This window comes from Anomaloglossus baeobatrachus, chromosome 11, assembly GCF_048569485.1.
Source record: "Anomaloglossus baeobatrachus isolate aAnoBae1 chromosome 11, aAnoBae1.hap1, whole genome shotgun sequence".
NCBI classification, from domain to species: Eukaryota; Metazoa; Chordata; class Amphibia; order Anura; family Aromobatidae; genus Anomaloglossus; species Anomaloglossus baeobatrachus.
The window spans coordinates 62,465,685-62,739,209 of NC_134363.1; the positions used below are offsets into that span (position 1 = coordinate 62,465,685).

General features: G+C 47.4%; 2 protein-coding genes and 2 long non-coding RNA genes across 5 annotated transcripts; 1 reads left to right on the forward strand and 3 right to left on the reverse strand.

The window, feature by feature from the left end:
• Positions 1-2,980: 2,980 nt before the first annotated feature.
• Positions 2,981-87,864, reverse strand: BCAT2 (branched chain amino acid transaminase 2). Its single transcript, XM_075328190.1, has 11 exons — positions 87,700-87,864; positions 37,032-37,109; positions 36,732-36,932; positions 33,035-33,145; positions 26,120-26,239; positions 25,750-25,913; positions 25,500-25,642; positions 18,125-18,210; positions 14,040-14,180; positions 13,881-13,955; positions 2,981-3,785 (listed from the first exon to the last, which is right to left on the reverse strand). Exons 1-11 carry the CDS (start codon positions 87,730-87,732, stop codon positions 3,747-3,749), a joined length of 1,191 nt encoding a protein of 396 aa, XP_075184305.1. The 5' UTR covers positions 87,733-87,864; the 3' UTR covers positions 2,981-3,746.
• Positions 48,436-187,665, forward strand: LOC142256482 (uncharacterized). Its single transcript, XR_012727528.1, has 6 exons — positions 48,436-48,575; positions 66,486-66,618; positions 110,949-111,071; positions 175,609-175,690; positions 180,011-180,307; positions 186,479-187,665. It is a non-coding gene; the product is annotated as an uncharacterized LOC142256482 (long non-coding RNA).
• On the reverse strand, positions 167,336-214,203 carry HSD17B14 (hydroxysteroid 17-beta dehydrogenase 14). 2 transcript variants are annotated; one of them, XR_012727527.1, is made up of 10 exons: positions 214,020-214,203; positions 208,520-208,555; positions 207,700-207,797; positions 203,062-203,128; positions 200,458-200,549; positions 195,646-195,750; positions 193,567-193,634; positions 175,588-175,684; positions 172,596-173,064; positions 167,336-167,564 (listed from the first exon to the last, which is right to left on the reverse strand). XR_012727527.1 is itself a non-coding variant. In XM_075328191.1 (9 exons), the coding sequence occupies exons 1-9, from the start codon at positions 214,120-214,122 to the stop codon at positions 172,900-172,902; spliced, it is 831 nt and encodes a 276-aa protein (XP_075184306.1). In that variant the 5' UTR covers positions 214,123-214,203; the 3' UTR covers positions 171,232-172,899. The 2 variants fall into 2 exon arrangements, 1 of the variants encoding a protein (XP_075184306.1); XM_075328191.1 differs by lacking the exon at positions 167,336-167,564 and having other exon boundaries at positions 171,232-173,064.
• Positions 214,204-221,788: 7,585 nt separating this feature from the next.
• On the reverse strand, positions 221,789-223,493 carry LOC142256600 (uncharacterized). The gene is made up of 8 exons (XR_012727543.1): positions 223,405-223,493; positions 223,255-223,320; positions 222,627-222,724; positions 222,445-222,542; positions 222,263-222,360; positions 222,081-222,178; positions 221,921-221,996; positions 221,789-221,833 (listed from the first exon to the last, which is right to left on the reverse strand). It is a non-coding gene; the product is annotated as an uncharacterized LOC142256600 (long non-coding RNA).
• Positions 223,494-273,525: the final 50,032 nt, after the last annotated feature.

Sequence of the window (273,525 nt, forward strand, 5' to 3'; positions counted from 1 at the left end):
TTCCTATAACTATCAACAAGCTTCTTACACCTCTCACCTGGCATTTTGGACCCTTCTTTTGCAAAATGCTCCAGGTCTCTCATTTTTAAAGGTGTCTTCTCCTAACAGCAATTTTAAGATCTCTTTGCTGATGTTGAACGGGATTTAGATCTGGACTCTGCTGCCTCTTCAGAACTGTCCAGCACTTTGTTTCTATCCATTTCTGGATCTTCTTGAATTAGGTTTGCAGTCATTGTCCTGTTGGAAGAACCATGACAGGGACGCACTACATTGCAACCCAAAATCCTTTGGTAATCTTCATATTTCATGATGCCTTGCACACAGTCAAGGCACCCCACCCAGTGCCAGAGGCAGCAAAATAAAACCCAAATAAAACATCTTTGAGCCACCACCATATTTGACTATATGTCCTGTGTTCTTTTCTTTGTAGGCCTCATTCTGTTTTCAGTAAACAGTAGAATGATGTGCTTTACCAAAAATCTCTTTATTGATCTCATTTGTCTGCAAGATGCTTTACCTCTAGGATTTTTGCTTACTCACATACCTTTTGGCAAACTACAGTTTAGCTTTTTATGACTCTGTGTCACTAGTGGGCTCCTACTGGATTTCCTACAATGGCGTTTTATTTTATTTAAATGTTGACGGATAGTTTGTGCTGACACAATGACGCGAGCCTGCAGGATGGCTTGAACTTATTTGGAGCTTGATTGGGGCCGCTTATCCACCATCCGGACTATCCTGTGTTGCAACCATTCATAAATTTTTTTTTTGTTGTCCACGTTCAGGGAGGTTCGCTACAGTGCCATGGCTTGTAAACGTCGTGATGATATTGCACACCTTGGACAAAGTAACATCAAGATCTCTGCTGATGGATTTCTAACCTTGAGAATGTTGATATTTTTCAACAATTTTGGTTCTAAAGTCCTCAGACAGTTCTCTTTTCCTCTTTCTGTTCTCCATGTTTAGTGAGGCCCACACAGACATACAATGTGAAGATTGAGTCAACTTCTCCCTTTTGGATCTGGTTTTCAGGTGGGATTTTCATATTGCCCACACCTCTTACTTGCCACAGGTGAGTTTGAATGAGCATCATATGCTTGAAACAAAGTTGTTTACTCACAATTTTAGAAAGGTGCCAACAATTTAGTGTGGCCCATTTTTGAGGTTGTGTGTGAAATGATGTAAAATTTGCCTTTTGTTCTCTGTTTTTTTTTGTACTGTTCCAATAGACAAAAAGGAAATAAAATGTGTATAACAAAATATGGAATTGAAATATATTTCTGGGAGAAATACTCAATTTTTTTAAACAAATTTTATTCAATTAGTGTTGTAACAGCAATAATTATATTTTGTTAATGTAAGCGTCACTATATAAAGTCTGCTATATCTTTTATATGTTCCATTTCTACTATCAGTTTCGCTCACCTATGAACTCTTTCAGGCTCAGGCAGTAAATCGTTCCCTCCTTTGAGGTGTGGTGGTACGCCAATAGCCAAATGTTTCAGACACCAACTTCACTCCAATGCTGGAGAGTAAAGCATTGTGAAGCACCAAACTATTAAAATGCCCTCTGTGACTGACCCCAGAGGTGGGAAACAGAAGCTTTTATACCCTCTAATGCATTGGGTGTGCTGTCCTAACACTAATCCTTACCTAGGGATTCATTCACATGTCAAGTTTTTTTTATGTATGAGAAAAACTGACTGATCTTCAGCAGAGTTTGGGATGAGTTAAAACATTTTTTTTCTTGTATGACCGAAAACTTTTTTTTTCTTTTTTTAATAGCTTGTGAAAATTAGATCACACTTGGATACCATCTGTGTGCTGTGTGATTATGACCAGACCAAAAGAGGTGTCTTGCAATGACTATCAATCTGTACCAATCGGCTATAACTTTGCCATCACCCTATGTCATTGAGAATTATGGCTACCTGTCCAATAGGCGACTGAGCACCCATTGGCTAGAGTGGCTATAGACGCTTTCTGATCACCCACAACTGGTGAATACTCACTACTCTGCAATAGTGGCCACATCCCTGTAAAACTGATAGGGAAGGCTTTTTCTAAATACCTTGCTCAGCCAATTTTACCTCTGAGTGGCGTTATTGTGCTCCGCACGTCCCCATCAGGTGACCCCGGGCTCTGTGACCTCTGACATCCGGTGATGTTGGGTCAACTGGAAGGTGACGTGACATCACCGAGGCCAGCTCCAGTCTTCCTGAGTGACTGGGCTGTGGGCAGCGTTTCACCGCTTGTCACAGCCCAGCATGTTGCGTGCTGTCTCCTTCGCTGCAGAGCACTGCAAGCAGGAGTGATGCTGGGCTGTGACGAGCGGTGAAACTCTGACCACGGCCCAGTCACTCAGGGAGACTTGAGCCGGCCTCGGTGATGTCGGGTCAACTGGAAGTTGACGTGACATAACCTGATCTCAGAGGTCACAGAGCCCCGAGGATTACTTTATGGGGCTCAGAGGCAGAATTGGCTGAACAAGGTATTTAGAAAAAGCCTTCCCTATCAATTTTAAAGAGCTGTGGCCACTATTGCAGAATAGTGAACCACCCCTTTAAGGATTCGTTCAGATGCCCACATTTTTGGTCAATCTGCTATCGAAACTGACCGAGATTAGTCTATGTGCCAGAGCACAATAGCAATTTTCCACGAACACTGATGTAACAGAAGGCAGTCCCAAGGTGAAATTTACATCATTCTGAGCCAATCACATCTGCAAATTATGGACATATTTTTAATATGGCCGTCTGTACCCTTTGGGAATATTCAATACCATGGACAACTACGAGAAACGGTTATCTAGAAATAGGATCAGATAGTGGAGAACCAAATTCCTTCTCCTGGTTGAATAAAAGAAACAGCACACTTTGCTTTCATAGTCCGTGTTTCGCCATTTACTTGCCAGGTGCTCCCTCTAGTGTCCGTGAGTGAATTTGCATGTATAAAGGCTCATTTTTCTGCTACGCAAAAATTAGTATTTGATCAGTTTTTATCATCAGTGTCTCATATGAAAAACACTAAATACATTTCAAACCTCCTCCTACCCATTACAACTCACATATGGCAATCTGCGGACAGTGATCTTTGACAAATCTATAGACTTGGATCAAAAACAGACATGTCTCTTGTGGTCTGCAAATAACAGACGTGGCAGCTCCATAGGTTATAATGGGTTCCTGTTCGATCTTTGAAAACCACGAATAAAATGAGGTCTTATGTAGATTAAGAAAAAAAGGAAGAGTCCAGACATATAACACGATACCATTGAAAGTGACCTGCGCAGTTTAATAGCGGAGTGTAAATAAGACGGAGAAGACACCAGTTCTGCATCATATTGCTGGGGAGCATTGTGCGAGGCAGCCACGAGGAAGATCTGTAGAGGTTGCAGTCCTGTAGCACCGTCCATGCCTGTAAACGACAGTACGTACAGAAGAGAAAACACAGCCCGCACCACAATCATCGTCTCTACTAATCTACTGTCACACCGCATTGTCTACATCATCTAAAGGTAATAATCTCATAATAAAATCTGATACATTAAAATACAAGAGGCCACGTGTCCATCACGTCGGAGGACTAGAAAACCAAAAGATGAACAGCCGATAATGCTGGAGGTAGACGCTCTTGTTTAACCATTTCTTGATGAGCCCTATTTAAAAAACACATAAATAAAAATCCAAGATGCCGACGATTGCGATGCTATGGAATGGACAAGTCTCCGGGATGTCTCATCTGCGTCACACGAGGAACATCCAGTCATTGGGAGTGCGGCCATACTGGAAGGAGACACAAGAATGTGATAGGACTTATTGTGATCAGTCAAGGACATACAATTATTAATGATTCTTAAAAGGAATGTGTCAGCAGGTTTTTGCTATGGAATCTGAGAGCAGCATGATGTAGGGCTGAGATCCTGATTCCAGCTATGTGTTACTAAGGCTAGTTTCCTACATCTGTTTTTTCTCCGGATTGGTGGATCTGGCACACTCCAGTACAGTGTATACAGTACAATGGCAGCGCGACAAGCTCAGGTCACATTCTGTCATTTGACCGGAGTACGTGACCCGGAAGGTGCCGAGCTGCTAATGTACTGTATCACACTGTACTGGAGTGTGCCGGACCCGCCAATCCGGCGAAAAGCCGGATATGTGAAATGGTCCTTATTAGGCTGTGCGTTGCAGTTTCAATGAAATCAGTGATTTAACAGAAAAAGATTATCACTACACAACTAGTTACCTCCTTGTCCAAAACACCCCCATCACCGATTAGCAGACCTATTGTCATGCGATGCTCAGCTTTGCACACACGGTGTTGTCAGACGCTGTTCACACCACTGAGTCTGACAAGCAATCTGAAACAGAGTTGTTCAGCCAGAGCCGGGTCTTGGCTGATTCAGGTTCACTGGTCTTCAGTCCTGCAGGAGTTAATTCCTGTAGACTGGTGAGTAGGACCTAGGATCTCAGGTTGCTAATTGACACATGAAGCTGTCTTTCCACCCACCCATATTTATTAGGCCTCTGCCACACTCACGTGGAAATCACGCACGTGCTGCGAGACACGTATTTTCCCTGCGTGTTGCGTGTGGTAAGTACATGTCTCCGGTACGTGCGGTCCACGTGTGTTCTCCGTGTGCTATCCGGGATAACACATGGAGAACCAGTAATTTACATACTCACGTGGTCCTTGCTGCTGTTCAAGTTTCTGATCTTCGGCTCCAGCACCGCCCACTCCCCGCTGATGCTGCTTCCGGCCAAGCGGAGGGGCGGAGATCAGCGCCCGTGACATCACGCCCACCTCCATAACACGCTCATAACGAGCGGTGGCCGGCAGCAACTGTTTACAGCGGAAGATTCTGCAGGGCTGAAGGAGGTGAGTATGTGTTTTTTTTTATTTTAAAACAATGACACGTGTTTCTCCGGCGCGTGTCACACGGGACCTCATCCACACTACATCCGTGTGGTACGGGTGCGGGCCGTGTGACACCCGTGATGCCGGAGAAAACGTGGACATGTCAGCGTGCGAAACACACGGACACACGTAAGTACGGGATGGACATACGTTCCGTTCCAAAATACTTACGTGTGTCCAAACCATTATGAAATCATATGTCCACGTGTGTACGTGCCTCCAGTACGTGAAAAAACTGCCAAACACGTACCGGCGGCAGGAACGTGTGACAGAGGCCTTACATCGAGTTTAGGGGAATTTTGCAAAGAGCATCAACCTTTGCATCGCATATTGAAGATGTTACTTAATATTCCTGTTGAATAAAATGTTAATAAATTTAATTTCTTGAAAATATATATTTTTGCCTATGTGTTCAGACTTTAGGGACTCCCTGTACATTGTACACAGAGAACTGCCAATCAGTGGTGTGGGCGGGGACACACAGCTCAGCACTCCCAGCTCTGCTGGAATCAGGGTCACAGCCCCTACATCATGCTGCTCTCAGATACCAAAAACCTGATGACAGATTCTCTTTAAATACAAGTAAATATGTTTTTACATTTTTGTTTTCATTTCCACCATCTGAGAGCCCTATGCTTTTTATTTCTGCATTGATTTTTTAGCAAACATTCTGTTTTTTTAATATCACCATGTCAGATTATAGATGATGCTTTTTTATTATTTTTTTTGAGTGGGAGGGTGCAGTTGAAAAATATAATTATTTGTGTATTTTCTTTTATGGTGGTCACTGTTCACTATTAATCACTTTACCTTTTATTTTTAGTTTTACAATTGTTGGATAATAAATGACTAAAAGCATGTCATTTACTCCAGAATCCGGCAGACATTACATAGGTGCAGAGGTACAGCTTCTGTGTCCATCTGACCACAATGAAGTACAAAAACGCCAATTCTCAATAATAGGCTATCACCAGTGACATAACAGTGGAGGTGCATTTACCGACTTAGGCCCTGTGCGCACTTGCCGGTTTTTGCCGCGGATTTCCTGCGGTTTTGCTGCATGTTTCGCTGCAGAAAATGTTCATAACATCTCTGCAGTGAATCACCAGCAAATCCTATGGGAAAAAAAATGCTGTGCGCACTATGCGGATTTTGACAGCTGCATGTTTTGCTGTGGGATTCCCGCAGCAAAAACAATTGCATGTCACTTCTTTTCCGCACGTCACTGCGGCATTTCACTCCATTGACTCCAATGTAATCGTGAAATCCCGCAGGGAATAACGCAGGCAGCAAATTGTGTGCGGTTCATTGCGTTTTCCTGCGTTATTCCCTCCGGTATTTCGCGGTTTACCTGCGGTAATGTACATCGCCTGTCTGCGGTTTGCAGGGAAGTGATGTCATTATGACAGGAAGAGGAAGCCGTGCAGAGTAAACACACACACATCACAGACACACACACAGACATCACAGACATAGAACACAGACACAGACACAGACATATAGAATGCACATAGAAAGCAAACGGAAATATAGAAAACAAAGCACGTGGGCTCCGCCGTATTTTTACCGTCCAGCCGAGGTAAACACGCAGCGGCGGCCCGGTATTCTCAGGCTGGGGAGGGAGAGGGGCAGGGTTAATGTCCCCCGCCTCCCTCCCACCTCCCGCAGCCGAGAATATCAGCTGCAGCTGCCCCGGGACTGTTGCATGCATTATGCGGCAGTACCGGAGTGTCCCCAGCTCTTCTAGATGCCGTGATGCAGTGGCGATCCAGGTAATAAGGAGTTAATGGCGGCGGATCGCCGCCACTAAGTCCGGGCTTGATCATGGCAGCGTCTATGAGACAGCTGACATGATCAACCCGTAAGTAAAGTGAAAAACACACACACACACACACACTGAAAAATCCTTTATTTTAAATAAAACACAAAAAAGCCTCGTTGACCCGTTTATTAACCCCTCCCAAAACAAAGCTCCGGCGTAATCCACACAGCTCCGGCGTAATCCACAGGTCCTGCGGTGCTTACATCCAGCCGCGACTGACACTGACACAGCTGAATGCAGCCTCGCAGCGAGACAGCAGAGGTAACCACAGGGCATTTCCCACGGCTGGTAATGTGAACTCACTACTGACCGTGAGAAATGCAGCGATCTGTCCTCTATCTATCTATCTATCTATCTATCTATCTATCCCTCTATCTATCTATCTATCTATCTATCCCCCTATCTATCTATCTATCCCCCTATCTATTCTTCTATCTGTCTATTTATTTATCTATCTACTATCTATCTCAGAAGGAAATGATTTTTTTTTTTTCAATGTGCTTTATTGCATTGAATGCAATAAAACACATGTACCAAACCGCACGCGACAAAACCGCGGCAATACCGCAAACAATACCGCAGTAAAACCGCAGCAAACCGTGGCAAACCGCATGTGGTTTTTGGGTGCGGTTTGCCGCGTTTTTTTACCGCGGGTGCGGTAATCTTTCAATGCCTGTGGAATTTTCTTGAGAAAATTCCATTTTCCAGTGCGCACATAGCCTTATAGTATTAAACAATGGATAATCGGTAGCATGTTTGCTCATCAGGACAACTGTACAAAAGATTGTTCTGTGTACCTAAGCTCTCATTTCACCTGACGAACAAGTGTCTTGCTCATTTGCTGAGTGACTAGCAACCTGTCTACTCAGCCCGATAAGAGTATATTCGGACTGCAAACACAACTTTCTTGGAGGTGCTAATGAAAAGGGAATGTAATCCCAATGTATCCAGAGAGAATTACCATCTTTTTTCGGATTATGAGATGCACTTTTCTTCCTAAATATTTGGGAGAAAAATGAGGGGTGCATCTTATAAGCCAAATGTAGCTTACCATGGGGTGTTGGAGAATGGTCACAGGAGGCAGGGGCCATCCTGAAAAAGTTGGCGGTGTGGGCTTCAAATAATGGCACCCATAGTTGGCGCGTGCACAGATTAAGCCCTCGACTCAAGATCTCATCTGCGCATGTGCCGCCTCCTGCACATTGATCTCCCAGCAGCGGACTTAAGGAAAATGGAGCCCGGAGCTGGTGCGTGCACCGATGAGGTCTAGGCTCGCCATTGAGCCGATAGCTCAACCTGAGCACAGGCCGACTACGGGCACCATTTCTTTGAAGCCCGCACCGCTGAGTTTCTGGATGTTCCTGCCTTACGGCACCCACAGTGAGCATCTGGTACACCCACTGTATTGCCCGCAGCATCACCTTACTCCACCACCACCTCTGCTTCCTGTGACCTTACTCCACCACCACCTCTGCCTCCTGTGACCTTGCTCCACCACCGCCCCTACCTACTGTGACCTCGCTCCACCACCTCCCCTACCTCCTGTGACCTCGCTCCACCACCGCCCCTGCCTCCTGTGACCTCGCTCCACCACCACCCCTGCCTCCTGTGACCTCGCTCCACCACCGCCCCTGCCTCCTGTGACCTCGCTCCACCACCGCCCCTGCCTCCTGTGACCTCGCTCCTCCACCGCCCCTGCCTCCTGTGACCTCACTCCACCACCGCCCCCGCCTCCTGTGACCTCGCTCCACCACCGCCCCTGCCTCCTGTGACCTCGCTCCACCACCTCCCCTACCTCCTGTGACCTCGCTCCACCACCGCCCCTGCCTCCTGTGACCTCGCTCCACCACCACCCCTGCCTCCTGTGACCTCGCTCCACCACCGCCCCTGCCTCCTGTGACCTCGCTCCACTACCGCCCCTGCCTCCTGTGACCTCGCTCCACCACCGCCCCTGCCTCCTGTGACCTCGCTCCACTACCGCCCCTGCCTCCTGTGACCTCGCTCCACCACCGCCCCTGCCTCCTGTGACCTCGCTCCACCACCACCCCTGCCTCCTGTGACCTCGCTCCACCACCTCTGCGGCCCTCCTTCCTAGTACGACACTACCGGATTATAAGACAAGACTCCATATTTTTTTCTCTAAATTTGGGGTGCATCTTATAAAACGAAAAATACGGCACTCACTGCACTCTCAATAGGTCAAGCAGAGGTGATGCTATTTTATTTATAAACGGTACAGATAGTCCATTCATAGAGAGAAAATTGCTTCGATTGCGACAATATGTCATGGATAGTGATGAGCGAATAGTTACTGTTCATGTTCTGATTATTCGTAACGAACCCCAAAGTCCTATACGGTATTCATCTTGAATAACGAACCTAATGCAAGTCATTGGGGAACGGGAGGATTTGTCTTAAAGATTTCCCAAAAAAATGCTTGGGTTCTCCATTGACTTTGATTAGGTTTGTTATTCGTGACGGATACCGGAGTGGTTAGTATTCGCTCATCACTAGCCATTGATGTTTCAATGCAAGGAATCTTTTTCAATATGTCACAGGGTGTACAGCGCTCTAGTTTTTCATACACCCTGCGACATTTTGAATTTTTCAATTACGTATTGCCGCAATCAAGCAGCAATTTTCTCTATATGAATGCACTGTGTGTGTGTGTGTGTGTGTGTGTGTGTGTGTGTGTGTGTGTGTGTGTGTGTGTGTGTATGTATGTATGTATGTATGTATGTATGTATGTATGTATATATATATATATATATATATATATATATATATATATATATATATATATATATATATATATATATATATATATATATTTATGTGTGTGCGTGTGCGTAATAACACAATATCTGGCCATTATAGGACTTGTATTCTGCATTTTCACCAGTTTTGCTCTCATCGGGCTCTTAATCATTCAATTTGCTGTTGACTTTGAGCTGGTGGGGGAAGACTAGCTGCTACTAGGTCTCCTATGCACCGCACCAGACAGAAATGAATTCCTGCTCTTCATTGCACTTTTTAGCATACATGGACAAACAGCAGCAGCAAGGAAGAAATTATACAGTAATGCTGAGTAGTGTAGATGTCAAACCAGCTGTGGGGTGGTGTAAAACACTTGTTTGAAAGGTCAGCACAGTCTATGTTTGCCTCTGTCTGTTTCCTCATCCCTTCTTCCACTCCCTTCTTTACAGAGCATAAAAGATGTAACCTGACATCTCACTGTGCTGGTAGTCCGACATGTCTTAAAGGGGTTGTCCAGGTGTGTGATGAATGTCTACAGTCACTCTGCGTGACTGCAGACTTCTAAATTCTCATAGCGCACTATCTGGCACCGGCGGTGAGAGTGGATGGTCATGTGAGTGCAAGTTAGCAATTTGCATATTTCAGGCCACATTCCAACTAGACTTTCCGCAGCCTTGCTCCATTAATTGTATTGAATAAGGCTGAGCACGTCTAGTCGGAATGTGGTCTGAAATATGCAAATTCCATACTTGTGGGCACATGACCACCCACTGTTGCCACCGGCATTGGAGAATCCTGACAGCATGCAGGATAGGCAGTCACTTTATGACTGCCTATACAGTCTATTTCATCACAAAACTAGACAACACCTTTAAGCAAGATGGCGTTGAGCTGCTTTATTTTTCTTGTTTGTTTTTTATAAGACTGGATGTCGAGTTAAGGTGCAAAGTGGAAGGGGGAGAACAGTCTCATAAGTGGAGAAGAAAGCCGATTTCTCTATGATATTCTACTAACTTTCTTATATTTGCTCACACTATTGATTTATGCATATGTGTGTTAAAGGGAATCGGTCACCAGGTTTTTGTTCACCCATCTGAGAGCAGCATAATGTAGAGACAGAGACCCTGATTCCAGTGATGTGTCACTTAATGAGCTGTTTGCTGTCATTTTGATAAAATCAATATTTTTTCTGCTGCTCTAGCAGTTAGGCCGGCTTCTCACTTGCGATTAACTCGCACGAGTGCAATGTGAGAAAATCTCGCATTGCATTCGGACACATGTTAATCAATGAGGCAGCTCCGATCTGCTATTTTTTTCTCAGTCCAAATCGGACTGAGAAAAAAATCGCAGCATGCTGCATCTTGGTGAGTTTCTCGCACGAGTCTCATCAATGCAAATCTATGGGTGTGTGAAAAAAAACGGATGTCACACGACGGCACACACACCATCCTAGTGACATCCGTTTTTCTCTTACATTTCACGCATGTAGCAGAGAACAATGTAAATGCTTCTGTACATAACAGTACATGAGTAGCAGCTGCTGAGGGTGAAAACTGATTGCACACTGACAGCACACTGATGAAATGTGAACTAAAATCGTTCGACTTTCTAGCATGAGAATCGGTCCGATTTTACACGCACAAATGTGTTTCCAGCCTAAAGCAGACGTCACACGAGACGAGCTATCTTGCGATGCATCGTCGGGGTCACGGTTTTAGTGACGCACATCCAGCATCACTTGCGACGTCGTCTCATGTGACACCTCCGAGTGACGCAGAATCGCTCACAAATCGTGAGTCGTGTACTCGTTGCTTATTTTTAAAAAATTGTTTATTTTTAATGGCGCCGGTTGTTCATCATACCCGGGGTAGCACACACCGCTTCGTGTGACACCCCAGGAACGATGAACACCGCTTACCTGCGTCCCGCAGCACCCGCCGGCAATGCGGAAGAAAGGAGGTGGGCGGGATGTTTACGTCCCGCTCATCTCCGCCCCCCCCGCTTCTATTGGCCGGCGGCTGTGTGACGTCACTGTGATGCCGAACGTCCCTCCCCCTTCAGGAAGTGGATGTTCGCCGCCCACAGCGAAGTCGCTCAGCAGGTAAGTGCGTGTGACGGGGGTTTAACGACTTTGTGAGCCACGGGCAACTAATTGCCCGTGACGCACAAACGACGGGGGCGGGTACGATCGATCGTGAAATCACACAATAGATCGTACCGTGTGATGCCCACTTTAAGCTTAGGACACACGGCGAGTAAAATCGAATAACATATAAGTGTAGTGCGATATACGCGTCAGCTGACAATGGAGGAGATGGGGGGATTAACCCCTCCCTCTATTTCGCTGCTGTGATCCGATCGCAGGATCAGATCACAGTAGAATGACACTTGGCTCACGCTTGCAGCAGAGCATGAACCGAGGGCCATTAGTATATCTCATCCAATGCGCTTTGCTTGTGTGGCCCCAGCCTTACAGTCCTCATGAATATTCAGGACTATCTGGCAGTAGGCCAAGTAGTCATGTAATGATAATCAACTGCTGATTAAACAATGATTCTATCAAAATTGCACTAAGCAGCCCAGAAAGTGACACATCGCTGGAATCAGTATCTTTTCCCCTTTATTATGCAGTTCTCAGATAAGGTGGCAAAAACCTGTGACAGATTCCCTTTAAGAGGACAGTTCACATTTAACAGCTATGTGTAACCTACATAGAACCCCAACATTTTTCTACTTATTGTAACTTTCCATAATTACACTTTAGCCCAAAGCTTAGTAATTTACTGTATGTTACCAACTTTTTCTTAATAGAATTATCATTTAAAAAATTGCGTAGTGCTGCAATTTATAAAATAATTTTTTGTGCAAACAAATGAAACAACATTCATGTCCAAGAGGACCAACACAGATATTGTTGGAGCCCCCCCCAGTGATGTCCGTCAGTAATATACTATATTCACCAGATGGACATCGAGGGGCTTCAACACCCAATCAGTGTCCAAGATTCATGGACACTGTAAAGTGATGACTGCTATGAGCCGGGTAAGCAAGGCATAAACCTATAATCCTATCTGTTAGTTATGTTAGGGTTATAGGAGGATATATTCCAGTGGGAACCAAATCTCCCAAGATGACTCACCAGTGAAATGTACAGTGTGGGGTTAATAAATCCCCCAAGAAACAAGCTTTTGACCATACATAGAAACACCAAAAATTACCAACCGTAACCTAACAAAAATCCATCCAAGATCACAGTGGTGTTTCCTGGATTTAATTCAGAGTATAGTCACGGCAGTAAACATATAGGTATAATTATTGCCTCTTGCTTATAATATCCGGTTCATTAATACATCATACAATTGTACATAAAAAAAAAATGGATTGGTCTCACCCAGTTGTAGGTGCAGGTCAGTAGTTAGAAGGGGGTCATCAGGATAGATAGATCGGGTGGCTGTCCATGGCCGGGCAGGAGCTCTCTCCCTGGCAGGAACTAGCTGAACCCTCAAACCCCATTACCGTATATGCCGGCGTATAAGACGACTGGGCGTATAAGACGACCCCCAACTTCTGCCCTAAAAATATAGAATTTGGGATATACTCACTGTATAAGACTACCCCGCTCCCAAATGAAAAAAAGTCTGCTTTGATTGCAACATGTTAATTTTAATTCCGCGAGAGCCGTACAATATGTTTTTAAAGGGCCATTGACAGATCAATCGCTCCAATGTTCACTTAGTACAGCAAGGAATGCTCCTCCCTGCTGTATAAAGCCACAACTGGACTGAAACAACAAACAGACACACACAACTCTGCTACAAACAGACAAACACACACAACTCTGCTACATACAGAAGCCCCTCGATGTCCATCTGGTGAATATGGTATATTACTGACGGACATCACCGGGGGGGCTCCAACACTATCTGTGTTGGTCCTCTTGGACATGAATGTTGTTTCATTTGTTTGCACAAAAAATTCTTTTATAAATTTCAGCACTACGCAATTTTTTAAATGATAATTCTATTAAAAGTTATGTATTATCCCCTTTCTCACTGCTGATATTTATCTTAATCTTGAGGGGTATTTTAGGAACGGTTTTTCATCACCTGTTTCTATACTGCTGGTATTTGTCAACTTTTTTCTGCCCAAAATATACTCCTGAAAATGGGGATCACAGGAAGATTTCAACTTTTGACAAACTTTTAAACTGTCAAAATAGTCAGTCTATAGTTGGGTCAGAAATAGATGGATAAAAAGAGAAAAATTAGGAGAGAAATCCATGATTTTAAATTGGAATTGGATATTGAAAGGCAGGTAATAAAATCTGGATGATTCCCGTACATCAACCCCATGCCTGCTACTGTGTGCTGGTATAACGCCATACCTGAATGTCCGTCAGCTCTTTCAGGAAGCGTTTTGCGATGTCGGGTCCATTTTCCATGGTGGGTATGAGGTAATTCTGAAATATGACAGGTATAACTAATCAAGCATCAGTCAAAACGATGGATAGTCAGATTATACAACAAAGGCAGGTAGTACTCACTTCTCCATCGTAAAATATCCGATTCACAGGACAAACCACACAGGCTGTTCCCGCTCCGAAGATCTCCTTTACTCGGTTGTCCTTCAGCCCTTTTAGCACATCGGCCATTGTAAATGAACGTTCGGAAACCTTGAATTCGCCCTGCGGGGGGCACAACACAGACAGGAGGTACAAGTCAGTGTGAACAGCGCACAAAACCCACTGTACATGTATGCCGGAGGCTGCGGGGCGTTATATACATAGGGCACAAGGTGGCGCTATATCCTGTAAGATAATGTCTGCACTGAGCAGGGAGGGGGCAGTCTGGTCTCAGACCCCCAATAATACTAGATACTTAATTTCTCCTCAAGAAATACATTTACCCTACTGAATCTAATAAGATATCTGGAGTCCACGTACCCTGGTGTATCTAATAGGGTATTTAGTGTACAGTAACCCCAGTGTTTCTAATGTACAGGTATCCCGATGTATCTGATATGGTAACTTATGTATCTGATATCTTATGTTGTTTTTGTGCTGTATGTCCTCATGAAGGGAGCAGAGCTCCTGAAACGCGTAGACACAAGCTACAATAAAGGAACATTGATCATCTCTCTGTTCTCCTTCCTGATGAATAGCGCGGCATAAACCCCTTCTCTATTGTTCTCTGTTATCAACCACGGGGGCTGCAGCAGATTTCATCCCAACAACATAAGCTTTCATAGGAGTTGTGACTGTCACAACTCCTTGAGGTGAGTGCATTCCTTTTATTTTTTCCCCGGATATATACTGGGTAAGACCCTATTGCGCTTTTTCTCTCCACAGTTTACTTCGTTAAGGACAGGCAACAAGCAGAAGAGACTTGTTTGGGCTAAAGAACACAAGGAATGGACATTAGACCAGTGGAAATCTGTGCTTTGGTCTGATGAGTCCAAATTTGAGATCTTTGGATCCAACCACCATGTCTTCGTAGAAAAGGTGATCGGATGGACTCTACATGGCTGGTTCCCACCGTGAAGCATGGAGGAGGAGGTGTGATGGTGTGGGGGTGTTTTGCTGGTGACACTGTTGGGGATTATTCAAAATTGAAGGCATACTGAACCAGCATGGCTACCACAGCATCTTGCAGCGGCATGCTATTCCATCCGGTTTGCGTTTAGTTGGACCATCATTTATTTTTCAACAGGACAATGACCCTAAACACACCTCCAGGCTGTGTAAGGGCTATTTGACTAAGAAGGAGGGTGATGGGATGCTACGCCAGATGACCTGGCCTCCACAGTCACCAGACCTGAACCCAATCGAGATGGTTTGGGGTGAGCTGGACCGCAGAGTGAAGGCAAAAGGGCCAACAAGTGCTAAGCATCTCTGGGAACTCCTTCAAGACTGTTGAAAAACCATTTCCGGTGACTACCTCTTGAAGTTCATCAAGAGAATGCCAAGAGTGTGCAAAGTAGTAATAAAGGAAAAAGGTGGCTACTTTGAAGAACCTAGAATATAAGACATATTTCAGTTGTTTCACACTTTTTTGTTAAGTATTTCATTCCACGTGTGTTAATTCATAGTTTTGATGCCTTCAATGTGAATCTACAATTTTCAGAGTCTTGAAAATAAAGAAAACTCTTTGAATGAGAAGGTGTGTCCAAACTTTTGGTCTGTCCTGTATCTAATAAAGTTTCTATTGTACACTTACCCCAGTGTATCTAATCAGGTATCTAGTGTACAGTTACCCCGATGCATTTAATAAGGCATCTACTGTACTCTTACACTAGGGTAAAGGGCGCTTTACATGCTGCGACATCGCTAGGGATCTCGTTAGCGATGTGACACACCAGATTGCAGATGCGATCTGCCGAGATAGCACATAGGTCGTTTTTATAGCGCCTGTCACATGTGCGATCTCGGCAGATCGCATCTGCGATCTGGCGTGTCACATCGCTAACGAGATCCCTAGCGATGTCACAGCGTGTAAAGCACCCTTAAGTGTACACTAGCTACCTGACTAGATACACTAAGGTAACTGTAGACTAGATCATTTATTAGATACCGCAGTGTATCTAATAAGTTATCTAGTGTACAATTACCCCAGTGTATTTAATAAGGAATCTAATGTACAAATACCCCAATATATCTAATAAGAGATCTACTGTACACTTACTCCAGTGTATCTAAAATGGGATCTAGTGTACAGTTACTCCAATATATCTAATAAGGGATCTACTTACTGTACACTTACTCCAGTGTATTTAATAAGGTATCTAGTGTACAGTTACCCCAGTGTATCTAATACGGGATCTAGCGTACACTTATGCGTGCTTTACACGAGTCGACCGATCGTGCGATTTCACGAACGATCGTTCCCGCCCCCGTCGTTTGTGCGTCACGGGCAAATCGCTGCCCATGTCGCACAACGACGTTAAAGCGCCATCACACGTACTTACCTGCTGTGCGACCTCGCTGTGGGCAGTGAACATCCTCTTCCTGAAGGGGGAGGGACGTTCGGCATCACAGCGACGTCACACAGCCGCCAGCCAATAGAATCGGAGGGGCGGAGATGAGCGGGACGTAAACATCCCGCCCACCTCCTTCCTTCCGCATTGCTGGCGGGAGCCGCAGGACGTAGGTAAGCTGAGTTCATCGTTCCCGTGGTGTCACATGGAGCGACGTGTGCTGCCACGGGAACGATGAACAAGCGGCGCCATGTTTAATAAACAATTTTATAAAACCTAGCGACGAGTACACGACTCACGATTTGTGAGTGATACTGCATCGCTAGGAGGTGTCACACGAGACGACATCGTGTACGATGCCGGATGTGCGTCACGAAAGCCGTGACCCCGACGATGCATCGCACGATAGCTCGTCTCGTGTAAAGCCTGCATTATTCCGATGTATCTAATAAGGGATCTAGTGTACACTTAAGGCCCTGTTAGACGCAATGACATCGCTAACGAGATGTCGTTGGGGTCATGGAATTCGTGACGCACATCCGGCCTCGTTAGCGACGTTGTTGCGTGTGACACCTAAAAGCGACTGCTAACTATGCAAAATACTCACCAAATCGTTGATTGTTGACACGTCGTCCATTTCCAAAATATCATTGCTGCTTTTGGACGCAGGTTGTTGGTCGTTCCTGAGGCAGCACACATCGCTACGTGTGACACCCCAGGAACGATAAAAAACACTGTACCTGCGTCCTCCGGCAACGAGGTGGGTGTGTCTTTCATGCGGCTGCTCTCCGCTCCTCCGCTTCTATTGGACGCCGGCTGTGTGACGTCGCTGTGACGCCGCACAAATCGCTCCCTTAGAAAAGAGGCTGTTCGCCGGCCACAGCGACGTCGCTAGGAAGGTAAATATGTGTGATGGGTCCTAGCAATATGGTGTGCCACGGGCAGCGATTTGCCCGTGATGCACAAACGACTGGGGCGGGTGCTTTCACGAGCGACATCGCTAGTGATGTCGCTACATGTAAAGCGCCCTTAACTCCGATGTATCTAATAAGGGATCAAGTGTACACTTACTCCGATGTAACTAATAAGGGATCTAGTGTACACTTACTCCTATGTATCTAATAAGGGATCTAGTGTACACTTACTCCTATGTATCTAATAAGGGATCTAGTGTACACTTACTCCTATGTAACTAATAAGGGATCTAGTGTACACTTACTCCTATGTATCTAATAAGGGATCTAGTGTACACTTACTCTTATGTATCTAATAAGGGATCTAGTGTACACTTACTCCTATGTATCTAATAAGGGATCTAGTGTACACTTACTCCTATGTATCTAATAAGGGATCTAGTGTACACTTACGCCAATGTATCTAATAAGGGATCTAGTGTACACTTACCCTAATGTATGTAATAAGGGATCTAGTGTACACTTACTCCTATGTATGTAATAAGGGATCTAGTGTACACTTACCCTAATGTATGTAATAAGGGATCTAGTGTAGTTACCCCAGTGGATATAATAAGGCATCTAGTGTACACTTACTTACCTTACTGTATCTAACAAGATATACAGTGATTTTATAAAGATATTTTCCAAACTTTCTAAAACACAAAAGTCTGAAAGAGTGACCTGTAAAACTAGAACTCACCCACTGCCGAGCCAGGTCCAGCAAACTTTGTCTGGTCACTCCAGGGAGGATTAATCCGCTTAATGATGGAGTCACAAGTTCTTTTTCTGCAACCAGATAAAATAATGAGCATTTAAAGTAAATATGATGATCCTTCATCTAATGTGCTGGAACTGACATAGTCACTGACTAATACGCAGATATTAATGGTTCAGCAACAATGTCCTTTTTGAAAGAATGGGCGATTCCCGGTGTGACCAGCTCCTCAGATCGGACGCTCCACAGATTTATAGTTGATTTTTAATCAGATCACTTTTCTTGAAATAAAACATAACATAATATTTACAATATTCATACATAAAGTAGAAAAAAAAAAAAACCCGAAAACAAGCATGGCCAAAGCCGATTATGCAGGTATAGACTTGTGGGATTAACCAACCCAGCACACAAGCAACATCCTAAGAAGAAAGATTAAAATGGAGATTAAAGCCAAGGTAAAGCTACATATGCCAACACAGAAAAATCATATAGAAGCACCACACAGACAACACTCAACTTAAGAAGGAGAGCGACTGTCCAGGGACTGGGTATAACAGGACTGTTACAGAACCACAAGGACTGTAGTAGGATATTACGAAGACTTAAGCGGGCTTTACACGCTGCGACATCGCTAATGCGGAGTCGTTGGGGTCACGGATTTTGTGACGCACATCCGGCCGCATTAGCGATGCCGTTGCGTGTGACACCGATAAGCGATTTTGCATCGTTGCAAAACAGTGCAAAATCGCTAATCGGCGACACGGGGGTCCATTCTCAATTATCGTTACTTCAGCAGTAACGAGGTTGTTCGTCGTTCCTGCGGCAGCACACATCGCTGCGTGTGACGCCGCAGGAGCGAGGAAGCTCTCCCTACCTGCCTCCCGGCCGCTATGCGGAAGGAAGGAGGTGGGCGGGATGCTACGTCCCGCTCATCTCCGCCCCTCCGCTGCTATTGGGCGGCGGTTCAGTGACGTTTCAGTGACGTCGCTGTGACGCCGCACGGACCGCCCCCTTAGAAAGGAGGCGGTTCGCCGGTCACAGCGACGTCGCCGGACAGGTAAGTATGTGTGACGGCTCTGGGCGATGTTGTGCGGCACGGGCAGCGATATGCCCGTGTCGCGCAACAGATGGGGGCGGATACCCACACTAGCGATATCGGGACCGATATCGCAGTGTGTAAAGTAGCCTTAATACATTAAAGATCTTAAGAAGGTTGGAAGATAAGTAAACATGTTTCTCACTCGGTAGTATGCTGGAGGCGAGACTTGGATCATCTACCCCTGCACAATAAGTTTTAATCGTATTTACACATCGAGTTTCTTTTGTGATGAACACCTTTCTCTAAATTAATTAGATCATAAATGTGGTCCTGAATTCTTGCGCACATGGAGATATAGGAAACAACCAGTTGTAATGGTTGATTCGCTACAAAAGTTCAAGGACGGCCATAATACCTATGGGCAGTAGATTCTGTGATGAGGCCTGATCCAGAGAACTGGTCCAAATGCTGTATGTGGAATTGAGAAGGAATTTTTCACCTAGCATATGCCTCGTGGGATTTTTGGCCTTGCTCTGGATCTCTTCCTCATGGACAGGGTCTGCCACTAACACACATATTGGGATCATCCACCTGGTCCCGTTTAGATTTACGTTATCAGTTACTCCACAGTGTTCACGTGTTCCCCACCCATGGACTTGCTGCCTCTATAAGGACGGCAAGACAAGGCCAGCTGGACATTCTAGAATGCGTAAGGCTTCTACTTTACTCAAAGCTGTTCTCTAACATTTTTTGTATGGGCCATTTATGTACTTTTACAAATTAATCCTGTCCCTCCTTAGTCGTCTCTTTCAAAGACTAAATAAACGAAGTTCTTCTACTGTTCCGTCACCAGTAAGATAATAAGTATCACTCAGCAGATTTGTGGCTGTTCTTAGTATTACATCACCGTCTGAGTCCATGCCTCTGTTCATGGGCATACCCAGCGAGGGGCGGGGGGGGCAGCTGCCCCCCTCTAGAAGCAGGGGAACGCACCTCTTATGACCTATCTCTGTCAGGTAGCGGGTGCGTCAGGCAGCGCGGTTGGTAAGGAGAGGACAAGGCGGCATGGTGCATCGGCACCCGCCACCCACTAGTACCGCAGGGCAGGCTGAACGCTGCTCCCGCAGCCGCTCCTAGTAGGAGCTGTAAAATCCTGTCCTCAGTGCCTGCCGGCCGCTCTGCACTGCAAATCAGCACAGCGGGGACTGGCCTGGACTGATGACACTGACATCATCACTCTGCGCCCCGTTGTGTTGAGTCCTGCAGTGCAGAGCGGCCGCACAGTCACAAGCTGGGGAGACTGCTGGGAGGCTGAGCTGCTGCCACAAGTTAAAAAAAATGTAAATATTAAATCAGACAGTCTGGGGGTCTGTTGTATATGATGGGGGGGCTGAATATGGGACCTTATGGGGGGCCTTATATGAGATGGACTCCCATCACATATACAGCCCCCCATAGGGCTCCTATCATGTGAGCAATATGGAGGGGCTCTATATGACATGGGAGCCCTATGGGGGTGATGTATATGAGATGAGAGTTCTATGAAGGGCTGTATATGAGATGAGAGTTCTATGAAGGGCTGTATATGAGATGAGAGTCCTATGGGGGGCTGTATATGAGATGGGAGCCCTATGGGGGCTATATATGAGATGGAAGCGCTATGGGTGGACTGTATATGAGATGGGAGCCCTAAGGGGGGACAGTATATGAGATGGGAGCCCTAAGGGGGGACTGTATATGAGATGGGAGCCCTAAGGGGGGACTGTATATGAGATGGGAGCCCTAAGGGGGGACTGTATATGAGATGGGAGCCCGAAGGGGGGACTGTATATGAGATGGGAGCCCTAAGGGGGGACTGTATATGAAATTCCGTTCTAATATTTTACAACCTGAATGACCATGGCTTGCCCCCCACCCCCTAGTTTTGATCCTGGGTACGCCCATGCCTCTGTTAATAAAATGAAAATATCTTGCTGGTTTGAGAAGTCGTTGATTGACACTGTATGCTGTTATTTAGATTGTGATCTACAAATACACCCAGATTCTTCTATACAACTCTCTCCTAGTTATACCCAGATCCTTCTATACAACTCTCTCCTAGTTATACCCAGATCCTTCTATACAAGTGTCTCTTCTAGTTATACCCAGATCCTTCTATACAAGTGGCTCTCCTAGTTATACCCAGATCCTTCTATACAAGTGGCTCTCCTAGTTATACCCAGATCCTTCTATACAAGTGTCTCTCCTAGTTATACCCAGATCCTTCTATACAACTCTCTCCTAGTTATACCCAGATCCTTCTATACAAGTGTCTCTTCTAGTTATACCCAGATCCTTCTATACAAGTGGCTCTCCTAGTTATACCCAGATCCTTCTATACAAGTGGCTCTCCTAGTTATACCCAGATCCTTCTATACAAGTGGCTCTCCTAGTTATACCCAGATCCTTCTATACAAGTGGGTTTCCTAGTTTTACCCAGATCCTTCTATACAAGTGGCTCTCCTAGTTATACCCAGATCCTTCTATACAAGTGGGTTTCCTAGTTATACCCAGATCCTTCTATACAAGTGGGTTTCCTAGTTATACCCAGATCCTTCTATACAAGTGGATTTCCTAGTTATACCCAGATCCTTCTATACAAGTGGATTTCCTAGTTATACCCAGATCCTTCTATACAAGTGGCTCTCCTAGTTATACCCAGATCCTTCTATACAAGTGGCTCTCCTAGTTATACCCAGATCCTTCTATACAAGTGGCTCTCCTAGTTATACCCAGATCCTTCTATACAAGTGGGTTTCCTAGTTATACCCAGATCCTTCTATACAAGTGGGTTTCCTAGTTATACCCAGATCCTTCTATACAAGTGGATTTCCTAGTTATACCCAGATCCTTCTATACAAGTGGCTCTCCTAGTTATACCCAGATCCTTCTATACAAGTGGCTCTCCTAGTTATACCCAGATCATTCTATACAAGTGTCTTTCTTAGTTTTTAGGTGGCATGGTGGCTCAGTGGTTAGCACTGCAGTCTTGTCAAATCCCACCAAGGACACCATCTGCAAGGAGTTTGTATGTTCTCCCCGGGTCCTCTAGTTTCCACCCACACTCCAAAAAAACATACTGATAGGGAATTTAGATAGGGAGTACCAATGGGGACACCGTTGCCAATCTATGTAAAGCGCTGTGGAAGTAATGGCGCAATATAAGTGAATAAATATTTATAAATACATTATTATTATTTTAGAATTGTGATACCTGCAGATGCATAACTTTACATATTTACACATTGAACCTCATTTGAAACATGGATGATCAAACAATCCGTTTGTCCAAGTCAATTTGTAACTTATGAACATCTTCCAGAGGCTGTACTAAAATACACCGCTTGGTTTCATCCACAAAAATAGAAACAACATTATAAGTCCCATGTTCTATCTCATTACTACAGGAGTTGAATACCAGACATCTCAGATATGAACCTTGGGGGTTACCACTTATAATTGGGGAAACTAAAGCGGGCTTTACACGCTGCGATCACGCTAGCAAGATCGCAAGCGATCGTACCCGCCTCCGTCGGTTGTGTGCGACACGGGCAAATCGCTGCCCGTGCCGCACAACCTCGCTTACCCCCGTCAAAAGGACTTACCTGCCCTGTGATGTCGCTCTGGCTGGCGAACCGCCTCCTTTCTAAGGGGGCGGGTCGTGCGGCGTCACAGCGACGTCACACGGCAGGCGCCCAGTAGAAGCGGAGGGGCGGAGATAAGCGGGACATAACATGCCGCCCACCTCCTTCCTTCCGCATTGCCGGTGGAGGCAGGTAAGGAGATGTTCGTCGCTCCTGCGGTGTCACACATAGCGATGTGTGCTGCCTCAGGAACAACGAACAACATCGCTAATAAGCAGAAAACAATTTTTTGTTTCAGGACGACCTCTCCGCGGCAAACGATTTTGGCTGCTTTTGCGATCGTTTAAGAACGCTCATAAGTGTCACACGCTGCGATATCGTTAATGACGCCGGATATGCGTCACAAACAACGTGACCCCGACGATAATTCATTAATGACATCGTAGCATGTAAAGCCCGCTTTAGAGTAGCTGTCATTCACCACAATTCTCTGCATCTGGTCTTTGATCCATTTTTCAATCCAATTACAAACCTTACTTTCTAAGCCTATAGACCTTAATTTACCCTTTAAAGAGATTCTGTCAGCACAGGATGACTGTTCACACCAAGTATAGGTGCTTGATGCATCATGGAGGGGCCACCAGCTTTTTTTTCCATCAACCACCACCTTGACCTCTACTTTGATTGACAGGTCTGACATAGAGCCATAGAAGGGTGGATATTGAGGGAAAACATGCAGGCGATAAGGTATATTTAATGATTAGCCCCGCTATGATAAAATAGAGCCTGTACTTGCTTTGAACAATCATCCAGTGCTGACAGAGGCCCTTTAAGCGTTTGTGGGAGAATGTCAAAAGCCTTTGAAAAGTTCAGTAACACTATAACCACAGCGACCCCTCTATCCTGGTTTCTAGTCACGTCTTCAAATAGGCACCACATCAGCTTTAATTTGAACTGCAGATATGTGCAGATAACAGGCCCAGGTGGATCCACGATCCACCCGCACCTGTAGCTCCTTAGATCGCGCTGTCAAAATGTGACAGCGCATATTTAAATAGCAGCAGCGGGTAAACCGCCTATCCCCGCCACCATCAGAGGCCCCGTGACGTGATCACGGGGAGCCGATGGATGCCATGGTAGTGACGGGTCATGTGAGGACTCCTGTCGCTATCGTGACGTATTTCATGTTACAGCTGACAGAGCAGCGGCTCTAACAGGAGAACAGCATTTCTGCTGATCAGAGCTGTGCAGCACTGATCAACAGAAATGAACCAGAGATCAGACTGCTTATCCCTATAGTCCCCTAGGGGGTCTAGTAAAGTAAGTTAAAAAATGTAAAGAAAAAAAAGAAGTTTAAAAAAATAAATAAATAAATCTAAAAGTTCAAATCACCCCCCCATTCGCCCCATTGAAAATTAAACAGTTAAAAAAATATATGTATACTTAGTATCGCCACGTCCAGAAATGCCTAATCTATTAAAATATAAAGTCAATTAATCTGATTGGTAAACGATGTAGCGCCCAAAAAATTCCAAACGGTACAGTTCCTTTTTTTCCCATCGTCACAAATTTTGCCCAAAATGTAATAACAGGCGATCAAAATGTAGGATCTGCGCAAAAATGATACCATTAAACATGTCAGCTCAAGACGCAAAAAATAAGCTGTCACTGAGCCATAGATCCCGAAAAATGAGAACGCATTGGGTCGAGGGAAAATGGCGCCACTTTTTTTGGACAAACATCAGAATTTTTTTTTTAACTCCTTAGATAAAAGTAAACTTGTACATGTTTGGTGTCTACGAACAGGTACTAACCTGAGGAATCACATTGACACATCAGTTTTTCCATATAGTGAACATGGTGAATAAAATATCCCAAAAACAATTGTGCAATCGCACTTTTTTTTGCAATTTTTCCGCACTTGGAATTTTTTTGCTGTTTTCCAATACACTATATGTAACTTGTCCTGTAAAAACAAGACCTCATATGGCAAGATTGACGGAAAAATAAAAATGTTACAGCTCTTAGAAGAAGGGGCGCAAAAAAACAAAAAACAAAAACGGAAAATCGCCCGAGGGTGAAGGTGTTAATGACCTATGATGAAAATGGATGTCATAAGATGTTAGGCTATTAAAGGGGGCTTCGGTGTGTTTCACAGTATGGTGGATGTCTTGTGGCTGCTCCCATTCACTTTGCATACTTGTAGTCATTTACAAATGAGCGACAGCTCCAATACAACAGTATCTCTGGATGTGAACTTGCAGCTATGGTGAAGGAGTCTCCTGTATAAAGAAGCCTGAGGAAATTGGGTATTGATCAGCTAAGCATATCTTAAGTGTGGGGTGCCATCTCTCCAAGAAAAATCTGTATTTTTAGGCCGAAGTTCCACTTGCGTATGATACGCATGAGTCTCGCATTGCATCACCTTGCACGGCCTGCTGCTCTCTGGACATGAGCATCTCAGCTGCATAGAAATACAGCAGCCGACCCGCTCCAGTCAGGAGTACGCGGCCGTGCCGGGTGATGCGATGCGAGACTCATGCGTGTCATACGCAAGTGGAACTCCGGCCTTAGCCTATTAATTAGAGGTTAATTTTAAGAGGTCACAATAAAAGCACCAGTTGCTTCTCATCAGAAGATCATAGTTGTAATGTCCACAAGGGAACCCAAAGAGAAACAAAACTACAGGACTTGCCTCCATTCTCATTGATCCAGAACATGAAGAAGTTCATGGTGCCGGCTTCAGTCACTTGGTGGTCATCACCGTACAGCCAGAGAACTTGCTGGCATCCCTCATTTGTTGCTGCGTGTTGTACATAAATCGTAGGCCCGTAGTTTCTAAGTCGAAGAAATGAGAAAACATTGCAGAGAGAAATGAAAATACAAAAAAAACACCGTAATCACTGATTGCAAACAGCAAAACTATGGCGGAAACGTGTACTTACCCTCCCAGTTTATAGTTCCCTACACCCCCCGTCCAGGCACGCACATATTTTGGATCTGCCAAAAGTGAAACTGGAGTAAATCCTCCTGTTGGAAAGTAAGGTCCGACAGGGCCAAGGATGATGTACAATAATGCGTGGTTGGACTTTGTGACTCCAAGAGAGGGCTAAAAAAAGAGCGTAGAGTCAGTGCAGGAGGGAAATTCAGTTTTGCCAGTTATTTTATACATATATCATTATTTCTAATGATTTAATACACATGAATGTGACCCTTCTGAGTTCCAAGAACATAAGGGAGTAGTATTGCTTATATAACAAATAACTCAAAAGGCAATATATAAATAGTAGAATAGTAAAAGCCGCCATAAGATACCTCTGTGCCAATAAAGGTGGGTCGAATGTAGAGACTGGCAGAGGTAGATTTAGGAACCCAGTCTCTGTCGACGTCAATAAGTCTTCTCAGGCACTCCAAGAGCTCTGCCCTGTCAAAGGACTGAAAAAAAGGAAACTAGAATGATCGCAAAATCAGAAAGAAGGGAATTTTGTTTACTTACCGTAAATTCCTTTTCTTCTAGCTCCAATTGGGAGACCCAGACAATTGGGTGTATAGCTTCTGCCTCCGGAGGCCACACAAAGTATTACACTTAAAAGTGTAAAGCCCCTCCCCTTCTGCCTATACACCCCCCGTGCATCACGGGCTCCTCAGTTTTGGTGCAAAAGCAAGAAGGAGTAAAAGTTATAAATTGGTTTAAAGTAAATTCAATCCGAAGGAATTTCGGAGAACTGAAACCATTCAACATGAACAACATGTGTACACAAAGAACAACAGCCCGAAGGGAACAGGGGCGGGTGCTGGGTCTCCCAATTGGAGCTAGAAGAAAAGGAATTTACGGTAAGTAAACAAAATTCCCTTCTTCTTTGTCGCTCCATTGGGAGACCCAGACAATTGGGACGTCCAAAAGCAGTCCCTGGGTGGGTAAAATAATACCTCGTAATAGAGCCGTACCACGGCCTTTTCCTACAGGTGGGCAACCGCCGCCTGAAGGACTTGCCTACCTAGGCTGGCATCCGCCGAAGCATAGGTATGCACCTGATAGTGTTTCGTGAAAGTGTGCAGGCTCGACCAGGTAGCCGCCTGACACACCTGCTGAGCCGTAGCCTGGTGCCGCAAAGCCCAGGACGCACCCACGGCTCTGGTAGAATGGGCTTTCAGCCCAGAGGGAACCGGAAGCCCAGAAGATCGATAAGCTTCGAGAATTGGTTCCTTGATCCACCGAGCCAGGGTTGATTTCGAAGCCTGTGACCCTTTACGCTGGCCAGCGACAAGGACAAAGAGTGCATCCGAACGGCGCAGGGGCGCCGTACGAGAAATGTAGAGTCTGAGTGCTCTCACCAGATCTAACAAGTGCAGATCCTTTTCACACTGGTGAACTGGATGAGGACAAAAAGAGGGTAAGGAGATATCCTGATTGAGATGAAAGGGGGATACCACCTTAGGTAGAAATTCCGGAACCGGACGCAGAACCACCTTGTCCTGGTGAAACACCAGGAAAGGGGCTTTGCATGACAGCGCTGCTAGCTCAGACACTCTCCGAAGTGATGTGACTGCTACTAGGAAAACCACTTTCTGTGAAAGGCGTGAAAGAGAAATATCCTTCATTGGCTCGAAAGGTGGTTTCTGAAGAGCCATCAGTACCCTGTTCAGATCCCAGGGTTCTAACGGCCGCTTGTAAGGAGGGACTATGTGACAAACCCCCTGCAGGAACGTGCATACCTGTGGAAGTCTGGCCAGGCGCTTCTGAAAAAACACAGAGAGCGCTGAGACTTGTCCCTTAAGAGAGCCGAGCGGCAACCCTTTTTCCAATGCTGATTGAAGGAAGGAAAGAAAAGTGGGCAAGGCAAATGGCCAGGGAGAAAAACCCTGATCAGAGCACCAAGATAGGAATATCCTCCACGTCCTGTGGTAGATCTTGGCGGACGTTGGTTTCCTAGACTGTCTCATAGTGGCAATGACCTCTTGAGATAACCCTGAAGACGCTAGGATCCAGGACTCAATGGCCACACAGTCAGGTTGAGGGCCGCAGAATTCAGATGGAAAAACGGCCCTTGAGACAGCAAGTCTGGTCGGTCTGGTAGTGGCCACGGTTGACCCACCGTGAGATGCCACAGATCTGGGTACCACGACCTCCTTGGCCAGTCTGGAGCGACGAGGATGGCGCGGCGACAGTCGGACCTGATCTTGCGTAACACTCTGGGCAACAGTGCCAGAGGAGGAAACACATAAGGGAGCTGAAACTGCGACCAATCCTGAACTAAGGCGTCTGCCGCCAGAGCTCTGTGATCTTGAGACCGTGCCATGAATGTTGGGACCTTGTTGTTGTGCCGTGACGCCATTAGGTCGACGTCCGGCATCCCCCAGCGGCAACAGATCTCCTGAAACACGTCCGGGTGAAGGGACCATTCCCCTGCGTCCATGCCCTGGTGACTGAGAAAGTCTGCTTCCCAGTTTTCTACGCCCGGGATGTGAACTGCGGATATGGTGGAGGCCGTGGCTTCCACCCACATAAGAATCCGCCGGACTTCCTGGAAGGCTTGCCGACTGCGTGTTCCCCCTTGGTGGTTGATGTATGCCACCGCTGTGGAGTTGTCCGACTGAATTCGGATTTGCTGGCCTTCCAGCCACGGCTGGAACGCCTTTAGGGCAAGATACACTGCCCTTATCTCCAGAACATTGATCTGAAGGGAGGACTCTGTCGGAGTCCAGGTTCCCTGAGCCCTGTGGTGGAGAAAAACCGCTCCCCACCCTGACAGGCTTGCGTCCGTCGTGACCACAGCCCATGATGGGGGAAGAAAGGATTTCCCCCCCGACAGAGAAGTGGGGAGAAGCCACCACTGAAGGGAAGCCTTGGCTTCCCGTGAAAGGGAGACTTTCCTGTCGAGGGACGTCGACTTCCTGTCCCATTTTCGGAGAATGTCCCATTGAAGAAGACGCAGATGAAACTGCGCAAAAGGAACTGCCTCCATTGCTGCTACCATCTTCCCTAGGAAGTGCATGAGGCGCCTCAGAGAGTGCGACTGGCCTTGAAGGAGAGATCGCACCCCTGTCTAGTGAACGCTGTTTGTCCAGCGGAAGCTTCACTATCGCTGGCAGAGTATGAAACTCCATGCCAAGATATGTCAGAGATTGGGCCGGTGTCAGATTTGACTTTGGAAAATTGATGATCCACCCGAAACTCTGGAGAGTCTCCAGAGCAATGTTCAGGCTGTGTTGGCATGCCACTTGAGTGGGTGCCTTGACAAGCAGATCGTCTAAGTAAGGGATCACCGAGTGTCCCTGAGAGTGTAGGACTGCTACCACTGCTGCCATGACCTTGGTGAAGACCCGTGGGGCTGTCGCCAGGCCGAAAGGTAGTGCCATGAACTGAAGATGTTCGTCTCCTATGGCGAAACGCAGGAAGCGCTGATGCTCTGGTGCAATTGGTACGTGGAGATAAGCATCTTTGATGTCGATTGATGCTAGGAAATCTCCTTGGGACACTGAGGCGATGACGGAGCGGAGCGATTCCATCCGGAACCGCCTGGTTTTTACGTGTTTGTTGAGCAGTTTTAGGTCCAGAACAGGACGGAAGGATCCGGCCTTTTTCGGTACCACGAACAAGTTGGAGTAAAAACCGTGACCCTGTTGCTGAAGAGGCACAGGGATCACCACCCCTTCCGCCTTCAGAGTGCACACCGCCTGAAGAAGAGCATCGGCTCTCTCGGGGGGCGGGGATGTTCTGAAAAAACGAGTCGGAGGACGAGAGCTGAGCTCTATCCTGTAACCGTGGGATAGAATGTCTCTCACCCATCGGTCTTTTACCTGTGGCAGCCAGGCGTCGCAAAAGCGGGAAAGCCTGCCACCGACCGAGGATGCAGTGTGAGGAGGCCGAAAGTCATGAGGAGGCCGCCTTGGGAGCGGTTCCTCCGGCGGTCTTTTTAGGACGTGACTTAGACCGCCATGCATCGGAGTTCCTCTGATCCTTTTGAGGCCTTTTGGACGAGGAGAACTGAGACCTTCCTGCGGGCCGAAAGGACCGAAACCTCGATTGTACCTTCCGTGGTTGAGGTCTGTTTGGTTTGGACTGGGGTAAGGAAGAGTCCTTTCCCTTGGATTGTTTAATGATTTCATCCAATCGTTCACCAAACAGGCGGTCGCCAGAAAATGGCAAACCGGTTAAGAACTTTTTGGAAGCGGAGTCTGCCTTCCATTCACGTAACCACATGGCCCTGCGGACTGCCACCGAATTGGCGGATGCTACCGCTGTACGGCTCGTAGAGTCCAGGACCGCATTAATGGCGTAGGACGCAAACGCCGACGCCTGAGAGGTTAAGGACACCACTTGCGGAGCAGATGTACGTGTGACTGCATTAATCTGCGCATGACAAGCTGAGATAGCTTGGAGTGCCCATACGGCTGCGAATGCTGGAGCAAAAGACGCGCCGATAGCTTCATAGATGGATTTCAACCAGAGCTCCATCTGTCTGTCAGTGGCATCTTTGAGTGAAGCCCCATCTTCCACTGCAACTATGGATCTAGCCGCCAGTCTGGAGACAGGAGGATCCACCTTAGGACACTGAGCCCAGCCCTTGACAACGTCAGGGGGGAAGGGATAACGTGTATCCTTAAGGCGCTTGGAAAAACGCTTATCTGGACAAGCTCGGTGTTTCTGGACTGCCTCTCTGAAGTCAGAGTGATCCAGAAACATACTCAATGGACGCTTGGGAGACCTGAAACGGAATTTCTCCTGCTGAGAAGCTGACTCCTCAATTGTAGGAGCTGGTGGAGAAATATCCAACACCTGATTGATGGTTGCTATAAGGTCATTCACTATGGCGTCACCATCAGGTGTATCCAGGTTAAGCGCGGTCTCAGGATCAGAATCCTGATCTGCTACCTCCTCTTCATCATCCAGAGAGTCTTCCTGCTGAGACCCTGAACAGTGTGATGAAGTCGAGGGAATTTCCCAGCGACCCCGCTTAGGCGGCCTGGGACTGCGGTCCATGTCAGAGACCTCACCCTGGGACCCATGGGTCACCCCAGGAGCACTCTGCAGCTCCAATTGAGGGGGGCCTGGGGTCAATGATTGAACAGTGCCCGGGGCCTGAGTCACCGGTCTGGACTGTAAGGCTTCTAGTATCCTAGCAGACCATTTATCCATAGTCTCAGACAGTTTGTCAGCAAACACTGCAAACTCCGTCCCTGTCACCTGGACAGTGGTAGCAGGTGGTTCCACCTGGGCCACCAGTAGCAGAGGCTCCGGCTGAGTAAGTGCCACAGGGGCCGAGCATTGCACACAATGAGGGTCCGTGGAACCTGCCGGTAGTATAGCCGCACATGAGGTACCGGTTGCAAAGTAAGCCTGTGCTTTGGCACCCTTGCTATTTGCAGACGACATGCTGTTGTCTCCTCTGAGTACAATCCAGGAGGGTATATAGCCAAAAATCAACAGTGCGACAGTACAGTGTAAATGTATAGCATATAAGCATATATATATATGTACACTTCTGCACTCAGTGGGGCCAGCACCTCAGGTGCTGCTTACCGACCGCTCAAAGCGGTTGTGTGATCACCAGAATCCCTGCATGGGCCTCCCAGAGCCTGTTGTCTCTCCTCTCCAGCGTTAGAAGTGCTGACAGGAATGGCTGCCGGCGTTCTGTGGGGAGGAGGGGGCCGTGGGCGTGCCCTAGAAAGTGCGGGAATCTGGAGCCCCACTGTGCTGTATGAGGGGGGAGGAGGATACAAAGTATGCTCCAACCCTCAGCACTAACGTCCTGTGCAGCGTCCCGCCCTTCCCCTGACTGGCAGGCCTGGGGGCGGGAATATGCGATACTAGGCCGCAAAAGCCGGGGACTAAAGTAATAAGCGCGGCCGGCATATAAGCGCGGTCGGCGCGGTAGTCCCCGGCGCACAAACACACCCAGCGGTGCTGAAGTGTATATGGCCACCAGCGCTCCATGCGCGGTTCCCACTGGGACACAGAGTACCTCACAGCGCGGCCGGCGCGGAAGTCCCCGGCGCACTAACACACCCAGCAGTGCTGCAGTGTGTGTGGCATCAGCGCTCTATGCGCGGTCCCCACGGGGACACAGAGTACCTCACAGTAGCAGGGCCTTATCCCTGTCGATACTCGGCTCCTGTCAGCAGATTCCCCAGGGGCTGCGGAGGGAGCACGGTCTCATGTGCCTGGAGACCGATTAGGATCCCACTTCACCCAGAGCCCATTAAGGGATGGGGAAGGAAAACAGCATGTGGGCTCCAGCCTCTGTACCCGCAATGGGTACCTCAACCTTAACAACACCGCCGACAAGAGTGGGGTGAGAAGGGAGCATGCTGGGGGCCCTGTTATGGGCCCTCTTTTCTTCCATCCGACATAGTCAGCAGCTGCTGCTGACTAAGATGTGGAGCTATGCGTGGATGTCAGCCTCCTTCGCACAAAGCATAAAAACTGAGGAGCCCGTGATGCACGGGGGGTGTATAGGCAGAAGGGGAGCGGCTTTACACTTTTAAGTGTAATACTTTGTGTGGCCTCCGGAGGCAGAAGCTATACACCCAATTGTCTGGGTCTCCCAATGGAGCGACAAAGAAATAACATATGCTCATCATGACGCGGCTACTGTCTGGTGATCATCAGTTGGTAAAGCTGTATTAGGTAATGTTTCCCTGCCCGAGGTACGGTGCATAGCAGAAAGGGTGTACCAGGTGTTTCTGCGTGGTCTCCAGTCCTCTGTGCTAACCATAAATGAAGTCAGTGGCTCAGGAGCTCCAGTGACCACTGAACTTATAGGCACTGACTTCATTTATGATGAGCTCAGAGGGCCGAAACACTCACTCCTGTGATAAAACAGACAGGGGCATGTGCGACCTCAAACAGCAGCACTGCAACTCCCTATAAGTGATATTTTCCTTCTGTGTGTCCTCCTTGTGTCTTCTTTAGTGTTTAGTGGGGTTGATGAAGAGCTCATCCCACCCGTCCCCTATTAAGGGTCCAGCACTAGGGATACCTAGGGTCAGGTATCCGGCTCAGCACATAGGTGCAGAACCTATCTAGGGTGGTGAGGGACCAGCAGTAGGTTTGGTCAGGGGTCACCATCTTCCTTTTCCCTAGACGCAGGGGTCCCCTTCCCTTTTGCTTGGTACTTCCCCATACCTAGTGTGACATTCCCTTTAAATAACTTGCGTAGCAAGAGGTGACCTGTGAGTATGTTTTAATACTAACCTGTTGGAGAATACACTTTAATTACGACTTACAGGTAGACAAGCTCGGTGTGCCGTCCGATGCATCCTCTCCATGTTCATCATGGGTCGGAAAAGACGAACCTGATTGTCCTCTCCTCTGTAGGCTTTCATGCCCTCAAAGAGCTGAAAAGAAAAGAAGAAACCTATTAATAAACATATACCTCACTACACCCCTGACATACATGCCACATTGCAAGTCATAGCTGGGAAGATTAAGCTACATCTCTAGGCACAACGTGCAAACCTGAACATAAACAATTTGCTCACACTCCAAAATCATTCTTGCATGGGATTAAGGATGCTAAAAGCAAAGGGATTTATGTAAATATGGCACCATCCATGCCAATCATGGTCCACACAGTCCTCAACAAAACCAAATATACACACCATGATCACTAAACCTAAAGCATGTAGTAGAATGATCAATGCCTTATGTCAGGCTGATTTTATTTGGCCTGCGATGCTAGGTCCCCATTATTCTGTATGGAGGGCTATGTGGGCCCATTATTCTGTATGGAGGGCTATGTGGGGCCATTATTCTGTATGGAGGGCTATGTGGAGCCCATTATTCTGTATGGAGGGCTATGTGGGGCCCATTATTCTGTATGGAGGGCTATGTGGGGCCATTATTCTGTATGGAGGGCTATGTGGAGCCCATTATTCTGTATGGAGGGCTATGTGGGGCCATTATTCTGTATGGAGGGCTATGTGGGGCCATTATTCTGTATGGAGGACTATGTGGGGCCCATGATTCTGTATGGAGGGCTATGTGGGGCCCATTTTTCTGTATGGAGGGCTATGTGAGGCCCATTATTCTGTATGGAGGACTATGTGGGGCCATTATTCTGTATGGAGGGCTATGTGGGGCCATTATTCTGTATGGAGGGCTATGTGGGGCCCATTATTCTGTATGGAGGGCTATGTGGAGTCCATTATTCTGTATGGAGGACTATGTGGGGCCCATTATTCTGTATGGAGGGCTATGTGGGGCCCATTATTCTATATGGAGGACTATGTGGGGCCCATTATTCTGTACGGAGGGCTATGTGGGGCCATTATTCTGTATGGAGAGCTATGTGGACCCATTATCCTGTATGGAGGACTATGTGGGGCTCATTATTCTGTATGGAGGACTATGTGGGGCCCATTATTCTGTATGGAGGGCTATGTGGGGCCATTATTCTGTATGGAGGGCTATGTGGGGCCCATTATTCTGTACGAAGGGCTATGTGGGGTCCATTATTCTGTATGGAGGGCTATGTGAGGCCATTATTCTGTATGGAGGGCTATGTGGCGCCCATTATTCTGTACGGAGGGCTATGTGGGGCCAATTATTCTGTATGGAGGGCTACGTGGAGCCCATTATCGTGTATGGAGGGCTATGTGGAGCACATTATTCTGTATGAAGTGCGATGTGGCGCCCATTATTCTGTATGGAGGGCTATGTGAGGCACATTATTCTGTATGGAGGGCTATGTGGGGCCCATTATTCTGTATGGAGGACTAGGTGGGGCTCATTATTCTGTATGGAGGACTATGTGGTGTCCATTATTCTGTATGGAGGACTAGGTGGGGCTCATTATTCTGTATGGAGGACTATGTGGTGTCCATTATTCTGTATGGAGGGCTATGTGGGACCCATTATTCTGTATGGAGGACTAGGTGGGGCTCATTATTCTGTATGGAGGACTATGTGGTGTCCATTATTCTGTATGGAGGGCTATGTGGGGCCCATTATTCTGTATGGAGGACTATGTGGGGCCCATTATTCTGTATGGAGGACTATGTGGGGCCCATTATACTGTATGGAGGGCTATGTGGGGTCCATTATTCTGTATGGAGGGCTATGTGGAGCACATTATTCTGTATGGAGGACTAGGTGGGGCTCATTATTCTGTATGGAGCGCTATGTGGGGTCCATTATTCTGCATGGAGGGCTATGTGGCGCCCATTATTCTGTATGGAGGGCTATGTGGGGCCCATTATTCTGTATGGAGGGCTATGTGGGGCCCATTATTCTGTATGGAGGGCTATGTGGAGCACATTATTCTGTATGGAGGACTATGTGGGGCCCATTATTCTGTATGGAGGGTTATGTGGGGCTCATTATTCTGTATGGAGGACTATGTGGGGCTCATTATTCTGTATGGAGGACTATGTGGGGCCCATTATCTGTATGAAGGGCTATGTAGGGCCCATTATTCTGTATGGAGGACTATGTGGGGCTCATTATTTTGTATGGAGGACTATGTTGGGCTCATTATTCTGAATGAAGGGCTATCTGGGGCTCATTATTCTGTATGGAGGACTATGTGGGGCCCATTATTCTGTATGGAGGGCTATGTGGAGCCCATTATTCTGTATGGAGGGCTATGTGGAGCCCATTATTCTGTATGGAAGGCTATGTGGGGTCCATTATTCTGTATGGAGGACTATGTGGGGCCCATTATTCTGTATGGAGGGCTATGTGGGACCCATTATTCTGTATGGAGGGCTATGTGGAGCCCATTATTCTGTATGGAGGGCTATGTGGAGCCCATTATTCTGTATGGAGGGCTATGTGGGGCCCATTATTTTGTATGGAGGGCTATGTGGAGCCCATTATTCTGTATGGAAGGCTATGTGGGGCCCATTATTCTGTATGGAAGGCTATGTGGGGCCCATTATTCTGTATGGAGGGCTATGTGAGGTCCATTATCCTGTATGGAGGGCTATGTGGGGCTCATTATTCTGTATGGAGGACTATGTGGGGCCCATTATTCTGTATGGAGGGCTATGTGGGGCCCATTATTCTGTATGGAGGACTATGTGGGGCCCATTATTCTGTATGGAGGGCTATGTGAGGTCCATTATTCTGTATGGAGGGCTATGTGGGGCCCATTATTCTGTATGGAGGACTATGTGGGGCCCATTATTCTGTATGGAGGACTATGTGGGGCTCATTATTCTGTATGGAGAACTATGTGGGGCCATTATTTTGTATGGAGGACTATGTGGGACCCATTATTCTGTATAGAGGGTTATGTGGGGCCCATTATTCTCTATGGAGGGCTATGTGGAGCCCATTATTCTCTATGGAGGGCTATGTGGGGCCCATTATTCTCTATGGAGGGTTATATAGGGCCCATTATTCTCTATGGAGGGCTATGTGGGGTCCATTATTCTGTATGGAGAGCTATGTGGGGCTCATTATTCTGTATGGAGGGCTATGTGGGGCCCATTATTCTCTATGGAGGGTTATGTGGGGCCCATTATTCTCTATGGAGGGTTATATAGGGCCCATTATTCTGTATGGAGGGTTATATAGGGCCCATTATTCTGTATGGAGTACTATGTGGGGCCCATTATCCTGTATGAAGGACTATATGGGGCCTGTGACTTTTTTTAAATTTCTAACTTTGGCTCTCTGTGTATTTGAGTTTGATATCCCTGTCTTAGAAAGTGATGCAATATCATATCACTAGGATTAGGAGCATTTGGAGCAAGTATTTTTCTTAATGAAAGGATCTTGCCACTGTAAATCGTGCCATATCTTCATCAATGCATGATGTAAAGTATCTGTTGTAGGTTGAAAAGAATGCAGTGTCTGACCTAATGACACATTCCTGTAAAATTTCTAACTGGGTCAGAACTGTTGCCCTCTTTTCTGACAACATTTTATATAGAAGACATTATTAACACCACTATATCCTTGACTCCAACACTTTACCTCAACTGAATAATGTAATGCAGAAGACGCAGGGTGAAGGGAGAGGTTTTGGAAGGGCTTTATGAGCGGCTTTCCCCAGCCGTGCTCATTGGTCCACTCTATTGTCAGCATATGGTCAGTGAACGTTTTTCCAAACACCAACTCTGACACTTCCGGCTTCTTTTTCGGCTTTTTGGTCAATTCTACTTGCAGGTCTGCGGACTGAAGTATAAGGAGACGATCATGCACATTTAATGGATTGTAAAAAAAAAAGAAAGCTGCCAGGTATGGTGCCACTTATGTCCGTGCATTGTTCCTTACCTTGAACGTTGTGCTTGCAGCTCTCCATGAGATAATAGGCCAACGGCGCTGAGCTGATATTAGTTGTTTGCCAAAAACCTAAGAAATAAAACAAAAGGTGAAAATGAAATAACAATATTCAACTTTGACTTCCATTAAACTTGGATGGTTGCGTCATGCCTATCCAAGCACTATCCGAGTACTGAGCACCTGAGCATGGTAGTGCCCGCTCATCACTAGTTACAAGTACCAAGCACCTGAGCATGGTAGTGCTCGCTCATCACTAGTTACCAGTACCGAACACCCGAGCATGGTAGTGCCCGCTCATCACTAGTTACGAGTACTGAGCACCAGAGCATGGTAGTGCCCGCTCATCACTAGTTACGAGTACTGAGCACCAGAGCATGGTAGTGCCCGCTCATCACTAGTTACGAGTACTGAGCACCCGAGCATGGTAGTGCTCGCTCATCACTAGTTACGTGTACTGAGCACCAGAGCATGATAGTGCCCGCTCATCACTAGTTACGAGTACTGAGCACCTGAGCATGGTAGTGCCCGCTCATCACTAGTTACGAGTACTGAGCACCCGAGCATGGTAGTGCTCACTCATCACTAGTTACGAGTACTGAGCACCAGAGCATGGTAGTGCTCGCTCATCACTAGTTACGAGTACTGAGCACCAGAGCATGGTAGTGCTCGCTCATCACTAGTTACGAGTACTGAGCACCCGAGCATGGTAGTGCCCGCTCATCACTAGTTACGAGTACTGAGCACCTGAGCATGGTAGTGCCCACTCATCACTAGTTATGAGTACTGAGCACCCGAGCATGGTAGTGCTCGCTCATCACTAGTTACGAGTACTGAGCACCTGAGCATGGTAGTGCTCACTCATCACTAGTTACGAGTACTGAGTACCCGAGCATGGTAGTGCCCGCTCATCACTAGTTACGAGTACTGAGCACCCGAGCATGGTAGTGCCCGCTCATCACTAGTTACGAGTACAGTGCACCTGAGCATGGTAGTGCCCGCTCATCACTAGTTACGAGTACTGAGCACCTGAGCATGGTAGTGCCCGCTCATCACTAGTTACGAGTACTAAGCACCCGAGCATGGTAGTGCTCACTCATCACTAGTTACGAGTACTAAGCACCCGAGCATGGTAGTGCCCGCTCATCACTAGTTACGAGTACTGAGCACCCAAGCATGGTAGTGCCCGCTCATCACTAGCTACGAGTACTGAGCACCTGAGCATGGTAGTGCCCGCTCATCACTAGTTACGAGTACTGAGCACTCGAGCATGGTAGTGCCCGCTCATCACTAGCTACGAGTACTGAGCACCTGAGCATGGCAGTGCTCGCTCATCACTAGTTACGAGTACTGAGCACCCGAGCATGGTAGTGCCCGCTCATCACTAGCTACGAGTACTGAGCACCTGAGCATGGTAGTGCCCGCTCATCACTAGTTACGAGTACTGAGCACCTGAGCATGGTAGTGCCCGCTCATCACTAGCTACGAGTACTGAGCACCTGAGCATGGTAGTGCCCGCTCATCACTAGTTACGAGTACTGAGCACCTGAGCATGGTAGTGCCCGCTCATCACTCGTTACGAATACTGAGCACCAGAGCATGGTAGTGCCCACTCATCACTAGTTACGAGTACAGTGCACCTGAGCATGGTAGTGCCCGCTCATCACTAGTTACGAGTACAGTGCACCTGAGCATGGTAGTGCCCGCTCATCACTAGTTACGAGTACTGAGCACCTGAGCATGGTAGTGCCCGCTCATCACTAGTTACGAGTACTAAGCACCCGAGCATGGTAGTGCTCACTCATCACTAGTTACGAGTACTAAGCACCCGAGCATGGTAGTGCCCGCTCATCACTAGTTACGAGTACTGAGCACCCAAGCATGGTAGTGCCCGCTCATCACTAGCTACGAGTACTGAGCACCTGAGCATGGTAGTGCCCGCTCATCACTAGTTACGAGTACTGAGCACTCGAGCATGGTAGTGCCCGCTCATCACTAGCTACGAGTACTGAGCACCTGAGCATGGCAGTGCTCGCTCATCACTAGTTACGAGTACTGAGCACCCGAGCATGGTAGTGCCCGCTCATCACTAGCTACGAGTACTGAGCACCTGAGCATGGTAGTGCCCGCTCATCACTAGTTACGAGTACTGAGCACCTGAGCATGGTAGTGCCCGCTCATCACTAGCTACGAGTACTGAGCACCTGAGCATGGTAGTGCCCGCTCATCACTAGTTACGAGTACTGAGCACCTGAGCATGGTAGTGCCCGCTCATCACTCGTTACGAATACTGAGCACCAGAGCATGGTAGTGCCCACTCATCACTAGTTACGAGTACAGTGCACCTGAGCATGGTAGTGCCCGCTCATCACTAGTTACGAGTACAGTGCACCTGAGCATGGTAGTGCCCGCTCATCACTAGTTACGAGTACTGAGCATGGTAGTGCTCACTCATCACTAGTTACGAGTACTGAGCACCCGAGCATGGTAGTGCCCGCTCATCACTAGTTACAAGTACAGAGCACCTGAGCATGGTAGTGTCCGCTCATCACTAGTTACGAGTACTGAGCACCAGAGCATGGTAGTGCCCGCTCATCACTAGTTACGAGTACTGATCACCTGAGCATGGTAGTGCTCACTCATCACTAGTTACGAGTACTGATCACCCAAGCATGGTAGTGCCCGATCATCCCTAGTTACGAGTACCGAACATCCGGGCATGGTAGTGCTCGCTCATCCCTAGTTATGAGTACCGAGCATCCGGGCATGGTAGTGCCCGATCATCACTAGTTGTCAGTACTGAGCACCCGAGCATGGTAGTGCTCACTCCTCACTAGTTACGAGTACCGAGCATCCGGGCATGGTAGTGCCCGATCATCACTAGTTGTCAGTACTGAGCACCTGAGCATGGTAGTGCTCACTCATCACTAGTTACGAATACCGAGCACCCGAGCATGGTAGTGCTCGCTCATCCCTAGTTACGAGTACCGAACATCCGGGCATGGTAGTGCTCGCTCATCCCTAGTTATGAGTACCGAGCATCCGGGCATGGTAGTGCTCACTCATCACTACTTACGAGTACCGAGCATCCGGGCATGGTAGTGCTCACTCATCACTAGTTACGAGTACCGAGCATCCGGGCATGGTAGTGCTCACTCATCACTAGTTATGAGTACCGAGCATCCGGGCATGGTAGTGCTCACTCATCACTACTTACGAGTACCGAGCATCCGGGCATGGTAGTGCTCGCTCATCCTTAGTTATGAGTACCAAGCATCCGGGCATGGTAGTGCTCACTCATCACTAACAGCCATCAACAAAACTAAAGTTTATCAGACAGCCATCTCATATGTGGTTAGGTTGATACTGGACATTGTAGTCGTTTAAAGCCGTTATAGATATTAGATTACCCCGGGTGAAAATGGTGGTTGTACAAGGACACAAGATCAGAAAACGATTGTTTAGATATTGGCTGAAATTTTCAAACACGGCCATCTTCTTTTTTTAGATGACATTGTGTCAGCAGGCAGCTAAAACAAATTGTCAGTTTTAACAACTTAAAAGGTTTTTCCCAAAATCTCAACGTGGCCTTATAGTAATGTTAAGGATGCCCCTCCAGACTCAAATGTATTAATTTATTCCTGGTGCCATTGGAAAATCCATCTGTAATCCCAGTGTGCCTGGTCAATCATGCTCAGCGCAGTGTCTCTAATCTGGCTTCCTGCCAACATAGCTATTCTTTGCCATTACCTGTGACAGAGCGCGCTCTTGGGGGTACTTTGCACACTACTGTCATGATTCGCCTCCCTGTCCACATGGCTAGGGGGCGGAGCCTTCTCTTGAGCCTCACTTCCAGACCCTGGATGCCTTAAAAGCTGGCATTTCCAGTGAACCAGTGTCGGCTATAAGCTGAGCACTGCTTTGCCTGTGATTACTGGTCCTGTGAGTGATATCCTGATCTGTCTGTTCCTGTGCCCCCGTGCCCTTGTCTGTGTTCCATCCCCTGGTCATCCCTCCTGTCCTCTGTCCCCTCTCCTATTTCCCCACTCGGTTGCTTCCTCCAGTACTGACCTTGGACTGACTTTGACTCCGCTTTTGCTCGTTCTTCCGGTCCTGCTTCTGCACGTACGGTGTTTGACCCAGCGTGCCTGACTATTCCTTGCATGCTGTGCAGCTCTGCTTCTCAGCTGTGCTTTGAGGCAGGGCCGGCGCCAGCACCCGGCAAACCCGGTCAAATAACGGGGCCCTGAGCTGCCGGCGGCCCACTCGCGGTGGCAGGAGGGGCGCACCGCTACTCAGGGGGGCCCGGTGGCCGTGCTGTCACCGCCCCCCACCGAGGATCGCGCTTTCAATTGCATCGGCATCGCAGGTGCCGATACAATTGAGAGCAATGATGAGAGAGTGAGCGGCGCGCTCTCTCTCTTATCATTCTCCCCGCTGTGACTGTCGGCATTCTGACAGCTCTGCAGAGGACCGCGGTGACGTCATCACTGCGCGCCTGCTGAGAGGTCAGAGCGAGCGACAGCGATGGACGACGCGCCGAGGAGATCGGATCAGCGGGGGAACGAGGAGAAGTGAGCCGCCCCTCTACTGAAACTGGGCTCCCCTGACTCACAGGCCGGCCACTACACAGCGGCACTAGTACACATAGGGGTCCGGCAGACGCTCTGCAGAGCCAGCTGCCGGGCCCCTATGTGTAGTGCCGCTGTGTAGTGGCCGACAATGCGACCGTCAGGGGGCCGGCCTGTGAGTCAGGGGAGCCCAGTGTCAGTAGAGGGGCCCCTGACCTGGAGAGGCCCACCAGCCGTTTCTGAGCTGCAGCAGAGCAGGAGTGCTCCTGACCTGCACAGAAGACGGAATAAGCCATCCTGCAGGACCTGCGATGATGTCACGCCCATGTGACTGTGTGGGAGGAGACACAGGATGCCGGGCAGAAAGCAAGATATACTGAATCCTGAAGGAGATTTGGACACATTACTGGTAATAAGAAAAGAGGGGACATGAGGGGAAAGGGGGCTGCAGGGTGAGTGGCATATGAGGGCTGGAGACTGTGACAGAAGGATGTGAAGGGGTGCAGAGTGTTTGAGAGGGGTAAGTTGGGGTACAGGCAGGGTGAGATATGGGGGTGTAGTGTGTGTGATCTGGGGGGTGCAGGCTGTGTGAGATGTGGGGGTGTAGTGTGTGTGATCTGGGGGGTGCAGGCTGTATGGGGAGCAGGGTGTGTGTAGTGTGTGATATGGGGGTGCAGGCTGTATGGGGAGCAAGGTGTGTGACATATGGGGGTGTAGTGTGTGTGATCTGGGGGGTGCAGGCTATATGTGGAGCAGGGTGTGTGAGATATGGGGGTGTAGTGTGTGTGATATGGGGGTGCAGGCTGTATGGGGAGCAGGGTGTGTGACATGGGGGTGTAGTGTGTGTGATATGGGGGTGCAAGCTGTATGGGGAGCAGGGTGTGTGACATATGGGGGTGTAGTGTGTGTGTGATCTGGGGGGTGCAGGCTGTATGGGGAGCAGGGTGTGTGAGATATGGGGGCAGGGGAGTAACTACCACAGTCGCAGGGGTTGGAAGGAGAAGAGAGGTACTTGTTTTTTTATTTTGCTGGCTGCATGACACATGGAGGCCTGGGGGTGCTGGCTGCATGATACATGGAGGTCTATGGGACTACATAATAAACATGAAGGACACCTTATACATGGACTAGGGGTGCATTATACATGGAGGAGTATGGGGCTGCATAATACAAAATGAAGGACACCTTATACATGGAATATAGGGGTGCATTATACATGGAGGAGTATGGGGCTGCATAATACAATATGATGATTTATGGAGCTACATTATAATACATATAGGACTATGGGGGCTACATTATAATATATGGAGGCTACCTTATACATGGACTATGGGTGTGCGTTATAAAACTGGAGGCCTATGTGGTGCAGTATAATATATGGAGGACTATGTGGTGCAGTATAATATCTGGAGAACTATGGGGTGAATTATAATACATGGAGAACTTTGGGGAAATGCATTGTAATTCATGGAGAACTATGGGGGTGCATTATAATATATCAAGGGTTATGTGGGACCCTTTATATTATACGGAAGGCTATGTGGGGGCCATTATAGTATTTGGAGATCTATATACAAGGGGGGACAAAGATACAAGTATGGGATGGAAATGTTTTGTCCTGAGGGAAAAAGGCTCTTTCCCTCAACACCCAGCTTTCCCATGCTCTGCTGTACATCTCTCAGCACCCAGCTTTCCCATGCTCTGCTGTACATCTCTCAGCACCCAGCTTTCCCATGCTCTGCTGTACATCTCTCAGCACCCAGCTTTCCCATGCTCTGCTGTACATCTCTCAGCACCCAGCTTTCCCATGCTCTGATATGGGAAAGCTGGGTGCTGAGGGAAAGATGTATAGCAGAGCATGGGGAAGCTAGGAGCTGAGGACAAGATGGATATCAGAACATGGGAAAGCAGGGTACTGATAGAGGGATTTCAGATCATGGGAAACCTGGGTGCTGAGGGTAAGAGCCAAGTGTCAGCGTCATTATCCTGTACCCCAAGTGTCAGTGTCATTATTCCGTACCCTAAGTGTCGGTGTACGTGGAGGGGGCCCCGGTCCAAATTTTGCACCAGGGCCCATCAAACTCTAGTTACGCCACTGAGTATTAATCACTGTATTCTACATGAGGGTGCCTACTGCTATCTGGCTCTGCACTGTGCTGTATACAGGCTGTGCTATGTTATATAGCACAGCCTGTTTATAGCACAGTGCAGAGCCAGATAGCAATAGGCACCCTCATGTAGCATACAGCTTGTATATAGCCTATATACAAGCTGTATGCTACATGAGGGTGCCTATTGCTATCTGGCTCTGCACTGTGCTATATACAGGCTGTGCTATATACAAGCTGTATGCTACATGAGGGTGCCTAATGCTATCTGGCTCTGCACTGTGCTATATAGGTGCTGTGTACTATATGAGGGTGCCTAATGCTATCTGGCTCTGCACTGTGGTATATAGGGGCTGTATACTACATGAGGGTGCCTAATGCTATCTGACTCTGCAATGTACTATATAGGGGCTGTGCACTACATGAGGGTGCCTAATGCTATCTGACTCTGCAATGTACTATATAGGGGCTCTGCACTACATGAGGGTGCTTAATGCTATCTGGCTCTGCACTGTGGTATATAGGGGCTATATACTACATGAGGGTGCCTAATGCTATCTGGCTCTGCACTGTGGTATTTAGGGGCTGTATACTACATGAGGGTGCCTAATGCTATATGTGTCTGCATTGTGCTATATGTGGGCTGTATACTACATGAGGGTGCCTATTGCTATCTGGGTCTGCATTGTGCTATAAGGGGGCTATATACTACATGAAGGTGCCTAATGCTATATGTGTCTGCATTGTGCTATATGTGGGCTGTATACTACATGAAGGTGCCTAATGCTATCTAGGTCTGCATTGTGCTATATGGGGGCTGCTTAATGTTATATGGGGGCTGCATAGTGCATATGGGGGCTACATAATACTATATGGAGGACAATGGGGGCTTCATAACACAATATGGGGGCTGAAAACTACTATACCCCCAGAGTTGTATGTCCCCTCCACCCAGGTGCTGTATACCCCCTCAGAGCTGTATGTTCCCTCCACCCAGGTGCTGTATACCCCCTCAGAGCTGTATGTCCCCCCACCCCAGAGCTGTATACCCCCAGAGCTGCATGTCACCCCCCACCTCACAGCTGTTTGTCCCCCCCACCTCAGTCACTGCCCTCCTCTAGAGCTGTATGCCCCCCATTGCTGTATACCCCTTTCCTCAGTAATATATATTCCCCCAGTAATGTGTTTGTCCCCAGCCTCTCTTGTGATGTATATACAGCAGTGTTAGTGTGCTCTATGTGCGGCCATGTCTGTTAGACAAGCCAGGAGGTGAGTGAGGCTGTTGCCAGCTTCCCAATATTAGAAATATATATACAGGATAAATATATAAAAATAATGTGTGTGTGTGTATGATGTGTATCTATGTATGTCAGTGTATATGACTGTGTCTAGATTTATGTCTATTTATGTGTTGTTGTGAATTTCTCTTTAAATAAGTATGCGTACGTATGCCTGTATGTGTATGTATCTGTGCATGTCTATGTGTGGATGGGGCCCACTGAGACTCTTTCGCCCAGGGCCCACAAAAACCTGGAGCCGGCCCTGCTTTGAGGTAGCGTATGAGAACGCTGTGAATTCACTTCCTGGTTCTCATTGCTCTGTGTAGTGTCTTCTGCTACAGAGCTCTGGCTCCCCCTGGTGGCAGCATTACACGACGACATCGCAGCTGCGATGTCGGTGGGGCCAAATCGAAAGTGACGCACATCCGGCGTCGCTGTCGATATCGGAGTCTGTAAATCCTTTTTGATACGATTAACGAGCGCAAAAGCGTCGTAATCATATCATTGGTGTAGTGTCCGACATTTTCATAATTTCGCTGCAGCGACGGTACGATGTTGTTCCTCGTTCCTGCGGCAGCACACATCGCTATGTGAGAAGCCGCAGGAGCGAGGAACATCAGCGTACCTGCGTCCTGCGGCTCACGCCGGCTATGTGGAAGGACGGAGGTGGGCAGGATGTTTACGTCCCGCTCATCTCCGCCCCTCCGCTTCTATTGGCCGCCTGCCGTGTGAAGTCGCTGTGATGCCGCACGACCCGCCCCCTTAGAAAGGAGGCGGGTCGCCAGCCAGAGCGACGTCGCAGGGCAGGTGAGTGCATGTGAAGCTGCCGTAGCGATAATGTTCGCTACGGCAGCTATCACAAGATATCGCTGCGGGGACTATCGCGCTCAGCATCGCTAACATCGGCTTGCGATGTCGTAGTGTGCAAAGTACCCCTAAAGGTAGAATACACACTACGCTTCTGTTCACGCTCTGTTCCTGTGCAGTACCCCTGCCTGACAGATTTTATCCTCTGTCATCTACATCAATATTGTGTGGTTTTACATTACAGTTAGCTGGTTTCTAGCAGAGCTCAACTCTCCTGCACTCCTCCACAATGGAACTTGTTATTACTAGGTAGTGCAGAGCTGAAAAGTGTTTGTTTCCAGTGATATGAAACTGCAAATGCTGCTTTGCTGATGCATATGGAAAAGGATTATCTTTTACCATATGCATCAACAGATGCATATGTCACATCAGGGATATGCTCAAATGATAGGAGTATGGATGGATACCCCACAGTAAGAGACACTGATGATAGCACAAAAATCCAGCTGATGAGAAAATAGGAGCAGTGATGATGAAGTGTATATTTTTTTGTTTACTGGTATTCTTTTTTCTTCATACCTGGATTGAAGGCCAAGGGCAACTGGTAGAAGATTGTCACAGCCATATTCTACCCATGCCCAATGTGGCACAACCTCCAAAGTGAGCATCTTTCTATTTTATGTGCACTATTTTCTGATTTCTCCACATGTTTTTCGACATCACTGATCCATCAGCAACAGACTCTGCACTGCAAGTACAAACTCCATTGTGAGGGAGTGCAGGAGAATTGAGCTTAGCTAGAAACCAGCTAACAAGGTTTTAAATCCACATAGCTATACTGATGAAGATGGTAGAGGAAAAAGTCAGTGAGGAAGAGTACTGTGAAGAGTGCACAGAAGCATAAGGGAAATTTTACACTTAGGCTATGTGCCCACGCTGCGGAAAATGCGCGGATTTTGCCGCGGATTTCTTGCGGAAAAGCCGCGGATTTCCCGAAAATCTGCAGCTCAGGCACTTCCCAGCCATTTCTATGGCATTTTGGAAATGCTGTGTCCACGCTGCGGATTTTTCCGCAGCGGATTTCGATCCGGAAAAATCTGCAACATGTCAATTATTGTTGCGGATTTTCATCCGGATTTTGGCTTTAAAATTGAGAAAAAAAAAATCCGCACCAAAATCCGCATCAAATCCGCGGCAAATCCGTACCTTTGAAAAGGTGCGGATTTTGCGGGAAAGCTGCGGATTTTGATGCAGAAAAATACGCAGCTACATTCTCCCGTGGACACATAGCCTTAGATTAGCTTAATGATAGCTCAAGAATGGGAGGGATTTACAGGAGCATATAAAATAGGGAGGGAGGGAGCTGCAACACTGAGGAGAAGCAAGTGATGCTGTGAAATGTAGTTTTAGCAGAGAATAATAGGACCATCCTTTCTGCTATGTGAAACTGAACACACATAGGGGCAGATAGCGATGAAAAATAAGACGAAACAAGGAAGAAACTTTACATTGGGCTTAGTTTGTATTTTAACAATGAGTATCCATTTACTCCGCATTGTGAAAAATAATGGAAATAACTCTTTAAGTCTAAAATGGATGGGTATTATAAGACTTAAGGGCGCTTTACACGCAACGACATCGCTAATGAGATATCGCTGGGGTCACGGAATTCGTGACACACATCCGGCCTCGTTAGTAACGTTGTTGCGTGTGACACCTACGAGCGACCGCTACCGATCAAAATTACTCACCTAATCGTTGACACGTCATTCAAATCCCAAATATCATTGCGGGTGCAGGACGTAGGTTGTTTGTCGTTCCTGAGGCAGCACACATCGCTACGTGTGACACCCCGGGAACGACGAACAACAACGTACCTGCGTCCTGCCGGCAACGAGGTGGGCGTGTCGTTAATGCGGCTGCTCTCCACGGCTCCGCTTCTATTGGTGGGACGCTGTGTGATGTCACTGTGACGGCGCACGAACCTCCCCCTTAAAAAAGAGGCTGTTCACCGCCCACAACGACGTCGCTAGTATGTGTGATGCGTCCTAGCCATATTGTGCGCCACGGGCAGCGATTTGCCCGTGACGCACAAACGACAGGGGCGGGTGCGATCGCTAGCGATGTCGCTGCGTGTAAAGCGCCCTTTAGGAGACTTCAAGGGAAGATCTTACTTTTTAAATGGGAAAAATACCCAGAAATGGATGTATCAAAAGCAAGACTATAAAACACTATAATGTCAATGCCACAATACAAATGCCCGATGTGACCTGGGCCTTTCCAACGGAAAACTCATTTGAGAACTCCAGCTAAAATGTTGCCGTCTCTCACCTCTGCAGCTGATTTAATTACAGACGGAAGGATTTGGCCTGATTTTCCAGAGGGATTAACAACAAAGCTTTAATTATCATTCTGGCAGTACATTGCGTCAACGTCCCACTTGCAGACAGGGACAAAAGGCAAATGGCTGATTTGCATTCTGCACAACTCAGCAAGTTTAATGGCGTGAGAAGCAATCCCCTGACATGTAGACTCCTCCTTTAAGGTGGGTTATGGGGGGACTCTCCTCCACCCAAGCCAATCAGCCCAAGGACTGTCCTGATAGTTTACTGTGTATTCTGGACTCTGGACCCTAGGAGTTGACAGATGCACACTCCCTTACACTGTGATCAGTGGTGTCACCGGGCAGGCTGGAGAGAGGTGATGGCGAGCAGAAATCTGATCAAGCATATAGGTAACGATCTCCATGAGGATGTCAGGCAGAAACCGGTGAGTACATCATTACATAACCACAGCAAGGACTTTCCAGGACAGTTCACGGGTTCCATAGGGAACATTGTGTGGCTATGGGCGACAAATGTGGGTGAAAACTGACAGTGCCAATGAAAAAACATAGATGCATTAAAAATGATCTCCAATCCGGTCAATGCAGAACTACAACTCCCAGCATGTCTTGATAGCAGCCTGCAGAGGTTGGACAGCTGTAATGGGACCATTTTGTTCCATAGGAGTCCATGTGTGTTCAGATCATCTAGAAAAAGTTGCAGCTGATATAACAGGTGAACCTCTGAGGAGTCATTGGAAAATAAAAAAAAATGTCCCCCGACTGCTGAGAGGAGTGATCAATTTTCACATATGTAGCATTTTGCAGATATTGCCTTTTTCTTGGACGCCATTGTATGTCAATAAAACATTCCAGAAGTTACAGAATCCATTCTTCTAGGTTTCTGCACTGTATGTGTAGCACCAGCGATATGGGGTACTCGGTTCCGGGCAGAGACTTTATTGGGAATGTCACGATGGTGGTCGCTACCCGGTTCCCTGCCCTGGGCCCTTTTTGTAATGGGGATATTTACAAGGGATTAATGGATAAAGTTTATTCGTGACGCCACTTGCGGTGTTGCAGTTAAGTGTTGGGGCCGCCGCTGCAGAATGTCTTTACTGGGGCTGGTGGTATTGGCAGCTAGTATGGTAGTCCCTCCACAAGTAGGGTATTGCCCCAGCGGGTGTATGGTGCAGTGGGCATCGGAAGAAGGAGTCCAGACAGGTATTCAGTGCAACTGGTTTACTCATTGCTGAGGGTAACTGGTTGCCCGAGCCCGGCTGGTTTGACCTCCAGGTCCCCTTCGTCCCAGTGCCAGTTTGGTTCTCTGGTACCTTCTTCCCCTGCACCTGTCTCTGGTAAGTGGGTCCCCGTGGTATGGAACACTGGGGGTCCCCGGTCTGTGGTTTGTCCACCTCTGTCCGCCTGACGGTAGTGTGAACCCTGTGGGGTTGGCGTCTCTGGTCCTATCCCCAGTTCTCCCTTTGCTACTGAGTCTTCAGATTGTTTAGGGTCAGCAAGGTCCGTGATGGTCCCCTTGCTGTGCAGGTGGTAACAGGTCGGCTCGAAGCTCTTTCCTGTCCTAGGATCCTGTACCCAGTCGGTGCGTAGTTCTGGGAGTACTCCATCGTACTCCACCGGCAACCACCTCTCCTGGGTACCAGGTCACCGGCAACCCGAGTCAGGGAGTCACTCCACTTCCACCTTTACAGTCACTACTCAACTCTCCACTGTAGCGGCAGTTCTCCTTCTGACTACTCTCCACAGTCCGCCCCTCCCACCTGGTCAACTAGTGGACTGGAGTGGCTCCACCTCTAGGCGGCCATACATGGTCCCACCCTAGCTAGGTACCATTGTATGGGGGATTGCTGGGGAAAACTGGGATTACCTGGGTTTTTGGTGGTACCGAAACTGGGGTTCTGGGTCCCTAAGGGGGTAGGCCCTGCATCTTGGTGGGAATGCAGAACCTTGTAGCACCCTGATGGCTTCAGGAGCGCTACATATGCAATGTAACTCCATTTCATAGGGACTAGGATGGAGACCTTGCCACATGCCACAGTCAGTTGGGGTCTTTAGACTGGTGCTTGGGTAGAGACACAAGCTGGTTAGATACTGGACTTTCTTGGGAGGACAAGAGTTGTGCAAAACAATAAAAATCTGACAATTAGATGTGCATTATATATCATCAAATGATCAGCAAACCAGTAAAGTCCGTGTGCAGCCCCAGTAATAATCATCAGATCCCAGTATAACCAATTCTGAGCATTCTCACACGGAGGAGGGAACCAAAAAATTGTTCATCCCAATCATCCTGGTGCATAAAAGGGGACTATCCCATTGCAGAGATAGGAGATTGTAACTGCTCCTCACAAAGTTCAATGGGGAACTGTAAGGCGGCGCTCACATCAGCGGTATTTTGCCACAATGCTGGATCCGTTACAAATACGTTTCAATTCCATTCTTTTCCAATGGAATCACGGCAAGATGCGGTCACATGCAGTTGCGTGCGTCATACACAACCCCATGGGACCGCATCTTGCCGCGATTCCATTGGATATTAATGGAACTGAAATGCATTTGTAATGGATCCGGCTTTGCGGCAAAATACCGCTGATGTGAGCGCCACCATACTGTTGTTTCTTGCAGCAGAATGACGGTGTCTGCCTATAGCTGCTCCCTTCTCCATAGAACTTTACAAGCACCAACTGCCATCTCCTATCTCTGTAATGGAAACTGGTCTTCACGGAATACATATTTTACCCATGAATTGAGAGTGAAAGAAGCTGATTTCGCTGATAAGATATACGACAAAGTTGCTTATTTTCACTTGTGCTACTGATTTACTAAATAAAAATTAAAATGCTAGTAACTAAGCATATAAAAATGTACTATGTATGTTACAAACCAGGTCACATAAGAGACTCGAAGGAAAAATAAACCCGTTATCAGGTCGTGTAACCTTGGAAAACATTTCCAGGTGTCTGCGCAGATTGGTCTGTTCACAGAATTGTTTGCTGAGCAAGTTGCATGCTCAATGCTCTGCACATTATGTAATGTCACAGGGCTTGTACAGTGCTTTTTTCTCTTGTTATATAGTGCTACTTCTTTATACCATTAACTCTCTGTATGACAGTCTGGAAATTCTAACAATGAACAATGGTTTCCAGTTTAAAATAACAGAATACATTTGTAATCCAAGAAGGAGCAGGATAGAGCCATACAGAGAGTCTTCATAGTTCTAGATTATACATGATGGTGATAGTAGTCTTTACCTGGAGCGTCTATCATTACTGGTAATGTGTAGATTAAATCTTATCTACCCTTTTTCCCCGAAAATAAGCCCCAGTAGGATTTTTGGGGGTTTTTTTTAGAGTATGTTTAAAATATAAGCCCTACTCCAAAAATAAGCCCAAGTTGCAGTTCCATAAAGAAGTGTCCAAGCAGCTAAAAATGAACAATACAGCAGGACACTGCATCAAAGAAGCAGACACCCCCAAAAGAAAGCAATCATCCCCCCCATAAAAAAAAAAATCACACTGACCAGACCCCAAACAATTACAGTTGGCAAGTGCTGATGGTGGATGAGCTCTCACACAGAGATCTGCGTTGCTGTCAGGTCCCTCGCCGTTCCAGCTGCATTGCACTGCAGCTCTCATAAACAGATCGGGTACCAGTATAACGCAGTGCGAGTAATACTACTTCCAGTCACCAGGGGGAGCCAACCACTGTAGAACACAGAGGGCCTGACAGTGACGCAGATTTGTATGTGAGAGCCCATTCACTTGCCAACTTACTTGTTTGGGGTCTGGTAAGTGCAATTCTTTTAGGTGGCATCTGCTTTCTTTTGGGGGTAAACTTAGCAGTACGTAGAGAATGAAAAAAAAGTAAAAAGATAATTTAACCCTTTGTAAATATAGTATGTAGCCTCCACTGTAGGATGGGTTCTGCACCATGAGAATAGCAGATCAGATAAGAAAATGTGCAACTGACCCAGTAAGAGGAGTAACAAACTGTTGATGTTCCAGAATGTGATGACAGGATTAGATTCTAATAAATTATTTTTTTTTTGTTCAAGAATAAATGTGGATTGTTGTTCATAGGAAAATATGACATGCCCTGAAAATAAGTCCTAGCACATCTTTTGGAGCAAAACATAATATAAGATCGTCTTATTTTCGGGGAAACATGATACTTAGCTGGGATTGTATTATGCTGAGGATATTTTGCACATAAATTCACATTAAAGGGAGTGTCACCAGGTTTTTGCCCCTAATCTGAGAACAGCAGAATGTAGCGACGGAGACCTTGATTCCAGAGATGTGTCATTTACTGGGCTGCTTATTGTAGTTTTGATAAAATCTCTGTTTAATCAGCAGGAAATTATCACTAGAGGACTACATGGCGTGCTGCTAAGTAGTCAAGCATATTCATGAGCTCGGTATAACCCCGTCCCATCACTGATTATATATGCAGGAAGCGGCCAATCAGATGTGGGTGGGGTTATACAACTCCATGTTCAAATAACTGATAGAATTGCACTAGAGAAAACGTGATTTTATCAAAATAACAGTAAGCAGCCCAATAAGTGACATCACTGAAATAAGGGTCTCTGCCCCTACGTTTTGCTGCTCCCAGATGGGTAACAAAAACCTAGTGGCAAATTCACTTTAAATACACAAGGTATAAACATCAGCTCTTTCAGAAAACATCTGACTTTTCATTTGGAGATATCATAACATTTCATTGGTGGGGTCAAACAGGTATGGAAGGGCATACACAAAAATCTTGGTTCCCATAGCAGCAGTTCTTTAAAAAAATAAACAATAAAATAAAATTATTAATAATAATAATAATAAAAACTATTCTAGCCTATAGTATGATGGCCCCAACACAACCCTCCCAATTTAGCCCTCCGTACAGTACAACGGCCCCACATAGCCCTCCATATACTATAACGGGCCCCACAGTAGTCCATGTACAACAGGCCCCACATAGTGCTTCATGTGTTATAACAGGCCCCACATAACCTTCCATATACTGTAATAGGCCCTACAGTGCATTCCATATAGTATAATAGGCCCCACAGTGCCTTCCATATACTGTAATAGGCCCCACAGTACCTTCTATATACTGTAATAGGACACACAGTGTCTTCTATATACTGTAATAGGCCCCTTAGTGCCTTCCATGTAGTGTTATAGGCCCCACAATGCCTTCCATGTAGTATAATGCTTCTCACAAATCACTCGATATAGTGTAATAACCCCCACATAGTCCTCCCTATAGTGTAATGGGCCCCACAGTGCATTCCATATAGTATAATGCCTCAATATACTGTAATGGGCCCCTCAACATATAGCCCTCCATATTGTATAACGGGCCCTACATAGTATAGAGGTCCCCATATGGCTCTCCACATAGTATAATGAGCCCCACTTAGCCTTCCATATACTAAAAAGAGCCCCATATAGTATAATGGGTCCTACATATCTCCTTATATAGTATAATGAGCCCCACATAGCACTCCATATAATCTAATGAGCCCAATATAGTCTTTCATATAGTATAATGGGCCCCACATAGCCTTCTATATAGTATAATTGGCATCATATAGCCTTCCATATAGTAAAATAGGCTCCATGTACCCCTCCATATAGTATAATGGGCTCTACATAGGTCTCCACATAGTATAAAGGAACTCACATAGCTCTCCATATAGTAAACCCCACATATACTTCCATATAGTATAATGGGCCCCACGCACCCCTCCATATAGTACAATGGCCCATTGACTTCTACATAGTATAATGCACCCCACATTGCCTTCCATATACTATAATGGGCCGCACATAGCATAATGCTCCCCTCTTCCCCTATAGCCCTCCTAACAGTATAATAGCCTCACAATGTAGTCATTCATATACAATAAAAAAAATAAAATGGAAAAAAAAAACACCTCACCTCTCCCCGTTCCCTCACTGCTCCAGTTACCGCAGTGTGTGTGTTTTTAAGCTCTTCATTTCTTGGCACAGCGGGCACAATGCAGTGACATCATCGTGCCCGCTGCACTGAGGTGTTCGAGCTCAGACACAGAAGGAGAATGATGGAGGAGGGAGCTGACGACTCCCTGTTCCATCGAGGCTTCAACTGTATCGGCATCCACAATGCCAATACAGTTAAAAGTGTGGTATACCACTGCTGCCGAACCCTCACCCTAATGATCCCTAAAAACTGAACATGCACTTTGGAGACCTTCTACATAGCTAGTCTTCACTCTCCAGCAAAAAACTTTTTCCTTTTTGTCTTCCTTCTTCTAAAGTCGGGGTGCATGACGCGTCCTACGTCATGCATAGGCGCCGGCATTGAGGTCCCGCGCAGGTGCACTTTGATCTGCCTTGAGTAGGGCAGACCAAAGTATTATAGTGAGCCTGCAAAGGACCTCAATGCCGGCGAGTGTGTATGACGTAGGACGCGTCATGCACCCCGACTTCAGAAGAAGAAGGAGGACGAAGATGGCCAAAAGAGGAGGCGCTGGACGCGGATAACGGAGACACCCATCCGACCAGTCTGCACTGTCCCGACCATTTAGGTAAGTATTATAAATTGATTTTTATGTTCTAAACAGTGGCCTGGGCTCTTTTATATACAGCATGTTAGAATGTTGTATACAGTGTGTCCACCCATATCCTGTCCACCACCATTAACTTGAGAACGGCGGCAGCTATAGGCATACAAGTGGTGTCTAGGTATAGTAAAGTAGCCATGCGCTACGCAATGAAACCACCTATAGCGCCACCTGGTGGAAAACAACAGAGTCTGCATTTTTATCTTGAAAACGGAACGAGATAAAGAAAAAAAGTGAATTACAAAGTTGTAGGACATCATCAATTCAATGCGAATTGACACCTTGCATACAGAAATGCTATGATATGAAACCTATGACCCCCCCCCCCCCCCCCCCCCAAAACATTGAATGCTGGTCACGCATATGGTGCTCATTTAACTTTGATGCTCAAAGTGGCCACCGTCAGCTGCAATGCACATCTGGACTCTGCACAGCATACTGTATCTTGCTGCACGTTGTGTAATATGGTAGGTGACACGTTTGCACAAGAATCTGTGATACGTCGTCGTTGGTCTGGCAATGTTGGTGGAGGGGTCGCATACACCTGCAGTTTGATGTGACCTCACAGAAAGAAGTCCAATGGGGTCAGGTCAGGTGAGCGTGGAGGCCACTCCACACAGCCACCAAACCCAATGACTTGTAGGAAGGTCTCCATGAGGTATCGCTTCACGTCCGCAGCCTTGTGAGTTTTACATGTTCTAATCATAGCATTTCTGTATGCAAGGTGTCGATTCATATTGAATTGATGATGCCCTATAACTTTGTAATTCACTTTTTTTCTCTATCTCGTTTCGTTTTTGAGCTAAAAATGCTAACTCCGTTGTTTTCCACCAGGTGGTGCTATAGGTGGCTTCATTGCGTAGCGCATGGATACTTTACTATACCTAGACACCACTTCTATGCCTATAGCTGCCGCCGTTCTCAAGTTAATGGCGGTGGACAGGATATGGGTGGACACACTGTATAACAGCCCAGTGGTGGTGGCTGCAAATTTGGTGACAGGTTCTCTTTAAGCACTTTCACTGTAGAAAAAAAAGCCTACAAGGCTATGTTCACACAGGGCATTTTTGCGGCGTTTTTTTTTTTTTGCATTGTTTTATGCAAATCTATACAATAAAGCACTGCCTTCACAGTCCCAGCAAAGTCTATGAGATTCCAGGAACCTCCTGCACACACACCAAACACTTGTTTTGTTTTTTTCCGGACTGAAATGTCAACCTCCTTGGTTTCTTCTGTTTTTGAAAGAATGAGCGTGTCAATTTTGACGCCGTTTTTCACACATACAATGCAATGAGGAAGTGCAAAAACGTATCAAAACCGTAAAAAAAAAAAAAAAAGACACCAAAACCGTAGGTTATTTCCTGGATGAGATTTTGACACAGTTTTACTGCAGGAAAAAAAAACGCCCTGTGTGAACATAGCCTTACATTTACACTAGATGGGAACCCTAAAAACATTTTTGAACTGTGTTTTTGTTAATATTTTTCCTTATGGGCTTCTACATATGAGAACATGGGCAGAAAGAGGCCAGTGACTGACAGAAAACATGGCCTCCGCCTGGTGTTCAGCTGTGTAATTTCATGTGCAGAACACAAGAGGGCGCTCTGCTCCATCCGATAGTCACTAATGAAAGCTTCCGCTTCGCTAGGCCGCACTTACGGTACTTTCTTGACCTTCCAATTTTATCTATTGAGATATAGATTTTTATATGGAGCTTTTTCAAAACAATTATTGTCAAAAAAGTAGTTATGGAAACCCGTGAATACACTGTGGACTCATATACACCGCAGAGCCTGGTGTATGCGGCCTGTAGACAAATGCTCGCAGACCAGGATTTATCTTCTGTTGCAGTCGCACAGAAAGTGACAGAAAAAATAAGAGACGTGCTCTATAAAATGGAGATTAATGACAACTATGGACCAGGGCAACTAATCACAGGGCAATGTCAATTGTCCATACGGCTCTGTGACTGGTTACTATGGGACACAAACACAGACTATATTATACAGTCTACAGAAATGTCATATTAGGCTGTCATTGCGTGTATGTGAGGGTTTAGGTAGAATTTATAGAGAAAGCTCTGGAATTTTCACTTCATACAAGAACTTTTACCTCAGATTTTTTTCTGACTTTTGCTGCAGAAAAATATAAATCAGTCGTATTGGACGTAGCCAAGGCCTCGTTCACACAGGTCACTGTCAGGACTGTTTTTGAGGCCTCGGTCACACAGGTCGCTGTCAGGACTGTTTTTGAAGCCTCGGTCACACAGGTCGCTGTCAGGACTGTTTTTGAGGCCTCGGTCACACAGGTCACTTTCAGGACTGTTTTTGAAGCCTCTGTCACACAGGTCACTGTCAGGGCTGTTTTTGAGGCCTCAGTCACACAGGTCACTTTCAGGACTGTTTTTGAAACCTCGGTCACACAGGTCACTTTCAGGACTGTTATTGAGGTCTCATTCACACAGGTCACTGTCAGGACTGTTATTGAGGTCTCATTCACACAGGTCGCTGTCAGGACTGTTATTGAGGTCTCATTCACACAGGTCGCTGTCAGGACTGTTTTTGAGGCCTCAGTCACACAGGTCACTTTCAGGACTGTTTTTGAGGCCTCGGTCACACAGGTCACTGTCAGGGCTGTTTTTGAGGCCTCGGTCACACAGGTCACTGTCAGGGCTGTTTTTGAGGCCTCAGTCACACAGGTCACTTTCAGGACTGTTTTTGAGGCCTCGTTCACAGGTCACTGTCAGGACTGTTTTTGAGGCCTCATTCACACAGGTCGCTGTCAGGACTGTTTTTGAGGCCTCAGTCACACAGGTCACTTTCAGGACTGTTTTTGAAGCCTCTGTCACACAGGTCACTATCAGGACTGTTTTTGAAGCCTCTGTCATACAGGTCACTATCAGGACTGTTATTGAGGTCTCATTCACACAGGTCACTATCAGGACTGTTTTTGAGGCCTCATTCACACAGGTCACTTTCAGGACTGTTTTTGAGGCCTCGTTCACAGGTCACTGTCAGGACTGTTTTTGAGGCCTCATTCACACAGGTCGCTGTCAGGACTGTTTTTGAGGCCTCAGTCACACAGGTCACTTTCAGGACTGTTTTTGAAACCTCGGTCACACAGGTCACTTTCAGGACTGTTTTTGAAGCCTCTGTCACACAGGTCACTATCAGGACTGTTTTTGAAGCCTCTGTCATACAGGTCACTATCAGGACTGTTATTGAGGTCTCATTCACACAGGTCGCTGTCAGGACTGTTTTTGAGGCCTCATTCACACAGGTCGCTGTCAGGACTGTTTTTGAGGCCTCAGTCACACAGGTCACTGTCAGGACTGTTTTTGAAACCTCGGTCACACAGGTCACTTTCAGGACTGTTTTTGAGGCCTCGTTCACAGGTCACTGTCAGGACTGTTTTTGAGGCCTCATTCACACAGGTCGCTGTCAGGACTGTTTTTGAGGCCTCGGTCACACAGGTCACTTTCAGGACTGTTTTTGAAGCCTCGGTCACACAGGTTACTTGCAGGACTGTTTTTGAGGCCTCGGTCACACAGGTCACTGTCAGGACTGTTTTTGAGGCCTCGGTCACACAGGTCGCTGTCAGGACTGTTTTCGTCCAGTATTGTCATCCTATTTAGGATAATTGGTTTTAGCATCAAATGTCATGCCAAACTGCCTTGTGTGAACAAGTCTGTAGTTTTACTTTTGAAGGAATCTCAAGAGACATTGTAAATCACATCACAAACACTTAGCCAATTCTGATCTAAGGGAACCCCACAAATCCTGAGACTTGTGTCATGGGAATAAAGCATAGGGAGTGCATGAACGGCCACCAATCCGTCCCAAAAGAGCATTTCAAAGCCACGTTCCTATCCACACTGTTAGCAATTAACTAGTGAGATGTATGAACGTGTACGAATAGGAAAACCAGCCCTTGGCTATGCATCCACGATAACAGAGGAGCTTGGCTTAGCCAGTGAAGTGAACCAACATCCAGCCCCCTTTATACAGAGGTGGGGTGGAAAGCCCTCTACTGCCTGGGAATGGAGGCGAAACACTGAAATCAGGAGATTATTATTCAGAATGAAAACATTAGGCTACACGTTGCTTTCATTCATTTTATTTTTATGAAAAGACTGACGTAATAATGTCAGAAATTGATCAGTTGCAGAGGGGATCCACCGAATATTATGGGGTCTGTCTGGATTCTGTTACGTGGCAGTATTCAGAAGGGAAAAATAAAAAATGTTCTATATGATGCACATTTTTGTCTTGAAGGTCAATGCTGCCTCCCATAGAGAAAACAGCGGATCTCTGAGTGTTTGCAGCAATCAATCGGCTTCTTTTTAACAAATGGTTGTCTTGGTGAGATTGATCCCATCAACCGTCTACAGTTATGTCCACCGCCATCAAAAAATTCCACTGCAGGAGTTACAATTGTAGAGGGAAACTGGTATAACAGGTACAACAGAGCTAAAACCTACGACTCCACCAGCTGCCTACCCCCAGGGCGCCATTAAGAGATCAACTTAAAAAGTGAATTGTATCACGTTCCTTGTTCAGCAGATTACTTGTACAACCCCTGGCAAAAATTATGGAACGCTCTGAGGATGTTCATTCAGTTGTTTACTTTTGTTTAAAAAAAGTAGATCACAGTCATGGCACAAAACTAAAGTCATTTCATATTGCAACTTTCTGGCTTTAAGAAACTCTAAAAAAAAAATCATGAAAACATAATGTGCTAGCCAGTAACGGTTACTTTTCAAGACCAAACAAGGGGAAAAAATTATAGAATCACTCTGTAAATTTTCATTCCCAAAACTAACACCTGCATCAAATAACATCTGCTTGTCAGTCTGCATCTAAAAAGGAGTGATCGCACCTTGGAGAGCTGTTGCGTCAAGTGGACTGACATGAATCATGGCTCCAACACGAGAGATGTCAATTGAAACAAAAATCATCACGTAATGTTGCAAAAAATGTTGGTTGTTCACAGTCAGCTGTGTCTAAAATCTGGACCAAATACAAACAACATGGGAATGTTGTTAATGTCGAACATACTGGCAGACCAAGGAAGACATCAAAGTGTCAAGACAGGAAACTTAAAGCAATATGTCTCCAAAACAGGAAATGCACAACAAAACAAATGAGGAACGAATGGGAGGAAACTGGAGTCAATGTCTGTGACCGAACTGTAAGGCTATGTGCACACGGTGCGTTTTTCTCGGCGTTTTTGCGCGTTTTTCGGGTGCGTTTTTGGCCTCAAAACTGCATGACTTTGCTTCCCCAGCAAAGTCTGAGTTTTCATTTTTGCTGTCCCCACACAGCGTTTTTTTTCAGCTGCGTTTTTGTGGTGACCACAAAAACGCAGCATGTCAATTATTCCCGCGTTTTTCACTGCGCTTTTCATCCATTGAGTTCAATGGGATGTTGAAAGACGCAATGAGAAACGCAAATAGCTGCGTTTTGGTGCGTTTCTAAGACCAAAAACGCAGCTATAAGCGCAGGAGGTGGGTAGTAAAGTGACGTGTACAGGAAGAGGATTCCTTCTGTCAGTATAGACAGAAGCATGAATCCTCCCGGTACCGTCACCGCCGCGTCCATCTCCCGTCCTGTGCATGTATGCTGCCGTGCGGCGCCATGTACAGGCAGGAGGTGGAAGCGGCTGCGAAAACAAAAGTTAACAGTAGAATAAAAAAAAAAAAAAGTTATACTCACCTGTCTGCAGCCTCGCGGTGCCATGCCCGCTCCCAGCTCCTGTCACGGTATCGCCGCTCCCGCTCCGGCTGTGTGCAGTCTCCCCGGGGCAGGACCTTGCTTGCAGGACCTGGCGATGGATCACCTGATGCAGTCACCTGACGCATCAGCTGATCGAGTCTCGGGCTGACGCGGGCGCCCGGCCGGTATCAGCGGATGCGTCAGGAGACTTCATCCCTGATTACCGGCAGCTGCTGCAGCGATCGGACAGGATCAGACTCCCGCCCCATCGCTCCGGGAGCTGCCGGTAATTCAGCACATAAGTGAGTATTATTTTTTTTTTTTTTCTACTGATGCATCAGCTGATTGTATAATCGGCTTTTATACAATCAGCTGATGTGTGATGGGATTCACATCCTTTAACCTGACACATCATCTGATCGCTTTGCCTTCCAGCAAACCGATCAGATGATATTGGATCCTGATTGGACGGCGCGGGACCCTGACCCAGGATTACTGCGGAGGGGGGTTTATTTCAATAAAGATGGAGTCACTAATTGTGTTGTGTTTTATTTCTAATAAAAATATTTTTCTGTGTTGTGTTTTTTTTTTATCTTTACTAGAAATTCATTGTGGCCATGTCTAATATTGGCGTGACACCATGAATTTCGGGCTTAGGGCTAGCTGATAATATACAGCTAGCCCTAACTCCATTATTACCTGGCTAGCCACCCGGCATCAGGGCAGCCGGAAGAGTTGGATACAGCGCCAGAAGATGGCGCTTCTATGAAAGCGCCATTTTCTGGGGTGGCTGCGGGACTGCAATTCACAGCGGGGGTGCCCAGAAAGCATGGGCACCCTGCACTGTGGATTCCAATCCCCAGCTGCCTAGTTGTACCCGGCTGGACTCAAAAATGGGGCGAAGCTCACATCATTTTTTTTTTAAAATTATTTCATGAAATTCATGAAATAATTTTAAAAAAAAGGGCTTCCCTATATTTTTGGTTCCCAGCCGGGTACAAATAGGCAGCTGGGGGTTGTGGGCAGCCCGTACCTGCCTGCTGTACCCGGCTAGCATACAAAAATATGGCGAAGCCCACGTCATTTTTTTTTTTTGGGGGGGCAAAGAAATCCTGCATACAGTCCTGGAAGGAGGATGCTGAGCCTTGTAGTTCGACAGCTGCTGTCTGCTCTCCTGCATACACTATTGGATGGAGGATGCTGAGCCTTGTAGTTCGACAGCTGCTGTCTGCTGTCCTGCATACACTATTGGATCGAGGATGCTGAGCCTTGTAGTTCTGCAGCTGTCTGCTCTTCTGCATACACTAGTGGAGAATGAAGAACACATTGAAGAAGGAAATGACATCAGACCTTTTTTTTTTTTGTTCACTGATAAAAAACGCAGTGAGCAAAAACGCAGCAAAACGCAGCAAAAAAACGCACCAAATCGCGGCAAAACGCGTGCGTTTTTTGCCGCGGTTTTTCGACGCAGGTGCGTTTTTGTGCGTTTTTAGCGGCCAAAAACGCACAAAAACGCAGCGTCAAAAAAACGCAGCGTGTGCACATAGCCTAAGAAACCGCCTAAAGGAAATGGGATTTACATACAGAAAAGCTAAACAAAAGCCATCATTAACACCTAAACAGAAAAAAACAAGGTTACAATGGGCTAAGGAAAAGCAATCATGGACTGTGGATGACTGGATATAAGTCATATTCAGTGATGAATCGCGAATCTGCCTTGGGCAAGGTGATGATGCTGGAACTTTTGTTTGATGTTGTTCCAATGAGATTTATAAATATGACCGCCTGAAGAGAACATGTACATTTCCACAGTCATTGATGATATGGGGCTGCATGTCAGGTGAAGGCACTGGGGAGATGGCTGTCATTACATCTTCAATAAATGCCCAAGTTTACATTGAAATTTTGGACACTTGTCTTATCCCATCAATTGAAAGGATGTTTGGGGATGATGAAATCATTTATCAAGATGATAATGCATCCTGCCATAGAGCAAAAACTGTGAAAACATTCCTTGAAAGAAGACACATAAGGTCAATGACATGGCCTGCAAATAGTATGGATCTCAATCCAATTGAAAATCTTTGGTGGAAGTTAAAGAAAATGGTCCATGACAAGGCTCCAACCCACAAAGCTGATCTGGCAACAGCAATCAGAGAAAGTTGGAGCCAGATTGATGAAAAGTACTGTTTATCACTCATTAAGTCCATGCCTCAGAGACTTTAAGCTGTTATTGAAGCCAGGGGTGGTGCAACAAAATACTAGTGATGTATCGGAGTGTTATTTTGTTTGTTTGTTTTTCATGATTCCATAATTTTTGGCAGGGGTTGCATTATCAATGAGACACGTAGATTGTGGTTTCAGGTGAAAAATAAATGTTAGGCCCCTTTCACATCGCATTCTGATCTCCAAAGTATACTACATCTGGGTGTCCACCTCCAGAAAGCGTATACTCCCAAAAATGGTGCACGACAGGGCGTACAGTGTCTCTGACTGCACCATTATAGTCAATGGCCCCGTCACCGCATACGTTCAAAACCCGGTTTGCAGGGGGTTCAGATGAAAGCACCGATGGGACCACTGAATGGAGATCAGGATGCAATGTGAAAGGGGCCTTAGTACTTGCGGTCAATTTTTGGAGTTGTTTCCATTAAAAATTTGTTTAAGCAAAAATATTTTATGAAATACATCAATTGAAGTCCGGGAGGCGACACGATTCGTGCAAGTGCCCCATAACAGAGGCAGACATATCAACCTGGGGCCCAAGAGGTAAGGGGCCCATTTCTATCTACAAAACAGGTGGAATTGTGCATTATGATGAACTATTGGGCTGTTCTTGCACAATGCCTCTTTTTTTCTGTGTCCACCACTGCCCCATGGCATAATATAACTGAATGAAGAACATATTGAAAGAATAACAGGTCACTACAATTATATAGTTTACATTCAACCATGGCCATTGAACAATGGGAACAGGGGAAAAGCCCTGATCACACATTATCTGCACCCACCGTTTCAGAGAACATACCTGGAAAAGCTGGCTGGGGACTAGGTGCTTCGGCTGATTAGTCCTATTAGCTCCCTGCCTGCTCCTGTAGACTGATTAGGAAAGACCTACCAATCATAGGGAGTGGGAGAAGCTACCCGGGACACATCACATACTAGTCATCCCAGATACATAGTCCTTGGCTGGCTTTTCAGTGTTTTTTGTGAAACACCACAACAATTCAGAGTAAAAACATACCTAGCTGTAAGAAGGTCGGCCAGACAATTCATGCCGTCCATGGTTCGGGCAGCATGAAGCTACTGGTACATTGTTATGGTCATATCCTGAAGAAGGAGCATACTATCTCCGAAACGCGTAGAACTATGAACAATAAAATCTGCTGATCATATCGATTGCTCTCCTGAATCTATTCGGCAGCACGGCATGACAACCCATTTTTTTATATTCTGCCGATTGATGGTCCATGGTTTGGGCAACATGAATCTGTCTGGTTCCTTTTAAGCATCTGTTGACTTGTATTCCTTTTTTTGCTGTGTAGTAGACTTTGTCATTTCGTGATAAACATATACTCTGTTCTGTAGTACTGAACAACCCCTTCTGAAATACTAAAGTTGCAAAAATAAAATTAAAAACACATACTTCTCAGACCGGCGCAGCTCCAATAATATCAATCCTGTGTCTTCTGACAATTATATAACATGATTACGTCCCGTGAGCGCTGCAGCCTATCACTGGCAGCAGCCTTCACATTTCTGTCTGGCCAATCAATTTCATGTGACCACCGGGGAGACACAGCGCCATCACCAGAACGGCACTGTCCCTAATTTTATCACTTTATTTTATCTTTACCATTTAACAAATGCACAACCCCCTTAAAAAAAAGTCTAGTTTAAATTGTTATTGTGAGTGGCAGAGGTTTAACATAATAGAGCTGTTAGGGTCTGTTCACACTGTATCTTTTTCTGGCGGTCAGTTTTTGAAGAAAACTTCAAATATTGTACCTTTTCTCTGAGGTTTTGCAGGCTTTTTTTGGGTTGTTTCCTTGGAGCAATTTTTCTTTTAATTGATGTTTGCCAAACCTTTTTTTGTAATTTATTACACAAAGAAAATTCTTTTTGAACCCCCCAAAATTGATGAAAAACTAAAAAAAACAAAACAAAAACAAACAAAAAAACCCCCGAAAACATCCGAGCATCTTCAAAGTGTCTTTCTAGCCTTCCTATTGACTTGCATTTCGCATTAGAAAGTGTCGAGTGTCTTTCTAGCAGAAAATGTCAGAAGAATGGACTTGCGACTTTTTTTAAGTGGAGAGTTGTCTACTACTTGAACAACCCCTTCTGATTCCCCATGTCTGGCTCCATTAAAATAAAAAGCTTATACTCACCTCCACTCATTTCATGTTAAAGGGAACCTTCCACCAGATTTGGGGCCTATAAGCTGCGGCCACCACCAGTGGGCCCTTATATACATCATTCTAACATCTGTAAATAAGAGCCCAGGCCGCGGGGTATAACATAAAAATCACTTTATAATACTCACCTATGAGGTCGCTCCATTGCAGAGTGGTCAAATGGGCGTCTATGTTCTCCAGGACTGGCGCCTCCTCTTACGGCCATCTTTGTTCTTCTTCTTCTGAAGCCGGCGTGCATGATGCGTCATCTTACACGCTTGTCGGCACTGAGGTCCTGAGCAGGGCAGATCAAAGTATTGTAGTGCGCCTGCAAAGGACCTCAATACAGGCCTGTGTGCATGACGTAGGACGCGTCATGTATGCCGGCTTCAGGAGAACAAAGATGGCCGAAAGAAGAGGCGCCGGTCCCGGAGAACGGAGACGCCCATCCGACCGGTCTGCACCGGAGCGACCTCCTAGGTGAGTACTATAAAGTGTTTTTTATGTTCTACACAGCAGCCTGTGCTCCTATATACAGCATGTTAGAATGCTGTATATAAGAGCTCAGTGGTGGTGGCCGCAGCTTATAGGCCCCAAATCTGGCGACAGGTTCCCTTTAAGCACTTATACGTCTCAGTGGCACCTCTTGTGAAACGGTAGTGGTATGGGAGAGGTGTAGTTTTTTGGGGAATGAGAAGGCCTAATCCTAGTAGTGGACCACCCCTCCAAAGCTTGGTGTTTTTGAAAGCCTGGACAGTTAGTCATTCTCACTTCCAAATTAATAAGACCATCCTTTAGCACACCTGGAGAGACAGACATGAATCGCAGATCCCAAAATCATACTTTGATCTAAAGCCACTAAGCAAAAATTAAATGCTAGAACATTCTGATCAGACTGTATGAAGCCACTGCCACGTCATGGCGAACCTCTGAGTGGGTCCCTAATCTATGCCTTGAAAGTGCAGCGCCGCACGCCAACCGCTGCAGCAGTGACAATGCACCAGCAGGGCAGGTGCACAGCTCTCTTCAAGGAGTTCTGGTGCTGTGTATTGGCCGCTGTGGTGGTGGTTTTGTCAGTGGGGCGGTGTGTCCTGGAATCATGGGGACTCTGCTTTGCAGCATGGGTGTTGTGAGGCACCAGGTCACCTTCCCTGCCGGTGCATTGTCGCTGCTGCAGTGGTTGGCGTGCGGTGCTGCACTTTCAAGGCATAGATTAGGGACCCACTCAGAGGTTCGTCATGACGTGGCAGAGGATTCATACAGTCTGGTCAGAATGTTAAACCAAGAAACTCATGTTCAAGTATTTACATTTTTGCCTGGCGGCTTTAGATCAAAGTATGATTTTGGGATGCGTGATTTAGGTCTTTTGCTCCAGGTATGCTAAGACCACTGTTTAGTTTATTTTGCTAGCACTAATTCAGCTCTAACAAGACATCCCCGGCTGTAATCAGCATCTACAGCTCTTGTAACCGCTGCAGCTAATCACTAGGCTTCCAGCTGCTTTGCCAATATAGATGACATTAGCAGCTCAGCTCAGTAATTTGCTGCAGCAAGTGTTATAGACCTGATGGACATTGTTAAATTTCAATGCGTTCATACTTCTTATTCTTTTTTTTTCAGAAATAGAAATGATGAATACTTTCAAGACCTATTGAAAACCTTTTGGATTTACAGGAATATACCACTGAACCACGGACACTTATTTCAAGTGAGAAATATGGAGGTCTTATAAATGGATAAATGCACAAAAAAAGTGAGTAAAGGAGAGTGAATAAGATTCTACATCAAAAGAGGAAACATACCGCCGTATCTAATGTTAATCATCGATATAGCAGCTGCTAGAGGAGCTGTGGTCAGGTGGGCTTGCAGGACCATTACTCCCGAGACGACAAGCCCTCATACAGGAATAGTGACCACAAGGTCCATATTCTGCTTCAATGACAGCTTTAGAAAGATATACAAGTAGAGTTGAGCGGACTTCTAATAATCCGGGTCCGGCGGATCAGTTGCGGGTTGGAAAAGAAGTCCGGATCCGATCCGGAATCCGGACCCATGTATGTGAATGGGGAGCAGATCCGGGACGAGAGAGAGTTAGGGCTAAGCCACACGGCGAGAAAATCGGTGCGAGTGGAGTGCGATAAAACATCGCATTCCCCTCGGACCAATTCTAGCCTGTGTGTCAGCACACATGGGCGATTATTTTCTCAGCCCTAATCGGACTGAGAAAACAATCGCAGCATGCTGCGATTGTAAGCTGAGTCTCTTTCTCTCGCACCCATTCAAGTGAATGGGGCGAGAGAAAAATCGCACTGCACTCGCGGTACATCGGTGTACTGCCAGTGCAGTGCGAGAATGGCAATACCCGGCTACACAGGAGAGAGGGAGAGAAATCCCTCCCTCCTCTCCTGAGTGCCGGCCCGCCCCCCGCAGCTGAGGTCTGCTCGCACGAACGGACCTCAGTTGCAAGGACACAGGCATGACACTCGGCTCTGCTGTACTGCCAGCACGAGCCGAGTCTCATGCAAGTGGATCGCAGTAGTCCCCGTGTGGCCCCAGCCTAAGAGTGAGAGTGAGAGTGAGAGAGAGAGAAAAAAATATCCCGGATCGTGCAGCCGGATTCCCGCGTTCGGGTTGGACCCGGATCGGATGCTGAAACCGCACGGATCCGGATTTTTACAGTTCGGATCCGCTCAACACTATATACAAGATCACATATGGCGCTCCCAATGTAATCAGCCTTAGACAAGGTTGATCTTTATAAAAATTGATGTGTTTTATCATAGTTGATGCTTAAAATATAACAACGTATGAAAACTGTCAATCACTGTGTAGAACCGTCCACTAGACTCATATACTAACACCAGGAATATCAATGGATAAAATGCAAGTGAGGGTTCGCTCACGCTACTGTATTAATCTGATGAGTGCAAACCAATAAAGAATAAGTATTGCAATCAGACCAATGTTATTGAACGAGGTAATGCAGATAAACGTTTTGGATTTTTTTCTCATACCAAGTGGGCTAAAAAAAAAAAAAAAAAATTATATATATATCATGCTGCGATTTGACTCTGAAATTGATGAGACTCACCCATTCAAGTCTGGTGGGTGCGAGGAAATAAAAATTGAATGCCGCAGTATAGTGTTAGATTTTTACGGATACAATGCAATTCTGTAACATAGGTTTTGTAATTGATTTTATGGGAAAAATGTCACCAATCTGCTCAGCTTCTGCTCTATAACATCCTGTCTGCAGATAACACACCATTTCCTACATGACAAGCCAAATGATAAACTGTAGTAATCAGCAGCGGCCACTAGGGGTGTACGCACACAATGTATTTTTCAACAGAAAAACACTTCATGAATGGGCCGACTTTTTTTTTTTTTTCCTGCATGTTTTGGGTCATTATTTTCTGGATACCAATAAGAGAGAGATCAAACACCATTGGGTGCTCTCTCCCCATTGGTGTACGAGATCTAGATGCACTTTATTTTCCTTGCTCGCTGATCATTGCCATTCCTTTAGGTTACTTTCTGGACATGCTTTTCCTCTATATAATACTTGTGCACGGCTTTGTATTTGTAATGTATTCATTTTTAGCAGCACTTAGTATTTTTGCTGGATGTTTCTCTCTTTTGAGATCCTTTTTCTATAGCTTGTTCATATGGGGGAACTGTCTGGTCCAGAATTTACCATACGGTGGTTGTGTTATATGGCTGTTTTATAGTATAGTTAAACATTTGTTATTGGTTGTTCTCAATAAATATTTTTTCTTTTAAAAGTGCAACCATTCGTGTACTTTTATCTGCCTACTCGTGTGTGTGTGTGTGGGGGGGGGTATTATTTATATATATTACACACACACACTAATATATATATATATATATATATATATATATATATATATATATATATATATATATATATATATATATATATATATATAATAAAATGTATGTATGTATATATACATACACTAGCTGTAGTACCCGGGCGTTGCCCGGGATAATAACTGTCTCTCTCACGGTCTCTGTCTGTCTCTTTCCCTGTCTGTCTCTGTGTGTCTATCTCTCTGTCTGTCTCTGTATCAGTCTCGCTCTGTGTCTTTTTTTCTCTCTCTCTCGCTCTCTTTCCCCGTCTGACTCTTTCCCAGTCTATCTCTTTTGCTGTCTGTCTCTTTCCTTGTCTGTCTCTCTCTGTCTCTTTTCCAGTCTGTCTATGTCTGTCTCTCTCCCCGTCTGTCTATTTTCCCATCTGTCTCTTTCCCCCTCTGTCTCTCTCTTTCCCTGTCTGCCTCTGTCTGTCTTTTTCCCCGTGTGTCTTATTGTCTGTCTGGCTTTTTTTTTCCTATCTGTCTATGTTTGTCTCGGTCTCGTTCCCTCTTTCTCTGTCTGTGCCTGTCTGTCTGTCTGTCTCTCAGTCTGACTCTCTCTATCCGTCTCTCCACTGACATCATACAGTATTACCTCACACATAAGCTTCTTATACTATAAATGTCCTTTGTTCCTATAGCAACCAATCATAGCTCCTATTAATAGCCTGTAGATCACAGCTCCAATCACTTTAATGGAGGCAGGTTTTTTGGAGAGTAACTGTAAAACGCGGGGTTAAATTTTCTTGTCAAAACATACGGTAATCTATGACGTTCCCTGAGTCACATGCGGTGTGTGCAAAATTTTGTGATTGTAAATGCGACGGTGGTGAAGGTAGAGATTTATCAAACATGGTGTTAAGTGAAACTGACTCAGTTGCCCTTGGCAACCAATCAGATTCCACCTTTCATTTTCCATAGAGTCTGCGAAGAATGAAAAGTGGAATCTGATTGTTCATAACCCTATTACACCTACTGTCCACCTACTTTTGGACCACCCTGTATATACACACACACACACTGTGTGCATGTATGTGTATGTGTGTGTATAATATATTACACACACACTTCCCAGCACTCTGGCCTTGTCATTCCTCTTTACCCGCCCATGTTTGCAGCTAAATCCATGTGATATCGGTAGATTTTGTTGCAATGTGACCCAGATAAAACCTTTTGAATTGCAAAAGGGTGAAATCATCAATGATTTCCACACAAAACAAATGGACACAATACAGATATAATATTATAATCTGCACTGTGAGTATATTTCTGCACAGACATTCAGCAATGTGTAGAGACTTTATGCCATCTACATAGTTAATACTGTATTAGGTCTTATTCGGACATTTGTGATTTTTCTTGTATGGAAAAGAATGGAACGATTTTCATGGATGTTTTGTATCAGATTTTCAGCAGTGTCTGTTTTATTTTCCTTTATTATTTTGAAAAAGTTTTTTCTCAGGCTTTTCCCACCAACCATAAAATCAAACAACAATTCAATGGCATCAAAGAGTTTCTGAGTTTTTAACGGACATCTAGACATGCATTCAGGCTCGGACTGGCCCACTGGAGAGCAGGAGAATCCTTCGGTGGGCTCCTTTGCTACTGTAGTATGTCACGTACCCCAAAAAAATTCATCAGTAGTTGGTACAAATATACTTGTTTCACTATGTACAGACAAAAGAAGTGTCTCATCATTCATTTTACATACTACCAGGCATATTACTCTATAGAAATACAGGTAGATTTGTGGACATAATATTTTTTATTTAGTTGATCAGCGGCCCCCAGAGTCAATGTTACTGGTGGGCTTTTGCCGCCCCAGTCTGACACTGCACATTGGAGAGTTTATACCATGAAAACAAAATTGGAAATGTCTGCAGAGTGATGGTCCACATCAAAACACGGACATGAGATCAGTCCAATGGACTATAATGGGTTTGCATACTATCTGAAAAACACAGATATTTTTTCCATGTACTTTTCATCTGTGCTTTTCAGATAGAACTCTTGCCCATTGCAGTCTATGGGGCTGATGACATGTCCGTGTATTTTGCAGAGTGATCTGCACCAAGATATGGAGAAATGTTGGATTTTGTTTTTTGTGTAGGATCAAACTGGCCAATGCAAATGTAAGACTCCATGAAGAAAAGTGGACATTCGAATGACATCCGTGTACTGTCCGATTTTCACGCTTGATAGAAAAAGCTTGAGAAAACTTCTTGTATGTAAAGAAGAAAAAAAAAATGGAAATGCTGATAGTAAAAAAGTGTCTAAAATCTGATCAAAGATACTAATGGAAACCTAATTTTGTTGCATACAAGTAAAGTCGCAGACGCCAATTCCTTTGTTCAGCGGGAAGTGACGCCTCCACATTCACTGACCAGATGAGATCCAGTGTATGAGGGAGGGAGCTAGCAGCTATCTAATGTAGGGGGCTTTGTACTGCCCCTGCAGCAGTCGGACTGCTTGGATCCGGGGTTGCTGTGGCTCGAGGGTCTCCAGACCCAGGGGCTTGCGGCCACTCGAAAATAAGAAGGGGACTATTTACAGGGGAGTACCGCTGCTGCCGATGGAAGCACCAGGGGGAGATGGAGTGGGGCAGCCAGATGACGTTCTCTCCATGGGTAGGGGTGGCCCTAGGACTCTGGATGGTGATGGCGCAGGGAAGCGTGGTGCAGGCTATGCGGCAGGCAGGATGCAAGGATGCGGGGGGGGAGGGGGGGGGGGTGTTTGAAGCAGTGTACTCACTCAGGCCGTGTGGATGTTGGTGCGACCATTAAGTAGACTCAGACACAGATGTAAACCAAGTCTCTGGGTGCCGTTGCCACTCTGGGGAGCTCGTCCTTGGAATCCGTCCCCATTGGTATTGCTAATGGTCCTGGTCTGCCTTCATGCACTTGTGTTTAGACATTTGAGTGACCCCTCGGCCTGAAGCTGTTGGGGTCCCGCTCCCTATATTTAAATAGAGGAGCTGTGCTCTCGATGGCTGACACTTGGGATTTCAATGGGCCGCATAAGCTGTAAAACCCTATCCCCCTCGTTGTGTTGGTGCCTTTGATCTCTGAGCTCTTGGGGAAAGTTCATAAAGAGACTATCCTCCACAGGTTAATTATCAGGTTGCGCAAAGCTACTCCCTGATCTAGGGTCCAGTACCCCGCCGTGCTCGGTACCAGTCTGGTTACTAGATTTTCCGGTGCCGACCGATCTCCAAAACTAAGTCTGGCACCTCTCTCCAATTCCCTGCGACCGGGTCTCCGACGCCTCCAGTCCCAGACCACCGTCTGCGACCCAACCAACGTCTCTCAGGGAGCCACAACACCCCCAGCTCCTCACTCTCTGAGGGCTACTACTCAATAGTGAGGTGTCGGTCACGAATGATCCGACACAAAGATCCGGCTCCCTGCTGTGACTGACAGGAGCCGGATCACCAATGTGAGCCACTAAAATCTCTAAACTGCTCTTTTCGCCGCCAAAACCCCGCCCACCTGCGGCTAAACTCTGCCTACTCAACAATCTAATTGGTCGCGTGTAAGTGGGCAGGGTTAAGCCACGGGTGGGCGGGGTTTTGGCAGCGCTACTATAATCTTAAATATGTGTTCACCTGGGGTGAACACATCTATATATATATAATTGCCTTATTCTGTCTGTCTGTCTTGCTTCAAAATTGTGTCCTTACGGTGACACAAAGCTGATTGGCCGCTGGGCTCGCCATTGGCCCCGCCCCCCCCGCACGGATTGGCCGCTCGCCAAGGCTCCACCCGCACATGGATTGGCCGGCCGCTCGCCCAGGCTCCGCCCCCCACACGGATTGGCCTCTCGCCCCGGCACCCTGCACGCATTGGCAACTCTGCCACGCCCCGCCCCCCTCACGCAATGCACGCTCGCTCTGGCCCCGCCCCCCGCACGCATTCCCCGAACCGACACGGAGCCACGACTCCCAGGTGAGTACTGTACCCCCGGGAGCCCACATCAGCGTACGCCACCAACCCAGCCGACACATACCCTCGCATTGCTGGGGCTGCCGGCGTATGCTGGTGTGGGCTCCCGTGCGAGCGGGGGACGGGATACGCTGGTAACCATGGTAGCATAGTTACCAGCGCATCAAGGTCCTGCAGCAGCGGAACATACACACGCACACACATAACAACACACACAGAGACACACATCAGATCACACACACACATCACATCGCATCCACACACTCACAACATCCTGGGATATCGCTTGCTTCTCGGCAGCGATACTGTGGTGTGACCTTCCAGGACCTGCCAGAGGATCACATGGCCAGAAGCATGGGGTATCTCCGGATGTTGTGAGTGTGAGCGCGTATGTGCGATATCGTCAGTGTGTGTGTGAGTGTATGCGATCGGATGTGTGTGAGTGTGTTCTGATGTGAGTGTGTGTGTGTGTGTGTGTGTGTGTATGCGATCGGATCTGTGAGTGTCGGCAGAGGAGCACGGCGTGCTGGGGGAGGCTGGGAGGAGAGAGGCTGATCCTGGGGAAGGCTGGGAGGGGGAGGCTGATGCTGGGAGGAGAGAGGCTGATGCTGGGGTAGGATGATGCTGGGGGAGGCTGATGCTGGGGGAGGCTGATGCTGGGGGAGGCTGATGCTGGGGGAGGCTGATGCTGGGGGAGGCTGATGCTGGGGGAGGCTGATGCTGGGGTAGGCTGGGAGGGTGTAGGCTGATGCTGGGGGAGGCTGATGCTGGGGGAGGCTGATGCTGGGGGAGGCTGATGCTGGGGGAGGCTGAGAGGAGAGAGGCTGATGCTGGGGGAGGCTGGGAGGAGAGAGGCGGATGCTGGGGGGAGGGAGGCTGATGCTGGGGAAGGCTGGGAGGGGAAGGATGATGCTGGGGGAGGCTGGGAGGAGAGAGGCTGATGCTGTAGGAGGCTGGGAGGAGAGAGGCTGATGCTGGGGGAGGCTGGGAGGAGAGAGGCTGATGCTGGGGGAGGCTGGGAGGAGAGAGGCTGATGCTGGGGGAGGCTGGGAGGAGAGAGGCTGATGCTGGGGGAGGCTGGGAGGAGAGAGGCTGATGCTGGGGGAGGCTGGGAGGAGAGAGGCTGATGCTGGGGGAGGCTGGGAGGAGAGAGGCTGATGCTGGGGGAGGCTGGGAGGAGAGAGGCTGATGCTGGGGGAGGCTGGGAGGGGGAGGCTGATGCTGTGGGAGGCTGAGAGAAGAGAGGCTGATACTGGGGACAGAGGCTGATGCTGGGAGGAGAGAGGCTGATGCTGGGAGGAGAGAGGCTGATGCTGGGAGGAGAGAGGCTGATGCTGGGAGGAGAGAGGCTGATGCTGGGGGAGGCTGGGAGGAGAGAGGCTGATGCTGGGGGAGGCTGGGAGGGGGAGGCTGATGCTGGGGGAGGCTGAGAGAAGAGAGGCTGATGCTGGGGACAGAGGCTGATGCTGGGAGGAGAGAGGCTGATGCTGGGAGAAGAGAGGCTGATGCTGGGGACAGAGGCTGATGCTGGGAGGAGAGAGGCTGATGCTGGGAGGAGAGAGGCTGATGCTGGGGGAGGCTGGGAGGAGGGAGGCTGGGAGGGGGAGGCTGAGAGAAGAGAGGCTGATGCCGGGGGAGGCTGAGGCTGGGAGGAGAGAGGCTGATGCTGGGGACAGAGAGGCTGATGCTGGGAGGAGAGAGGCTGATGCTGGGAGGAGAGAGGCTGATGCTGGGGGCAGAGAGGCTGATGCTGGGGGCAGAGAGGCTGATGCTGGGGGCAGAGAGGCTGATGCTGGGGGCAGAGAGGCTGATGCTGGGGGCAGAGAGGCTGATGCTGGGGGCAGAGAGGCTGATGCTGGGGGCAGAGAGGCTGATGCTGGTGCAGCATGGGGGATGGAGCACGATGGGGAGTGCGCAGCATGGGGGATGGAGCACGTTTGGGAGTGCGCAGCATGGCGGATGGAGCACGTTTGGGAGTGCGCAGCATGGCGGATGGACCACGTTTGGGAGCGCGCAGCATGGCGGATGGACCACGTTTGGGAGCGCGCAGCATGGCGGATGGAGCACGTTGGGGAGTGCGCAGCATGGCGGATGGAGCACGTTGGGGGAGTGCGCAGCATGGGGGATGGAGCACAATGGGAGGTGCACACCTCCCCCCCAACACACACACACACACACACACACACACTGGGAACCACAAACACCGCCCTACACAGACACCCACACACAGACAACGCTGCACACACACAAACAACACCCAACACACAAACACCGCGGCATACATAAATATACGCACATACCACGCAACACACACACATTGCACAAAACATACCTCCCCCCAAAACACACCACACCCACACAAACCGCGCAACACACACAACGCTACAGACACACAGCGCTCCACAAACAACGCAACACACGCAACACACGCAACACACATACAACACCGCTCTCACCCCCCGCCACACCCAGAACATGTACAGCCCCTACACAAACACTTGGTATCTACAGACAACAATAATATATATACATATATATATATATATATATATATATATATATATATATATATATATATATATATATATATATATAACACAAATCATACATTAACTACACAATACGTAAATTCTAGAATACCCGATGCGTAGAATCGGGCCGCCTTCTAGTATTTAATAAGGAGCCGAGAATGATCTGAAAGATCCGGCTCTTTTTGGTGAGCGGAGCCATGGGAACCGGATCACCAAAAAGAGCGGGACTGTCCATCACTACTACTCAACTGACTATGTCCCTCCCACCAGCCTGCCTGACCCCTAGGCGGGTGGCCCTTTTGCAGCTAGACCACCCACTGGTGTGCCTGACAGGGTGTGGTGTGAGGTGTGACTAGGATTTGAATGCTGATGGAAGCAATACCAAAGGTTAGGATCCCAGAACCATGGAGGGTAAGTTCTGCACTATAAAGAAAATGAGTGCAGTACCGTGTGACACCCTGATAAGATTAGGGGCGTCACAGCTTCTGGACTCACTATATAGATATATTTTCATTACAGATTCTTGTAATCTTCTTTTCCATCCCAGGATGGGCTTGTTGGTTTGGGATTATCTACTTTGCTTTTCTTCTTCTGCGGTATTGTATTTCAAGAAGTAGTCCAGGACTTAACAATTGATGACGTATCCCGTGCATGAGATCAGTAGGGATCCGGTGCCCCCACTAATCAGGCTTACACAGCGGCCCTGTACATTGTTACCTACTCAGTACTGTACTTTATCTCCCTTTTTTACTGAAGAGCACAATTCAGCCGATTGATCAAGGACAACTCTAAAGGCTGCTTTACACGGTACGAACGATTGTGCAATTTCACAATCAATCGTACCCGCCCCCGTCCTTTTTGCGTCACGGGCAAATCGCTGCCCGTGTCGCACAAAGTCGGTAACCCCCATCACACGTACTTACCTCTCGTGCGACCTCGCTGTGGGCGGCGAACGTCCATTTCCTGGAGTGGGAGGGACGTTCGGTGTCACAGCGACATCACACAGCGGCCGGCCAATGGAAGCGGAGGGGCGGAGATGAGCGGGACGTAAACATCCCGCCCACCTCCTTCCTTCACATAGCCGGCGGCAGCCGCGTGACGCAGGTGAGCTGCTGTTCATCGTTCCCGGGGTGTCACACAGAGCGGCGTGTGCTACCCCGGAAACGATGAACAACTAAATTAAACGATATTATGGAACCTAACGAGCAGTACACGACTCACGATTTGTGAGCGATACTGCGTCGCTAGGAGGTGTCACACAGGCCGGCATCGCCAGCGATGCTGGATGTGCGTCACAAAAAACGTGACCCCAGCGATCTATCGCACGATAGATTGTCTGGTGTAAAGCAGCCTTAAGAATAGTTATAAAAGAGAAGAAAAAAAAGCTACTGTGAGATCACAGAAAGAATGAAAGGCGGGGGACAATACTTCTTCACACGGGGGGCCTCACGTCACTATAATAAAATACAGTAAAAACGTAGAAATTGATTTAAAAAAATAGGCAAAGTTAGAAATCCATAGCAAGTCACAGTTCCACTTGTCGTTTCTTTTTGTTTTTCAGATTTCTCATAGATATCATGCACGACAGTTTAGATGCATATATCTGAGATTTCCTCGGAGACTAACAATAACTTTCATTTTTGAGCTCTACTTTTCTTCCCCATAGGTCTCAGTTTTGCTTTAGGGGGAAAAAAAGAACAAAAAACATGCAAAAAAAAAAGCATCAATATGGAAAAAGTGTGAGACTATCAGATAATATTTTAAGGGGTATTCTCCAGTCTAAAGCCCCCATATACATTCGCGTAATGTCGGACAAACTCAGGGATATTGACAAGTGTAAAGTGTGTGGGAGCCCCAGGCAATTTAATGTCGAAACGGAAGGGGGGGGGGGATATCGATCAGACATCTCGGATGTTGTACTGCTGATGGTTTTGTGGCGCCCCTGAGACTTCAGTCGCCACAGAAATACTGCACCTCAGCCAGAGGTGTGGTATCCCATCCCTGGGTAAGGAAGTGGTCATCCACCGGTTCACACAAAACACAGACACACTCACTTAGGAGCTCCTCACCGGGTCAGAGTTAGGGCTTGGTGTCACTAATGATATGTTTAGCATTGGTGGCACCCTCCTCCCCCTAATCCGATCTGGCCTGGATGTGGAGTTTAGTTAGTGGGAGCAGACTGGAGAACGAGGGGAGTCGAGAAGGAGCAGTGGAGGAGTGAAGACCTGTGGTCTGGAGCTGGTGCAGCTCGACCCAGGTGCAGAACAGAAAAGGGTCTAAGGACCCACAGGGAGTGCACCAACCCCCCTCCCCCAATGGTCTCGTTCCACATACAGCATATTGGAGTGGAGGGACTTGGCTGCAAACGGTGATCCGGTCCCTAGACTAGAGGAAAAGAACCAATGTGCTCATCTAGTAAAACCGGAGGCCGAGGTGACTGCAAGCATCGAGTCCACGTCCGCACACGAATCCACAGGAAGGTGACCATAGAGGGCCAAGGAATAGAGCTTCAAGCCACCCCAACAGGGTCCACAGACACTGGCTCAGGGCGCTGTGTACGTAGGTGCAGGACAGACGGGAGAAAAGTCAGCGCAGGAAGACAACCAGGGAAAGGAACATACAAAGGGTGCACCGGTCTTGACCTCCGAATTACCCAGGATCGGCTGAAGCCCATCACAGTGAAACCCAGAACTCTGGAGGCGGTCACTGACTAGTCGTGTTACCTTGGAACCTGCTACAGTGAGTAAAAATCTTTGAGACTGCATCCCTGTGTCGCTCAGTTATTCACCTGTGCCAGAGCCCTGCATCCCCGCCATCATAGACCACTATTCCCATCGGCCCTGGGGCCCAGCTCTACCTGTGGAGAGCTACACCAGCTCAGCTGCGTCACCATTTGCCCCAGAGGTCCCATCCCGCAGCGTTGGCTATCTCTGGCCGAGTACCACAGGTGGCGTCACGACAAACTACTACCTCATCATGCCCTTTAAATAATCCCCTTTTTAGAACTACACCTCCCATGTTACGGAAACGGGCCTTGCCGCAGCGACATCCCACCCAAGACGACAGGACCGGCCCGGTAACGAGTGCCCCACGGCCCCGGTGCAGGCGTGTCAGTATTGTCACAGGGGCATCCAGATAAACAAGGTCCCATGTATGTGTATGGGACAGCCAGCTGAGATGGCTGCCACCGAAGGATTAGAGGACCTATTGTCCGGTTGATATCCATCTATTGTGTATTGGGGCTTAATCACCTTAGCACAAATGATAGATTTGGGGACCAGGGAGAGTTGGGCTGCAGGCCCTTATCACCCTGAGGGTAGACGGCCCCTGATGTGCTCAACACAAATGAGGGAGATAGGATTAGATCATTTGGGTCAATTCAAGTGTAAATTGGCCAAATTCCATTGCAGATATTTGTTTTCACAGCGTCATTTGCACAGAATGAATGACAGCTATTCTGGGGCCATCACTACAAAGAAAATCACATTTGAGATCTATAAATTATCTTGGCCTTTACTTTGCTAAACAATGTGTAAATGTTAGGGCTGTCAGCTGCTATATACTGACTGTCATTGATTCCAGCAGTCACCTTGAAAAGATGGGCAAATACTGAATATCCAGGAGAGCAAGGCTCTCGAGGGATATACAGTGACCTGTCGCAACGAATGAAGAATAATGTACTGCAACATGGCATAAATGACTCAGAGTGGTATGTGACGCCGACTGTCACCAAACCTGCTAGATTAATGATTGCAGGTGGCACAACTTGCCATACTGTAGGTAGTTTACCCCTGCGTCTTCATTCCAACCTCTAGGTGATCCAAAAGTGGTATGAAGCTCATCATCCATTACAGTCAAAACAGAGTGACAAGCTGCCACCAGAGGGAGCCGGAGCTCTGCAGAAGAAGACACTACACGGAGCAACAAGAACCAGGAAGTGGATGCACAGTGTGAGCTCATACACTGCCTCACAGCACAGCTAGGGAGCAGCGGGGCATGCGAGGAATGGTCAGGCAGGCCGGGTCAAACACAGTACGGGCAGAAGGAGGACCGGAGGAACGAGCAGAAGCAGAGTCGAGGTCAGGCCGAGGTCAGTACCAGGGGAAGCAACCGAGTGGGGAGGTAGGAGAGGGGACAGAGGAATGGGGGGATGACTAGGGACGGAACACAGACAGGGCACGGAGGCACCGGCACAGACGGATCAGGATAACACTTACAGGACCAGCAATCACAGGCAAAGCAGCGCTAAGTTTATAGCCAGTGCTGGTTCACTGGAGATGTTAGTTTTTAAAGCATCCAAGCTCCGGAAGTGAGGCCCAGGAGAAGGCTCCGCCCCCTATCCATGTGGATGGGGAGGCAAAACCGTGACATAGAGTAACTGCATGGTGATACGTTTGCGTATGTACAATGTGCCCTTAGTAGTAGGGTAGTACAACATGCTCCAGCGATCCCACCAGCAACCTGACCTGGCAGTGATCGCTGGAGCGTCGCTACACAGGTTGCTGGTGAGCTGTCACACAGGCAGATCTCACCAGCAACCAGTGACCAGCGTGGAAGCGATGCTGCGCTTGGTAGCTAAGGTAAATATCGGGTAACCAACCCGATATTTACCTTTGTTACCAGCGCACACCGCTTAGCGCTGGCTCCCTGCACTCCTAGCCACAGTATACATGGGGTTAAATTACCCGATGTGTAGTCTGGCTATGTGTGCAGGGAGCAGGGAGCCGGCACTGGCAGCGTGAGAGCAGCGGGCACTGGTAACGAAGGTAAATATCAGGTAACCAATGAAAGGGCTTCTTGGTTACCCGATGTTTACCGTGGTTACCAGCCTCCGCAGAAACCGGCTCCCTGCTCTCTGCACATTCAGTTGTTGCTGTCTCGCTGTCACACACAGCGATGTGCGCTTCACAGCGGGACAGCAACAACTAAAAAATGGCCCAGGACATTCAGCAACAACCAACGACCTCACAGCAGGGGCCAGGTTGTTGCTGGATGTCACACTTAGCAACATCGCTACTACGTCACAAAGTCGTGCCTCAGCAGCAATGTTGCTAGTGATGTTGCTTAGTGAGACGTGGCCTTTAGTCTTAGCTCTTAAACAATCAGAAGCCATCATTAAAAGGAACAGTCATCAATCAACGGTAATCTGAAAGTAAACATGCAGCGGAATGTTTGGCTTCAGGGAGAAAATAAAGTTATATCCTCCCTGCAGCTGCTCGCTTACAGTCATTAGGGCAGCATCAAGGGCTGTAAACAGTCAGTGCGCTGCAATCACTGCCCCTGCTCCTTGACCGACAGCTGCTCAGCACACTCACACGCTGCACAGTAACACTAAAGAGCAAGATGACGCTCAAGGAACGAGAAAAAAGTGATTACGGTTTGCTCACTGTATTGTGGGCTGAGTGGCTGCAGGGAGAATTTACCTTCCTTTTCTCCCTGCAGCAGCACTTCCAGTGAGACTCTTACATATGTTTAATGACATTTAGCAGCAGATTAGCACTATTGCTGCAGGTAAATACCTTTTTATGACTGGTTCCTTTTAAAGAGACTTTGATACTCCCTGTAAATACTGTAGTCCCCCATGAAAAATAAAGTAACCCTAAACCTGCCTCCCTCACTGTCACTGATCCGTGATGTTGGTGCCAGGATTCTTGGAACTCGTGTGACTTAATTATGCCACGTGACCGCTGCATACCATCAGTGACTGCCGCTTGGCAGAAGAAACTGACGGAAATGTGAGCAGCAGCCCATCAGGTTTCCACAAAATAGTGAATTTATTAATTGCTACTGTGATACAGCAATCAATCTAGGAAACTAAAGTCATCTGCACACAGGGCATGCGTTACATGCGTATTTAGCCTCCGATTTGCCATATATTTCTCACAATGGTGTGAAATTCATGATGAATTCAACACCAAGACTGTAGGCCATCCATTTTTATCTCTAGTACACATGCATGCTCACTTTCACTGAGCGTGCATCAGAGAGTGAGAAGGCTACAGACAATTCTACTGGTGCCTTACCTCTCCAAGGCCTTAAATATTGAAAATTCAAAGTACACGATCCTTCTCTCCTCCATTACCTTTCGGTGGAGAGGTGGAGGCCCTGTACACAGTAGCTAGTCCACCGTGTAGCTCAGCTTTGTATCTACAGTACACAGGGAATATTTGTAACCTCCACAGGTCTCATTATGTGCTATATATATGTCACTGTATACATTCAGCACGCTGCAGCCGAGACGTGACCTTCAGGATGTCTTCTTAGACAGCAGTGTTTATACTGACGTCCTCAGGCAGGGCAGTCATGAGATTCACACTGGAATGTCATCAATGAAGAAGGACGACTGTGAAAGTGGAGACGCCATGGAATTCACCTCTAGTAACCTACTGTAGTAACCAATTGTTTGCCTAAAGGCAATCTGTTACTGTGCTTCACATGTTCCATAAATCCATTCACAACATATAGAAACAACCTAGATCAGATGAAGGGCACTGGCCCATACACTTTAGATAGAGAGCTTTAAAGGGAATCTGTCACCAGGTTTTTGCTACCTTATCGGAGAGCAGCATAATGTAGAGCCAAAGACCCCGATTCCACTTGTGTCACTTACTGGGCTGCTTGCAGTAGTTTGTATAAAATCACTATTTTATCAACAGGAGATTATCACTAGAAAACTAATAAACCTGTTGCCCTTATCTTCCATATTCATGAGCACTAAACAACCCCACTCCCACCACTGATTGGCAGCTTACTGCCTATGCACAGTTTCTAGGAAAATAAGCCCTAATTACAGTTCATTAAAAAAGTCAATTAAAATAGTGTACCGTAGCTGTACATGTAAAAAAAGGTAAATCAATTGACAATAGAATGTAGCAGGAGAGACCTCTCAACAAGGAAAGGACACCCCAAAAAGCATCACACTAGAAAGACCCCACGAGACCCAAAAGGGTTGGCAAGTTCTAGGCTCCCACAGACAGAACATGTAATCCTGCTGGTGTCGCTCCACTCCAGAGCCCATTATATTAGCGCGTTGTGGCTCCGTTCATCGGGGGAGCCACCCAAAACACTTGGCTGCGGCTGGAACGTAGAAGGGAGCAGCTGGAACACCATGAGACCGGATGGCACGCAACGCACCTGTTACAGGGGTGACGCCAGCTGGACTACTCGATCTGTAGGTCAGAGCTCTTAGCTCTTGCCAGCTCTTATTGTTTGGTGTCTCATGGGCTCTATTGGGTGAGATTGTTTGGGTGCTCTGAACTTTTTGAAGATCCTTATGTTGGACAGACCCTTTACCAAGAAAAGCAAGCTTCTAGCAATCGGAGGTGTGCCGCCCCTGCAGCGGATCGAACCACTCGGATCCGGGGGTGGTGATCATTCGTGGCTCGAGGGTCTCCGGACTCGGGGCTCAGGGGCCACACTCAAATGGAAAAGGGGGTATTTACAGGGGATTTGGTGTAGTTCGTGGTGTACGATAATTGGGAGTAACTCTGCTGCCGTTGGGAGTACCCGGGGTGATGGAGTGGGGCAGCCAGATGACGTTGCCCTCCACGGGTAGGGGGAGGCCCCTGGACTCTGGATGGTGATGCGGGGACGCAGTGCAGGGGTCAGTTGGGTACTCACTGAGCAATGAAGCAGACGCTGACAACAGGGCAAACTAAGTCTCTGAACGCCGTTGCCTCTCGAGGGAAGCTCATCCAGGTCCCGTCCCCTACAGTGCTGCTGGTGGTCTGTAACCTGCCTCCTGGCACCAAAGTTTTAGATTGTCCGTTGTGGCCCGGGAGCTTGGAGCTTTCGGGGCCCGCTCCCCACTGTGGCTAAGTGAAGGAGCCTGCTCTCAGGAGCTCACGCTTGGGATTTCAGTGGGCTGCTTCCTAGGAAAGCCCTATCCCCCTCGTTGCGCTAGTGCCCCCGTTCTCTGAGCTTGGTGGGAACAGTCCATATAGGCCCTATCCTCCGCAGGTTACTTGCCGTGTCGCCTGAAGCTTCTCCCTGACCTAGGGTCCGTGTAACCAGACGTGCCTTCGGTCCCGGACCAGTGATCGGACCAGGCTGCTGACCGTCCTCCTTGACGGGTTCCAGGCACCTAGCCTCAATCCCCTGCGACCGGAGGTCTGACTCCTCTAGGTCCAGACCACCGCCTGCAACCTAGTTTACTTGTCTCCTGGGAGCTCCAACTTCCAGCTTCCTCAGAGCCCCTCACAGCTCGAGGGCTACCACTGAACTGACTTGTCATCTCCCACCTTCCTGACCCCTAGGTGGGCGACCCTATTCTTGCTTAAGCAGTCCACTGGTGTGCCTGACAGGTGTGGTGCAAAGTGTATCTAGGATTTGTGAATGCTGGTGGAGGCAACACTGCAGGATGGAGAACCAGAACCATGGGGGGGGGTCGGATACTGCACGGGGAGGGCAGATTGTTCAGTACCCTGTGACGACCTGAATAGTCCAGGGCGTCACACAGACATGAAAGGTTTAACACATACTTGTGTCCCCCCATGCTTTGTTTTTACAAGTCTACACAATTTGAGCACTAGGCTGTTGGTCAGGACCTAGAGAATAGTGCGCGAAACGCGTAGACCTGTGTCGTCCCTCCATCTACGCTTTGACTATTGGTTAGGACCAAGAGAATAGTGCTCGAATCGCCTAAACCGGTGTGCCCCATCTATGCTTCAGCTATTGGTCAGGACCAAGAGGCTAGTGCTCGAAACGCGTATACCTGTGTCCCCCATCTATGCTTTGACTATTGGTTAGGACCAAGAGAATAGTGCTTAAAATGTGTAGACCTGTGCTCCCCCTCATCCACGCTTTGGCTATTGATCAGGACCACGAGCCTAATGCTCGAAGCGTGTAGACCTGTGTCCTCCCCCATCTATGCTTGGGCTATTGGTCAAGATCAAGAGCCTAGTGCTTAAACTGCACAGACCTGTTGTACTCCCCCATCCATTCTTCAGCCATTAGTCAGGACCAAAAGCCTACTGCTTGAAACGCATAGACCTGTGTCCTCCCCTGATCCATGCTTCGGCTATTGGTCAGGACCAACAGCCTAGTGCTCGAAACGCGTAGACATATGCCCCCCCCATACATGCTTCAGCTATTGGTCAGGACCACGAGCCTAGTGCTCGAAACGCATAGACCTAATATCAAAATGACAGGAGTTTTAAACCTTCATATCTGCGGGTGCTGGAAGTTTGCCTTTTTGAAGTTTCATTATGTTGTCCAGGAGCCGACTGGCGTTCTGTGCATCGCAAAGTGTGGATCAGGTTAGCAACACTTGTTTCCTGAGCTGAAAGACATGACCTGTTACCCTGTCTTATTTTCGAGGAAACATGGAATACACAGAAAGCTGCCAATCAGTGGCATGGGAGGGGTTATACAGAGCTCAGCATTCATTAACTGTAGATCTACAGCAGATAAAACTGGAATTTTATCAAAACAGCAGCAATCAGCCCAGTAAGTGACAAATCTTTGCAATCAGGGTCTCTGTCCATACAACACGCTGCCCTCAGATAAGGTAGCAAAAATCTGCCGACAGATTCCCTTTAAGCAGAACAAGCTTCAGAACCTGCCAGGTGTCTTCAGTCTTTTTGGGCTCCCTAAAGACTATTATCTAGTTTATGGCGTCTTCCAAGCAGAATCCGCCAGAGCAATGGTCAGGTCACCATTCTGAGTCTTCAGAAACCTTACGTGGTTAAAAAAAAAACGCCCTGAATATGTGACCAGCTAGTGGTTTTGACATAGAAAGTCATAGGTGCTTTGATTTGAGCGTTTTTAGGACATTTTTATTTTTAGATGGATTTCAGACTTGCCTTAAAATAACACTGCACATACCCCAATTGTTACTGTATGAGCAGTGGCGTGCCGCCAAAGACAGCAGACCATGTGGCCACTATGGGGCCTGTGTGTAGAGGGGGCCCGAAGCCAGCACAAACACCGGCCCCCCACCCGGCATCACACTGCCAACTGTATCAGCATCGCGGATGCCAATAGAGATGAGAGCAATGATGAAAGAGGGAACACTGCAGTGCCCGCTCCTTCTCCATCATTCTCCCGCTGTGTCTGACATCTGACAACACAGCACAGCGGGCGTGATGACGACGTCACTTCATCAGACCCACTGTGCAGAGCAGCGAGGACAGAGCTTCAGAACCTGCCTGCAGAGACCGGAGCAGCAGGAGAAAGGAGAGCTCAGCATGTATTTATTTATTTACATCAACGGAGTACATGGTGGCCATTATACAACAATACAACATAATACAGGCATTATACTATATGGAAGACTATGGGGGGGTGCATTATACTATATGAAGGACTATGGGGGGGTGCATTATACTATATGGAAGACTATGTGGGGGTGCATTATACTATATGGAGGACTCTGGGGGGCTGCATTATACTATATGGAGGATTATGGAGTGTGCATTATACTATATGGAAGACTATGGGGGGGGTGCATTATACTATATGGAGGACTATGGGGGTGCATTATACTATATGGAGGACTATGGGGGTGCATTATACTATATGGAGGACTATGGGGGTGCATTATACTATATGGAGGACTATGGGGACTGCATTATACTATATGGAGGACTAGGGGGTTTGCATTATACTATACTGAGAACTATGAGGGCTGCATTATACTATATGGATGACTATGGGGCTGTATTATACTATATAGAGGCTGCATTATACTATTTGAGGGCTGCATTATACTATGTGGAGAACTATGGGGGTGCATTATACTATATGGAGGACTATGAGGGGTGCATTATACTATATGGAGGACTATGGGGGGTGCATTATACTATATGGAGGACTATGGGGGGTGCATTATACTATATGGAGGACTATGGGGGGTGCATTATACTATATGGAGGACTATGGGGGTGCATTATACTATATGGAGGACTATGGGGGTGCATTATACTATATGGAGAACTATGAGGGGTGCATTATACTATATGGAGGATTATGGAGTGTGCATTATACTATATGGAGGACTATGGGGGTGCATTATACTATATGGAGGACTATGGGGAGGTGCATTATACTATATGGAGGACTATGAGGGGTGCATTATACTATATGGAGGACTATGAGGGGTGCATTATACTATATGGAGGACTATGAGGGGTGCATTATACTATATGGAGGACTATGAGGGGTGCATTATACTATATGGAGGACTATGAGGGGTGCATTATACTATATGGAGGACTGAGGGGTGCATTATACTATATGGAGGACTATGGGGGTGCATTATACTATATGGAGGACTATGAGGGGTGCATTATACTATATGGAGGACTATGGGGGGTGCATTATACTATATGGAGGACTATGGGGGGTGCATTATACTATATGGAGGACTATGAGGGGTGCATTATACTATATGGAGGACTATGGGGACTGCATTATACTATATGGAGGACTATGGGGACTGCATTATACTATATGGAGGACTATGGGGACTGCATTATACTATATGGAGGACTATGGGGGGTGCATTATACTATATGGAGGACTATGGGGACTGCATTATACTATATGGAGGACTAGGGGGTTTGCATTATACTATACTGAGAACTATGAGGGCTGCATTATACTATATGGATGACTATGGGGCTGTATTATACTATATAGAGGCTGCATTATACTATTTGAGGGCTGCATTATACTATGTGGAGAACTATGGGGGTGCATTATACTATATGGAGGACTATGAGGGGTGCATTATACTATATGGAGGACTATGGGGGGTGCATTATACTATATGGAGGACTATGGGGGGTGCATTATACTATATGGAGGACTATGAGGGGTGCATTATACTATATGGAGGACTATGAGGGGTGCATTATACTATATGGAGGACTATGGGGGGTGCATTATACTATATGGAGGACTATGGGGGGTGCATTATACTATATGGAGGACTATGGGGGGTGCATTATACTATATGGAGGAATATAAGGGGTGCTTTATACTACATGGAGGACTAGAGCATTGTACTATATGGAGAACAATGGGGGGTGCATTATACTATAAGGACTATCAGGGGTGCATAATGCTATATGGAGACCTATGGGCTATGCATTATGCTATATGGACAACTATAGGGGGTGAATTATACAATATGGAGCACTAAGGTGGCCCATTATACTATATGAAGTACGATGGATGGAAGGCGCTGTATACACGGCTCTCCATGGGGGTACAGTATATACCTGTGTATAGTGATGTGTCCCAGACCTGTCAGGGCAGCCATGCCATCCTATACTGGAAATTAATGGTATTATAGCAGTTTTACACACCACCGGGCTGCTACACCATGGATATCACTAACCCATCATAGTGCCTGGGGAGCAGGGGTACAGGGGGAGGAGGGATACAGGGGAGCGGGGGTGCAGAGGCAGCTGCATGTCATCCCCCTCCTCCGTGGGCTTCTCCGTGCTCCGGACCGTCCCACACCCCGGCTGCCAGCACTCACCTTCACCCCGGATACGGCTGCCCCGGCTGCCATGGTCAGTGAGCGCCGCACGATCTCTATCTTCTTCTTGTTCCGTCGCTCTGAAGGTTTCTACCGCCCGCCCGAGTCACAGGAGCCTGGAAATAAAGAGGCGGGCGGAGCCAGGAGAAGCCCAACCAGACAAGTGTACACAGCGCTGCACTAAACCCCCCTCATCTGCTCTATAATACACAGCGCTGCACTAAACCCCCCTCACCTGCTGCTATACACGGCGCTGCACTAAACCCCCCTCATCTGCTGCTATAATACACAGCGCTGCACTAAACCCCCCTCATCTGCTCTATAATACACAGCGCTGCACTAAACCCCCCTCATCTGCTGCTATAATACACAGCGCTGCACTAAACCCCCCTCATCTGCTGCTATAATACACAGCGCTGCACTAAACCCCCCTCATCTGCTGCTATAATACACAGCGCTGCACTAAACCCCCCTCATCTGCTGCTATAATACACGGCGCTGCACTAAACCCCCCTCATCTACCTGCTATAATACACAGCGCTGCACTAAACCCCCCTCATCTGCTGCTATAATACACGGCGCTGCACTAAACCCCCCTCATCTGCTGCTATAATACACAGCGCTGCACTAAACCCCCCTCATCTGCTGCTATAATACACAGCGCTGCACTAAACCCCCCTCATCTGCTGCTATAATACACGGCGCTGCACTAAACCCCCCTCATCTACCTGCTATAATACACAGCGCTGCACTAAACCCCCCTCATCTGCTGCTATAATACACGGCGCTGCACTAAACCCCCCTCATCTGCTGCTATAATACACGGCGCTGCACTAAACCCCCCTCATCTGCTGCTATAATACACGGCGCTGCACTAAACCCCCCTCATCTACCTGCTATAATACACAGCGCTGCACTAAACCCCCCTCATCTGCTGCTATAATACACGGCGCTGCACTAAACCCCCCTCATCTGCTGCTATAATACACGGCGCTGCACTAAACCCCCCTCATCTGCTGCTATAATACACGGCGCTGCACTAAACCCCCCTCATCTGCTGCTATAATACACGGCGCTGCACTAAACCCCCCTCATCTGCTGCTATAATACACGGCGCTGCACTAACCCCCCTCATCTGCTGCTATAATACACGGCGCTGCACTAACCCCCCCTCATCTGCTGCTATAATACACGGCGCTGCACTAAACCCCCCTCATCTGCTGCTATAATACACGGCGCTGCACTAAATCCCCCTCATCTGCTGCTATAATACACGGCGCTGCACTAAACCCCCTCATCTACCTGCTATAATACACAGTGCTGCACTAAATCCCCCTCATCTGCTGCTATAATACACAGTGCTGCACTAAATCCCCCTCATCTGCTGCTATAATACACAGCGCTGCACTAAACCCCCTCATCTACCTGCTATAATACACAGTGCTGCACTAAATCCCCCTCATCTGCTGCTATAATACACGGCGCTGCACTAAACCCCCCTCATCTGCTGCTATAATACACGGCGCTGCACTAAACCCCCTCATCTACCTGCTATAATACACAGTGCTGCACTAAATCCCCCTCATCTGCTGCTATAATACACAGTGCTGCACTAAATCCCCCTCATCTGCTGCTGTAATACACAGTGCTGCACTAAATCCCCCTCATCTGCTGCTATAATACACAGCGCTGCACTAAACCCCCTCATCTACCTGCTATAATACACAGTGCTGCACTAAATCCCCCTCATCTGCTGCTATAATACACGGCGCTGCACTAAACCCCCCTCATCTGCTGCTATAATACACAGTGCTGCACTAAATCCCCCTCATCTGCTGCTATAATACACGGCGCTGCACTAAGACCCCCGTCATCTGCTGCTATAATACACGGCGCTGCACTAAACCCCCCTCATCTGCTGCTGATACTGGAAAGTGTATATTGGAGTGTATTATTACACTCCGGCATTACATCCTGGTATTATTACACTGAGGTATTATTACACTCCAGTATAACACCCCGGTGTTATTGCACTCCGGTATTATTGCACTCCGGTATAACACCCCAGTATTATACTTTAGTATTACACTACGGTATAACACCCCGGTATTATTACACTCCAGTATAACACCCCGGTATTATTACACTCCAGTATAACACCCCGGTATTATTACACTCCAGTATAACACCCCGGTATTATTACACTCCAGTATAACACCCCGGTATTATTACACTCCAGTATAACACCCCGGTATTATTACACTCCAGTATAACACCCCGGTATTATTACACTCCAGTATAACACCCCGGTATTATTACACTCCAGTATAACACCCCGGTATTATTACACTCCAGTATAACACCCCGGTATTATTACACTCCAGTATAACACCCCGGTATTATTACACTCCAGTATAACACCCCGGTATTATTACACTCCAGTATAACACCCCGGTATTATTACACTCCAGTATAACACCCCGGTATTATTACACTCCAGTATAACACCCCGGTATTATTACACTCCAGTATAACACCCCGGTATTATTACACTCCAGTATAACACCCCGGTATTATTACACTCCAGTATAACACCCCGGTATTATTACACTCCAGTATAACACCCCGGTATTATTACACCCCAGTATAACACCCCGGTATTATTACACCCCAGTATAACACCCCGGTATTATTACACTCCAGTATAACACCCCGGTATTATTACACTCCAGTATAACACCCCGGTATTATTACACTCCAGTATAACACCCCGGTATTATTACACTCCAGTATAACACCCCGGTATTATTACACTCCAGTATAACACCCCGGTATTATTACACTCCAGTATAACACCCCGGTATTATTACACTCCAGTATAACACCCCGGTATTATTACACTCCAGTATAACACCCCGGTATTATTACACTCCAGTATAACACCCCGGTATTATTACACTCCAGTATAACACCCCGGTATTATTACACTCCAGTATAACACCCCGGTATTATTACACTCCAGTATAACACCCCGGTATTATTACACTCCAGTATAACACCCCAGTATTATTACACTCCAGTATAACACCCCGGTATTATTACACTCCAGTATAACACCCCGGTATTATTACACTCCAGTATAACACCCTGGTATTATACTCTAGTATTACTCTCCAGTATTATTACACTCTGGTATTATTACACCCCAGTATTACACTCTAATATTACAATTCGGTCTAACAGCCCGGCATTATTAAACTCCAATATAACACACCGGTATTATTGCACTCCGGCATTACACCCCTGTATTGTTACACTCCAGTATTACACCCCGGTATTATTACACTCCAGTATTACACCCCGGTATTATTACACTCCAGTATTACACCCCGGTATTATTGCACTCCAGTATAACACCCCGGTATTATTACACTCCAGTATAACACCCCAGTATTATACTCTAGTATTACTCTCCAGTATTATTACACTCCGGTATTATTACACCCCGGTATTATTACACCCCGGTATTATTACACCCCGGTATTATTACACCCCGGTATTATTAAACTCCAGTAGAACACCCCGGTATTACACCCCTGTATTTTTTCACTCCAGTATTACACCCCGGTATTAGCACACTCCAGTATTACACCCCGGTATTATTACACTCCAGTATTACACCCCGGTATTATTACATTCCAGTATTACACCCCGGTATTATTACACTCCAGTATTACACCCCGGTATTATTACACCCCGGTATTATTACACCCCGGTATTACTGGAGTGTAATAATGCTGGAAGGTGTAATACCGGAGTGTAATACCAGGGTGTAATAATACCGGGGTTTAATAATACCTCAGTGTAATACTGGAGTGTAATAATGCTGGAAGGTGTATTACACTGAGGTATTATTACACACCGGTATTACACCCTGGTATTATTACACTCCTGTATTACACCTTCCAGCATTATTACACTCCAGTATTACACTGATGTATTATTACACTCCGGTATTACAGTTTCCAGTATTATTACAATCCGGTATTATTACACTCCGGTATTATACACTCCAGGATTACATCCCGGTATTATTACACTACAGTATAACACCCTAGTATTACTGCACTCCAGCATTACACCCCGGCATTATTACACTCCGGTATTTCACGCCTGTATTTTTACACTCCAGTATTATTACACCCCAGTGACTCCTGTATTATTACACTCCAGTATTATTACACCCCAGTGACTCCTGTATTATTACACTCCAGTATATTACACCCCAGTGACTCCTGTATTATTACACTCCAGTATATTACACCCCAGTGACTCCTGTATTATTACACTCCAGTATATTACACTCCAGTGACTCCTGTATTATTACACTCCAGTATATTACACCCCAGTGACTCCTGTATTATTACACTCCAGTATATTACACTCCAGTGACTCCTGTATTATTACACTCCAGTATATTACACTCCAGTGACTCCTGTATTATTACACTCCAGTATATTACACCCCAGTGACTCCTGTATTATTACACTCCAGTATATTACACCCCAGTGACTCCAGTATATTACACCCCAGTATATTACACCCCAGTGACTCCAGTATATTACACCCCAGTATATTACACCCCAGTGACTCCAGTATATTACACCCCAGTGACTCCTGTATTATTACACTCCAGTATATTACACCCCAGTGACTCCAGTATATTACACCCCAGTGACTCCAGTATTACACTCCAGTATATTACACCCCAGTGACTCCTGTATTATTACACTCCAGTATATTACACCCCAGTGACTCCTGTATTATTACACTCCAGTATATAACTCCCCAGTGACTCCTGTATTATTACACTCCAGTATATTACACCCCAGTGACTCCTTTATTATTACACTCCAGTATATTACACCCCAGTGACTCCTTTATTATTACACTCCAGTATATTACACCCCAGTGACTCCTGTATTATTACACTCCAGTATATTACACCCCAGTGACTCCTTTATTATTACACTCCAGTATATTACACCCCAGTGACTCCTGTATTATTACACTCCAGTATATTACACCCCAGTGACTCCTGTATTATTACACTCCAGTATATTACACCCCAGTGACTCCTGTATTATTACACTCCAGTATATTACACCCCAGTGACTCCTGTATTATTACACTCCAGTATATTACACCCCAGTGACTCCTTTATTATTACACTCCAGTATATTACACCCCAGTGACTCCTGTATTATTACACTCCAGTATATTACACCTCAGTGACTCCTGTATTATTACACTCCAGTATATTACTCCCCAGTGACTCCTGTATTATTACACTCCAGTATATAACTCCCCAGTGACTCCTGTATTATTACACTCCAGTATATTACACCCCAGTGACTCCTTTATTATTACACTCCAGTATATTACACCCCAGTGACTCCTGTATTATTACACTCCAGTATATTACACCCCAGTGACTCCTTTATTATTACACTCCAGTATATTACACCCCAGTGACTCCTGTATTATTACACTCCAGTATATAACTCCCCAGTGACTCCTGTATTATTACACTCCAGTATATAACTCCCCAGTGACTCCTGTTCGCCTCCCTTGCTGACGTCCAGTTGAGCACAGTCTATTAGCACGCCACCTGCAGGCTGTGGTAAATATCACACTTTGCCCTTGGACACACAACTAAATACATTGATGCAGGACACGTGCTGCGCTCTCCAATCCCCGCTGTCCTCTCATCGTCCAATCAGAGAGCCGTTCTGCACCCACCTCCATCTCGGGACCATACAAAAACAAGGGCGCCCAAACTGACCAATCACAGGTCACCTCTCATCCACGCCCTCCATGCAGGAATCAGCTGATGGAAATGCGTCATAGTAAACAGAGGCGGCTGAGCCACGTGACGGGAGGAGTCGCTCCACGTCACGACATTGCCGGAAAGCACACACTCCCCTGGGATTCCTCACTGTCATTTATCTGTGTCACCGGGAAGCAGCATGGCAGCCATTAAGGCAGCGTCAGCCTCCTGCACGGCAGCCCCGTGTGTACCCACAATGGGAGGCTGCATTTCTGCCGGAGCATGGCTGTGCGTATAATACCGTACTAAAGTGGGAACGACTAATCAGGGGCCGCCAGACAACGGATATAAAAGGGGTTTTACAACACCCCTGTTCATCAGCGCAGCTAATAATAACAATCAGAGGCGTCAACAGCGCTGCAGCCAATCAGTACGCCCAGCGGCTCTGCCTGAGGAAAGGTGTCAACCTGAAAAATCCCTTTAAAAGGGGGTCTGCAAGAAAGAGGAGAGTGGTATTGTCTGCATGCGGGCGCATTGATGGCCCCGGTGTTGTAGTCTCAAGGGGGCGCACCAATGGCCTCGGTGTTGTAGTCTCAAGAGGGCGCACCGATGGCCTCGGTGTTGTAGTCTCAAGGGGGCGCACCGATGGCCTCGGTGTTGTAGTCTCAAGGGGGCGCACCAATGGCCTCGGTGTTGCAGTCTCAAGGGGGCGCACCAATGGCCTCGGTGTTGCAGTCTCAAGGGGGCGCACCAATGGCCTCGGTGTTGCAGTCTCAAGGGGGCGCACCAATGGCCTCGGTGTTGCAGTCTCAAGGGGGCGCACCAATGGCCTCGGTGTTGCAGTCTCAAGGGGGCGCACCAATGGCCTCGGTGTTGCAGTCTCAAGGGGGCGCACTGATGATCCCAGTGTTGCAGTGTCAAGGTGGCACACTGATGCCTCGTGTTGGGGTGGCGCACTGATGGCCCCGGTGTTGTAGTGTTGGGGACTGGGTAATGCACTGATGGCCCCGATGTTATAGTGTCGGGGTGGTGCACTGATGGCCTTGGTGTTGCAGTATCAAGGTGGCGCACTGATGGCCCTGGTGTTGCAGTGTAGAGGTGGCGCACTGATGGCCTCGGTGTTGCAGTGTAGAGGTGGCGCACTGATGGCCCTGGTGTTGCAGTGTAGAGGTGGCGCACTGATGGCCCTGGTGTTGCAGTGTAGAGGTGGCGCACTGATGGCCCTGGTGTTGCAGTGTAGAGGTGGCGCACTGATGGCCTCGGTGTTGCAGTGTAGAGGTGGCGCACTGATGGCCCTGGTGTTGCAGTGTAGAGGTGGCGCACTGATGGCCCTGGTGTTGCAGTGTAGAGGTGGCGCACTGATGGCCCTTGTGTTGCAGTGTCGGGGTAATGCACTGATGGCCTCGGTGTTGCAGTGTAGAGGTGGCGCACTGATGGCCCTGGTGTTGCAGTGTAGAGGTGGCGCACTGATGGCCCTGGTGTTGCAGTGTAGAGGTGGCGCACTGATGGCCCTGGTGTTGCAGTGTAGAGGTGGCGCACTGATGGCCCTGGTGTTGCAGTGTAGAGGTGGCGCACTGATGGCCCTGGTGTTGCAGTGTAGAGGTGGCGCACTGATGGCCCTGGTGTTGCAGTGTCGGGGTGGCGCACTGATGGCCCTGGTGTTGCAGTGTCGGGGTGGCGCACTGATGGCCCTGGTGTTGCAGTGTCGGGGTGGCGCACTGATGGCCCTGGTGTTGCAGTGTCGGGGTGGCGCACTGATGGCCCTGGTGTTGCAGTGTCGGGGTGGCGCACTGATGGCCCTGGTGTTGCAGTGTCGGGGTGGCGCACTGATGGCCCTGGTGTTGCAGTGTCGGGGTGGCGCACTGATGGCCCTGGTGTTGCAGTGTCGGGGTGGCGCACTGATGGCCCTGGTGTTGCAGTGTCGGGGTGGCGCACTGATGGCCCTGGTGTTGCAGTGTCGGGGTGGCGCACTGATGGCCCTGGTGTTGCAGTGTCGGGGTGGCGCACTGATGGCCCTGGTGTTGCAGTGTCGGGGTGGCGCACTGATGGCCCTGGTGTTGCAGTGTAGGGGTGGCGCACTGATGGCCCTGGTGTTGCAGTGTAGGGGTGGCGCACTGATGGCCCTGGTGTTGCAGTGTAGAGGTGGCGCACTGATGGCCCTGGTGTTGCAGTGTAGAGGTGGCGCACTGATGGCCCTGGTGTTGCAGTGTAGAGGTGGCGCACTGATGGCCCTGGTGTTGCAGTGTAGAGGTGGCGCACTGATGGCCCTGGTGTTGCAGTGTAGAGGTGGCGCACTGATGGCCCTGGTGTTGCAGTGTAGAGGTGGCGCACTGATGGCCCTGGTGTTGCAGTGTAGAGGTGGCGCACTGATGGCCCTGGTGTTGCAGTGTAGAGGTGGCGCACTGATGGCCCTGGTGTTGCAGTGTCGGGGTGGCGCACTGATGGCCCTGGTGTTGCAGTGTAGAGGTGGCGCACTGATGGCCTCGGTGTTGCAGTGTAGAGGTGGCGCACTGATGGCCCTGGTGTTGCAGTGTAGAGGTGGCGCACTGATGGCCCTGGTGTTGCAGTGTAGAGGTGGCGCACTGATGGCCTCGGTGTTGCAGTGTAGAGGTGGTGCACTGATGGCCTTGGTGTTGCAGTGTAGAGGTGGCGCACTGATGGCCCTGGTGTTGCAGTGTAGAGGTGGCGCACTGATGGCCCTGGTGTTGCAGTGTAGAGGTGGCGCACTGATGGCCCTTGTGTTGCAGTGTCGGGGTAATGCACTGATGGCCTCGGTGTTGCAGTGTAGAGGTGGCGCACTGATGGCCCTGGTGTTGCAGTGTAGAGGTGGCGCACTGATGGCCCTGGTGTTGCAGTGTAGAGGTGGCGCACTGATGGCCCTGGTGTTGCAGTGTAGAGGTGGCGCACTGATGGCCCTGGTGTTGCAGTGTAGAGGTGGCGCACTGATGGCCCTGGTGTTGCAGTGTAGAGGTGGCGCACTGATGGCCCTGGTGTTGCAGTGTAGAGGTGGCGCACTGATGGCCCTGGTGTTGCAGTGTCGGGGTGGCGCACTGATGGCCCTGGTGTTGCAGTGTCGGGGTGGCGCACTGATGGCCCTGGTGTTGCAGTGTCGGGGTGGCGCACTGATGGCCCTGGTGTTGCAGTGTCGGGGTGGCGCACTGATGGCCCTGGTGTTGCAGTGTCGGGGTGGCGCACTGATGGCCCTGGTGTTGCAGTGTCGGGGTGGCGCACTGATGGCCCTGGTGTTGCAGTGTCGGGGTGGCGCACTGATGGCCCTGGTGTTGCAGTGTCGGGGTGGCGCACTGATGGCCCTGGTGTTGCAGTGTCGGGGTGGCGCACTGATGGCCCTGGTGTTGCAGTGTCGGGGTGGCGCACTGATGGCCCTGGTGTTGCAGTGTCGGGGTGGCGCACTGATGGCCCTGGTGTTGCAGTGTCGGGGTGGCGCACTGATGGCCCTGGTGTTGCAGTGTCGGGGTGGCGCACTGATGGCCCTGGTGTTGCAGTGTCGGGGTGGCGCACTGTTGGCCCCGGTGTTGCAGTGTCGGGGTGGCGCACTGTTGGCCCCGGTGTTGCAGTGTCGGGGTGGCGCTCTGTTGGCCCCGGTGTTGCAGTGTCGGGGTGGCGCTCTGTTGGCCCCGGTGTTGCAGTGTCGGGGTGGCGCTCTGATGGCCTTGGTGTTGCAGTGTCGGTGTGGCGCACTGTTGGCCCTGGTGTTGCAGTGTAGAGGTGGCGCACTGTTAGCCCCGGTGTTGCAGTGTCGGTGTGGAGCACTGATGGCCCTGGTGTTGCAGTCTCGGAGTAGCGCACTGATGGCCTCAGTATTGCAGTGCCGGGGGTAGCGCACTGATGGCCTCAGTATTGCAGTGTCGGGGGTAGCGCACTGATGGCCTTGCTGCTGCATGTTCGCACAGCAGTGTGTCACTCAGCCCATCCCTTCTCACCACAGCTGTGATGGCAGACGGGTTGTCACACCCTTATTCTAGTGCTTGGTGGCCCCAGGGATCAGACATTTCTACCTTTCCTCTGCAGAGATAATTGTCTTTTGGCAGAAATCCCCTTTAATTTTAATGATGCGGTTAATGTCTTACGGTAAACATTGGATTTCACCATCGCTTTCATTTCGCTCAAACCAGCTATAATACACCTTAAAGAGTTCCAAATAAAAGGATGCAGCAGCACTCTGTAAGGCGCCACGACATATGCAAACATAGAATATATGAAATGTAAACTGCGTTAATGCTATAGAAAATATACTTAGAAAAATGAAGGTTCTTAGTGCAAAAATTGGCCAATTCCTGTGTGCCCATCAACCCCAGCAAGGTGACCTTTTTTGATGGGACTCTATACTAGCGTCATGCCTTTAATGGCTTATTGCCAAAATAGCAAATAATCCCGTATCTATTAAGATTGAGGACTTATTGCTGATCACTGGGGTCTGACCGCTGGGACCCCCAGTGTTCCTGGAGAACTGATGGAATTAGCTAAGTGACTTTCTCCAGCAGATAATGAGTGACACAGACTCCCAGTATCTGTTCCTCTTTTAAAATTTTAGCCCTGGGGTCTAATTTTGCTGGGGGTCTCTGGTCGGATGTTCAGCAATCAGTATGGATAAGGAATAACTGGCTATTTTGGCATTAACCCTAAGTTTTCCGTATGATAACAATGTGTGATTCAATAAACTTGGGGTGCACTGTAACCGTGGAGAGGCAGTGCAGGGTGCAGCATCGTTCTGGCCCACTGGGACGCCAAACAATGCTCTGAGGGGCCCTGACCGGACGTAGAGGAGGCCTGCTGGGAATCATTGCTCAGTTGTTGAAATGGCCACCGGCCTGTATGTCACATATGCGTCAGAATGTGGCACATGACAGTGACGTCATCACCATGTGCTGAAGTCAGATATGCCGTCAGCCATTTTAATGACCTCACTGGATTTGAACTAGCAAGAGGACGCTGCTTGGGGGTTAATACAGTCTATAGGCGGCTATCTCGGGGCACTGATACAGTCTATAAGGGATCATACTGTCTATAGGGGGCTATGTGGGGGCTAATATTGCATATGGGGGGGCTGTGTGGAGGCTTATGCTGCTTTATAGAGGCCTATGCAGGGGCTCATATTTTATATAGGGGACTATGTGGTGACTAATGCTGTGTGGGGGCTTATCTATAGGGGCCAATATTGTCTATATCTGGTTATGTTAGGGCTAATACTGTCTAGAGGGGGGCTATGTGGGGGCTAATACTGCATATAGGGGGCTGTGTGGAGACTTGTGCTGCCTATAGGGGGTATTGTGGCGCTCATGCTGCTTTATAAAGGACTATTCAGGGACTCAGACTTTATATAGGGGACTATGGTGGCTAATTCTGTGTATAGGGGGCTGTGTGGGGGCTAATACAGTCTATAGGAGGTTAATATTGTCTATACCTGGTTATGTGAGAGTTAATACTGTCTGTTGAGGGCTCATACGTTATATAGAGGGCTATATAGGAGCTCATATGGTATATAAGGGCTATGTGGAGGCTAATAGTGCTTATACGGGGCTATGTGGGGGCTAATACTGCCTATACGCGGCTGTGTAGGGGGTTCCTTCTGCCTAGAGAGGGCTGTGTGGTCTCATACTTTTATATAGGGGCTATGTGATGGCTAATACTGTCCATAGGGGACTACACTTTCCTTGAGTGATGTCTGGTTCTGGCAGGGAGTCTGCATTTTGCATACATGGCCGCCATTCCCAGCCCTTACTCGGATGAATCGTCAGCGCTCAGTGCGTGCCCTGGGGAGATTGACAAGTCCGCAGTCACATAGAGGGGCACACACCATGACTGCAGAGCTCTCACTATAGAACAGACAACCGCTTTAACATTGACAGGATAGGGGAGATTATTAAATAACGGAGCATACATTATTAGCTTATAATTACTCTAGGGGCCAATTAGGAGACATTACTATAATATATTTTAGTCCTCATTGTGAAGATGTAATTTACCCTCTCACTGTATATGCTGTGATACTATGTCATGATATGTATATTTCCCTGGTTGTATTAGTTGTAATTCATGTATTTTCTTGGGGGAGCTACTGGTCTCAATGTGTCTCTCTCATACAATTGTAGTCTTAGCATCTAATGTGATTATGTAAATAGCCTGTCCTCTTCTTTCCAGAGTTGTGTATCTAATCTGTAATTGCATTGGCCAGTGAAGGAATAGTCATTGTTCTTTACAGCAGGGGATCCCTTCATCTACTGTGGCTGGCAGACATATCGGAGCCCTGTGATGGACCAAACCATTGATGATAGGATGTGTGACCCCTACCCCCTGAACAAACATGGTGGGCTGGTCAAGCAGCACAGACAATGCATTTCCCTTTTTGTAACTTCAGAGTGAGCTGAAACTTGTAGAGAGCAGGAGCCCCAGCCTGGGTGGCTGTGGACACGGACGGAGCTAGGCCTGTGTGGCAGCCCGTGGGATTGTGTGGAACTCTTTGGACTACTGTAAGGACGATTGCTTTGTTATCCGGTCCGAGGATTGTCGGGAAGGGCCCCCGAATCTGTTTTATGTGGACTAATCGTGTGCTGTTCCTGTATTCCTGTTAGTAAACCTGTTGGATCATCCTCGGCCTGTTGTCTCTCTTTGCTCTGATGTACACCCCGTCACAAACTGGTTGGCAGCGGTGGGATCAGAGCAGAAGGAATGGAGGACAATGGCTCAACATCAGGAACCAGCACTGCAGAGTACAAGACCTGGACTTTGGGGAGCCTGCAATCAAAGGCCCGTGAAGTAGGAGTTCGTTTCAAAGGACTCTCCAAGGAGCAGCTGATTGAGGCGCTAGAAGGAGTCTGTTCGCAAAATGACGTGGAGGAAGGATCCTCACAGCAAACGGAAGAAAGACGGCAGCCGGAGGTGAATACCCAAAAAAGTCAATGGGTTGTGTGGTACAAGGAGGAGATGGCACTGCTTGGAGATGAGGCCACCATAGAAGATAAGAGGGAGGCCATGCGTGGAGCTAAAGAGAAGGAGCGCAGGATGGAGGAGATGGCACTGCTGGATAAGGAGCTCGCTGTGGAAGCCGCGAGAGGTTCCAGACAGACTGTAACCCCAGCACCCATCATGAGGGAACTTCCCAGGGTGTCCCGCAAAGACTTTAAGCCGTTTAATGAGGCTGCAGGCGACATTGAGGGCTTCTTCCAGGACTTTGAGCATCAGTGTCAATTAATGGAAGTCCCGGACAGGGAGCGTGTCCGGCATCTGGTTGGGCTCCTAGAGGGGGGAGCTGCTGAAGCCTATAGAGCTATGGACCCTCGGTGGAACTGTGAGTATGCGGATATTAAACAGACTATTCTAGAACATTATGCTGTGACCCCAGACACTTACAGGACTCAGTTCCGTGCTTTAGCCTGTGATGGGGAAGTGTCTTTTAAGATATATGCTCATAGACTCAAACAAATATGTAATCGCTGGCTGGAGGCAGAGGAGGCTTTATCTTGGGAGACCTTCCTGCAGGTCATCCTAAAAGAACAATTCTTTGCCCAGTGCCCCGCTGAGATCCGGGAATGGGTGCGTGAGAGAAAACCAGCGACAGTGGAGGAAGCTGCTGCTCTCGCTGATGAGGCTCTCACCATCAAGCCTCAGTGGAGGGTTCTGTTGGAGGATGGAGAGACGCCTAACAGCTCCACAACACCGGATGCCCCCAGTTATTCTGTCCCCATTGTTCCCCGTTCCTCTAAGCCACCACATGTTGATACCCGTGTTAATGTGCCTCCAGTTGCTTCTACTGCACTTTCTGGAATACGCCGGGGAGAGGAAGTAACAGAGCGCAGGTGTTATGTTTGTAGGCATCCCGGGCATTTGCAGGCCTCATGCCCAGCCAGGCCATGGAGGAATCATCCTCAAACCCCTACAGCACCTTCAGGTGGGAGCCGGCCTCCAAGTTCCCCTACCCCTTACCCAAGAGGACGCCTTGGATGGAGGGAGACCCAGCTCAGATGCTATCAATGTGGACAGCCAGGGCATCGGCAAGTCTCCTGCCCAGCTGTTCAAATGAGGACTGATCCTGCACCCAATCGGATTGTTAATTATTTACAGCCCAGTGCCATGGAGGAAGATGTGGCACCGTTATGTGAGGACTGGCCTAGTGACTCAGCCCCCCATGTTGCACCACCAGGAGTTTACGGGGTGCGACCCGCAGTTATGACGACTTTTGCTCATCGAGGTAAGCACTTGCAGGAGGTTGTGCTGGATGGACAGAGACTTGTTGGATTTTGTGACTCGGGTGCTTTCCTCACACTGGCTGATCCCCGAGTGGTTCGGCCTGAGGCAATCCATAGAGGACCTGGGATTGTTATTGAACTGGCTGGTGGACAATGGAGGACTATTCCCACAGCCACTGTGGATCTGAACTTTAGTTTTGGGGTCAGGCGATGTGTGGTTGGGGTGATGGGTGGTCTGCCTGCAGCTGTTCTCCTGGGCAATGATGTGGGAGAGCTACGATGCCAATTCGTGGCTGCATGAAGCCACATGTAAGTAACGCTCTGCCTGTGTGTACTTAACCAGTGACCTGTAGAGGTCCCTAGTACGTACACAAGTTGGGAGGGGGAGGGATTGTGAAGATGTAATTTACCCTCTCACTGTATATGCTGTGATACTATGTCATGATATGTATATTTCCCTGGTTGTATTAGTTGTAATTCATGTATTTTCTTGGGGGAGCTACTGGTCTCAATGTGTCTCTCTCATACAATTGTAGTCTTGGCATCTAATGTGATTATGTAAATAGCCTGTCCTCTTTCCAGAGTTGTGTATCTAATCTGTAATTGCATTGGCCAGTGAAGGAATAGTCATTGTTCTTTACAGCAGGGGATCCCTTCATCTACTGTGGCTGGCAGACATATCGGAGCCCTGTGATGGACCAAACCATTGATGATAGGATGTGTGACCCCTACCCCCTGAACAAACATGGTGGGCTGGTCAAGCAGCACAGACAATGCATTTCCCTTTTTGTAACTTCAGAGTGAGCTGAAACTTGTAGAGAGCAGGAGCCCCAGCCTGGGTGGCTGTGGACACGGACGGAGCTAGGCCTGTGTGGCGGCCCGTGGGATTGTGTGGAACTCTTTGGACTACTGTAAGAACGATTGCTTTGTTATCCAGTCCGAGGATTGTCGGGAAGGGCCCCCGAATCTGTTTTATGTGGACTAATCGTGTGCTGTTCCTGTATTCCTGTTAGTAAACCTGTTGGATCATCCTCGGCCTGTTGTCTCTCTTTGCTCTGATGTACACCCCGTCACACTCATTCACACTGGCATATGTTCTCTCATGCGAGAAAATCTGATGCGATATGCTGATGCTAGCGACCTTCTGCAGCCGGACACCACAGGGCTGTCTGTCAATCATGACACACTCATAACAAACGGGCTGAGTTGCTGTTTCAATAAAATCAGTATTTTGTCAGCAGGAGATTATCACTGCAGGACTAGTTGTCTCCTGCCTCCTAGTCAACTGCTGTGTGTAACCCCGCCCCCACCACTAATCGGAAGCTGTACACTGTGGATAGGTAGAAAGCAGCCAATCAGTGGTGTGGGCGGGGCTAAACACAGCTCAGCATTCCAAACTCTGCTAGATCTGCAGCAAAAAAACAAGGATTATATCACAAAGACAACATCTAGACCAGCAAGTGACACATCGCTGGAATCAGGGTCTCAGCCCCTACATCATGCTGATCTCAGATTACATTGCAGAAGACTGCTGACAGATATGAGAAAATCGTACTTGTGAAAGGGGCCTAAGACAGAGGCAAAAATGCCCAATAGGAATAATACAAAGATGTAGGGGGTAAAAACAAGATTTAAAAATAGGAGTGGGAAGTCAGGGGCTGGGACAGACGGACGAGCGGGGAAAGGTACAGGTCAGGGCACAGTAAGGCTGGTTTCAGACGTCCGTGTTTAATCAGGTACCAGTCACACACATGGTTATGGTCACACGTGTGTCATACGTGTGTCATATGTGTGGGACACGTGTGACATCCATGTTTGCATACGTGTGAGAGGTACCGGAGAAAACACTGGTCTGTGAAATAAAAATATTTTCCATATTTTCCCTGCTGCCTCCCGCTCCTGACCGCCGCTCATTATATTCAACGATTTATTCACCATACTCAGGACCTGAAAGCCGGAGCAGCGCGGGGACCGCTCTGGGTACAGCACAGCCGAGGACAGCACCGCGGGGACAGGTGAGTATTCTGCAAGCACAGTGACATCCAGGAGGTCATCTGAGTTCCCAATGAACTCTGATGACATCCTGATGACCTCGCGACACCCATGCTACAGCTTCACGGGTTCATCAGAGTTCATTGGGAACACACACACACACACAGCAGACACACATGGATACACATAGACATAGCGCACATGCATGTATACAGTGAACACACACACACACACACACACACACACACACACACACACACACACACACACACACACACACACACACACTGCTGTATACTCACCCGGCACTGAGGTCCCCGCGATGTTGCTGCTTCCAGCTTCAGGAGCAGGAGGCAGCAGAGCCGGAGACAGCCCCGCTGGAGAGAGGTAAATATAGAAAATCTTTTTATTAAAAAGACCCGTGTTTTCTCCGGTACGTGTCACACTGATGTCACACGGATCACATCAGTGTGCGAACCGTGTGACACCCGTGCTGCCGGAGAAAAAAAGGACCTGCGTGTGTGCATGCGGGGTCATGAGAGATCACACGGTCTGTGTGAAAACGCGGCCATGGGATTAACACCAAATAATAACATGGGTACGTGTGGCATCCGTTTTAAAAATGGATGTCACATGTACCTAAAACACGGACGTCTGAAACCAGCCTAACAAGGAGTCAGATCAAACAGGAATTCTCACCAGAGCCAGTCACAGGCTGCAGAGCAAAACTATAACCAGCACCGGGATACAATTCCAGAGACCAGATACAGTGTCTCCTGAAACCTGAGGCTGATGGGAGTTAACCCCTCACATGACCAGGTTGGGTCTGGGAAACTCTGGAGCGGAGAATCCCGGTCCTGGATCATGACAAGGGCAGGCAGAGGCTATAGTCTGGTGATTGTGGGGGAGGGGCAGGTAGAGGCTATAGTCTGGTGATTGTGGGGGAGGGGCAGGTAGAGGCTATAGTCTGGTGATTGTGGGGGAGGGGCAGGCAAAGGCTATAGACTGAGGATTAGGAGGCCTATTATTGTAGTCTGGGAATTAGGGGGCTTATGACTCTAGACAGTGGTTAGGGGGGCTGGGGCTATTAGTATAGTCTTAGATTTAGGTGGCCTATTAAAGAAGATGGTGATCAAGGGGGCCTATTGCTGTAGAGGGTGGTTAGGGGGCCTATTGCTGTAGAGGGTGGTTAGGGGGCCTATTGCTGTAGAGGGTGGTTAGGGGGCCTATTGCTGTAGAGGGTGGTTAGGGGGCCTATTGCTGTAGAAGGGGGGGGGGGTTAATGGAGCCTATTGCTGTAGGAGGGGGTTTAATGGAGCCTATTGCTGTAGGATTGGGGTTTATTGAGCCTATTGCTGTAGGAGAGGGTTTTGGGGGCCTATTGCTGTAGATGGGGAGTTTAGGGCGGCTTACAGTGGGAGGGATAGTGCAAGGGACAAAATTGATGTGGAAAAGTGTAAGGACTCAGTATGTTGGTGGTCTCAGTATGTAGAGGGGTAGATGTAGAAACTTTGCACTCAAGATCAATGTGAACAGTGTTTTTTTATTGTGAAGAACTTGTAGGACCAGCACAAGCACAGATGTTTCGGTCAAAACACCTTCATCCGTGTATGTGCAGAGCGTCCTCAGAAGGTATAGCAGCGTGGCGAGCAGCATGGCTGGGTATGACGTGGTGTCCTCCACTGTCTATGTGGCAATGATGTGCTTGTGCTGGTCCTACAAGATCTTCACAATAAAAGACCACTATTCACATTGATCTTGAGTGCCAAGTTTCTACATCTACTTGAGACAGTTTTGGACCCTACTTGTGCACCCCCCAGAAGTGCCGTGTATCAACTCACTAAGTATGGAGAGGAGGAAGCATTGGGAGCTCATTATGGAAAGGGGCAGCATGGGGGTTCAATATGGACAAATGCAGTGTGAGGGCTAAATATGGAAAAGGAGCAGCATGGGTGGGCTCAGTATGGAGTGGAGGAATGTAGGGGACTCAGTATGAAACGTGTGCAGATCATATTTCATAATTGAGGAAGGTGTGGTGGGTATAGTTAATAAGGAAGGACAGTGTGGCGTTTTAGTTTATTAGAGGGCAGTGTGGCGGTCATAATATATAAGTGGGGACGGTGTGGTGGGAATATTTTATAGGAGAGGATAGTGTGGAGGCCATGTACGTTAAAAGAGATTGTGTAGAGTAATATTCTTTTGCGGGGAGCGCAGTGAGGAGCAGTTATTTTTTCAGTCCACAGCATAGGGCTTATTTATGGCACAGCATTTGTAGTTATTGTTATTCGGGAACATTATAATGACATTTTTATTTTTCAGGGCACCATGGTGAGATGTGCTGCAGAAGGGTGAGATGTGCTGCAGAAGACCGGAGAAGAGGGAAGTCTGCAGAGACGAGCTGTGGATATGAAGTCATCATGGAGTCGAGTATATGAGAAAACAGCTATCGGTGAGTGAATTATCACAGACCTTACACTACACTAATATTTACACAGGTTTAGGGGAACAAAATTACCGGAGGGCTTCTTTAAAGGGAACCTGTCACCAAATTTGGTGACTATAAGCTGCGTCCACCACCACTGAGCTGTGTCGAACATAAAAATTACTTTATAATACTCACCTAAAGGGTGGTGCGGTGCAGACTGCTTGGATTGGTGTCTCCGTTCTCCGGTACCGGCGTCTCCTCGTTTGGCCATCTCTGTCCTCCTTCTTCTGAAGCCTGGGTGCATGACGCGTCCTACGTCATCCACACTAGCCGGAATTGAGGTCCTGCGCTGGCGCACTACAATACTTTGATCTGCCCTGCTCAGGGCAGATCAAAGTGCGCCTGCAAAGTACCTCAACACTCTGTGTGACTGCAGATTTGTGAATCCTCCCAGTGGTGATTTATTCGTGTAGACGTAGCAATATTTAATTCATTAGACTTGATAGATCATTATGGTCAGTGTGCCAGACTAACAATATATCTGTCTTAATGAGGCCATACGTCTGCCAAACATATATTTGACTAAAGCCTTCATACACTGTAGACAGCTGTTTCATCATTCGGCTGGCAGCTATCTCCCTGACTCTCCCATATACTATAGACAGGTGTCCCATCATTCGGCTGGCAGCTATCTCCCTGACTCTCCCATATACTATAGACAGGTGTCCCATCATTCGGCTGGCAGCTATCTCCCTGACTCTCCCATACACAGGAGCGCTCACTTTGTTGAGTGCTCTTGTGGTCTTTATGAGACACACACTACTACACATCTCTGTCTGTGTGCTCATCTCTTTGAGAAAAAAGGATCCACAGTCCAAAATTGGCTATGCTGGGTCATCAATTCTCTGACAATCAGACTGTCGGCCAAGCCTGTCTATCTCCGGGTTCTGCCAACTCTAGTCTGGGTACGAGCACTGGTAATGTGAATGGTTAGGGTGTGTGAACACCACGGCTTTTACACATCTGTGAATCTATTGGGTTTTACAGGTGGAGGACAGTTAGGCCCCTTCCACACATCCGTTTTTTTGCCATCAGTCATAATCCGTTTTCTCAACGGATCCATCGCAGATTGTGGCTAAACTGATGCTATGGATCCATTTTTCGACGGATCAGTCTAGCTGGGGGCTAAATAAGAATTGCAGCATGCTCAGTTTGATAAAACGGAATCCGTTACCGGATTCCGTCATTTGACGGATGACGACGGATCCTGCATCCATAGGCTTCCATTCTACCAAACGAAGGACGGCGACTGATAGACGTACACAAAATATGTTACTGTGGTCATCGTCTCTGTCCGACGGACATTTTTCGACGGATCCGTCACACGACAGATGAAACGTGAGGCCATCCGTCCCTAATACAAGTCGATGAGAAAAAAACGGATCCAGTGGCATCAGTCGCCGAATCCGTTTTTATTTTTAAAATTCGACGGATTGAAGCTGATGGCAAAAAACTGATGTGTGAAAGGGGCCTAAGGAAAGACTGGCATCTTTTTTAAATTGAAATTGTATTAAGTGCTAGTCAGCAGCTTCCTGGTGGCAGCAGCATGAAAAATGGATCAGTTACCTGTTTTAACCACTTAAGGGGGTTTTACACGCAGTGACATCGCTAACGAGATGTCGTTGGGGTCACGGAATTTGTGACGCACATCCGGCCTCGTTAGCGGCGTCGTTGCGTGTGACACGTATGAGCGACCGCTAACGATGCAAAATACTCACCAAATCGTTGATTGTTGGCACGTCGTCCATTTCCCAAATGTCGTTGCTGATTTTTGACGCAGGTTGTTCGTCATTCCTGAGGCAGCACACATCGCTACGTTATTCAATGTTCTCAATGAGAGGAACAAAATTATAATCTTGTGATACCTTTTAATAGCTTACACGGTACCAAAACCTTTTCACTTGTAACATCGCTATGTGTGACACCCCAGGAACGACGAACAACACCGTACCTGTGTCCTCCGGCAACAAGGTGGGCATACCTTTCATGCGGCTGCTCTCCGCCCCTCTGCTTCTATTGGACGCCTGCCGTGTGACGTCTCTGTGACACCACATGAACCACCCCCTTAGAAAAGAAGCTGTTCGCCGGCCACAGCGACGTAGCTAGGAAGGTAAGTATGTGTGACGGGTACTAGCGATTTTGTACGCCATGGGCAGCGATTTTGCAAGGAAGTGATGTCACTAGGAGAGGAAGAGGTAATAGAGCAGAGAGTAAACACACACATATCACACTCACACACAGACATATATAATGCACAGACACCTAGAAATCAGCATCGTACCTTCGGAGGACTGGTATTTGGCCAGATACTGCTCCCCATATAAAGTCTATGGGGACTCTGAATCGGGTGCCAAGGGGTAGGAGCAAGCACTTCATACTCGGTGATCACCGGGCGGCTGTCACACTGCTCCTGCGACCGCTCTTTCATCTTTCAGAGCCACTACTCATTAGGCTCATAATAAAATATTCATGCCTTCCCTGCTCACCGGTGGCTGTGATTGGTTACAGTCAGACACGCCCCCACGCTGAGTGACAGCTGTCTCACTGCAACCAATCACAGCCGCCGGTGGGCGGGTCTTTATCGTGCAGTAAAATAAATAAATAATTTTAAAATATCGGCGCGCGGTCCCCCCCCAATTTTAATACCAGCCAAGATAAAGCCACACACTGAGGGCTGATATTCTCAGCACGGGGAGCCCCACGTTATTGGGAGCCCCCCAGCCTAACAACATCAGCCAGCAGTCGCCCGGAATTGTCGCATCCATTAGATGCGACAGTCCTGGGACTCTACCCGGCTCATCCCAATTGCCGTGATGCGGTGGCCATTGGGGTAATAAGGAGTTAATGGCAGTAGCCCATAGCTGCCACTAAGTCCAAGATTAGTAATGGCAGCGTCTGACACACCGTCACTAATCTGTAAGTCTAAAAAGGATAACTGAACTAAGCACCAAGGTGTATATATACAGAGTGCAAGGCAAAAAATACATAATCAATAAAGATGAAGGCTGCACATCTACTAATTTGATAATAGTATAATGCTATAAGCATGCTGAAAACTGCAATTTGCTTACTGGAAAGTGAAAACATGAATAATGATATGCATACCTGCCAAGAATATTTGGAAAAAAAGAGATATTTAGCAATCGCATTGATCAATGTAACCGAGCCCCAAAACCTCGCCAAGGTATATCTCTATATTGGGGTCCCTAGCTCAGTGACCCTAACTATATGTCGTCTCATTGCAATTAAAAACCGCTACTGTTACATTGATCAATGCGATTGCTAAATATCTTTTTTTCCCAAATATTCTTGGCAGGTATACATATCATTATCCATGTTTTCACTTTCCAGTTAGCAAACTGCATTTTTCAGCATGCTTATAGCATTATACTATTATCAAATTAGTAGATGTGCAGCCTTCATCTTTATTGACTAATCTGTAAGTGGTATGTGTAAATAAACACATACACCGAAAAATCCTTTAATTGAAATAAAATACAAAAAACCCCCCTCTTTCACCACTTTATTAAAATCCACAAATCCCCCTCCAGGTCTGGCGTAATCCACACGAGGTGACACGACGCTTGCATACTGATCCAGCGGCGTCTGAGACATTGTACTTAATCCAGCCTCATTCCGTGAACGATGCTGCAGGAGTAACTGCAGGACATTTCTCACAGTCGGTGATGTCAACACATTACTGCTCGCGAAAACTTCAGAGCCTCACAAGCGGTAATAGTGATGTCACCGACTGGCAATGACCCTGCGAGAACTCAGATCCAAGGTCCCACAGGGTCACTGCTGTATCACAAATACTGTTGAGGGGAGGAAACACATTCATCAGAAATAAAAGCTGTAATATCTGTCTATCTCTCTATCAATTATCAATCTCCATTTTCTATCCCTCTATCTATCCCTCTATCTATCCCTCTATCTATCCCTCTATCTATCCCTCTAGCTATCCCTCTAGCTATCCCTCTAGCTATCCCTCTAGCTATCCCTCTAGCTATCCCTCTAGCTATCCCTCTAGCTATCCCTCTAGCTATCTATCTATTCATTATCTATCTATCCCTAATTTTATTTATCGAAGAAAAAGGAAATGACAACACATATATATATTTATATTTCAACGTGCTTCATTGCATTGAAGGCATAGAAACACAGGTACCAACCTGTGGAAAAACACGGTAAAACCGCAGTAAAGCCGCATGCACGTTTCGGGTGCAGTTTGCGCTGTTTTTTACCACAGGTGCGGCAATCTTTCAGAGGGTGCGAAATCTTTTAAAGAAAATTCCATTTTGTAGTGCGCACAGGGCCTTCTAGTGTTTCACACTTTTTCAAGTGTGTTATAGAGTAGATCCGCCTTACATAGATGTCGTGTGCACAGACTCATAGGGTGAGTGGTCAGTAAGGGGTGCGACCACTTAAAGTGCCTGGGGCAGCACAAAGGCCAAATACAGCCCGGCCAACAGCTCATGGTTTTTTAGGATCTCCTTAGTACTCTACAAGTGAGAGAAAATGTAGCAATTTCTGATGTCTTTGATGATTCCATCACATGTGCAATGGTGAAAAAGCCTGAAAACCTGATGTGTAGTGTCCATGAGGACTGGAGCTCTGGGAAACCTGATCTAGATAACACTGTGTCTGATTTGGCAGAATTAGTGACATGGAGGGAATCTGCTATATTGGGGGATGGACGTTCTTCTGACATTACTTTTATTTTTCTCTCCTCTTGTAGAAACCTGAGGCTGATGAATGGGGAATGGCACCAATGCTATGGCGGACGCCCTGAAACTTGAAAAGAGTGTAAATCAGGCTCTGCTGCCTCCACAAGATCACCACTGAGCACGTGGACCCTCATGTAAGTGACTGTATAACTTGGGATTGCTCTCAGTGAGAGAAACAAAATTAAAATTTTGTAGTTGTGATACCTTTTAGAGGCTAACTAAAATAAACATAAAATATGATGTTATAAAGCAAGCTTTCGAGACATCTCAGGTCTCTTCCTCAGGCATGGCATGACAAAATATCTGAAGAAACACAAATATATACACAAAACAGGGCAGAGGGATGCATAGTAAAAGGACATTTAAATAAACAAACACTGAGCTTGGAAAGTGAATCCTTAATTAGCTTTGATTAGTGGTGTGAGTTTTATTGTCCCAATATCCATGTAGGATCAGAGGCCTGGTGCCCTCAGTCTCTGGAGCAGACTCCTCAGATTTTGTAATGGGTCATAAATCCTTCTGACAGATTGAGTCCTGTGTCCACAGAGTTAAACATTGTGATGAATTTGTATTCCCAGACCCTGCGATGGCTCTGTGATCTGAAGTTGCCTTTTAATATGACAACTTTCATGTGGTTTATGTTGTGTCCTGGAGCACAGAATGTGGTGGTTGTTTAAATGTCCTTTTACTGTGCATCCTCTGCCCTGTTTTGTGTATATATTTGTGTTTCTTCAGATACTTTGTCATACCATGCCTGAGGAAGAGACCTGAGATGTCTCGAAAGCTTGCTTTATAACATGATATTTTATTTTTATTTTAGTTAGCCATTAAAAGGTATCACAACTACCAAATTTTAATTTTGTTTCTCTCACTGAGAGCAATCAATCATTTTTCAACTGGCTAACACGGTACCAAATCCTTTTTCTTTTAACTGTATAACTTGTATAATACCACAATTCAGATTTGTAAATATTCCCTGGAAAGAGCAGTTTAGACCCTTGTGACCTGGGGGCGTATGATCCTGCACGGAGGGGCTGACATTACGGCTCTGGTCACACCCTGTCGCCTCTTTTCTGGTTGTGAACCAGTTTCTAGGGGGCTCCCGCCTCTCCTCTGTGGTCGGGGATTTGCCCCGAAAAGTCCAAAATACAATTATGTGCAGCAAAGATTGTCTCGTCTGGTGTCAAATCCTCTATTTTGTCACTTTGTACAGAGTAACTATTAGAAATGACAGTTCCATGGTGGATGATTTGCCATAAACCATGTACAGAGCAAAGTCACCACAGCGCCCTCCACCATGTAGTGGTCACTCCTGGGTACTGCAACTCTCCAATTTAATTGATGGGAACTAAGTTGCAGCCAGTAATCGGTGTATGGGGCTGTGGCAGGCAATCCTCCATGAGATGAATAGTCTATCGTGCGCACACTGCTACACTGTAACAAACCCTCTGCATTACATAACCATTTAATGTGATAAACCAGTTTAGAAACACACAATTCCAAATTTATGGAAATCTGAGAACTTTCTGTATTCTCATCTATTACCCAGGGTGGAGAAGACCAACAATTGGTGTCTCCTGCTCTTGAGGAGCCAACACCTCCATGATTTCCATGGACAGCGCAGACTAAAAAGTAATACTACTATTGAGGTGCTGTAGAGATTGAGCACTCGCTGCTGAGTGTCCACTAATATCAGGGGGTTTATACAGAAGGGATCAAGTGATCACCTGGGACTTCCCTAACAAAAGGATCAATCAAGAGCTAAAGACCTCTATGGGGTTTATTCCCAGCACCATTACCTACATGTATTGTATGGGGAAACTTTACATGAGACCGGACGACCCCATCAACGTCCATAGTGCTGGAGAATAAGAACCCGGGGCTAAACCCACTTCAATAAATGGACGTCCAATGAAATAAAGACAAGAACAAAGATGTAGAAGGGTAAAAAGAAGATTTTATTTATAGATAAAGGTTATTACTTATTGTATTATTATGTGTAAGTGTCATTTATACAACTATCACATTAATAATCCTATTTATGGGCATTATTTTTTGGACTAATTTATGTTTGTTTTTGTGTCAACTAAAAAATGTTGAATCAAAAATATTATATTTAACAAAGGTTCTATTTTTTTTTTTTAATTTTATTTTTTTGCTATAAATATAAGAACCTTTTTTTAAGTCTATTTTCCTAAACTTACTTATTGGCTGTTGATCCAGAGGAAGGCGAAAACCCCCTGTGAGGAATCGGCCAATTATCCTTATATCAGGGGGGAAAATTCCTTCCCGACCCCAAATATGGCGATCAGAATAAATCCCAGGATCAAGGGCTCATAGTTAATGTGTGATATATAAGTGTAATTTTTTTAAAAATATTTAATTTTCTATTTTTGGAGTAATTTATGTTTTTATTTGTGTCAAATTTTTATGCTAAAAATATTTTACGTAAATTATATTTTTTTTATATATTTTTACACAATTTTATTAATATAGATGTATGTATATATTTTTTTGCTAAAAATACGAGAATCTACTTTTTTATTCTATTTTCCTAAACCTACTTATTGGCTGTTGATCCAAAGGAAGGCGAAAACCCCCTGTGAGGAATGGGCCAATTATCCTCGTATCAGGGGGGAAAATTCCTTCCCGACCCCAAATATGGCGATCAGAATAAATCCCAGGATCAAGGGCCCCTAACCTGATTGCAATGTGAGATGTTTTTTTTAATATATAATTTATTGTTATATATATATATATATATATATATATATATATATATATGGACTAAAACATTCTGTTTTCTGTAAAATTAAATAATTTTTACAAATTTTTTTTAACACTACTTATGTAAAAATATAAATCTAGTTATTGATCTATTATACTAAACCTATTTAAGGCCGTGTAGATCCAGAGGAAGGCAAAAACCCCTGTGAGGAATCGGCCAATTGTCCTCATATCAGGGGGAAAAATTCCTTCCCGACCCCAAATATGGCGATCAGATTAAATCCCAGGATCAAAGCCAAAATCTCCCTCTACGATCTATGTGGGTGTCTATACCTATTGTGTAGTGTGTGTGTGTGGGGGTCTATACCTATCGTGTAGTGTGGGTGTCTATACTTATGTATTGTGGGGGGCTATACTTGTTGTGTAGTGTGGATGTGGTGGGTGATGGGTGACATACTTACCCGGCCTGTGCGGAGCCGAGTTCAGGACTTATGGACATCAAGCACAGGCCGCTCCTGGGGGGCAGAGTCTCTTCAGGCTGGATGATGTCCGGTGCCAGCCCAGGATTGGAGGATGCAAAGTGAAGACCATGGTGCAGGGCCACGATGGCAGAGGTCGGGCATGAAGATGTTATGGAGAGAGATGGTGTTCTATGGCAGCCGAGGTGACACACAGCAGCAGAACATACGGTACGGGTCTGGAGGCAAGACGTTCTGGGCAGTTGGCACGGACTCATCCTGCAAGACATAAGAAGATTCTTCAGAAACTTCAATCTCCAGATCTTCTGTTATCTTTGAGGGATGATCTTTATAATGAAGCATTCCCCTATGTAACATCAGATATGATGTATGGATATAATCACTGGTGTTCTGCGTGTACAGCGGTCAGGGCCGGGGTCAGCACCCGCCACACATGGCAAATGCCGGGGCCATGGACCGCCAGGGGGGTCCACTCGCTGTCAGCAGTAGCGGTGATGTATCCCGCAGCCCCGGGGTCGACTTCCGGAGACCGCAATGCTCGAGTGGCAGCCGCACTTTCCTGCTCGCAGTGTGTCACTGGTGAGCGTTGTGTGCAGGGACAGTGAAGTTCATCTGTGGGCGGAGCTAGCGCACAGTGTGCTGACCTCCCATCCACAGATAAAGAGAAGGTACCTGAAAGGAACCCATACACTCTAGCATCTACCATGAAGAAAGGAGCCGAAGCACCAACATCCTGCCAAGCTGTATGTTCCCCCGGAACTGTCCCCTGACCCCAGTGCTGTATATCCTTCAGAACTGTCCCCCACCACAGTGCTGTATACCCTCCAGACCTGTATGTCCCCTGACCCCAGTGCTGTATACCCACTCAGAGCTGACTGTCCCCTGACCCCAGTGCTATATACCACCAGAACTGTCTGTCCCCCGACACCAGTGCTTTATGCCCCCAGAACTGTCTGTCCTCCCCATTCCAGTGCTGTATAAAACCAGAACTTTGTCCCCTGACACCAGTGCTGTCTGCCCCACCACAGTGCTATATATATCCCCCAACTGTATGTTCTCCCACCTCAGTGCTGTATACCCCCCAGAGCTGTTTGTCTTCCCACTCCAGTGCTCTGTACCCCCAGAGCTTTATCTCCCCCCCCACCTCAGTGCTATATACCCCTCAGAGCTGTATGTCCCCCCACCCCAGTGTTCTATACCCCCCAGAGCTGTATGTCCCCCCCACCCCAGTGTTCTATACTCACCCAGAGCTATATGCCCCCCACCCCAGTGCTGTATACCCCTCAGAGCTGTATGTACCCCCACCCCAGTGTGCTATACTCACCCAGAGCTGTATTTCCCCTCCACCCCAGTGCTGTATACCACCCCAGAGCTGAATGTCCCCCTCTACATCTTTATGTCCCTCTATTGCTGTATACCCCAGAGTCTCCTGTAATGTATATACAGCAGTGTCAGTGTGCATCGTTTGTGGCCATGTTTGTTAGTCATAGCCACCAATAAGCGCGGCACACATGCCCGGTAAGAGCTGGATGGGCGACAAGCAGGGGAGGTGAGTGCGGCTGCTGCCGGCTTCCCCACATTATTATCTCTAATGTGCCTGTGTGTGCATGTATGATGTCTATCTATGTATGTCAGTGTATATGACTGTGATAGATATATATCTATGTATGTATGTACGTAACTGTGTATGTGTATGTATCTGTGTACTTGTGTGTCTGCGTGTAGATGGGGTCCACTGAGACTATTTCACCCGGGGCCCACACAAAAACCTGGAGTCGGCCCTGACAGCGGTCACTCACCAGATGGTCGTGGATTCTCTCACAGCCCAGATCTTTTCATCCACCTAAGAATAACAGAGTCATAATTTAGTCAGAGGCAAAGACAGTGAGAGAAGACAAGGACAATGGAAATGACCACAAGACGAGAACATCTGATGGGTGTTATCCCCAGACAAGGAGGTTCTTACCGGGCCCAACTTGGTGATATGTAATTAAATCCGGCCACGGGGTCTAGGGCTGTCTTTGCTTCCGGCCACTGCATAAGAATGTTCTCCAGAACTGGCCTGAATGGTGTAAATGGCGGCCGTGCTCTCCTTTTCTCCAGGTCCTCCCAGCCGATGGTGGTAAAGAATGGATGCGCTCTGATGTTCCCGCACACACCCAATCGCTCCTGAGGGTCTTTCTGCAGCAGTTGCTGGATAAGATGTTTCAGGTCAGCATCAAGCCAAGATGGAATTTCAGGCTCTTCTTTGCTGACAACTTGGTAAGCCGTTTTGCCTACGGAGCCGATGTTAAATGGGGAGCGTCCTGTTGCCATCATGGACACCACAATCCCCAGGCTCCACCAGTCAACTGCTGTGCCATATGATGTTTTGGCAAGCACCTCAGGAGCCATGTAACGGAGAGTGCCCGTCACTCCACAGATGGTATTGGAGGAGGTGACACCATCTCGGGCAAGTCCCAGGTCAATAATTCGGATGTGGCCTTCTGCATCCAGCATGATGTTTTCTGGCTTTAGATCTCTGCAATTGAAGAGGAAAACAGAATGAGAAATCTTCCCATTGATACTAGAGATGAGGAATGGGTCAGTGCAGGACTGGACGGAGAAGATAAGAATATAGAGGGGACAGACAGAAGGAGGAGAGTGCTGCTTACCGGTGGACGATGTTGTGTCCATGGAGGAACTGGAGGCCACATACCATCTCTGCTGTGTAGAATCTGATGGAGAGAACAGTGTAGTATCAATGTCATCGTCGTCACTTCTGTCCTGCCTGGACCACATACTCTTCTATCCCTGTCTCAGCTACATCAAATCCTCATCTTTTATTTTTTTGGCATACCATCCTCTTTCTTACCTTATGGTGTCAGTGTTCAAGTAGCCGCACATGTCAATCATAGCCTTCAGGCTGCCACCGGACAGATACTCCATGATGAAAAACGCAAGCTTCCGAGACTGTTGTGCGGCATACAGATGACATAGGAATGGACAGTCTCTGGCCGCTAGGAGTATCCGCCGCTCTCTCAGGATGGTCTTTGTGTTGCCCTCTTTCTTTTCAATGATCTTTACAGCCATCTGGATGTTTCGGCCGGGGACTGATGTCAGGACCACCTGAGGAAATTAATAGAGAATGTACACTACAGTTCAAAAGTTTGGGGTCACCCAGACAATTTTGTCTTTTCCATGAAAAATCACACTTTTATTTATGAAATGAGCTGCATAATGAATAGAGAATATCGTCCAGACATTGACGAGGTTAGAAATAATGATTTTCACTTGAAATAATAATTGTCTCCTTCACACTTTGCTTTCGGCACAGAATGCTCCTTTGCAGCAATTCCAGCTTTGCAGACCTTTGGCATTCTAGCTGTTAATTTGCGGAGGTAATCTGGAGATATTTTACTCCAGGCTCCCCCCCCCACAAGGTGGATTGGCTTGATGGGCAGTTTTTGCGTACCATGCGGTCAAGCTGCTCCCACAGCAGCTCAATAGGGTTGAGATCAGGTGACTGGGCTGGCCACTCCATTACAGATAGAATACCAGCTGCCTGCTTCTTCCCTAAATAGTTCATGCATAATTTGGAGGTGTGCTTTGGGTCATTGTCCTATTGTAGGATGAAATTGGTTCCAATCAAGCACTGTCCACAGGGTATGGCATGGCGTTGCAAAATGGAGTGATAGCCTTCCTTATTCAAAATACCTTTTACATTGTACAAATCTCCCACTTTACCAGCACCAAAGCAACCCCAGACCATCAGATTATCTCCACCATGCTTGACAGATGGCGTCAGGCACTCTTCCAGCATCTTTTCAATTCTTTTGCGTCTCACAAATGTTCTTCTGTGTGATCCAAACACTTCAAACTTCGATTTGTCTGTCCATAACACTTTTTTCAATCTTCCTCTGTCCAATGTCTGTGTTCTTTTGCCCATATTAATCTTTTCCTTTTATTAGCCAGTCTCAGATATGGCTTTTTCTTTGCCACTCTGCCCTGAAGGCCAGCATCGCGGAGTTGCCTCTTCGCTGTAGACGTTGACACTGGTGTTTTGCGGGTACTATTTAATGAAGTTGCCAGTTGAGGAGCTGTGAGGCGTCGATTTCTCAAACTTGAGACTTTAATGTACTTGTCTTGTTGCTCAGTTGTGCAGCGCGGCCTCCCACTTCTTTCTTCTCTGATTAGAGCCTGTTTGTGCTTTTCTCTGAAGGGAGTAGTACACACTGTTGTAGGAAATTTCAGTTTCTTGGCAATTTCTTGCATGGAATATCCTTCATTTCTAAGAACAAGAATAGACTGTCGAGTTTCACAGGAAAGTTCTCTTTTTTTTATGGCCATTTTGAACGTTTAATGGAACCAACAAATGTAATGCTCCAGATTCTGAACTAGCTCAAAGGAAGGTCAGTTTTATAGCTTCTCTAATCAGCAAAACGGTTTTCAGCTGTGCTAACATATTTGAACAGGGTTTTTCAAGGGATTTCGAAACATGCATTAGTCTACTAACACAGTTAGCAAACACAATGTACCATTAGAACACTGGAGTGGTGGTTGTTGGAAATGGGCCTCTATACACCTATGGTGCTGGCCAAAAGTATTGGCACCCCTACAATTCTACAAAGAAACAACAAAGAGCCAGCACCAATGTGCACTAAGGCATCAAATATTCCAAACTGCATTATAAAATTTATTTTTTTTTGAGATTTTTGGCAAAAAATTGCAATTTCTTGAGCTGCTTCGCCACGTCACGGCAAATCTCATTTGAAGCAGTCCTACACTAAAATATTTTTATAAAATGTGCCATGCGGCCTCACATATAAATAGCAGAACTGCTCTCAGCAGCACTCACCTGGTCTATTGCAGTCCCGTACCCATGACTGAGTCATGGCTGTGGGTGGGACAGGTCCAAGCAAATGCTGCATGAAGTATATATATAGCCTGTGGACAAAGCCTGATGACCCAATGTGAACAGTCACCAAACGCCAAAATCTATACAGATGGAATACATCCCAAATTGGGGTGCATAGCAAGGTGGAGGTCAACCACCGACCAATTCAACAAAGAAACAACAAAGAGCCAGCACCAATGTGCACTAAGGCATCAAATATTCCAAACTGCATTATAATTGCCGTGACGTGGCGAAGCAGCTCAAGAAATTGCAATTTTTTGCCAAAAATCTCAAAAAATTTTAAAATAAGTACAGTTTGGAATGTTTAGTGCTGTAGTGCACATTTGGTGCTGGCTTTTTGTTTTTTCTTCATTGAATTGGTCGGTGGTTGACCTCCACCTTGCTTTGCACCCCAATTTGGGATGTATTCCATCTGTCTAGATTTTGGCGGTTGGTGACTGTTCACATTAAGTCATCAGGCTTTGTCCACAGGCTATTTACTTCATGCAGCATTTGCTTGGACCTGTCCCGCCCACAGCCATGGCTCAGTCATGGGTGCGGGATTGAAATAGACCAGGTGAGTGCTGCTAAGAGCAGTTCTACTATTCATATGTGAGGCCGTATGGCACATTTTATAAAAATATTTTAGTGTAGGACTGCTTCAAATGAGATTTGCCGTGACGTGGCGAAGCAGCTCAAGAAATTGCAATTTTTTGCCAAAAATCTCAAAAAATTTTAAAATAAGTACAGTTTGGAATGTTTAGTGCTGTAGTGCACATTTGGTGCTGGCTTTTTGTTTTTTTTTACCCCTACAATTCTGTCAGATAATACGCAGTTTCTTCTTGAAAATGATTACAATCACAAATTCTTTGGTGTTATTATCGTCATTTAATTTGTCTTCAATGAAAAGAAGAAAAAAAGTCAAAAAGCCAAATTGGATATAATTCCACACCAAACATAAAAAGGGGGGTGGACAAAAGTATTGGCACTGTTTGAAAAATCATGTGATGCTTCTGTAATTTGTGTAATTAACAGCACCTGTAATTTACCTGTGGCACCTAACAGGTGTTGGCAATAACTAAATCACACTTGCAGCCAGTTGACATGGATTAAAGTTGACTCAACCTCTGTCCTGTGTCCTTGTGTGTACCACATTGAGCATGGAGAAAAGAAAGACCAAAGAACTGTCTGAGGACTTGAGAATCCAAATTGTGAGGAAGCATGAGCAATCTCAAGGCTACAAGTCCATCTCCAAAGCCCTGAAAGTTCCTGTGTCTACGGTGCGCAGTGTCATCAAGAAGTTTAAAGCCCATGGCACTGTGGCTAACCTCCCTAGATGTGGAAGGAAAAGAAAAATTGACGAGAGATTTCAACACAAGATTGTGCGGATGGTGGATAAAGAACCTCAACTAACATCCAAACAAGTTCAAGCTGCCCTGCAGTCCGAGGCTACAGCAGTGTCAACCCGTACTATCCGTCGGCGTCTGAATGAAAAGGGACTGTATGGTAGGATACCCAGGAAGACCCCACTTCTTACCCTGATACATAAAAAAAGCCAGGCTGGAGTTTGGCATGGGTCTTCCAGCAGGACAATGACTCAAAACGCACTTCACAAAGCACTAGAAAATGGTTTGATAGAAAGCACTGGAGACTACTAAAGTGGCCAGCAATGAGTCCAGACCTGAATCCCATAGAACACATGTGGAGAGTTCTCAGAATGGCAGTTTGGAGAAGGCCCCCTTCAAATCTCAGGGACCTGGAGCAGTTTGCCAAAGAAGAATGGTCTAAAATTCCTGCAGAGCATTGTAAGACACTCATTGATGGTTACCGGAAGCGGTTGTTCACAGTTATTTTGGCTAAAGGTTGTGCAACAAAGTATTAGGCTAAGGGTGCCAATACTTTTTGTCTGGCCCATTTTTGGAATTTTGTGTGAAATGATCAATGATTTGATTTTTGTTTCATTCTCTTTTGTGCTTTTTAATTGCAAGCAAAATAAATGAAGATAATAATACCAAAGAATTTGTGATTGCAATCATGTTCAAGAAGAAACTGAGTATTATCTGACAGAATTGCAGGGGTGCCAATACTTTTGGCCAGCACTGTATGTAGATATTGCATTCAAAACCAGACGTTTGCAGCTAGAATAGACATTTACCACATTAACAATGTATAGAGTGTATTTCTGTTTAATTTAATGTTAACTTTATTGAAAACAAATGTGCTTTTCTTTCAAAAATATGGTTACCATGGGCTCCGGCGGTGAGCCTGCGGGGATCCCTGCACATGTCTGCTGATCTGATCAACAGAGATGTGTGAGATGTGTGGCGAACAGGCGCAGGTGGATCGGAGATCACCCGCTCCTGTAAACCCCTTATATCGTGCTGTCAAATACTGACAGAGCTATTTAAATAGCTGTGTCGAGGATTGCGCTGTTCCCCACCGCAATTGGTGGCCCCTTGATGTGATTACAGGGCACCAATGTGTTGCCATGGTAACGCGGGATCAGCTGATGACCCCGACACTGCCATGACTCACTTCCTGTGAGAGCCGGAGAAGCTCCGACACTCACAGGAGATCAGCATTTCTCCTGATCAGAGCAATGCTGCTCTGATCAGCAGAAATGAACAAGCGATCGGACACTGCAGTGAAAAAGTTCCCTAGGGGTACTAGTAAAAGAAATAAGATGTAAAAAAAAAGTATAAAAATATGAAAAAATAAAAAAAAATGTTCAAATCACCCCCTTTTTGTCCTATTGAAAATAAAAGTTAAAAAATAAAAAATATACACATTTGATGAGAACCAATTCACAAAAAATAACCACAACAGAGAAGAAAAAAAAGATTATAATCTTTATTAAATTAAAAAAAAAAAAAGCAAAAAATAATGACCGCACAATGGAATATGGGTCCGGACAGCAAAAAATCTATATACTGTACATAATTACCATATTTTTTGGGACTATAAGAGGCACTGGATCATAAGACGCACCCTGGTTTTAGAGGAGGAAAATAGGAAAATAAAATTTTTAGGCAAAAAATGTGATCATGACACACTTATGGGGCGAGGATCTGCTGCTGAGACTGTATGGGGTAAGTAGAAAAAAAAAAAAAAAATGGCGTGCGGTTCCCCCAATTTTGATAACCAGCTGGTCTCACAGCTGGGGCCTGGTATTCTCAGGCTGGGGAGACTCACGTTATTGGGAGCCCCACAAGCCTAAAAATATCAGCCAGCAGCCGGCCAGAATTGCCGCATCCATTAGATGCGATAGTCCTGGGACTTTTCCCAACTCATCCCGATTGCCCTGATGTGGTGGCAATCGGGGTAATAAGGAGTCAATGGCAGCAGCTCATAGCTGCCACTAAGTCCTAGCTTAGTGATGGCAGGCGTCTGAGACACCCCCTCATCACTAAACTGTAGTGAAAGTAAATCAACACAAACACATAAAAATCCTTTATTTGAAATAAAAGAAAAATACACCCTCTTTCACCACTTTATTAACCCCTAAAACACCCTGGTCCGATGTAATCCACACGATGTCCCACGACGCATCCAGCTCTGCTACCTCTGACAATCACAGAGAGCAGCCATAGAACACGACCGCTCTCTGTGAGGGTCAGGCCACAAGTGAAGTGAGCAGCGCGGGATCAGCGGTGACTCCAGCTGTCACTGCACATCAGCTGACTGAAGTCACCGCGGATCTCGCGGTCACTTCAGCCGCGGACGGATTTGCGGTAACAGCTGGAGGACTCCCGCTGTATACTCACCTCTCCTCACTCCACTCTGTATCGCTCGCTTCCTGTCTGTGTGCCAGCTGACCTGTGTGGAGCTGTGTGTACAGCGATGACGTCATCACTGTGCTCACCGCTCTCCACACACATAAGTGAGCCGGCAGACAGGAGGACACCGCCATGCTGCAGGGGAACAGTGAGTATACCGTACTTATTCACTGCCATCCGCGCTGATGATGGTGCACGGGGGGGCAGTGAATACAGCCGCACATGATCACTCCAGGCTGTAGTTGCCAGGGGTGATCATGCGGGTCGGCTCTTTAGTATGCGCGCATCCCCCGACCATCATCTCGGCCGCCTTCAGGGCTGAGAGATGATGGGTGGGATGACGGGCATGCATATCAAATGAGCGGGCTCACATGATCAGGGTAGCGCTGCTACAGCCTGCTCCTGCCTCTGATGACCTGCACCACCACCACCGCACCCACCTTCACCCGCTCCACCACCACCGCACCGCAGCCATCGGACTATAAGACGCACCCCACACTTTCCCCCAAAACTTGGGGGGGAAAAAAGTAAGTCTTATAGTCTGAAAAATATACGGTATATAAGGGTCAGCCAGCGCTAGAATATATAGTGTATGATCTAAAGAAATAGAATATGTAGGCAATATACCCATGGTGCAAATACGCAAGGACTACCGAAGTGCAACTGTGCAGCAATGTGTAGTCAGAGGGCGTATATGATCACTATGTAACTCCAAATAGCAGCTACAATGGGTGCACGGTTTCCATGTCCAGCATTTTCCATTGTAGCTGCTATTTGGAGTTACATAGTGATCCTATTCGCCCTCTGACTACACATTGCACATTTGCACTTTGGGTGCACAGTTTCCATTTCCAGCATTTTCCAAAGTGCAAATGTGCAATGTGTAGCCAGGGGCAAATGCACAGTGGGTGCGGAAAGTATTCACACCCCTTCACATTTTTCACTTTTTGTTTCATTGCAAACATTTGGTAAATTCACAAAAGTTAATGTTTTCTCATTAATGTACACTCTGCACCCGATCCCCCATCTTGTCAGAAAAAAACAAATGTAGAAATTTTTGCAAATTTATTAAACAAGAAAAACTGAAATCTCACACGGTCATAAGTATTCAGCCCCTTTGCTCAGTGTTGAGTAGAAGCGCCCTCCTTTTGAGCTAGTACAGCCATGAGTCTTCTTTGGAATGATGTAACGAGTTTTTCACCCCTGGATTTGGGGGTCCTTGGCCATTCTTCCTTGCAGATCCTCTCTAGTTCCGCCAATGACGTCATACAGCGTGCGCTGCCTCTGTGCTGCCGAAGAAGAGCATCACAACTCCAGGACCACATTGAGTTTCTTTCTGGTATCAGCTGTGTTGGCTGAGACCCCGCCCCTTCGGATTACATGGGCATGACGTCACCACAGGTCCTTTAGCACACTGGGATTTACCATTAAACAAGTCTGTGGGCCGCACGGGAGACAAGAGAAGAAGTGTCCCCCGTGATCAAAAGTAAAAGCCCCCCAGTATGTGTGTGTGTGTGTGTGTGTGTGTAGGATTGTCTATGGGTGTGATTATATGTATGTGAATATATATATGTATGTCATGTATATGCTTCTATGTGACTATATCTTTCCTAGAAAGATTAGTGAGTCATAGGTCAAAAATAATCAAAATGAATTTTTTTGCAAAAATACTTCAAGAACATTTTATTAGGCATAAATTACAAAAAATGACAAACACTGTATTAAAAAGAGGAGCTAAAGTGCAAGGTAGGCAGTAAATCCATCATGGCTCAATCCCATCTCATATAATAAATGCAATAAGCAAGATATCACAATGGTTGCAATCCCAGTTTTAATTTGTCCCAGTTTGAATGATGTCAAGAGTACAACTATAGTGTTTATCTCTAGCCCGTATAGTTATTACCAGTCAGAAAAATGACTACAGTAATTGTAATTCCAATTTTATTTTAATCCCAGTTTTATCGTATACCCATTGTGCTAAGGAAGAATCAGGAAATTGGATCTACAGTGTAAATTGCTCACTAGGAGTCTAAAAAATAATTTCCATGTTTATCCTGATGTAACAGTAGTAGAACAATAGCACAATAAGTATACGATATATACTGCGAGAAGCCACAGTTTTTTGTAAAGGATCACAATAAATAACGCTGAACTCTAGGTCAGGGAGTAGCTTCAGGCAACCTGACAATTCACCCGACGAGAACGGAGCCTTCAAGATCCGCTCTCCACCGCTGCAAAATCGGGGTACTAGCGCAACGAGGGGGATAGGACTTTCCCACTACACGGTCCAGAAAATCCCAAGCGTGAACCCTGAGAGCAAGCTCCCTCAGTTAGCCATACTGGGGAGCGGGACCCGACTAGTTTCATGCTATAGGGACCAACTAGAAGAGAACAAGGAGCCAAGGGAAAGGTCACAGATCAACAGGCAACACCAACGGGCACGGGACCCAAACGTGCCCCCCCTCAGCGGCAGCGGTGTCCAGAACTTTGGTTACGAAGTGTCGGTGTCAGCTTTATGGACTGAGTGAGTACGCAAGTGACCCTTACCTCCCCAATGGCACGTCCCTCACCATCACCGAGTCCCGGGGCATTCCCCCTACCCATGGACGGGTTACACACCTGGCTGCCCACTCCATCACCACCGGGTACTTCTAGCTGCAGCGGTGGTACTCCACCTTACCACACACCACGGGGGGCCTCACGAACTTTAAATACACCATCCCCTGTAAATACCCCTCTTTATTTGAGTGGCCGCACGACCCCCGGGTCCGGACACCCCTCGAGCTGACGTGGGGGCGACACAGCTGTATATTGGGTGTACGTGTTTCTATGCTGTGTATATGGCTGTACGCTGTGTTTAGGCGTCTGTGTACGTGTACATGGCTGTACGCTGTGTGTGCACGTCTCTGCCGTGTGGGTGTACGTCTGTATGTATATATGGCTGTATGCTGGGTTTACGTGTCTCTACAGTGTGTATATGTATGTGTGTATGGCTGTACGCGGTGTGTGCACGTCTATGCCGTGTGGGTGTACATGTCTGTATGTATATATGGCTGTATGCTGGGTTTACGTGTCTCTACAGTGTGTATATGTATGTGTGTATGGCTGTACGTTGTGTGTGCACGTCTATGCCGTGTGGGTGTACATGTCTGTATGTATATATGGCTGTATGCTGGGTTTACGTGTCTCTACGATGTGTATATGTATGTGTATATGGCTGTATGCTGTGTGTGCACGTCTATGCTGTGTGGGTGTACATCTCTGTATTTGTGTTCACATCTCTGTACTGTATGTTTACAGTCCGTGTTTCTGGGGTTGTGTATGTTGGTCAGATGCCTGTATGTAAGGCTGCGTGCCCACCATCAGGGTTCACAGCGTTTTGGATTCAGAGTGTTTTCGCTGCATTGTACAGCACAAGCACAGTGAATGGGATCTCTAGAAATCCTCTGCCCACTGTGCGTGTACAGCCCACAGCAAAAACTGACCTGTGGTGCGGCTTCCCGAGCCCTGACATGTCAATTTATTGCTGTGTAGCCACAAGTGTCTCCACAGAGAGAACAGAAGAGAGACCACAGCGGCCCGAACCCTGACTGTGGGCACAGGCCGCTGTGGTCCCTGCGGAGAGCACTCGTGGCCCTGCAGGAGAGGACACGCTGCGTCCAGGACACACCATGTCCAGACCGTGGGCACGTAGCCTTATAGTGTATTCTGTATGTGTAAAACATTTGTATATTTAGGGCACAACACTAAATCTATACGGGTGAGTGCCCACCATCAGGCATCCTCACGGTCGGTCTGGACGCAGCGAGCTTTCTCTGGTGGAGACACTAGTGTCTGGGGCAGGAGATCGCGCGGTCCGTGCACAGCATCAGAGTGACTGTCAAATTCCTAGTGGCAGCCCTGCATTATAACACACATGGCCGCACACAGTGAACTGTGCGCAGCCGTGTCTCCTGTACTATGAGGCTGCCAGTACTGTGTGCACCTGTAATGTGTCAGTGTGCCGGCCCGGCCACATCACAGTACAGAAGACACGGCCGCGCGCATTTCACTTGTACAACAGCTGGGAGAGCAGCCCGTGTGGGCAATTGCCTCATGGCCCAGCCTGCCCCTGACTGCGTGGTCGGCCTTGCGAACTGTAGTGACAACGTCCCCATCCCCTGCCCCTGGGGCCTGGTGAGCAGAGGAATGAAAGGGAAGGGGCCTGGGCTGTCAGTGGCCGGACTCCCTCCTCCTGGCTGTTACTGGGCCTGGTACAGGTGTCACAGTAGTAATGCCCTGATGGTGGCCCTGGGTTGGATGGTGAACGTTAGTGGACAGCCATTTTCAGTTCTCTCCAGACATGGTCAATTGGGTTTAGGTCAGGGCTCTGCATGGGCCGGTCAAGAATGGTCACAGAGTTGTTTTGAAGCCACTCCTTTGTTATTTTCGCTGTGTGCTTAGGCTCATTGTCTTGTTGGAAGGTGAACCTTCGGCCAAGTATGAGGCCCAGAACACTCTGGAAGAGGTTTTCTTCCAGGATATCTCTGTACTTTGCCGCATTCATCTTTCCTTCAATTGCAACCAGTCGTCCTGTCTCTGCCCCCATAGCATGATGCTGCCACCACCATGTTTCACTGTTGGGATTGTATTGGGCAGGTGATGAGCAGTGCCTGGTTTGCTCCACACATACCGCTTAGAATTATCACCAAAAAGTTCTATCATCGTCTCATCAGACCAGAGACTCTAATTTCTCATAGTGTGGAGTCCTTCATGTGTTTTTTTTTGCAAACTCTGTGCGGCTTTCATATGTCTTGCACTGAGGAGAGGCTTCTGTCAGGCCACTCTGCCATAAAAGCCCGACTGGTGGAGGGCTGCAGTGATAGTTGACTTTGTGGACCTTTCTCCCATCTCCCTATTGCATCTCTGGAGCTCAGCCACACTGATCTTGGGGTTCTTCTTTACCTCTCTCTCCAAGGCTCCTCTCCCACGATTGCTCAGTTTGGCTGGACGGGCAGGTCTAGGAAGAGTTCTGGTGGGCCTAAACTTCTTCCATTTAAGGATTATGGAGATCACTGTGCTCTTAGGTACCTTGAGTACTGCAGAAATTCTTTTGTAACCTTGGCCAGATCTGTGCCTTGCCACAATTCAGTCTCTGAGCTTGTTTTACCTCATGATTCTCATTTGGTGTGACATGCAGTGTGAGCTGTGAGGTCTTATATAGACAGATGTGCGCCTTTCCCAATCAGGTCCTATCAGTGTAATTAAACACAGCTGGACTCCAATGAAGGAGTAGAACCATCTCAAGGAGGATCACAAGGAAATGGACAGCATGTGACTTAAATATGAGTGTCTGAGCAAAGGGTCTGAATACTTATGACTGTGATATTTTAGTTTTTCTTATTTAATAGATTTGCAAAAATTTCTACATTTCTGTTTTTTTCTGACAAGATGGGGGATGGGGTGCAGAGTGCACATTAATGAGAAAAAAAATGAACTTTTTTGAATTTACTAATGTCTGCAATGAAACCAAGAGTAAACAATTTAATGGGGTCTGAATACTTTCCGTACCCACTGTAGATCACTATGTAAATCCAATTAGCAGCTACAATGTATGCAGAAGCATGACAGATAGTAAACATGATAGTGCTGGAGATCAGTCCTTGAGGCAGTCATCTGTAAATTTACATGATAGGCACAGTTGTATTGATGGTGATTACCAAACAGCTATTGTGTCGGCACCAAGTCCCAGAATCCCTACGCCGTTTTGGTGACCTTTGTCAGGGAACTTGGTGCCGGATCAGCATGTCAGATGCTTTTTAAATGGCAGCCGTCCAATTAAAAAAGAGAAATTCCTAAACAATTTTAATATCGTGCATGCGACGTCTGTCAGAGGTGGGGCGGGTGACGTGGCCAGCACGGAGTCACATGATAAACATATGACTCAATGCTGATCAAGCGACCCGAGCCGAGAAACAGACTCCCCCAATGATGATGCCTGCCCCCCCATCCGCGCATGCGCACCATTCTGGAGTGTTATAGAGGATGCGGCTGCCCATGGGACCCTGACTATGAACCAAGGAACCGAAAATTCAGCAGATAATTTATAATGTCAAACTGAAAATGTATCTATATTAATTGTCATAAAATATGAAAGGAATTATATATAAATATATTTATTAATACACAATAGCAGATAAATCGAGAAGATACAAACGGGGTCAAAAAATATATCAATATATGCTAACATTGAATATGAGCACAACAACAAAAAATACAAAGAATGTACAACACAAAGTCAGTAATAAGATAATACATTAATATAACAGACCAATGTGCAAAATCACGCTGCTTGTGTAGGGTTAGAGATAAAAAGTACAAGGTGAAACATACAAGCTCATATACGAGGCAAAATACAAGTACAAACAAAAAACATTATATATATATATATATATATCCAAGTGCATGTGGCCAGAAGATAAACCTAAAATAAATACATGCAATATGCCAATTACAATATGTGAAGCAAATACAACATATAATGCAATATGACAGAATACATATGAAATGTGTATAAATACATGTGTGATAAAAGCCATATGCCAATGCACAATCATAACCATAGTGATAATGTGTGTGTATATGGTAAACCCATGCTCACAAATACAAAACAGTGCAAAAAATATGTGCCCATACACAATTGTAAGTAATAAATACACAAGACACACAACCATAAATATACATAACACCACTAACTTATCCGGCCCTTAACATAAAATCCCCACATATATATACAATCATGTACTGAATGCAAAAACATAAATCATAAATGAATAAATAGATAATGGGGTACAAATAGTAAAGAAATGTGAAATGCTATCGCCATATTCAGACACACCCGATCTATCAAAACATAAAATCAATTAATCTGATTGGTACACGGCGTGGCGAGAAAACAAACACAAACGCTAAAAACACATTTTTGATCACCCCAAATTTAAAAAAAATAATAAAATGTAATAAAAGGCGATCAAAACAGCTCATCTGCACAAAAATGTTATCATTAAAAATGTCAGCTACACCTAACTATGGTGATAAGAGGCATCAATATGTAACGTACAAAGTGGTCATGGGGGCAGGGGAGGGTCTGGAGGTTTTTTGTAAATCCATGGAAGTACACCTTAATGAATATCTACCTACAGAGGGAAATGGATGGAAATAAAATGGCAAACAGTTTTATAAAGAAAAAAATATATCATACTCACTCTGCCATAACTGCCCCTACCCAAAATTTTGTGGATGATATAGTGGCTCATGTTAAGCCTAGGGTAGGGGCTGGATGTTCCGGGGTCTCCGCTGCATCCAGGTGTTGGCTCTTTATCATCCTCCAATCCATTGTCTTTGTCCTTCTTCCTCTTCTTTGAGATCTTCTTGAATCCAGAGGTATCTCCTTCCTCTTCTTTCTTCCTCTTGTCTTCTCTCTTCTTCTTCTCGCTGTCTTCTCCATGTCCAGTGGACACCATTCTCAGTAATATCTCTCAAGCCGCAGACTTCAGTCCGATCACTTCAGTCGACGCTTGAAAGTAAACGGCAGTTGGTCGTGTGCAGGTGATGTCAGCGGTGACGGAACCTCAGGTGGCTCCTGCCCGGCAGCGGAGCATGGACCTGCTCTGCCCTATACACTGTGATGGCCATCATGGAGGACAGGTTACCATCCAGAGATGTGAAAGAAAACTTCATAGCGGCTTCTAGTGCTGATTTTTTATTTTATAATATATTTTTTTTATACACATATACAGAGATGTAAAAATATACAAAAGAAAACATGAAAAAAACTCCCATACTATAACATCCCAGCTCTTCCCATCACTAATGTCATTCTTCTAGGGTTTCCATATTTAACCAAAAATGCATTACTTTTATCTTCCATGTTATAATACTATCTCCTATATCACAGGTATTAGAGATGAGAAAATCAATTTGGTAATTAGCATCAAATTTAAAGAAATTCTCTGGAACAGGTGAAGTTGAACCATTTGTGATTTAAAGGGATTTCGGGGACCATTTTTTGATCTTACAATGTGCCTGAGCACTAATACGCAGGTAGTGGCTAACTACCTGTCTGTTCTGCCCAGTGCCGATCTTTGCCTGCACAGAGGGGTCACAGACCGGTGCTGCCGGTGATTCCTCGGTTTGGACTGACGCCATGGTGACAGAACAACAGCTTCTTTTCCACTCTGCTGTGTTGATGGGGCGAGACTGCCGATGTCTTTCTGATTGACAGTCGGCTCCCTTCTGAATAATTGGGGGAATCTGGAGGTCAATCGGCATGACAGCGGCACTCACGCCCCATTGATAGAGCAGCCCGGAAGAAGAAGAGCTGCTCTGGTGACATGGAGGAGCTAAATCACCCCCAGGAGTAGTCAATGACCGCTCTGAGCCAGCGCCAGGCACAACAGGTAGGTAGTTGCCTTTATTAGCAACTATCTGCCTCTTAGTTTTTTGGCACTTAGTAAAAGAAAATTCATGGCTGTCCTCTTTAACTTAACTGAAATGCCAAAAAATGTGGGGGATTCACAGGCCGCGGGGCCCCATTTATCATACAATTGGCAATTGTGTGGCTGATTGCTGATGGGTTTTCATACTTAATTATCTGTTTTGTTTTGTTTTTAAGCTATTATGTCCACTTGTATTTGCGTTCTGAGTACACATTCATAGGAATCCCAGTACAGCATATAGATTGTTATATACAGCTTACCACTCCTGTACACATCTCTACATACTGTGTATAGGGGGGCTATGTGGATGGCTCATACTGTATATAGAGGGGTTTATGAGGGCACATCCTTTATATAGAGGGCTATGTGTTGGCTCATTCTGTATCTAAGGGGGTATGTGAGGGCTCATTCTGTATATAGGGGGCTATGTGGGGGGGTTCATATTATGTATAGGGGGCTATGTGAGGGCACATCCTGTATATAGGAGGCTATGTGAAGGCGCATAATGTACATAGGGGGTTCATTTGAGGTCTCATACTGTGTACAAGAGTGCTATGTGAAAGCTTTACTGTATATATGGGTCTATGTAAGGGCACATAATGTATATAGGGGGCTATGTGAGTGCTCATACTGTATATCGGAGACTATTTGCGGGCTCATAATGTACATGCAAGTTCATTTGATGGCTCGTACTGTGTATAAGAGGGCTATATGAGGGCTCGTACTGTGTATAAGAGGGATATATGAGGGCTCGTACTGTGTATAAGAGGGCTATGTGAGGGCTCGTACTGTGTATAAGAGGGCTATGTGAGGGCTCGTACAGTGTATAAGAGGGCTATGTGAGGGCTCGTACAGTGTATAAGAGGGCTATGTGAGGGCTCGTACTGTGTATAAGAGGGCTATGTGAGGGCTCGTACCGTGTATAGGAGGGCTTTGTGAGGGCTCGTGCCGTGGATAAGAGGGCTATGTGAGGGCTCGTACCGTGTATAGGAGGGCTTTGTGAGGGCTCGTGCCGTGGATAAGAGGGCTATGTGAGGGCTCGTGCCGTGGATAAGAGGGCTATGTGAGGGCTCGTGCCGTGTATAAGAGGGCTATGTGAGGGCTCGTACAGTGTATAAGAGGGCTATGTGAGGGCTCGTACTGTGTATAAGAGGGCTATGTGAGGGCTCGTACCGTGTATAGGAGGGCTTTGTGAGGGCTCGTGCCGTGGATAAGAGGGCTATGTGAGGGCTCGTACCGTGTATAGGAGGGCTTTGTGAGGGCTCGTGCCGTGGATAAGAGGGCTATGTGAGGGCTCGTGCCGTGGATAAGAGGGCTATGTGAGGGCTCGTGCCGTGTATAAGAGGGCTATGTGAGGGCTCGTGCCGTGTATAAGAGGGCTATGTGAGGGCTCGTGCCGTGTATAAGAGGGCTATGTGAGGGCTCGTGCCGTGTATAAGAGGGCTATGTGAGGGCTCGTGCTGTGTATAAGAGGGCTATGTGAGGGCTCGTGCTGTGTATAAGAGGGCTATGTGAGGGCTCGTGCTGTGTATAAGAGGGCTATGTGAGGGCTCGTGCTGTGTATAAGAGGGCTATGTGAGGGCTCGTGCTGTGTATAAGAGGGCTATGTTAGGGCTCGTGCTGTGTATAAGAGGGCTATGTGAGGGCTCGTGCTGTGTATAAGAGGGCTATGTGAGGGCTCGTGCTGTGTATAAGAGGGCTATGTGAGGGCTCGGGCTGTGTATAAGAGGGCTATGTGAGGGCTCGTGCTGTGTATAAGAGGGCTATGTGAGGGCTCGTGCTGTGTATAAGAGGGCTATGTGAGGGCTCGTGCTGTGTATAAGAGGGCTATGTGAGGGCTCGTGCTGTGTATAAGAGGGCTATGTGAGGGCTCGTGCTGTGTATAAGAGGGCTATGTGAGGGCTCGTGCTGTGTATAAGAGGGCAATGTGAGGGCTCGTGCTGTGTATAAGAGGGCTATGTGAGGGCTCGTGCTGTGTATAAGAGGGCTATGTGAGGGCTCGTGCTGTGTATAAGAGGGCTATGTGAGGGCTCGTGCTGTGTATAAGAGGGCTATGTGAGGGCTCGTGCTGTGTATAAGAGGGCTATGTGAGGGCTCGTGCTGTGTATAAGAGGGCTATGTGAGGGCTCGTAAAAAAAAAAGTAAGCAAAAAAAGTGCCTTTGCCATTCTAAACGCAGAATCAAAGCTTTTCTGTAGTATTAAAATGCATTAAAAACCCGGATTCACATCTGCACCAAACATGTATGAAATATTGGGAAAAACACAAACAATGCAGCAAACAAGCAATAATCAGGGGAGATTTTTATTGCTTTTCTTGGTGCAGACACCTGCAGAAAAAATGCAGCATTTATGCTATGTGGTTTTTTTCATGGGTTTAAATAGAGAAATATAATCAATTGCACCATGATTTTACGTCATTTACCGATCCCAATAAATAATCTGATCGCTGCGTTGTCAGTCATTATGATTACATGGACACCAAATATATCCATATTATTTGCTGATTTGTGATAATAATTTTTTTTTTTTATTTAAAAAAGTGCAATTAAAATTACATTATTGTATTGATTCATTATTATTTTTTAGTAGAAGAAAAAACTTCTTGTCGTCTCCCTCTAGAATCCAGGACCCAGAGATGCATTGTACAGAGCAGCGTCTCTATGTCCAGTGTAATCTACCTGTGGAGCCAGAGGGGGCGCTGCAGCTTCACCTATGTAACATCTTCCTTATGACTCCAGCAGACCCTGTGGCTCCACAGCTAGGACAGCTATGGCTGCTGGTGTGATTCCAGTGGGAGGTAGAGTCCCCCCAGGTGTTTAATTCCTTCACCATTCTCCGCTCCAAGTCCAGCATATATTCTGGAAACAAATCTTGATCAGCCGGTGGAATGATGGCCGTGCTGTGAAAAATCTGTGCTACTTTAGAAATTCTGGTGGAGTAATCCTCCGTGACCGGGGAATGATCCATAACAGGTTCTGACATAAGAGAGTTATATTGTATAATCCAAAAGAAATTCTTGATCGGGAGCACGAAGCCACAAGTGACTCCAAAGAGAAAAGAGAATATCCAGCTCCCGATCAGCTGCCGGCTGTTTCCTAATGGGATTCTGCGCACGGAGGGGTCGGGCTACCAGTAAATCCAAGAGAAAAGTCCAGCGCAGTCCCAGGAAATGAAAAGTTACATATTTAATTCAAATTCATATTAAAAACCAATATTCCAGCAGATAAGCGGCATGAATCATAAGGGATTGATCTGATAGAACAACGCGTTTCCACGCTAGGTCTTAGTCATGTTCCACCTAAATTCAAATGCCGGCTTCCTTTAAGAAAGGTCCACACCAGGTCATCAGAATCCCTGCATCGCAGCCTCATAACAAGTGCGGATATAATCAGGAGCAGGTATACTGGTGACATGGGGTGGAGACAAAAACATTCTAAAAACTTGTCATATAATTAGAAAATGGAAAAATAAAAAAAAGAAAATGAGACATAGAAAGATAAATTAGTTATAATTACATCCACTTGAATATTCCATATAAATATGCAACCAATATAAATTATTGTAATAACTATTCCTATATAATTATATATATTTGGATCGTGCCAGACATCACAAATTAATATAAAGTCTTAAATTCATTGAATAATATCACTAAATTCTATAATATTCACATCGCAACAGATTAACAAATATTTATACTAAACAATAATCAAGTGTGCATCCCTTATACATTCTATATAAATATTATAGCCAGTATAATTCATTATTGATCCCCGTATAGAAAGACACATCAGACAATACTAGTCATCTTATAAACAAGTGGCTTCTACAAATTCTCCATATTATGATGTAAGACACATACAATATCATCCATCAGTAGTGTAGAATCATATTCTGGCGACTATTTACACCGTGCGGTTGTCTGGTTTCCAGGGTGAAGATCCAGAAGGTCTCCCTGTTCAGAAGCTTCCTTCTGTGATCTCCACTCCGGATCGGTTTATGCACCTATAGTAATAACTAGCTGTTCTCAGCCAGCTAACGCTCAGCTCAAGGGTATACAGCTCTACTCCCCCCCCTCCCCCCCATGGGTATACAGCTCACCTCCCTGATATATAGCTGCCCCCAAAGGTATACAGCTGTCCTCCCCTCAAGGGTATACAGCTGTTTTTCCTCCCAAAGGGTATACAGCTCTTCTCCCAAGGGAAAACAGCTCCCTTTCCCCCCAAGGATATACAGGTTCACTTCCCCCAAGCGTATACAGCTCTCCTCCCCAAAAGGGTATACAGCTCACCTCCCTGGTATATAGCTCCCCCCAAAGCTATACAGCTGTCCTCCCCCCATTGGTATATAGCTCCTCTCCCTCCAATGGTATACAGCTTTCCCCTCAAGGGTATACAGATTTCCCTCCATGGGTATACAGCTCACCTCCCTGGTATACTGCTATTTTGTCTCTGTGCTAACAGGGCCTGTGATGATGTCACATGGAGGGGAGGAGTCGGGGTCACATGATCAGTTTCTCAGTGTATGCAGGACTCTGCGGTGCTGGTTGGCATGGTGCTGGATGAGGTGATGTTTTTGTGTGGGGTCAGGAGGGATTTAAAGTGTGGATGTAGCAGAGCTGTGTGTGTAATGTGCGGGGGGCGGAGCCGCGTATGGTAATGTGCGGGGGGCGGGATTAACCAGTAACCACGAGTAATCACAAAGGCTCTTTTAGCCCAACTTGATCCGCTTAATTAAAAAGGTTTTTAACAAACACATTTGTTTTTTTTAAAAACAGTGCCACATCTGGTTGTACCTGGTATTGCAGCTCCGTTTCATTAAACTAAATAGGGCTGAGATGCAATACTAGGCACAACCTGTGGACAGGGGGGCGCTGTATTAGGAAGTACACAGCCATAAATGCTAAACCCGTACAACCCTTTTATAATGATCCACCTCCCAAACCTAGAAAATTGCTCCTTTTTATTTTTATAGATTGACACCTTCAATGATCTACACAAGTCACCAGATTGGTTGGATTCATCCATTCCTTGGGACCGTCCGTTACCACATTAACGAGAGATACCCCGTTCCACCTGTGGGGAGCGACACCATCCCGGCTGCGACCTTCACCATCAGCCCCGGAGAGCAGCACCCACAGCAGCGGCCCCTATCCCCGGTCGCTTACCACAGGTGGCGTCACAATCTAAAAAGACTTTCCTAACCGCCACTACCACCCCCATCCTCCATCGTGCCTCCCATCCACCGCCTTCCCTCCCTCCTGTACGGCTCAAGGTCATGAAACCGGTCCAGGCCAGCTCGTGACGACGCAGAGGATCTGCACCCCCGGCCCAGCGACGAGTCGGTTATACCCCTCGACCCCAGTGTGTTACAAAAGCAACATGACCTACGGACAGAAACCCTGATTCCAGTGATGTGTCACCCTAGGTATGGGGAAATACCGAGCAAACGCAAAAAGGGAGGAAGCGGGAAGAGGGAAACCCTGTGTCTAGGGGAGGGCGGATCATGACTTCTGATACAAGCTTCCGCTGGCCCCTGGCTCCCCTGACGTCCCTAGATCGGTTCCGCACCTATGCACTGAGCAGGATATCTGGCCCTGGCTGACCCTGAACTGTACCCTGGGTAATGAATGTGCAGGATGAGCACCAGTCATCCCCACTAAGTCCTAAAGAAGACACAGGAAGAACAAACAGGGAAAGCAAACAGCAACTTACCTCCAAGATGTCGTAGGGAGAGGAACAGCAACATACAACATTTCTCCAGATGATTACAAGCCGACTGCTGCAATCAGGACCGAATAGAAACTAACTCTATCACCAGCAACATACCAAGGGGAAATGCAAGTATAGAAAGACAGAGGGTGAGGGATAATCATTAGTAGCTGAAATAAAAAGTTGTCTGCAGGGTCCTAAAGGGGAAAGATTAATCGCTAACAGATAAGACAAACAAAACTGTATTCACTCCACAGAGGAAAGGATGGGATATCAAGGAGCGGTTTGTGCAGCCAAACACAGTGACCATCTGCAGCCGGACACCACAGGGCTGTCTGTCAACCGTGACACACTCGTGACAAATGGGCTGAGTTGCTGTTTCAATAAAATCAGTATTTTGTCAGCAGGAGATTATCACTGCAGGACTAGTTGTCTCGTGCCTCCAAGTCAACTGCTGTGTGTAACCCCGCCCCCACCACTAATCGGCAGCTGTACACTGTGCATAGGTAGAAAGCAGCCAATCAGTGGTGTGGGCGGGGCTATACACAGCTCAACATTCCGAACTCTGCTAGATCTGCAGCAAAAAAACAAGGATTATATCATAAAGACAGCATCTAGACCAGCAAGTGACACATCGCTGGAATCAGGGTCTCAGCCCCTACATCATGCTGCTCTCAGATTACATTGCAGAAGACTGCTGACAGATATGAGAAAATTATACTTGTGAAAGGGGCCTAAGACATAGAGGCAAAAATGTCCAATAGGAATAATACAAAGATGTAGGGGAAAAACAAGATTTTATTTACAGGTAGAAGAACGATAAACTCTAAACATTAAAGGATATAATATTCTCTATATTCCTGCTCTATTATATCACATGATAACACTATGGATAAGTGTATGACAAATAAATAAGCAAAACCTTCTCCAAAAAGTGATGAGTTTATAGGAAATCCGACATCTCCAGACTCCAGGTTCAGCAGCCGAGTCCCGAGACGTCTTACATGGTCACAGTGGGTGTCTGTGGGTAAATCGGGGGTATATACCCCTATCCAGGGCCGGCGTCAGCACGCGGCATACCCGGGCAAATACCAGGGCCCTGGAGAGCTGGGGGGGCCCACTCGGCCTCGTCAGTTCTGCTGCCCCCGGACCGAGTTCCGGGGACCGCAGTCCTTGGCACTGGAAACTGTGGCTGCCGGCCCTTTAAGGCCCGCAGACCACAGAGTTCACTGTGTTCTCCTGCATTGAGCATCATCTGCGGGCGGAGCTACCGCCCGGCGTCCTGCGCGGTCCCACAGATGAAGGAGTCACAGTGCCAGCCAGCGACCCCCAGCACATCGCTTCCCTCCAGCGCTGTGTGGGCCCCATCTGCACCGTGACCTGATCAGTATGTGGGACATCACTCTCTCCCCGCCCCTCCCTGTCCCCCCGTGCGTGTGTGGGCCCCGCAGAGCCGCATGTGTGGGCCCCGCAGAGCAAGGTGTGTGTTTGTTTGTCTGTATGTATGTATGTATGCAGCAGAGCAGTATGCGTGTCTGTATGTATGTATGTATATATGCAGCAGAGCAGTATGCGTGTCTGTATGTATGTATATATATATGCAGCAGAGCAATACGCGTGTGTGTCTGTATGTATGCATGTATATATGCAGCAGAGCAGTATGCGTGTCTGTCTATATGTATGTATGTATATATGCAGCAGAGCAGTATGCGTGTCTGTCTATATGTATGTATATATAGATGCAGCAGAGCAATACGCGTGTCTGTCTGTATGTATGCATGTATGTATGCAGCAGACCAGTATGCGTGTATGTATGTATGTATATATATATGCAGCAGAGCAATACGCGTGTCTGTATGTATGCATGTATGTATGCAGCAGAGCAGTATGCGTGTCTGTATGTATGCATGCAGAGCAGTATGCGTGTCTGTCTGTATGTATGCAGAGCAGTATGTGTGTCTGTATGTATGCATGTATGTATGCAGCAGAGCAGTATGCGTGTCTGTCTATGTATGTATGTATGCAGCAGAGCAGTATGCGTGTCTGTATGTATGAACAATCATACATTCCACAGAAGGCATAGAAAAAATATGAACCAGGTGGAGGAGCCACCCCAGGTTCACAGCAGCTCAAAGAGCATTTCAAAAAAAGGAGAACACGAGCAAATATGCTGAAAAAAGTTCATAGATTTTATTAAATAAGATTTTAAAGTGCAAGTGCAAAAATTCACAATGATAATATACAATTTGAAAGGAGGAGGGGAAAAAAAAAGAACAGATGGTAAAGGGCAGAACAATGGCCTGGTGCGGACAACAGGAAGATAATAATGTTCACAGGCAGTAACGCCAGAATCACTGGCACGTAAGCATCAGGATGAGTGAATGCAAAAATCAAAAGACGAAGTGGCCCAAAACTCACTGGCAGTTGGTAATCACAATGTAAAAATAGTAATATAAATGGTAGTATATATAGGCAATATTGCCCAAATCACTGGTAAAGCACCATAACATTAGAAAAAGAGTGTCTTGTCTCTGATGGGGATATATATCTCTAAATCACCGGCATGTAAGCAGGGAGGAGAATTTAAGTAGACCAATAGGTGTAAGTATGATATCCGTGAAAGGGAAAAGGACTTAACCCCAAATCCGCATTGGCCAGGTGCAGACAATGAGGAAAAGAAGATTTCACCTAAAGCACGGTACCAGTCATAAGTCTATATGGTTTAAAGTGTAATGTGGCCAAAATCACTGGCAAATAAACATCAGGGATATACCCTATTGTAAATTAAGGAAATCCCCAGCAGAGACAAGGATCTCAAATCACTGGCCAGTAAGCAAGGGGGTAGATGTAAAAAACAACACAGAAGAAAAACCTGGATAATAGACGATGTCTGCAATAGTGTGGTATAAATCAATTTATGATCAGGATTACTAAAGCCCAAATCAGTTAATCCCATGAAGGATATAGGGGAGGCTAAGAATCCATACAGGCATTTTCTGGAGTTTAAATCAAAAAGCATTCAAAAAATCCTCAATGAGGTAGTGGCTACGGAAAGCATTATACCTGAGTCCTGAGTCCGGTGGTGCAAGGAGGCCCGACGTACGTTTCGCGGCTTTAAGAAACAGTCGCTTGCCGCTTCATCATGGGGGAGAGTGAAGGAGGGTGCACATGTCCGGTCTGTGCGGCTCCTAAATACTACCGCGGAAATTGAACCGCGAATCAAAGTTCCGGAGTCAGGGAGGCACATGCGCGGGACGGCCAGTAAACGCCCCCCGTCTCGCACACCCGGCAGTCAAGGAGTCAGGCGCATGCGCGGGAGCCCGAGCAGTATTTGCCCAAACCCCCGCGCACGCGCGGACTCCGTCAAGACACCGGGGCACGGCCGGGAGGTGCAGGGCCGTCACGCGCATGCGCACGAGACTCCGAAAGCAATGAATGGACAGGAGGAGGACGTGAAAGCACAGGGGGAGACGGCAAAGTGTACAAATATACAGAATAAGGCGAGATGATCATATAGGATAACATTAAGCCTAAAAAAGGACATATACCGCTACAATTTGTTATAAGCTTAGGCTCAAAAAATGAGAAGAACATTCATCAGGCTAAAGCACAAAACATGATATCGCCATAATAATAAATAGTAATGGTTATTGCAAGAAGAATCCCAAAGATGACACATTGATGTGATGACGTCCATATTTGTCAGTAGATTTCAAAATTTATCAGGTCCAGATCACTTCAGTAGGAGTCATAAGAGGACATGTTACAAAAATAAAGTGAGGAGCTAAAAACAAAAGAAATAGAAAAATAATTAAAACCAGAAACTTAAAAACCACAGACACCAGGCACTAATGAACTGGAAAAACAGAGACATTGTTATAAAAATGAAGCAAAACTCAAGGTTTCATTCAGACCCTTTGGAGCAACTGTGTCCAAAGCCACAATCCATTTTGTTTCCCTTTGGGAAAGCATCTTTTTAATATTGCCACCCCTAATGCCACAGTGGACTACATCAATCCCCCGAATTTTCAGGGATCTCGGGTCACAATCATGAAATTTTTTAAAATGGCGGGGTAGGGTTTTGAGCAAAGAAAAATCGTTCACTGTCCTGGCCGCGCCAATGTCCCGCACATGCTCTCTCACACGTATCCGTAACTCCCTAGATGTAAGACCAATATAAATAAGAGGACAACTGCAGGTAGCATAATAGATGACATTAATTGTACTACAAGAAATCCGGTGTCTAATCGAATAGGACCGTTGGGAGTCGGAACTAGTGAAAGAGCATGAGCGGACGACATTGGCGCAGGCAAGACAGTGCCCGCAGGGTATACATTCCAAAGTGGGACCCCTAGAACCAAAAGGGTTAGGGCTTTTTGCAATGTAGTGGCTATGGACCAAACAGTCACTCAGATATGCAGCAGAGCAATACGCGTGTGTGTCTGTATGTATGCATGTATATATGCAGCAGAGCAGTATGCGTGTCTGTCTATATGTATGTATATATAGATGCAGCAGAGCAATACGCGTGTCTGTCTGTATGTATGCATGTATGTATGCAGCAGAGCAGTATGCGTGTCTGTATGTATGTATATATATATGCAGCAGAGCAATACGCGTGTCTGTATGTATGCATGTATGTATGCAGCAGAGCAGTATGCGTGTCTGTATGTATGCATGCAGAGCAGTATGCGTGTCTGTCTGTATGTATGCAGAGCAGTATGTGTGTCTGTATGTATGCATGTATGTATGCAGCAGAGCAGTATGCGTGTCTGTCTATGTATGTATGTATGCAGCAGAGCAGTATGCGTGTCTGTATGTATGCATGCAGAGCAGTATGTGTGTCTGTCTGTATGTATGCATGTATGCAGCAGAGCAGTATGTGTGTGTCTATGTATGTATGTATGCATGCAGCAGAGCAGTATATGTGTGTCTGCTCTGCTGCATACATACAGACAGACACACATATACTGCTCTGCTGCATGCATACATACATACAGACACACACATACTGCTCTGCTGCATGCATACATACATACAGACACACACATACTGCTCTGCTGCATACATACATACAGACAGACACACATATACTGCTCTGCTGCATACATACATACAGACAGACACACATATACTGCTCTGCTGCATGCATACATACATACAGACACACACATACTGCTCTGCTGCATGCATACATACAGACACACACATACTGCTTTGCTGCATACATACATACAGACAGACACACATATACTGCTCTGCTGCATACATACATACAGACAGACACACATATACTGCTCTGCTGCATGCATACATACATACAGACACACACATACTGCTCTGCTGCATGCATACATACATACAGACACACACACATACTGCTCTGCTGCATACATACATACATATAGACAGACGCATACTGCTCTGCTGCATACATACATGCATACATACAGACACACATACTGCTCTGCATGCATACATACATACATACAGACAGTGTGTGTGTGTCTGTCTATATGTATGTATGCAGCAGAGCAGTGTGTGTGTGTGTCTGTATGTATGTATGCATGCAGCAGAGCAGTGTGTGTGTGTCTGTCTATATGTATGTATGCATTCAGAGCAGTGTGTGTGTCTGTCTATATGTATGTATGCATGCAGAGCAGTATGTGTGTGTCTGTGTATGTATGTAGCAGAGCAGTATGTATGTGTGTGTCTATATGTATGTATGCAGCATAGCAGTGTGTGTCTCTGTATGTATGTATGTATGTATGTATGTATGATGTGTATCTATGTATGTCAGTGTATATGACTGTATAGATTTGTCTGTTTATATGTATTTTTGTGAGTTTGTCTTTAAATATGTATATGTACGTGTATGTACCTGTGTATGTGTGTGTGTCTGCGTGTTTATGGGGCCCACTGGGACTCTTCCGCCCGGGGCCCACAAAAACCTGGAGCCGTCCCTGCCCCTATCATGTGGAATTGTGCAGAGGACATAACCTGACCATGGCCGGTCTTGGTGCTATAGTCTGTGTATAAGGTATGTACAGCCAAGTGGCTTGTTCGTGTTCTTTCTTGCTGCTGCAGAACCTCTTTACGATTTAGTGACACATAATTAGAGGTCGCTGTCCTATTTTATTCTGCTGGTTTCTTATATTTTTCCACACTTTGTTCTTTGCTCGCTTCATGTGAAATATCATTTTCGCCATTTCATCTGAAAAAGTCTAAAATACAAAAAAGAATCAATCTCATTCCCCATTATCTCCCCATATATAACCTGTGTACATCTGTGCTGCTGCAGATATGCTGGAAACATGACCTCTAATAGAATATATCTCTGTAATATGCTGTAATATGACATTATGGCCACTCATTCCTTCCTCTGATATCTGATATTGGCAGAAAGTCGAGAGCCACCAGATACATTTGGGTTGTTCACCTTTGGGGACATTGTTTTTACTTGTAATGACTTCAGTTGGGGCTAGAAATCATTACTGCAGGAAGGTTTCATTGAAATATTTGCACTTTTTGCCACCCTGAGCTTCTGGCAATTATTTGCTTCAGAATGAGTTTCCTGAGAATCCTTCAGTGAGCTCATTCTGCCGGATGTAATTCTTTTCTAAGCTCCTCTCAGCTGATTTATGATCATAGACCACATCGAGGTTGAATGTGTATAGAAACAAAGAACCTGTAAAAGCCAAATGCTGCAATATACAGCTCTGGCAAAAATTAAGAGACCACTGCAAAATTGTCAGTTTTTCTGATTTTTGAGTCAAATGTAAATTGTTCTTTTATTCTATAAATTACTGACAACGTCTCCGAATTTCCAAGCAATAAATTTTGAATTTATTTTCTGATAATGAGAAATGGTCAAAACAATGCAGATAATGCAAAGAAAACAAGTTCATAATCATTTAGAGACAACAATACTAATAATGTTTTACCTCAGGAGGAGATCAGAAATCAATATTGTGTGGAATAACTTAATCCCAGCTGTCATGCGTCTTGGCTGCTTTCCACCAGTCTGTCACTCTGCTTTTGGGTGTCCTTATGCCACTCCTGCTGCAAAAATGTAAGCAGTTCTTCTTTGTTTGATGGCTTGTGACTATCCATCTTCCTCTTGATTACATTCCAGAGGTTTTCAATGGGGTTCAATGGGGTTCAGGTCTGGAGATTGGGCTGTGGGGAGATAAGGTATGCACACCAGTGACTATGGAAGGGGAATACATGTAATAGCAGAAACTGCTGTGTGAATACTGACATGAAAAATTCAATAGCTATACGTAAGAATGAAATGTGAAAAATGGAACCTGCATTACTGCCATGAATATATGAATAAAGAGAAATTTAGCTACTGAATTGATCAATGCAATAGAGCCCCAACACTACGCCAAAGTATTTCTCTACGTTGGGGTCCCTATCTTGTGTGTGTCCTCTCATGCAGTTAAAAAACTTACCGTGTATGGGAAGCTGAGACCCAGGTTATATATACGATGTGGATTGGCAATAGGTGTGTATGGGGAGGGTTCACAAACGAAAAACTACTAACATTAAGGAATAACGTTTTTTAACTGCATGAGAGGACACACACAAGCTAGGGACCCCAACGTAGAGAAATACTTTGGCGTAGTGTTGGGGCTCTATTGCATTGATCAATTCAGTAGCTAAATTTCTCTTTATTCATATATTCATGGCAGTAATGCAGATTCCATTTTTCACATTTCATTCTTACGTATAGCTATTGTCACGAACCACCGGGGGGGTCACTCAGAAATCCCCCGCGCTGGCTACCAGTACGTCACAATCGGGGGGTAACAAGTGGGGGTCACCCCTCCTTTATACCTCCCGACCGACAGACAGAGCACGTGACGCGCTCTCTAGCGCCCCTCTTATAGTCAGGCCAATTATGGAATTGCCCAACAATAAGCAAGGAGGCCGCTATACTACTTATGCCGATTATTGAAGGGTCCCCGGTGAGAGTAGGGTATATATTCCCCCGACCTCCGCGGGCGGAATATATAAAACCTCCCCGAATCTCACTGGCCTCCCCACAATAATCCTTGGCACAACTCGCTGCCACCAACCGCTTCACGGTAACTATTAGCCGAACACACAGACGTGGGATTCAAGATCGAGATAACAGAACAGCCCAAGATTAATTATATAATTTAATCAGCCTAAAGCCACACTAGAAACTACAATATATACAATAGGGAATCTACAGAATATACATATGTCAGAGTACAGTTACAGATAAAGCATGGTTTACAAACAGGTATGCAATTCAATCAGTTACCTTGTGCGTCTGGCCACAGGGGGGCGCTGTAGACCAGGTTTCCAGGAACTCCCACAGATGTTTCCTACACGTGACCCCCAGCGAAAGAACCCTGGAAAATGGCCGAAGTAGGGTTATCAACCTGGGCAAATCCAGGTCCCCTCCTACCTTAGTGACCTCAGAGGGAGCACTGCTCCACCCCTGGCTGGAGTTATGGACAATCCACAACATGGAATATGGGCCATAACTTTGCCTGGGAGCGTCGTAGGCGGACGCCAATGCTCTCATTGTGACAGTTATGAATTTAGCTACAGAATGAGAGGACTCATGACTTGTCTACTAGTTCCCCATTGGCTGATATCACGCCTGGGGTATTTCCCAAGCTCCCGCTCCCATAAAAAGGGTGTGCCAGCATCGTCCGCATGCGGAGACACCATTTTTATGGTTGCCATATTTATCGGAAATATGGCTTGCGAGATATGAACCATTTTTTACTGGAGTCGTTCTGTCTGGATACTTCCAAGCTTGCTAATTAGATAGCAGCTCCTACCACAGGGTCACGGCAGGGAGTCCTCCTGTGTCCATTGTTCCCACATCATCTCATCTCCATATCACAGGAGATGGCCATGGAGGTGTAACACCTTCACAGATGCTGGACATTGAGAACAAGAAGGGAGGGGGGCACTGCCAGGGAGTGATGAGCGATTATGACTGGAAGTCATAATTCATCTTCATATCCCGGGATTTGCCTCACACCTCCCCCCTTTTGAGGGCGCTAGGGGGCAGCACACTCCGGTGTTCCCCCGTGCGCCCGTCCGCGACCTCTCCTTGTCGGGACAGCCCGTCTGCGTTACCGTGGTCACGGCCCCTTTTGTGGCGAATGGTGAAGTTGTATTGCTGGAGCGCAAGGCTCCATCGCAACAATCGCCCATTCGTCCCAGAGACGGTGTGCAACCAGCTGAGGGGATTGTGGTCCGTCTCCACGATGAAGTGGCGCCCGTATAGATAGGGTTGCAGACGCTGCAGGGCCCACACTATGGCCAGGCACTCCTTCTCCATCGTGGAATAGGCCACTTCCCTTGGTAACAGCTTCCTGCTCAGGTACAAGACTGGGTGCTCTTGGCTCGCAGAGTCCACCTGGCTGAGCACCGCACCGAGGCCGAAGTCACTGGCGTCGGTCTGTACTACAAACGGCCGCGTGAAGTCGGCTGCCTGTAGCACGGGCGGGCTGGACAGGGCGTCCTTTAGGGCCTGGAAGGCTGTCTCGCAGTCCATTGTCCAATCGACTGCAGAGGGCAGCTTCTTCTTGGTGAGGTCCGTCAAGGGCTTTGCCAGGCTACTATAGCGTGGAACAAACCTCCTATAGTACCCAGCGGTCCCCAAGAAGGACATCACCTGCTTCTTGGTCCTGGGGGTGGGCCAGGATGCGATGGCCTCCACTTTCTCAGGCTCGGGCTTCAGTGTTCTCCCGCCTACCCGGTGACCGAGGTACTGGACCTCGCTCATGGCCAGCTGACACTTTCCCGGCTTGATGGTCAAACCTGCCCGGTGGATCCGCCTGAGCACCTGTGCTAGATGCTCTAGGTGGTCCTCCCAGGTGGGACTGAAGACGGCAATGTCATCCAGGTACGCGGCCGCGTACCCTTCAAGTCCCTTGAGCAGGGTGTTGACCATCCGCTGGAAAGTGGCAGGGGCATTCCTCATCCCGAATGGCATCACCGTGGACTCGTATAGTCCAAATGGGGTAATAAAGGCAGAGCGTTCCCTGGCCTTGCGAGTCAGGGGGATCTGCCAATATCCCCGGCTCAGGTCCATGATGGTCAGGTACTGAGCCCCGGCCAACTGATCAAGCAGGTCATCGATGCGTGGCATTGGGTACGCATCGGCGACCGTGACAGCATTGAGCCCCCTGTAGTCCACGCAGAACCGAGTGGTTCGGTCCTTCTTAGGGACGAGGACTACAGGCGAGGCCCAAGCGCTGTTGGATGCCTGGATCACCCCCAGCTTCAGCATCTCGTCAATCTCCTGGCGCATGTGTTGCTGCACCTCCAGGGAGACCCGATATGCTGAACGCCGGATCGGGGGATGATCCCCAGTGTCCACGTGATGGACAGCCAAGTCAGTCCTTCCGGGCTGGTTGGTAAACAACCCCCGGAAGGGGAGGAGGGTGGCCCACAGCTGGGACCGTTGGTCCTCCAAGAGCTGGTGGCCAACCTCCACATCCTCAATGGATCCGCCTGCCCTAACCTGGGCTAGCATATCCAAGAGGGTTTCCGCTTCTCCCTCCTCGGGCAGGTTGCACACGGGGAGCGCACATGCCTCCCGCTCATGATGTGCCTTCATCATGTTCACATGGAAGGGCTTCCGCCTTCCACGGGCAGGGTCCAGGGTGACCAGGTACGTCACAGGGTTGAGCTGCTGGTACACGAGGTATGGGCCTTCCCAGGCTGCCTGAAGCTTGTCCTGTGGTACGGGGACCAGTACCCACACCTTTTGACCCACTTGGTAGGTCCTCTCACAAGCGTTCTGGTCGTACCAACGCTTCTGATCGGCCTGGGCTTGAGCCATATTGTCGTGTACCAGTTGCGTCAAGGCCTGCATTTTGTCCCGGAAGCGCATGACATACTCGATAACCGACACTCCAGGGGTGGCCAAATCCCCTTCCCAAGCCTCTTTCACCAGAGCCAGGGGGCCCCGCACACGTCGCCCGTACAGGAGCTCAAACGGTGAGAATCCTGTTGAGGCCTGTGGAACCTCCCGGTAAGCAAATAACAGGTGTGGGAGATACCGCTCCCAGTCACGCCCATGGGAGTCGACCAACATCTTAAGCATCTGCTTTAAGGTGCCATTAAACCGCTCGCACAGGCCATTAGTCTGTGGATGGTACGGGCTGGCCACCAGATGTCGCACCTGGACTTGCTTACAGAGGGCCTCCATCAGCTGGGACATGAATTGGGTCCCCCGGTCAGTGAGCATTTCCTGGGGAAAACCCACTTGGGAGAAAATCTCCAGCAATGCGGTGGCCACCTTGTCAGCCCGAATGGACGACAAGGCCACTGCTTCTGGGTACCGGGTGGCATAGTCCACTACCGTCAGTATGAAGCGTTTCCCGGAGCTGCTGGGGATGGCCAGCGGGCCGACCAGATCCACAGCCACCCTCCTGAAAGGCTCATCGATGATGGGCAGAGATACCAGTGGGGCTTTGGGGCGTGGCCCCGCCTTCCCCACTCTCTGACAGGTTTCACACGAACGGCAGTAGGCAGCCACATCGGCCCCCATTTTTGGCCAGTAGAAATGCTGGTTTAACCTGGCCTTGGTCTTAGCGATCCCTAGGTGTCCGGCCATCGGAATCTCATGTGCGATCCGCAACAACTCCGTCCGGAACGGATAGGGTACCACCAACTGTCGGTCCCTGGGCCACGCCTCCGGTGAACCCTGCTGGACCGTGGCCCGGTACAGCCGTCCTTGGTCCCAGACCACTCGCTCCGGGTCCGAGTCCGAGGGAGGCTGTGCCGCCTGCTCCTTAAGAGCTTTCAGGCTGTCGTCAGCTTCTAACGCTGCCTGAAACCCCTGACTAGATGTGGCCAGAATCGACGAGACTGTCACATCTTCGGTCAGTACCCCGGGACCTGTGTCCTGGCCTCCACCTGACTCGGCTGCCACTTGGTCAGAAGGGGAAGAGCTATCGGACCTCCGGGAGGCCCCTTGGCTTCCAGCACTCCCACTGCGGGTGACAGCGGCCACAGCCGCTGCGACCGTGGGTCGTGCCTGCTCCTCCTCCGTTCCTGACCAAGTCGCCGGTTCAGGCAGACCGACCTGGCTTCCTGACACCCCGGTTGTGGGGGAACCATGCACCGAGATCTTACCTGGGAGCACTTCCGCTCCTGGACCGGCCCCAATCTCACCTGCCTGTTCCCCTCCTGCAGCAACAGAACCCCGCTGTGAAATCTCTGGGGACCCCACATTTGCTGTGGTAGCCCCCACCCCACACACTGGTCCTCCCCCTGCAGCACCCTGCTCTCTGCTTATCCCTGCAGAGGGCAGCAGATCCCAGCTCACAGGCTGATTACTTGTAGAGGCATTGTCGCACCTTTCTCTGACCCCCTCCCCTGTCACAGCTGCAGCTGTGTGTGTGTCTATGGTGTCTGTGCAAGCAGAAATATCAGAGTTCACTCCCCCCTCTCTCACATCATTCATAGATAACACATTAACATTGTCAGGAGTCATGTCCGTACTGGCTGAAGGTTCAGCCCTTGGTGGGGGCCCAAACTGGGAGGTTATCTGCCCCAAATCTGTCCCAAGTAGCACGTTTGCGGGGATCCGATCAGTTACCCCCACCTCCCTCACCCCTCGCCCTGCGCCCCAGTCCACATAAATGTCAGCAACAGGCAGCGCCGGGTCAATGCCTCCAATCCCGGAGACAGCGAGGGTTTTTCCCGGGATCAAGTCTTGGGGGGACACCATGTCAGGCCGCACCAGAGTCACCTCCGAGGCGCTGTCTCGCAGTCCTATGGTCACAGACCGGCCGACGGTGACAGGTTGGAAGCTGTCCAGGGACCTACCACCACCCCCACCCACACAATACACCTTGGGCGGCCCTTGGGACGGGGACGGAGCCGGGGCCTTGGGACGCTGAGGGCACATGGCCTTGAAGTGTCCAGGTAAGTTGCACTGGTGGCACCGTCTTGGTTCTGCCACGGGCCTGGAGAGGGGAGGTGAGGGGGACACCCCCTGCAGTCTAGGGGCAGGTGGGGCAGTCGCAGAGTTCATCTTACCCCCTCTCCAGGTGCTGCTGGTGGCTGCTCTCCTGGCCTCAGGAGCCCGATTGTTGGTGTAGTCATCGGCCAGGGCAGCTGTAGCCGTGGACCCCTTTGGCTTCTGGTCTCGGATGAACTGGCGGAGATCCTCAGGGCAGTTCCACAAGAGTTGCTCCGTGATGAACAAGTCCAGGATCTCCGGTCCGGTGGAAAGCTGCAGGCCTTGGGTCCAGTGGTCGGCAGCTCGGGCAAGTGCCCGCCGGTGGTCAGCCCAGGAGTCCTTTGGTCCCTTTTGCAGGGTCCGGAACTTCTTGCGGTAGGACTCTGGAGTGAGGTTGTACTGTTGGATCAGGGCCCGCTTGATGGTGTCGTAGCCCTGATCTGCCTCAGCAGGCAAGTCCCCAAGGATATCCAGGGCCTTACCCCTTAGACGGGGGGTCAGGTATTTGGCCCACTGATCCTTGTCCAGATGGTGCTGCAAGCAAGTCCGTTCAAAAGCAGTCAGGAAAGAGTCCAAGTCTCCATCCTTCTCCAGCACTGGGAAGTCCTCAACACGGACCTTTGGAAGTTTGGTGTTTTGAAGGTCACATGTGGCTGATGAGGGCCGGAGCTGAGCTAGCTGCAGCTGGTAGTCACGGTCTGCCTGTCGCTCTCGCTCTCGCTCTTCACGCGCTGCCTGCCGCTCCGCAGCCTCACGCGCTGCTTGCCGTTCCGCAGCCTCAGCGTCACGCGCTGCTTGCCGCTCCGCAGCCTCAGCGTCACGCGCTGCCTGTCGCCCACGCTCGGCCATGAGTATCTCGTAGGTATCTCGGTCTCCAGCCATAAGCCTGGCCAAGGCAGCTTGAAGGAGGGCCTCTGCACCTCTCAGGCCGGAGGGATTGGCAAGTGGTGATCTGCGGCACGCTGCAGAGCCAGGGGATTCACTGTCCATTTCAGAGCGGAGGACTGGCATCTGGCTCGTTGAGGACCCTTGGGTGAGCTGCTCCTCATCTTGTCCATCAGTGCCAGGTTGTGCAATGTCCTCTGCAGAGCTGTTCTCTGGCGTCGGGCTCTTGGAGGGCTCGTGGACAACCTCCTCATTACTGTCCACAGCACCGTCCTCCCTCTCTTCGGCTCCTGCTTTAGCATTGGCCAGTTGCCTAGCTCTGCTCCTGGTGCCATCAGCCATTCTTGCAGACTTTTGGTCACTGACACAAAACTGACACCTGATGCCTCCACACACCTTACAGTATCTGCACTCTGACACTCTAGTGTTGAGCTAGTCTGAAGACCCCAGCAGCCACAGCTGCTGCAGGCAGTCTTTAGTGTCTGGGAGTATGGGTCTCACACTCACACACACTATTATCTCGATCCCACCGCTATGCCACCAATATGTCACGAACCACCGGGGGGGTCACTCAGAAATCCCCCGCGCTGGCTACCAGTACGTCACAATCGGGGGGTAACAAGTGGGGGTCACCCCTCCTTTATACCTCCCGACCGACAGACAGAGCACGTGACGCGCTCTCTAGCGCCCCTCTTATAGTCAGGCCAATTATGGAATTGCCCAACAATAAGCAAGGAGGCCGCTATACTACTTATGCCGATTATTGAAGGGTCCCCGGTGAGAGTAGGGTATATATTCCCCCGACCTCCGCGGGCGGAATATATAAAACCTCCCCGAATCTCACTGGCCTCCCCACAATAATCCTTGGCACAACTCGCTGCCACCAACCGCTTCACGGTAACTATTAGCCGAACACACAGACGTGGGATTCAAGATCGAGATAACAGAACAGCCCAAGATTAATTATATAATTTAATCAGCCTAAAGCCACACTAGAAACTACAATATATACAATAGGGAATCTACAGAATATACATATGTCAGAGTACAGTTACAGATAAAGCATGGTTTACAAACAGGTATGCAATTCAATCAGTTACCTTGTGCGTCTGGCCACAGGGGGGCGCTGTAGACCAGGTTTCCAGGAACTCCCACAGATGTTTCCTACACGTGACCCCCAGCGAAAGAACCCTGGAAAATGGCCGAAGTAGGGTTATCAACCTGGGCAAATCCAGGTCCCCTCCTACCTTAGTGACCTCAGAGGGAGCACTGCTCCACCCCTGGCTGGAGTTATGGACAATCCACAACATGGAATATGGCCATAACTTGGCCTGGGAGCGTCGTAGGCGGACGCCGACGCTCTCATTGTGACAGCTATGAATTTAGCTACAGAATGAGAGGACTCATGACTTGTCTACTAGTTCCCCATTGGCTGATATCACGCCTGGGGTATTTCCCAAGCTCCCGCTCCCATAAAAAGGGTGTGCCAGCATCGTCCGCATGCGGAGACACCATTTTTATGGTTGCCATATTTATCGGAAATATGGCTTGCGAGATATGAACCATTTTTTACTGGAGTCGTTCTGTCTGGATACTTCCAAGCTTGCTAATTAGATAGCAGCTCCTACCACAGGGTCACGGCAGGGAGTCCTCCTGTGTCCATTGTTCCCACATCATCTCATCTCCATATCACAGGAGATGGCCATGGAGGTGTAACACCTTCACAGATGCTGGACATTGAGAACAAGAAGGGAGGGGGGCACTGCCAGGGAGTGATGAGCGATTATGACTGGAAGTCATAATTCATCTTCATATCCCGGGATTTGCCTCACAGCTATTGAATTTTTCATGTCAGTATTCACACAGCAGTTTCTGCTATTACATGTATTCCCCTTCCATAGTCACTGGTGTGCATACCTTATCTCCCCATTGTGATGTTTTTTAGTTTTTTTGCACCCAGTTCAGACATAGAATGGAGTTCCAAACGTTATTCCTTAATGGAGATTGGGCTGGACATGACAGAGTTCTGATGTGGTGGTCCTTCATCCACACATTGATTTTGCTGTGTGGCATGGTGCATTGTCCTGCTGGGGAAACCAGTCCTCAGGGTTGGGGAACATTGCCTGAGCAGAAGGAAGCAACTGCTTTTCCAGGATAACCTTGTATGCGGCTTGATTCATATGTCCTTCCCAAAGTTTTATATCACTGCTAATTTAAATTCCTACATGGTTCTATTAAGATCTATTTTCTCCAAACTCCAACCTTCAGGGCCCCCAACAGGTCATGTTTTTTTAGAATCTCCTAATATTATACAAGTGAGAGAAAATGTAGCCATTTCTGATGTCAGAAATTTCTGATCAACGTTTCTGAAAACGCCATTTTCTGGGGCGGTTGTGGACTGCAATTCTCAGCGGCGGGGGGGGGGGCAGAAAACTTGGGTCAACATGTGCTGCAGATTCCAATCCCCAGCTACTTACTTGTATGTGGCTCAGCACAAAAATTGGACGAAGCCCACGTCTTTTTTTTTTTTTTTTTTTTTAAATTATTTCATGAGATTCATGAGATAATTAAAAAAAGGGCTTCCCTATAATTTTGGTTCCCAGCTGGGTACAAATAGGCAGCTAAGGGTTGTGGGCAGCCCGTACCTGCCTGCTGTACCTGGCTAGCATACAAAAATATGGCGAAGCTCACGTCATTTTTTTTTAGTTTGTTGGCAAAAAACTTTAAAAAAAAAAAAAAGGGGCTTCCCTGGATTTTCCATTGCCAGTGAGGATAACACCAAGCAGTGTGGGTTAGATTGGGTTGGATTACCCTTAGCTAGAAATAAAAAATGCAATGGGAGCCCACGCATATTTTTTTAATTATGTTTTTAAATATAAAAGAAAACAAATGGGCTTCCCTGTATTTTGTTTGCCAGCCAAGGTAAAACTAGGCAGGTGGGGATGGCAGCCTGTCGCCGTCTGCTTTATATGCGCTGAGAATCAAAAATACAGCGGAGCGCTATGTTATTTTTTAAAATTATTTATTTTTATACAACTCTATATACAACTATATATTGAGTACAGTATATATATATATATATATATATATATATATATATATATATATATATATATATATATATATATATACCGTACACACACACAGGGTGGTCCAAGATAAGGTGGACAGTATGTGTAATAGGGTTATCAAACATGGTGTAAAGTGAAACTGACTCAGTTGCCCTTAGCAACCAATCAGATTCCACTTTTTTTTCTGCACAGGCCATGTTTGATAACCCTATTACACATACTGTCCACCTACTTTTGGACCACCCTGTATATACTGCTCAAAAAAATAAAGAGAACATTAAAATACCACATCCTAGTTCTAAACCTTCCCTTTATTTTTTTGAGCAGTGTATATATATATATATCTACAACTCTGGCAATAATTAAGAGACCTCTGCAAAATTTTCAGTTTTTCTCATTTTCTGACTGTATGATCTGCCTCCAGGTAAGTGGGTGTGACCGGCTGCACAAGACTACGTGGCTGTCCCCTCCTGAAACAGACAATCACAGACGCCCATTCTCTGTGTCGGGTCTGTGATTGCCTGACATCACAGTACTATAAAAATAAATCATTTAAAAAAATTACGTAGCGCTCCGCGGTATTTTTGATTGTCAGACCAGATAAAGCAGACGGCTACGGGCTGTCAGCCCCACCCCCATCTGCCTGGCTTTACATTGGTTGGCGATTAAAATATAGGGAAACCCATTCATTTTTTTTTATTTAAAAAAATAATTTAAAAAAAATGCGTGGGCTTCCGCTTTATTTTGATCGCCAGTCAGGTAAAGCCAGGCAGCCAGGGGCTGGGATTCTCGGCAGTCCACAGACACCCCTGGAAATGGTGCATTGTTTCTTAGTATCATTTCCAGGCGCTTTACCTGACTCGTCCAGCGACCCTGATGGTGGTGGCACGCTGGGTAATAAAGGGGTTAATACCAGCTTTGTATTCTCAGATGGTGCTAAGCCCGAAATTCATGGTGTCACGCCAAATTAGACATGGACACCATGAATTTCCAGTAAACCGTAAAAAAAAATAACACAACACAGAGAAAAACATTTTATTAGAAATAGAACAAAAAACATTTAGAGACTCCATCTTTATTATAAAAAGATCCTTAGTCCGACGTAATCCACAGGGACAGCAATATCAGCTCTGCTTCATCACTGTGCACAGACACAGTCTATACATAGTGAGAAGCAAATAGTCCATGTCAGCTCTGCATCATCACTGTGCACAGCAGTGGCTATACATAGTGAGAAGCACAGAGAGCCATGTCAGCTCTGCTACATCACTGTGCACAGAGCGATGTAGCAGAGCTGACTGTGAGGGGATGATTGCACTTACGTCTCGCATTGCATCTCCCCATTCTCAGGACAGGAGCGACTCAGCTGCATGGAAATAAACACCGCTGACCCGCTGCTGTCAGGAAATAGTGCGCCGTGCACCGATTGTGCGACGTGATGTGATGCGACATGACACTCACATCACGGCACACAGGACCTTTGATGATGTCATACTCACATGACCAGTCTGTAGCCAATGAGGTAATACAACATTCACACGTGACTGGTCACATGGGTATGACGTCACGGAAGGTCCTGTAACTCCGTGCTGGTTACCGGGTGGATTTGCGGAGGTAATCTGGAGATATTTCACCCCATGCTTCCTCCCTCCCACAAGGTGGATTGGCTTGATGGGCAGTTTTTGGTACCATGCGGTCCAGCTGCTCCCACAGCAGCTCAATAGGGTTGAGATCTGGTGACTGGGCTGGCCACTCCATTACAGATAGAATACCAGCTGCCTGCTTATTCTCTAAATAGTTCATGCATAATTTGGAGGTGTGCTTTGGGTCATTGTCCTATTGTAGGATGAAATTGGCTCCAATCAAGCACTGTCCACAGGGTATTGCATGGCGTTGCAAAATGGAGTGATAGCCTTCCTTTTTCAAAATACCTTTTACATTGTACAAATCCCCCACTTTACCAGCACCAAAACAACCCCAGACCATCATATTATCTCCACCATACTTGACAGATGGCGTCAGTCACTCTTCCAGCATCTTTTCAATTGTTTTGCGTCTCACAAATGTTCTTGTGTGTGATCCAAACACCTCAAACTTCGATTCGTCTGTCCATAACACTTTTTTCAATCTTCCGCTGTCCAATGTCTGTGTTCTTTTGCCCATATTAATCTTTTCCTCTTATTAGGCTAGGTTCGCACACTGCGTCTTTTTGACGCTGCGTTTTTGGCCGCTAAAAACGCACCTGCGTCGAAAAAACGCATCAAAAACGCATGCGTTTTTACCGCGATTTGGTGCGTTTTTGGCTGCGTTTTGCTGCGTTTTTGATCTCTGCGTTTTGCTGCGTTTTTCAAATGCATTGCATGGGCGGAAAACGCAGAAAAACGCAGGAAAGAACTGACATGTCCATTTTTTTTTTAACTCAAAAACGCAGGTAAAAAAAACAGATGTGTGCGGACAGCAAAAATGAAAACTCATAGACTTTGCTGGGGAAGCAAAGTCCTGCAGTTTTAAGGCCAAAAACGCACCCGAAAAACGTGCAAAAACGCCGCGAAAAACGCACTGTGCGCACATAGCCTTAGCCAGTCTCAGATATGGCTTTTTATTTGCCACTCTGCCCTGAAGGCCAGCATCCCGGAGTCGCCTCGTCACTGTAGACGTTGACACTGGCGTTTTGCGGGTACTATTTAATGAAGCTGCCAGTTGAGGACCTGTGAGGTGACGATTTCTCAAACCAGAGACTCTAATATACTTGTCTTGTTGCTCAGTTGTGCAGCGCGGCCTCCCACTTCTCTTTCTACTCTGGTTAGAGCCTGTTTGTGCTCTCCTCTGAAGGGAGTAGTACACACTGTTGTAGGAAACCTTCAGTTTCTTGGCAATTTTGTGACATGGAATATCCTTCATTTCTAAGAACAAGAATAGACTGTCGAGTTTCACAAGAAAGTTCTCTTTTTTTATGGCCATTTTGAACGTTTAATGGAACCAACAAATGTAATGCTCCAGATTCTGAACTAGCTCAAAGGAAGGTCAGTTTTATAGCTTCTCTAATCAGCAAAACGGTTTTCAGCTGTGCTAACATATTTGCACAAGATTTTTCAAGGGAACTTGGAACATCCATTAGTCTTCTAACACAGTTAGCAAACACAATGTACCATTAGAACACTGGAATGGTGGTTGTTGGAAATGGTCCTCTATACACCTATGTAGATATTGCATTCAAAACTAGATGTTTGCAGCTAGAATAGTCATTTACCATATTAACAATGTATAGAGTGTATTTCTGTTTAATTTAATGTTAGCTTCATTGAAAAAAATGTGCTTTCCTTTAAAAAATAAGGAAATATCTAAGTGACCCTAAACTTTTGAACTGTAATGTACATGGAAGGTGGAATTCAGCTGGTTTATCTACTGCACAAGAAACCGGTGGAATAAGTGGTGTGTGAGAGTATTAGTAATAAGGACCTTATAGCAGAGCAAAGCTATCGGCACAATGACCCGTCTGATTCTTGGATCCTCTATGGAGACATCTTAACCCTTTTTCGTCCAAGAATGTACTGTACATCCTTGGTCACCTCCGTCTGGTTACCATGGGCTCCGGCGGTGAGCCTGCGTGGATCCCTGCACTTGTCTGCTGATCTGATCAACAGAGATATGTGAGATGTGTGGCTAACAGGCGCAGGTGCATCAGAGAATACTGACAGCGCTATTTAAATAGCTGTGGCGGGGATTGCGCTGTTCCCCACCGCAATTGGTGGCCCCTTAATGTGATTACAGGGCACCAATGTGTTGCCATGGTAATGCGGGATCAGCTGATGACCCCTGACACTGCCATGACTCACTTCCTGTGAGAGCCGGAGAAGCTCCGACACTCACAGGAGATCAGCATTTCTCCTGATCAGAGCGATGCTGCTCTGATCAGCAGAAATTAACAAGCGATCGGACACTGCAGTGAAAAACGTTCTCTAGGGGGAATAATAAAATAAATAAAAAATGTAAAAAGAAAAGTTTAAAAATATGAAAAAATAAAAAACCTAAACATTCAAATCACCCCCTTTTTGCCCCATTGAAAATAAAATAGTTAAAAAATAAAAAATATACACATATTTGGTATCGAGAAACAATTACAAAAAACAACCACAACAGAGAAAAAAAAAAGATTATAATCTTTATTGAATTAAAAAAGAAAAAGCAAGAAATAATGACAGCCCAATGGAATATGGGTCCGGACAGCAAAAAATCAATATACTGTACATAATTATATAAGGGTCCAGCCAGCGCTAGAATATATAGTGTATGATGTAAAGAAATAGAATATGTAGGCAATATACCCATGGTGCAAATACGCAAGGACTACCAAAGTGCAATTGTGCAGCAATATGTAGTCAGAGGGCGAATAAGATCACTATGTAACTCCAAATAGCAGCTACAATGGAAAAGGCTGGAAATGGAAACCGTGCACCCAGGGCCGGACTAGGACTCGCATTCAGCCCTGGCATTTGGGGGTGCACAGGCCCACCTTTTGCGTGTTGAATGTGTAATATCTTTGTGCACTTGTAGATTGTGTAACACGACCATATAACATGCAGTCACGGCTGCGTCCAGTATTACAGCTCAGGCCTATGTATTGCTCTTAGTAGCAGGACCTGGTGAAGCCACTATTTTCCCTACAGAGCTGGGTCTCGCAGATAATAAAGAGGAAGCTGCTCTCCACATAATGCTGCGGTCACATAGGTGATGGGCAGGGATCCAAAATCACATCCTCCTGAACTAATACCGATGACCTATTCTACAGAGAGGTGATCAGGGAAGCTGCTGTTGTCACTGGTCAGAATTTTGGACACATACCACTTAGGGAAGGTGCAATGACATTTTTGGGGCAGATCCCACCATGGAAACTACTATGAAAAATCCTCTAATGACCATCCTTCTCTCCTCGCTGTGCACAGGTTCAGGCTTTTGAGCATCTTTTACCCACTTTGTTGTTGTTATCAGACTGCGGACCATACAGGAACAACAATACTGATAAGACGCAGCAATATCACAAATAATCATTACATCCAGGTACCTTTATAGGTGACATCTTCTGAGTCGTTCCTGTCCATTTTGTCTCCACGCAGTACAGACGTCATAATGAGGTTTCGAGCCCACCACTCGTCTCTGAAGACCTCCCTCTTTATTCTTCAGCAGCACTTCCCCACACAGCACCTTTACAAATAAAAGTATCATTATACTGCCCCATAAATATAAACATCTCACATGCTGTGCCCCTGAATAAATAATTGCTGTACTTCCTTCACAAAATATCCCCCCACACTGCCCTTATCCAAAATACCTCCCACACTGCCTCTCTCCTTAATATACCCCCACACTGCTTCTTTCCATAATGTCCCCACACACAGCTTCTCTCCATAATGTCCCCTCCACACTGCTCTCTTTATAATATACCCCCACACTACCTCTCTCCATAATATCCACCCATATTGCCCCTTTTTTATTATATTATTATTTATTTATATATTCCCCCCAAACTGCTCTTTTGTAATCCCCCCCCCCCACACACACACACACACACACACAATACAATGCACCCTCCATTACCCCTCCCCCCCCACACACACACAATACAATGCACCCACATTACCCCTACACAAACACACACACACAATACACCCCCATTACCCCTACACACACACACACAATACAATGCACTCTCATTACCCCTCCCCACACACATACACAATACAATGCACCCTCCATTACCCCCCCACACACACGCAATAAAATGCACCCCCCCATAACCCCCTACAAACACACACACACACTACAATGCACCCCTATTACCCCTACACACACACACACACACACACGTACAATGCACCCCCCATTACCCCCTCCCCACACAAAATACAATGCACCCTCCATTACCCCTCCCCACACACAATACAATACACCACCCATCACCCCCTCACACACACACACACACACACACACACACACACACACAATACAATGCACTTTCCATTAACCCTCCACCCCCCACACAGACACACACAATACAATGCACCCCCCATTTCCCCCTCCCCACACATAATACAATGCATCACCCCCTCCCTCCCTTCACACACACACACACACACACACACACACACACACAATCACACACAATAAAATGCACCCCCATCACCCCATACAGAGGCACTCATACAATACAATGCACCCACCATCAGGGCCGGACTGGGACTAAAATTCAGCCCTGGCATTTGGGGGTACACAGGCCCACTTTTAGCGTGGTGAATGTGTAATATATTTCTGTACTTGTATATGTGAGCTCTGTATGGCACTATGTGAGCACTGTATGGCATTATATGAGTACTGTATGGCACTATGTGACACATTTTTGCAGTGTGTAGCAGACCTTGATATATTTTCTGCTCTTTCCTTTCCTGATTTGTCGATTGTTCCGCCACATACCTGTGTCCTAATCACTCTACTAGCGCTGCAGTCATTACAGGAGATTGTACCTGTGCGGACAGGTCCAGGACTAATATTATTATTATTTATTATTATAGCGCCATTTATTCCATGGCGATTTACAAGTGAGAGAGGGTATACGTACAACAATCATTAACAGTACAAAACAGACTGGTATAGGAGGAGAGAGGACCCTGCTCGTGAGGGTTCAGTCTACAGGGAATGGGTGATGGTACAATAGGTGAGGACAGAGCTGGTTGTGCATGGTCTACTGGACTGAGGGCTATTGTAGGTTGTAGGCTTGTGAAGAGGTGGGTCTTGAGGTTCCTCTTGAAGCTTTATCACTGATATCACACTAATTAGTCCTCGATTAATGACTCCGCGCCCCTCCCCACACACACACATTACCATTCCCCACACACACATTACCCCTCCCCACACACACACACACACACACACACACACACACACACACAATACAATGCACCCCCATTTTACACACACACTACAATGCACCCCCATTACCCCTCCCCACACACATACACAATACAATGCACCCCCATTACCCTCACACACACACACACACACACACAATACAATGCACCCCCATTACACACACACACACACTACAATGCACCCCCATTACCCCCCACACACACACACACACACACACACAATACAATACACACACACACACACACACACACACACAGGGCCGGCCTTAGCCTGAATGGCGCCCTGTGCAAAACTGCCCTTTGGTGCCCCCCCCCCCCCTCACCTACTGATTTTTTTTTACCCAGTTTCCAGGAAACAAATGAGGACCAGAGGACATTTTTTGTCTATATATCCTAAGAAAATTGATCTTTTCAAATGTACAATAAAGTCCTCCATATTTGTGCTGGGGAATCTGCTTCTCAAATCCACATTAATTCCACCACATCACACAGAGACAGACACACAGAGACTGATATAGACACAGAGACACAGAGAGACTGATATAGAGACAGAGACACACAGAGACAGAGACACAGAGAGACTGATATAGAGACAGACACACAGAGACAGAGACACAGAGAGACTGATATAGAGACAGACACACAGAGACAGAGATACAGAGACACACACTGATACAGAGACACACAGGGACACAGTCTGATAGAGACACACAGAAACAGAGACACAAAGACACACACACACAGAGACTGGTGCAGAGACACACAGGGACAGAGACACACACAGACTGACAGAGACAGAGATACAGAGACACACAGACTGATACAGAGACACACAGGGACACTGTCTGATACAGAGACACAGAAACAGCGACACAAAGAGACACAAAGGTGCTAGAGATGGGGAGACAGAAGGCGCAAATAGGGTCTTACCCGGTATAACTTTGGTTGGTGAAAGTAAAAATACACTCACCTGGTATGGTTGTGCCAGTCACAACTCCTGAAATCGCATGTGAGTGTTAGCTTGGTTTAAAAGCAGCGGCCCCGTGAATGGCAAATATATAAATATAGAAAAGGGAAAACGGGTTTTAGCCGCGCTAAAAAACCACTGGTGCAGGATTAATGAAGAAGTTTCTTTTTTATTTCAGCATTTCCAACGCGTTTCAGAGACAAGGACCGTCTCCTTCCTCAGGAAAAAAAGAAATCATGCAACTGCCTACAGTCTAGTGTTTTAAAGGAGGATAAAGACTGCCACGTTGACAGCCATGACGTCATCCACCCACTCTATTGCAGGGCAATGACTCATAGACACGTGGAGAAAATACAAAGGAAAAAAATCACATTAAAATACATCAAATATTGTAAAAACACGAATGACAGCATGAAATACAAATAAAAATTGTTAAAAATGATTAAAAAAATCTTTTTGTGGTTCATTTTCGACATCTAAAATTTGCAGACATAATCTGGATAAAAAATAAAAAGAGATTGGAAAGGTGCGAACCTGTGAGCAATTGCTAGTATGCAAAGAGATTAACCACCATACCATTACTCCAAATACATCTAGAGAACTTGGTAGAAATGGGGATGGGATATTACATAGTGACTCAGGAAGATCAGTTTTTAAGGGCAAGAATGCCCTCAAAAAACATGAATATTTAATAAATATCTATATATATATATAAAGATGCGTGGGCGCATTGACGTAATTGATGCTGGTGTAAACATATTAAAATCCATTATGAGTATTAAACTTTTCTGCTAAAAAAATAAAAATTCGGAAATGAAAGGCAAAGTGGACGCTTAAAATGAATCAGAAAGGGGCTAGTGCAAAGGAGTCAAACATGAAATAGAAAGGAATCGCATATGTGAAAGAAAGAAGCAAGTGCCAGTGGTAACGGGGTGAAATGAGTTCAGACCGTGGGAAAAAGAAAGACTGCGCAAGCGCACAGAGAAAGTAAAACCCTGCTGGGGTAACGAAAGGTCAGACCGCAGGGAAATGTGTTCAGTAAAACAGAGTAGTGGGTGAATATACATATAAAGGTGCGCTGTGCGGAGATGAAGGGTGTTCGGAACTAGTGGTTATACTAATAAAAATATATAAAAATATATCAGGATGATTATTGGATATCTAAAACAAGAAGGGAAAAAAAACTTATTGTGGATTTACTCTGAAAGGGGCTATTAAGCCAAGAAGTATTACTATATAAAGGCGGGGTGCGCTGTGCGGAGATGAGGAGTGCACGGAACTAGTGATTATACCAACAACATATCTAAAGGGGAAAAAACGGGGGGGCAAATTATTTGTAAGTTTAAAACCACTCTAAAAGAGGTTATTAAACAAGGATGTATTCAATATAAAAACTTAAATAGTAATAACTATGAAACAACATATATAATAAGATCAATTATATCAATTAATGCTCATTATTATTGTTATTATCATTATTATTCTTGGGAAGGGAAAAAATGTTTATTAATAATCAATACCATTTAAATTAGGATGGAAACACGCTGGATAAAGATGAAACTAATAAATCGTGTAAAAAATGTAAAAATAATATAAAATCCTATCATATAAAATATATAAAAACCGTACCAATGATACTTAAGAAAGTTTTCTACCATTAGACATAAGAAGGGATATTTCTCTCTATTAGTATAAAAACCTACACCATAAATTCCTACCCATAGAAAATGGGTTGCAAGAATAAAAACACCTAAGGGTAACATACGTTGCAAGGACTGTGAAGGGCTTAAGATGAAAAAGATGCCCTTCATTTAGATCTAAAGATTTTGATACCTTTTTAGATGTTCAAAGCTTCATTAGGAGACTGACACTAAAAAGACATTTTTTACTTAAAGGTGATAACTTGTCCACCTCCACTGCTGAGGATACCCCTTTTCTCCATGTTGCGGTCAAACCAAAATCTAGGTTCTATCCAGTACAAAGCAAGGGGCATTTTTTAAAGACATTCTGTGATTTGGTGTTGTCAGACCTTAAAGAAGCTATTAACCAAAAGAAAAAATCCAAATATAACTTATCTTATCGTGAAAGGGAAGCCCTGTCAGCCCTGAAAAATAATGGCAGCATAGTCATTAGAGCAGCCGACAAAGGAGGTGGAATTGTCATACAAAATCGCACTGACTATCTCAAAGAGGCACATCGGATCCTGTCTGATCCGATTTACTACAGAACTGCAGATAGAGTGGAATATGATCAGGCTATTGCCGCCTATAATATGCTTATCCAGAAAGCAATTGAAAGTAATATTTTAAATCCCACGGAAAAGAGATTCCTGCAAATTAAAAATCCAGCAATGGCATTCTTCTACCATCTACCTAAGATTCATAAAGACATTCAAGACCCCCCTGGTAGACCTATAATTGCGGGTATTGATTCTTTAACCTCCAACCTTGCTAACTATATGGATTTACTCCTGCAACCATATGTGTTAAAATTAAATAGCCACATTAGGGACTCTGTCCATCTCATAGAGAATATCAGTGGTATTGTTTGGAAAGATTCTTACACATTCGTAACTATAGATGTGGCCTCCTTATATTCTAATATACAGCATCATTTAGGCTTGTTCTGTATCTCCCTGTTCCTAGAGAATGATGTAAATGTTCCACCTATCCAAAGGAATTTTATTTTAGAAGGCATGAACTTCATTCTCCACAATAATTTTTTTACTTTCAATAATATATTATACCACCAGCGGCTCGGAACGGCAATGGGGTCGAAAGCTGCATGTGCCTATGCAAACTTATTCATGGGGATTTTTGAGATGATTTATATTACAAATGGCCGGCATAAAGAGGGTATTGTCCTCTACAAAAGGTTTATAGACGACCTGTTCATCATTTGGGATAGCAGCTTCTCTGACATCAAAATTCTTCTTGATGACCTAAATAGCAACATTTGGGGTCTGAATTTTACGTCATCAGTATGTCATGACAGCATACATTTTTTAGATTTAGTCATTTTCCATCAGGATCACAAGATTTTGACTAAAACCTATTTTAAAAAGGTTGATGCCAATAGTTACATTAACTACAATAGTGAGCACTACAATAAATGGCTGCAGAATATCCCTTTAAATCAGTATAAAAGAGTCAGGAGGAACTGTACTCAGGATATAGATTTTAATGAACAGGTGGTTATATTGAAACAACGTTTTGAAGAAAAGGGATATCCCAAACCGCTCATTCGGAGGGCTTATCAGGAATCCTCTAATTTAAAACAAATAGACCTTATCAAAACCCGTTTGAGTATGCCCCCCATTGGACAAGGAAAGGATAAAGGCCCTCTTACTAATGGAAATCTAAATGAATGTGTAAAGAAAAGGGCCAAGCAGGATTTCAGCCTGAATCTCATTACCACCTTCAGCAGCGACAATATGTCGATTAAAAATATCCTGGCCAAGCATTGGGAGATCCTACAAAATGACCCCATCCTGAGCCCTATCCTCCCTCCCACCCCGGGTGTAACATTTAGGCGGGCACCCACTATCAAAAACATATTAGCCCCGAGTAAATTGAGGACATTGCCCACCCCAAAAAACTTTCTTCCAGCCTCAGTGGGTGTATTCAGGTGCGGTTCCAGAAACTGTTTGTGCTGTAAAATTATTTATCATGGTAGAACTACATTCTGCGCATCCAATGGGAATGAACATTTCAAGATAAAAAATCGTTTGACATGCCAATCAAACTTTGTCATATATCTGGTTGATTGTATATGCGGCAAGCAGTATGTAGGCAGAACAAGCCAAGCACTACATAACAGATTGAATTCGCATCGCTATAACATAAAAACGGGCTTTCTTCTACATGGTCTCTCTAAACACTGTGTTTTACAGCATAATAAAAATCCAGATTTTAAAATTACACCGATTGAACAGATTGACCCTATTGCACACAATAGGGCTGAAACCCTCAGCAGGAAAGAGACCTTCTGGATATATAAATTGAATACCCTTAAACCCTTTGGCCTTAATGAAGTCTCTGATTTATTTTATTAACCTAATTCTATGCATATTTATTGTCTTATTATACTTATGTCCGGCTTCAATGTTCTTTTAGTCTAATTCAAAAATCAGTGTTTTATGTTTCATCTTAAGCCCTTCACAGTCCTTGCAACGTATGTTACCCTTAGGTGTTTTTATTCTTGCAACCCATTTTCTATGGGTAGGAATTTATGGTGTAGGTTTTTATACTAATAGAGAGAAATATCCCTTCTTATGTCTAATGGTAGAAAACTTTCTTAAGTATCATTGGTACGGTTTTTATATATTTTATGATAGGATTTTATATTATTTTTACATTTTTTACACGATTTATTAGTTTCATCTTTATCCAGCGTGTTTCCATCCTAATTTAAATGGTATTGATTATTAATAAACATTTTTTCCCTTCCCAAGAATAATAATGATAATAACAATAATAATGAGCATTAATTGATATAATTGATCTTATTATATATGTTGTTTCATAGTTATTACTATTTAAGTTTTTATATTGAATACATCCTTGTTTAATAACCTCTTTTAGAGTGGTTTTAAACTTACAAATAATTTGCCCCCCCGTTTTTTCCCCTTTAGATATGTTGTTGGTATAATCACTAGTTCCGTGCACTCCTCATCTCCGCACAGCGCACCCCGCCTTTATATAGTAATACTTCTTGGCTTAATAGCCCCTTTCAGAGTAAATCCACAATAAGTTTTTTTTCCCTTCTTGTTTTAGATATCCAATAATCATCCTGATATATTTTTATATATTTTTATTAGTATAACCACTAGTTCCGAACACCCTTCATCTCCGCACAGCGCACCTTTATATGTATATTCACCCACTACTCTGTTTTACTGAACACATTTCCCTGCGGTCTGACCTTTCGTTACCCCAGCAGGGTTTTACTTTCTCTGTGCGCTTGCGCAGTCTTTCTTTTTCCCACGGTCTGAACTCATTTCACCCCGTTACCACTGGCACTTGCTTCTTTCTTTCACATATGCGATTCCTTTCTATTTCATGTTTGACTCCTTTGCACTAGCCCCTTTCTGATTCATTTTATGCGTCCACTTTGCCTTTCATTTCCGAATTTTTATTTTTTTAGCAGAAAAGTTTAATACTCATAATGGATTTTAATATGTTTACACCAGCACCAATTACGTCAATGCGCCCACGCATCTTTATATATATATATATAGATATTTATTAAATATTCATGTTTTTTGAGGGCATTCTTGCCCTTAAAAACTGATCTTCCTGAGTCACTATGTAATATCCCATCCCCATTTCTACCAAGTTCTCTAGATGTATTTGGAGTAATGGTATGGTGGTTAATCTCTTTGCATACTAGCAATTGCTCACAGGTTCGCACCTTTCCAATCTCTTTTTATTTTTTATCCAGATTATGTCTGCAAATTTTAGATGTCGAAAATGAACCACAAAAAGATTTTTTTAATCATTTTTAACAATTTTTATTTGTATTTCATGCTGTCATTCGTGTTTTTACAATATTTGATGTATTTTAATGTGATTTTTTTTCCTTTGTATTTTCTCCACGTGTCTATGAGTCATTGCCCTGCAATAGAGTGGGTGGATGACGTCATGGCTGTCAACGTGGCAGTCTTTATCCTCCTTTAAAACACTAGACTGTAGGCAGTTGCATGATTTCTTTTTTTCCTGAGGAAGGAGACGGTCCTTGTCTCTGAAACGCGTTGGAAATGCTGAAATAAAAAAGAAACTTCTTCATTAATCCTGCACCAGTGGTTTTTTAGCGCGGCTAAAACCAGTTTTCCCTTTTCTATATTTATACAAAGAGACACACACAGAGACTGATGCAGAGACACACACAGGGACAGACACACAGACTGACAAAGAGACACACAGAGACAGAGACACAGACGCACACAGACGTAGAATCACAGAGACTGATATAGAGACAGAGAGAGAGATACAGACACACAGAGACTGATACAGGGACACAGACAGAGACTGATACAGAGACACACACACAGACACTGATACAGAGACACACAAAGACACACACAGAGACAGACTAATACAGAGACTGATACAGAGTCACACAGACATAGACACACAAAGACTAATATAGAGATACAGAGGCACAGAGAAAGAGACAGAGACACACAGACAGAGACACACAGAGGCACATATACAGAGACACGGACACACACAGAAACACAGACTCACACACAGAGACACACAGAGACAGACACACAGATACAGAGACAGACACACACAGAGACCCACAAAGACGGAGACACACAGAGGCACGCAGAGACAGGCACGCAGAGACAGAGGCACGCAGAAACACAAAGACATAGATACACACAGACAGAGATACACACAGAGATACACACAGAGGCACAGATACACACAGAGGCATAGATACACACAGAGGCACAGAGACACACAGAGGCACAGAGACACACAGAGGCACAGAGACACACAGAGGCACAGAGATACACAGAGGCACAGAGACACACAGAGGCACAGAGACACACAGAGGCACACACAGACACAGAGATACACACAGACACAGAGATACACACAGAGATGCACAGACACACAGAGACAGAAACACACAGAGACAGGGAGACAGACAGAGAGGGACACAGAGAGTGGGAGAGGGAGAGACAGTTACACTACAACTATATGCAAATACCTGCAGGAGCCTCCACACAGCCTCCTATGCACAGCAGGAGCCCACACACAGTCTCTTATGCACAGCAGGAGCCCCCACACAGTCTCCTATTAACAGCAGGAGCCACCACACAGCATGTTATGCACAGCAGAAGCCACCACACAGCATGTTATGCACAGCAGAAGCCACCACACAGCATGTTATGCACAGCAGGTGCCCCCACACAGTCTTCTATGAACAGCAGGAGACCCCCCCCCAGCCTCCTATGCACAGCAGGAGCCTCCACACAGCCTTCTATGCACAGCCGGTGTCACAATGCAGCCTTCTACACAACGCAGGAGCCCCCACACAGCTTCCTATACACAGCAGGAACCCCCCCACAGCCTCCTATGCACAGCAGGAGCCCCCCCACAGCCTCCTATGCACAGCAGGAGCCCCCCCACTGCCTCCTATGCACAGCATGAGCCCCCCACAGCCTACTATGCACAGCAGGAGCCCCCCACAGCCTCCTATGCACAGCAGGAGCCCCCCCACAGCCTCCTATGCACAGCAGGAGCCCCCACACAGCCTCCTATGCACAGGAGGAGCCCCCACACAGCCTCCTATGCACAGCAGGAGCCCCGACACAGCCTCCTATGCACAGCAGGAGCCCCCACACAGCCTCCTATGCACAGCAGGAGCCCCCACACAGCCTCCTATGCACAGCAGGAGCCCCCACACAGCCTCCTATGCACAGCAGGAGCCCCCACACAGCCTCCTATGCACAGCAGGAGCCCCCACACAGCCTCCTATGCACAGCAGGAGCCCCCCCACAGCCTCCTATGCACAGCAGGAGCCCCCACACAGCCTCCTATGCACAGGAGGAGCCTGCACACAGCCTCCTATGCACAGCAGGAGCCCCCACACAGCCTCCTATGCACAGCAGGAGCCCCCACACAGCCTCCTATGCACAGCAGGAGCCCCCACACAGCCTCCTATGCACAGCAGGAGCCCCCACACAGCCTCCTATGCACAGCAGGAGCCCCCACACAGCCTCCTATGCACAGGAGGAGCCCCCACACAGCCTCCTATGCACAGCAGGAGCCCCCACACAGCCTCCTATGCACAGCAGGAGCCCCCACACAGCCTTCTACGCACAGGAGCCCCCACACAGCCTCCTACACACAGCAGGAGCCCCCACACAGCATCCTATGAACAGCAGGAGCCCCCACACAGCCTCCTATACACAGCAGGAGCCTTCACACAGGCTCCCATAGACAGCAGGGGCCCCCACATAGCCTCTTATATACAACAGGAGCCCCCACAGATTATCACCTAATCGTGATTCCCAGCACCGCAGCCTCCGTCTTCTCTTCTATGGTGGCCTGCGGAGGCAGCACGATGCAATGATGTCACTGCACTGCCCTGCAGCGCCTGCAGCGGTCTGTGGCTTCGGAGACGGGCAGTGATAGAGCATGGAGCTCCCTGCTCTATCACAGGATTGAACTGTATCGGGGTGACGCTGACATGGTTCAGTGCGGTGGTTGCAAAAGATTCGGGGCTCCGGCCAATAAGTTCTGGGCCGGAGCTCCGGATCTTTGATGCCAGCGGTGCCCCTGCCGGCGGGTCCCTTTTATGTCCAGTTGGAGAACCCTCTGGGGCATTGACTGGTGTCTGTGTGCCAGACCGACGCTGGATAGATGATAGATAGACAAATAGATAGACAGATCGATAGATAGATAATAGAAAGATAGATAGAGAGATAGAGAGAGATAGATAGAGAGATATATGATAGATAGATAGATAATAGAGATACATAGATATAGACAGATATATAATAGAGAGATAGGCAGACAGACAGATAATAAACAGACAGACAGCTAGACATTGCACACTATACAGGACACACATGTTATATATAACACACACAGACAGCACATAATATATTACAGATGACACACAGCACATTATACTCAGTCACTTCCTGGCTTCCTTGAGGATTTCAGTGTAGCTCTTGTAACAGCATCTCCGGCAGTGCTGCCTCCCCTCCCCCTCTCTCTGGTAAAGACGGGAGGAGAGAGGACACAGAGCCGAGAGCAGGTGAGGGCGCCCCCTGCTGGAGGCTCTGCAGAGCGGGAGGAGACCAGACACAGGGCACAGAGGAGGGGGAGGGGGGCTCCCTGCTGGAGGCTGTGCAGAGCGGGAGGAGACCAGACACAGGGCACAGAGGAGGGGCGCTCCCTGCTGGAGGCTGTGCAGAGCGGGAGGAGACCAGACACAGGGCACAGAGGAGGGGGGAGGGGCGCTCCCTGCTGGAGCCTGTGCAGGGAGCGGCAAAATTAAAGTATACAGCTGCTCCCTGGGCATCCCTGTCTGCTGCCTGCCGGCGCCCAGTGCGACCGCACCACTCGCACATAGGTAAAGCTGGCTATGTTGATGACACTCGTTTCAAACTATCGAACTGCACTAGGTTGACATCAGTCCGATGTTTTGCACTCACCCGTAGACTTGAATCGTTGTGCACCGTCCGATATACAGGTCATGGCAAAGTATTCAGACCCTTGGCATCTGAAAAGATGATAATATACAGCAAGCTTTCGAGACTGCTCAGGTCTCTTCATCTGGCTCAGTAGCCTGATGAAGAGAGCTGCGTAGTCTCGAAAGCTTGCTATATATTACCATCTTTTCTGTTAGCCATTAAAAGGTATCAACCACTGAGGACTCTCAGTTCTTTTAAACAATTTTTTTACTTCGCATAGAGACGTCACTGGTAAGTCAGTGTATTACATGTTAACGCACACACACTAAATAGTATATACAGAGCTCCTGTGTATAATGATGTCACCGGTGATCCCAGTATTACCTATAAACTATATGCAGAGCTCATGTGTATTATGTCAACGGTGATCATATTATTACCTGTACACTATATACAGAGCTGCTGTGTACAATAGTGGTAATATTTGTCCTATTAATATTGTGGTTTCTATTCATGATCAGTATTGTATTATTCGGTCATGATGTGGTGATATGATGTGGTCTGGTCATGGTGTGCCTATATTTGTCTGTTGCACGTGATATTATTCAGTCAGTGTGGTATTAATATGTGGCTGGTCATGGTGTGATTGTATTTGTCTGTTTATATGTGGTATTTTTTGGCGACTATGTGATTGTAATATGAGGTCTGGTCACTGTGTAGCGGTATTTTTTCCTTTTATGTGGTATTATTGGTCTTTGTATAGTGGATTGTGTTATGTATAGAGGTAATTTGTTAGTTCTCATATTAATTAGGAGAAGATTATTTTCATTAGAGATTACATGCTTGACAGTTTAACCCCTCCATGTTCTGTGACTATTACATAGCGATAGAGATGCACGTACAGAGGTTCCAGGATAAGTGATAACTTATTGATCAATAGCCTGCACCGATCATCAGCATGGGGAACCTTTATTCCCAGTAGGTGTGTACAACTCGATCACTGATCCATTCATTCCCTCACTGGCTGTATTTGGCTTTTTCTGGCCGCCTCAAAGAGGATTCCACCGATTGATAAGTTGTCACTGATCCTGTGGATTGGTGATCACTTATTTTCACCAAAGAATCCCTTTAATTCCAACTACTGTAATTGTACGTCGTAGTTATGATGTGTGCACAGTTGATGTGAAGGAGCCTCCTATATGTGCTTTGCTTATATCCCCTCGCTTGTTGCTGGGATGGGAGGGAGGGAATAGGGCCATATCAAATATTCTCCATCTGTGGCTTCTATCCAGTTGTCTTTTTGAAGATTTAGTGAGGCATTTAGACTACGGGTTTCTTGTATGTTCATATTATATTTGTAGAAAACATAACACTTTTTAAGCATACCTGTCCCTTCATACACAAACTATATAAAAGCATGATCTTACTTTCATCGCCCCTCATAACATGTTTAAATGACTTGTGATTCACAGAAATGTCCAGGAACAGTCCAAATTTCTCCATCAGCTTTCCCTGCAGAACTATAGGTGCTGGAACGTCCTTTCACTTTATTTACCGTTATGCATTGCTCCTGCAATTGTCCAATGGAATGTCTGCACAAATAATAAACCACAGGTAGTAGCCAACATTTACCTGGATTCCCTACTAATGGTTTATGTTCCCTATCCTGAGCTGCTGCCCCATGGACTGTCGTCATCGTATCCTGGCATGTTGAGAGTTGTGGTTTCTCAGAATCTGTGGATCAAGTTGTTATAGTTGGTGTTGGGGAAGGTTGCATAATTTTCATCTCTAATACATTGATATCGCTCCAAAGACACATGGGCGTACGTCTGCAGAACATTTCTAAGGGAACTTGTGCAAACTTGTCTTCAAACCTTCCAGCAGAGAAGTTTATTAGGTTCCATATGGATGGAAGGACATTAGAGTCTATTAGCCGTCAGTGATAAATGCTGCTCCGTGTCTTCTGCTGGGTCTTATTGGCGTAATTGAGTTCAGCTCCACCTGTTAGGAGAATATCGATACCTGTGCAGAATGTGCCCTCTGCTGCCAGGAAGAGCGCGGCATTGGCACACTCCTCCGCTGTCCCCATACGACCCAGCAGCTGAAATCAAAGAAATCAGAAGGAACACATGAGAGATGGGAGCGGCATTGGGTAAACAGGAACGCTAACTAAAGTTTTATACAGGAATCATGGCCAAATTGTAATCAGATGAGCAGAAGCAGTCGACTAATGCGTGAGCGTGCACACAGTGGTGTACAGTCCCAGTTATAATGACCTGAGTGTGCACACAGTGGTGTACAGTCCCAGTTCTATTGCTGTGCGTGCCCACGGTGGTGTACAGTCCCAGTTCTATTGATGTGCGTGCCCACGGTGGTGTACAGTCCCAGTTCTATTGATGTGCGTGCACACGGTGGTGTACAGTCCCAGTTCTATTGCTGTGCGTGCACACGGTGGTGTACAGTCGCAGTTCTATTGATGTGCGTGCACACGGTGGTGTACAGTCCCAGTTCTATTGCTGTGCGTGCCCACGGTGGTGTACAGTCCCAGTTCTATTGATGTGCGTGCACACGGTGGTGTACAGTCGCAGTTCTATTGATGTGCGTGCCCACGGTGGTGTACAGTCCCAGTTCTATTGATGTGCGTGCACACGGTGGTGTACAGTCCCAGTTCTATTGCTGTGCGTGCACACGGTGGTGTACAGTCCTAGTTCTATTGATGTGCATGCACACGGTGGTGTACAGTCCCAGTTCTATTAATGTGCATGCACACGGTGGTGTACAGTCCCACTTTTTTTGATGTGCATGCACACGGTGGTGTACAGTCCCACTTTTTTTGATGTGCATGCACACGGTGGTGTACAGTCCCACTTTTTTTGATGTGCGTGCACACGGTGGTGTACAGTCGCAGTTCTATTGATGTGCGTGCCCACGGTGGTGTACAGTCCCAGTTCTATTGATGTGCGTGCCCACGGTGGTGTACAGTCCAAGTTCTAATGACCTGAGTGTACACACAGTGGTGTACAGACCCACTTCTATTGATGTGCGTGCACACAGTGGTATACAATCCCATTACTATTGACATGAACGTGCACACAGTGGTGTACAGACCCACTTCTATGATGTGCGTGCACACAGTGGTATACAGTCCCAGTTCTGTTGACATGAACGTGCACACAGTGGTATACAATCCCATTACTATTGACATGAACGTGCACACAGTGGTATACAGTCCCATTACTATTGACATGAGCGTGCACACAGTGGTATACAGTCCCAGTTCTATTGATATGAGCGTGCACACAGTGATATACAGTCCCAGTTCTGTTGACATGAACGTGCACACAGTGGTATACAGTCCCATTACTATTGACATGAGCGTGCACACAGTGGTATACAGTCCCAGTTCTATTGATATGAGCGTGCACACAGTGGTATACAGTCCCAGTTCTGTTGACATGAGCGTGCACACAGTGGTATACAGTCCCAGTTCTGTTGACATGAGCGTGCACACAGTGGTATAAAGTCCTATTGCAGTTGACATGAATGTGCACACAGTGGGGTACAGACCCACGTCTGTTGAGCTGAGTGCTTCTGCCTCGTTGTTTGAGTGATCTATGGGGGTCTCAGAGCCTGGACCTCCCCACTGATCACCATTGCTGCAGTATATCGATAATCTTTTCATATTTTAGTCCCACTTTAAATTCTCCAATGACCGTTTATACATAGGCCAGTCATCAGATTATAGACTATTTTAGAAGTCTGTACTCTGTGACCCTTTCACAGTTTAAGGGATTGTCCAGGAATACAAAGCTGATGGCCTATTAGAGTTGGAATTCGACTTTCAGCACCCGCGACGTGGTCCAAAATACTACCTCTCCTTTAGTGTTTGCCAGGCATTACCCTATAAGATTTGTTATAGTCGGTGCTGTCTATTCAACTCCCACCAAGTAGACGCCATCAATTTTGGAGTCCTAGAAAATGCCTTTAAAGGGGACGTATTATCAGACAATGACCTATTGTTTAAGGTTTTTGCCCCAAATGTGTTTTTCTTATTATGATTATTATTCTTCTTGCTATTTTTACACTAGTCACCTGGGCTATTTTAGACTCTTAACCCCCTATAGTCTCAGGATAAAATCCATGTACATTAGCCACAATAGTCAGACCCTGACCCTATCTTTTGTATTGAAGCATCTAATGTGCGTGTAAAAGTCATTGTAAAGGGATGGAAAGCAGAAAGAGCTGTCACATCACTTATTAAGATCGTATGTAATCAGCTATAGAGGTGGTATCTGTCATTGTAATCCTGCCTCTGCTGGTAAGGAGCCTGCTGAAAACTCTCTCTGAAATCAGGCTGAAAACTGCAAGATTACTATTTTATTTTCTTTAATAAAGATCACGATATGAAAAATCAACATTGCCAAATAAAAAAAAAATTGAATAGGCGATTAGAAACACTGAATATTCTCTATACACAGCCACCCCACCGGTCTGTCTACAATGGGACACAAAGGATACTAAGATTTTTAAAGACTCTTTACTCCAGGAACATTAATAAAATCTTACAGCCTGACAAGCCGCATGGTTTCTTTACATTTTTTGATTATTGTCACTGAAATTTTACCTGTGCATCCTTTCCTCCCAGGATCATGGCATCCGGATCAGTGGAATGACTGGATAACTCCTTCCACAGTGGTGTCCATATGTTTCCAGGAGATATGCTGAAGGTACAGTATACAATGAGGTTTAATGTACCATATATACACAATTGTCCCAACAGCACCATACAGTGCCTTGCGAAAGTATTCAGCCCCCTTGAATTTTCCACCCTTTTCCCACATTTCAGGCTTCAAACATAAAGATAAAAGTTTTAATGTTATGATGAAGAATCAACAAGTGGGACACAATTGTGAAGTGGAACGAAATTTATTGCTTATTTTAAACTTTTATAAAAAAATAAACTGAAAATTGGGACGTGCAAAATTATTCGTCCCCTGTAAGTTAATACTTTGTAGCGCACCCTTTTGCTGCGATTACAGCTGCAGTCACTTGGGGTATGTCTCTATCAGTTTTGCACATCGAGAGACTGAAATTCTCGCCCATTCTTCAATTGTAAACAGCTGGAGCTGAGTGAGGTTGGATGGAGAGCGTTTGTGAACAGCAGTTTTCAGCTCTTTCCACAGATTCTCGATTGGGTTCAGGTCTGGACTGTGACTTGGCCATTCTAACACCTGGATACGTTTATTTGTGAACCATTCCATTGGAGATTTTGCTTTATGTTTGGGATCATTGTCTTGTTGAAAGACAAATCTCCGTCCCAGTCTCAGGTCTTTTGCAGACTCCAACAAGTTTTCTTCAAGAATGGTCCTGTATATGGCTCCATCCATCTTCCCATCAATTTTAACCATCTTCCCTGTCACTGCTGAAGAAATATATCAGATAGCAGTAGAAAAGCAGGTTTAAATACCGCGCCAAACCACAGGAGTCCAGATGATGTTAGTAAAATTCTTCCCTTTATTTTCACAGGTCTACGCGTTTCGAGGACATATCCGTCCTCTTCCTCAGGACAATGTACAGAGAATACTATAGCAGAGAGGGGGCAGCAGGCTCCCATATATATGTTATAAACAAGCCACGTATTCACTATTTGCGTCATCACCCTCCCCGTGACTCATGGACACGTGGGGAGTGGATAAAGTTTTGAATGTTGAAGAAAAGGAAAAAAAGAAGGAAAAAAAGAGGAAACGAGGAAAAAAACGAGAAAAGGGGAAAAAAAAAGATGTAGTGGAATTGTGCTGATAGAAGGGCAAAAATGATGATATATATAAATATATACCGTATATGTGTTCGGTGGTGAATGCAACGTAATAGGAAAAAGGAGCGGACATGGTAGAAAAAAGATGTAAATATGTATGTAAGTGTTTGTGAAATGAAGGAATAAGATCAAATAAACGATCAACTGAAAAGACAGTGTGTGGTGATTATTTATATTGTGAAAATTATTTGATCTTATTACTTAATTTCACAAACACTTACATACATATTTACATCTCTTTTTTCTACCATGTTCGCTCCTTTTTCCTATTACGTTGCATTCACCACCGTACACATATATATATTTATATATATCATCATTTTTGTCCTTCTATCAGCACAATTCCACTACATCTTTTTTTTCCCCTTTTCTCGTTTTTTTCCTCTTGTTTCCTCTTTTTTCCTTCTTTTTTTCCTTCTCTTCAACATTCAGAACTTTATCCACTCCCCACGTGTCCATGAGTCACGTGGAGGGTGATGATGCAGATGATGCAAATAGTGAATACGTGGCTTGTTTGTAACATATATATGGGAGCCTGCGGCCCCCTCTCTGCTATAGTATTCTCTGTCCATTGTCCTGAGGAAGAGGACGGATATGTCCTCGAAACGCGTAGACCTGTGAAAATAAAGGGAAGAATTTTACTAACATAATCTGGACTCCTGTGGTTTGGCGCGGTATTTAAACCTGCTTTTCTCCTGCTATCTGATATACCTCTTCATTGCGGGACTGCTGCCTTCCACGCTACTTATACGCTTGTTAAGGGGTTGTGACTGGCACAACCCTACCAGGTGAGTGCTTTTATTTGCATTCACCCCCTTGTGTCATACCGGGTAAGACCCTATTGCGCCTTCTTTCCACAGCTCCTTTTGACTGCTGAAGAAAAGCAGGCCCAAACCATGATGCTGCCACCACCATGTTTGACAGTGGGGATGGTGTGTTCAGGGTGATGAGCTGTGTTATTTTTACACCAAACATATCGTTTGGCATTGTGCCCAAATAGTTCGATTTTGGTTTCATCTGACCAGAGCACCGTCTTCCACATGTTTGGTGTCTCCCAGGTGGCTTGTGGCAAACTTTAAACAACTCTTTTTATGGATATCTTTGAGAAATGGCTTTCTCCTTGCCACTCTTCCTTAACCCCTTAACGACCCATGACGTACTAGATACGTCATGGATCGTGTGCCGGTAAGCCCCGCCCCCTGCCGCCGGCAGGCGGCGGCGAGACGCGCACATATCAGCTGTTATCAACAGCTGATATGTGTGCCTGCTAGCCGCGGGTGGAATCGCTTCCACCTGCGGCCATTAACCCCTTACATTTCGCTGCCAAAGTCTTGGCAGCGATATGTATATGGGCGCCGCCATGACAGTGACTTACCCCGCCCCCACCGGAAGTCACGTGACATGATCACGTGACTTTCGGCGGATGCCATGGTAGCACAGGGTCATGTGATGACGCCTGTAGCTAACATGAGTCACTTCCTCTCAATGCCGGAATACAGCCGGCATTGAAAGTGAAGCAGCAAATCTGCAGTTCTCAGCTCTGTAGCTGAGATCTGCAGATAGTGCAGAGCGATCGCATTGCTGATCGCAATAGCCCCCTAGGGGGACTAGTAAAATAAAAAAAAAAAAGTAAAAAAAAAAGTTTTAAAAAATTAAAAAAAAATAAAAAAACCTAAAAGTTCAAATCATCCCCCTTTCACCCCATTGAAAATTAAAGGGTTAAAAAAATAAAAAATACACACATATTTGGTATCGCCACGTTCAGAAATGCCCAATCTATCAAAATATAAAATCAATGAATCTGATCAGTAAACGGCGTAGCGGCAAAAAAATTCCAAACGCCAAAATTACGTTTTTTGGTTGCCGCAAATTTTCGCAAAATGCAATAACAGGCGATCAAAACGTAGCATCTGCGCAAAAATGGTACCGTTAAGAACGTCAGGTCGAGACGCAAAAAATAAGCCATCACTGTGCCTCAGATCCTGAAAAATGAGAACGCTACGGGTTTTGGAAAATGGCGCAAAGCGTGCGCCACGTTTTTTGGACAAGCTTGTGAATTTTTTTTAACCCCTTAGATACAAGTAAACCTATACATGTTTGGTGTCTACAAACTCGCACCGACCTGAGGCATCATACCCACGCATCAGTTTTACCATATAGTGAACACGGTGAATAAAATATCCCAAAAACTATTGTACAATCCCACTTTTTTTGCAATTTTTCCGCACTTGGAATTTTTTTGCCGTTTTCCAGTACACTATATGGTAAAACTTATGGTTTCATTTAAAAGTACAACTCGTCCCGCAAAAAACAAGCCCTCATATGGCAAGATTGATGGAAAAATAAAAAAGTTACGCCTCTCGGAAGAAGGGGAGCAAAAAACAAAAACGCAAAAACGGAAAGTGCCCGGGGGCTGAAGGGGTTAAAGGCCAGATTTGTGCAGTGTACGACTGATTGTTGTCCTAAGGACAGAATCTCCCACCTCATCTCTGTAGTTCATCCAGAGTGATCATGGGCCTCTTGGCTGCTTCTCTGATCAGTCTTCTCCTTGTTTGAGATGAAAGTTTGGATGGTCGGCCGGGTCTTGGTAGATTTGCAGTGGTATGATACTCCTTCCATTTCAATATGATCACTTGCACAGTGCTCCTTGGGATGTTTAAAGTTTTGGAAATCTTTTTGTAACCAAATCCGGCTTTAATCTTCTCCACAACAGTATCATGGACCTGCCTGTTGAGTTGCTTGGTCTTCATGATGCTATCTGTGCTTTAAACAGAACACGGAGACTATCACAGAGCAGGGACATTTATACGGAGACTTGATTACACACAGGGGATTATATTTATCATCATCAGTCATTTAGGACAACATTGGATCATTCAGAGATCCTCAATGAACTTCTGGAGTGAGTTTGCTGCACTGAAAGTAAAGGGGATGAATAATATTGCACGACCCACTCTTCAGTTATTTGTTTAAAAAAGTTAAAATTAAGCAATACATTTCTTTCAACTTCACAATTGTGTCCCACTTGTTGTGGATTCTTCACCATAACATTAACATTTTTATCTTTGTTTGAAACCTGAAATGTGGGAAAAGGCTGAAAAATTCAAGGGGGACGAATACTTTTGCAAGGCACTGTATACAGCTGGTGAAATAAGTATTGAACATGTCATCAATTTTCTAAGTAAATATATTTCTTTAGGTGATATTGAGATGAATTTCTCACCAAATGTAGGTAACAACCTATCCAATCCACACAGGAAATGAAATCAAACTATAGATGTCCATAAATGTACTGATGTGAAATGACACAAGGAAAAAGTATTGAACACATGAAGAAAGAGAGGTGCAAAAAGCCCATGGAAAGTCATGACACCAGCTGAAATGCATCAGTAATTAGGAAGCAATGCTGCCACTTAGTGAAAAATAATATCAACTGGTTAAACTACGATACAGTAGAGCCGGTCTGGGAGGACAGTATAGGGGTCTTTTTTCTTACACCGCCCTGAACCCATTACGTTTTAGGCAAAAGGTAATTTTTTTCTAATATTACTTAACCTCATAACGACGGCCGTACGACTTAAAGCGGCGGCAAAACAGGGTACTTATTCTGTTCCGCCGCTTTAAAGCGTCGGTCCGAAAAAACCCTGTAGCGCCCCCCAGCGACCGAAAATCTTGGGGGTTTCAGCTAGCTGAGACCCCCCAGATTATGAATCGGGGTGTTTTCTTTGGACCCCGATAATGTGATCGCCAGTATACACCGTATACTGACGATCACAAAAAAAAAAAAAGAAATGGCCGGTAAAACTGATTTCTTTTTCATCTGACGTGATCAAACATGTCAGATGACAAAGAAATATAAACCCCTAGTGCCCCCAAAACCCCCGGTACCGGAGAGTCCCCCCCTACCCTCCTCCGGAAGATTCAAAATGGCGCCGAAGCGCACCGAAAACTGCCGCCGGCTCTGCATTCATTTCCCTCCGATCTGACATGATCAAACATTTCAGATCGCAGGGAAATGTCCTCCCCCTGACCCCTCCTCTGGTCCCCCGGAGCCCCCTCCGGTTCTCCAGAGCCGCCCCCCTTCCCCCCTCCGGAGCATGCAAGATGGCGGCGCGCAGCACACAGTAGTGTGTGGCCGCTTTCATCCTGCTCTTTCTGCCGCATGTGACACGTCACATGCGACAGAAAAGTTGTCCCCAGGTTCCGCCAGGTCTCCTGCCTTCAGCCCCCGGTCTTCCCGTTACCTGGCTGCTGCTCCGTCCCCGCGATCACTCCGCCTCCTTCTGGAAAGCTGGCGGCGCATGTGCAGACAGCGGCTGTCAGCTGGATCCTTGCAAGCAGGGACGCTGACCTCACTGCTGCACATGCTGCTGCACTGTGGACCGGGGAAGAGTGAGTGCAGTAATCTGCAGCCACACTCCTCACATGGAGAGCCTGCTGTTCTAGAAAATGGGGGGTACGTTCTGTGAGCGTGCCCCTCATATTCTGGAGTGAGATTACTGCAGGTCACTCTGCCCTAGGTTGGACCGGGGCAGTGTGAGTGCAGTATTCTCAGATTACTGCACCCACACTGCTCATGGAGAGCTTGCTCTTCCAGAAAATGGGGGATACGTTCCCTGAAAGTGCCCCCCATATTCTAGAAGGTCCAGAGTCGTCGAGGGACCTCCAAAATATATTACAGCGACCGGAATTTGTTTATTTTCAATAAATTGGTGAAAGAGGGAATGTTTCAGGGAGTTTTTTTTCAAATAAATTTTTTTTTGTCTTTATTTTTTTCTATTACTGACTGGGTTAGTGATGTCGGGTATCTGTTTAGATGCCGTGACATCACTAACGCCAGGGCTTGATGCCAGGTGACATTACAGCTGGTATCAACCCCGTATATTACCCCGTTTGCCACCGCACCAGGGCGCGGGATGAGCTGAGGCGAAGCGCCAGGATTGGCGCATCTAATGAATGCGCCACTTCTGGGGCGGCTGCGGCCTGCTATTTTTAGGCTAGGAAGAGTCCAATAACCATGGCTCTTCTCACCCTGACAATACCACATAAGCAAGGATGATTGGCCTTAGGGAGATCAACATCCAGCACCACGGAGACACCATCACGGGTTTCTCAACGCAGTGATTCTAGAACAAGGCCCCCTGGGAAAATATGCAAAACAGGAGAATACCAGACCCCAGCTGTCCGCTTCACCTTGGCTGGTGATCTAATTTGGGGGGGACCCCACGTTTGTTTGTTTGTTTTGTTTTCTTTAAAAAAAAAAAACGCCTGGGGAGACCTCCAAATTGATCACCAGCCAATGTGAAGCTGTCAGCTGTGGTTTGCAGGCTACAGCTGTCTGCTTTACCCTAGCTGGGTAAAAATAGGGGGGACCCCACGTCGTTTATTTTAAATTCTTTATTTTTAAGTGAAAACCTTCAACATAACATAATACAGTTCTTATGACCAATCAGGCCAATTTGCACTACAATACATATATCATTAACAAGATGCCAAACGGGAAATATATATTTGTATCTTGCTGAATCACGTTCCTTCATATATCTCCTCCCGGGTTCCTGATAAGTCTAGGTTCCACCACATTTTTGCTTTAATACAGATTCACATTAAAACAGATAACGAAGGTGACTCACAAATACATGTGAAACAAGAAAGATAGAAAGGCTAGAGAAGAAAGAGAAGTTATTAGGCAATCAGTGTGAGAAGAATAGAAAAGTAGGAAGAAAAATGGGAGGGGGAGGGGAAGAGAGGGGGGGGGGAGAGGGAGGAAATCGGGGGGGGGGGGGGTAGGGAGGGGAATTCAGCTAAGTGTTGCAAACTGCGGTTCCATCGGCAGCCACATCGCCCCCCACCAGGACGCTATATTCCTCTGAATGTTGGAAGTCCAACCATTCTCGCCAAGTGGACCAGAATTTCTCATATGTATCATGCAGCGAGGAGGTTAAATCCTCCATGTACATGAGGTCATTGACCTTATTGATCCATTGGACCAACGTGGGAGGGGTCGTGCTCTTCCATCTTTCAGGTATGCATACTCTCGCAGCCATAATAAGGAATTTCCTCAAAGAATTCTTATAGGTTTTTTCAGGGACCCCACAGTGATGCAATAGGGCAGCAGCAGGTCCCAGCTCCTCGTCATTGCCAGTAACCTGGCGAATGGTGTCGGACACTCCCTTCCAGAAGGGCCGGATCGCCTCACACCCCCAAAACACATGTAAAATGTTACCCTCTGCTGTGCCACATCTCCAACATGTGGGGTCTACTGTTGGAAACATGACATGTAACCTGGAGGGTACTCTGTACCATCTGGATAACAGTTTATAGCTAGCCTCCTGGAACCTGGAGCTGATGGAAGATGTGTGTGCCAATCTGAAGATCCGTTCCCACTGTATTGGTGTCAGCTGAATACCCAAATCACATTCCCATTGTGAAGCAAACGGGGGAAGTTGTTGGTCAGGGGACGAAGACAAAAGTGAATAAACCACTGAAAGCGAATGTCGTATTGTGCCTGAACCCATACACAATTTTTCAAACTGTGTCTTAGGACGTTGAAAGTGGGTCCTAGCTGGGAGACTACTGAAAAAATGCGTCAATTGTAAGCATCTCCATAGACCCAGTGGGATGGGATCCTGTCTAACCCCCAAACCCTCCACCTGCGGCCAGTTGTCCCGAATCCCAAAGTCTTCCACCCGGTCCACCCCGCCCCGAACCCATGCCTGAAATACTGGGTCTGTTCTACCTGGTTCAAAAGCAGGATGGCTCAAGATCGGTGTCAGGCTCGAGTGTCTGGGTATCAACTCCGATTGCACCTTCCCAGTATTGCAGTATGTCACGGTTGGTCCGATAGTTGGATGTGATTTCAATCTTGCAGGGACCTCAGAGAGTACCCACGGTAATTTGTTGAGGGGTCACGTCGTTTATTTTAATTATTAATTTTTTGTGGGGCTAAATACAAGGCTAGGCACCCTTTAGTTCCACATGAAAGGCACTAAAGGGCGCCAGCTTAGAATATGCAGGGGGTGGGACGTTATATATGTTTGACATCTATCCATTCATCCATTGTAGCATTTTAGGCTGTGTGCCCACGATCAGGGTTTGCAGTGTTTTGGGCGCAGAGTGTTTTCCCTGCGTCCATAACGCTGCGTTGTGCAGTAGAAGCACAGTGGAAGGATTTTTAGAAATCCTATGCCTACTGTGCTTCTCTTCTCCGCAGCATAAACCGACCTGTGGTGCAGCTTCCCGAGCCTCAGCATGTCAATTTATGCTGCGGAGACAAGAGTGTTCTCTGCAGGTAGCATAGAGCTCCACAGCAGCCTGAACCCAAATCGTGGGCATGGGCAGCTGCGTTCTCCCGTGGACAACACTCACATCTCTGCAGGAAGGCTGACACTGTGTACTAGACGCCGTGTCGCTGGATCATGGCCACATAGCCTAAAAGTGAGAAATTTGTTGCTACAGCAACATTTTTGTGAAGTACCTGTGGATTCAAAATGTTTACTATACTCCTGAATAAAATCCAATTTCCAAAATGGGGTCACTTGTGGGGGGTGTCTGCTGTATAGGTACCCAAGGGGCCCTGCACATGTGTCATGGTGCCCGCAATTTATTTCAACTTTTCCAGAATTCAAATGGTGCTCCTTCCATTCCAAGCCCTCCCATTTATCCAAACAGAGGTTTTTGGCCACATGTGCGGTATCCCTGTGCTCATAAGACATTGGATAACAACCTGTTGGGTCCACGGTTTGTTGTTGCCTCTTGAAAAAGTAAGAAATATGATGCTAAAGCAACATTTTTGTGAAAAAAAATGAAAATTTTCAATATGGCAACCCAAGCTTATTAATTCTGTGAAGTACTCTTGGATTCAAACTGCTCACTATACACCTAGATAAAAGCCTTGAGGTGTCTTGTTTCCAGAATGGGGTCACTTGTGGGGGACCTCCACTGTTTAGGCACCTTAGGGGCTTTCCAAATGCAACATAGCGTCCGCTAATGATTCCAGCCAATTGTGCAGTCAAATGGCGCTCCTTCCCTTCCGAGCCCTGTTATGCGCCCAAAAAGTTGATTTCCACCACATATAAGGTATCACCAAACTCAGGAATAAGGTATCACCAAACTCAGGAGAAATTGCACAATAAATTTCATGGTGATTTTTTTCCTGTTACCCTTGTGAAAAAAAAGCTACCTGGTTGAAATAACAATTTTGTGGTAAAATTTTATTTTTTATTTTCAAGGCTCAACATTATAAAATTCTGTGAAGCACCTGGGGTTCGTTCAGGGTACTCACCAAACATCTAGATAAATTCCTTGAGGGGCCTAGTTTCCAAAATGGGGTCACTTGTGCGGGGTTTCTGCTGTTTAGGTACCTTAGGGGACCTCCAAATGTGACATGGTGCCCGCAATCTTTTTCAGCCAAATTTCCTTTCCAAAATTCAAATATTGTTCCTTCCGTTCCAAGCCCTCCCATTTATCCAAACAAAGGTTTCAGACCACATGTGAGGTATCGCCGCGCTCATAAAAAAAGTGGGTAACAAACCTTGAGGTCAAATTTTTGGAATTACCTCTTGAAAAAGTGAGAAAATTGATGCTAAAGCAACATTTTTGAGAAAATTATTAAAATTTTCAATATGACAACGTAACGTTAACAAAATCTGTGAAGTACCTGTGGATCCAAAATGCTCACTATACCCCTAGATAGAAGCCTTGAGGGGTCTAGTTTCCAAAATGGCGTCACTTGTGAGGGGTTTCTTCTGTTTAGGTACCTTAGCGGACCTGTAAATGCAACATGGTGCCCGCAATCTATTTCAGCCAAATTTGCTTTCCAAAATTCAAATATTGCTCCTTCTGTTCCAAGACCTCTCATTTGTCCAAACAGAGGTTTCTGACCACATGTGGGGTATCGGTGCGTTCATAAGAAAGTGGGGAACAAGTTTTGGGGTCCATTTTGTTGTGTTATTTCTTCTAAAAGTGAATAAATTTGTGTTAGAGCAACATTTTTAGGTAAAATTTAATTTTTGCTTTTTTTCATTCCACATTGCTTTTGTTCATGTGAAGCACCTGAAGGGTAAATAAACTTCTTGAATGTGGTTTTGAGTACTTTGGGGGGGTGCAGTTTTTAGAATGGTGTCACTTTTGGGTATTTTCTGTCATCTAGGCCTATTGAAGTCACTTCAAATGTGATGTGGTCCCTAAAAAAATGGTTTTGTAAATTTTGATGTAAAAATGAGAAATCGCTGATAAACTTTGAACTCTTCTAACTTCCTAACAAAAAAAAAAATTGTTTCCAAAATTGTGCTGATGTAAAGTAGACATGTGGGAAATGTTATTAACTATTTTGTGTCACAGAAATCTCTGGTTTAACGGTATACAAATTCAAAAGTTGAAAATTGCTAAATTTTCAAAATTTTTGCCAAAATTCAATTTTTTTTATAAATAAACACAAAAAATATTGTCCTAAATTTGGTACTAACATGAAGTCCAATATGTGACGAAAAAACAATCTCAGAATCATCGGGATCCGTTGAAGCGTTCCAGAGTTAAAACCTCATGAAGCGACACTGGTCAGAATTGCAAAATTTGGTCTGGTCATTAAGGTGAAAATTAGCTCCGTCTCTGCGCTATTATTGTTCTAAGTTTGTTGACCGTAACTTCACGATTAACAAGTGTTCCTTTTGTGTGTATAATTGCTCCTTTTTATTTACAGGAGGAGAATAACTACAGAGGATGGTCCTGTAAAAGTAACTCCCCGGTGTGTTCAGCTGTAGACGTGATCCCTTTCTTCCTCCAATCATAGGAAATGCTCCTGTCGAGCTTCTTCCATTGAGCCACGAGCCAAGCAAGCAATCCTAATATGAGGTTCTGTGGCAATATCCAGCCATTGATTCTCCAGCAAACAGTTTCTCCAGAACACCAGCCTCTACAGCTTTCTTGTAATCTCAAAATAACCACTCTGAGAATTTTTATTTCCTGGCCTTGTCTAACTCTCCCACTTACACTGTCCTCACAATGTGGTTTCATGGACTCCATTCCTAAGTCACTTTCTGGCTTCGCTTACTCACAATCCACCTCTGCCTTTCTTTGCCTTCTCACAGACTCTCCTGGTTCTCTGGTGGTCTCAGCCACACACTGAGGTATTTCCTGCGTTCATCTCCTTAACTCTTTTACCATCTGGCAATTTTTTTCTGCTTTTCGTTTTTCAGCGATCCACCCGCGCATATTAGCTGCACATATCCACTGATCTAATCAGCAAATGTGTGGCTGAGCTGGTAACCGGAAAGAGGCAACCCAAGACGTATAAATACATCCTAAGTCGTGAAGGGGGTTAAAGGCAATCTGTCAGCTGAATTTTCACCGTCAGAACTATTTATATGTGCATGTTGCTCTTTCAAAGACCTGTCCAGCAATACCTTTACCTAGACCAGACCTGGGCAAGGGGCGGCCCGCAGGCCACATCTGGCCCGCCTACTCTCTGTGACCAGTCCGCCTGGATCAGGGCATCCTTGCTGGCCGGTTAGTGATGAGGGCAATCTGAGCCTCCGGGAGACCCCTGGTCAGATCGCCCTCATCACATGCTGCGTGCCGGGCAGGGAGCGATCCTGCAGCTCCGCACAGTCAGTGCAGGCAGCGGAACGCAGGAATCTCTCCTCTGTTCCCTGCCCAACACCTTTCTCTGTGACACACGCACACCCTGATATCGTCAGTATGGCGCGCGCGTGTCATTTGAAAAGTTCCCACCCGGCAGGAGAAGATGCTGCAGCAGCCGGGGCCCGTACGGAGAGAAGCAGCGGCGGGGGCTCCTAAGAAAACAGCATCGGCACAGCCTGGGCATGTGAAAGAGAAGCAGCTCAGTGGGGAGCTCGTACGGAGGTGCCTGAGGAGAGGACAGTAAGAAGAGAGGTGAGGAGGTGAGTGGTTACTAGTAACATGCGGGACAATGGGGGGCTGGGGGAGGGGGGTAACTTGACAAATATTTGGGGTGTAGTATATGGGAATGTAGTTTTACAGGTGTGGTATATGGGGGGGTGTAGTTTTATAGGGGTGTAGTGGTGTAGTATAATACAGGTGTATATAGGGGTGTAGTATAATACAGGTGTATATAGGGGTGTAGTATAATACAAGTGTATATAGGTGTGTAGTATAATACAGGTGTATATAGGGGTGTAGTATAATTCAGGTGTATATAGGGGTGTAGTGGTGTAGTATAATACAGGTGTAGTATATAGGGGTGTAGTGCTGTAGTATATTACAGGTGTAGTATATAGTGGTGTAGTATAATACAGGTGTATATAGGGGTGTAGTATAATACAGGTGTATATAGGGGTGTAGTATAATACAGGTGTATATAGGGGTGTAGTGGTGTAGTATAATACAGGTGTAGTATATAGTGGTGTAGTATAATACAGGTGTAGTATATAGTGATGTAGTGGTGTAGAATAATACAGGTGTAGTATATAGGGGTGTAGTATAATACAGGTGTATATAGGGTTGTAGTGCTGTAGTATAATACAGGTGTAGTATATAGGGGTTTAGTATAATACAGGTGTATGTAGTGGTGTAGTATAATACAGGTGTAGTATATAGGGGTGTATAATACAGGTGTATATAGTTATGTAGTGGTGTAGTATAATACAGGTGTAGTATATAGGGGTGTACTATACTACAGGTGTATATAGGGGTGTAGTATAATACAGGTGTAGTATACAGGGTTGTAGTATAATACAGGTTTATATAGGGGTGAAGTGGTGTAGTATAATACAGGTGTAGTATATAGGAGTGTAGTATAATACAGGTGTATATAGGGGTGTAGTGCTGTAGTATAATACAGGTGTAGTATATAGGGGTGTAGTATAATACAGGTGTAGTATATAGGGGTGTAGTATAATACAGGTGTAGTATATAGGGGTGTAGTATAATACATGTGTATATAGGGGTGTAGTGCTGTAGTATAATACAGGTGTAGTATATAGGAGTGTAGTATAATACAGGTGTATATAGGGGTGTAGTGGTGTTGTATAATACAGGTGTAGTGTATAGGGGTGTAGTATAATACAGGTGTAGTATATAGGGGTGTAGTATAATACAGGTGTAGTATATAGGAGTGTAGTATAATACAGGTGTATATAGTTATGTAGTGGTGTAGTATAATACAGGTGTAGTATATAGTGATGTAGTGGTGCAGTTTATTACAGGTGTAGTATATAGTGATGTAGTATATTACAGGTGTATATAGGGGTGTAGTGATGTATATAGTGGTATAGTATATAGAGGTGTAGTTTATTACAGGTGTAGTGTATAGGGATGTATATCACAGGTGTAGTATGTGGCAGGTGTAGTGATGTAGTATATGGGGATTATGTGTGTATGTGTATATATATTGTATACACACACAGAATATATATGCCCACCCCTGACCTAGACAATCCGTTCTTGTTAGTGAAAAAAATCAGTTTTTGAATTGATATTCAAGTGAGGCTGAAGGACTATGGTAGATCTGAAGCCTCCGTCACTTCAGCTTTATTCCTCACCCAGCACCACCACCTCCTCCTTGACTGATTGCTCCTTTGCCTGATGTCATATAGAATAGAGACGTCAGTGCAGCAGGTGGAGGTGAGGCAGGGAATAGAGCTGGATTGATGGAGGCTTCAGATATACCATAACTCTTCAGCCTCATTTCCATATCCGTTCAAATGCTGATTTCTCAATAACTGAGGAGTGGACTGGTTGTACCGCCCCGGTGTTGGTCAGGCTGCTCGGATCCGGGATCATGGTGGCTCAAGGGGCCCGGCCCGGACCTGGCATTGTGGACACTTTGATCCGTGAAAGGAGGTATTTACAGGGGATTAGTTTGTGACGGCACCTGCGGGTTGCGGTAATGGGAGTACTGCCGCTGCTGGAAGGAGTACCGGGGCAGATGATGTTGGGCAGCAAGGTGTCAGTCCCTCCGCAGGTAGGGAAGGCCCCAGACTCAGGGTGTTGGTGCTTTGGGAGGACAGGGTGCAGGGGACCAGGGTGTCTCCGTGCACAATTTGTGGTCCGTTAGTGGTCCCCGTTCTTGAAGCTGTTGGGGCCCTGCTCACTATTTGTAGTGTAGATGTGCTCTTGAGGGCTGGCACGCGGGACTTTAGTGGTTTACTGTGTCTGGATACACCCCTGTCCCCCTCGTTGTGCTGATGCCCTCAACCTCTGAGCTCGTAGGGAAGTCCTTGGAGGTCCTCTCCCTTACAGGTGAATTGTCAGGACGTTGAATCTGCTATTGACCTAGGGTTCTGTACCCTGTCGTGCTCGGTACTGGTCAGTTCTTTTGGGCCTTCTGGTGCCGACAGTCCTCCAAGACTATGTCCGTCACACCCTTGTCCAATGTCCCTGCTATCGGTCCCCGACTCCTCTGGAGCCGGATCACCACTTGCGACCCAACCAGTGTCCCTAGCTCCCCAGGAGCTCACTCTCCCAGCTCCTCTCTCTTTGGAGCCTACTTCCCATCTCTCTGTCTCCCTCTCACAGTCTGCTCCGTCCCCCAGTGGCCTGCCCATTTCCAGTTTGTCCACCCCCCTGGTGTGTCTGGCAGTGACTGCTGTGAGGTGATTGGGTTTTGTGGTGGAGATGGTAGTGACATCGGCTTCTTGGGCACCTGGAACCATGGGGAGTGGGCCCTGCACCCTGGGTAAGGATGCAGTACCCTGTGGCACCCTGATGTATTCAGGGGCACCACACTGGTCATGTAAAGATATTGATGGATGTAGTGGTCACGGCCAGTGTAGAGGCAGCGAGCTGGTTGGTGGACCCACTGGACCACAGAGTGGACAGGGGCTTACCGTTTAGTGGGAGGGTCTTAACTATGTGTCTACCGCTAGGTGGACACCAGGTAACACTCCCAGGGCAGTGACTGGGACTGTGGCAGCTGTCCCCCAGGACAGAAGATTGACTTAGGTATAGGTGCAGGTATGGGTGGGACAGCTGAGGCAGACAGACAAGTGGGTACATCAATTGTATAGAGTAACGCAGCATTTGTAAAATATGAGAATAGGTGCTCTGATAGGGTCCAACTCCAAAATAAAATATCAGGCACTCCAAAATAGATGTGAAAAAGTAAACTTTATTCAAAATGTAGAGCAGTTGAAATTTTGCAAGACGTTTCGGTCAGCGCAGTGACCTTCATCAGTAGAACTGGCTACATATAGAGAAGTAGATGATCCATGTGAAGAAGAAAGGGAAAAAATTCATATTGATTAGGAAATAATGAGAAGAATGTTCAGATGTATAAAGGCACGTGTAGAGTGCAGTGTCCGCCAGTTAACGCTAATGGAGGTGCTGCCTGGCTGGACTAATTGGAATGTAAAAAGAAGTATAAATAAAAGGGGAGAAATTTACTAGAAGTCACTCCACCTGGTGGAGAAATAGACATCACGCGCACTCCGTCGCTTGTGTGCTAGAAACAAAAGATATTGGGAACGCTGGGTGAGTCAGCAGACTAAATAGAGTTGGACAAATACATCTGAATGGACCTCCTGCAGGAAAACATGCGGAATCCACCGCTCGTGAGAGAATGGCACCTCCATTAGCGTTAACTGACGGACCCTGCGCTCTACACGTGCCTTTATACATCTGAACATTCTTCTCATTATTTCCTAATAAATCTGAATTTTTTCCTTTTCTTCTTCACACGGATCATCTACTTCTCTATATAATATATAAATATCCAAAACTGAAAGGTAGGGAAAAAGAGACCATTTTATCCCTACATTGCACGCTCTAAACATATAAGGAAAAAAGAAGAACAAAGCAAGAGAATAGTGCAAAATATTCAAAAGTTATTGCGAAAAAAACTGGCACAGAAAAAGGATCAGCAGCACATTCCATGGGCCTTTAGGTAACAGCTATTGCATGTAGTTATAGAACATAAGGGTAAAACACAGCACAATAACGCCAGTAGGTCTGGACGCAGTCAGAGCAGAGGGAACATCACAAATTAGAGTAAATATGAACAATTAACATAATTTATATATCATGTTAGGTAAATACCATTTATATAGCCCTGATATTGCACATCGCCCTAGCAGCAGAAAAAGATTCTGATCAGTCAAACAATTAACCCATCATGCATAACAATGTGACAAAAAAGCTCCGACCGATTAAAGTCAGAGAAAAAATAGAAAAGACCATGAGTAGCGTAACAACATGGTGATCACCGTGACATACCCATGGTCAGTAGAAACAGCCTAAAGAAAGCAGCAGAGCGGTCCCGCAGAGACAAAGTACCCCAACGTACGTTTCACAATCTTTCAAAAAATTAAGATCATTTCATCAGGGGGAAGCTGTTACCTAAAGGCCCATGGAATGTGCTGCTGATCCTTTTTCTGTGCCACTTCTTTTCGCAATAAATTTTGAATATTTTGCACTATTCTCTTGCGTTGTTCTCCTTTTTTCCTCTACTTCTCTATATGTAGCCAGTTCTACTGATGAAGGTCACTGCGCTGACCGAAACGTCTTGAATAATTTGAACTGCTCTACATTTTGAATAAAGTTTTCTTTTTCGCATCTATTTTGGAGTCACAATCATTGGAAAGGAGGAGGGGAGGGAAACATATCCAGCACAATGTCTTTAAAAAACCCTCAAATTTATTAATTCCAAGTAAAAAAAAATGTCTTATATGGACATATATGTTTTGGTCCATATAAGAAACTTTTTTTACATGGAATTAATACATTTGAAGGTTTTTTTTTAAAGACATGGTGCTGGAGATGTTTCCCTCCCCTCCTCCTTTCCAATGATTGTGACAGCTGTGGACGCCAACCACAGATACCGTGCACCGACCCAGGTGGAATCTTGACACAGAGACTGGTGAGCTGGATATATTTGTATTTTTGTTTTTTCTATTTTGGAGTGCCTGATCTATTTTATTTTGGAGACAAGTGGGTACAGACAGATATGATGGGCACGGCCGAAACAAATAGGTATGGGAAGGCAGGTATAGGTGACGGACACAGGGATAATGGGACAAGAGCACGAGAGCCTGACAGCTAGCAGACTGAAGTTTGACTGAAGCTGTTGCGCAGGAGGCACGTCCCCTAACGGAGGGGTGACTTAATTCCCTAGTGCCTCTCAGCAATAGGCTGAGAGGCATTTCCTCGACATAGCCCGCCGGCCCTTTTAAGAGGAGGGACAGTGTGCACACTCCCGGGAGACCTGAGCTGCGTGTCCAAGCCCTGGGAGGGGAAGGAGGCAGCAGCACACGTGGAGTGCGGAGGAGGATGTGTCCTGGCTGGGGCGGTGGGTACGTCGGCATCCCTTCAGGTGTGGCGGCGCTACATTGGACTTGTCTTTGAAAGAGATATATGGACATATAAATAGTTTGGGGTTTAATTCCTGCTGACATTCTCAATTATACACTGTGAAGCTCCTGTACCAGTCTGTGCCTTGTATTGTTCACGATTATTGTACTAGTTTTTATGTATACCCTTTTCACTTCTAAAGCGCCATGGAATAAATGGTGCTATAATAATAATAAATAATATAATTATCTATTGGCAGCTATAAAAAAAAAAAGAGAGATTCTTCCCAAACTATTGGATTTTAACCTGTGTGACTCTATTACTAATTTACTCTGCAGCCAGAAATTGCAAACCTATTGTAATTTATTGTACTTAAATATTGATGGACATATATGGGAAAAAATTATATACATAATTTCAAAACTTTATATTTCTTTTAGTTTTAAGTTTCATATATTAAAAGTTGCACAGTTAAAAAAAAAAAAAAAAGTAAATAGAAAAAAATCTGGAGACGGATCCTACCTATTTACTCGTACGTTGTACTGGCTTTCATCTACAGCCATGGCCTTGGTCATTGCAGTCACTGCTCCCTGGTTAATAAAGAAACACAATGAGGGCTCGCTCAAACTCAACTCAACACTAGACAAGACACCACACTGGACAAAAGAAGGCTTATAAGATCATTTCTGCATTGTTGGAGTCCTTTTTAAGGCCTCATTCACCCTTAGTTTACTTTTTAACCACTTATAACCCAACAAAGTGGCCAAAAAAAAAAGTTGGTATCTACGCACATGACAGGTGATAAATGTATGTGTGCTGGGACCCCACTATTCATCCTAATGTGTGTTGTGTGCCCCCTATTGGAATGTAGTCTCACATTCTCGCTCTCTTGTCTTTAGGACTGATGGAGGTGGCTGGTGCTATACTCCATCGCTGTCATTCTCAGCACTGGGACTCCCAGTGATTATACATTTATCATCTAATATATATTGTTTCTGGGCTAAGCCCTGTTAATGCAGATTATAAAGTGACAAGAAGAGCAAATGTGAACTAAATCAACCCATAGAAATCCATAAATTTGGTGATGTGTAATAATGAGAAATGACACAGTGGCGTCCATATGTTTCCATGATATATGCTGAAGGTACAAAGTACAATGGGGTTTAATGTATCATGTATACATAATTATCCCAACAGCACCATATACAGTGGGTGAAATAGGCACTGAACAACTGAACACCTGATTTTCTAAGTACCGTATATACTAGAGTATAAGCCAAGGCACCTAATTTTACCACAAAAAAACTTGGAAAACTTATTGACTCTAGTATAAGCTTAAGGAGGGAAATGCAGCAGCTACTGGTAAGTTTCAAAAATAAAAATAGATACCAATAAAATGTAATGTGCCCATCCTTGTCCCCTGTAGTAATGTGCCTACCTTTGTGCCCTCTAGTAATGTGCCCCATCCTTCTCTATTGTAGTAATGTACCCTGTAGTAATGTGCCCCATCCTTCTCTATTGTAGTAATGTATCCTGTAGTAATGTGCCCCATCCTTATCCCCTGTAGTAATGTGCCCATCCTTTAGTAGGGTACCTCATCCTTGTGCCCTGTAGTAATGTGCCCCATCCTTGTGCCCTGTAGTAATGTGCCCCATCCTTGTGCCCTGTAGTAATGTCCCCAATCCTTGTGCCCTATAGTAACGTGCCCATCCTTTAGTAATGTCGTCCTACTAGTTCCTTATTATGCTGTTGTTCACACAGTCACAAAAAATTATTCTCACCTGTCCTTCATTCCTTCGGTGTCCTCTTACCAGCTCCTTGTGGACCGCAGGCACATAAACCCCTCAATGATCACGGCCTGTACACAGAGCCGCCTCTGCCATCAGCGATTTACTTCAGTTGAATGCTTTGCAGTGCCGTAAAGCATTCAACTGAAGTAAAGCGCTGACGACAACAGCGGCGGTCCCGTGTACTGGCCGTGATCATTGAGGGGTCTATGTGCTTGTGGTCCGCAAGATGCTGGTGAGAGGACATCGCAGGAACGGAGGACAGGTGAGAATTTTTTGTGGGACCCTCACTCGAGTATAAGCTAAGGGGATGTTTTCAGCATAAGAAAATGTGCTGAAAAACTCTGCTTATACTCGAGAATATACAGTAAATATATTTATAAAGGAGCTACTGCCATGAATTCCTCACCAAATGTCACTAACAACTCTTCCAATCCATACAAGAAAAATAAAAATAAAACCATAGATGTCAATAACTTTAGTGATGTGTAATAATGAGAAATAACACATGGAACAAGTATTGAACACATGAAGAAAGAGAGGTGCAAAAATCCATGGAAAGTCAAGACATCAGCTGAAATCTATCAGCAATTAGAAAGCAATGCTGCCACTTAGTGAAAAATAATATCAGCTGGTTCAACTGATGGCCTATAAAAAGATGTCTCATTATGGGTACAACATCTCATGATGGGTAAAACCAGAGAGCTGTCTCAATACCTTCAGAACATTACATAATATAATAAAGGAAACTGCATGTATAATAACGTTTATATTGTTATAATTAATATTTTGTTACATGCCACAAACATCGTACCTTTGTTGCCACATAAGGGATCGCGTGTTTTTGACCAATAATCCCAACAAGACTTGATACGTTGATGATGTTCCCCTGAGTTTTTCGCAGATGTGGTAAAGCATACTGAATCAGAAAGGAAAAATAACTCAAATAGTAAACAACAAACAAAAGAATAAGAATTATTATTGATGCAGAAAATATAGCAAAAAGGGGCATAACTTTGTAACATTTCATTATGGTGAGGGTGAATAGATGATCTGGTCACTTATGATAAACAGAGGATAGTCTATGGGCACCAGGATTTATTGCTGCATGGTGATGACGCAGGATGCAATGCATAATATATAAAGTATTACATGGAAATGTTTGCGAGGACTCAAGATTCATGAACATGTCAAATCGCTATGTGCTCACTTATTGATGTCACCACTCCCATACTCCAATATGCAAAAAACAGTCAACCACGGCAATCAATATGTAAATAAAGAGATACATTTATTGGAAGATCAGCTTTAATATCAAAAGGAGTACAGTAGATCAACATTTTAATCATCTGTAAAAGAACATTTCAGTCCCCTCCATGGATGAAAAGCCCCATACACTTGAATGGTTTCAGGAGCAGTGGTGGACATAGAAGAGTGCCCCTGTGCAAGAACAATATATTGGCCCTGTGCAGCCCAAGAATTCATGAAAATGCAAAATTACACCTGCTTTGGAGGTAGACAAGGGTCACCTGACCTATTGGGCCCCAGGTTGCACCAATGATATAGCCACTTCTGGGATGTATGGGGTTGGAAGTTGTGCTCCACTGACGGACACAGCCAAGAAAGGGTCCCTTGTGCAAGAACAATATGTGCAGCCCAAGAATTGATAAAAATGCAAAATTGCACCTGTTTTGGAGGTAGAAATGGGCCCCCAACCTCTTGGACACCTGTGTGGCTGCACAGGTTGCACAAATAATATGTCCTCCGCTGCTCAAGAGACTTTACTGTTGGCACACGGGGCTCATGACAGTGTTCACTGTTGTGAATACATTTGAATTAGATTCCAGTTTGGAGCTCCCTCTTGTGGTCAGTGCTGGTAATGCAGTTGACTTGCTGAGTGGAACTGGACAGCTGAGTAGGATTTGCAATCAGGCCATTTGGTTTGGGCCTATATAACAATGTAGCTTCCTTTTGTTTCTTGCCGGTGCTCAATTGTATTTCCTGTGTTCTAAGGACTTCCTGAAACCAGCCCTGTTCTCTGTGTTTACCAGAACTCGTCTCAGATAAGTTGGTCTTGTAGCTTTGCTTATGGTTTTTCACTTTCTTGTGATTTTGCCTGTGTGGAGTTCCTGGTGGAATTGGATTATTCCCTGCTGGGAGTATCTGTGTACCTTGCTCCATGTTCTGTTATGTATTGTGTTTTGCCATGCTTGGTACAATATTCATTCTCCTCTCTATATCAATGTTTGTCTTAGATCCCAGTAACACCAGAGTACTGATACAGCGGGGGAGAGCCTGTTCAGTCTCAGTATTTTTCCATGTCAGGTGTGCTGGTATTTATTAGGGTTTTACAGCTGCAGTCAGTGCTCTTTCCTATTCTTTCCCATGGAGATAGTTTTGGGCCTCATATTTGCTCAATCTGTTCTATAGCTACGTATTGTGTTTTCCTATATCACCGTAATCTTTACATGTGGGGGGCTATCTATATCTTTGGGGACTACTCCGAGGCAGATTAGCTTTTCTACATTTCTCTCTGTTAGAGTATTTAGTTCCCCAGCTGTGTCGAGATGACTAGGTCATCGTAGGCTCGTCCCACGGCTACTTCTAGTTGTGTGTCAGTATTAGGTCTGCAGCCCGTTAAGGTTCCAGCCACTCTGGTTATTTTCTGGGTTTCCGAGTTATTGCTCTTTTTCTGATCCTCCTCGATCACTGGATCACAATAGTTTACCTTTTCTTCTCCGGACAATCATTCTGCCACATGTCTCAAATGGTCTTTGTCAAAGAATATTACTTTACCCCGGACCTCTGCAGTCCAATTCCTGTACTTCCTGATGTTTTTAGGCGAGAAGTGAGGACTTTGCTGCCCTTTTTCACACCACGTCACCTCTAAAATCCTTCACTCCACTCTGCCTTGATGTGTATGGTATATAGAGCTGTGGAAAAAGAAGCACAGATAGGGTATTACCCCAATAATGTGGGGTGAAGGGGGGGGGGGAGTACTACTCACCAGATGAAGTTGTGCAAGTCACAACTCCTTTATTCGCATGTAAAATTGTGATCCAGGCTGCAGCCCCCCGGAGGCAGATAACAGAGAACAGTAGAGAGGGGTGATAATGCCGCGCCAAAAATCACTATGAATATCAGATTAACGTGTCTTTATTATTGGCATAGGTCTACGCGTTTCAGGAGCTCTGCTCCCTTCTTCAGGACCGACAAGCATAACAGAAACATCAAATCTCATTTGATTTGATGTTTCTTTTATGCTTGTCGGTCCTGAAGAAGGGAGCAGAGCTCCTGAAACGCGTAGACCTATGCCAATAATAAAGACACGTTAATCTGATATTCATAGTGATTTTTGGCGCGGCATTATCACCCCTCTCTACTGTTCTCTGTTGATGTGTATGGTGGCTCTTTATCCATGGAGGAGGCTCACTCACAATTCTGCCTAAGATTACTGCCATGAATAAAGAATTGGATCTAAGCATTCTCCAAAAGTAAAGGTCCAGTCACACTAAGCAACTTACCAGCGATCCCAACAACGATAGGTATCGCTGGTAAGTTGCTAGGAGGTTGCTGGTGAGATGTCACACTGCAACGCTCCAGCGATCCCACCAGCAACCTGACCTGGCAGGGATCGCTGGAGCGTGGCTACACAAGTTGCTGGTGAGCTCACCAGCAACCAGTGACCAGCCCCCAGCGCCGCGTGGAAGATGCTGCGCTTGGTAACTAAGGTAAATATCGGGTAACCAACCCGATATTTACCTTGGTTACCACCGCACGGAGCTACACGAGCAGAGAGCAGGGAGCAGCGCACACTGAGCGCTGGCTCCCTGTTCTCGTAGTTACAGCACACATCAGGTTAATTACACGATGTGTGCTGTAGCTACATGTGCACAGAGCAGGGAGCAGCGCACACCGCTTAGCGCTGGCTCCTTGCTCTCCTAGTTACAGCACACATCGGGTTAATTAACCCGATGTGTGCTGCAGCTACATGTGTGCACAGAGCAGGAGCCGGCAGCACAGGCAGTGAGAGCGGCGGAGGCTGGTATCAAAGGTAAATATCGGGTAACCAAGGACAGGGCTTCTTGGTTACCCGATGTTTACATTGGTTACCAGCCTCCGCAGAAGCCGGCTCCTGCTGCCTGCACATTTAGTTGTTGCTGTCTCGCTGTCACACACAGCGATCTGTGCTTCACAGCGGGACAGCAACAACTAAAAAATGGCCCAGGACATTCAGCAACAACCAACGACCTCACAGCAGGGGCCAGGTTGTTGCTGGATGTCACACACAGCAACATCGCTAGCAACGTCACAAAAGTTGTTCCTTAGCAGCGATGTTGCTAGCGATGTTGCTTAGTGTGACGGGGCCTTAACTTCTTCCAATGATCCCGGAGCAATTTGGAGAGGAACAGTGATTTGTCCAGCATGATGGAGACCATGTTAGAAGGCAAAAGGGATAACTAAGAAGCTCAGTGAGCAAAAATTTAAATGTTAGGGCCACTACCAATGCTTGAGAGCCTGTGGTCAATCCTCAAAGAGGGAGGACAAACAAAATTACAGAAATTGTGAGAAACTCCAAGCACTGATTATATAGGAATGGGTCATCAGTCAGGAATTTGCACAGAAGCCGGAGGTAGGGGGGAATTAGGGTGTCACACTTGGGTTACCGGATGAGGTGGAGGTGGATCCACTGGACCAAGGTACAGTTCACTGACTCGGAGGAGCGGACCTGGGCAGCCATGAGTGTTCACTACAGCCAGCTACTGGAGGAGTGGACATGGGCGGCCACCGAGTCTTCAATACTACCACCGGCGGTGGCAGCAGGTACAATTGCTGGTGCCTCCCGAAGGCTACCCCTGGGGATCCCGATACCTCAGCAGCTGAAGCCACAGGACGGAGTCCAGGAACTGAGACAGATGAGGCAGAGACAGTGTGGTCAGGTACTGGCGGAGACAGACAGGCTGAGGATGTTGGCGGGTACTGGAGGCAGACTGTTGGACACTGGCAGGAACACTGGCATTACTGGAGGAAGCTAGGACAAGGTCACAGACTAAGCAGAGAGCAAGGTAGCACGGGGGGACCTGACAACTAGTACGAGTTGGGGGAAGGTGCTTAAAGTACCTAGTATCTGCAAGGGTCAAAGGAGGAACAGCCGGGTCAGAGTGGTGTTGTCCCTTTAAGAATAGGTGAGGGAGCACTGCCGCGCCCTAGTGCGCATGCATAGACCTCGGAGCCTGGGCGTCAGAGTAGGAAGCACAGAGGAGCAGGCCAAGATAGTCTGTTGGCGCGTCAGCACAGAGGACCACGGAGATGCTGTAGGAAGTGCGGGGGGAGACTCGGGGGCTCTAGGACCGGACAGGAGGCACGGGCACCAGAGCAAAGGACGTTGGTGCTTCTGTACTGGGAGCTCCGATGGCGTGATATGGAAAAGTTTGAAAAATAAGGGTCAACTCTATAATTATTGAGTCTTTGCATAAACAATGTATTTTTCACTAAAAATTTAGAAACTTGTGAATTGTTTACAGTTGTACTTCAGTGACTGTAGAAACATCTGACCTATAGATCTAAAAAGATGATACAAATTATAATAGGATTTCATACATTACATTCATTACTGCATAATTACCTTTGCAGTGAGAAAGTATCCAATCAGATTCAGGCTTAGAAGGTCCTGGAAGTCCTGGGCACTTGTGTGGTCTATGATTTGTTCTGGAGGATCTAGAATCACACAAAGAACAAATGTAAAGATAAAAAAAAACAGCAATATAAAATAAAACCCCACATACTTTAGAGGAATGTCTGCTAAACTTGCTGATTTAGGTGAGACTAGCTAGCAACCACCTAATGTGTATGGGTGTTGACTCCCAGATTATATGATATTGGGGGAAAGCAAACTCTGCTATCTAAGGTGTATAAACCAAAATCTGCCATACAACCAATGATTGTTTTTATTGCCACTATACAGTGTGTCCACCCATATCCTGTCCACCGCCATTAACTTGAGAATGGCAGCAGCAATAGGCATAGAAGTGGTGTCTAGGTATAGTAAAGTAGCCATGCGCTACGCAATGAAACCACCTATAGCACCACCTGGTGGAAAACAACGGAGTTAGCATTTTTATCTTGAAAACAGAACGAGATAGAGATAAAAAGTGAATTACAAAGTTGTAGGGCATCATCAATTCAATACGAATCGACACCTTGCATACAGAAATGCTATGATTAGAATGTGTAAAACTCACAAGGCTGCAGACGTGAAGCGATACCTCATGGAGACCTTCCTACAAGTTATTGGGTATGGTGGCTGTGTGGAGTGGCCTCCACGCTCACCTGACCTGACCCCATTGGACTTCTTTCTGTGAGGTCACATCAAACAGCAGGTGATGCGACTCCTCCACCAACATTGCAGGACCTACGACGACGTATCACAGATGCTTGTGCAAACGTGTCACCTGCCATATTGCACAATGTGCAGTAAGATACAGTATGCTGTCCAGAGTCTAGATGTGCATTGCAGCTGACGGTGGCCACTTTGAGCATCAAAGTTAAATGAGCGCCATATGCGTGACCAGCATTCAATGTTTTGGGGGGGGGTCATGGGTTTCATATCATAGCATTTCTGTATGCAAGGTGTCGATTCGTATTGAATTGATGTCCTACAATTTTTTAATTCACTTTTTTTTCTCTATCTCGTTCCGTTTTCGAGATAAAAATGCTAACTCTGTTGTTTTCCACCAGGTGGCGCTATAGGTGGTTTCATTGCATAGCGCATGGCTACTTTACTATACCTAGACACCACTTCTATGCCTATAGCTGCCGCCGTTCTCAAGTTAATGGCGGTGGACAGGATATGGGTGGACACACTGTATATTCCTTTATCGGTGAGATTAAAGGGTGGTCCAAATGCTGGGACTCTCCACCCATTGAGAAAAATGGAGCCGAGCTGTGTAAGCTTGACCTCCGCATTCATTAAGACGGGGCTCTGCAGATCCATGATTGGTAACTTTTTGCCATAATGTGACTGTAGGATAGCGAGAGACAGGGGGCTCTTATTCTGTCCCTCAAGCTAGGGGACCCTAGGCTATTTCTAACCTCAGGGTTACCCCTAATGGTGGAGATGCTGGAGTCCCATACCTTACTATTCTGTCCAGAACTAATCTGTCCCTTCCAGGTAAGGAAGGGGCAGGAGTGTGATGGCAACATAGAAAACACAATGCAAACTCACAGGAACAAACAGTAAGAAACTAAGGAGAAAAATAAGAGAAGGAGGGCAGCAACAAAAGAACTATAAGTGTTAACACCACAATTGCGCACAGCAACAAAGTACTACAACCACCAGTAAGTCTGGATCATAACACCTCCCCAGACTGGTATAGAAAAGCTATAGCTGGCATTAAAGCAAAAGTCTAGCCAGCATATATAGGAGGGGAGCGAATGTGACTGGCTCCCCCACAACATGTGATCAAAAGAGACTAACAAGCAGCCCAGCAGAGATTAACTCTTAATAGCCTGCCTATGAACTACAAGTCTGTGGGTTGATGCCCAAGTCTGCCCTCTTCACAGACATCAGAGAAGTTAGGAGGCAGAGTGCCTGAATCTGTAGTCTCTACAGATCCCGACAGTCGGCGGTGTTTGTAAAAAACCTCCTTGTGACACTTTTTGGATGGAGGAATAACTTCCGATCTTGGTGCAAACCCTAATACAACCTGATTTTCCAGGGTAACTCATTCCAGAAAACTGGTGCACCTCGAGATAAGTCTCAGGGATAGGAATTCACTCAAGAGTTATCAGAAACTCTGTAAAAGTATTTTTTTCAGATCCAAGCAATATGGATTTCCACCATGCAATAATATCTTTTCCTTCAGCATGAACTACATCAGAAATATTTGGTGAGAGAACTTAACTCCAATAAAATTGGGGACTGTATTGGCCGGAAGTCCTTGGAGTCAGACCCACCATGATCAGCAAATCAATGCTGAAGCTGCATTCGGAAAGGATAAGGCCATGTTCATACCACATTTTACCTTTAAGTCAGTGGCTCTGTTGAGGCTTACGTGCAAAAGTCCTGGAAAACGAGATTTGGGACCACCAATCCCAAAACCGTGGCTGTGAAACACTCCATCAGAATGGAGAGGTGGTTCGTTCTGTATGGCGATCCCACAGAGAATGAATGGTCGGCCCCCGGCGGTCATCCTCACCGATTACCCTGTCCTGTAAATAAGGTACTCACGCCACCCAGCGTTGTTGATCAGACAGTCTATTCTTCCGTACGTTTTCGCAGTTACATCAATCAGCCTCTAAGAAAAACACAAAAATATTTCTCCTTTTTTATTCAAACCCTGATATTGTATAAATAAGGAAGACTCGGCCTCATCTGTTCTCATACACGTGATCCCTCTATTACACACATGGAAAGGGATGCAAGAAAACAGCTATACTACAATATTTGCCTTTTTTTTTTAGGAGGTTTTTGAATAAAATACCGTTTTTGGTATCTAATTGAAACTATGTGCTGTGCCTCTGTTCCTCCTCCTGGAACTATGTGCTGTGTCTCTATTACTGCTCCTGGAACTATGTATTGTGTCTCTGTTACTCCTCCTGGAACTATGTGCTATGCCCCTGTTACTGCTCCTGGAACTGTGTGCTGTACCTCTCTTACTCCTTCTGTAACTATGTGCTGAGCATCTGTTACTCCTCTTGGAAATATGTGCTGTGCCTCTGTTACTCCTCCTGGAACAATGTGCTATGCCTCTGTTACTCCTTTTGGAACTATGTGCTGTGCCTCTGTTACACCTTTTGGAACTATGTGCTGTGCCTCTGTTACTCCTCCTGGAACTATGTGCTATGCCCCTGTTACTGCTCCTGGAACTATGTGCTGTACCTCTCTTACTCCTTCTGTAACTATGTGCTGCTGAGCATCTGTTACTCCTCTTGGAAATATGTGCTGTGCCTCTGTTACTCCTCCTGGAACAATGTGCTATGCCTCTGTTACTCCTTTTGGAACTATGTGCTGTGCCTCTGTTACTCCTCCTGGAACTATGTGCTGTGCCTCTGTTACTCCTCCTGGAACTATGTGCTGTGCCTCTGTTACTCCTCTTTGAAATATGTGCTGTGCCATCGTTACTCCTCTTGGAACTATGTGCTGTGCCTCTGTTACTGCTCTTGGAACTATGTGCTGTGCCTCTGTTACTCCTCCTGGAACTATGTGCTGTGCCTCTGTTACTCCTCTTTGAAATATGTGCTGTGCCATAGTTACTCCTCTTGGAAATATGTGCTGTGCCATAGTTACTCCTCTTGGAACTATGTGTTGTGTCTCTATTACTCCTCTTGGAACTATGTGTTGTGTCTCTGTTACTCCTTTTGGAACTATGTGCTCTACCTCTCTTACTCCTTCTGGAACTATGTGCTGTGCCTCTGTTACTCATCTTGGAAATATGCGCTGTGCTTCTGTTACTCCTCTTGGAAATATGTGCTGTGCCTCTGTTACTCCTCCTGGAACAATGTGCTATGCCTCTGTTACTCCTTTTGGAACTATGTGCTGTGCCTCTGTTACACCTTTTGGAACTATGTGCTGTGCCTCTGATACTCCTCCTGGAACTATGTGCTGTGCCTCTGTTACTCCTCTTTGAAATATGTGCTGTGCCATAGTTACTCCTCTTGGAAATATGTGCTGTGCCTCTGTTACTCCTCTTGGAACTATGTGCTGTGCCTCTGTTACTCCTCCTGGAACTATGTGCTTTGCCTTTGTTACTCCTGTTTGAAATGTGTACTGTGCCTTTGTTACTCCTCTTTGAAATGTGTACTGTGCCTTTGTTACTCCTCTTTGAAATGTGTACTGTGCCTTTGTTACTCCTCTTGGAACTATGTGCTTCTGTTACTCCTCTCTGAAATATGGGCTGTGCCTCTGTAACTCCTCCTGGAACTACATGTTGTGCCTCTGTTACTCCTCTTGGAAATATATGTTGTGCTTCTGTTACTCCTTTTGGAACTATGTGCTGTACCTCTCTTACCTCTCCTGGAACTATGTGCTGTGCCTCTGTTTCTCCTCTTTGAAATATGTGCTGTGCCTTTGTTACTCCTCTTGGATATATGTGCTTTGCCTCTGTTGCTTCTCCTGGAACTAGGTGCTGTGCCTTTGTTACTTCTCCTGGAACTATGTGTTGTGCCTTTGTTACTCCTCTTGGAACTATGTGTTGTACCTCTCTTACTCTTCTTGGAAATATTTGATGTGCCTTTGTTACTCCTCCTAGAACTATGTGCTGTGCCTCTGTTACTCCTCTTGGAAATATGTGAAAATCCAGACAACTTGATGATCACTTTCTTTCAGATCTCTTGGCGTACCTGCTTTACTAAATACTTATATTATCCTGGTAACTGGTAAAATAAAATGATCACAAACACTAAACACTAAGGGCTGCTTCTCACTTGCGAGTTTCTCGCAGTAGAGCAATGCGAGAAAATCTCGCATTGGAATCGGACACATGTTAGTGAATGATTCAGCTCGCATCTGCGATTTTTTTCTCACTCCAAATCGGACTGAGAAAAAAATCGCAGCATGCTGTTTTTTTGCGAGTTTCTACTGCGAGTTTCTCCAATGCATGTCTATGGGAGCGTGTAAAAAATCGGATGTCACGGGACGGCACTCACACCATCCTAGTGACATCCGATTTTCTAAATACATTTCTCGCATGGTTCCTAAAACACTGGAAACGAGTGATGTGTCACAATGTCTGTCAATCACTATTCTCTGTCAGTCGGTCTCTCCCTCTCGGTCTCTATTCTCTCTCTGTCGGTCCGTCACTATCTCTGTCCCTCTCTCACAGTCTGTCGGTCATTTTCCCCTCCTCTCTCATACCGATCCCCGGCGCGGCGCTGCACGGCATTCACACTGCTGCGGCGGCTTTTACTATTTTGAAAAAGCCGGCCGCTCATTAAACAATCTCGTATTCCCTACTTTCCCCGCCCACAGGCGCCTATGATTGGTTGCAGTGAGACACGCCCCCACGCTGAGTGACAGGTGTCTCACTGCACCCAATCACAGCAGCCGGTGGGCATGTCTATACTGCGCAGTGAATTAATTTAAAAAAAACGGCGTGCGGTCCCCCCCAATTTTAATACCAGCCAGATAAAGCCATACGGCTGAAGGCTGGCATTCTTAAGATGGGGAGCTCCACATTATGGGGAGCCCCCCAGCCTAACAATATCAGCCAGCAGCCGCCCAGAATTGCCGCATACATTAGATGCGACAGTTCTGGGACTGTACCCGGCTCGTCCCGATTTGCCCTGGTGCGTTGGCAAATCGGGGTAATAAGGAGCTATTGGCAGCCCATAGCTGCCACTAAATCCTAGATTAATCGTGTCAGGCGTCTCCACGAGATACTTTCCGTGATTAATCTGTAAGTGACAGTAAATAAACACATAATCCCCAAAAAGCCCTCCATGTCCGGCGTAATCCAGGATGCTCCAGCGTCGCTTCCAGCTCTGCTGCATGGAGGTGACCGGAGCTGCAGAAGACACCGCCGCTCCTGTCAGCTCCACGCAGCTAATGAAGGGAATAGCGCGATCAGCTGAGCTGTCACTGAGGTTACCCGCTGTCACTGGATACAGCGGTGGCCGCGGGTAACCTCAGTGACAGCTCAGCTGATCGCGCGGCTGTCTTCAGTTGCTGCGTGGAGCTGACAGGAGCGGCTGTGTTTTCTTCAGCTCCGGTCACCTCCATGCAGCAGAGCTGGAAGCGACGCTGGACCATCGTGGATTACGCCGGACATGGAGGGCTTTTTGGGGCTTATTAAATTGGTGAACCAGGGAATTTGTTAGTGTTTTTTATTTCTAATAAAGGATTTTTCAAGTGTGTGTGTGTGTATTTACTGTCACTTACAGATTAATCATGGAAGGTATCTCGGGGAGACGCCTGACATGATTAATCTAGGATTTAGTGGCAGCTATGGGCTGCCAATAACTCCTTATTACCCCGATTTGCCAATGCACCAGGGCAAATCGGGAAGAGCCGGGTACAGTCCCAGAACTGTCGCATCTAATGGATGCGGCAATTCTGGGCGGCTGCTGACTGATATTGTTAGGCTGGGGGGCTCCCCATAACGTGGAGCTCCCCATCCTGAGAATACCAGCCTTCAGTCGTATGGCTTTATCTGGCTGGTATTAAAATTGGGGGGACCGCACGCCGTTTTATTTAATTATTTATTTTACTGCACAGTATAGACACGCCCACCGGCTGCTGTGATTGGGTGCAGTGAGACACCTGTCACTCAGCTTGGGGGCATGTCTCACTGCAACCAATCACAGACGCCGGTGGGCGGGGAAAGCAGGGAATACAAAATTGTTTAATGAGCGGCCGGCTTTTCCAAAATAGTAAAAGCCGCCGGAGCAGTGAGAAAGCCGTGCAGCGTCGGGGATCGGTGAGTATGAGAGAGGGCTGATAACTTCAGTCACTCAGGAGATTAGCGGTCACCGGTGAATCCTTCACAGGTGACCGCTAATCAGGACGCGACACAGACACAGAGCCGCAGCATGACAATGAAGTCGGGTGAAGTTAACCCCAGTTCATTCTGATCGTGCGGCTCTGTCTGTGTCTGCTGTCATCTGCCATTCAGCTCTGCTACATGGCTGTCTGTGTCTGCTGTTAGCGGCCATGTAGCAGAGCTGAATGGCAGATGACATAGTAAAAAATACGCATTACACACGCATTACACACGCATTACACACGCTAGTAAAATCATTAATTTATTCAGAAAAAGCATCGCACTTGCGTTGCACTCGGACCTAACGTGAACTAAAATCAGCCGAGTTTTTTTCAGCCCAGTCGGACCGATTTTACTCGCATAGATGTGTTTCCAGCCTAAAACGTTACCTTGATCTCTTCCTCCTTTGTTACATCACAGGAGACATAGAGGGCAGCTCCGGCCCCTGAAGATTTCAGTTCAGCTTCGAGGTCACTGGCCGTCTCCTCTGCAAATAACAAAAGTTCCAGAAATATTGGTGATATTATTATGTACCATGACATAAATTATATTTGTTGCTATTAACTTTATGTCCAAAGAGACCTAAAAAAATCTCTTACAAGCCCCGGCCACTAGGTGTCACCCTTCCATCTAATTTGTTGTTTTATTTTAGGTGTCATTTCTACTTCCAGGAACCAAAAGATTACCGGAAAGTTGGGTGATGCTCTCCTGTCAGTCAAATTGCATATAAGCATGAATGAGAGTACAAGGGCAGAATAAATGTGTGCTGGAAAGAAAGGGAAAGGAAGGTCCAGCACATATGGTGCTGGTAGAATGCTAATGAAAAAGAGCAGCCTACTTAAAATTAGTGAATGGAAAGTTATAGGGTTTGCGAATGTAAGAAAAGAGCCCCCTTAGTGAAGACCATAAACAAAAACGCCATATAACGGATTAAAAAAATACTGAATACTCAGGGGGGCAGCAGGGATAAATTACGAGATAAAACTGCCCACTTTGGACCTGTTGGTATGTCCCTTTTTAAAGAGATCAGCCAATGAAAACCTACAGGATTGGTGATAACATAGGGACGGTGGGCAAAATCCCCCTGAGGACATGGATTATATGGGCACTTTCCACTGCTGTGGATCCTAGATGACAAATGGATCCTATACAGCTCTATAGTCCATATGTAACGTGACCCACCAACAGGACAATTTGCAGACATTGTACCTTTTGAACAGAACACGACCGAAGCTCCATTTTTCACTGTGGGTCCATATAAAAGAAAAAAAGATAAAGAAGAGTCAGTACAACTTATGTAAAAGAGATCACACGTCCAGTAATCATCAGTCAGAACGGATCCACCAGCAATCCTTTGGCAAAATAATTAATTTTAGCCGGATCTGTTTGCACCATTAGAGTCTATGGAGGACAGATCTGTTAACAGATTGCTATTTATCTTCCATTTGAAACTGACCCAGTGAGCAAAAAACAGATCCTTTACAAATGCAAGAAAACCGGATCCTTTACAAATGCAAGAAAACTGGATTCTTTACAAATGAAAGAGAAATAGATCCTTTACAAATGCAAGAAAAACAGATCTGGTACAAATAAAAGACAAACAGATCCGGGACAAATAAAAGACAAACAGATCCGGTACAAAAAAAAAAAAGAGAAACCGATCCGGTACAAATGCAAGAAAAACATCCATTTTTCTTGCACTTGTAAAGGATCAATTTTTCTTGCATTTGTACCGGATCTGTTTTCCTTTAATTTGTAAAGGATCCGCTTTTTTTTTTTATATGTACAGGATCTGTGTTTCTTTCATTTCTAAAGGATCCATTTCTCTTTCGGTAATACAGGATCGTTTATTCTTTCATTTGTAGAGGATCTGTTTTATGCTCACTGGATCAGTTTCAAATGGAAGATAAATAACAATCTGTTAACAGATCAGTTTTCCATAGTCTCCAATGTTAAAAGAACGGATCCGGCTAAAATCAATTATTTAAAAACAAACAGGAAAGTTGTGTTTGCAGAACGTTTTTGCCAACAGATCCATTCTAACGGATGATTATTGGACGTGTGAACTCCGCCTAGGCATACAATACAATGAAGGACGCCGGCTCCGCGCCGTTAATTACTGCTCCATGTTCACATTCAGTTCAGAACAAACAAATGGAATTAACATGTAAAAGTGATCTGCTGCATCATTCAGGCCAAGCTGTCCAACCATTATAATTCATATTCACTCTCCTCTTGAACCTCCATGGCCAACATTTGGTTTTAAGCTCAAGAATCCTCCAGCTAGAATGCTAGATAAATCACAATTTTGGCTGCAAGGGAAAATGTAAGTAGTGAACGCAGATGGATCAATATGTGTGGTGTGAGCTCCATCTAGTGGCCATTGCAGGTAGTGGCCAGCACTTTAGCAGCTGGTGGCTGTGGCCAGCACTTTAGCAGCTGGTGGCTGTGGCCAGCACTTTAGCAGCTGGTGGCTGTGGCCAGCACTTTAGCAGCTGGTGGCTGTGGCCAGCACTTTAGCAGCTGGTGGCTGTGGCCAGCACTTTAGCAGCTGGTGGCTGTGGCCAGCACTGTAGCAGCTGGTGGCTGTGGCCAGCACTGTAGCAGCTGGTGGCTGTGGCCAGCACTGTAGCAGCTGGTGGCTGTGGCCAGCACTTTAGCAGCTGGTGGCTGTGGCCAGCACTTTAGCAGCTGGTGGCTGTGGCCAGCACTTTAGCAGCTGGTGGCTGTGGCCAGCATTTTAGCTGGTGGTGGCTGTGGCCAGCACTTTAGCACTGTGTCTGAAATCTTTGATGCGCACACACTGCAATCAGAAGGATTTCACAACAGAAACCTCAAAATCATTAGTATAGATAACCCAAAGGCTTTAATGTCATCCATTTAAAGAATAAGGAGAATAAAAGCCAATAGACCTATTTGTTATAGTAAATGTGTAATAAAAAAATGTTCTGATGTTTAAGTTAGGTTTTTGCGTTACATGAAGTTTTCAAATATTTTTGACATTTTGTTTAATAGTATCATTAGGAAATGCAATTTGTAATCTTGCAGTTTTCACACCGGCCACTAGGGTTTTTAGAGACGCATACTTTCTGTTCTTTCAGGAAGAGTTTTCAGCGGGCTTCTTATCAGCAAAGACAGGATTACAATAACAGGTAATGCATAAGAACACAGGATCCATTAATCACAGTAGGCGATGTCACATCTTACCCTGCTCCCACTTCCTTCACAATGACCTTTGCACACACACACATTAGACACTTATTGCGTCTAATGTACATGTTGTTTCCTGACACAATAGGAAGTTGGAGTCTAAAACAAGAAAGCCCCAGTGGGCAGAGTGAAAATTGCAAGAAATCTTAATTTTATTACAGATTGTAAAAAATGTTACAATCCTACTTTACTATTTTTCATTTTCTGATGACCCATTCCTTCTAAGGTATGTACCAGGAGCTTTCCAGTGCATATATATGGTGTGGAACAAGGCATCAATAAATCAGTGCAAGCCAGGCATCATAGCTTCCATGGTAGGAACATTACTGATGGCAATCGCATTCTCCTCCCCATTTGTGTCACTGTTGAGATATTGTATGGTATGCTACCTTTATGGTTGCCTGGTAGCTCTTAATATGGCCTCCACAGACAGGCCTTGCAAAAGCCAGTCCAGCTACTTGATGTTAGAGGAACCCTTGCCTTCACCAGTCAACCCCTGTACTGAGACCTGGACTGTCACAGGGCCCCCTAGGTTGGTTACATGGAGTAGATGCTGACCGGTGAAGTTGTATAAACCAAGTAACAACCAGAGAAGTCAGAAAACAAAGTCAGAATCATCAGTCAATGGTCAACACAGTCCGAGGTTACCAACAGAATAACACATAGGATCAGGCAGCAGCAATTAGATCCATTAGACGGGAAAAATGTGTTTCCCTAAAGTTGGTCCTAATATTGAATGATGTAGCTCGGCATATTGGACATGTTAAAGATCAACACTGATCAGTGAGTGATTTATCAATCATTAACAGGACATCATTAACAGGACACAAAAAAATGTGCCCTTTGGATCATTCGGTGACAAACAAAAACTACAAATGGTTAAAAAATAAAAAAAATCTTATTCTATAATACATAACATATTTATGCAGTGTTGCTTCCGGATAAGAAAACTCCAGATTTTCCATTCCCTATTATTTTATTTTATTTATTATTTTATTTTTATATTATATTATTTTATTTTTATATTTATTTTATTATAATATTTTTAAGCAATTTTTTATTTTTCCTAAAATAAACCCCCTACATGTATGCTATCAAACTCCTCACGTACATCGATCATCAAATCCGGGACTGGAGAGAAACAGGTTTAACACCGCGCTTGAAGACCACGGACATCAGTGTTGAACACACAATTCTTTTATTTTACTTCGTTCCTCCGCGTTTCGGAGACCACAACTGCCTCCTTCTTCAGGGCTTTTTTTCCCTGAAGAAGGAGGCAGTTGTGGTCTCCGAAACGCGTAGGAACGAAGTAAAATAAAAGAATTGTGTGTTCAACACTGATGTCCGTGGTCTTCAAGCGCGGTGTTAAACCTGTTTCTCTCCAGTCCCGGATTTGATGTCTTGCTTGTACAACAGGGCTGCTGCTGGACCACCTTAGCACTTGCCTATGCCATTAAAGGGGTTGTGACTGGCACAACCCGACCAGGTGAGTGCACCATTTCCTTATACCTCTTACCCAGTAAATCGGGTAATACCCTATTGCGCTTTCTCTCTCCCATCTTTAGTTTGTACATCGATCATAGCATTTAAATGGCCTGCCTGATATTGGGTAGGTGTAGAAACTTGGCACTCAAGATAAATGTGAATAGTGGTCTGAGAGGTTGTAGGACCAGCACAAGCACAGACGTTTCGGTCAAAGACCTTCATCAGTGTGCATGCAGGGATTCCTCAGAAGGTGTAGCAAATGGCGTAGTCAGGTATGATGCAGTGTCCACTGTTGTCTACGTGGACACCGCGTCATACCTGACTACACCAGTTGCTACACCTTCTGAGGACCCCCTGCACGCACACTGATGAAGGTCTTTGACTGAAATGTCTGTGCTTGTACTGGTCCTACAACTTCTCATTAAAAGACCACTATTCACATTTATCTTGAGTACCAAGTTTCTACATCTACTTGAGACGGTTTTGGACCCTACTTGAGCTCCACTCCAGAAGTGACGTGGTTATCAACTCACTGATATTGGGTAGGGTCTCCTGAAGCCACCAACACAGATGGAACCCATCTCAGCATTGAGCGATTACGATCACCGATAATGTCCTTTGTTTTTTGGCACCTACTTTATGGAGGTGCGACCTCCATAGAAGAGGCTTATTTCTCTAGTACATCCCATAGATTTCTCCAAAGTGTCCCATGACAGCCCGAGGATGCATGTTACTCGTACTACGGTGAGCAGTCGTGTGGTCTAAACCTGCTTCGGTGGCTGCAGGGTCTCCAGACTTGTCTCCCATCAAGCACATCTGGAACGTCATTCGTCGGTGATTTCTATAGACTTGAGGTTTCCTATATGTTTTGAGAGAAGTGAAGAAACTTCACTGTAAGGCTCTTTCACTTCCATATTGCAATGAACACATGATGGAATTGATAGTCGGGTGATGTACCCTCAAGTGACATCCCCGGACACTTTGTAAAGGACTTAAAGGTGGTTTACACGCTGCGAAATCGCTACCGATATATCGTCGGGGTCACGTCGTTAGTGACGCACATCCGGCGCCGGTAGCGACATCGCAGTGTGTGACACCAAAGAGCGACGATCAACAATCGCAAAATCGTTCAAAAACGCTCGCTCCTTTCCTTAATATCGCTGCTGCCACAGGTACGATGTTGTTCGTCGTTCCTGCGGCAGCACACATCGCGATGTCGAGCGCGATAGCACCCGCCCCCGTCGTTCTTGCGACATTTGGTGCTTGCTGCCGTAGTGAACATTATCGCTACGGCAGCGTCACACGCACATACCTTGCCAATAGCAGAGGAGAGGTGGACATGAGCGGGACGTAACATGCCACTCACCTCCTTCCTTCCGCATTGCCGGTGGACGCAGGTAAGGAGATGTTTGTCGTTCCTGCGGTATCACACATAGCGATGTCTGGTGCCGCAGGAACGACAAACAACATTGTACCTGCAGCAGCAACGATATTAAGGAAATGAACGATGTGTCAACGATTTTTCATGTTTTTGCGCTCACTGATCGTCGCTCCTTGGTGTCACACGCTGCGATGTCGCTAACGGCGCCGGATGTGCGTCACTAACGACGTGACCCCGACTATATATCGTTAGCGATGTCGCAGCGTGTAAAGCCCCCTTAACTGCTGGGATGGGGGCTTGTCTCTGGAGATTGGGCACTTGTTAGATGTAAATTACATTGCATACTCTACTTTGACTACACTTTTGAGCCCCGATATAAGAAACAAGATTCAGACACCAACTTGTGTGTTTGGGGAAACCGGGATCAAATACGTAAAGTTTCAGGATTCACTGCCTTCACTTCCAGGCATTGTTTGTCTGTTTGGTAGCCGCTTATCGCTAGGGTCTGAATAAACTGGTTGGGAGTCTCATGGATAAGGTCTGAGATGGGTCATACGTTTCACCCACCAGAAACATGGAGGAGGTGCTGCCTTGATTGACATGTTTGTATTAAAAAGTACAATAAGTTCTTACCGAAAACCCTGACGATTGCCTCTCCGATGCCTTTTGTGCCACCGGTGACAATGACCACCTTGCTGTGATAACGCAGTCCTGGTTCTGGTCCGCTGGAAGCCATAATGTTCTTTGTCTGCAACAGATGAAGTTAACTGAAGTGTGGTTTGAGCAGAGAAGCAATAATCAGCTGACTGTAGGGAAACTGAAGGGGAAGTGCGTGCTGCTGCAGCATGATGGGATGTGTAGTTTTATGCAAACATCAACTAAAGGGGAAGTGCTGGACTGCAGACACAGTGTGCATGTAGCAGGCAGACAACCGGAAGACCTGGCTAGTGAACGTCACATGTCACAATGGGCAAAGTTGTGGCAGAATATGAGGGAATTTACATGCGGAAGTTGTTGCGGATATTTTCATTGTAATGTGATGAATGGATTGTTTCTGCCCATATAGATTCATGGAACAGTTAATAATATCCAGGAGCAAATAAACATGGATGGCGTCTACTCATACTCTGAGAAGTGATGAACTAAAGGGTTTTAAGGTCTCCTCGCCCCATCCATTATGTGTCCACAAACAAATATTGCTCCTAGCCCCTTCACGACCGCGGGCAGTAAAATTACGTCCTATTTTAACGTGACTTAACAACCAGGGACGTAATTTTACTGCCTAAACTTCATTTGATTGCTGTGGCCATAGCAACGGCTTTCAAATGATGTCCCCTGCTGTTTCTTACAGCAGGGGACCTTTGCTTGACCCCAGGGGGGGCGGCATCGCCACCCCCTATCGACGATCGATGTGATTGGCTGTTCAAATCTGAACCGCCAACCACATCGTTCGCACTAAGGCTGCTTTCACACTACGTTTATTTAACATGCGTCCAGAACGTTTTTTTAGCGCAAAAACGGATCCTGTTTTTATAAAGAAAAACGCACACAAACGCAAGTCAACATTGCGTTATTTTACTGGATCCGTCAACGGACCCAGCATAATAACGGACCGTTTTACTTGCAGTTACATGCGTTTAAATGCGTTTTTTTGTCCAATTTGAACGGATCCGTTTTTTTTCCACAACACCCACAAAGGTATATATACATTGTTCTACTGGTCTCTGGATCACATTTCTTGCTAGCACGCTGAGAGAATGTCTGACATTATGGATTTCAATATGAATGTGGATATGGATTTTGACCTTTGACTATTGCGAGCTCGAGCGGTGGAAAAGGAGCGAATCAGAAGATGGGTACAGAGACGTCGGCGCTATTGGCTGCATCCACTGAATTCACGTCGTCCGACACGAGGTGCATTCTCTTCTTTGTACCCAGATCTCTGCAACCACCCAGACAAGTTTATGGACTACTTCCGCATGTCCAAGCCTACTTTTGATGAACTGTTGCAACGCGTGCAAAGTTTAATTACAAAACAGGACACCAAATTACGAAGGGCAATTTCTGCAGAGCAGCGTCTTATGTTGACTTTAAGGTATGGCATTTCTATTTTATTGCATGTCATGTTATGTATTGTTTAACATCACATAAGTTTTGTTTCCATATTTGTTCTAATAGATTGAGAGCTGTGTTGTTGTTTTTTAACCCCTTAACGACCCATGACGTACTGGGTACGTCATGGATCGTGTGCCGTTAATCCCCGCCCCCTGCCGTTGGCAGGCGGTGGCTATCCACGCACATATCAGCTGTTTTCAACAGCTGACATGTGTGCCTGCTAGCCGCGGGTGGAATCGCTTCCACCCGCGACCATTAACCCCTTACATTTCGCTGCCAAAATCTGGCAGCGATATGTATATGCGCGCCGCCATGACAGTTACGTACCCCGCCCCCACCGTAAGTCACGTGACATGATCGCGTGACTTTTGGTGGTTGCCATGGTAGCACAGGGTCATGTGATGACGCCTGTAGCTAACATGACTCACTTCCTTTCAATGCCGGAATACAGCCGGCATTGAAAGTAAAGCACCAAATCTGCAGTTCTCAGCTCTGTAGCTGTGATCTGCCGATAGTGCAGAGCGATCGGATTGCTGATCGCTATAGCACCCTAGGGGGACTAGTAAAATAAAAAATAAAAAAAATTTTAAAAATTAAAAAACACTTTTTTTGGACAAGCTTGTGAATTTGTGAAATCCAAGCCCTCATATGGCAAGATTGATGGAAAAATAAAAAAGTTACGGCTATCGGAAGAAGGGGAGCAAAAAACATAAACGCAAAAACGGAAAGTGCCCGGGGGCTGAAGGGGTTAACTGTGACCTGCCTTTTTTTTTTTTTTGTGTGGTTGGATTTATTTATTTATGTATTTATTTTTCCTTCTTTAACACAGATTCTTAGCAACCGGAGAAAGTTTATCTTCACTACACTTCCAGTTTAGAGTGGGGATATCAACGGCATCTGGAATTGTGAAGGAGACCTGTCATGCTTTGTGGGAAGTGCTACAGCCAGAATTCATCCCCCATCCAACCACGGAGCAATGGCTGTCAATCTCTGAGACGTTTATGGAAGTCTGTCAATTTCCGAACTGTCTTGGTGCGGTTGATGGCAAACATATCAGGATTTTAAAACCATCTGGCAGTGGGTCCCAATTTTATAACTATAAAAAATATTTTTCCGTAGTATTAATGGCAATAGTTGATGCCCAATATCAATTTGTTGCTGTGGACATTGGAGCATACGGCCGCTCCAATGACTCACAGGTCTTCAAGCAGTCTGCAATGGGCCGCCGTTTATACAGTAATGATTTAAATTTTCCACCACCCAGACCCCTTCCTGACACATCTGAACCACCACTGCCGTTCGTATTGGTTGGCGATGAAGCATTTCAAATGTGTGGAAATCTTCTGAAACCATACTCCAGCCGCGGCCTCAATCAAGCGAAAAGGATTTTCAATTACCGGCTAACGAGGGCACGAAGGATGGTGGAATGCGCATTTGGTATAATGACTGGAAAGTGGCGCATTCTGACAACAGCCATTCAACTAAAAACAGATACGGTGGATGATGTTGTTAAAGCGTGCGTAGTTCTCCACAACTACGTATTAAGTAAAGAAAGGCTTGTTATGGACCCTGCTGATGGTGAAGTCACTCTTGACGATTATGACAATGTTGGCCTTCGTACAACGGCCGCTGTATGCGCAATGAGGGATCATTTTGCAACTTACTTTATGTCTGATGCCGGTCGAGTGGCATGGCAGGATGAATATGTGTGAAGGTCTGGTCTTTTATTGAAAGTTTAACTCCCTCCATCCTTGCTGTAAAGCTGGGGTCACACTAAGCGACAGCAACAACGACGTCGCTGTTACGTCACCATTTTCGGTGACGTAACAGCGACCTTGTAAGTCGCTGTTATGATCGCTGCTTAGCTGTCAAACACAGCAGAAGCAGCAGCGATCATAACGTCGCTGTGCTACATGTGCAGAGAGCAGGGAGCCGCGCTTAGCGCTGGCTCCTTGCTCTCCTAGGTACAGTACACATCGGGTTAATTACCCGATGTGTGCTGCAGCTACATGTCAGTGCAGAGAGCAGGGAGCCGCGCACACTGCTTAGCGCTGGCTTCCTGCTCTCCTTGCTACAGTATACATCGGGTTAATTACCCGATGCGTACTGCAGCCACATGTGCACAGAGCAGGAGCCGGCGCTGGCAGCAAGGGCAGAGGCTGGTAACGAAGGTAAATATCGGGTAACCAGGGAAAGGGCTTCCCTTGGTTATCCGATGTTTACGCTGGTTACAGCTTCGCAGCTGCCAGATGCCGGCTCCTGCTCCCTGCTCGCTTCATTTCGTCGCTCTCTCGCTGTCACACACAGCGATCTTGCGTCACAGCGGGAGAGCGACGACCAAAAAATGAAGCTGGACATTCAGCAACGACCTGCGACCTCACAGCAGGGGCCAGGTCGTTGCTGGATGTAATACACAGCGACAGCGACGGGACGTCGCTGCAACGTCACAGAAAATGGTGACGTAGCAGCGACGTCGTTGTCGTTGTCGCTGTGTGTGACACCAGCTTTACTCATGTTTGCTATATTATTTTATGTTGTAAACACTTTAGCAAATTTGGTTCATTTGCCTTCATTTACATGGCCCCTCACAATTTTTTACTGTTTGATTTATTTTACCTAAATAAATACACCTTTTCATTTTATCTGCATCGTTTGGATTGCTTTGTTTAGTAGGGTGGACAAGTAGGGAACTGTGAATTTCTTATCTTGAGTTAACATTTGTAGAAGCACTGTTTGCTAAAACCTCAGTGTGTCTTGAGGAAATTCTCAATGTCTTATAATCTATTGTGGTTCTTGATAGATATTTGCTAAGTATATACACAGAATTAGGGGTGCTTCACACACAGCGAGCTCGCTGCCGAGATCGCTGCCGAGTCACGTTTTTTGTGACGCAGCAGTGACCTCATTAGCGATCTCGCTGTGTGTGACACTGAGCAGCGATCTGGCCCCTGCTGCGAGATCGCTGCTCGTTACACACAGCCCTGGTTCGTTTTCTTCAAAGGCGCTCTCCCGCTGTGACACACAGATCGCTGTGTGTGACAGCGAGAGAGCGACAAATGAAGCGAGCAGGGAGCAGGAGCCGGCATCTGGCAGCTGCGGTAAGCTGTAACCAAGATAAACATCGGGTAACCAAGGTGGTTACCCGATATTTACCTTAGTTACCAGCCTCCGCAGCGCTCACGCTGCCTGTGCTGCCGGCTCCAGCTCTCTGCACATGTAGCTGCATTACACATCGGGTTAATTAACCCGATGTGTACTGTAGCTAGGAGAGCAAGGAGCCAGCGCTGAGCAGTGTGCACGGCTCCCTGCTCTCTGCACATGTAGCTGCATTACACATCGGGTTAATTACCCGATGTGTACTGTAGCTAGGAGAGCAAAGCTAAGCGGTGTGCGCTGGTAACTAATGTAAACATCAGGTAACCATACCCGATGTTTACCTTAGTTACCAGTGTCCGCAGCTTCCAGACGCCGGCTCCGTGCAAGCGCAGCGTCGCTTGCACGTCGCTGCTGGCTGGTCACTGGTGAGATCTGCCTGTTTGACAGCTCACCAGCGATCATGTAGCGATGCAGCAGCGATCCTGACCAGGTCAGATCGCTGGTCGGATCGCTGCTGCATCGCTAAAGTGTGAAGGTACCCTAGCCACATTAGCGTATGGCATCCGATGACAGAGCAACGGATGCGTTATGCTAATGCCCCCCGCCTCAGGCTCTGCGTTTTACCATTCAATCGCAATCGCACGTAGCTGTTACATGCTAAAATGTAACTTACTATGCCGGATGTGCGTCACTTAAGACGTGACCCCGCCGACACATCGTAAGATATATTGTAGCGTGTAAAGCGGCCTTAAAACACAAATCATCCAAACAAAAATCAAGACAGACATACAGACACATACAATGAATCCTCCCAATTTTCAATTCAAGGAGTGTGTTACTTCCTATGAGATACTAAATTTTTTAGTGACGTAAACACGTCAAGGCAGAGTTCCTTTTATACTCAGAAACAGAATCGCACAAAAACACTCAAAAGTATCATCCAACAGAAACACATACAATGTAGCTTGACACACACACACACTATGTAGCTGCATACACACAGACACGTAACCTATTGGAAAGGGAAATACACTACTTTAATTTCTACCATCATAAAAAAAAAACAATTTTGTATGGTACAACAAACAATATTTTATTAAACCGATTTTCAAATTTTATAGGCTTGTGAAACGGTGGTGCCGGGCAGAGGTGGAACTACTTTCACTTGTTGGTGTAGTCGTCGGACTCATTCCCATTGTTTCATTTGCCGGACTGACCTCTCTGGGTATAGGGGTGTGTAGGGTCTGGTCATGTGCAGTGGGAGTGGATGACACAGGGGAAGGGGTAGGAATTATATTTCTGATTTCGGAGAGGAAACTTTGGGCTAAATCAGGATGTTGCGTGGAAGGTGGTTGTGGGGTGGTTGTGTGCAAATGTGGGGAGGTAAAGATGGAAGGAGAGGCACAAGTAGGGGCAGGGGAAGGAACACATGTAGGATGAAGGGTTACAGAATGTGATGGCAGTTGGGATAATCCTGGGTACTGTTGGGATGTGGCAGGGTATGGTTGAGATTGGGGATGGATTGGTTGGCTGGAAAGTAGGAAATTTTGGGCGGGGGGCTGGTAACGTTAGGAGGGTGGTGGATAAGGTGGGTCAGGAGCCTGGTAAGGTTGGGCTGGTGGCTGATAACGTTGGGAGGGTGGTGGATAAGGTGGGGCAAGGGTCTGGTAAGGTGCGGCAGGTGCCTGGAAAGGTTGGGAGGGAGGATGCCGATTAATTTCCTGTGCTAGAGATTGCTGACAGGCATGCATAATATTCAATTGGCTATCACTAGGTAAGCTTTCCATATGCCGTAGTACAGTCAAGAAGAACAAATGGTTGACTGATTTGTTAGCATCTGACTCAAGTTTTCCAAAACGATCATTGATCTCTCTGAAGCTTCTTTGTACTTCAGCAAACCCCGCTGTCATTTTTTCATTTAGTAACTTCGGATAATCTCGGAAAACTGAGTTCATGTGCGAAAACTCAGGCATAAGGCTCCTATCTATAGTCCTCTGGCGTTGACGAACTGACACGAAACCTGGTCTACCAGTTTGAGCAGCGCCAGAGGCCTGTGATAGGGGAAAGTTCACGCTAGGACCTGCCAATTGACTATCTTCAGCCTGACAGTAATCTCCAGCGGGGACGTGTGGTTGGGAGGATTGGGAGGATGAGGGGTTACCAGAGAGGTCAGAGTTGGGCACGTCTTCAGATGGGCGACTGGCGGTTGCTTCGGGGACCGCTACAAGAGGGAGTTCACGAGATGGATGAGATGTACTTCCAGTGGTGCTGTGGGGTGTTAAAAACAAAAAAAATTATTACATGATTTTGAATGCATTGACCTGTTTGAGAAAAAAAACTAGTTACATAAGGCAACACTTTTTGTAATCCTAATTTTTCAGCTTACCTGCGGGACTCCAGCGATGGTCTTAAAAAACTTAGAGAATTGTAATATTTGTTCCGATTACGGCGCCCAGCAGAACCACTGGGAGCCCTCATTTCGTCATTGAAGTCCCTCTTGTAGCGATCCCGAAAAGACCGCCACCGTGTCATCACTTTCTCGCCTGCAAAATAAAACAAAAAGAGAAAAATTTATAAATTTCACAAACCAATGCGAACAGAAGCCCTATTAAAAAAAAATTATTGACAAGCTATTGACATTTACACATTTTGAAAGTGGAATACTTACGAAGCAAATACTGCGTCTTTTCATCCAGGTCCTCCCATGCATTGATCAGAGATCTGGTAACCTCATCCCACAATCGGCGTGTGACTATTGCATCCCAGTGGTGGCGGTGGGCTGTGTTCCACAAGGCAGGACGTGCCTCGACTTCGCAAATCAGCAGGTCCCCATCTATAAAAGCGTCAACTTCTTGGTCATCTCCTTGGGGCCTGCTGCTGCGTTCTGAAACCTGAAATCGCCCACAAAAAAAAAAAAAATATTTGTACAAATGAACACAAGTACTCATACAATTCAGATGTAATGCAAAAGGAGCCTTTCCTTTCCAAAACAATAAAAAATTACTTACACCGCCCATGCCGCCACAGCGCCTACACACACGACTGTGGGATGAGGTTCCTGGACCTGTACGACGTGCTGCAGCATCTGGTCCCTGAAAAAACATTTCTATTAGTTTTGAGATAATGAGTCCTGTAGGATACTGTTTGATGAACGCTGATCAACTTACAGCGGAAGAGTCCTCGACCAGCATCGGTCCACTCTCAACATCCTCAACCCGTTCCACTGCCATCGGAACCTGTAAGAGAAGACATATCATAATTAATGATCCTGGAAAAAATTACTCTCAGATGCTGTACCAATTTGTCATTCAAAGTTTACGTACATTAATTGACGGGGATGAGGGCTCACTTGGCAGGGATGTGGGGGCTCCGGCACCACCTCTCTGTGACATATTGCAGCTGTAAATGCAAAAACACATGACATTACAACTCCTGGGTGCTTGATAAACAGGTAGATATTGGGGCCACAATGTTAATACTCACAGATTTGAAGGAGGTCACAGATGGCGGTCACAGCGTCACCAACGTGTCCGGTTTGTGGTACTGCCTGGTCTGTTGGTGGCCTTGGGAGGTCCCAGCAGCTGTAAATGCAAAAACACATGACATTACAACTCCTGGGTGCTTGATAAACAGGTAGATATTGGGGCCACAATGTTAATACTCACAGATTTGAAGGAGGTCACAGATGGCGGTCACAGCGTCACCAACGTGTCCGGTTTGTGGTACTGCCTGGTCTGTCGGTGGCCTTGGGAGGTCCCAGCAGCTGTAAATGCAAAAACACATGACATTACAACTCCAGGGTGCTTGAAAAACAGGTAGATATTGGGGCAACAATGTTAATACTCACAGATTTGAAGGAGGTCACAGATGGCGGTCACAGCGTCACCAACGTGTCCGGTTTGTGGTACTGCCTGGTCTGTCGGTGGCCTTGGGAGGTCCCAGCAGCTGTAAATGCAAAAACACATGACATTACAACTCCTGGGTGCTTGAAAAACAGGTAGATATTGGGGCCACAATGTTAATACTCACAGATTTGAAGGAGGTCACAGATGGCGGTCACAGCGTCACCAACGTCTCCGGTTTGCGGAACTGCCTGGTCTGTTGGTGGCCTTGGGAGGTCCCAGCAGCTGTAAATGCAAAAACACATGACATTACAACTCCTGGGTGAACAAACAAGAAAAAGAAAAAAAAGAGTACTATATTATGGAATCACCACACCGTAAATAGGTCATGTCAAAAATCTTTAAATACATATTGAAAATCTACACAAGTCAGAAAATAGTGTCTGTTGGCCCCCGTCAGATGAAAACCATGATTAACAAATAGTATTGATATAGTTATATATATATATATATATATATATATATATATATATATATATATATATATAGTTATATAGTATAAGATTTATCACACCAAAAAATATATACAGGTTGAAGTCACAGTGGAGTCCACAAAAGATAGGACCAAAAAATGCAGGCTCATAATTATCAATACTATGTGGAAAATTGCAAGATGTAGTTTGCTGCAAGTCTGTATTGTGACTGCAAATAATGGAGAGTTTTAGGAAAGATCAGAGCCAAAGATCCGCTCACGTGGAACCTAAAATGCTGCAGCAACAGCACACACATTCAACCCAGTCACAGGTTGCACTCACATATTTTAAGGGGGGTCAAGACTGCAAGACTGGCTGGCCTGTTGGGGTCTTGGCTGGTCACAGCAGCTATAAATGTATGATAAAATATTGTACAGCATTGAACAAAAACATGCAAGCAGGGCATAAAAAGCACAATCTGGCTATACTTACATCAAGGTGCAAGCTCTGTGGTCTTCTGGCTATGGTGAGACAATGGCTTGTCCAGGCTTGTCAAGGGAACTATATGCATTGAGATAACATTGTTTGCTACTTTCTGGGCATGCTCAGTACAAAAGCAGGATCCTGTTACAACGCAACTCAACGCATTCTGCTAGGCAGGATCCAGCGCTCATTGAAATGCATTGCAGCTCGCGGCGCAATGTGAAGGATCCTGTGAGATGCGTTATTTTGACAAAGGTAGGCTGTGTGAGGAAAGAGTTAACCTTTTTCACTGACTTAGAAAATAATAGAAATTCATTCTCCCTGGCAAGACCGAACCAGACTTATTTGCGTAATAAACTATGAGACCAACTTCAAGGACGCAGAATGTTTTGACTTAGAAACGACTGACAAACATCTTGTTATGAGAATGAGAGGCGGAATAGACTATTATGGGAGTATAAGTCATTATATTAATTTCTCTTGCTGGGAATATGCAATCCACGCCTTAATGAATGTAGATTAATGAATATGTATGTTGCATAGTTACGCCCTAATCAACTTTGTATAACTTTGTAATGTAAACAATACCAATACACTTTCTATTCGGAGCCGCACGTCTCCTAGCCTTTACGTGTATAACGGTGTCTGCCTGTTTTCATTGAAGGCTAAAGGGAGGGCAGAGGGGGGTCACCGGTACCCTCTCTGCATTCGGACATCGCTGGCAACAGCTGTGACCGTTAGGTCAACCTAACATTATCTGGCGCCCGAAAAGCAGGGACCCGTGTTTCTAATCCCAGGACGCAGTGGACTGTATTGCCATTCAGAGGAGGAGTGGACCAGACGTGGGGACCAGAAACACCTGGCCAGGTAAGAGTTAATAATAATAATAATAATTTTATTCATTTATATAGCGCTATTAATTCCACAGCACTTTACATACATTTGCAACACTGTCCCCATTGGGGCTCACAATCTAGAGTCCCTATCTGTATGTCTTTGGAGTGTGGGAGGAAACCGGAGTACCCGGAGGAAACCCACGCAAACACGGGGAGAACATACAAACTCCTTGCAGATGGTGTCCTTGGTGGGATTTGAACCCAGGACCCCAGCGCTGCAAGGCTGCAGTGCTAACCACTGAGCCACCGTGCCGCCCGAGTTGAACCTTATTCTTCTCTTTATGCTCCCCACATCTGATCTCCCCTCTCCTCAACGCGCAAAATGGTACACTGTGAGTAGATACTGGGTTATTGGCGGGTTTCTACTGAACTCTGAGAGAGCCTTGCCAGCTGATGTTTTCTGTGCCTTGTTTGGTTGTTTGCTTGTTTGTTTCTCTGTGTTCCTCTGCCTCTCTGTGTGTCGCGTGTCTGCTCTCCTGCGCTTTACTTCTGTGCTGTTGTCTTTGTTGGTTGTCATAGATCCCATACATCAGTGAGTGTTGAAAGGGAATAGTGTACCTGCTCTGTCCAATGGATGTGATATTCACTGCCCTAGTGTTAGTGGGAATAGCCCTGTTTGCCATTGCTATCGGATATAGAGTGTATCTCTGTTACAAGAAGGGTAACCCAGCGCCATTCAACATTCTCAGCCCCCTCTGAAGTTAGGACACCACCTTTCAGTAGGAATACACATCAAGAATCAGTCTTTGGGTATCTCCAGGAAAGGTGGTTCTAGACCTCACCTTAGGTAGGAATACAAAAGGAGTTAGTCTCTGAGTATCTCCAGGATAGGTGGGTTTATTCCAAAGAACGTTCAAGGGTCTAAAAGCTGAAGAAGATAGAAGAAGAAGAATGGGGCAAGGAATATCAAAAGACAGAAGAGCTGGATGCACCCTGCAACATCTCATTACGTGTTATCATGGCAAAAGAACAGCCAGTCAGTCCAAGGAAGTTTTCAAGACATTTGGATTGAAGGGGAAGTGTGAAGCCCCACAGGTGGTGTGTCGGTGTCGGTGCGTTACCTTCAGGGACTCCACGTTGCTGGATCTCCGTCACTGGTAGGAAATCTTCTGTTTTGATCGTGACGCCACTCTCAGTATTGCGGTCAGTGGGGACCGCCACTGCAGGTTAGGGGACGCCTGGGGCTGATGGTGTGTGCAGTTAGTTGGAATAGCCTCCTGAGAGTGAGGCAAGCCCCAGGGCCCGGTGTAAGTTTGTAGTACCACAAGGCGCAGAATAACTCCACACAGGCAGAATTGTCTTTCAAGGGCTTTACTCACATTTGATGGCAGGGTGAGTAGCCCGGGCGTAGCTGAGATGAACCAGATGGGAACCAGGTATCCTTCAGGCTGACTTTATGAGGGTGACTACTGACTCGCCTTCCTTAGCCCTTGGTGGTTTGGGGTGACCCCGACTTTTAGTCCCTATGGGGGTCGCCCAGGGAAGATGCTGCAGCCTCTCTCCCCCTTTTGTTTGCCGTTTGCTTGTTCCCCGGACCAGGCCACTCCAGCTTCTTGCCTCCTGTGACCTATGGGCCCTCACTGTGGTTACGTGGCTGCGGCTTTTGTGGTGTTGTGGTGTGGGCTTTGAGAGCCCCACACCGGCCGGTTTAGCAGAAGAAAGCTGGATCTATCTTCGCTTCGGGATCTGCCGCCCGGTTGGGCCTGGTGCTCTCTAGCAGTCTCCTTACTTCCCACTCCGTTGCACTCCCTAGCTGAAGCTGGCTTTCAGGTAGCACTCCTAGTTGACCGTTCTCCCCCGTCTGTAGCCACTGCGCGGACGCTGTCAGATTGCACAGCTCCAGGGATCTGCTCCTCACTTGAGCTCCCTGGACTCTACACTGAACTGGCTCACTGCTCCTCCTCTCCTGTTCTTGCCTACGCCACCTAGCAACCAGACTCTCCACCACACCCCTTGAGAGGAGATGGAGGCTCTACCCCCTCCACTATTCCAGTGAAGGTGAAGGCTTGCCCCCTCCTGGGATCCCCAGGGGTCCTCTCATGGGTACATGTGTGAGACCTGATCACTATGCGCCTGTGTTCCACACCCCGGTCAGCCTTCTGGATTACCTGTGTTGTACTGTCCCCAGCATGGGTGCAGTACTCAGTGGTGCCTGACCAGGTCAGGGGCGCCACATTCCCCCTTAGTTATCACCAGCACGTCCTCGGGCTGCAAGACAACATTTTAAAATGCATAAAACATTAAAACATGTAAAACATTTTTAAAACCACCAGGTATCATACATCACCACCCTCCACCCACAAGTCCGTTAACCCACCCAAAACCCTCTCAGGAGGCAGGTCACCGGTCCTTTTGGTAACCAGATCTGGGCCATCTACTTCCCCAGACCTTTCCTCCAATCTTCCTCTCCCGTTGGCCGCGACTTCAGCCACTTCTGGCAGGATGTAGAGGCGGCTTTCATGGGCTGGTGGTTTCAGGGTATACCTGGCCTGGTGGATCCGCGCCGTCAGCCTCTTCTGGCAGGATGTAGAGGCGGCCTCCACAGTTGGTGCTGACCAGGTACCCTCTTTGTGGTGGTGAGCCAAGGCCCCATAAACAGGCGTGCTCTCTGGTCGCAAGTGAGCCAAGGCCCTATATACGGACGGGCCCCTCCTGGTTGCAGACGAGCCAAGCCCCTAAACAGGCTGGCCCTGGTGGTGGTGCCACTGGTGTAACTATTTACACTGCGAGAGTTTGTGGCTATAGCAAGTTCATAGCCTTAAAGTTTATTTCTCACAATAGTTTTTGTGGGCACATGCTTAAACAATAACGTTGCAAACTTTTCAACTTGTCAAACTGGTCAAACTTTCGGTACTTCTTTCTTTACTTTACTCCTCGGTACCAGGGCTTTGGCCTATTGGGCTACGGCACCTGCTGTTTTCTTGCTCCTTGCCATCCTCTGAGGTAGTTTCATCTGTAGGCTCTTTGTCTTTTCTTTCTTGATCTTCATCTGTTCCCTTTTCTGCATCTGTTTCTTTATCTCTGTCTTTTCTTTCTTCTTTGGGACATGGTGCTACGTCTAAGGCATAGTAGCCCCTTTCTCCTTGATGCAAGGTGAACTGTACTGCGTCTCCAATTTTCAAATTTCTGCCTGAATGTCCTCTGGGCAGGTGGGCTTGAACATCTCTCCGATTCACAAATATGCCCTCTTTTATTCCTCTTGCTACAATAAAGCCGTATCCGCTTTTCAAATTGAAGTCCTCCACAACTCCTCTACAAAGGGGTCCTCTGACCTGGGCTTTGGATCTTCTCAGGGCTCGTTTTTCTTGCAGGTCTCTGGCTGTGACTTCTCTCTGCTCTGGAGACTGTGGTGTTGGAGGATACTTTGTTCTGCTGCGCCGTGTCTTGCGGGCTGGGTTCATGCCTGCGGGCTCCCAGGTGAGGTCTTTGGGCTGATCTTCGTCAGCAGACGGGGTCAGGTCTTCCTCATCCCAGCGAGAATAGGGCAGCATCTCTGGCTCTGGGTATGGGTCCACTGCTGGTGGCACTGGAGTCGGAGTCAGCCCCTCAGCTTCCTGGCCTCCCCTCCCCCTTAGTTCTTCGCTGCACTCTGGTTGTGGCAGCGCTGGGGATGAGTGTTCTTCAGCTGGCCCAGGTGGTGGACTCTCCGGCGCAGCTGCAGGGGTTGCCTGAATCTCCTTGGGGGTATACGGAGGGAGCAGATACCGATCCACCATCTCTTGTGGGAACTGGGCCTCTAGGTCAGCCTTCAGCTTCCAGTATTCGGGGTCCTCTCCTATCAGGGTCTTCCTAGCAGGGACCTCTTTGGACTGGGGAGCGGTGTCTGCTCTGGCCTTGCAGGCCGGGGAAAATAGTGATCCAATCTCTTGGCGGGCCGCGCCCTGTATGGCGGCGGCCTGGTCTTGGCGGGCGGCGGCCTGGTCTTGGCGGGCCGCGCCTGGCATGGCGGCGGCCTGGATCAGTGTAGCTGTTGCAGGGGGCTCTGTGCAGGCTGGGCTGGACGTCGCTGCAGCGATCGGAGCTTGGCGGGCCGCACCTGGCGGGGTTGCGGCCTGGTTCAGCATCTCACTTGCGGCGCGGACGAGCGTCGCTGCTGCGGTGGGGTCTTGGCGGACTGGGCTCAGCAGGGTGGCAGCCTGGGTCAGTGTCACACCTGCGGCACGGATCAGTATCGCAGTGGTAGTCGGACCTTTGCGGGCCAGGCGGGGCATGGCTGCGGCGGCCTGGATTTGGCGGGCCGCATCTAGCGTGGCTGCGGCCTGGTTCGGTGGCGCCGCGCCGGGCGCCTCTTCTGGGACCGCGGGCGTGGCAGCAGGGGTCGGGGCACTTGCGCTGGCCGGGGCATCACTCGACTCACCCATCTGTGGCAGCATCGGGGTCTGCGTCGTCGCCGCTCGGTCTGGCATGCGTCGCGCGGCTCCCTCCTCGTAGGTCCGCACCGCCGCAGCCATCTCCAGGAGCTCCGTGCGTTCTTCCCTGAGCTGTCGCACAATCCTGGCCTCCAGCTGGTCGCAGAAGATGGCAAGCTCCCGGCACCACCAGGCAGCAGAGCCTGGCTCTGGGTATCCACGTCTGGACTCCATTTCCTCTAGCACGCTACTGGCTTCTTCTCTGCTCCGCCGTCTCTGGACGCTTCTGCTTTCTTCATCAGCGAGGTCAGGACTCTGCAGAGGATCTCTGGGTAGCCACACCTCTTCGTGGGCGGTAACTTCTTCCAGCGCGGGCTGCTGTTGTTTTTCAGCGCGCTTTTCATGGTGGCAATATGGCGGCGCTTCCAATTTTTCAAGCGGACCGCCCAGGCACATGGTCACCTGTCTGAACAGGTCTAGTCCTTATCCTGTTCGTGACGCCAGATGTGAAGCCCCACAGGTGGTGTGTCGGTGTCGGTGCGTTACCTTCAGGGACTCCACGTTGCTGGATCTCCGTCACTGGTAGGAAATCTTCTGTTTTGATCGTGACGCCACTCTCAGTATTGCGGTCAGTGGGGACCGCCACTGCAGGTTAGGGGACGCCTGGGGCTGATGGTGTGTGCAGTTAGTTGGAATAGCCTCCTGAGAGTGAGGCAAGCCCCAGGGCCCGGTGTAAGTTTGTAGTACCACAAGGCGCAGAATAACTCCACACAGGCAGAATTGTCTTTCAAGGGCTTTACTCACATTTGATGGCAGGGTGAGTAGCCCGGGCGTAGCTGAGATGAACCAGATGGGAACCAGGTATCCTTCAGGCTGACTTTATGAGGGTGACTACTGACTCGCCTTCCTTAGCCCTTGGTGGTTTGGGGTGACCCCGACTTTTAGTCCCTATGGGGGTCGCCCAGGGAAGATGCTGCAGCCTCTCTCCCCCTTTTGTTTGCCGTTTGCTTGTTCCCCGGACCAGGCCACTCCAGCTTCTTGCCTCCTGTGACCTATGGGCCCTCACTGTGGTTACGTGGCTGCGGCTTTTGTGGTGTTGTGGTGTGGGCTTTGAGAGCCCCACACCGGCCGGTTTAGCAGAAGAAAGCTGGATCTATCTTCGCTTCGGGATCTGCCGCCCGGTTGGGCCTGGTGCTCTCTAGCAGTCTCCTTACTTCCCACTCCGTTGCACTCCCTAGCTGAAGCTGGCTTTCAGGTAGCACTCCTAGTTGACCGTTCTCCCCCGTCTGTAGCCACTGCGCGGACGCTGTCAGATTGCACAGCTCCAGGGATCTGCTCCTCACTTGAGCTCCCTGGACTCTACACTGAACTGGCTCACTGCTCCTCCTCTCCTGTTCTTGCCTACGCCACCTAGCAACCAGACTCTCCACCACACCCCTTGAGAGGAGATGGAGGCTCTACCCCCTCCACTATTCCAGTGAAGGTGAAGGCTTGCCCCCTCCTGGGATCCCCAGGGGTCCTCTCATGGGTACATGTGTGAGACCTGATCACTATGCGCCTGTGTTCCACACCCCGGTCAGCCTTCTGGATTACCTGTGTTGTACTGTCCCCAGCATGGGTGCAGTACTCAGTGGTGCCTGACCAGGTCAGGGGCGCCACATTCCCCCTTAGTTATCACCAGCACGTCCTCGGGCTGCAAGACAACATTTTAAAATGCATAAAACATTAAAACATGTAAAACATTTTTAAAACCACCAGGTATCATACATCACCACCCTCCACCCACAAGTCCGTTAACCCACCCAAAACCCTCTCAGGAGGCAGGTCACCGGTCCTTTTGGTAACCAGATCTGGGCCATCTACTTCCCCAGACCTTTCCTCCAATCTTCCTCTCCCGTTGGCCGCGACTTCAGCCACTTCTGGCAGGATGTAGAGGCGGCTTTCATGGGCTGGTGGTTTCAGGGTATACCTGGCCTGGTGGATCCGCGCCGTCAGCCTCTTCTGGCAGGATGTAGAGGCGGCCTCCACAGTTGGTGCTGACCAGGTACCCTCTTTGTGGTGGTGAGCCAAGGCCCCATAAACAGGCGTGCTCTCTGGTCGCAAGTGAGCCAAGGCCCTATATACGGACGGGCCCCTCCTGGTTGCAGACGAGCCAAGCCCCTAAACAGGCTGGCCCTGGTGGTGGTGCCACTGGTGTAACTATTTACACTGCGAGAGTTTGTGGCTATAGCAAGTTCATAGCCTTAAAGTTTATTTCTCACAATAGTTTTTGTGGGCACATGCTTAAACAATAACGTTGCAAACTTTTCAACTTGTCAAACTGGTCAAACTTTCGGTACTTCTTTCTTTACTTTACTCCTCGGTACCAGGGCTTTGGCCTATTGGGCTACGGCACCTGCTGTTTTCTTGCTCCTTGCCATCCTCTGAGGTAGTTTCATCTGTAGGCTCTTTGTCTTTTCTTTCTTGATCTTCATCTGTTCCCTTTTCTGCATCTGTTTCTTTATCTCTGTCTTTTCTTTCTTCTTTGGGACATGGTGCTACGTCTAAGGCATAGTAGCCCCTTTCTCCTTGATGCAAGGTGAACTGTACTGCGTCTCCAATTTTCAAATTTCTGCCTGAATGTCCTCTGGGCAGGTGGGCTTGAACATCTCTCCGATTCACAAATATGCCCTCTTTTATTCCTCTTGCTACAATAAAGCCGTATCCGCTTTTCAAATTGAAGTCCTCCACAACTCCTCTACAAAGGGGTCCTCTGACCTGGGCTTTGGATCTTCTCAGGGCTCGTTTTTCTTGCAGGTCTCTGGCTGTGACTTCTCTCTGCTCTGGAGACTGTGGTGTTGGAGGATACTTTGTTCTGCTGCGCCGTGTCTTGCGGGCTGGGTTCATGCCTGCGGGCTCCCAGGTGAGGTCTTTGGGCTGATCTTCGTCAGCAGACGGGGTCAGGTCTTCCTCATCCCAGCGAGAATAGGGCAGCATCTCTGGCTCTGGGTATGGGTCCACTGCTGGTGGCACTGGAGTCGGAGTCAGCCCCTCAGCTTCCTGGCCTCCCCTCCCCCTTAGTTCTTCGCTGCACTCTGGTTGTGGCAGCGCTGGGGATGAGTGTTCTTCAGCTGGCCCAGGTGGTGGACTCTCCGGCGCAGCTGCAGGGGTTGCCTGAATCTCCTTGGGGGTATACGGAGGGAGCAGATACCGATCCACCATCTCTTGTGGGAACTGGGCCTCTAGGTCAGCCTTCAGCTTCCAGTATTCGGGGTCCTCTCCTATCAGGGTCTTCCTAGCAGGGACCTCTTTGGACTGGGGAGCGGTGTCTGCTCTGGCCTTGCAGGCCGGGGAAAATAGTGATCCAATCTCTTGGCGGGCCGCGCCCTGTATGGCGGCGGCCTGGTCTTGGCGGGCCGCGCCTGGCATGGCGGCGGCCTGGTCTTGGCGGGCCGCGCCTGGCATGGCGGCGGCCTGGATCAGTGTAGCTGTTGCAGGGGGCTCTGTGCAGGCTGGGCTGGACGTCGCTGCAGCGATCGGAGCTTGGCGGGCCGCACCTGGCGGGGTTGCGGCCTGGTTCAGCATCTCACTTGCGGCGCGGACGAGCGTCGCTGCTGCGGTGGGGTCTTGGCGGACTGGGCTCAGCAGGGTGGCAGCCTGGGTCAGTGTCACACCTGCGGCACGGATCAGTATCGCAGTGGTAGTCGGACCTTTGCGGGCCAGGCGGGGCATGGCTGCGGCGGCCTGGATTTGGCGGGCCGCATCTAGCGTGGCTGCGGCCTGGTTCGGTGGCGCCGCGCCGGGCGCCTCTTCTGGGACCGCGGGCGTGGCAGCAGGGGTCGGGGCACTTGCGCTGGCCGGGGCATCACTCGACTCACCCATCTGTGGCAGCATCGGGGTCTGCGTCGTCGCCGCTCGGTCTGGCATGCGTCGCGCGGCTCCCTCCTCGTAGGTCCGCACCGCCGCAGCCATCTCCAGGAGCTCCGTGCGTTCTTCCCTGAGCTGTCGCACAATCCTGGCCTCCAGCTGGTCGCAGAAGATGGCAAGCTCCCGGCACCACCAGGCAGCAGAGCCTGGCTCTGGGTATCCACGTCTGGACTCCATTTCCTCTAGCACGCTACTGGCTTCTTCTCTGCTCCGCCGTCTCTGGACGCTTCTGCTTTCTTCATCAGCGAGGTCAGGACTCTGCAGAGGATCTCTGGGTAGCCACACCTCTTCGTGGGCGGTAACTTCTTCCAGCGCGGGCTGCTGTTGTTTTTCAGCGCGCTTTTCATGGTGGCAATATGGCGGCGCTTCCAATTTTTCAAGCGGACCGCCCAGGCACATGGTCACCTGTCTGAACAGGTCTAGTCCTTATCCTGTTCGTGACGCCAGATGTGAAGCCCCACAGGTGGTGTGTCGGTGTCGGTGCGTTACCTTCAGGGACTCCACGTTGCTGGATCTCCGTCACTGGTAGGAAATCTTCTGTTTTGATCGTGACGCCACTCTCAGTATTGCGGTCAGTGGGGACCGCCACTGCAGGTTAGGGGACGCCTGGGGCTGATGGTGTGTGCAGTTAGTTGGAATAGCCTCCTGAGAGTGAGGCAAGCCCCAGGGCCCGGTGTAAGTTTGTAGTACCACAAGGCGCAGAATAACTCCACACAGGCAGAATTGTCTTTCAAGGGCTTTACTCACATTTGATGGCAGGGTGAGTAGCCCGGGCGTAGCTGAGATGAACCAGATGGGAACCAGGTATCCTTCAGGCTGACTTTATGAGGGTGACTACTGACTCGCCTTCCTTAGCCCTTGGTGGTTTGGGGTGACCCCGACTTTTAGTCCCTATGGGGGTCGCCCAGGGAAGATGCTGCAGCCTCTCTCCCCCTTTTGTTTGCCGTTTGCTTGTTCCCCGGACCAGGCCACTCCAGCTTCTTGCCTCCTGTGACCTATGGGCCCTCACTGTGGTTACGTGGCTGCGGCTTTTGTGGTGTTGTGGTGTGGGCTTTGAGAGCCCCACACCGGCCGGTTTAGCAGAAGAAAGCTGGATCTATCTTCGCTTCGGGATCTGCCGCCCGGTTGGGCCTGGTGCTCTCTAGCAGTCTCCTTACTTCCCACTCCGTTGCACTCCCTAGCTGAAGCTGGCTTTCAGGTAGCACTCCTAGTTGACCGTTCTCCCCCGTCTGTAGCCACTGCGCGGACGCTGTCAGATTGCACAGCTCCAGGGATCTGCTCCTCACTTGAGCTCCCTGGACTCTACACTGAACTGGCTCACTGCTCCTCCTCTCCTGTTCTTGCCTACGCCACCTAGCAACCAGACTCTCCACCACACCCCTTGAGAGGAGATGGAGGCTCTACCCCCTCCACTATTCCAGTGAAGGTGAAGGCTTGCCCCCTCCTGGGATCCCCAGGGGTCCTCTCATGGGTACATGTGTGAGACCTGATCACTATGCGCCTGTGTTCCACACCCCGGTCAGCCTTCTGGATTACCTGTGTTGTACTGTCCCCAGCATGGGTGCAGTACTCAGTGGTGCCTGACCAGGTCAGGGGCGCCACAGAAGGATCAATTGGACCCCAACAAATGGGATACAATAACAGCTACTAGAGCAGGAGTGATAGCAGATAAATCATGGACTAAACTAGTCAGAACTCTTTCTGACATGGCAAAAACAGCCCACGATCAAGGTTGGATATACCATGAAGAATCAGACACATGGGAAGAAGCTGGGAAGAAGGTTAATAAGGAACAGCAGCTTCCTCCGTACCTGTCAGCTACTCCTGGAACAGCTCCAAAAATAACAGGATCCGCGGGATGGACCTGCACAAACTGTGGCCAACAAAATCCGGACTGGAGTGAAACATGCCTAGCCTGTGGAGCCCCACAGCACAAGCTACAAGCCACAGCACCAGTGCCTCTTTATCCCGTAGTGGAAAGAAGAGTCCTGATAAGACTCAATCTTGTCTGCGCCCAGGAGCAAAGAACTAAGGGCACAATGGGACCAGTGCATCAAGGTCCTGTGGAGAATGTCAGCTCATTTTACTACAGATTGATGCAGTCATTCGCAGATGAAGGGCTGGACTTACAAGCGGGTGCAATACGTCGCCTGATGGTAAGATCCTTTATGGATGGAATACATGCACCTCTGGCAGAAAGATTGAAAGTGTGCTGCCCAGAATGCAGAAACATGGAAGACATAGATCTTCTAGTCAACAAAGCAAGTGGCTTAGAACCGACGCAAAGGATAAAAGGAGCAACAAGAAAGTTGTCATAGCAGCAGTGGACGGTCAGCCAGAAGGTACAAGAAGGAAGGCACCGACCTGCTACTATTGTGGAGTCAGAGGACATGTGATCAGAGACTGTAGAAAGAAGAAGAGGGACACTCAAAACCGACCCGAGAGTCAGGAGGAGAAGACTGCCTGACTTGTGGCAGCACGGGATAGGGATGCCAGAGGTCCATTTAAACATGTCCCCCTTCACATTGGCAACAAGGAAATAAGAGCTTTGGTGGACTCAGGAGCCTCACGCTCCTGAACCCCAGGAACCTAGTGCCTGAAGGATCCATCTCATCTGAAGCTACTGTAGTATCCGGATTTGATGGACAAGCCCAGATAATCCCAATAACACATCCACTGAAGGTGAAACTGGGACCACACATGTTCGTGTCTAAATTCTTAGTGTCCCCCCTGGGTGGAGATGCCCTAGTGGGAGAAGATCTACTATCAAGACTACAAGCTCAGATTGTCTACAATGAAGATGGATCTGCTATTCTGCAAATTCCAGAAGATATCCCAGAAGAAATCCTGTGCACTCTCCAGATGATAGAAGACCGACCAGAATCTGAAGTTACACATTATTATTATTATTATTATTATTTATTATTACACATGAAGTAAACACGGACCCAATACTTCTACAAGTTCCTGCAAAACTCTGGTCCACATCAAAAACTGACCTCGGCACACTACCCGTGCCCACAGTAAAGGTTTCAGTCAAGCCTGGAATTACGCCACCGCAGCTGAGACAATCCCCCCTCCCGCTACCTCTCGCAGTACATCTACCAGTACGTGGATGATTTACTACTGTGCTGCCCTAGTGAAGAGGAATGCTTACCTTTCTGGCAGAAGTAGGATGCAAAGCAAGCAGAGATAAATGCAGACGGTGGATTCCCAATGCGTCACTACTCATGCAACCGCTGTATGATGGCACAAAGAATGTTCCTTTTTCCCTTACAGAAGAAGCTTGATAAAACTTTCAAAAGCTCAAGGAACTAGTGATTGATGCATCTGCTCTGGCACTACCAAACTATGATCTCACCTTTAATCTGTTCGTAGCAGAGCTTCAAGGATTTGCCGTAGGAGTACTCACCCAGAAGACGGACAAACATCACATAATCGGGTACTACTCCTCTCAACTCGACAATGTCACCAGAGCAGCACCAACCTGTGTCCGTGCTGTTACAGCAGTTTCAAACATACTGCAGAAAGCATCTGAAATCTCACTCGATTTCCCGACTACCATCCTTACCAGCCATTACATCTATGCTGTTCTCAATCAAGTGCAGCTGAAACACCTCTCCATGGCAAGACAAGTCAGACTTCAGTGCACGCTGTAGCTACCCCCCAAACATCTCATTTGCTCGAGTTACAAGTCTAAACCTTGCTGATCTGCTGATCTTTACAAGTTTAGAAGGGGGGACAGAAGAGAGTGACAGAAGAGAGGACAGAAGAGAGTGACAAACGTACCAGCGCACCATTTGATCATGATTGTCAGGAACTCATTGAACATGAGGCAAAGCCCCTGCACAATATTCAGACAACACCGCTTACAAATCCAGACTTTGAACTTTTTGTGGATGGTAGCAGATATGCTGATGAAGCAGGCAAGTTCCACACTGGATTTGCAGTAGTGACTCTATATGCAGTCTTAAGGCCCCGTCACACTAAGCAACATCGCTAGCAACATCGCTGGTAACGAACAACTTTTGTGACGTTGCTAGCGATGTTGCTGTGTGTGACATCCAGCAACAACCTGGCCCCTGCTGTGAGGTCGTTGGTTGTTGCTGAATGTCCTGGGCCATTTTTTAGTTGTTGCTGTCCCGCTGTGAAGCACACATCGCTGTGTGTGACAGCGAGACAGCAACAACTAATGTGCAGTGAGCAGGGAGCCAGCTTCTGCTGAGGCTGGTAACTAATGTAAACATCGGGTAACCAAGAAGACCTGTCCTTGGTTACCCGATATTTACCTTTGATACCAGCCTCCTCCGCTCTCACTGCCTGTGCTGCCGGCTCCTGCTCTGTGCACATGTAGCTGCAGCACACATCAGGTAATTAACCCGATGTGTGCTGTAACTAGGAGAGCAAGGAGCCAGCGCTCAGTGTGCGCTGCTCCCTGCTCTGTGCACATTTAGCTGCAGCACACATCGGGTTAATTAACCTGATGTGTGCTGTAACTAGGAGACTGGGGGCTGGTCACTGGTTGCTGGTGAGCTCACTAGCAACTCGTGTAGCCATGCTCCAGCGATCCCTGCCAGGTCAGGTTGCTGGTGGGATCGCTGGAGCGTCGCAGTGTGACAGCTCACCAGCAACCTCCTAGCAACTTACCAGCGATCCCTATCGTTGTTGGGATCGCTGGTAAGTTGCTTAGTGTGACTGGACCTTTAGCCAAACAACCGCTACCTCCACTCATATCTGCTCAAGAAGCAGAACTTCTTGCTCTCATCTGGGCAATTGAGTTTCTGGAAGAACGAACAGCGAATATCTACACGGACTCAGCCTATGCACACGGCATTGTGCACGATTTTGGCACTATCTGGCAGACTAGAGGATTCCTCACAGCAACAGGAAATCCCATCAGGCATGGAGCCTCAGTGAAGAAACTAATGGAAGTAGCCTTGATACCAAAATAGCTAGCAATCATAAAGGTTGCTGCCCACACCAAGGCTCAAACACCCGAGGCAAGGGGAAATCGCTTGGCCGATCAAACAGCAAAACAAGCCGCCTTACTCCCTTTGAAGGAGACGGAAACAGTGTCAACGACGGAGGAAGAAATGCAGAACCTCTTTGAGACACAAGAAAACGCCTCTGAGGAAGAAAAGGCCGGATGGCGGGCCAAGGGGGCAGAAAAGGTGGAGGGGATTTGGCGCCTAAACGGACTTCCCGTCCTGCCACGCAGTTGGTTCCCTGCCATTTTCCAAGTACTCCACTATCCCACACACAGTAGCACAAACTCAATCATGAACCAGATGCAACCATATTGGATAGCCCCCGGCTTCAGACAATACGCCTCCCAGAGAATAAAAGCTTGTCACATCTGTCAACAACACAATCCAGGCCAGCTAACTAAAACCCCGCAAAGATACATGCCAAAGACGTTTGCCCCATTTCAAAGAGTACAAATAGACTATATACAGTTGCCAAAACATGGCATCTACGAGTTTGTACTTGTCTGTGTAGACCTCTTCTCAGGATGGCCAGAGGCCTACCCTGTCAGTTCAGCCACAGCCCGAATTACCGCAAAGAAATTGGCCTGTGAGCTGGTGCCTCGGTTTGGACTCCCTGAAGTCATAGAGTCAGACCGAGGTACTCATTTCACTGGACAAGTTTTCCAGAACACCTGTGCCCTGTTAGGCATGCAGTCAGCCTTACACATGCCTTACCACCCACAGTCATCAGGGAAAGAGTAAAGGTTAAATGGGACTTTAAAGCTCAAACTAGCCAAGGCAGTGGAGGAGACTGGTAGACCATGGACAGAATGTCTCCCCATAGCTTTTTACCCTATAAGGACTACCCCACAGGGAAAGCACAGGCTCTCACCCTTTGAAATACTCTTTGGTAGTGCACCCAGATTAGGATGCTATTTCCCACAGGAGTTACACCTGCAATGTGATAACCTAACGTCTTATGTTGTTTCCCTGCAGAAGAGACTAACTGCAACCCACCAATGGGTCTACTCTTCTCTACCTGATCCTGATTCCGTTCCAGGAACCCACTCTCTAAAGCCTGGTGACTGGGTCTACCTAAAGAAGCACGCGAGAAAGACCCTTGAGCCACGATTCGAAGGGCCTTTGACTGTCCAGCTGACCACTCCAACCTCCGTCAAACTTGAGGGGAGATCGACATGGGTCCATGCCAGCCACTGCAAGAAGGCCTAATACTGCTGATAAGTATTTCTATGTGTATTCCCTTTTTGGGGCCTTCTACACCACGGCAGAATTCATTTGAGACCCATCATGAAGTGTTAGCTGAAAAAACTTGAGATCACAGACTGCTTGATATGTACACACGCACTTGTGACAGCCTCTTCCATGCCATACTTAGCCATACCCGTCCCAATAAACAAAGTGTTTCAATGGGGAGGCTGTTACAACAGACTATCAGTGTTCCAAGTGTTACTCTGTTTACTAGTTGCTTATGTAGTGTTCAAGTTGCTAATGGCTTTGTTTTCCCGCTGCTTGAAGCAATGTAGATACAATGATTATTCAGCACCCGTATGAAATCACTAATATGCCTTTTTCTCTTCTCTACTCTTTCCTCTAGAAATCACCTTGGCGTATCATGATGAGACTCCTATCGAGAGGCATGCAGGCAGTCCTGGGTGACGGATGTGAGACGACACTCCCTGAGCACACCCGCGGCTCAGAAAGTATCTGGAGGCTAGCCTGCTTTCTCTATAGTCCACAGCTTCTCGATGGCCCCCTGTCCATCAATCACGCCAATAGGGGGTATTGTGAGGAAAGAGTTAACCTTTTTCACTGACTTAGAAAATAATAGAAATTCATTCTCCCTGGCAAGACCGAACCAGACTTATTTGCGTAATAAACTATGAGACCAACTTCAAGGACGCAGAATGTTTTGACTTAGAAACGACTGACAAACATCTTCTTATGAGAATGAGAGGCGGAATAGACTATTATGGGAGTATAAGTCATTATATTAATTTCTCTTGCTGGGAATATGCAATCCACGCCTTAATGAATGTAGATTAATGAATATGTATGTTGCATAGTTACGCCCTAATCAACTTTGTATAACTTTGTAATGTAAACAATACCAATACACTTTCTATTCGGAGCCGCACGTCTCCTAGCCTTTACGTGTATAACGGTGTCTGCCTGTTTTCATTGAAGGCTAAAGGGAGGGCAGAGGGGGGTCACCGGTACCCTCTCTGCATTCGGACATCGCTGGCAACAGCTGTGACCGTTAGGTCAACCTAACAGCTGGTTTCACACTACATTTATTTAAGGCTGGTTTCACACTACGTTTATTTAACATCCGTCCATAACGTTTTTTTAGCGGAAAAACGGATCCAGTGCAAATGCGTTTTCACTTCAATGCATTTGCAATGGACTCGCGTTAACATGCGTTCACCTGCGTTTGCGTGCGTTGTAGTGAGGATCCAGCGACTTGCAGTTTTTTAACATCTTTCAAAAACGCTACTTGTAGCGTTTTTGAGCTGCGTCCAAATACTGCATGTCACCGGATCCTGACTAAACAGCACGCAAACGCATGTGAATGCTGGCGTGCTGATAGACAGGATCCTGCAAAATAACAGATGCGTTTGCATGCGTTTTTTGCTGTAAAAGCAGGATCCGCTTTTGCAGCAAAAAAACGTTCCTGACGCATGTTAAATAAACGTAGTGTGAAACCAGCCTAACATGCGTCAGGAACGTTTTTTTGCTGCAAAAGCGGATCCTGCTTTTACAGCAAAAAACGCATGCAAACGCATCTGTTATTTTGCAGGATCCTGTCACTGGATGTTTAGGGGCGGGCATTGGAGTCATGTGATCGGGAGTGAGGGGAACTAGACTGGGAGCCGGCTTCTGACAGCTGCAGACGCTGGTAACCAAGGTAAACATCGGCCTTGGATACCCGATATTTATCTTGGTTACGAGCGTCTGCAGCTGCTAGGAGCAGGGCTGTCTGCACACGTAACCAACGTAAACATCGGGTAACTAAGAGAAGTGGTTACCCGATATTTACCTTGGTTACGAGTGTCCGCAGCTCTCAGGTGGGAGAGAGAGGGAGGGGAGGAAGGGGGAAAGACAGAGATAGAGAGGGTGAGGGAGGGAGGAGGATAGAGAGACAGATCACGCGAGACTGGTTCTGGGCATGCTCAGTAGAGCAAGCAGGATCCTGTCTATCAGCATGCCAGCGTTCACCTGCGTTTGCGTGCTGTTTAGTCAGGATCCAGCAATTTGCAGTATTTGGACGCAGCTCAAAAACGCTACAAGTAGCGTTTTTGAAAGATGTTAAAAAACTGCAAGTCGCTGGATTCTCACTATAACGCACGCAAACGCAGGTGAACGCATGTTAACGCGAGTCCATTGCAAATGCATTGAAGTGAAAACGCATTTGCACTGGATCCGTTTTTCCGCTAAAAAAACGTTATGGACGGATGTTAAATAAACGTAGTGTGAAACCAGCCTTACTTTGCAGGATCCTGTCACTGGATGTTTAGGGGCGGGCATTGGAGTCATGTGATTGGGAGTGAGGGGAACTGAACGTGCCAGAGACTGGGAGCCGGCATCTGACAGCTGCAGACGCTCGTAACCAAGGTAAACATCGGGCTTGGATACCCGATATTTATCTTGGTTACGAGTGTCTGCAGCTGCTAGGAGCAGGGCTGTCTGCACACGTAACCAACGTAAACATCGGGTAACTAAGAGAAGTGGTTACCCGATATTTACCTTGGTTACGAGTGTCCGCAGCTCTCAGGTGGGAGAGAGAGGGAGGAGAGGGAGGGGGAAAGACAGAGATAGAGAGGGTGAGGGAGGGAGGAGGAGAGACAGATCACGCGAGACTGGTTCTGGGCATGCTCAGTACTTTCTGGGCATGCTCAGTACAAAAGCAGGATCCTGTTACAACGCAACTCAACGCATTCTGCTAGGCAGGATCCAGCGCTCATTGAAATGCATTGCAGCTCGCGGCGCAATGTGAAGGATCCTGTGAGATGCGTTATTTTGACAAAGGTAAAAAACGCTACAAGTAGCGTTTTTGAAACATGTTAAAATAACGCAAAAGTACGGATCCTGTGTCTAACGCACGCAAACGCATGCGAACGCAGGTGGACGCGAGTCCATTGCAAATGCATTGAAGTGAAAACGCATTTGCACTGGATCCGTTTTTCCGCTAAAAAAACGTTATGGACGGATGTTAAATAAACGTAGTGTGAAACCTGCCGTAGGCTGCTTTCACACTACGTCTTTTTAACATGCGTCCTGAACGTTTTTTTAACGCAGAAACGGATGCAGTGCAAATGTGTTTTCATTTCAATGCATTTGCAATGGACTCGCGTTAACATGCGTTCACCTGCGTTTGCGTGCGTTATAGTGAGGATCCAGCAACTTGCAGTTTTTTAACATCTTTCAAAAACGCTACTTGTAGCGTTTTTGAGCTGCGTCCAACTTCTGCAAATTGCTGGATCCTGACTAAACAGCACGCAAACGCATGTGAACGCTGGCATGCTGATAGACAGGATCCTGCTTGCTCTACTGAGCATGCCCAGAAGCCAGCCTCCGTGATCAGTCTATCTCTCTCCTCCCTCTGTCTCTCTCCTCCCCCTCTCTCTGTCTCTCCCCCTCCCTCTCCTGTCTCTCTCTCCCACCTGAGAGCTGCGGACACTCGTAACCAAGGTAAACATCGGGTAACCACTTATCTTAGTTACCCGATGTTTACGTTGGTTACGTGTGCAGGGAGCCCGGCTCCTAGCAGCTGCAGACGCTTGTAACCAAAGTAAATATCGGGTATCCAAGCAAGTTACCCGATGTTTACCTTGGTTACGAGCCTCGCAGCTGTCAGATGCCGGCTCCCAGTCTGGCACGTTTAGTTCCCCTCACTCCCGATCACATGACTCCAATGCCCGCCCCTAAACATCCAGTGACAGGATCCTGCAAAGTAACACATGCGTTTTTTGCTGTAAAAGCAGGATCCGCTTTTGCAGCAAAAAAACGTTCAGGACGCATGTTAAAAAGACGTAGTGTGAAAGCAGCCGTAAAAAACGCTACAAGTGGCGTTTTTGAAACATGTTAAAGTAACGCAAAAGTAAGGATCCTGTGTCTAACGCACGCAAACGCATGCGAACGCAGGTGGACGCGAGTCCATTGCAAATGCATTGAAGTGAAAACGCATTTGCACTGGATCCGTTTTTGCGCTAAAAAAACGTTATGGACGCATGTTAAATAAACGTAGTGTGAAAGCAGCCTAATTTCGGCAAAAATAATGCCTGAATTAGTGCGATACTGTGAGATCCAGCTATGAGATGCCGCAGCTGCTGCAGCATATCATAGGTGGACCTCAAACATGTCGCCCCCAGCCCCTGCAGCACTGATTGGAGCGATCATGCTATGACGCGCAATCGCTCCAATCAGTGTGCAGTGGGGCGGTCTGATCTGCCGGTGGCCGCCCTCCCCAGGCCTGTGCTGGCCTGCGAGCCCTCCCCCAACATGTCTGCAGCGTGCAGTGGGTGGTACTTGTGGTACCACGCCACCGCTGCTGCTGCCGCCGCCACCGTAGCTGAGGTCACCGCTCCTGCTGCACGTGAGTACTGTGCTCACCTTGCAGCCCGTGCGCGCTCCCGTGGTGCCCCTGCGCGCTCTCGTGTTAGCCCCTGCCCGTGCCCCCCTGCGATCTGCCCCCCCCGACATCCCGATCTGCTCCCCCCATCCCCGACATCCCGATCTGCTCCCCCCGCGATCTGACTGCCTCCCCCATTATCTCTATTCTGCAGCGCCCTCTCCAGTCTCCCCCTCTGCTCTCCCCCCTCCCCCTCTGCTCTCCCCCCCCTCTGCTCTCCCCCCCTCTGCTCTCACCCCCCCCCCTCTCCCCCTCTGCTCTCCCCCCCTCTGCTCTCCCCCGACATCCTCTTACCTGTCTTCACCGGCCCGATCACATCTGCCTCCATCGCTGGGTCCTTCCTGGGCATTCTGCTGATCTGCCTGCTGCTCCTGTAAAGCTGTCCATCTCTCTGCCATCTGTTCCTCTGCAGCTCTTCTGGTCAGTGATCCTCTGGGTACTGTGAGTATAACTTTTTTTTTTCTGTATCCCCTGTCCATTTTTACACCTCATCCTTCCGTGCGTCCCGCTGAGCGCTGATCAGGGATGCAGATAACGTATCTGCATCGCTGCTCAATTTTTGGCGTGACTTTTTTTTTCCGTATCCCCGATGCTTTTTGTATGGCATCCGTCCGTGCGTCCCGCCAAGCGCTGATCAGGGATGCAGATAACGTATCTGCATCCCTGCTCAATTTTTGGCGTGACTTTTTTCCGTATCCGCAACGCTTTTTGTACCCCATCCGTCCGTGCGTCCCGCCGAGCGCTAATCAGGGATGCACATAACGGATCGGCATCCCTGCTCAATTTTTGGCGTGACGTTTTTCCGTATCTGCGACGCTTTTTGTATCGCATCCGTCCGTGCGTCCCGCCAAGCGCTGATCAGGTATGCACATAACGTATCTGCATCCATGGTCAATTTTTGGCGTGACTTTTTTTTTTACGTATCCCCGACGCTTTTTGTATCGCATCCGTCCGTGCGTCCCGCCAAGCGCTGATCAGGGATGCAGATAACGGATCTGCATCCCTGCTCAATTTTTGGCGTGACTTTTTTCCTTATCCGCAACGCTTTTTGTATCCCATCCGTCCGTGCGTCCTGCCGAGCGCTAATCAGGGATGCACATAACGTATCTGCATCCATGGTCAATTTTTGGCGTGACTTTTTTTTTACGTATCCCTGACGCTTTTTGTATCGCATCCGACCGTGCGTCCTGCAGCAGCCGATCAGTGCACTGCGTCTATGCGTTTGAAAAGTCAAATGGCGCTCCTTCTCTTCTGAGCCCCGCCATTTGCCCAAACAATTACTTTCCACCACATGTGAAGTATCTACGTACTCAGGAAAAATTGCACAATACGTTTTATGGTGCATTTTTTCCTGATAGCCTTGTGAAAAAAAAAGCTACCTAGTTGAAGCAACCGTTTTGTGGTAAAAAAAAAAAAATTCTTTTCACAGCTCAACGTTATAAACTTCTGTGAAGCCCCCAGGTGTTCAAAGTGCTCACCAAACATCTAGAAAAATTATTTGAGGGCTCTAGTTTCCAAAATGGGGTCACTTGTGGGGGAGCTCCACTGTTTAGGCACCATAGGGGGTCTCCAAACGTGACATGGCGTCCGCTAATGATTCCAACCAATTTTGCTGTCAAATGGCGCTCCTTCTCTTCTGAGCCCCGCCATGCGCCCAAACAATTACTTTCCACCACATGTGAAGTATCTACGTACTCAGGAAAAATTGCACAATATGTTTTATGGTGCATTTTTTCCTGATAGCCTTGTGAAAAAAAAAGCTACCTAGTTGAAGCAACCGTTTTGTGGTAAAAAAAAAAAAATTCTTTTCACAGCTCAACGTTATAAACTTCTGTGAAGCCCCCAGGTGTTCAAAGTGCTCACCAAACATCTAGAAAAATTATTTGAGGGCTCTAGTTTCCAAAATGGGGTCACTTGTGGGGGAGCTCCACTGTTTAGGCACCATAGGGGGTCTCCAAACGTGACATGGCGTCCGCTAATGATTCCAACCAATTTTGCTGTCAAATGGCGCTCCTTCTCTTCTGAGCCCCGCCATGCGCCCAAACAATTACTTTCCCCCACATATGAGGTTATTGCGTACTCAGGAGAAAATGCACAATACATTTTATGGTGCATTTTTTCCTGATAGCCTTGTGAAAAAAAAAGCTACCTAGTTGAAGCAACCGTTTTGTGGTAAAAAAAACAATTTTTTCTTTTCACGGCTCAACGCTATAAACTTCTGTGAAGCCCCCAGGTGTTCAAAGTGCTCACCAAACATCTAGAAAAATTATTTAAGGGCTCTAGTTTCCAAAATGGGGTCACTTGTGGGGGAGCTCCATTGTTTAGGCACCTCAGGGGGTCTTCAAACCCGACATGGCATCCGCTAATGAGTGCAGCTAATTTTGCGTTCAAAAATTCAAATGGCGCTCCTTCCCTTCCGAGCTCTGCCGTGCGCCCAAACAATTAATATTGACCACATATGGGGTATAAGCGTACTCAGGAGAACATGCACAATAAATTGTATTGTGCACTTTCTCTTTTCTCCCTTGTAAAAATGAAAATGTTATGGCTAAAGTAACATTTTTGTGTTAAAAAGTAAAATTTTCATTTTTTCCTTCCACATTGCTTTGGTTCCTGTGAAGCACCTAAAGGGTTAATAAACTTATTGGATGTGGTTTTGAGCAGTGTGAGGGGTGCAGTTTTTTAGAATGGGGTCACTTTTGGGTATTTTCTGTCACCTCGGTCTCTCAAAGTCACTTCAAATGTGATGTGGTCCCTAAAAAAAATTATTTTGTAAATTTTGTTGGAAAAATTAGAAATTGCTGATGACCCGTTCTAACTTCCTAACGAAAAAAAAAATTTGTTTAGAAAATTGCGCTGATGTAAAGTAGACAAGTGGGAAAGTTTATTTAGTAACTATTTTGTGTGACATATCTCTCAGATTTATGGGCATAAATTTTCAAAGTTTGAAAATTGCGAAATTTTCAAAGTTTTCGCAAAATTTCCTAAATTTTCACAAATAAACGCAAAAAATATCGGCCTAAATTTACCACTGACATGAAGAACAATATGTCATGAAAAAACAAGCTGAGAATCGCCAGGATCCGTTGAAGCGTTCCAGAGTTATAACCTGTCAAAGTGACACTGGTCAGAATTGCAAAAAATGGCCCGGTCATTAGGGTGTTTTAGTGGCCGGGGGTGAAGGGGCTAGTGAAGCATATTAGTGCTCCCACAGAGTATAGTACACCTTCCACACCCCGCTCCCACACAGTATAGTACACCTTCCACTCCCTGCTCCCACACAGTATAGTACACCTTCCACTCCCTGCTCCCACACAGTATAGTACACCTTCCACTGCCTGCTCCCACACAGTATAGTACACCTTCCACACCCCGCTCCCATACAGTATAGTACACCTTCCACGCCCCGCTCCCACACAGTATAGTACACCTTCCACTCCCTGCTCCCACACAGTATAGTACACCTTCCACGCCCCGCTCCCATACAGTATAGTACACCTTCCACGCCCCGCTCCCACACAGTATAGTACACCTTCCATGCCCCGCTCCCACATAGTATAGTACACCTTCCACGCCCCGCTCCCACACAGTATAGTACACCTTCCACGCCCCGCTCCCACATAGTATAGTACACCTTCCACTCCCTGCTCCCACACAGTATAGTACACCTTCCACGCCCCGCTCCCACACAGTATAGTACACCTTCCACTCCCTGCTCCCACAGAGTATAGTACACCTTCCACACCCCGCTCCCACACAGTATAGTACACCTTCCACTCCCTGCTCCCACACAGTATAGTACACCTTCCACGCCCCGCTCCCACACAGTATAGTACACCTTCCACTCCCTGCTCCCACACAGTATAGTACACCTTCCACGCCCCGCTCCCACACAGTATAGTACACCTTCCACGCCCCGCTCCCACACAGTATAGTACACCTTCCACGCCCCGCTCCCACATAGTATAGTGCACCTTCCACGCCCCGCTCCCACACAGTATAGCACACCTTCCACGCCCCGCTCCCACATAGTATAGTACACCTTCCACGCCCCGCTCCCACACAGTATAGTACACCTTCCACGCCCCGCTCCCACACAGTATAGTACACCTTCCACGCCCCGCTCCCACACAGTATAGTACACCTTCCACTCCCCGCTCCCACACAGTATAGTACACCTTCCACACCCCGTTCCCACACAGTATAGTACACCTTCCACGCCCCGCTCCCACACAGTATAGTACACCTTCCACTCCCTGCTCCCACACAGTATAGTACACCTTCCACGCCCCGCTCCCACACAGTATAGTACACCTTCCACTCCCTGTTCCCACACAGTATAGTACACCTTCCACGCCCCGCTCCCACACAGTATAGTACACCTTCCACTCCCTGCTCCCACACAGTATAGTACACCCTCCACGCCCCGCTCCCACACAGTATAGTACACCTTCCACGCCCCGCTCCCACACAGTATAGTACACCTTCCACTCCCCGCTCCCACACAGTATAGTACACCTTCCACACCCCGCTCCCACACAACATAGTACACCTTCCACTCCCTGCCCCCACACAGTATAGTACACCTTCCACACCCCGCTCCCACACAACATAGTACACCTTCCACGCCCCGCTCTCACACAGCATAGTATACCTTCCACACCCCGCTCCCACACAGCATAGTACACTTTCCACGCCCCGCTCCCACACAGCACAGTACACCTTCCACGCCCCACTTCCACACAGCATAGTACACCTTCCACGCCCCGCTTCCACACAGCACAGTACACCTTCCACGCCCCACTCCCACACACAGCAGGATCCCCCACAGCCCCCACATAGTATGATGCTGGCACAGTGTTCCCCAGCACAGTGTGGTGCCACCAGTATAAACCACACAGAATGATGCGCTTATAGTGCCCCTACACAAAGGATGATGCCACAAGCGTCCCCCACATGCAGTATGATGCCCACACAGCCTCCCACTCAGCATGACAACTAACACAGTACATTCTCCCACAGTCCACCCACACAGTATAAAGCCCCTATAGCACTACACTCACAGCATGGCCACTGTGTTCCTCACAGCAACGCACACACAGTATAATGCTCCCCCACAGTTCTCCGCACATAGTATGATGTCCCCCACAGTATGATTCTCCCAGCATCCACCACACAGTATGATGCCCTAAGTGAAGGAGCCTGCTCTCAGGAGCTCACGCTTGGGATTTCAGTGGGCCGCTTGCTAGGACAGCCCTATCCCCCTCGTTGCGCTAGTGCCCCCGATCTCTGAGCTTGGTGGGAACAGTCCATAAAGACCCTGTCCTCCGCAGGTTAATTGTCGTGTCACCTGAAGCTTCTCCCCGACCTAGAGTCTGTGTACCTCATCGTGCCTTCAGCCCCGGACCGGTGATAGGACCATGCTGCTGACCGTCCTCCTTGACGAGTCCCAGGCACCTAGCCTCAATCCCCTGCGACCGGGGGTCCTGTGCCGCCCCATGCCAGCAGCCAGGCTGCTCGGATCCGGATCTGCGGTATGGCTCGAGGGACTCTACCGGACCCGGGGGTCACGCGGACACTTCGAATAAAAGAGGGACGTATTTGTACGGGTGTTGTGGAAAACTGTCTGTGACGCCACCCACGGTGTGTGGTGAGATGTAGCACCACCGCTGCTGCTGTGGGACTCCTGGGGGCAATGGGCTGGCAGCTGGATGCTAACCCCTCTGTAGGCAGGGATGGATGCCCCGGGGCCCAATGTCTCTGTACAGGGGATGGCAATGGCAGGGGCCGGCGCACCCGGTCAGGCCGGGAATGTTACTCACTGTTGAATCAATCACACAAGTCTTTTGGTAAACCAAGGTGATGGTGTCCGGCTGCCGCAGACGGGTGTATCTAGTCCCACACCCGGGCTGGTGGTCAATGCCCATTTCCTCTGCACTTTGTGTTTTCTTGTGTAGACTTCCCGGTGTGTAACGCAGGAGTCCGCTCCTGGTCCTGGTTGGGAGACGTGCCCATCAGATGTTGACCCGTGGGATCTACTGGGCCCTGGCGGATTCCCTATCCCTCTCTGTGGGTGGTTGTCTACTTTTTGGGACTTAGGTTGGGACAGGACCTGGAATCCTGCCCTCAATCGGTTAATTAGCCAGGCCGTCGGTGCCGGTCCTGGCTTCAGGGTCCGAGTACCCCCTTGCGTGCGCGGTTTCCGGGTCGGTTCTCCGGTGTCAGTACCAGCGGGCTACAACCCTGCCCCAGTCCACCTCGGATCTGCCGAGCCGTCTTCCCGTCTCCTGCTGGCGGTGACCACCGTCTGCCACCCAGCCAATGTGTCAGGGTTCCGACCCTGTCACCTGTCAGCTTCTCCTCCTCACTCCTCTCAACTCCAAACTCCACTCAACTCAACTCCAAACTCCACTCAACTCCAAACTCCATTCCACTGTTTTCCCGCCCCGGGCTCTCCAGAACCCTAGGTGGGCGTTTCCTTTCCGCCTAGTCACGCCCACTGGTGTGTCTGTCCTTCCCTGAGGGGGTGACTAGGATTTTTGTCGGCTGATTTAACCCTGTGTGAGAGCGGTGTTATGCGGGGCCTATTCTGTGTGACCACCTGGTTTTGCCAGGGCATCACAGTCCGACTCCTCTAGGTCCAGACCACCGTCTGCGACCTAGTCTACTTCTCCCCTGGGAGCTACAACCCCCAGCTTCCTCAGAGCTCCTCACAGCTCCAGGGCTACCACTGAACTGACTTGACACCTCCCACCTCCCTGCCTGACCCCTAGGTGGGCGGCCCTATTCCTGCTTAAGCAGCCCACTGGTGTGCCTGACAGGTGTGGTGCAAAGTGTATCTAGGATTTGTGAATGCTGGTGGAGACCGTACCGCAGGATGGAGACCCAGAACCATGGGGGTTTGAGTCCTGCACGGGGAGGGCAGATTGTGCAGAACCCTGTGACGACCTGAATAGTCCAGGGTGTCACACTCACATAACCTAGCAATGTCAGATCTCTTCCAAGGTCCTTGTAGGTTCTTTACTCTCTATCCAAATTGAATGGTGAAATACGTATCGGATGGCTCCCTGCTCTGTAGCATGGTGTAGGGTAGTAATCGTGTGCAAGGTAGTTGTCTGTTGTGCCCTGGCATGTTATATGAAACATGGTTTCTTCGCTAGGTGTGTGAACCTGTGCTATAGAGGCCACATGATGCAGACGACTTCACCTGTCCAGGACCAGATGTTGTACGGCTTATTGAGGGACACCACCAGTTCTTTATACAGTGTTTTACTTAACAGCCACTTGAAGACAAATATGTACAGCAGATAGCGGGTACATAACTTTTCATACATTTTCCCTTCAACCCAGATCATCTCTACATACAACCTCTTCACTTCTTCAACTTCACTTGTTCCTGCCTCCACTAGTCTCTCTTCCTTCTACACAACCAAGCGTAGTACAACAGTCCAGTTGGTGAATGTAATTGAGTCGCCCAGGACTATGGGGTACTCGGTCCCGGGCCGTATATGTACAGGGATGCTGTGTCACAGTTGCGTACAAGGCCGCCATCAGGGCATTACTAGTGGAACTCCTGTAGCGGGCCCGGTGAGCAGCAGGCAGGAGGGGGGCCCGGACACGCTGACAGGCCCCTCCCCTTTCATTCCTCTGCTCCCCGGGCCTCAGCGCAGGGGGCGTTGACAGTACACTTTCGCAGGGCGGGCTGGTCGTGCAGTGAGCAGGAGGCGGGGCCTGGACACGCTGACAGCCTGGGCCCCTCCCCTTTCATTTCTCTGCTCACCGGGCCCCATGGGCAGGGGGTGGGGACGTTGCACTAACAGCACCTGCAGTCGCACAGGGGCCCCAAGCGGGAGTGGGCCCCTAGAGCCTGAAAACGTACTGGGTACGTCATAGCTCCCTGGTACTTAAGGACCCATGACGTACCCAGTACGTCATGGCAAGATCGTGGCCCCGGTGGCTGCGATCGCTGCAAATATCTTAGATTCGGGGAGGAGGGGCCCTCTCCTGACCTCAGGAGGGGTGGTGTCTCCTCCCCGGACCTAAGGAGGCTGTGATTGGCTGAGCGGCGTTCGTCAGCCAATCAAAGCCACTGTAATATTCCAACCATTGAAAATGGCTGAAACATTAAAATCCAGCCCTGATCAGTGCAGCTGTAGCACCGATCATTGGCTGGAGCTGGGTGACCTCAGTTTCACCCGCCCCCAGCTCTGATTGGAGAGATCGGCCTTGTGACCGATCTCTCCAATCACTGTGGATCTGGGGCCGGTGACCACTCCCCTCAGCTTCACTCCAGCGTCTGTGGAAGGTGAGGGGAGCAATCGGTAAGTTTAAAGACACTGTCTCCTTTCAGCCGCCGCCACTGCCCCAGCCCCCACCCTTCAGCTGCCGGCTGCAGCAGTCACTGCCTCTGATCCAGCAGCACTGAACTCATCTGCTGCGTCCCCTCCATCTGCCACCCCCTCCCCCATCAGCTGCTGCCCCTCTCCCTCATCTGCTGCACCTCTCACCTTAATCCATCTGCTGTGAAAATCCCCACCTGCTGTGACACCCCCCACCTGCTGTGACAACCCCCACCTGCTGTGACACCCCCCACCTGCTGTGAGACCCCTCCACCTGCTGTGAGACCCCTCCACCTGCTGTGAGACCCCTCTACCTTCTGTGAGACCCCTTCACCTTCTGTGAGACCCCCCCACCTGCTGTGAGACCCCCACCTGCTGTGAGACCCGTCCCTCCGTCCCTCCATCCCTCCGCCCCTCTGTCAATCTGTCCCTCCGTCTCTCATCTATCTGTAGCACCCACGGTGCAGGGTTTAAATGTTACTTGTTGCCGGGCCGGTGATGTCGGGTCAGGGGGATGTCACAGTTGGCCCTGCCCGGCTTCATGGCCTCGAGGTGTACAATAAAAGGGGATTTGGAAGATGGTGGGGGAATGATGAGGATGATAGTCTTGTGACGCCACCTGTGGTACGTGGCAGGGATTAGCAGCCGCTGCTTTCGCTGTCCTCCGGGGCGGATGGTGTTGCAGCAAGGATGGTTCTGCTCCCCACAGGTGGAGCGGGGCCCCGGGGAGGATGATGAGGAGAGTAGTGGCCGTTGGTGCCGAAGCGCGAGGCGACGGCAGTCAAAAGGCTGAATCAGCTGCTGTGGTTCCAGCCGTGATGGGCCCCAGCTGATCCCGGATCCGTTGGAGGTTAGAACAGGTATGGGGGTCGATGGACCCTTCCTTCTTGCGCCTTTAAAGATGGATACCCGTGGCCTGATGCTGCTTGGGGATCCCGGTTCGTGTAGTGTTAGCTCCTGTCCCGTGTGTAGGTGACGCGGGGCCACTGTGGGGCTTGACTGTAATCGCGACTCGGGACTGTATGTGGCACTGTGCTCCGGGATCTCGTGGTGGTCAGAGGGACTTGCAATCGCCCTGTCCTGCAGATTCTGGTGATACAAGGTGAAGTCTGTTCCACCCTAAGGCTCTCCACCCTGAACCGCACTGGTCCCACTCCTGTTCTCTCCTGCTGGAGAACATGCTAACTGTTGTGTAAGCTCCTAACTCCCCCTGGTGGCTGCTCCTCCCCCGGTTCCCTGTCACTAGTGGGTGGCCGCCGCCCATGTTTGGTGACTAGCTTAAGACCCGACCCTAGCCTGGTCCCCAATGGGGAGGGCAACCTGGTTGTGTATATGAGTTTGTGTTGTGGAACTGGTACCGACCTCCTCTGGATCCAGGATGAGTACTGCACCTTAAGTGAGGTGCAGTACCATGTGGTGACTGAAGCCACAGGGGCGCCACATATCCATCCATCTATCTATCTATCTATCTATCTATCTATCTATCTATCTATCTATCTATCTATCTATCTGCTGAAAGAGCTTTAAAGGGAATCTGTCAGCAGGTTTTCTTCTCCCCCATCTGAGAGCAGCATATACAGAGCAATTATACAGAGCTTATGAATATGCTGACTTTTGGCGTGACTTTTTTTTTTACGTATCCCCGACGCTTTTTGTATCGCATCCGTCCGTGCGTCCCGCCAAGCGCTGATCAGGGATGCAGATAACGGATCTGCATCCCTGCTCAATTTTTGGCGTGACTTTTTTCCTTATCCGCAACGCTTTTTGTATCCCATCCGTCCGTGCGTCCTGCCGAGCGCTAATCAGGGATGCACATAACGTATCTGCATCCATGGTCAATTTTTGGCGTGACTTTTTTTTTACGTATCCCTGACGCTTTTTGTATCGCATCCGACCGTGCGTCCTGCAGCAGCCGATCAGTGCACTGCGTCTATGCGTTTGAAAAGTCAAATGGCGCTCCTTCTCTTCTGAGCCCCGCCATTTGCCCAAACAATTACTTTCCACCACATGTGAAGTATCTACGTACTCAGGAAAAATTGCACAATACGTTTTATGGTGCATTTTTTCCTGATAGCCTTGTGAAAAAAAAAGCTACCTAGTTGAAGCAACCGTTTTGTGGTAAAAAAAAAAAAATTCTTTTCACAGCTCAACGTTATAAACTTCTGTGAAGCCCCCAGGTGTTCAAAGTGCTCACCAAACATCTAGAAAAATTATTTGAGGGCTCTAGTTTCCAAAATGGGGTCACTTGTGGGGGAGCTCCACTGTTTAGGCACCATAGGGGGTCTCCAAACGTGACATGGCGTCCGCTAATGATTCCAACCAATTTTGCTGTCAAATGGCGCTCCTTCTCTTCTGAGCCCCGCCATGCGCCCAAACAATTACTTTCCACCACATGTGAAGTATCTACGTACTCAGGAAAAATTGCACAATATGTTTTATGGTGCATTTTTTCCTGATAGCCTTGTGAAAAAAAAAGCTACCTAGTTGAAGCAACCGTTTTGTGGTAAAAAAAAAAAAATTCTTTTCACAGCTCAACGTTATAAACTTCTGTGAAGCCCCCAGGTGTTCAAAGTGCTCACCAAACATCTAGAAAAATTATTTGAGGGCTCTAGTTTCCAAAATGGGGTCACTTGTGGGGGAGCTCCACTGTTTAGGCACCATAGGGGGTCTCCAAACGTGACATGGCGTCCGCTAATGATTCCAACCAATTTTGCTGTCAAATGGCGCTCCTTCTCTTCTGAGCCCCGCCATGCGCCCAAACAATTACTTTCCCCCACATATGAGGTTATTGCGTACTCAGGAGAAAATGCACAATACATTTTATGGTGCATTTTTTCCTGATAGCCTTGTGAAAAAAAAAGCTACCTAGTTGAAGCAACCGTTTTGTGGTAAAAAAAACAATTTTTTCTTTTCACGGCTCAACGCTATAAACTTCTGTGAAGCCCCCAGGTGTTCAAAGTGCTCACCAAACATCTAGAAAAATTATTTGAGGGCTCTAGTTTCCAAAATGGGGTCACTTGTGGGGGAGCTCCATTGTTTAGGCACCTCAGGGGGTCTTCAAACCCGACATGGCATCCGCTAATGAGTGCAGCTAATTTTGCGTTCAAAAATTCAAATGGCGCTCCTTCCCTTCCGAGCTCTGCCGTGCGCCCAAACAATTAATATTGACCACATATGGGGTATAAGCGTACTCAGGAGAACATGCACAATAAATTGTATTGTGCACTTTCTCTTTTCTCCCTTGTAAAAATGAAAATGTTATGGCTAAAGTAACATTTTTGTGTTAAAAAGTAAAATTTTCATTTTTTCCTTCCACATTGCTTTGGTTCCTGTGAAGCACCTAAAGGGTTAATAAACTTATTGGATGTGGTTTTGAGCAGTGTGAGGGGTGCAGTTTTTTAGAATGGGGTCACTTTTGGGTATTTTCTGTCACCTCGGTCTCTCAAAGTCACTTCAAATGTGATGTGGTCCCTAAAAAAATTATTTTGTAAATTTTGTTGGAAAAATTAGAAATTGCTGATGACCTTTGACCCGTTCTAACTTCCTAACGAAAAAAAAATTTGTTTAGAAAATTGCGCTGATGTAAAGTAGACAAGTGGGAAAGTTTATTTAGTAACTATTTTGTGTGACATATCTCTCAGATTTATGGGCATAAATTTTCAAAGTTTGAAAATTGCGAAATTTTCAAAGTTTTCGCAAAATTTCCTAAATTTTCACAAATAAACGCAAAAAATATCGGCCTAAATTTACCACTGACATGAAGAACAATATGTCATGAAAAAACAAGCTGAGAATCGCCAGGATCCGTTGAAGCGTTCCAGAGTTATAACCTGTCAAAGTGACACTGGTCAGAATTGCAAAAAATGGCCCGGTCATTAGGGTGTTTTAGTGGCCGGGGGTGAAGGGGCTAGTGAAGCATATTAGTGCTCCCACAGAGTATAGTACACCTTCCACACCCCGCTCCCACACAGTATAGTACACCTTCCACTCCCTGCTCCCACACAGTATAGTACACCTTCCACTCCCTGCTCCCACACAGTATAGTACACCTTCCACTGCCTGCTCCCACACAGTATAGTACACCTTCCACACCCCGCTCCCATACAGTATAGTACACCTTCCACGCCCCGCTCCCACACAGTATAGTACACCTTCCACTCCCTGCTCCCACACAGTATAGTACACCTTCCACGCCCCGCTCCCATACAGTATAGTACACCTTCCACGCCCCGCTCCCACACAGTATAGTACACCTTCCATGCCCCGCTCCCACATAGTATAGTACACCTTCCACGCCCCGCTCCCACACAGTATAGTACACCTTCCACGCCCCGCTCCCACATAGTATAGTACACCTTCCACTCCCTGCTCCCACACAGTATAGTACACCTTCCACGCCCCGCTCCCACACAGTATAGTACACCTTCCACTCCCTGCTCCCACAGAGTATAGTACACCTTCCACACCCCGCTCCCACACAGTATAGTACACCTTCCACTCCCTGCTCCCACACAGTATAGTACACCTTCCACGCCCCGCTCCCACACAGTATAGTACACCTTCCACTCCCTGCTCCCACACAGTATAGTACACCTTCCACGCCCCGCTCCCACACAGTATAGTACACCTTCCACTCCCTGCTCCCACACAGTATAGTACACCTTCCACGCCCCGCTCCCACACAGTATAGTACACCTTCCACGCCCCGCTCCCACACAGTATAGTACACCTTCCACGCCCCGCTCCCACATAGTATAGTGCACCTTCCACGCCCCGCTCCCACACAGTATAGCACACCTTCCACGCCCCGCTCCCACATAGTATAGTACACCTTCCACGCCCCGCTCCCACACAGTATAGTACACCTTCCACTCCCCGCTCCCACACAGTATAGTACACCTTCCACACCCCGTTCCCACACAGTATAGTACACCTTCCACGCCCCGCTCCCACACAGTATAGTACACCTTCCACTCCCTGCTCCCACACAGTATAGTACACCTTCCACGCCCCGCTCCCACACAGTATAGTACACCTTCCACTCCCTGTTCCCACACAGTATAGTACACCTTCCACGCCCCGCTCCCACACAGTATAGTACACCTTCCACTCCCTGCTCCCACACAGTATAGTACACCCTCCACGCCCCGCTCCCACACAGTATAGTACACCTTCCACGCCCCGCTCCCACACAGTATAGTACACCTTCCACTCCCCGCTCCCACACAGTATAGTACACCTTCCACACCCCGCTCCCACACAACATAGTACACCTTCCACTCCCTGCCCCCACACAGTATAGTACACCTTCCACACCCCGCTCCCACAAAACATAGTACACCTTCCACGCCCCGCTCTCACACAGCATAGTATACCTTCCACGCCCCGCTCCCACACAGCATAGTACACTTTCCACGCCCCGCTCCCACACAGCACAGTACACCTTCCACGCCCCACTTCCACACAGCATAGTACACCTTCCACGCCCCGCTTCCACACAGCACAGTACACCTTCCACGCCCCACTCCCACACACAGCAGGATCCCCCACAGCCCCCACATAGTATGATGCTGGCACAGTGTTCCCCAGCACAGTGTGGTGCCACCAGTATAAACCACACAGAATGATGCGCTTATAGTGCCCCTACACAAAGGATGATGCCACAAGCGTCCCCCACATGCAGTATGATGCCCACACAGCCTCCCACTCAGCATGACAACTAACACAGTACATTCTCCCACAGTCCACCCACACAGTATAAAGCCCCTATAGCACTACACTCACAGCATGGCCACTGTGTTCCTCACAGCAACGCACACACAGTATAATGCTCCCCCACAGTTCTCCGCACATAGTATGATGTCCCCCACAGTATGATTCTCCCAGCATCCACCACACAGTATGATGCCCTAAGTGAAGGAGCCTGCTCTCAGGAGCTCACGCTTGGGATTTCAGTGGGCCGCTTGCTAGGACAGCCCTATCCCCCTCGTTGCGCTAGTGCCCCCGATCTCTGAGCTTGGTGGGAACAGTCCATAAAGACCCTGTCCTCCGCAGGTTAATTGTCGTGTCACCTGAAGCTTCTCCCCGACCTAGAGTCTGTGTACCTCATCGTGCCTTCAGCCCCGGACCGGTGATAGGACCATGCTGCTGACCGTCCTCCTTGACGAGTCCCAGGCACCTAGCCTCAATCCCCTGCGACCGGGGGTCCTGTGCCGCCCCATGCCAGCAGCCAGGCTGCTCGGATCCGGATCTGCGGTATGGCTCGAGGGACTCTACCGGACCCGGGGGTCACGCGGACACTTCGAATAAAAGAGGGACGTATTTGTACGGGTGTTGTGGAAAACTGTCTGTGACGCCACCCACGGTGTGTGGTGAGATGTAGCACCACCGCTGCTGCTGTGGGACTCCTGGGGGCAATGGGCTGGCAGCTGGATGCTAACCCCTCTGTAGGCAGGGATGGATGCCCCGGGGCCCAATGTCTCTGTACAGGGGATGGCAATGGCAGGGGCCGGCGCACCCGGTCAGGCCGGGAATGTTACTCACTGTTGAATCAATCACACAAGTCTTTTGGTAAACCAAGGTGATGGTGTCCGGCTGCCGCAGACGGGTGTATCTAGTCCCACACCCGGGCTGGTGATCAATGCCCATTTCCTCTGCACTTTGTGTTTTCTTGTGTAGACTTCCCGGTGTGTAACGCAGGAGTCCGCTCCTGGTCCTGGTTGGGAGACGTGCCCATCAGATGTTGACCCGTGGGATCTACTGGGCCCTGGCGGATTCCCTATCCCTCTCTGTGGGTGGTTGTCTACTTTTTGGGACTTAGGTTGGGACAGGACCTGGAATCCTGCCCTCAATCGGTTAATTAGCCAGGCCGTCGGTGCCGGTCCTGGCTTCAGGGTCCGAGTACCCCCTTGCGTGCGCGGTTTCCGGGTCGGTTCTCCGGTGTCAGTACCAGCGGGCTACAACCCTGCCCCAGTCCACCTCGGATCTGCCGAGCCGTCTTCCCGTCTCCTGCTGGCGGTGACCACCGTCTGCCACCCAGCCAATGTGTCAGGGTTCCGACCCTGTCACCTGTCAGCTTCTCCTCCTCACTCCTCTCAACTCCAAACTCCACTCAACTCAACTCCAAACTCCACTCAACTCCAAACTCCATTCCACTGTTTTCCCGCCCCGGGCTCTCCAGAACCCTAGGTGGGCGTTTCCTTTCCGCCTAGTCACGCCCACTGGTGTGTCTGTCCTTCCCTGAGGGGGTGACTAGGATTTTTGTCGGCTGATTTAACCCTGTGTGAGAGCGGTGTTATGCGGGGCCTATTCTGTGTGACCACCTGGTTTTGCCAGGGCATCACAGTCCGACTCCTCTAGGTCCAGACCACCGTCTGCGACCTAGTCTACTTCTCCCCTGAGAGCTACAACCCCCAGCTTCCTCAGAGCTCCTCACAGCTCCAGGGCTACCACTGAACTGACTTGACACCTCCCACCTCCCTGCCTGACCCCTAGGTGGGCGGCCCTATTCCTGCTTAAGCAGCCCACTGGTGTGCCTGACAGGTGTGGTGCAAAGTGTATCTAGGATTTGTGAATGCTGGTGGAGACCGTACCGCAGGATGGAGACCCAGAACCATGGGGGTTTGAGTCCTGCACGGGGAGGGCAGATTGTGCAGAACCCTGTGACGACCTGAATAGTCCAGGGTGTCACACTCACATAACCTAGCAATGTCAGATCTCTTCCAAGGTCCTTGTAGGTTCTTTACTCTCTATCCAAATTGAATGGTGAAATACGTATCGGATGGCTCCCTGCTCTGTAGCATTGTGTAGGGTAGTAATCGTGTGCAAGGTAGTTGTCTGTTGTGCCCTGGCATGTTATATGAAACATGGTTTCTTCGCTAGGTGTGTGAACCTGTGCTATAGAGGCCACATGATGCAGACGACTTCACCTGTCCAGGACCAGATGTTGTACGGCTTATTGAGGGACACCACCAGTTCTTTATACAGTGTTTTACTTAACAGCCACTTGAAGACAAATATGTACAGCAGATAGCGGGTACATAACTTTTCATACATTTTCCCTTCAACCCAGATCATCTCTACATACAACCTCTTCACTTCTTCAACTTCACTTGTTCCTGCCTCCACTAGTCTCTCTTCCTTCTACACAACCAAGCGTAGTACAACAGTCCAGTTGGTGAATGTAATTGAGTCGCCCAGGACTATGGGGTACTCGGTCCCGGGCCGTATATGTACAGGGATGCTGTGTCACAGTTGTGTACAAGGCCGCCATCAGGGCATTACTAGTGGAACTCCTGTAGCGGGCCCGGTGAGCAGCAGGCAGGAGGGGGGCCCGGACACGCTGACAGGCCCCTCCCCTTTCATTCCTCTGCTCCCCGGGCCTCAGCGCAGGGGGCGTTGACAGTACACTTCGCAGGGCGGGCTGGTCGTGCAGTGAGCAGGAGGCGGGGCCTGGACACGCTGACAGCCTGGGCCCCTCCCCTTTCATTTCTCTGCTCACCGGGCCCCATGGGCAGGGGGTGGGGACGTTGCACTAACAGCACCTGCAGTCGCACAGGGGCCCCAAGCGGGAGTGGGCCCCTAGAGCCTGAAAACGTACTGGGTACGTCATAGCTCCCTGGTACTTAAGGACCCATGACGTACCCAGTACGTCATGGCAAGATCGTGGCCCCGGTGGCTGCGATCGCTGCAAATATCTTAGATTCGGGGAGGAGGGGCCCTCTCCTGACCTCAGGAGGGGTGGTGTCTCCTCCCCGGACCTAAGGAGGCTGTGATTGGCTGAGCGGCGTTCGTCAGCCAATCAAAGCCACTGTAATATTCCAACCATTGAAAATGGCTGAAACATTAAAATCCAGCCCTGATCAGTGCAGCTGTAGCACCGATCATTGGCTGGAGCTGGGTGACCTCAGTTTCACCCGCCCCCAGCTCTGATTGGAGAGATCGGCCTTGTGACCGATCTCTCCAATCACTGTGGATCTGGGGCCGGTGACCACTCCCCTCAGCTTCACTCCAGCGTCTGTGGAAGGTGAGGGGAGCGATCGGTAAGTTTAAAGACACTGTCTCCTTTCAGCCGCCGCCACTGCCCCAGCCCCCACCCTTCAGCTGCCGGCTGCAGCAGTCACTGCCCCTGATCCAGCAGCACTGAACTCATCTGCTGCGTCCCCTCCATCTGCCACCCCCTCCCCCATCAGCTGCTGCCCCTCTCCCTCATCTGCTGCACCTCTCACCTTAATCCATCTGCTGTGAAAATCCCCACCTGCTGTGACACCCCCCACCTGCTGTGACAACCCCCACCTGCTGTGACACCCCCCACCTGCTGTGAGACCCCTCCACCTGCTGTGAGACCCCTCCACCTGCTGTGAGACCCCTCTACCTTCTGTGAGACCCCTTCACCTTCTGTGAGACCCCCCCACCTGCTGTGAGACCCCCACCTGCTGTGAGACCCGTCCCTCCGTCCCTCCATCCCTCCGCCCCTCTGTCAATCTGTCCCTCCGTCTCTCATCTATCTGTAGCACCCACGGTGCAGGGTTTAAATGTTACTTGTTGCCGGGCCGGTGATGTCGGGTCAGGGGGATGTCACAGTTGGCCCTGCCCGGCTTCATGGCCTCGAGGTGTACAATAAAAGGGGATTTGGAAGATGGTGGGGGAATGATGAGGATGATAGTCTTGTGACGCCACCTGTGGTACGTGGCAGGGATTAGCAGCCGCTGCTTTCGCTGTCCTCTGGGGGCGGATGGTGTTGCAGCAAGGATGGTTCTGCTCCCCACAGGTGGAGCGGGGCCCCGGGGAGGATGATGAGGAGAGTAGTGGCCGTTGGTGCCGAAGCGCGAGGCGACGGCAGTCAAAAGGCTGAATCAGCTGCTGTGGTTCCAGCCGTGATGGGCCCCAGCTGATCCCGGATCCGTTGGAGGTTAGAACAGGTATGGGGGTCGATGGACCCTTCCTTCTTGCGCCTTTAAAGATGGATACCCGTGGCCTGATGCTGCTTGGGGATCCCGGTTCGTGTAGTGTTAGCTCCTGTCCCGTGTGTAGGTGACGCGGGGCCACTGTGGGGCTTGACTGTAATCGTGACTCGGGACTGTATGTGGCACTGTGCTCCGGGATCTCGTGGTGGTCAGAGGGACTTGCAATCGCCCTGTCCTGCAGATTCTGGTGATACAAGGTGAAGTCTGTTCCACCCTAAGGCTCTCCACCCTGAACCGCACTGGTCCCACTCCTGTTCTCTCCTGCTGGAGAACATGCTAACTGTTGTGTAAGCTCCTAACTCCCCCTGGTTGCTGCTCCTCCCCCGGTTCCCTGTCACTAGTGGGTGGCCGCCGCCCATGTTTGGTGACTAGCTTAAGACCCGACCCTAGCCTGGTCCCCAATGGGGAGGGCAACCTGGTTGTGTATATGAGTTTGTGTTGTGGAACTGGTACCGACCTCCTCTGGATCCAGGATGAGTACTGCACCTTAAGTGAGGTGCAGTACCATGTGGTGACTGAAGCCACAGGGGCGCCACATATCCATCCATCTATCTATCTATCTATCTATCTATCTATCTATCTATCTATCTGCTGAAAGAGCCTTAAAGGGAATCTGTCAGCAGGTTTTCTTCTCCCCCATCTGAGAGCAGCATATACAGAGCAATTATACAGAGCTTATGAATATGCTGGACCTGCAGCACGCCAAGTAGCCCTGTAATCATAATCTCCTGCTGATTAACCAGTGATGTTATCAAAACTATACTAAGCAGCCCAATAAGTGACAATCGCTGGAATCAGGATCTCTTCCCCTATGTTATGCTGCGCTCAGATTAGGTGTTAAAAACCTGGTGACAGATTCCCTTTGAAGGGGTTGTTAGGTCTAAATCCACAAGTCTGCATTATCACAATTTGGTTTCAATTACTTTAAAAACTGTAAGTGACACATTCCCTTAAAGAAAAAAAAAATAAATATATACCAAAGAAGTTAGATTTAAAAAGAAAAAAAAAAAAGTTAGAGTAAAGTAGGGCAAAAGAGTCCACCTTGTCGTGGTTGAGGCTTAAAAAAATCTTTTGGCCAAAACAAGATCTGATGGCTGCGTGTGTGATACGGTGTTCAGTGTAAAGGGTTAATGTGTGATTGGTGAGGCTGTAGTGCAGAAGTGAAGTTTTCCAAGAGTGGCGGTGGGACTGTGGAAGATTCGTGGGGTGGAGGCGGAGCTGGGGCGGAGGCGGAGCTGGGGTGGAGCCTCAAGGGGGCCCCGAACTTTTGCCAGTATGGGGCCCTGAAATTCCTAGTGGCAGCCCTGGTTGTGTAACAGCCGATGCCGGTTCCGTGACCCTGGGGACGCTTTTACAAGGGGAGATTATGTACAGGGGAGTATTTATAAAGTTTGTATCATGATGCCACCTGTGGTGGGCGACCAGGTAGGGGGCTGCCACTGCAGGGCTCTTCTCACCGGGGGTTGATGTTGATTGCAACCAAGATGCTGTGTGGAAGGCACCTAACTGCATGTGAAATGTGTATTGGTGTGAGACCGGCAAACAACCTGTCACTTACCCCAGATAGATACTGCTCCTGAACTCAATTTCAGTACCCTGTAGCGACCAGAGCCTCAGGGGCGCTACATTCCCCGACAGCAAAAAAGCAGTACTCCCGAGCTGCAAATACAAAAACTCAGTGCATACCGGAAAATTTTCATATGTTTAATAACTGTGAAAACTCTTCCCCATTCAGGAGGCAACATCAACATTTCAATAACCTGGTATTCAAGTCCAATTGCAACCTGCAAAACAAAAACACTTATACAGCATGCATGACTTTAATTTTTCTTGGCAACTGCTGGAGGGCTGCAGCCTGGTCTGTCGCAGCCGGGTCAGGAGGCGGTGCAGCTTGGTCCTTCCCTACCAGAGAAGGTGATGCGGCCTGGTCTGGTCTGGCCGGGTCAGGTGTCAGTGCGGCCTGGTCAAGGGTGAACTCCAGCAGACAGGTCGGTGCGACCAGGGCAAGTGGCACCCGGTTCTCATGGGCTTGCATGGTCGCCACCACCTCCATTATACTGACACTACACTCCTCTATTTGCTGGAGGTGCTGCGCCCGCATGACATGGCACAGCTACTGGACCTCTTCCTCCAATCTCTCCGCAGTCCACCTTTCAGATCGACCTGGTGCACTTATCCTCTCTCCCGGAGTATTCTCCTGCAGGGCTCCGATTCCCTGCACTGGTTGCACTTTCACATAAATTTTGGTGACTCCCAGACGGCGGGGTTTCTTTTCACATCCTTTTTACCACTGCTATGGCGCAGTCAGTTTTTACACAACATGGCAGCGGTTTCACCAGTAATAAACACAGTCTATAAGGCAGACGTCACCCGGTGTTAACGGGTCCAGTCCACATCCTGTTCACAGCGCCAAGAAAAATCTGAGTCGCTCAGGGCTATGACGGACTCGGTCCTGGGCCATATATGTATGGGGCTGCTGTGTCACGGTTGTGTAACGGCCGATGCCCAGTTCCGAGACCCTGGGGATGCCTTTTAAAGGGGGAGATTATGTACAGGGGAGAATTTATAAAGTTTATATTGTGATGCCACCTGTGGTGCGGCCAATTTAATAAGCCCCAAAAAGCCCTCCATATCCGGCGTACTCCACGGACCTCCAGCATGGAGCATGGAGGTGACAGGAGCTGCAGGAGACACCGCCGCTCCGGTCACCTCCAAGCAGAAACTGAGGTGAGTAGCGCGATCGGCTGAGCTGTCACTGAGGTTACCCGCTGTCACTGTTGGAGGATCCAGCGGTGTCCGCGATTAACCTCAGTGACAGCTCAGCCGATCGCGCTACTCACCTCAGTTGCTGCTTGGAGGTGACTGGAGCGGCGGTGTCTTCTGCAGCTCCTGTCACCTTCATGCTGGAAGCGATGCTGGAGGTCCGTGGATTACGCCGGATATGGAGGGCTTTTTGGGGCTTATTAAATTGGTAATGAGGGAATGTGTTTGTGTTTTTTATTTCTAATAAAGGATTTTTTCATGTGTGTGTGTTTATTGAGGAGCTGAGAGAGTTGTAGCTCCCTGGGTAACGTTGGTTAGGTCGCAGACGGTGGTATGGGACCGGAGGAATCGGAGACCCGGTCGCAGGGTATTGGAGAAGGGTCGGCACCAGAGAGTCCAGTAACCAGACCAGTACCAAGCACGGCAGGGTACAGGACTGTAGAACAGGAACTAGTTTCACGCAACCTGGTAATTCACCTGTGGAGGATAGTCTCTTAATGAACTTTCCCCAAGAGCTCAGTGATCGAAGGCACCAACACAATGAGGGGGATAGGGCTTTCCAGCTTACGCGGCCCACTGAGATCCCAAGTGTCAGCCATCAAGAGCACAGCTCCACTAATCGTAGGGAGCGGGACCCTGACAGCTTCAGGCCAAGGGGGTCACTCAAACATTTAAATACGTACAAGTGCATGGAGGCAGGACCCCTAAGCAATACCAGTGGAAACGGATTCCCGGACGGGCTCCCCGGAGTGGCAACATCCACACGGCCTGAGTGAGTACACTGCTTCCCCTGCATCCTGCCTGCCCGCATAGCCTGCACAACGCTACCCCCCACCTATACCTCCAGAGTCCCAGGGCCTACCCAACCCGTGGAGGGAACATCATCTGGCTGCTCCACTCCATCTCTCCCGGGTACTCTCATCGGCAGTGGCGGTGTAACGGGGTGCCAGGGGTGCCTCGGGGATTGTAGCCGTGGCCCCTGCTGTCAGGCTTACCCCTGGCTCCGCCGTCACTATCGGAACAGGAGATGTCTTGGTGGGGCAGAGTGTGGTGGTGCACATGTTGTCCGACGTACAAACACTCTTCAGGCGTGATTCCGTGAAACCAGAAGGCATTTTATTGTTCACAACTTCTTCACACACACGGCAGTAAAGGATGATGTTACACTTCTTTAGCTGGGGAAAGCCTGCCCTGACGTCTCCTCCAGTGGGGATGTGCCCGGCTACTCTGCTTCACCTGGCTCCCACTTATGGCTACCCACAGCCCGGACCCACACCGGGACTGCTTCGCACTATGAGGTTCCGCCCGCTCCTTTTCTCTCCGGCTTCCCTGTTCTTTCAGCTCCCACACTCTGCCCCTGCGCTGCTTCTTCTCTCCCGTCCCGGACACAACTCCCTTCTAATCTCACACTTTCCTCAACAACACTTCTCCTCCCTCCCCTTGCTTCTGCCGGCTCCTCCTCTCCACTGTGGTGACAGCCGTCCCACCCGGCCACTAGGGGAACCCACTAAAACAATACAATAATAATAAAAACATTTTTATTAATAACAACATTCCCGGATTAACTGTACTCCTTTGTAAGGGGTCTGCCCACCCCTTACATACCTCCCCTCTTTAAGCCTGAGCCTCCCGGCAAGGCATGAATCTAAAACTACACATAAAAGGCAACAGGATCATTGCAAGGAAACGACAAGCAAGTTCACCTTTGAGGCAACCGCAAGGGGCGCACCAGTCCAGTGCCCGGAGTTCCTCCTGGAAGCTCCCGGTCTTAGTCATGCCCGGAGGCCGTTGGCAGGCACTCCCGGTCTTAGTGGAGTTTCTGCCCGGAGGCTTTTGCAGCACTCTCGGTCTTAGATGTTAAACGGCAGGAACACAACTCGAAAAACTTCTTCTTCTTAATGACGCGGAGGGAGCCCCTGGCTCAGTCCAGCAGCAGGTTCTCTCTGGGCTCAGCAACTTGAACGGTACGAACAGCAAACTTCTTCCGGTTCAAAAACAACGCCGGTGTCTAACGAAAACAGGCCCGCCATCTTCCGGTCTTGAAAAGTCACTCCGAATGATATGCACGTTGCCATTCGGCTCGTTGGGCCTGCACGTACTCAGACAGGGACTGTCCGGGCAACCGGCGCAGCCTCCGGAAGGGCTCGTAATTGGCGGGTTGATCCGCTGTCTCCGTCTCCGGCTTGGTCTCTTATACCCTCGACGGGGGTGAGGGGGTCGCTGCCCGGGACGGCTGGGGGCTGCCCATGACAATTACCAGATGCGTGGCTATGTTTTGGTTAATAGCCAGCACCGCCGGGGTTCCCTTCTCCGGGTCAGCGGTCGGTCCGGGCATCACTTCAGGAGCTACGGCCAAGGTGCGTCTCGGGTGGGAGAGTTCAGCTAGCACCGGTCTTGGCTGTGACCGCCGCCGGTACTGGCATTCCTCCCACTCCAGTTCTTGCTGCCATTGAGCAGCCTCTTGTGAGGTAGGCATCCGGGTTACGCCGACTGCAAAGAGGCCTCGGCATCCCACCTCTCGCATAAACCGGACCTTTTCCCCCGGATATAACGTGTGCAGGCGCTGGGGTAGGCCTTCAATGTCCAGGTTCACTCTGTTATAAAAGTAGTCATCGCCGGTCTCTTCATCCTTGATGAAGCCGTAACCCTCCTTCTGATTAAACTTCACCACAATTCCTGTGGTGCACGGCTGCTCGAACTCCTCACTCCGGGAACCAGCCATCATTTCCCGGGCCACGGTCTCGGCAAGCTGTCGCTCCTGTACCGGGTCCGGTTCTGGTGACGGGGACTTTCGTTGAGGTAGGGGTGACGGCTGTACTGGGTCCCAAAAGAAGCCCCAATTGTCCCTCTCTAGCTTCCGGGCGTATGATTCTTCCGGAGCCGGATCTGGAACGGGTGTCGAGGGTCTCGCCGCGACTGGCGGGGGTGTCTCTAGATATGGGGTTCCCAAGAGCCGGTTTCCCGCCGGCAGCTGAGCGGTGTATGTCGCTCTGACCTCGGTCGTTGTCTCTCCGGTCACAGCGTCCCACGTTGTAACCCAGGTCACTTTTGTGGCCCGTCCCGGTCCTCCGGGTACGGGCGGCAAGTGAGAGGGAAATCCCTCCGCAGACGCAGCCGCAATCTGCTTCTGGTGGCTTCTCTCCAGACCAGGCGCGATCAACGCAGTTTGCAGTTCCTCGGCGTTCTCCATCTTGCCTGTGGAACGTGTCTCAGGTAAAGGCGTCAGGGTCGGTGGAGAAGCTGGAGGAAGTGGAGGCGGGCTTACTTTTCCCGCTCTTGAGCCTACTCCACCCCAGTCTCACACATCAGGTCGACCCCTCCGCGGCGGTACTTCTTTTTCCTTGGAACACCGCCCATTTCACATATCTTCATCTGTGCCCTGGGACCGGCACCTCCCCTCTTTGGGCGGAGTACTCCGAACTTCTTTTTTGGCACCGGCCAGCCCCAGGCTCTTCTTTTGGCGCCAATTCTGCGCGCGCTTTCTGTGTCTTCACAGACAACGGCCATCTTGCCGCCATCTTGTGCCCGGTCCAACGCCTTAGGCACTTCTTCTTCCCACCAAGGGATCGGGACTCTTCTCCAATAATCTGGATCCAGTGTCCTCTGCACCACTTGATCTCAGTCTTCTTGGGTCGGGACCCCTTGCATATAATCCGGATCCTGCCGACTACGCCACATGTAACGGGGTGCCAGGGGTGCCTCGGGGATTGTAGCCGTGGCCCCTGCTGTCAGGCTTACCCCTGGCTCCGCCGTCACTATCGGAACAGGAGATGTCTTGGTGGGGCAGAGTGTGGTGGTGCACATGTTGTCCGACGTACAAACACTCTTCAGGCGTGATTCCGTGAAACCAGAAGGCATTTTATTGTTCACAACTTCTTCACACACACGGCAGTAAAGGATGATGTTACACTTCTTTAGCTGGGGAAAGCCTGCCCTGACGTCTCCTCCAGTGGGGATGTGCCCGGCTACTCTGCTTCACCTGGCTCCCACTTATGGCTACCCACAGCCCGGACCCACACCGGGACTGCTTCGCACTATGAGGTTCCGCCCGCTCCTTTTCTCTCCGGCTTCCCTGTTCTTTCAGCTCCCACACTCTGCCCCTGCGCTGCTTCTTCTCTCCCGTCCCGGACACAACTCCCTTCTAATCTCACACTTTCCTCAACAACACTTCTCCTCCCTCCCCTTGCTTCTGCCGGCTCCTCCTCTCCACTGTGGTGACAGCCGTCCCACCCGGCCACTAGGGGAACCCACTAAAACAATACAATAATCATAAAAACATTTTTATTAATAACAACATTCCCGGATTAACTGTACTCCTTTGTAAGGGGTCTGCCCACCCCTTACAGCGGTACTCCCCTTACCGCGAACCATGGGTGGCATTGTGCCGCCCCCTGTGCCAGCAGCCGGGCTGCTCGGATCCGGATCCGCAGTGGCTCGAGGGGTCTCCGGACCCGGGGATCGTGTGGCCACTTGATTTAAAGGGGGACTATGTACAGGTGGGATTAGAAGTTCGTGACGCTACCTACGGTGCGTGGTAAGATGGTGTACCACCGCTGCTGTGTGTGTGTGTGTGTGTGTGTGTGTGGGGGGGGTGGAGTCCAGTGACGGTGGTATAGCAGCAAGATGTTTAACCCCTCCATGGGTAGGGGGGTTTGTGCCCCGGGGCCCGTTAGGTGTCAGTGACAGGGTGCCGTTGGGAAGAGGCAAAGGGATTTTTCAGCGTACTCACTCAGTCCAAGAATAATAACACAGACAGTTTGTAAGCCAGAATTCTGAGCACCGCTGCAGTATGGAGGGAGCACGCCTGTATCCGTGTCCTTGGTGTTGCTGTTAGCCTGTGGCCTTTTCCATCACATCTTCTCACTATCGAACCCTCAAGTTTGGAACTATTCGGGTCCCGCTCACCCGTATGGCTAACAGAGTGAGCTTGCTCTCAGGGTTCATGCGTAGGATTTCTTTGGACTGTAATTTGGGAAAGTGCTATCACATCGGTGTGCTAGTACCCCGATTTTGGAGCGGGTTGGAGATGAATCTTGAAGTCTTCACCCCCGTCGGGTAAATTACCGGGACGCGTGAAGCTACTTCCCGGCCTAGGGTCCACGTACCCCGTTGTGTCCTGGCCCCTGCCCGGTGATGGCTCAAGGCCGCCGGCTGCCTTCCTCGGCAGTCCGTGCCCCTTGACACGATCCCCTGCGACCGGAGTTCCAGCTCCTACCAGGCCCAGCCAACGTCTGCCACCTAGTACTCAAGGAGCCCAGCTCCTGACCTATGACCTCTCCTCTTGAGAACCACCACACAACTCTCCTACTCCTCTTTCACCTTGTTACTTTCCCCTACCAACCCCCATTATGGGCGGCCCTATTCCCTTCAGGCCCCCCAATGGTGTGTCTGGTGGGTATGGTGCAAAGTGTTCCTAGGATTTTGACTGGCTAAGCTGTTAGCAACACCAAAAGGACTAGGATCCGTAACCAAGGAGGATGCGGATACTGTGCAGAAAGGCAGATTGCACAATACCCTGTGACGACCTGAGGCCAGGGCATCACATTATCACGGACACTTATCCCCTGTAAATAACCCCCTTACATTTTTGAGTGGCCGCAAACCCCCGGGTTCGGAGACCCTCGAGCCACAGCACCCCGGATCCGAGCCGTCCGACTGCTGCAGGGGCGGCACAGTGTCATCTTGCCTATAAGCATTTATGTTTCCTCCCCCCGCCAGGAGCTGTGGTTAGTGCCAACCATGAACTGGAGCAGATCTGCATGGCCGGACACCGCAAATAACAGTCACAGCAATCGTATTCAAAAGATTATTGCACACAGGAACTTTTTTTTAAGTTTTTTAAACCACATCAAATTGTGAAACTTATTATTATTCCAAGATCTATTCATTAAAATGTACTTTGTCCGCAGCAAAAAGCCTTAAGTTAGAAAAAAAATGTGAAACCGCTCCCGTTACAAGGTCTGTATGAAAGTTGGGGTAACAAATGACTGCAAAATAGGACAATGCTGATCTTTCCACAGACTCCTATTACACACTGTAGAGCATTGCTGCCCTCTAGTGGCTCATTGCAGCTCTGCTCTCTTTTGTGCAATATTGCAACACGTGAGTGCATAAAGAATTGTTGCTCTACATAAAGATGGCCGAGGCTATGAGAAGATTGCCAACACCCTGAGATTGAGCTGCAGGACGGTGGCCAAGACCATACAGTGGTTTAACAAGAGAGGATCACTCAGAACAGGCCTCACCATGGTGAACCAAAGAAACTGAGTCCAAGAAAAAACTATTTTGAAAAAAAATAAAACTATAAAATATATAGGACATATGAAAAGTTACATCGACATATGCACTTGTAAACCTTGGTACAGTCTAAAAAGACAAACAGTAACAGGAAAATGTCATTTGTCCCGCAATGTGACCCTTGTTGGCTTCCCTAGAAAGAGAAACAAGAAAAGATGGCCAATATGCTCAGCATCATATCCAGAGGTCATCTTTTCAAAATAAACGTATGAGTGCTGCCAGAATTGCTGCAGAGTTACAGGAGTAGAGGGTCAGCCTGTTAGTGCTCAGACCATACGTTAGACTATGGATTAAATTGGTCTGCATGATTATCATTCCAGAAGGAAGCCTCTTATAAAGATAATGCACCAGAAAGCCTGCAAACAGTCTGCTGAAGACAAGCAGACGAAGGACAGGGATTACTGGAACCATGTCCTGTGGTCTGATGAGACCAAGATAAATATATTTGGCTCAGAAGGTGTCTTGTTGTGAATACATTTGAATTAGATTCCAGTTTGGGGCTCACTCTTGCGTTCAGTGCTGTTAGTGCAGTTGACTTGCTGAATGGGAACTGAATGGGGTCTGCTGAGGAGGATTGGCAATCAGGCCATTCGGATTGGGCATATATAGCGGAGTAGTTCCTCCTGTTCCTTGCTGGTGCTCAATGTATCTCCTGTGTGCTAAGGACATTCTGAAATCAGACCATTTCTCTGTGGCTACCAGAGCTCCTCTCAGATACGTTGGTCTTTGTACCTCTGCTTATGGTTTCCACTTTGTTATTTTGCCTGTCTGGAGTTCTTGGTGGAGTTGGATCATTCCCTGCTGGGAGTATCTGTGTACCTTTCTCCATGGTCTGATATGTATTGGGTTTTGTCATGCTTGTTACCAAATTCAATCCCACCTCTATATCAGTGGTTTTCTTGGATCCCAGTAACACCAGAGTACTGATATAGTGGGGAAGGGCCTGTGTAGGCCCAGTATTTTTCCAGATCAGGCGTGTTGGTATTTACTAGGGTTTTTACGGCTGCAGGCAGTGCTCTTTCCTATCCTTTCCTATGCAGATAGTTTGGGCCTCATCTTTGCTGAATCTGTTCTCTAGCTATGTATTGTATTTTCTTATATCACTGTAGTCATTACATGTGGGGGGGCTATCTATATCGCTTGGGACTGCTCCGACGCAAAATAGCTTTTCTAATATTTCTCTCTGTAAGAATATTTAGGTCTCATGCTGTGTTGAGGCGACCAGGTCATCGTAGGCTCACCCCACGGCTACTTCTAGTTGTGTTAGTATTATGTCTGCAGTTCGTTAAGGTTCCAGCCACTCGTTATTTTTGGGGTTTTTGAGTTTTTGTCCTTTTTCTGATCCTCCTCGGTCACTGAATCATAACAGTGTCTAGTGTGTTTGGTGGCATCAAGGTGAGGAGGACAAAGACAAGTGTGTTCTGCCTACAGTCAGGCATGGTGGTGGGAGTGTCATGGTTTGGGGCTGCATGACTGCTGCTGGCTGGTGGGAGCTACAGTTCAAACACACCTCCAAGACCACCACTGCCTTGCTAAAGAAACTGAGGGTAAAAAGGTGCTGCACTGGCCAAGCGTCTCTAGACCTAAACCCTATGAAGCAGCTGTGGGGCCTCCTAAAAAAGGGAAGGTGGAGGAGCGCCAGGTCTCTAACATCCACCAGCTCTGTGATATTGTCATGGAAAAGAGAAGAGGATCCAGAGGCTCCTGTGACCTCTAGTGACCTCCATGCCCAAGAGAGTTAAGGCAGTGTTTGAAAAATAATGATGGCCACACAAAATACTGACAGTTTGGGCACAATTTGACCTTTTCACGTATGGGGTGTACTCACTTTTGTTATCAGCGGCTTAGACATTAATGGCTGTGTATTGACTTATTTAGAGGATGCCATACACGGTTATACAGGCTGTACACTGACACTGTACATTGTATCACAGGGTCAGATCTGCAGTGTTGGCCCATGAAAATATAGGTTTATAAAAAAGGATGGGTGTACTCACTTTTGTGATATACTGTACATAGTATATGGCAAGCAGATGGACATGGAAATCTCCCAAATAGTTATTAGCTATTTTAGCATTGATGAAAACCGTACAATACAAAGTAGGAAGTATTTTGGAGATCACCAGAGATACAAGGGATTCAGGGGATTTCAGATTCCTGCAGTCTAAGTTTTGTATTGTTGGGAGGGTGGGGGGGGGGGTAAAATCTTATCTGATAAATACTGAAGCAGCTACTGTTCCAAATATGCAGGTGTGAAGTAGACCCAATTTGCCCCTCGGTTCCAAAGTTATGCCAATGCGCAATAAACTGTACAGAGTTTGCTTTCGCTCTTCTGATACTGGCCAATCAAAACACAACCACACCCATGAGTAATTCTGAAGTATACGCCCAATTGGCTAAAAAGGGAAAATGGTCACCATTATTTCTTGGGGGGATAACTTTGGAACCGAGGGTCACAGAATAAAAAGAAAAACTGTTCCAGAATCAGTGGAGCAGGGTCAATTGGAATATATAGGTTAAGACAAATAAAAAAATCCAATAAAATAAAACAAGTAGAAGGGAGAAACATTTCTGCTAGCTTTACTTCTACAGGTTTTGGGTTTGATTTCTTTCATGTGTTCCTATTCCTACTGGCTGTCACAGGTGTGTATTGGCTGTGCAAAATGCTCCCTGACTTTATATTGTTCCTGTTGTCAATATTCATTGGTATAGGTAGCTTTTTTGCTGGGTTTGCATCTATTACACTTTAGGACCCAGTGGAGCTCTCCTTCCATCCAGCTGCTGATTATCAGTATTCCCTTGGGGCTTAAATACTCCTTTCTTCCCTGGACTGGTGCTGGTGATATTATAATCAGTTCATTCAAGTTCTGGTTGCAAGCAGGTGGCTTGCTCTTATATGTGGTATTGTTGCTGAACCTGAGTCATCTGTAGATTAATTAATGCCTTTTCCACCAGTGTTTCCTCCTTGTGTCTTCACTAGTGTTTAGTGGAGTTGACA

Coding starts and splice junctions, on each gene's coding strand:
- BCAT2 (XM_075328190.1), bottom strand. CDS start 87,732: ATGGCAGCCGGGGCAGCCGTATCCGGGGTGAAG. Junction 36,933..37,031: donor CTGCAAGCACAACGTTCAAG/GTAAGGAACAAT, acceptor CTTATACTTCAG/TCCGCAGACCTGCAAGTAGA. Junction 18,211..25,499: donor CTGGATCAATGAGAATGGAG/GCAAGTCCTGTA, acceptor ATCTGGTTGCAG/AAAAAGAACTTGTGACTCCA.
- HSD17B14 (XM_075328191.1), bottom strand. CDS start 214,122: ATGGCTTCCAGCGGACCAGAACCAGGACTGCGTTATCACAGCAAGGTG. Junction 200,550..203,061: donor GATCAACAACGCTGGGTGGC/GTGAGTACCTTA, acceptor GTGTGATTCTAG/ATCCTCCAGAACAAATCATA. Junction 173,065..175,587: donor TGGGAGGAAAGGATGCACAG/GTAAAATTTCAG, acceptor CTTTGATTTCAG/CTGCTGGGTCGTATGGGGAC.